At 40.1% G+C, this 288,358-nt stretch overlaps 1 protein-coding gene and 3 long non-coding RNA genes across 6 annotated transcripts; 2 read left to right on the top strand and 2 right to left on the bottom strand.

The window, feature by feature from the left end:
- Window positions 1-109,330: 109,330 nt before the first annotated feature.
- LOC138422192 (uncharacterized) lies at window positions 109,331-111,837 on the bottom strand. Its single transcript, XR_011249786.1, has 3 exons — window positions 111,675-111,837; window positions 110,859-110,956; window positions 109,331-110,118 (listed from the first exon to the last, which is right to left on the bottom strand). It is a non-coding gene; the product is annotated as an uncharacterized lncRNA (long non-coding RNA).
- A 547-nt stretch (window positions 111,838-112,384) lies between these two features.
- HHIP (hedgehog interacting protein) lies at window positions 112,385-223,314 on the top strand. 2 transcript variants are annotated; one of them, XM_069556790.1, is made up of 14 exons: window positions 112,385-113,269; window positions 119,258-119,450; window positions 126,338-126,494; window positions 127,201-127,402; window positions 180,957-181,108; window positions 181,487-181,660; window positions 182,251-182,394; window positions 190,639-190,760; window positions 193,496-193,619; window positions 194,927-195,057; window positions 198,390-198,471; window positions 218,036-218,184; window positions 221,887-222,015; window positions 222,843-223,314. In XM_069556790.1, the coding sequence occupies exons 1-14, from the start codon at window positions 112,988-112,990 to the stop codon at window positions 222,851-222,853; spliced, it is 2,052 nt and encodes a 683-aa protein (XP_069412891.1). In that variant the 5' UTR covers window positions 112,385-112,987; the 3' UTR covers window positions 222,854-223,314. The 2 variants fall into 2 exon arrangements, with proteins under 2 accessions (XP_069412891.1, XP_069412890.1); XM_069556789.1 differs by lacking the exon at window positions 222,843-223,314 and having other exon boundaries at window positions 221,887-222,549.
- An 11,534-nt stretch (window positions 223,315-234,848) lies between these two features.
- On the top strand, window positions 234,849-239,006 carry LOC138422193 (uncharacterized). Of its 2 annotated transcripts, XR_011249788.1 has the most exons (3): window positions 234,849-235,208; window positions 236,220-236,372; window positions 237,769-239,006. It is a non-coding gene; the product is annotated as an uncharacterized lncRNA (long non-coding RNA). The 2 variants fall into 2 exon arrangements; XR_011249787.1 differs by lacking the exon at window positions 234,849-235,208 and having other exon boundaries at window positions 235,473-236,372.
- Window positions 239,007-261,954: 22,948 nt separating this feature from the next.
- LOC138422194 (uncharacterized) lies at window positions 261,955-281,701 on the bottom strand. The gene is made up of 3 exons (XR_011249789.1): window positions 281,548-281,701; window positions 278,728-278,826; window positions 261,955-262,921 (listed from the first exon to the last, which is right to left on the bottom strand). It is a non-coding gene; the product is annotated as an uncharacterized lncRNA (long non-coding RNA).
- Window positions 281,702-288,358: the final 6,657 nt, after the last annotated feature.

Here is a 288,358-nt window from a genome sequence, read left to right as displayed (position 1 = left end):
ACTTTTAAAGTCATGCTTTACTGACTCGATGGACGTGAGTTTGAGTGAACTCCGGGAGTTGGTGATGGACAGGAAGGCCTGGCGTGCTGCAATTCATGGGGTCTCAAAGAACTGGACACAACTGAGCAATTGAACTGAACTGAACTGAACTGAACTGAACTGAACTGAACTGAAGGATTATTTAATGGCATCAGAAATTATTCCTGATGTAATATTACCTGAGATATTGTGTCAAAGGACTCAAGTTATAAATATAGAAATGAAAAATTAAAGCCATTTGCCTTGAGTAGGATGGGGATGACGGATCACACAACTGACAATTCAAGGATAGAAGTGGCTTCAGACAAGGCTTGACCCCGTGTTCCAACACTGTGCCATGACCTAGCTTTTCTCTGTGCACTCTTGCTAAGTAACTTCAGTCATCTCCAACTCTTTGTGACCCTATGGACTATAGCCCACCAGGCTCTTCTGTCCATGGGATTCTCCAGGCAAGAACACTGGAGTGGGTTGTCATGCCCTCCTCCAGAGGTTCTTCCCAACCTAGGGATCGACTTGTTTCCTGTTTCCCAACCCTGAACCAATTTCTGTAACCAAAAATAAATAAATAAAACATCTCTTATCCCCTCAACCCTCCAGAATTTCTTTATAATAAGAAATTGAACAAATATTTAGACTGCTTCCATAGCTTGGCTATTGTGAATAATGCTACAGTGAACACGAGTGCAGATATCTCTTCCAGATACTGATGTCATTTCCTTTGGATATGTGATTCTGACATCAACTTCAAAATGTGGGCTTTTTTCCCACAAAAAGTAATTCTCTGACACCAGCTGGATGCCTCACAATTCAACTCAATTCCAATACTCTCCAGAGATAGCATTAGGTCCCACAGTTAAGGGCTCAATATCCCAAGACTGGGATACTTGCCAGTTACAAGTCGAGATACTAGTTACCTGTGTTTCTGACCACTAGTTTCATTTTGGAGGTTCCCATGATCTTCTCCTTGGGTTCTATTATAATAACTTGTTAGAACAGCTCACAAATCTCACGAAACCAATTTATTCACCAGATTACTGGTTTATTACAAAGCATATTTGTTGTTCAGTTGCTCAGTCATGTCCAACTCTTTGTGACCCCATGGACTGCAGCACGCCAGGCTTCTCTGTCCTTCAACAATCTCCCAGAGCTTGCTCAAACTCATGTCCATTGAGTCAGTGATGCCATTCAACCATCTCATCCTCTGTCATCCCCTCCTCCTCCTGCCCTCAATCTTCCCCAGCATCAGAGTCTTTTAAAATGAGCTGGTTCTTCGCAGCAGGTGGCCAAAATATCACAGTTTCAGCTTTAGCATCAGTCCTTCCAATGAATATTCAGGGTTGATTTACTTTAGGATTGACTGGTTTAATCTCCTTGCAGTCCAATGGTCTCTCAAGAGTCTTCTCCAATACCACGGTTCAAAAGCATCAATTCTTCAGTGCTCAGCCTTCTTTATGGTCCAAATCTTGCAACTGTATATGAGTACTGGAAAAACCATAGCTTTGACTATATGGAACTTTGTTGGCAAAGCATTGTCCCTGCTTTATAATACACTGTATAGGTTTATCATAACTTTTCTTCCAAGGAGGAAGCTTCTTTTAATTTCATGGTTGCAGTCACCATCTGCAGTGATTTTGGAGCCCAAGAAAATGAAGTCTGTCACTACTTTCATTTTTTTCCCCAATTTTTTCATTTGCTATGAAATGATGGGACTGGATGCCATGGTCTTTGCTTTTTGAATGTTGAGTTTTAAGCCAGCTTTTTAACTCTCCTCTTTTACCTTCATCAAGAGGTTCTTTAGTTCCTCTTTGCTTTCTGCCGTTAGGGTAGTATCACCTGCATATCTGAGGTTATTGATATTTCTCCCGGCAATCTTGATTCCAGCTTGTGCTTCATCCAGTCCAGCATTTTGCATAATGTACTCTGTATATTAGTTAAATAAGCTGGGTGACAATATACAGCTTTTATGTATTCTTTTCCCAATTTTGAACCAGTCTGTTTTTCCATGTCTGGTTTTAACTGTTTCTTCTTGACCTGCATACAGGTTTCTCAGGAGGCAGGTAGGTATTCCCATCTTTTTAAGAATTTTTCAGCTTGTTGTAATTCACACAGTCAAAGGTTTTAGCATAGTCAATGAAGCAGAAGTAGATGTTTTTCTGGAATTCTCTTGCTTTTTCTATGATCCAATAGATGTTGGCAATTTGATCTCTGGTTCCTCTGCTTTTTCTAAATCCAGCTGGTACATCTGGACGTTCTCTTATATAATTATATAAAGCTCTATATTGTTTTATGCATATAGTTTCATAACTTCCTATATACAGTTGACCCTTGAACAATTCAGGGTTAATATAATTGATAGTCAGACTCCTATATCTGCAGTTTCTCCATAGCTGCAAATTCAACTAACTATGGATTGTGTGGTACTATAGTATTTACTATGGAAAAGTATCTCATGTAAGTGGTTACATGCATTTCAAAGCTACACTGCTAAGTTTTATATTTATATGTAGATAAATAGTTTATACATACAGTTCATTTATTCATAAATTAATATACATTTAAAAGTTTGACACCTAGTGGTGAACGGTTCTAATAAGTATTTTAAACCATGGGAGAGGACCTCCCTTCTGGCACAGTGGATAGGAATCCACTTTGCAATGCAGGGGACGTGAGTTTGATCCTTGGTCCTGGAGGATTCCACATACCACTGAGCAACTAATACTATATGCCAGAACTACTAAGCCCGTGTTTTAGAGCCTGCGTGCCACAACAGTTAAAGCTAGCATACTTTAGAGCCTGTGTTCTGCAACAAAAAGAATCTACCACAATAAGAAGCCAACACATTGCAACAAGAGTAGCCTCTGCTTGCTGCAGCTACAGAAAGTCTGCACTAAGCAACAAAGACCTAGAGCAGTCAAAAAATAAAATAAACATAAAAAATAAATAAATAATACATAAAACCATAGGAGAGTTAAGTGAAAAAGAAATGACACCATCAAGCAAAAGTTAAGAAGTGCTGTTTTTGCAGAAGTATTTTTGATTGATTAACGTTAATGGGTCTCATCCAGTAAGATTAATTGTCCATATATACAATGGAATATTGCTCAGCCAATAAAAGGAAAGAAATAGGATCATTTGTTGATGACATACAGTCTGTCATACAGAGTGAAGTAAGTCAGGAAGAGAAAAGCAAATGCCGTCTATTAATGCATACATGTGGAACCTAGAAAAATGATACAGATAAACCTATTTGTGGGGCAGGAATAGAGATGCAGACATAAAGAATAGATATGTGTACACAGAGGAGGGGACAGGGAAGGTGGGACAAATTATATGACTGACACAAATACACTGTCATGTGTAAGACAGATAGCCAGTGAGAACTGCTGGAAAGCACAGGAAGCTCAGCTCGGTGCTCTGTGATGACCCAGAGGGATAGGATGGGGGCAGTGGGAGGGAGGGAGCCTCAGGAGGTAGGGGAGAGATGTATACATGTAGCTATTTCACTTCATTGTACAGCAAAAGCAAACACAACATTGCAAAGCAATTATATTTCAACAACAACAAAAAACTGTCTATTACCAAATGTTTAGATAGCCATATTTATGGACTTCCAAGCATCCTTTTTTTTAATCACTCAGAAAATATGTAACTGGCCTATGTCTGAGCTTTCCTGAGCCATTTCTTCTCTAGTTCCACCTGTGTCTGTGTCAGTCTTAGTCTGCTGGCTATGATCTGGCCACAAAAGAAAGCAACAGAGATACACACACTCACACAGAAACACAACTCCAGTAAGGTGGTTGTACTGATATTCTCATGGGAAGATGGAAGGAGGGATAGGTCACACAGCACAGCTTCATAAACAACACATTCGCTCTCCTTCACACATTCCCAAGTGCCCGTGACAGACAGATGTCTGATACCTACTGACTCATTTGTCCGAGAAGTCTGCTTTTGTTTTATCCTTCCCTCCTGGAGCCACATTGCCACCAGCCTGTATCAGTCTAGCTTGCTTCTTCTAGTGTGTGTGTGCTTAAGTTGCTTCAGTCATGTTCGACTCTGCAAACCCACAGACTGTAGCCTGCCAGCTCCTCTATCCAAGGGTTTCTCTAGATGAGAATACTGGAGTGGGTTGCCATGCCCTCCTCCAGGGGATCTTCCTGACCCACGTCTCTTACGTCTCCTGCATTGGCAGGCGAGTTCTTTAACCACTAGGACCACCTGGAAAGCCCCTTCTTCTTCTAGGTCAAGAGTCAAAACAAATATCATAGATGTATGTCTATATACATAGTACTAGAAAAATGGTACTGACGGATCTATTTGCCGGGCAGGGATAGAGACGCAGGTATAGAGAATTGGTTTGAGAAGGGGGGACAAATTGAGAGAGTAGTGTTGACATGTACACTCCCTCGTGTGGAACAGATATCTAGTGGCAAGCTGCTGTACAGAACAGGGAGCTCAGCCCACTGCTCTGTGACGACCTAATGCGGTGAGAAGATCAGGGAGGGTGGTGGGTAGGAGGAGGCTAGGACAGAGAATCAAGAAGGAGAGAATGCATGTCTATTTGTGGCTGATTCACATTGTTGTATGACAGAAACCAACACAATATTGTAAAGCAATTATCCTCCAATTAAAAATAAAAAAAAAAACCCACATGCATCCATAGGAACCAGCCAGACAACATAAAGGAAAAAATAAAGTCTAAGTATAAAGGACTAGCAGGGATTATGGGAAACCAGGCAAAAAGTTCCCCAGGAAATACTTGGTAGCCTGTGGGAACAAGGGCCCAGTATTCCTTGAGCTCCTGGAGATCGTGGAAATAAGATCTTTTTCACATCTTGGCAACTAATTCACATTTGAAAAAAAAAAAACACTCTGTGAGCCAAAAACAAAAATGTAGTTGCTAGCCAGATGAAACCCATGGGCTACCAGTTTGTGACTGGTTCTCTGAATCTCTCAGTTCCTCTTCCTAACTGAAAGATGGTAGCCTTCTCTTGGTGTTCTCAATTTGTATAACCAAATACTAGTCACTGCCCAGGGTAGATGTAAGTGATTCATCACTTAATTTGTGTGTGGAGGTGGGAAGTAATACACTTATAGACACCAACACTTGCCAACACAGCACCACATCTTGCAGCTAGCATAACCTAAGTGTCAGGAAAGCTGGTGCCAGTTCCTCTTTAGCCCCTTCCTAGGTATAATCTTGCTTCCCTGGTGACTTACTGGTAAAGAACCCACCTGCCAATGCAGGAGACCTGGGTTCAATCCCTGGGTCAGGAAGATCCCCTGGAAGCGGGCATGGCAACCCACTCCAGTATTCTTGCCTGGAGAATCCCATGGACAGAGGAGCCTGGTTGGCCACAGTCCACAGAGTCACAAAGAGTTGGATACAACCTAGTGACTAAGCAACAAGATATAATATTATATCCCACATCATAATACAAGATAAATGCTGTGATGCTTTCAACCCTAAAATTAAATGAACTACATTGAACACTTTTTTCATGCCTTGTTTCTTATTTTTTCCTTTCAGAAAAAAGCAGAGTAAGCCAAGCATCCTTCTAGCATCAGTGATTGATGTTGTATAGTAGTCACCAAGGTGTTCAACATGCTGCGATACACACTGCATGAGTGACATCGACTGAAGAGTCAACGCCCAAAGCAACGGCTTTTCGAATTCTTTTCTTGACGTATATCATTCAGGGTTTAGTCAAAAAAATGAAAATCAGTGTATGGATTTCAAAGAGAGGGATTTAGAACAAGGAATTGGTTTGCCATGTTGAAAGTCAGAAAAAGTGGAGCCCCATGTTGGGATCATAGGGCCATATTTCCAGGATTAGCCAAGCTCCATGGCAACTAATGTCACGAGCCATCCTTTTTGTCATGAGCTATGCCATCCAGTTGTCACAGCACCTATCTCTATATCAGGCACCAGAAGACCCCCGACCAATGACTTAACATCACCCCTTCCTATAGGAATTTTCTTTGCATTGAGACTGTAAATATTGGCCACAAGCCCATGAAAGGGGTTGGCTTTCCCTTGAGTTGGCCCACTGTTCTAACAGCATCACCTACTCTGATAAACTCTATTCTCCTCTCATTCTGCCTCATATCTGCATATTCTTTTCCAACCCACAATCAGACTGCCTCTATAGAAAGGGAACACTAAAATAATTGTTATTGTTCAGTCGCTCAGTCCTGTCCAGCTCTTTGCAACCCCATGGACTGCAGCATGCCAGGCTTCCCTGTCCTTCACTGTCTCCCGGAGTTTACTCAGACTCATGTCCATCAAGTTGGTGATGTCATTCAACCATCTCATCCTCTGTCATCCCCTTCTGCCCTCAGTCTTTCCCAGTCTTTTCTAATGAGTTGTCTCTTTGCATCAGGTGGCCAAAGTATTGGAGCTTTAGCTTCAGCATTAGTCCTTCCAGAATATTCAGGGTTGATTTCCCTGAATTGGATTGAAAACCATATCTAGAGGTAATAACTGCAGCAATTAGCCCTAGTCTTGGGAAGGGGAACAGAGAATAAGAGAAGGACTAGTTAGAACCAGGAGCTTGAAGGGAAGGTTCTGAGGAGCTGACATTCATACATTTGAGGAGTTGCACCATCTGGTTTTGCCTGCTACCTCTGCTGCTGGAGATCTGAAAGAAGCTGAGAAAAGTCTGAAGCTGGAGCTGATGCTGTTGCTGGATCAATGCTGATGGAAACAGAAAAACAGAAAGGAAGCCCCTTCTTCCCTCCTCCCACATTCTCCTCGCCCTCCAGCACTTCCTAGTCGCAGAACTTGATAGAACCACCCTGCACAGAAGAATTCAATGTCAACATCAGAAAGCAGTGTAGAGAGGGTGGATGTGGAGTTGAAAGACAAAAGATAAATAACTAGTGCAGACAAAACCGTGGTAAGAAATATATTCACATCAGGACTCAGTATTACATCACTTTCATGCACATCCGACTGAAACAAGCGTCACGTAGCAATGGGATGCACTATATTTCCTTTCTATTCTATTCTACCCCATTTTAGTTTTAAGTGCTACTTACGCCACCCCTAAATGATTTCATTAATGTGCTAGAAGTGTCTCAAATATGAAAAAGAGGAGGGTGATTCCTGGGGTTCCATGGAAGCAAAATATAGGAAGCAAAATATATGCAGTTGAGAAGAAGGACTCCTATCGAATTCCAACAAAATTCTGTATTTGGAAAATGTGGGGAAAGGATGGGGAAGACTTGTTTTTCTGGTTTCAGAGAAGTCCTTGCAAAGAAACAGGGAATATCATTGTGGCAGAGTCTGCAAGTTTCACATTTTCATTTTGACCCTGCCTTCTCCGTCAACATTACAGATGTAAGTTTAGAAGTAACATATGACATAGGTGTTTACATGCTGGGTGGCACTGAAATATTTAATGTCCTTTTTAGAGTCAACATTTATTAACATGGTGGCACAGGGAAATTAAGTTTGTTTTCTTTAGTGAATAAGTGTTAGGAAAATTACAGTGTTGTCCACTGGATGGCATAAATGTCACTAATAACAGATTCTTCTTTAGATTTCTGCGGCAATTAATCTAAAAGAGTAGACATTTATGACCAAAAAGCACAAAAGGATTGTACTATTTTTGGTCATTGGTGGTGTTTAGTCACTATGTTGGATCTGACTCTTTCACGACCCCATAGACTGTAGCCCACGAGGCTCCTCTGTCCATGGGATTTCCCAGGCAAGAATACTGAAGTAGGTTGCCATTTCCTTCTTTGGGGGATCTTACCTACCCAGGGATGGAACCCCTGTCTCCTGCATTGAGAGAAGGATTCTTTAGCACTGAACCATCATGGAAGCCCTGTTGGTTATTAGCCAGTATTAAGTCAAAGTTTTCATTAGTAGTGCAAGCACTGAATTTGGTCCTTATGAAGCCATTTACATATCACTACTACTACTAAAAAAAAAAAAGGGCTTTCCTGGTGGCTCAGATGGTAAAGAATCTGCCTGCAGTGCAGGAGACCTGGGTTCACAAGATTCCCCTGGGGGAAGGCATGGCAACCCATTCCAGTATTCTTGCCTGAAGAATCCCCATGGGCAGAGGAGCCTGGCAGGCTACAGTTCATGTGGTCACAAATAGTCAGACACAACTGAGTGACTAAGCATAGCATGACTAAAAATCCAATCCCTGCCCTCCAAAAAACAGACGAGAAATGAGGGAGGAAAAAAAATTAAAATATGCAAATTAAAATCAACATGGATGAATTTCACTGAAGTTAATTGATTCACATGTAGAATCTGGAGGGATTTTGGTGTGGATTACACAGAATTTATATTCAAATAGGTCTCTACACATCACAATCTAAGGTTCATCAGGAAAACCCAAGATACAAATCGAGGTTCAGAGCCTGCTTCTGGCATTCATGCACCATTTGACCTTTGGCAACTCACTTAACTCCTCAGTCCTGAATTCTCTCCTCAGTTGACTTTCATGAAGATCAAGTGAGATGACGGATGGAAAAGAACTTGGACGTTTCTGTATTCTATGCAAGAGCAGAATCTTATTAACCCCCTCACCTTACATGCATCATCATGTCTATCAATAGCTCAGGACACAGAGTCAGTAAGTCCCTTCTAACTGATGGAATATGTGTTTTAGGTGAGAATGTCAAGAAACTATGATTCTCTTTGAAAAATACAAATATACACTGGAAAGAAAAGAGGCAAGCTTCATTCTCCACCAGCATAAAGTAATATAAGGATCAAGAGCTTAGATTCAGAGACTCTCCACCTGGGTTCAATGCCAGACTCCAAGATTCCCTGCGAAACCTGGATGAGTTACTCACCCTCTCTGTGCCTTATTCCTCTCACCTGTAAAATAGAGTGAATAGCACCATCTAACTCATGGACTCGTCATGAGGGTTAACAGAATATATACCTCGAAACTGCTTGGGAATAAGACCTTGCAGACAGTAGCCCACAGACATGTATCAGCTACTACCATCACTCTTAACTTTAGAGCTTGAGGAAGCCAGTGGGGAGGTAAAAAGCAGAAGGCTGGAATGAAAGAAACTATGGAAGAGGCGTGAGTTGAGGAGATGCTTTGTAATTTTGAGCACTGCAACAACACCACAGCGCTCCAAATCCCACAGACAGCAGATTAAATCACTGAACCTCTTCATTTCCAAAAAGTTTCCAGCTCTCTATTCAGAGCAGTTATCTGTGGGAACACATCTCTGATTTTTATCATTTTAAAACTCCTAGGTTTCATAAATAAAACCACAATGAAAGACCATTCTATATCCAAAAGAATGGCTAAAGTGGAAAAAACACACAATGCCAAGCCCTGAGGAGGGTGTGGAGCGAACGGAACTGGAGGATACAGACGGTGGTCATGTAAACTGCTGAAAACCACTTTGGAATACTTGCTGGCAGTATCTACAAGAGTTGAACATATGCATTCCTTATGATCCAGAAATTCCACTCCTAGATATATACTCACTCAAGAGAAATGAATACATATGTTCACCAAAAGACATGTGCAGAAGTGTTCCCAGAGACAATATTTATAACAACCCAAACAGGAAACAACCCAAATTCCATCACACACGCGTGGGTATATAAATTGTGCCATATTCATAAAGTAGAATGCAATGTATCCCAGAGAAGGCTGTTTCACTACAGAAATGAACCTCGCTAATATAAAACTGAGAAAAGTAGCCAAATGTAAAAGAAGCCTACGGAACGATTCTATTTACATAAAATGCAAAAGCAGGCAAGAGTAAATAGCGGTGTTGGAAGAGTCATCGTCTTCGGGTGGAGTTGCAATGGGGGAGGAAACAAGGGGACTTCCAGAATCTTCTCACGCTCTGCTTGTGGAGTTGGAGACAGATTACATAAGTGTTCACTGAGTGAAAATTTGCCAATAAGTACACATTCGTTTATACGTATGCACAGAATGTGTGTATGTTAAACTTCAAAACTACTTCAATTCCAGTATGAGTCTTGATCGTTTTAACTGTTGCCATGGAATCAGGATCTTTAAAAGAGCTACTTCCCAGGCACTGCTGAGAATGCCCTTCTTTATGCTACCAGTTGCAGATGCATTGAAATCACTCGTGCATGTGTCTGCCTTTCCTTTGTTGTTGTTCAGTGGCTGAGTCATATCTGACTCTTTGTGACCCCATGAACCAGAGCACACCAGGTTTGCCTGTCCATCACCATCTCCTGGAGTTTGCTCAAACTCATGTCCATTGAGTCAGTGATGCCATCCAAACATTTCATCCTCTGCCACCCTCTGCTCCTTTCTGTTTCCACTACTTAGCCATAGATCGGCCTAAGGCCAGAGACTGTGTCTTATTTATCAGTCTCTCTTCAGTGTCCAGCACAGAGCCTGGCACATGCTAGGCTTTTAATAAATGTTTCTTGAATGAATACAATATACAACTAATGGGTTAATAGCTTATAACAGAAAAACTATGAAAAAGAATATATGTGTATATATAGATATGTGTGTATTTATATATATGTGTATGTATACGTGTATAACTGAATCACTTTGTTGTACACCTGAAATCCTGTAAATCAACTCTAATTTAACAATTTTTTAAATAAAAAAAGAAGTTAATAAATGAACTAATGGGGAGTGACATACATTTTACTTTGTATTTTACAGAAATATATTCTGATGCCAAATTTGCTGAAATACCCATTTTGTCAAGTGGTCTACCCAGAATTTTTGTCAAGTATCTTCTGAGTTCTTCCCCCCAGATTTCTCCCAAACCATTCATCACCTTTCCTGGCTTTAGAATACTATTAACTTAGCTCTGCTGATGAGAGAACCTGGAAGACATCATGAGCTGTGTATTCCTTATGAAAGTTTCCTAACAGATTCTTGATTGAACGAAGAAAAAGAAGTTATTGTGCATAGTTTAGCTAATTCTAAATTTATCAGAGAAATTTTACCACTTAACAAACACATTGGTCGCATACTTACCCAACCTGCTAAAGTTTGCAGAGACAGAGTAAAGATGAAGGAAGCGTTCTAGCTTTGCTATACCTTTAACAATTTCCTGAGATTCATGGTTTATTGCTTGAAAAGGATATTGAGAAAAATGAAGTAATTATCAGAGACACAGGATGCTATTAATCTGAGAATGGGCATTCGTGCTTCTCACCCTGAGGGGCAAGTCCTTATTTTTCTCACGAGTTGAATCTGTTTCATTCCCTTGGTGTCTCTCAGTTGGTAAAAAAGTGTCCTTACAGACAACAGCAGAGCATCAGAGCACCTTTTCTTGTATCACATCCTGGTCATTGATCTTTGCCTTTGAGACTTTACCAAGTGGAATGAGAAAAGTCAGTTTCTTGAGATTTGGTAATTAGTTTCATATTTGCTGTTTTGATAGCAGCCCCAAAGGACAAATTAATAAAATATTACAGTGTAATATTCAAAAGAAGGGGTGGGGGTGGGGAAGGAGATTTACGTCACCCATTCATCAGTGACCTAACAGGAAAAACATTAGTGAATGATTAAAGAAAGATGACCTTAAGGGGAATGCAGGGGGGATTCAGACAGGCTTTGGTCAAAGCCCCCAGATCTAATGTAATTTCAAGCTGGCCTCAAATTCAATTTGTGTGGAACCTCTAAGTCATCTATTCCGCCACGACATACAGCATAATTGCATTTGAACAGCTTCCAACAGAGCACTGAGCAAACGTCCTGTTCCGGGCCCTTGGTGCCCACGAGGCCGGCGGCCCCAGTGACCACACAGGAGGACCGGCTCGGATCGCCGTCTGCCTGCCGATCCCACCTGCTGATCATTGCCCTGCACAGGAAGCACGTGCTTCTGCTTAATTCCTGCCAGCTTTGGGCTGTCAGGTATGGCATCTGCAGCGGGCGGCTCCCGAGGGCTGCCACCTGGTGCTGTCAGTCGGCCTCAGACCAACGAGGAAAAAGGGGAGGCATTCATCTGGTGCTTTTTTTTTTCTGTGTTTAGGGTATTTCTTGGGACTTAAGAGTTTTCAGTTGGCAAGTTAACTTGTCTCTTTAGTTAGGAGGGGGAAAAAAGGAATTTTGCTTGCTTGCTTTTAAGTTAGAGTTCCTTTCTTTAGAAAAGTTGTTTAGTAATACCTGGTTCACCATCATTAAATCTGTGCAGCTTCTTCATGGCACTACAAACTTACTTGTCAATAGACTTAAAAAGTATAACCATCCAGAATCTGAGATGTGGGATAAACCATAATGGGAAAGAATATGGAAAATTATTTCCAAATAATTATTTCCATCTATTTACAATTATATAGATGTATAGCTGAATCACTTTGCAGTACAGTAGAAATTAACACAATGTTGTAAATCAACTATACTTCAATAAAATTAAAAACAGAAGTTGAGACATAGTTATTAAGTGCCAGTATTTTTTAATGTGTTGTTCTAAACAATTATAAATAAGCATATACAAATTTAGCCTTTGAATCTCATTAAAAATAAAAGATGAAAATAAAACAGAAATAAATGTCCCAGGAGAAAGATGGAGTGTTCTTTAGAAAAGACCATTTTTGGCTCTTGTCTCAATGGTTTATAGCATGCAAAGGAATAAAAGATCCTCAGTGAGTATCAACAGTTAGATAATATTTCAACTTCAAAAAGCCTGCTTGTTGTAATCCAAAATCAACTTATATTTAATTTTAACTCATGACTCGCATTTTGCATCCACAAATGGAGTCCACCTTTCCATAAAATCAAGGCGATATAATGAAATTGACTCAAATGACTAATGATTTGCTTGTACCAGACTGCTTTAAGTAATAGGACACTTGTGAACATGAATTAGCACCTGGGTAAGAAGAAAGCCATTGCCCTAAGGACACAGACACTTTAGCTCATGGCTTTTCACTTGATTTATCCTACTGATAAATTACAAAAGTAATAATGATTACATGCATGAAGATGCTGGGTTAAGGACAGTATTGGTGGGAACAGGAAAAATTAGATGTAATCGAATGCTGACTTGCCGTATAAATTTTAGATTGCATATCTAAGCATCATATAGGTATTTTAAAGCATGCACCCATTTATTTATTCAATACATTACCACTAGAAAAATGAACTATATAAACTGAACCATATCTTTTCCACTGAAGCAATTCTTTCATGTGAGTTTTTTTCTTTTTTGATAACAGGGAATTTTTGAGGAATGCGACCATCACTTTATGGAGGAACGGACTGTTCTGAACTTCACAGAATATATTACTATGGAAGTTGGTGTTCAGAAAATCAAGCAGAAATGGCTGTGAGTTTATTTCTGTCCAATGGCATTTTTAACACAGGAAAGAGCCACAGTGGAGACAGAATCAGAGAATCCTACACCAGCACATTTCTGCACGTTTTCTAGTAAATATAAACACTCCACTGTCTTTATTTACATGGTCCTATTTTCATTCTACCTGTGTATTTTTAGGAAGTTCAATAAAATATTTGCTCAGGAAGTACTCCGGACATGTGAAGGCCCAAGGTGCCAAGTCATACAAAGAACTGGATGCAAGAAAGGAACAGGAAGTTGAATGGGTGAAGAGTGGTTGGGCAGAGAAGCACAAAAGGGAAGGGAAAAAAAGTGCAGAATGACCCTTAACTTAAGAATGAGAAGGATCAGACAGGCCGGAACGTGAAAGGCAGAAACTGTTTTCATAACTTTTTGTTCCTACCAGTGGTGTCTTGATTATCTGGAAAGCTCTGGGAAGTTGCCTGTGCTCACTTACACTTAGAGGGGAGGCTGGGCAAGGAATGAAAGGGCTTGGAGCCAGTCTGGAGGTTTTGGAATCATCCTTTTTGTGCAATTTCTGATTTCCCATCTGCACACTTCCCATCAGCCCCCACGCTCTACTGGGGGTTCTTTCTGGTGTGTTTGAAATGATAGACTTAGTCTCCTGCAGGGATCCTGGTGGACAGACTGGCCACCACAAGAGGATGCAGGCTCCTGCGACCTAAGGAAGCGGCTCCATCTCATGGAGATGGATACCGGGGAATGCTCAGGGAACTCCTTCAAGCAAATTCTCCAGCCAAACATGTTTATTAAACAAAAATGATTTTTTTTTTTCTGAGCAGTGAGATCACCAGCCAGATGCTCTGCTTACAGATAAGGCAAAATTTTAATCTAGTCCTTGATAGACTCTCTTCCATTTCTAGGTTGAGTTTCTGAGAATTGTCCTCGTCTCAGGAGAGCTTGCTACAAAAAGGTCTTGACACAAAGCATTCCTGAGCATCTAGGCATACACATCCTCTATTCCTCTTCACAGCAACAGTATTCCACATCACTTGTCTCTCATTAAGCTGGCTCTGAAGTGGAAACACCCATCCCCCTGCGTGTACTGTGAGAAATTCCTAGGTTTTGTCTCATGAATTTTTCATGGAAAGCAAAACAGGATTTCCCGCCCGGTCCCGCCACCACCCCCCCACCCCCACCCCAACCGGGAGATTTTTGAAACGTCTTGAACTTGCTTTGGGTATTTAATTGGCTCCGTTTTCTGTAATGTTACTTCCCTCCCTCCTGTTCCTTCTCTAATCCAAACCCCAAAGCCTTCAGCCACTGGCCTGTTCAGGGAGCTGGTTTGATTACCCTGCAATTGGAGGGTGGAGTGGGAGAAGAGGCCTCATACCTTTGTTTTTCTGGTTCTCCCCAACACCCTGGTGGCCTACTTGGGTGTCCCACAAGCTCTCTGTGGAAAATAGTGTTTCCCATTTAGCAGCAACTCCGCCTAGCTCCTGAGCTATACTTTAGCAAGGGTGAGCTGCAGTGACTAAGGTCTGCATTGTGCCATGCTAGAAAAGCCATTTTCTCCCCGCGGTGGTGGGCCACAGACTAATTCTGCTGCTGCACTGGCAGCCCATGGGGCAGAGGGAGTGAAATCATGTTATTTTCCAGTGTGACAAGAATGTAATTGGTGTTCAAGGGTATATATTCAGGGGAAATTTTCAACAAAGTTGAAAGGATGGGTGGTGGTGTTTTTTTAACCTAATAAAAAAGTATCCAAAAGAGAAATTTTTACTTTTCAGGGCTTCTCAATATGTTAGATTGTCTTTTTCGGTGAGGAAAGGGAAATATATTCTATGCAGCTCAGAGCTATCTAAATCCTCTTGCAGGTGTGCATACATAGTCACTTAGTCGTGTCTTGACTCTCTGCAACCCTCTGGAACTGTAGCCTGCCGGGCTCCTCTGTCCATGGGATTTTTCAGGCAAGAATACTGGAGTGGGTTCCATTTTCTTCCTCCAGAAGATCTTCCCGATCCAGGGATCGAATCTGCGTCTCCTGTGTCTCTGCATTGCAAGCGGGTTCTTTGCCCACTAAGCCATGAGGGAAGCTCCCATTTGTATCCCTGGAGCTGCACAAGATGATCACATGCTTTCCTGGGTCTTTAAAATAGACACCGTCTTTTGTGTTTTGTAATATTTATAGAAAAATATGGATCAACTTGATAGCTCAGCTTTTTGAGAATCTCAGCTATTTAGTGTGTTCCCCTGAAGCACTAAAAACATGCTGAGGGGGCAGGCATGAATCTCAGCATTTGCACTGGGAGTATTATAAGCTGAGTATACCTTCTTCTTCAGTAATCAGTATGAGAAGCGTTCAAGCTATTTTTCCTAAGCATGGAATCGCTAAAAATTAACACTCACACCCATTCATAAAAGCACTGTGATGTAAAAAACTCCTTCTGGGGTCTGGGTTCTCTTACAACATTTCAAAAATGTCTTTAGCCCTCATTCTAATATGGTTGACCATCTTTCCTTGTGTTCCACAGTACCCAGTATCTATGTCTACAGTTCAGTTATATTTCTTATAACATTTGATGTATAGATCATTATACTGATTCAGTATGTGTTTGTCTTCCATTTAAAAATGTAAAGCCCTCTTGAGCTCCATATTGATACCTCAGTTGCTGCAGAACTTTCAGGGTCAAGGTCACATTTAGAACTTACAGATAATTGACACGCATTCATTGCAAGAAAAAATAAATGAATGATAGGAAGCCGAAACTGACATAACAATTCCAAAATATTGACATTTAAAAAATTATATACATTATACTTTAAAAATAAATTACATATATATGCTTTAAAAGGCATCAAAAAATAAATAAAGGTACTTTGGGTACAGAATTTTGAAAAGAGAAGAAAAATAATCTCTTGACCTTATATGTATGCTTTCTAAATAGCTCCCTTTTTGAGAAGCGAGCAATGCATATTTTTTCATCACAATATTCATTCATTTAATAAATATGTATTCCGTACATACTAAGTGGCAGGGAAATTCAAAAGCAGGAATTGAAGATGCTGGAAACACACACACGTACATTCAGTTGTTCACAACATGAAGTGATAAATGCTGCGTGAAGCCTGATGGGAGCCCAGAAGAGGAAATGTGGAGGTCATCTACCGAGCTCCAGTCCCCCTTGTTCTGACAGCAGCACCCAATCAGTATTAGGTAACGAGGCTTCTCTGGTTGGACCCAGTCTGAATGGAAGTGTCCTGTCCATCAAACAGTAAGGCTGCACATGTTTTTAATCAGATGGAGACCTGAAGTGTGGTGGTAACAGGGAAAAGACAGCTGAGTCTGCACTACCCTAGAATCTATGCTCAAATTTAACAGAAATTCCTCACTAGGGTGCTCCTTCTTCACTTTAGACCTTCTGCTCTGGGCTTTCTCTTATTTTATCAGCCTTTTGCTAATGGAAAACCTTAGTTTTTTGTAAAAGATTCAAAACTTGAGTGCACCACATTTGCCTACTTTGAATTCTATGGGTCGAAAGAAAACATTTCCCTTCTCTCTTTTTAACACAGCTAGAGAAATGGACACAGAGATGAAATGAACAATCAGAAGGAGTCACAGACCTGACATTAAATTTACAGACTTATGAGAGCAAATTTCTTTTAAACAAGACAAATAAAAATAAAAATTACTATCTAATGTGCTGTGCTAAGTAGCTTCAGTCATGTCCCACTCTTTGCAACCTCAACTGGAGCCAGCCAGGCTCCTCAGTCCATGGAATTCTCCAGGCAAGAATACTAGAGTGAGTTGCCATTTCCTTCTCCAGTGGATCTTCCCGACCCAGGGATCGAACCTGCATCTCTTATGTCTCCTGCATTGGCAGGCGGGTTCTTTGCCACTAGCACCTTCTGGGAAGCACTTTCTGTAATATATATACACATATACATTGTGTCCAATGCACAGGTTGCATATTAGGTGAATATGCAACCTTTAGGGGAATATTCACCTAATTTGTAATTTAAAATATTCAAAGTTAGGCAGTCAAAGCTAGAAGAGATATATGAATTGCAAAAAGCATACTATTATCCCAAAGAGAGATTGTATAAATAGAAGATTTTTGTGTATAAGCCTATTTATCTGCAGCCTAGTAAAGACTTGAGCACTGTCTAGAGAATGTGATCTAAGTAGGCAAACAATTCAGATAATGTAAATTGCAGTTTCAGGCCTAAAAAATTACAGGAAACATGTTTAGTCTAAAAAATATAGAGACCTAAAATGGCATGCAAATTCTGAGAAGTGTTTTTCTGAGACTGGACAATATGGAAACACTGACCTATAAATTCAAATCAAAGAGACTTTGTAGTTTAAAGTGGTGTGTCAAGTAAACCACTCCTAATGGCTTGTCCCAAGCTCCCACTCAATTCCCATCAGTTCAGTTCAGTCTCTCAATCGTGTCCGACTCTTTGCAACCCCATGAACTATAGCATGCCAGGCTTCCCTGTCCATCACCAACTCCCAGAGCTAGATAAAACTCATGTCCATCCAGTCAGTGATGCCATCCAACCATCTCATCCTCTATCATCCCCTTTTCCTTTTGCCTTAAATCTTCCCCAGCATCAGAGTCTTTTCTAATGAGTCAGCTTGTTGTATCAGGTGGCCAAAGTACTGGAGGATCACCTTCAGGATCAGTCCTTCCAATGAATATTCAGGACTGCGTTTTTTGGGATGGTTGGATCTCCTTGCAGCCCAAGGGACTCTCAAGAGTCTTCTCCAACACCACAGTTCAAAAGCATCAATTCTTCAGTACTCAGCTTTCTTTATGGTCCAACTCTGACATCCATACATGACAACTGGAAAAACCACAGCTTTGATTATATGCTTTTTAATATGCTGTCTAGGTTGGTCATAGCTTTTCTTCCAAGGAGGAAGCTTCTTTTAATTTCATGGCTGCAGTCACCATCTGCAGTGATTTTGGAGCCCAAAAAAATAAAGGCTGTCACTCTTTCCATTGTTTCCCCAACTATTTGCCATGAAATGATGGAGCCAGATGCCATGATCTTAGTTTTTCAGATGCTGAGTTTTAAGCCAGCTTTTTCACTCTCCTTTTTCATTTTCATCAAGAGGCTCTTTAGTTCCTCTTTACTCTCTACCATAAGGGTGGTGTCATCTGCATATCTGAGGTTATTGATATTTCTCCTGGCAATCTTGATCCCAGCCTGTGCTTCATCCAGCCCAGATTTTCACGTGATGTACTCTGCATATAAGTTAAATAAGCAGGGTAACGATATACAGCCTTGATGTACTCCTTTCCCGATTTGGAACCAGTCTGTTGTTCCATGTGCAGTTCCAATTGTTGCTTCTTGACCTGCATGCAGATTTCTCAGGAGGAAGGAAAGGTGGTCTGGTATGCCCATCTCTTTAAGAATTTTTCACAGTTTGTTGTGATCCACTCAAAGGCTTTAGCATAGTCAATAAAGCAGAAATAGATGTTTTTCTGGAATTCTCTTACTTTCTTGATGATCCAAAGGATATTGCAATTTGACCTCTGGTTCCTCTGCCTTTTCTAAATCCAGCTTGAACATCTGGAAGTTCATGGTTCATGTACTATTGAAGCCTGGCTTGGAGAATTTTGAGCATTACTTTACTAGTGTGTGAGATGAGTGCAATTATGCAGTAGTTTGGGCTTCCCTTGTGGCTCAGCTGGTAAAGAGTCCGCCTACAATGCGGGAGACCTGGGTTCAATCCCTGGGTTGGGAAGATCCTCTGGAGAAGGGCAAGGCTACCCACTCCAGTATTCTGGCCTAGAGAATTCCATGGACTATACAGTCCATGGGGTCCCAAAGAGACACACACACAACTGAGAGACTTTCACATTCACTTTGAACATTCTTTGGAGTTTGAATGAAAACTGACCTTTTTCAGTCCTGTGGCCACTGCTGAGTTTTCCAAATTTGCTGGCATATTGAGTGCAGCACTTTGTAACAGCATCATCTTTTAGGATTTGAAGTAGCTCAGCTGGAATTCCATTACCTCCACTAGTTTTTTTCAATGTGATGTTTCCTAAGGCCCACTTGACTTCACACTCCAGGTTATCTGTCTCTAAGTGAGTGATCACACCATCGTGGTTATCTGGGTAATTAAGATATTTTTTGTATAGTTCTGGGTATTCTTGCCACCTCTTCTTAATATCTTCTGCTTCTGTTAAGTGCATACCATTTCTGTCCTTTATTTTGCCCCTCATTGCATGAAATGTTTCCTCGGTATCTCTCATTTTCTTGAAGAGATCTTTAGTCTTTGCCAGTCTGTTTTTTTCCTCTATTTCTTTGCACTGATCACTTAGGAAGGTCTTCTATTTCTCTTTGCTATTCTTTGGAACTCTGCATTCAGATGGATATAGCTTTCCTTTTCTCCTTTGCCTTTTGCTTCTTTTCTTTCCTCAGCTATGTGTAAAGCCTCCTCAGACAACAATTTTGCCTTTTTGCATTTCTTTTCCTTGGGGACAATTTTGATCCCTGCCTCCTGTACAATGTTACAAACCTCCATCCATAGTTCTTCAGATACTCTTGTCTATCAGATCTAATCCCTTGAATCTATTTGTCACTTCCACTGTTTAATCATAAGGGATTTTATTTAGGTCATACTTGAATGATTTAGTGGTATTCTCTGCTTTCTTCAATTTAAGTCTGAATTTTGCAATAAGGAATTCACAATCTGAGCCACAATCAGCTCCCAGTCTTGTTTTTGCTGACTATATAGAGCTTCTCCATCTTTGACTGCCAGAATATAGTCAGTTTGATTTCAGTATTGACAACCTAGTGATGTCCACATATAGACTTGTCTCTTGTGTCATTGGAAAGAGGGTGTTTGCTATGATCAGTCCATTTTCTTGGCAAAACTCTGTTAGCCTTTTCCCTGCTTCATTTTGTACTTCATGGTCAAACTTATAGGAGTTTGGCCATACCCGTTACTCCAGGTATCTCTTGACTTCCTACTTTTGCACTCCAGTCCCCTCTGATAAAAAGGACACCTTTTTTGGGTGTTAGTTCTAGAAGGTCTTGTAGGTCTTCATAGAACCTTCGGCATTAGTGGTTGGAGCATAGACTTGAATTACTGTTGTAATGAATGGTTTACCTTCAAAACAAACAGAGATCATTCCTTTGTTTCTGAGACTGCATCCAAGTACTGCATTTCGGACTCTTGTTGACTATGAGGGCTACTCCATTTCGTCTAAGGGATTCTTGCCCACAGTAGTAAATATAATGGTACCTGATTAAATTTGTCCATTCCAGTCCATTTTAATTCACTGATACTTAAAATGTCCATGTTCACTCTTGCCATCTCCTGTTTGACCACTTTCAACTCATCTTGATTCATGCACCTAACATTCCAGGTTCCTATGCAATACTGTTCTTTACAACATTGGATTACTTCCATCACCAGTCACATCCGCAACTGGGTGTTGTTTTTGCTTTGGCTCAGCCTCTTCATTCTTTCTGGAGCTATTTCTCTGCTCTTCTCCAGTAGCATATTGGGCACCTACCAACATGGGGAGTTCATCTTTCAGTGTCACATCTTTTGCCTTTTCATACTGTCCATGGGGTTCTCAAGCCAAGACAGGGTAGAAGACCCTTCTATGGACATGCAGGTCAGTGTCTCAGATTAATTAGAAAAGAAGCCATTTCCTTTCTCCTGGACAAATCGTGTCTTCTGAGACCAGTACACAAGTACATTTTTCATATTCATTTTGAGGCTGTATATTCCAGAAAATAAAGGAGCAATAAAGATGTGCTGGTGATTGTACATTGCTTCCTGGGTAAACAGAGGTAGGGAAAAGCCAATGGCAGAAGGTATGGTTTCCTGAATGCCATAAGTTTATTGGATAAAGAAACTGTATCAGGGTGTAGGAATGTGAACGTTTTCACTAGCTTAGCTGCCCTTCAAGGACTCTTGCTGCTGAGAGAAAATTAATGAAAGAAGATCTACACATGTGCTAATTAAGTGACATTAGATTAGACATGTGCTAATAAAGTGTTGAAATAAAAGGACAAAGAGAAAACATCCTTTAATACCTAGATAGAAAATATTGGTTAGCTACAAGAAAGCTGAAATCCAGTTGGCTTTTTTTCAAAACAGGAAAGTTGACAAGATAATAGAACCATAGCCACACACAGTTTTTCAGGAAAGAGTTTGTGAACTAAAAGTTTGATATCCCAGCTAAGACGCATCCAGTGAGAGAAGGCAACAGAATATTTCTTCGTATGTAAGGTCAAAACAAACAAACAAACAAACAAACGTACCCATGTCCTTCTAGAAAACATTAGAAGGCATAGTGGCCAAGATTTATTTCAGAAGTAAAACCCTAAGTGTTTGAAAGTAGTCTCTAAAAAAATACTAAGTAGAACCACAATGAGATATCACCTCAATCTGTCAGAATGGCTATTATCAAAAGGAGAAGCAAAGGCAAGTGTTGGTGAGGATGTGGAGAAAAGGGAACCCTTGTGTACTGTTGGTGGGATGTAAACTGCTGCAGTCACCATGGAGACCAGTATGGAGGGGCCTCAAAAACTACAAGTGCAACCACCATGTGATCCAACAATTCCACTTCTGGGTGCCTATACAAAGAAGATAAAACACTAATTTGAAGGGATATATGCACCCCTCTAATCAATATAAGAAGGCTGAAATCCAGTGGCTTTTTGTTGTTGTTGTTTTTTCAAAACAAGAAAGGTCAGAAGACAGCTTTTCAGGAAAGAGTCTGTGAACTAAAAGTTTGATATCCCAACTAAGATGCTTCCAGTGTGAGAAGGCAACAGAATATCTCTTCATACATCAGGTCTATTCCAATCCCAAAGAAAGGCAATGCCAAAGAATGCTCAAACTACCACACAGTTACACTCATTTCACATGTTAGCAAAGTAATGGTCAAAATTCTCCAAGCTAGGCTTCAACAGTATGTGAACTGAGAACTTCCAGATGCTCAAACTAGATTTAGAAAAGGGAGAGGAACCAGAGATCAAATAGCCAACATCTGCTGGATCATAGAAAAAGCAAGAGAGTTCCAGAAAAACATACATTTCTGCTTCATTGACAATGCTAAAGCCTCTGACTGTGTGGATCACAACAAACTGCGGAAAATTCTTAAAGAGATAGGAATATCAGAACCTCTTTCCTGCTTCCTAAGAAACCTGTATGCAGGTCAAGAAGTAACAGTTAGAACTGGACATGGAACAACAGACTGGTTCCAAATTGGGAAAGGCGTATTTCAAGGATGTATATTTTCACTGTGGAAATCTGTTCTGTCCACAGACTTTATTTTCTTGGTCTCCAAAATCACTGCCGATGGTAACTGCAGCCATGACATTAAGAGACACTTGTTCCCTGGAAGAAAAACTATGACAAACCTAGAAAGTGTATTAAAAAGCAGAGACTTATTTGCTGACAGAGGTCTGTATAGTCAAAGCTACAGTTTTTCCAGTAGTCATGTATGGATGTCAGAGTTGGACCATAAAGAAGGCTGAGCACTGAAGAACTGATGCCTTCAAACTGTTGAATAAGACTCTTGAGAGTCTCTTGGATAGCAAGATCAAGCCAGTCAATCCTAAAGGAAATCAATCCTGAATATTCATTGGAGGGACTGATGGTGAGGCTAAAGCTCCAATACTTTGGTCACCTGATGCGAAGAGCCAGTTGGCCAGTTGGAAAAGACCCTGATGCTGGGAAAGACTGAAGGAAGGAGAAGGGGATGACAGAGGGAGGATAAGATGCTTGGATGGCATCACTGACTCAATGGACATGAGTTTGAGCAAACTCTGGGAGAGGATGAAGGACAGGGAAGCCTGGTGTGCTACAGTCTATGGGGTGGCAAAGAGTCGGACACGACTGAGCGACAGAACAACAACAATAATCACTGCAGCATTATTCACAATAACCAACATATGGAAACAACCCAAGCGCCCATTGACAGATGAATGGATACAGAAAATGTGATATATATGTATGCATATATAATCAACACTAGTATGTATATATGTATATATATATCATATAAATATAGATATATATACATATAAATATATAGGGGAAACAACCCAAGCGTCCATTGACAGATGAATGGATACAGAAAATGTGATATATATGTATACAGATATAATCAACACTAGTATTTATATATGTATATATATATCATATAAATATAGATATATATACATATAAATATATAGGGGAAACAACCCAAGCGTCCATTGACAGATGAATGGATACAGAAAATGTGATATATATGTATACATATATAATCAACACTAGTATTTATATATGTATATATATATCATATAAATATAGATATATGTATATATAAATATATAGGGGAAACAACCCAAGCGTCCATTGACAGATGAATGGATACAGAAAATGTGATATATATGTATACATATATAATCAACACTAGTATTTATATATGTATATATATATCATATAAATATAAATATATATATATATAAATATATAGGGGAAACAACCCAAGCGTCCATTGACAGATGAATGGATACAGAAAATGTGATATATATGTATACATATATAATCAACACTAGTATTTATATATGTATATATATATCATATAAATATAAATATATATATATATAAATATATAGGGGAAACAACCCAAGCGTCTATTGACAGATGAATGGATACAGAAAATGTGATATATATGTATACATATATAATCAACACTAGTATTTATATATATGGGCTTCCTTGGTGGCCCAGCAGTGAAGAATCCGCCTGCAACACAGAAGATACAGGAGATGTGGGTTCAATCCCTGGGTCAGAAAGAGCCCTTGGAGGAAGGCATGGCTTCCAGTACCCCATGGCTTTACTCCAGTATAGTTGCCTACAGAATCCCATGGACAGAGGAGCCTGATGGGCTACAGTCCATAGGGTCTCACAGAATTAGACATGAGTGAGGCAACTGAAGGTCAAGAAGCAACAGTTAGAACTGAACATGGAACTACAGACTGGTTCCAAATCGGGAAAGGAGTGTGTCAAGGCTGTATATCATCACCCTGCTTATTTATCTTATATGCAGAGCACATCATGCGAAATTCTGGGCTGGATGAAGCACAAGCTGGAATCAAGATTGCCAGGAGAAATATCAATAACTTCAGATATACAGATGACACCACCCTTATGGCAGAAAGTGAAGAGGAACTAAAAAGCCTCTTGATGAAAGTGAAAGAGGAGAGTGAAAAAGTTGGCTTAAAGCTCAACATTCAGAAAACGAAGATCATGGCATCTGATCCCATCACTTCATGGGAAGTAGATGGGGAAACAGTGGAAATAACGTCAGACTTTATTTTGGGAGGAGCTCCAAAATCACTGCAGACGGTGACTGCAGCCATGAAATTAAAAGACATTTACTCCTTGGAAGAAAAGTTATGACCAACATAGACAGCATATTAAAAAGCAGAGACAAAAGTTCATCTTGTCAAAGCTATGGTTTTTCCAGAAATCATGTATGGGTATGAGTTGGACTACTAAGAAAGCTGAGCACCAAAGAATTGATGCTTTTGAACTGTGGTATTGGAGAAGACTCTTGAGAGTCCCTTGGCCTGCAAGGAAACCCAAGCAGTTCATTCTAAAGGAAATCAGTCCTGAATATTCATTGGAAGGACTGATGCTGAAGCTGAAACTCCAATACTTTGGCCACCTGATGGAAAGAACTGACTTATTTGAAAAGACTCTGATGCTGGGAAAGATTTAAGGTGGGAAGAGAAGGGGATGACAGAGGATGAGATGGTTGGATGGTATCACCATCTCTATGGACATGAGTTTGAGTAAGCTCCCGGAGTTGGTGACGGACAGGGAAGCCTGGCATGCTGCAGTCCATGGGGTCATGAAGAGTCAGACATGACTGAGTGACTGAACTGAACTGAGGTGCAAATATATATACAGTGAAATATTAGTATATGTATATATTTTGAGTTGACTTGTGTGAACTGAAAGTGTTATGCTAAGTGAAATAAGTCAGACAAAGAAAGGCAAATACCATATGATCTCATTTACACATGGAAATATAAAAGCAACCACAAAACAAAACTCATAGAGAACAGATTGGTGATTACCAGCGAGGAGGATGGTAGAAGGGTAGATGAAATGGATAAAGGGGATCAAGAAGTACAAACTTTCATTTGTAAAAAAATAAGTCATGGAGCTGTAATGTACGTTAAGGTACTATAGTCAGTAATGTCATATTGCAAGTTAGAAAGCTGCTCTCATCACAAGAAAAAAAATTTCGTAACTTAAAAAAGCTTTGTGTGGTGACATATGGTCCCCATATAAGCTAGACTTATTCTGGTGATCATTTCACAAGGCAGACAAATGTTAAATCATATGTTGTACACCTGAAACTATTGGAATGCTACACATAAATCATTCTTCAAGAAAAAATGCTTTCAAAGAGTTATGGTAGAACACCCTGAAACCTATCAAACACAGTTGTCTAAGTAATAGTACAAATAAGTAGAAAAATGAAATTAAATTTCTCAAGCAAATTTCAAAGATCAAACATATGCGCTAACTGTAATAATAACTTCTGTTGATTTTTAGTATGTGCTAGACACTCTAACTGTGAAAACTCATTTAATCTCAACAATAAAACTTACAAACGAAGCGAAATTTAGTCGCACAGTTGTGTCCGACCCTTTGCGACCTCATGGATTGTAGCCTACCAGGCTCCTCTGTCTATGGAATTTTCCAGGCAAGAATACTGCAGTGGGTTGCCACTTCCTTCTCCAAAACTTACAAGAGGGGCGCATTATCCTTATTTTCGAGATGAGAAAATTGAGGCATTGAGAAGTTCAGTAAATTGCCCTAGGTTACATAACTAGAAACTGGGTACAAAAGCCTGAATTTACAATATAAGATCTTTTAAACTTAAAAACTAGGAGGAATGGGTAGTAAAATCCCTTATATGTGTGATACACAGTTCAAATGAACGTGGCTAAAATCTCACTCTTTCTTTCTCCCCAAAACATTATCTTCCCAGCTCTCACCTTTTCCCTAAGTGGCCTCATTGTTCATCCAATACTCAAGCCAAAAAACTAGAAATTATATTCGTTATTTCCTTTCCTTCACAATCCATATTTAGTCTAACAGAAGTTCCATCTACTTTACTTTCAACATGTTCCTTCTTCATCCAATGTGTTTATTTCCACTGTTACATCCTCAGTCCAAGTATCTATCATTCTTTCCACCTCTGATGGCTTCTAGAACTTCCTGATCGGCCTCCCTAACTTTTGTCTTAGCCCCCTTTGATAGATTCTTCACCCAACAACCATAAAACATGGTATCATTTAAAAATTCTCCAGTTGCCACCCACTGCTCTTGGAACAGAACTCTGAATGCTTTGTGTCTTAAGGAGACCTGCATGTATGTTCTGGCCCCTGCCTACTTCTCCCTCCTTACCCTGAATTTAGTATGCCCCTCCTTGGTGGCTCAGATAGTAAAGAATCTGCCTGCAGTGCAGGAGACTTGGGTTTGATCCCTGGGTCTAGAAGATCCCCTGAAGAAGGGAATGGCAACCCATTTCAGTATGCTTGCCTGGAGAATTCCATGGACAGAGGAGCCTGCTGGGCTAAGGTCCATGGGGTCACAAAGAGTTGGACAAGACTGAGTGACTTTCACTTTCTCAGCTTTTGTCATCTTAGGTTTTCAGGAAATAGATTTCATGAAATATTGAAATAATATAATGAATACATTTGAATCAACATGTGTACTATACTCCTGCTACTGCTAGGACAGTCTGAATAAATGTTGGATCTAACTGGATAGGAAGTTACAGAATAATTACAATATTATTAAAAGAAGAAGCGTGAAAGAGCTGAGGGAAATTAAGAGGTCCAACAGTTACAAAATAAGACACAGGGATGAAATGTACAATATGGAGAATATAGTCAATAATAATGTAATGCTTTGTATAGTGACATCATAATTAGACTTATTGTGGAGATCATTTTAACATGTATAGAAATACTGTGTCACTATGTTGTACACCAGGAACTAATATCGCGTTGTAGGTCCAACAAACAAACAACATTGTAAATCATTTATTCTTCAATTAAAAAATAAAGCAATTAATTTAAAAAATCACACAAAATATTAGAAAAATGTAATGCTATTTTAAAAGAGCAAAGTTTTAGAACTATGTATCATTTCCATTTCCATTACTTAAAAATAGAAAGAAAACTAAGAAGCAAAAAAGAAAAAATAAATAGAAAAACTATAAAAGTTTAATCAAGGAAAAATTAAATGGAATAATAAATTTTATGTGAAAAAGGAGATATAGGAACATACGGGGATGAATTATTTTAATTTTTAAAATATTTTTAGATTGTGGAAAACACTATAGCAATAAAAATTTAAATCTTAGTATTCAGTGCTATTTCCACAGTAAATAGTATAGAAAAATATCATTCATCTTAAGAAATAGGCCTGAAAAGAGCAGCAATTCTTGAAGGAGTGGTGGGAAAAGAATATTTTATTTTATCAAAGAATTAACTCAAATTCCTAGATTCTTTCATTCAGAAAAATTGAGCACTTATATGCCAGCAACTACTCTAGACACTGGGAACATACTCCCTTCCCTCCTCACACACACACAAAACACTGTCTTTAAAAAGTTTCATTCTTTCCCTATTACCAATTTGTTAACGGATACTAGACTGTACTTTTTACATTGAGTAGCTGATTAGCTTGCCTCTACAAATCAAATCTGTAGAAAAGATTTATTCAATAAATGGAGCTAAGAAAACTGTTACCTTTTTTTAAGTCAAGTTCCTGACTCACACATATGCCAAAGAAATGGTAGATAGAATGATAAATTCTATGTGACAAAATTTTTAAAGGCAATCGTTAATATCAAGAAGAAACTCTGGTGAATTCAGTACTCAGAACTTCTAAGTTTAACAGCCGCAGAAAAAAATCACAAAAGAAAAAATACTAGAGTTAATTAAATAAAAACACAGAACTTATACGTGCCTGCTAAGTCACCTTCAGTCCTGTCTGATTCTTTGTGACTCTATGGACTGTAGCCCGGCAGTCCCCTCCATCCGTGGGATTCTCCAGGCAAGAACGCTGGAGTGGGTTCCCAGGCCCTCCTCCAGGGGACCTTCCCAGCCCAAGGATCCAATCCTCATCTCTTCTATCTCCTGCGTTGAAGGTGGTTTCCCTGAGAAGCCCTCAAAAATGTATAGACAGAATCAAACAAGTTTTAAAATCTGGCTATAAATATGACAACAGAATCAATGTGTTTTTTTATTATATACAAATTTATTCAAAAAAACCAACAAAATGAACCCTGACCACTGTGATAGGGAGCTAATTTAAAGACCACAAACAGAAAAGGGAGCTCACTGGGGCCATGCTACTAATGTTTCTTCCTGTAGCCAGTACTGGTGCTGGTCAGAGTTAATATTTTCTTACAATCTTCAGCATTGAAAATGCCACTCAACGTTTCCAGAGAGAAGGCAGTTTTGAAATGTAAAGCTGGAATGGTTAACTAAATATTGAGCTCACAGAACATTCTGTTGTTGGGTGAGCTGTAGCTTAGCCATATGGGAAGAACTGCATTGGGGAATAAATATCTGAGTAATATTTATAAGCGAAGGACTCTGAGCCATCAATTAAAATTAAGAAAGTGTCCTGGAAATAACTATATGCTGCTTCCTGAATATAAGATCCCAATATATTGCTCTGCACAAAAGGAGCAATAAAATACCGAAGATATCAAAGGTGAAAATGTCATTCGAACAAGATAGAACAATTCCTGGAATACTATATGCAGTACTAATGATCACTGACCCTCTAGGAAGAAGGGGAAAAAGGAAGATCTTGGGGATTGAGAAGCTTGATAAACTTTAGAAAGCTAGATTCTTTCTCACAGATGCAAAATTAAACAGTAATAATAAATGTCCTATGTATTTACTGTGAGCCAGGCAGTATGTTAAATTCTTGCAATATGTTATTCCATTCGGTCCTCCAAATCAGCTTATGAGGGAAGTATTGTCCCAACCATGTTCCAAGGATCAAATGGGTCTCTGAACTTAAGATCACACAGCTGGGACCCTAAGGTGGGCCTGTCTGACTCCAGAACATACATTCTCAGTTGTCAGCATCTTTTGGCAACATGGACTTGTCTACACATATTAAACCTAGGAGACACTCCTTGAAATTTTGAAAAGGAAAACCCAAGGTCAAGTAGTCTGATCCATAGTAGCACCAGTGAAATCTCCTTCCTCCAGAGGCAGAGCAGGATGAAATACAGCACATTCAAAGAGGGAGCCGTTCATCCATTTCTTCATCTTTGCAACATATAGTTTACTGAGACCCCACTAAGTCCCAGGCACTGTGCGAGGCACTGAAAAGTAAATTCATGATTGACATCTAAGAGCAGAAAGAAATGCTTGGGTTAGGTACTTTCAGCTTTTTTTTCAGTTGAATTTATGGGAGACAAGCATGCTTTAAAAAGAGAAGCCTTTACCTGCTGTGGCATAGTAGACGTGATAAACCACAAATCTGACCTGTGTCCTGTCTAAATTTAACCCATGTACATTTTGAGAGTTGGAACATTTGGACTATGGATATGGGTTTTGGAACACTTGAAGAAATAACATCAGATTATAATTTTTTTGGAGTGGTAAGATGCAACCTAACCCACTCCAATACTCTTGCCTGGAGAATCCTCATGGACAGAGGAGCCTGGCAGGCTACAGTCCATGGGGTTGCAAAGAGTGGGAAATGACTGAGTGACTAAGCACAGCATAGCAAGATACACTCTACTTTTCAAATGTGAAATCTGCTAAGATTCAGTATATAGTTCTTACTATATTCTCAGTAACTTCACAAAATAATTTTAGAGCTGGTTCATTTTCTGCTATGATTTATTTTATATCAGCAATGCTTCCTAATCTTTATCTTCAAGTTTCTCCATCTTCTCTCTCATGATATCGACTTTGGGATTATCGTAATATGCTCTCAAAAGAGCCTGGGAAGAGAGCATGGGTTTTCCCTAAGAAAATGTGGAAGAGAAGGATTGTACGTGGTGGAGGTGTTCTTAAAAGGATTGTATTCTATATGAGCAAAATAAAAAACCCATCAAGATATTTTCCATTATTAAATATTCTCTTATAAAGATTAGAGAAGTTAATTTCGATTGAATTTGATCCTAGCTGAGAATATTTTCCAACTTGGAAATGTCGTGTTTACATAACCTGCTAACTTGGAAAATAATGGCTTTATGTTTACCAGCCGCCAAAAGCCCTAGTGTAGAACAACAGACTCCCCGAGGGACACTCGGCATCCAGTTTTAAGGGAGGTGAGGCTGGAGCCCAGGAGGAGGAAACAGATTGCACTGCACATGAGCATGACCTAGTGGCAGGTTCACTGCGTGGCATTCATGACCGAAGAAAAGGCTACTTGTCTGATCTCCCAGTGTCAGGGGAAGGGATGTGTGTGCAGCTGTTGTTCAGGGAGAGGTGAAGAAGAGGAAGGACTAGATTCTTAGAAAGAAAGCATAAGGAAGAGGAGGACATTCACAATCTCTTAATATTAAGCAGTTGGGTCTCCCCACTGCCTTCAGGAACCCAGACCCATGAAAAGCACTTCTTTGCACAAGTAAACAGAATGTTCTCACTGATTCTTCACAAGGAACCCAGAATGATAAACTTTGCCTCATACTGGCTCCCAAACCATTGTGGGGAGTTTATTTAGACTCTGAGACACTTAACAGAGCTAATTATGGGAAGCATGGCTTACCATGCAGACTTCATCAGATCACTGGCCAGTGTACAGTAATATTGCTAAATAATGTAATATAAATGAAATGCATCAACCTTAGAGAAAATGCAAAATTGCTATGTTATGTTTTATAGTCAAACGTATCATATATAATTATGTATGATCAATATATATGTTTATTATAAATATATAAATATATTTATATGTCTAAGCCCCTCTATTGTCCTTTGAAAACATGACTTTGCATGCCTGTCAACATTTGATTAAAGTTGACTACATAGTAAATTCTGAAGCACTTTATATAAATTCTTAAAGACGTGTTTCATCTTAAACACATTATTATCGATATAACAGATAATACTCTGTCTGCATCAGATATTATAGAACTAAACATTTTCTACCCAGAATTGTAATCTTACTACAATATTCCTATAATTAGTCTCACTAATTTTGGTGGGAGGGGCAGAATAAGCCCAGAGAGGCTAATATTATAGTCCTGCTTTAAAGGAAAAAAAGGGATGAATCTCAAATGCCTCCTTTGAAAATCATATTGCATACATTTACATATTATCATCATAAGCCTCATCTATATAAATCAGAGAATCCCTTCTGCTTTAAGCTAAGTTGCGTTGGGTTTTTTGGTCCTTCCAACACAAATGATTCTAACGAAAACAGGACGTTATGAATCTTCCTCTCCTATAATCATCTGAGAATAGGAAACTAAGGCCTGATCGCATGGAACAGTTGCGACTAATCAGAGACGAGAATCCAGGTCTCTGTACAACTAGTCTAAACCGCTTTTTGATAAGTCATACTCTACCCTATACTTTCAATGCTGCCACTTTCACTTCTAATCAGAGACGTGATCATTCGAAAAGTCTCACAGTTCATGCGTTTGCTACTTAATAATAAGTTTGAGTATGCAGATGAGATGGCCAAACAATTATTTAAATTTATATAGATGTACTGTCTGTAAATATTTTCTCTAAAGTTATGTGCAGGTTTGATGCAACTCCAGTCAAAATCTCAATGGCATTTTTTGCAGAAATAGAACAGTCCTAAAATTCATATGGAACTATAAAAGATCCCAGGAAACCAAGGCAATTTTGAGCAAGAACAAAGCTGGAAGCATCATACTTCCTGATTTCAAGTTATATTATGATTGTTGTTTAGTTGCTAAGTCTTGTTCAACTCTGCGACCCCATGGACTGGATCCCGCTAGGCTCCTCTGTCTATGGGATTCTCCAGGCAAGAAGACTGGAGTGGGTTGCCATTTCCTTCTCCAGGGGATCTTCCTGACCCAGGGATCAAACCCGTGTCTCCTGCATTTGCTGGCAGTTTCTTTACCACTGAGCCACCAGGGAAACCCTTCACAGGTGTATACTTATCTCCAAACTCATCTAATTGTATACATTAAATAAGTACTGATTTTGCACGTCAATCAGACCCCATAAGGTGGTATAAATATGTAAGTATTTTAATATTTAATAGTATTTATATTTATTTAAATATATTTACTAAATATTTATATAGATATACATGCTGCTAAGTCACTTCAGTCGTGCGATCCCATAGACGGCAGCCCACTAGGCTCCCCTGTCCCTGGGATTCTCCAGGCAGGAACACTGGAGTGGGTTGCCATTTCCTTCTCCAATGCATGAAAGTGAAAAGTGAAAGTGAAGTCACTCAGTCATGTCCTACCCTCAGCAATCCCATGGACTGCAGCCTTCCAGGCTCCTCCGTCCATGAGATTTTCCAGGCAAGAGTACTGGAGTGGGGTGCCATTGCCTTCTCCGTAGATATACATACTCATGTGTAAATATATATACATGTGCATAGCCAAATTACTATGACCCCAAAGCCCCTACTTCACTATTTCGATGCTTCTGTTCTCCACATGTGTACACACCTCAAAGCCTCTCCAGCTGTTTCTAGAGTCCCCACATTGAAAACCATATTGTCAACTATAGTCGCTATCAAGTGGCATCAGCCATGTTCTCCTCTGCTCTGCCTTCTCCTAGTCCTTGTCCACTGTCCAAGGAGCTCCTTATAGAAAGCTCATTAACAATAATGCTGACCCATCTATGCAGAAAAGGAGCCACTGGTCTGCAAAACTCTAGAGAGCTCCAAGATACTTTGTAGAGGGACTTAGAAGGACTCACAACTAACTCTTGTTTCCTGGACTCTAAAACAATTGCTTGTGCCCAATGGTGCCGAAGTCAGATTTTATAAAAACAATTCTTTTAATTGCTTCCCATTTAATGACGGGTGCTCAAATTTATTTCAGGGGATATGGCAGGATCCAAACACTATGACATCTCCCTGACTATCCTCAAAATTCTTATACATAAAATCCCTGCCCTGTGCCTCCAGCAACAAAGCCTTCATCCACATCAAGTGGGAGATGGAGACTTGGGGAGACGGAGGTTAGCCTGACACACCCCAGCTTATCGGCTCCAGCCTCTGGCACTTCCAAAGACAAATTCACTACTTAGCTTCAGTCCAGTGTTTGGCACGTCGAAGGCCTTTGTGTTACTCACTGGATACATGTAAACAGTGTAGGGGGTAGACTAGAGATGGGAGAGGACAGTGATTCAGAGACTAATAGACTTTTGGAACAGTCCTGGAGCACTAAATTAAGAACCAGCCCAGGAGGCCAGTTTGAGAAATAGTTCTGAGACAGAATCACCAAATATTTGCAAATGACTCTGCTTGTGTACCTTTCAGGAAGAGAGATCGTTGGGAAAATGGATGTCAAATAGACAACCAACCAAAGGTATGACCTAAATCAAATCCCTTATGATTATACCATGAAAATGAGAAATAGATATAAGGGACTAGAACTGATACACAGAATGCCTGAAGAACTATGGACAGAGGTTCATGACATTGTACGGGAGACAGGGATCAAGACCATCCCCAAGGAAAAGAAAGGCAAAAAAGCAAAGTGGCTGTCTGAGGAGGCCTTACAAATAGTTGTGAAAAGAAGAGAAGGCAAAAGCAAAGCTGAAGCCTGGCTTGGAGAATTTTGAGCATTACTTTATTAGCATGTGAAATAAGTGCGATTTTGCGGTAGTTTGAGCATTTTTTGGCATTGCCTTTCTTTGGGACTGGAATGAAAACTGACCTTTTCCAGTCCTGTGGCCACTGCTGAGTTCCAAATTTGCTGGCATATTGAGTGCAGCACTTTCACAGCATCATCTTTCAGGATTTGAAACAGCTCAACTGGAATTCCATCACCTCCACTAGCTTTGTTCGTAGTGATGCTTTCTAAGGCCCACTTGACTTCACATTCCAGGATGTCTGGCTCTAGGTGAGTGATCACACCATCATGATCATCTTGGTCATGAAGATCTTTTTTGTGCAGTTCTTCTGTGTATTTCTGCCACCTCTTCTTAATATCTTCTGCTTCTGTTAGGTCCATACCATTTCTGTCCTTTATCGAGCCCATTCTTTGCATGAAATGTTCCCTTGGTATCTCTAATTTTCTTGAAGAGATCTCTAGTCTTTCCCATTCTGTTGTTTGCCTCTATTTCTTTGCATTGATCGCTAAGGAAGGCTTTCTTATCTCTTCTTGCTATTCTTTGGAACTGCATTCAGATGCTTGTATCTTTCCTTTTCTCCTTTGCTTTTTGCTTTTCTTCTTTCACAGCTATTTGTAAGGCCTCCCCAGACAGCCATTTTGCTTTTTTGCATTCCTTTCCATGGGGATGTTCTTGATCCCTGTCTCCTGTACAATGTCATGAACCTCCGTCCATAATTCATCAGGCACTCTATCAGATCTAGGCCCTTAAATCTATTTCTCACTTCCACTGTATAATCATAAGGGATTTGATTTAGGTCATACCTGAATGGTCTAGCGGTTTTTCCTACTTTTTTCAGTTTAAGTCTGAATTTTGCTATAAGGAGTTCATGATCTGAGCCACAGTCAGCTCCTGGTCTTGTTTTTGTTGACTGTATAGAGCTTCTCCATCTTTGGCTGCAGAGAATATAATCAATCTGATTTTGGTGTTGACCATCTGGTGATGTCCATGTGTAGAGTCTTCTCTTGTGTTGTTAGAAGAAGGTGTTTGCTATGACCAGTGCATTTTCTTGGCAAAACTCTATTAGTCTTTGCCCTGCTTCATTCTGCATTCCAGGGCCAAATTTGCCTGTTACTCCAGGTGTTTCTTGACTTCCTACTTTTGCATTCCAGTCCCCTAGAATGAAAAGGACATCTTTTTGGGGTGTTAGTTCTAAAAGGTCTTGTAGGTCTTCATAGAACCATTCAATTTCAGCTTCTTCAGCATTACTGGTTGGGGCATAGGCTTGGATTACTGTGATTGAATGGTTTGCCTTGGAAATGAACAGAGATCATTCTGTCATTTTTGAGATTGCATCCAAGTACTGCATTTCAGACTCTTCTGTTGACCATGATGGCTACTCCATTTCTTCTAAGGGATTCCTGCCCACAGTAGTAGATATAATGGTCATCTGAGTTAAATTCACCCATTCCAGTCCCTTTTAGTTCGCTGATTCCTAGAATGTCGACGTTCACTCTTGCCATCTCCTGTTTGACCACTTCCAATTTGCCTTGATGCATGGACCTGACATTCCAGGTTCCTATGCAATATTGCTCTTCACAGTGTCAGACCTTGCTTCTATCACCAGTCACATCCACAGGGGGGTATTGTTTTTGCTTTGGCTCCATCCCTTCATTCTTTCTGCAGTTATTTCTCCACTGATCTCCAGTAGCATATTGGGTACCTACCGACCTGGGGAGTTCCTCTTTCAGTATCCTATCATTTTGCCTTTTCTTACTGTTCATGGGGTTCTCAAGGCAAGAATACTGAAGTGGTTTGCCATTCCCTTCTCCAGTGGACCACATTCTGTCAGACCTCTCCACCATGACACTGGTTCCATTACACTTATCTAATTCAGAAATATGTGACTTGCCCTCCTGTAGACATTGAATTTTCAAACTCACCAGCAAAAAAGTATCCATGAATCTGATCATGAATTATTTGTGTTTCTACAACCAAACCTTACAACGTTTTTCAAATCTCCTACAGTATTCAAATATTCTATAGGAATATAGAAGTCTATAAGATAGGTTCTGGTATCAATTTCAGTGTGAGGGTAAGAGGTGTTCCTCATACCAGTAACTACTTCTTTAGAGACCAGTTGTATGTCTTATAATTCAAATCTATTCTGACTCTATCTACCCAGAGAAAGTATCAGATTCCACAGGTTAAGGGCTCCGTCCTACAAGGGTACTCCTTCACCCCCACTTCAGATGCCAGTCACAAGTCCAGGTTGTTATTCGTGACTCTGACCCACTACAGATTGGAAGTTCCCAAGAACCCCCATGAGTTCAATTAATTCGCTAGAGTAGCTCACAGAACTCAGAGAAACACTCTACTTTCTAGACACCAGTTTCTTATGAAAGGCAATATAACTCAGGAACAGCCAATGGAAGAGATGCAGAGGGCAAAGTATGGGGAAGAGTATGGGGCTTCTGTGTTCTCTGGCAGTGCATCACTCTCCCCTAATCTCCATGTGCTCACCAACCCAGAAGCTCTCAGAAACCTGTCCTTTGGCGTTTCTATTGAGGCATCACGACATAGGCTCAGTAGCGTCCGACTGTTTGTGATTCCATGAACTGTAGCCCACCAGGCTCCTCTATCCATGGGGATTCTCCAAGCAAGAATACTAGAGTGGGTTGCTATGCCCTCCTCCAGGGGTTCTTCCTGACCCAGAGATGGAACCCAGGTCTCCCACATTGCAGGCAGATTCTTTACTGTCTGAGCCACCAGGGAAGCCCACTACATAGGCATGTTTAATCAAATCATTAGCAACTGATTGATTAAACCAATTGGTGATGGATTCAAACTTCAGCCCCTCTGCCCTCCCTGGAGGTTGGAGGAGGGGGGTGTCCAAAATCTCCAAACTTCTAAGCACTATGGTTGATTCTCCAGGCAACTAGCCAACATCCCTAGGAGCTTTCTGAAAGTCACCTTATTGTGGACAAACAGCAAATATATATGAGAAATATATTTTGTTCATCTGAATGACCAAATATATTTTTTATAAATTATAATACCATAGCTATTTAATATAGAAATTCAAAACCACATATTAGAGAAGCATAATAGCAATAATGCTTCCCTTGTGGCTCAGCTGGTAGAATCTGCCTGCAATGCAGGAGACCTGGGTTCAATCCCTGGGTTGGGAAGATCCCCTGGAGGAGGACATGGAATCCTCTCCAGTATTCTGGCCTGGAGAATCTCATGGGCTGTATAGTCCATGGGGTCACCAAAAGTTAGACATGATTGAGAGACTTTCATTTCACTTCACTTCAATAGCAGTAATAGTCTTGACATTTCATGTGAATCAAAGAAACAGGAATTTCTCAGTTCAGATGTCAGATCTGTATCAAGAGTCTTAATTGAGGGAATTTACAGGTTATTATCAAGGGAAATAGAAGGCAATGGCACCCCATTCCAGTACTCTTGCCTGGAAAATCCCATGGGTGGAGGAGCCTGGTAGGTTGCAGTCCATGGGGTTGGTAAGAGTCGGACACGACTGAGTGACTTCACTTTCAGTTTTCACTTTCATGCATTGAAGAAGGAAATGGCAACCCACTCCAGTGTTCTTGCCTGGAGAATCCCAGGGACGGGGGAGCCTGGTGGGCTGCCGTCTCTGGGGTCACAGAGAGTCGGACATGACTGAAGTGACTTAGCACATATGCAGTATAGACCCATAAACACAGGATTTGGTTTGATTACAAGAGTGAGATCACTGAGTCATGTTACCTTCTAGGAGAATAAAAAGTGAAAGGTTTATTATTTACGGAAAAGCTACTTTGGTAACACAGCTTTTCTTCCCAGATATAAATCACCTTTAGCTCTTGGAATCACTATTGCCTCCAAATAAAGATCTTAGAGCAGGTGGAATGATGGGAATATATCGAGGAACCCTGAATAAGAGCCAAAAACCAGACCCAGATGGGTGTGAACCAGATAAATGCTCAGCTTTTTTAGTACATGGGTGAACTGAGGCACTGAGAAATTGGAGTATCTCTGGACAATGTAACTTTGGACCAGAAAAGTTTTCAGAAATTCATTCTGCTTTGTAACCACCTCAGAGGGTAGAATTCCTAAAGACATAGGAACTCATGTGAGCAGGGTGAGTACTTTCCAGAATTGCATATAACCGAATTACAACTTCCCTGGTGGCTCTGATGGTAAAGAACCTCTGAATGACTCTCTAAATGACTACAACCAACTGTATTTTCTCCTGTGCATTTCAAAACACCTGGAGTAGATGTTCGTTTGGAAGAGGAGAAGGCCAAGGTCAAAACAAAGCCCCATTGTAGCTGTGCTTCCTAGAATCTCCAGAGAGATTCCATAAATGACATGGAGCTGAGCAATTTAGACCCACTACACAGAGAATCCAGTGGTCCATGCTCTGACTTTCAGACTCTGGGGCAGCCCCACTGATTAGTCAGGAGCAAAATATTTCTGTATTGCTAGATGTCATTTTCATGCCTCGGTGTGATTACAACAAAAGACTTCGGATGGTGACTCCACTCCAAGAAAGAGACCTTATTAACTCACCGCCTAATTTCTGAGTTAGAGATGCACAAATCTCTTTCCAAATGGGAGGTGGTAGGTAATTTTGAAATAATTTCAATGACCCCATAGCTGAAAGCCAACGGGGATTTCAGCCTCACCTTCTGGAAGACTACTCAGTCATGTACATTAGCTGGAGTTTGAAAGCAAAACAAGTAGTAAAGAGAAAGGGAAGAATTTTAAAGGAGAATGAAACAACCACAACAGGATAAATAATCTTGAATCACAAATTAAAATGCTACCATTGGCAGAGGCACAAAGGTAATATTTTCACTAGAATGAATAGTCCTAGAAAAATTTGGTTCTCCAATATCAGACACAACCAGGCCTTTCCTTCCATATGAGACGTGAATGTCTCCTTTTTCCACTTCATCTTGTGCAGTTATCCAAACAAAATTTTAGCAGCAGAAAAAATAATGAATTTAGTCCATTTAGGTCCAGAATTTCCTCATTAATGTATTAACTCCCTGGCAGTAGTCAAACAGGGCACTCTAACTTCAGAATATTTCCTTTTCTTTTATCACCTTTAGCATTCCAATGTCACGGAATAACTAATTATATTCTACTTACTTCTGTAGCAGTGGAAGAAGCAGACATCTTAAGAGCACATTAATTTCATCCTACTGAACTGCTGAGAGGCTTTGTATAGCACAGAGGTAGACTGCTGTTTAAAATCTTCTTCTTTTTTTAATGTGTGTCTGAACACTTTAACTTCAACCACTCTGCTAAGAGGCTGTTGTTTTAGTTCAAAGTGTACACAAAGAAGAGGATCACCACGTATGAACTAATATTTGCTTAACTGTCTTCCTTTCCCTGGCATCCTGCAATTCAAGCACCCTGTATTCCTTTCTTTAGCTGTCATGACGGTAAGTGAAGAAAAATGGTGTTGTTCCTGAGTACAGCATTTGCCAAAGCGTTTAGTATTTAGCCTCATGTTTCTCGCAACTGTGTGTTAAATGATGCCTTCACTTTCATCGAGGCTACGGAACACGCGGTCCAGGGGTTAGATCAGGTAAGTTCTCTGCCCCTGAGTTGCTGCTCCATTCCATTAGAAGCCAGAGTGCCCACTTCACCCCACCCCCCCACTTGTTATGTAACAATTCTGAAAATAAATAACTGCCACCCTGGGTGGTGGGTAAAAGTAAACTTAAATGGAAAACCAACACCAACAAAAGAAAGACAGAGGCAGAGACAGGGAGAGGAGAGGGAAAAAGAGGAAGATGAAGGGAAGAGGAAAAAGAAAGAAAATGGTGCTTGAAGACTAACTGGAAACCCACTAGGGTGGCCACTGCTGTGGGCGGTAGTTGGGTACGAACTGAGGTGGTCAATCATTCACTCTCAAAGCTGTCACATGACCTGAAGTTGCAACAGAGGACAGCAGTACCAGAGCTTGAAGTGGGTGAGGAGAGGAAGAACAACCCAGCAGATCCTTGAAGGTTGCTACACCTCTGCATTTGGAAAGATTTCCGTGACTTCTCTTCTCCCTCCTCCATCTGACCTTCATTTTCCTCCTGCTCCTGGCTCCTCGCCTCTGTCTCTAGGAAACGCTGTGTAGCATATCTAAAGGTAAAGTCTTTGTTGTTTAGTCACTAAATCGTGTCCAGGTCTTTTGTAACCCCACGGACTATAGCCCACCAGGCTCCTTTGTCCATGGGATTTCCCAGACAAGAACACTGGAGTGGGCTGCCATTGCCTCTTCCAGGGCACCTTCCTGCCCCAGAGATTGAACCCATGTCTCCTGAGTCTCCTGCATTGGTAGGTGGGTTCTTTAGCACTGAGCCACCAGGAAAGCCTAAAAGTGGAGACACGAACTAAAGTGTGGGTGATGGTGGACGGGAAGAGAGTCGGCTCCTTCATATCTCCTGCACCTGCCCCCCAGCTCCTTTGTCCATCCATCCCCCCAACTTTCCAGACACCCCACTTGCAGCTGGTGGCTTTTTCAACACGAGCTCCAATAGTCGTTGCCCCCATAATTTCAAAACCCAGACTGCCAACATCATGCCCTTTTTCATCCATTTCAAAATTGCTTTTCAACCAGCCTAGAGTTCCTAAAGATCCAAATGCCATATCATTTTTATCCACCTCTGCATTGCCACTGCTGCTTTGAGCCCTTTGATTAACCACGCTTAGAGAAAAGTTGTTTATTCTCTAGATGCTTTATAACAGGATGGCTCACAGGTTCATCCAAATAATGTCTGTGTATACTTGATCCCCAGAGGCACTCGACTTTTTTTTCCGTGTTGTGATACAATAAAGCTCTTTTTATAAGATTGTTTTTCAATTGAGTATTGGAAATAGAAAAGGGTAAGGCCAGTCCTATTTACCTTCACAGTTTCATACCCATTCATTCTAGAGGGAGCATGTGTCTCTTTTGGACCACAGGGGCATCGCAGAGCCAAGCCAGAAAGCACAAAACGGGTGTTCTCTTTCTGCCCATCCATAAACCTTGCTCATGTCCAGAGCCAAGTGAGGGAGTGGGGGGTGGGGAGAGAAGGTGGCCTCCCGACAGCAGCTAAGCCTGTGGTCTCTCCTCCGGGCCTCCCTAGGGAACAGAGCCTAGAACTAGAGTCGATCCATCTCTGAACAGAAGTGTTTTACTGTCCTTCTAAGGCCAACATCCCCCATCCCGGAATCCTTCTGGATTTCTTCCCTTTCACAGGCCCCACTGAGGCGTCTCTCTGCTCAGTCAACACTGCAGTTGCCTCCGGCTGGGCCCTCCAGGCCTTAAGTAGGTTGATTGTGACCGGAAAGTTCCGGTGGTTGCTTTGGCTTCTTGCTGCAGGTGGCAAGCAGCTTCCTGTGCTTGGCTGGCATCAGGCTCTGCTTATTATCACGCCGTATCTCACCTGGTTTGTTTCTTCTTCTTTCCCTCTGGCCCCTGGCCCGTTTCTGCCAAAGTAAGAGCGTCGTTTCTTCAACAAATAAAGGATTTCCTCTACGCTCTCATAGGTTTGGTAGAGCTCCATTGCTTTCATATTTCTTTTCCCCACCTAGGAGCTCTCTCCAAAAAGCACTAGACCACAAGTGCTACTGGATGGCAGAAAACATCAGGGTATTTTGTTAAATTTCATTTTGAGTACAAGCACTTGCAAAACCTCAGGCACATAAGCCCCGTCACCTGCCTGAGTTCTCACCAGGCTGTGGACACAGTTAACTCAGAGATGGCATATCTAAGTCCTTTCTTTTTATTGACTCTTTCATTAGGAAAGAAATGAACATCGAATCAAAATGACAGCATTAGATTTTGCTCCTGGTTGGTTCATTCTATTTCAGGGGGGAAAGATGTTGCAGAAATAGATTGAAAGATCATTTTTTTAAGTTTCTGAAATAATCTATAAATATAGTAATCTTTTATTGAGTGCTTACTTTGGGCACTGGGCTTCTGGCTTACATTCACTGCCTTTTTAAACACTTTTTTATGTTTATTTATTTGGCTGCACCAGGTCTTAGTTGCAGCCTGTGGGATCTAGTTCCCTGACCAGGGATCAAACCTGGGCCCCCTGCACTGGGAGCACAGGGTCCCAGCCATTGGACCATCAGGGAAGTCTCATATCCACTGCCTTGGTTAATGAATTCAATAATGTTATGAGGGTATTACTATTTATCTCTGGGGGTCCCAGGTGGCACTAGTGGTAAAGAACTCCCCCTGCCAATTCAGCATACATATGAGATGCAGGTTTGATCCCTGGGTCAGAAAAGTCCCCTGGAGAAGGAAATGGCAACCCACTCCAGTATTCTTGCCTAGAGAATCCCATGGACGGAGGAGCCTGGCGGGCTACAGTCCATGGGGTTGCAAAGTGTCGGACACAACTGAAGTGACTTAGCACACACACACATCTCCATTTGATGAAGGTGTCAAATGAAAACACCACATAGCAGAAGTATGAGTACAGATTTTACTGAATCCAAAACCTGTATTAGTAGCTGCTCTGCCAAGGAGCCTCCCTTATGGACAAACCTTTTTATTTACATTATTATCGAAGCTCTCATGATGATCCTTCAGAGTTTAAGGCACCATAGCTGCCAGCATTCTTTTTGTTTTGTTTTGTTTTTGCTAGCCTTCTACCTACATTTTTAAAAAAAAAAAAAAAAAAGGAGACTATTGATCCCCAGGATAAGGGAACTTGCTTCTGCCCCTACTTAACTATGTAAGATTTCTATGCTGAAATCAGGTCCTCTGCTGATTCCTGTGGCCTGGCATGTAGCAGTGTCATAACCTCTTGCATTACAGCAGGCCTGACAGTTACAAAACTCACTCCAATACATCACTAAACTATTTCAAACATGTTACTCGACATGCTGAATGTTAACCATAGCGTTGCTCGAGGGGTTTTCTTCTAAGACACTTTAGCTTTTGTTCAAATTCCTAATGAATTCAGCCATATTTCTTACAACTTTCATAAAAGCTGTACAAATGAAATTTCTCTCTCATTCCAGAGAAACCACTTAATCATTTTCCACAAAAAAACCATCCAAGCAAATCTGAATTTACTCTGATATTTAAAGGGCTTTCAGTTTTTCTATTCTCTTCAGTATTAATAATATGAATAGTAGACATTTGCACATTTATAATGCACATTTTACATGTTTAATCTCATTTAATTCTCACAACGTCCCTACTGGGTGGATGTTATTATCTCATTTCACAGATGGGAAAACTGAGGCTCAGAGCAATTAGATAACCTGTTAAGATTGGTAATCAGCCAAAGGTCTTCTGACTCCAAAACCAATAGCGTTTCTACTACACCACATTCTTGATGCCTAATTGGCAGATATTTCTTTTCTAGATCTTTACAAGGACCTTTAACCCATGTCAAAATATGTCCTTTCTTTTTTGCTCTGAAGGAAAGGCTCCCTGGGAGAGCAAAAAGAAACAGAAAATTTAAAGGCATATCAGATGTCTTAGAAAACATTACAGAGATGAGCCATTACCAGTTTGCAGGGTAGGTATCCTTCTTTTGGGAGGTTGCTAAATCTGCTGAACCAATCAACTATAAAGTCCAAGTTTGAGCCTTTGTCAGAGCTAATGTGGTCCATGGACTTCGCTACTCATAGAAGCTGATCTGAATATTTTAAGTTCCTAGCAACGATAGACATAATAAACTGTGATAAATATACATGCCTTAGCCATGTGGCATTTTGAAATAACACATTTCCCTGCTTCCACAGTGTGGATCTTAAACATGTTGTTCTTCAGGATGGAGTCTGAAAAGTTTCAAAGTCAAGGCCAATAGATTCTGATAAAGAAGAAGGAATATAAGGGTCCGAATATTATTTCTAAGCCCTTGTAAGTTTTCCAGTTCACACCACCTCCAGGGAGTGGCCAAGTTCATAAATCTTTCACTGTTCCTGAGCATGGTAGTTAACATGCACTGTCTTCTATGAACTTGAATGGCGCTGCTGACACAGTAGGTCAGGCTTCTGTGCTGCTTTTTCTAAGACAGTGATCCTTTCTGTTTTTTGAAGTATAGTTGCTGTACAATATTCAGTTCAGCTCAGTTCAGTCACTCAGTAGTGTCCGACTCTTTGCGACCCTGTGAATCGCAGCACACCAGGCCTCCCTGTCCATCACCAGCTCCTGGAGTTCACTCAGACTCATGTCCGTTGAGTCATTGATGCCATCCAGCCATCTCATCCTCTGTCATCCCCTTCTCCTCCTGCCCCCAATCCCTCCCAGCATCAGAGTCTTTTCCAATGAGTCAACTCTTCACATGAGGTGGCCAAAGTACTGGAGTTTCAGCTTCAGCATCATTCCTTCCAAAGAAATCCCAGGGCTGATCTCCTTCAGAATGGACTGGTTGGATCTCCTTGCAGTCCAAGGGACTCTCAAGAGTCTTCTCCAACACCACAGTTCAAAAGCATCAATTCTTCGGCACTCAGCTTTCTTCACAGTCCAACTCTCACATCCATACATGACCACTGGAAAAACCATAGCCTTGACTAGACGGATCTTTGTTGGCAAAGTAACATCTCTGGTTTTCAATACAGGTGTACAATGAAGTAACTAGAACTTTTAAAGGCTATAGTCCATTCATATTTATCATAAAATATTGGCTATATTCCCTGTGTTGTACAATATATCCTTGTAGCTTATCCTGTACATAAAGAGTTTGTACCTCATAATCCCCTGCCCCTATCTTTCCCCATTCTGCCCTCTCCCCACTAGTAACCATTAGTGTGTTCTCTATGTCTATGAGTTTGCTTCTTTTTTGTTATATTCACTAGTTTGTTGTATTTTTTAGATTCCACATATAAGCAATACCATGCAGTATTCATCTTTCTCTGTCTGACCTATTTCACTTAGCATAATATCCTCCAGGTCCATGTATGTGTTCCAAATGGCAAGCTTTCATTCTTTTTTATGGCTGAGTCATATTCCATTATATATATATATATATATATATAAGCACACACATATATGCTTATATATATAAGCATATATATATGCACACACACATATATATACACACATATACATATATACATACATACTACATACATACATACCACATCTTCTTTATCCACTCACATGTTGATAGACACTTGGGTTGCTTTTGTGTCTTGGCTATTGTGAACAGTGCTGCTATGAACACTGGGATGTACGTATCTTTTGGAATTAGTGTTTTTGCTTTTTTGTGACATATACCCAGAGGTAGAACTGCTGGGTCATATGGCAGTTCTATTTGTAGATTTTTTAGAAGCCTCTGTACTGTTTTCCACAGTTGTTACACCAATTTATATTACCACCAACAGTGTACGAGAATTCTCTTTTTCCTACATCCTCACCAACATTTGTTATTTGTGTTCTTTTTGATGATTGCCATTCTGACAGGTGTGAGGTGACATCTCATTGTGGTTCTGATTTGCAGCTAATGCAGTGATGCCTGACCTACGTTTATCTGCTCTGCCTCACCCAGCCGCCCCTTCTGCCACCAGTGCATCTGTGCTCATTACCCACTGCTAAGCACACTGTGGCACCCGTCAAGCCTAACTAGCACACTCGGAGACCAAGCCTATGGTGCTGGAATTGTCAGCTTAGTGTTCCAGCCACCAGGACACTTGGGAGTTGTTACTCTGTGCTGGTGGTGGTGACTCTCATCATCAAGATCTTCCACTTCCCACGGAGTTTTCACCATGTTTCTGAAAGGAAGCATGGAGGCCAGAACCAGACAACCTGAATTAGTCACAGCTCTGCCACAAACTATGCAAATCCCATAAACTTCCTGACTCTCAACCTTCTCATGTGTGAAATGGAAGAATAGTACTTGCTTTCCAGGCTGTTGGCAGGATTAAATGAGTGGATACCTTCATGCTATTATCACCCTGCTTGTCCAAAGAATAAAAGTCTAAATCCTTAATAAGGTTTAAAACCCCTTTGGTTGCCCTCCAGTCTCATCCTTTGCCACTCCGCCCTTAACGTCTGTGTATCAGTCACGTTGAACTTCTTTCCCATCCTTTAAACTTACCACTCTCCTTTGCACACACTCATTCTCTCCCCACTCCCCATCCTGAACTTTGCTTATGTAATTATTTGTCTTAGATTTGACATCAGTTCTTCCAACAAGCTTTCTCTGACATTGCCTTTCCCCTCCCCAGCCAAATCTACACAAGAACATTAGGTACTTTACCTGTAAAAGCCATCATTCACTCACTTAACAAATATTTATTAAGTACCCAGGTACCACTCTATATTTTGAATAGGGTAAACCAGAGAGACAAGGTCTCTGCAATCATTCTAGTTAGGGAAACAAGAAAATAAGAAACTCAGCTAATTAGTGCACAGAAGAAATTTAGGTAGGACACGTTCATAATCCTTTATCCAAAACTACTGGAAGGAAATCCAAAAAGGATTATACATACAGCTAATTTACTTTGCTGTACAGTAGAAACCAATATAACATTGTAAAGCAACTATACTCCCATAAAAATCAATAACAAATAACAATACTACTGGGACTACAAGTACTTCAAAATTCAGGACTTTTACATTTAGTAAGGTAATACAGTGCTCATACTATTTGTTAAACCAACATGGTCTGAATCAGCTTCCCATAAATCAAATACATGAATGTCACCACAATAAAATATATAACAGAATAAATGGAGTAAAGTTTATAGCATTAATAAACTTTCACTCAAGTTAGAAGGGAATATCTTTTAGCTTTCAGAGGTGTTTGGATCTGAAACTGTGGATGAGGAGGATGGGAAGGATAGAGGCTTGGGAGGAGAAAAGGACTTAAGATTGGGTAATGTGAGAAGGCATCTCTTGGGAAGTGATGTTGGAGCTGAGATGGGAAAAGTATATGGAAGCCTGACAGGTAAAAGTCTGAGGTGAGAGCATCCCAACCTGGAGGAGCCCCTCAAGCAACGGCCCAAAGGCTGGAGCTATGCTTTAATGCATTCTTCAATTTTCTGCCTCCTACTTTGGGTCATAAACTCACTAACTGTGGAGATCATTGTTTTCTAGTTCACCATGGCACTGTGTTCCCAGTGTGTGGACAAAAGTGCCTGGCAAGGAAAAGATGCTCAAAAACACATTTGCTGGAACAATTAAAATGATTCATTAACAAAACAAAAGGAAGTAGCTAATTATGGAAGTGTTAGATCAGGGGAGAACAATATGGCACACAAGAAGATCAAGAGCTTAAAAACTACAGAGAAACCTAATGACTTTGACATTCAGAGCTCTCCAGCTTCTACCATTTTGCTCTGTCCACTAAATTTGGGAGCCATTAGTAGGTCATGTGGATCACCAAGAGCATCGCTCTACCAGAAGACACAGAGGGAAGAAAGCCCACATTCTGGGATGCTTGCCAGCAGGGAAATAAGAAGTAGTCACTAAAGAGCAAAGCAACTGCTGAGAGGCAGTCATAAGGAACAGTCATGTGCAGATATAAATGTGCCTTCCTCCCAGCTCCAGTTCACACTCCTCTCTCTCTCTCTCCCTCTCTCTCTCTCTCTCTCTCTCTCTCTCTCTCTCTCTCACTTACTCTCTCTCTCTCCCTCCCTCTCTCTCTCCCAGCCTATTGGCCTCTCCCTTTGGGTCAAAGTACGTGAATCCACCCAGCCTGATGAGAGCAACGGGAGACTCTGCATGGCTCCTTCAGAGCATAATCCTATATGCTCAACCTTACATCAGAGAGCACCAAAGAATTGGTACTTCGGAACTGTGGTGTTGGAGAAGACTCTTGAGAGTCCCTTGGACTGCAAGGAGATCAAAACAATCCATTGTAAAGGAGATTCAGGACAAACTGAATATTCATTGGAAGGACTGATGCTGAAGCTGAAGTTCCAATACTTTGGCCACCTGATGTGAAAAGCTGAATCATTGGAAAAGACTCTGATCTGGGAAAGATTGAAGGCAGGAGAAGGGGGCAACAGAAGATGAGATGGTTGGATGGCATCACCAACTCAATGGACATGAGTTTAAACAAACTTTGGGAGATGGTGAAGGACAGGGAAGCATGGTTGCAAAGAGTTGGACACAATGGATCAATTGAACAACAACATCAGAGAAGAGTCTACATAAGCAAACCCCCTCTCAGAGGCACTCCAGAGCTTCTCTGTGCTCCATCGCAAGGTTTTCTCAAACTCCAATTACATCTAGTCTCCTCTGGAACCCTTGGCATTACACAGCTCAATCATAAAATCAGAGGCTAACAATACAGGAAGAGGTAATTTGAATCACATCTTTCTCACTTTCAGACTCAGACACATTTAAACAAACTTTGGAAGAGAAGAATCTACCACTTATATTATTTTAAGCCCAGCCAGCAGAAATTCCATGATCTTTCATAACAACTCAAGTTATTGACTGTGGGGGAGGGACAGGATTTATTTCTCATCTCAAGGAAGACCAGGACATGGTCTTTGATTAGCGCTATTCAATAACATTAAAAGTTTAAAACTTATCAGAGGCTTATACTAAGAAATTAATGCTAAATGACGGTAAAGTCAAAATCTAAATATTTTGTGTCCTTGCATGTGAAGGTCAACATATCAGTTCTTGGAGACTGAGAACAAACTAAAGAGATGGTGTGGAGATCCCTTCCAGAGGTTTGCCCAGTGATGTTCACTGACCTTGCTAACAGGTGCCATTAAGCAGAGTACCAGATTTCATCTCTCTTCCTTTCCTAAACTCTTAATCTCTCAGGTTCTCTTCTATCAAAGAGCTACTGGTTGCAGTAAACATTTTGAGTTTCTCCTCTAATGAACTGATTAAAAAATATACCTATAGGGACTTCTCTGGCACTCCAGTGATCAAAACTGTGCCTTCCAATGCAGGAAGTGCAGGTTCAGTCCCTGGTCAGGGGGCTGAGATCCCACATGCCTCACAGCCAAAAAACCAAAACCATGAAACAGAAACAATATTGTGACAAATCCAATAAAGACTTTAAAAAATGACCCACATCAAAAAATCTTCTAAAAAATACTCTTGTACAAGACAATTTAGAAGGGATCTACACACCCATGTACCAATACCACTCTTTTCTTTTAATCACTGGATGATATTCAGACTATAAAAATCAATATACAAAGGTCCAACAAGGAACAAAAAGCCCATTTGAAAAAGTGTGACGGAGCAAATCACCATGGCCTATACAAGCATCATGGAACACCCCGTGGAAGAAGAAAACATGATAAAGATACAGTGGCTACCTCAACAAAACACCTCTCCAGTGTGACAAAGATGCTTGCAGACATGGCAGCATGTGACAGGTGCAGGGGAGAGATACAGTAGTGTACAAAATAGGAGTACAGAAGAGAGAGAACATTTACTTCTGCCAGAGGAAACATGGAGAGTTTAACTAAGAAAGTGGCATTGGAACTTAACCTGAAGGATCATGAATATTTTGGTGTCACTTTTAAAAAAAATAAATCTTCATTTAAGCCACAACAGTCAGATTTTCTGCTGTTTATGACAGAATGCATTCCTGAATGATGTAGTGGAGCATGCCAACAACCAAAGACATTTTTTTTAATTGAGGTCTAATTGACTTATGGCATTATATTTGTTTCAGCTGTACAATATAATGACTTGATATTTGAATGAATTATGAAATGATAACCACAATAAGTCTAGTTAACATCCATCCCCATGTATAGTTACAATTTTTTTTAATCTTTTTGATTGCAGAAAGAAAGCTACAACTCAGACTGACTTCAATAAAGAAAGATGTTTGTTTCTCTTAACAAGAAGACCAGAAGTAGAGAGGGCTATGGGCTCAGCATGAGTAACTTCATGATATCAGCCAAGGTTTCTCTGTCTCCTCCTCTATCTTTCATCCTTCATCTTCACTTTCATCTCTAATGGGATGATACTAATTCAAACATCACATTGAGATACATCTATACTCAAATGAAGAGGAGAAATGGCCTCCTTCATTGGAAAGATAAAGACTTTACCAGCAGATTCCCTTTACCTCACATTGGCCGTTCAAGGTGTCCTCAACCAATCCCTGTGAAGGTCCGGAAATTCCCAGGGTTGGATTAGACTGCCCATCCTCTGCAGTGGAAAAGACTTGGGGAGTCATCACAAAGGATAGCATGCAATGAAACAGGCAGAAGTGGAGGACTTGGCATTCCTTGCAGAGAAAACATCACAAACAACAGCAAAGAGTCAGAAAATATTTGGTATGAGAATAAGAATATGAATGTGAATAAGATACAGAAGATACAGTAAGAGGATGAAGGGAAGAAGAGTAAGAAAAATAACAATGAAAAGCATCATTTCTTAGGAACTATGTGCCAGATACTATGCCTGGAAATTTACATACACCATCATATTTAATTCTCACAATGACTGTTTTGTAAGGGATATTATTACCCCACTTTTCAGATGCCAAATTGAGGCTGATAAAGATTTAAAGACTGTCCAAGTTCACATAGCTAGCTGGTAGGTGGTGGAATCAAGATTTAACTGCAGATCCATGTGATTGCAGAATTCAGATTTCAAGGGACACAGGAATCTAATGTAGCTAAAGAATGGGGCACATGTATAAAGGGCACTGAAAAACATAGAAAGTAATTGGATCTGTATTGTGGAAGAATTCGGAGAAGGCGATGGCACCCCACTCTAGTACTCTTGCCTGGAAACTCATGGATGGAGGAGTCTGGTGGGCTGCAGTCCATGGGGTCGCTAAGAGTCAGACACAACTGAGCGACTTCAGTTTCACTTTTCACTTTGATGCATTGGAGAAGGAAATGGCAAGCCACTCCAGTGTTCTTGCCTGGGGAATCCCAGGGACGGGGGAGCCTGGTGGGCTGCCGTCTATGGGGTCGCTTAGAATCAGACACAACTGAAGCGACTTGGCAGCAGCAGCAGCAGTGGAAGAATTTAATATCCAAATAAGGAATTTGGATTTTATTCTGTGGATGAAAGGAGATACTGAAAATCTTTGAGTTAAAAAAAAGAAGCCAGGATTAGAAGTGTATTTTAGACACAATATACTGTCCATGATTTTTAGAATGAATTATCTAATATGATAACAAAGTCTGACAACTGAATGACCTAACAGGTGATGGCAATAATTTGAGAAATCATAGAAAGGATTTGAATTTCAAGTTAGTGGCATTGGAGCTAAAGATAAAAGAAGGGGAAGAAAAAGGAGGAGGAGAATAATGAAGAAGAAAGAGGAAGACAAAATGAAGGAGGAAAAGAAGAGGGACAGAGGGAGAGAGAAAGAAGAAGGAGAAGAATTTTATAGGTGTTTGACAATAAATTGTAGGATGTGAGGAATCAGGGAGAGGGTGGGGTGAAAGATGACTCAGAGCTTTGAAGTCTTAGAAACTGGATACATGGTGGCATTATTCACATTAGAATGGACAACAGAGAGTTGGTTAGCTGGTAGGAAGAAAGGCAAGGGTTTGCTACTTACTTCTTACAACTGTTCTTAATCAGAATCTTGATATTTAGCACAAGATGAGACAACAAAACAGGAAAAATCAGTGCAAGAGAAGAAATATGCTAATTAACTTTTCTGCCTTTCCAATCTGTCTTTGACTTTCTCTCTTCAATTCCTTCATCATTTGGCAATTGTTCCATTAGAGGATAGAATAAAACACACAGGGAGAATATAATTCAAATAAGCCCATTTTGCTATTTGTCAACAAAAGTTTTCACTACATGAGGGATTTTCCATAAAGAAACTTAATTTAAAAAACTAAAATTCACAAAAATAACTTTGCACAGGTCATACAACTAAGCAAAAAGACTTCTTCCTTTCAAAACAGTTGGCCCAAAAGCTCTTCTCGTGCTGCGATTCATGGGGTCACAAAGAGTGGGACACGACTGAGCAACTGAACTGAGTGACTGACTGATGGTTTAATTTACAAATACACATCAAAAAATGTTACCTGCATGTGTATAGCAACATTTTTCTCACTTTATGTTAAAACTGCACCAAATAAGATCTCAGTTGGGTTTATGTTAAGATTTCATTTATCTTAATGTTTACTTGAATATTGTGATCAATGTAAGAACACCCACAATTTTACTACTGTGACTCTTAAATTTTAACCTTACCTGAGACCCAGGAAGCCAATCCTAAGACTCCTAGCTGATAGAGCCATGCTCTAATGTAGTTTTTTCTATTTTATATTACCATGGATGCTATTCTGGTATTCTATTAGTAGCTTAAAACAATGCCCACTTACTGGCTCACAGATCTGTAAGTCAGAAATCCAGTATGGTATGATGGTGTTCTCTGCTCAGGGTATCACCAGGCTGCAATCAAGTTATCAGCCACCTGAATTTGGAAATTCCAAGAAAAATCCACTTCTGAGCTCATATTTTAAGTGGGTAGAATTCAGTCCTTGCTGTTGTAGGACTGACATCCCCATTTACTCACTGGCTACTGGCCACAGTCCGTTTTTGGAGGCTTTCCATGTAGTCCCTATAGGCAGTTCACATGACTTTTGTTTTCTTCCTGGCCAGCCAGTGAACATCTCTAGGACTCTCTCTTTTCCTTCCAATCAGAGAAAATCCTTTTCTCTTAAAGAGCTCCAGTGAACAGGCTAGGCCCCACTCAGAAAATCTCACTATCATAATGTCGACTGATCAGTAACCTTAATTACATCTCCAAAATCCTTTTGCCACATACGATAATATAATCACAGCAATGACACTAGGAGGCAGAGATCATGGCAGTGGGGGGACATCATAGAATTATACATGATGCACATACCGTTATAATCTGCTATGTTTACTTTTGTTTGTAACAACCATCATAGCTATTATAAATCCTACTAAACTCTGAACAAATTGCCCCTTTAGTTATTCTCCAAAGATACTCTGCTCATCTTTTTTCTTCTCCTTGACTTTTTTTTGGTCCGCACTGACTCTTAGTTGCGGCATGCAGGATCTTTTGTTGTGGTGTGTGGGCTCTTCATGCGATATGTAGTCTCCTCTCTAATCATAATGTGCGGGCTCCAGAGTGCATGGGCTGGGTAGTCGTGGCAGAAGGGCTTAGTTGCCCTGCAGCATGTGAGATCTTGGTTCACCAATGAGGGATCAAACCCACATCCCCTGCATTGGAAGGCAGATTCTTAGCCACAGGACCACCAGGGAAGTACTCTACTTGACTTTTAAAATTGTCTTCCTTTGCACTACTCCACTCTGTTTTAACACTTATTCACTGTTTCTTTTTCCTGTATTTCTTCTTCCTTATTCATTTTCTAAAGGATATTGTCATTTTGAGTATATTTTACAGCCAGATGCTCTGTAATTATTTGTAATGATATGTTACACTTTTATGGTTTGCTCATGAAAACCTTAGTGCCCATAAGTCTTAATTATGCAATGTAAAATCATACTGTGAAGATGTGGAGAATGACTATTCCATTTTATGGATGGGAAAATTAAGACTGAAATGGGTCAAGACTTTTCCTAAATCTTCAAGTTAACAGAGAAAAGAGAGAGGATAGGGACTTCCCTGGTGGTCCAGTGGCTAAGAATCTGTGCTCTCAATGCAGGGAAAGTGGGTTTGATCCCTAGTCAGGGAATTAGATTCCACATGCTGCAACTAAGAGTTCTCATGCTGCCAAATAAATACATAAATGAAAATAAATATTTTTTTAAAGAGAGAGAAGAGGAGATGAAACCTGGTAGTTTGTCTTCCCTTTCCTCTGATAATACTTAGGGGAACTTTTTGCGGTCCCTCCCAGTGATTCTTGGTCCAGAATATAACTACCGTCATTGATGGTGTCTCTGCCATATAGTGACATCTACGCAGGAAGAAGCCACTGGTGATGCCAAGGCTGGACAGAACATGCAGAGGGAAATAGTCTAGGGAAAAGAGAACAGAGCTAAGCCCTAATGGTTGCCAGAACTGACTGCATAGTGAGGAAGTAAGACGCAGAGTCACAAACTCCTAAACTAAGAGAAACCATGGAAGCCATCTAGATCTCATCTGACAAGTGGTGAAAACAAGGCTCAGAGAACTGAAATGGCTTCAGCTTTATTGCAGAATGAGCCCAGAGTTAGCTGGTGTCAGAATCCCCATGTTGGGACACTCAAAACAACGACCTTTGCACTGTGTCTTGCTAACTGTACATCCCCCCTCAACTCTCCACTACCTTCTAGGGGTAAGGGGAGGGAGTGGAAAATTGAGGGCAGGGTCCTGGCAAAGGCTGGAACTTTGGGGTAGGAAAGTATGTGTTAGTCACTTAGTGTGTCTCACTCTTTGCAACCCCAGGGACTAGCCCACCAGACTCCTCTGTCCATGGAATTCTCCAGGCAAGGATACTAGAGTGGATTGCTATTCTCTTCTCCAGGGGATCTTTCTGACCCAGGGACTGAACCTGGGTTTCTTGCACTGCAGCAGATTCTTTACCATCTGAAAGGAATGGCCCTAAAACGTGTTCCAAGTTGATACATACCTCATGCCTTTTGAGGAAATTTTATCTCGTGGTTGTCTGTGCTTTGTTCTTCATTTGTTGCTAAATTCTGGTCCCCACTCCTAAGAGCAAGATGGCCTCACTTACCTATTTTCCACTTTATGTTTATCTTAATGATCTTTTTCTTTAATTTGAAAACTCTCACCACTCCCCACAACAACGTCCTTGCCAGAAAACCAAATGTTGGGAGATGAGAACAGACGGCCACACTGGAATAGAGCCATTGGAATCACTCTACATTTGTTTAAGAGTCTCCCAAGCTCTTCAGTCCGCTTTTTTTTTGGATTGCTTACTACTTTTTTTTTTTAATTTTACTTTATTTTACTTTACAATACTGTATTGCTTTTGCCATACATCAACATGAATCCACCACGGGTGTACATGAGTTCCCAATCCTGAACCCCCCTCCCACCTCCCTCCCTATTCCATCTCTCTGGATCATCACAGTGCACCAGCCCCAAGTATCCTGTATCCTGCATCAAACCTAAACTGGCGATTCGTTTCTTACATGATATTATACATATTTCAATGCCATTCTCCCAAATCATCCCACCCTCTCTCTCTCCCACAGAGTCCAAAAGTCTGTTCTATACATCTGTGTCTCCTTTGCTGTCTTGCAAACAGGGTTATCATTATCATCTGTCTAAATTCCATATATATGTGTTAGTATACTATGTGTTAGTATACTGTATTGGTGTTTTTCTTTCTGGCTTACTTCACTCTGTATAATTGGCTCCAGTTTCATCCACCTCATTAGAACTGATTCAAATATACTCTTTTTAATGGCTGAGTAATACTCCATTGTGTATATGTACCATAGCTTTCTTATCCAGAATGGAGCAATCAGAGCAGAAAAAGAAATAAAAGGAATCTAAATTGGAAAAGAAGAAGTAAAACTCACTGTTTGCAGATGACATGATCCTCTACATAGAAAACCCTAAAGACTCCACCAGAAAATTACTAGAGCTAATTAATGAATATAGTAAAGTTGCAGTATATAAAATCAACACACAGAAATCCCTTGGATTCCTATACACTAATAATGAAAAAGTAGAAAAAGAAATTAAGAAAACAATTCCATTTACCACTGCAACGAAAAGAATAAAATACTTAGGAATATATCTACCTAAAGAAATTAAAGACCTATATATGCTGCTAAGTCGCTTCAGTCATGTCCAACTCTGTGCGACCCCATAGACAGCAGCCTATCAGGCTCCGCCATCCCTGGGATTCTCCAGGCAAGAACACTGGAGTGGGTTGCCATTTCCTTCTCCAATGCATGATAGTAAACAGTGAAAGTGAAGTCACTCAGTCATGTCCGACTCTAGTGACCCCATGGACTGCAGCCTATCAGGCTCCTCCATCCATGGGGTTTTCTATATAGAAAACTATAAACCACTGGTGAAAGAAATCAAAGAGGACACTAATACATGAAGAAATATATCATGTTCATGGATCAGAAGAATCAATATAGTGAAAATGAGTATACTACCCAAAGCAATCTACAGATTCAATGCAATCCCTATCAAGCTACCAGTGGTATTTTTCACAGAGCTAGAAAAAATAATTTCACAATTTGTACGGAAATACACAAAACCTCGAATAGCCAAACCAATCTTGAGAAAGAAGAATGGAACTGGAGGAATCAACCTGCCTGACTTCAGGCTCTACTACAAAGCCACAGTCATCAACACAGTACGGTACTGGCACAAAGAAAGAAATATAGATCAATGGAACAAAATAGCCCAGAGATAAACCACACACCTATGAACATCTTATCTTCGACAAAGGAGGCAAGAATATACGATGGATTAAAGACAATCTCTTTAACAAGTGGTGCTGGGAAAACTGGTCAACCACTTGTAAAAGAATGAAACTAGAACACTTTCTAACACCATACACAAAAATAAACTCGAAATGGATTAAAGATCTAAATGTAAGACCAGAAACTATAAAACTCCTAGAGGAGAATATAGGCAAAACACTCTCAGAAATAAATCACAGCAGGATCCTCTATGATCCACCTCCCAGAATACTGGAAATAAAAGCAAAAATAAACAAATGGGATCTAATTAAAATTAAAAGCTTCTGCACAACAAAGGAAACTCTAGCAAGGTGAAAAGACAGCCTTCTGAATGGGAGAAAATAATAGCAAATGAAGCAACTGACAAACAACTAATCTCAAAAATATACAAGCAACTTATGCAGCTCAATTCCAGAAAAATAAACGACCCAATCAAAAAATGGGCCAAAGAACTAAATAGACATTTCTCCAAAGAAGACATACAGATGGCTAACAAACACATGAAAAGATGCTCAACATCACTCATTATCAGAGAAATGCAAATCAAAACCACAATGAGGTACCACTTCACACCAGTCAGAATGGCTGTGATCCAAAAATCTGCAAGCAATAAATGCTGGAGAGGGTGTGGAGAAAAGGGAACCCTCCTACACTGTTGGTGGGAATGCAAACTAGTACAGCCACTATGGAAAACAGTGTGGAGATTCCTTAAAAAATTGCAAATAGAACTACCTTATGACCCAGCAATCCCACTTCTGGGCATACACACCGAGGAAACCAGAATTGAAAGAGACACATGTACCCCAATGTTCATCGCAGCACTGTTTATAATAGCCAGGACATGGAAACAACCTAGATGTCCATCAGCAGATGAATGGATAAGAAAGCTGTGGTACATATACACAATGGAGTATTACTCAGCCGTTAAAAAGAATTCATTTGAATCAGTTCTCATGAGATGGATGAAACTGGAGCCGATTATACAGAGTGAAGTAAGCCAGAAAGAAAAACACCAATACAGTATACTAACACATATATATGGAATTTAGGAAGATGGCAATGACGACCCTGTATGCAAGACAGGAAAAAAGACACAGATGTGTATAACGGACTTTTGGACTCAGAGGGAGAGGGAGAGGGTGGGATGATTTGGGAGAATAGGAATTCTAACATGTATACTATCATGTAAGAATCGAATCGCCAGTCCATGTCTGACGTAGGGTGCAGCATGCTTGGGGCTGGTGCATGGGGATGACCCAGAGAGATGTTGTGGGGAGGGAGGTGGGAGGGGGGGTCATGTTTGGGAACGCATGTAAGAATTAAAGATTTTAAAATTTTAAAAAAAAATAAAAATTTAAAAAAAAAACAGAAATATAGATCAATGGAACAAAATAGCCCAGAGATAAACCACACACCTATGAACATCTTATCTTCGACAAAGGAGGCAAGAATATACGATGGATTAAAGACAATCTCTTTAACAAGTGGTGCTGGGAAAACTGGTCAACCACTTGTAAAAGAATGAAACTAGAACACTTTCTAACACCATACACAAAAATAAACTCAAAATGGATTAAAGATCTAAATGTAAGACCAGAAACTATAAAACTCCTAGAGGAGAATATAGGCAAAACACTCTCAGAAATAAATCACAGCAGGATCCTCTATGATCCACCTCCCAGAATACTGGAAATAAAAGCAAAAATAAACAAATGGGATCTAATTAAAATTAAAAGCTTCTGCACAACAAAGGAAACTCTAGCAAGGTGAAAAGACAGCCTTCTGAATGGGAGAAAATAATAGCAAATGAAGCAACTGACAAACAACTAATCTCAAAAATATACAAGCAACTTATGCAGCTCAATTCCAGAAAAATAAATGACCCAATCAAAAAATGGGCCAAAGAACTAAATAGACATTTCTCCAAAGAAGACATACAGATGGCTAACAAACACATGAAAAGATGCTCAACATCACTCATTATCAGAGAAATGCAAATCAAGACCACAATGAGGTACCACTTCACACCAGTTAGAATGGCTGTGACCCAAAATTCTACAAGCAATAAATGCTGGAGAGGGTGTGGACAAAAGGGAACGCTCTTACACTGTTGGTAGGAATGCAAACTAGTACAGCCACTATGGAGAACAGTGTGGAGATTCCTTAAAAAACTAGAACTAGAACTGCATTATGACCCAGCAATCCCACTGCTGGGCATACACACGGAGGAAACCAGAATTGAAAGAGACACGTGTACCTCAATGTTCATCGCAGCACTGTTTATAATAGCCAGGACATGGAAGCAACCTAGATGTCCATTGGCAGTCCACTATTTTCTAAAAGGAAATGTGCATGCACCATAAGAAGATTCATCTGACAGTTGCAAAGTTGACATTCTTAAATAAGGAAGTATTTCTTGAAGTACTTTTGGAAACAATTTCTCACAGGAAAAAAAATATCAAAATCTTCCTGTGGAGAAGTGTCAGTTGAGTAAACACTTCATGTGAGCAGGTGGAAGCAAAAGAGTTATCCTGTCGGAGGTTCACAGGCACCCAATATTCAAACCAGAAAATTGCAAAGCAGCATGAAGACGGCAGAACTGCAGTTTTATTGTGCCTGAAACCTTAAAGTTAACCGGCCAGTGGCCTTTTTTGATTATGGTCATATAGCCTTCCTTTTCTACCCACAGAGTTGAAAGATGAAGACTTGTGAAAACCCAGACAATTCTTTGACCTGCCTGCTTTAAATTTTTTCAAAAATAAAGTTATTTTTCAAAATATTCATTGTTTTGACCATAAAATATTTTTTTAAAAATATTCTCTCTCCCTAGATCTAGTTTGATAGGGCTACCAAGGTCTCCTGAAATATTTTTTAAATTGAATTTAAAAACTTAGTGCAGACAAATGATCTTTACAGATGAATTTTTTTCACCGAGTTGAACTGTCAACCTTTGACAAGAACTGCTTTTCAGGTTAAAGCCTTATGGAAGCCCAGCTTTCACTCTCCCACTAAATACACTTTTTATAGTAGTTTATAGTCCTAAAGGCTTCCTGATTCAGTGATAAAGAATCTACTTGCAACGCAGGAGATGCAGGAGATACAGGTTCAATCCCTGGGTCAGGAAGATGCCCTGGAGGAGGGGATGGCAACCCACTCCAGTATTCTTGTCTAGAGAATCCCATGGACAAAGGAGCCTGGTAGGCTACAGTTAATATGGTTGCAAAGATTCGGACATGACTGAAGTGACTCAGCACACACATACAGCCCTAAAATATATATAATCCTTAATTTTGAGATAGTGTTTTTGTAATAATAATTATGGCACCATTATCTGAATTTTTCCAGAATGGCAAAGACAAGATTTGGGGGCACATTTACTAAAATACTCTCAATTATAAGGTCCCTAATACATTTTTTAATATAGAGAATCATTTAGAATGATCAAATACAGGGGAAGGATACATGTTATAGCTTTTGTTTGATACTTTGCAAAACTGTGTTATGATGGAAAGTTGTATCTGCACAGAGGAATGAAGAATACCAAATGTATAAAAGTACAGGGAAACGCAAAACAATTCCCCTCATTTTAAAATTACTTAAAAATTGACTTTAAAACAAAAATAATGTATTCTACAGTTTATAACACATGCAGAAGTAAAATATTGAAAAGTTTTTATATTATACATGAAGTGGTATGATATCATTTTAATGGAAACTGTGATAAGATAAAATCCATATGGTAAATGCTAGCAACTATAATAAAAGTAGAAGGTAGTGAAGATAAGTTATTAGCAAATATAAAATACTATACTTTAAAATACTCAAATACCAAAAGATTTCAGCAAGTGAAAGAAAAAAAAAAGAAAGATGGGAGGAGCAAATAAAAGGATGATGTTTAGATTTAAATTCAATCATACTGATAATTATATTAACTATAAATAATCTTAACTTTCAATTATATTAAATATAAATAATATATAAACTATATCATATATAAATAATCTTAAAACTCCATTTGAAATTAATGCAGAGATTGCCAGATTAGATAACAAAAATGAGACCCAACTGTAAGCTACCTATTAAAAAAAAATGCCTTTAAATATAGTGATGTTTGTGTGTGTGCTCATTCACTCAGTCATGTCCGATTCTTTGCAAGGAATTTTCCAGGAAAGAATACTTAAGTGGGTTGCCATTTCCTTCTCCAGGGGATCGTCCCAACCCAGTGATCAAACCAGTGTCTCTTGCAGCTCCTACATTGGCAGGCAGATTCTTTACCATTGCACCACCTAGGAAGCCCCAAAAGTAATGATTCATTGGCAAGCTCTATATATTCAAAACATAAGAAGTTGTAATGGACTAGGAACACTCCCACCTTAGCACCTGGGCACTGAATGGCCCCTCCCCCTGGAGCACTTTCTCACACCTATCCATAGGACTGAGTGCTTCACCTTCTTCATATTATCACTCAGATGTCATCATCTCAGTGAAACCTGCTTGGACTTCCCTATTTCAGATTGCCACTCAAAGCACCCTCCCTCTCAGGACTCTAAATCACCCTTTAGCCTCTTTTAATTTTCCTTCTGTTCCAGGGCTCTATTACCTTCAAAGCACATAATTTATTAGGCTTTCTCCTTACTGTCAGTCTCTGTCCAATCAGAATAAGCTATTTAAGAGCTGGGATTAGTACTTGCCCTATAGTTGACACTCAGTGTATACTGGTTATCAAATTATCTTAGGTGACTAGATAAAATTGTGACTGATTCCTTTGATTCCCCATGATGCCTTATCTTGTACTTTTTCTAGCTGCCTTGTTAAAGTTGATAGTGTAATGGAACATTCCAAGAAAAACTCTTTGAAACTGGATCTTCTTTAACTGTAGTATGTTGTACTGAACAACATCATTCTACTATATTCTGCATCTGTGGACTGGATTTATCAATAGATTGGATATATATAGTTTCAGAGAACAAGACTAGGGAATATTGCTGAAGTTGAAGTGAATCAGATTATTGTTTAGTATTTGCTTGGACTCCAAAATCACTTAAGATTGTAACTGCAGCCATAAAATTAAAAGACGCTTGCTCCTTGGAAGGAAAGCTATGACAAACCTAGATAGTGCATTAAAAAGCAGAGACATCACTTTGCCAACAGAGGCCCATATAGTCAAAGCTATGGTTTTTCCGTTACTCTTATATGGATGTGAGAGTTGGACTGAAAGAAGGCTGAGCACCAAAGAACTGATGCTTTTGACTTGTGGTGCTGAAAAAGACTCTTGAGAGCCCCTTGGACAGCAAGGAGATCAAACCAGTCAATCCTAAAGAAAATCAACCCTAAATAGTCTTCAGAAGGACTGACGCTAAAGCTGAAGCTCTAATATTTTGGCCACCTGATGTGAAAAGCCGACTCATCAGAAAAGACCCTGATACAGGGAAAGATTGAGGGCAAGAAGACAAGGGGGTGACCGAGGATGATATGGTTGGATGGCATTACTGACTCAGACATAAATTTGAGTAAACTCCAGGAGATGGTGAGGGACAGGAAGTCTGGAGTGCTGCAGTTCATAAGGTTGCAGAGTCGGACACAACTTAGCAACTGAACAACAAATAAACAAAACTATCCACTAATGACAGCTGTTCAAAGATGAAGAAGATGACTGTAAAACAACTTTGATTTCTATACACTCAAAGTTTTCAAGTAAAGGACAGGAAGCTGTGTGGTAAGAAACCCAAACATCCAATGTGTAAAATGACCAGAGCATCTTCCAGGGAAATCTGCCTACTGGTCAGTCCCACATTATCTTGACCTTTCCAATACTATTTTTCCTCCCAGTTCTGTACAAGTTATTAATAAATTCATGAAAATGAGTGCAGATTTTCAAGCTATGTTAACAGGAGTAAAATGAAGTGGAATTTTTAGTTAGTATCCCTTTTCTGACCCATCACCACTCCCTTACCCACCTCCCTTCCCCTAGCCTACAAGGGGCCAGCATTCACACTGTTGTGTATTGTTGTATTAATAAACAGTGATTTCCTCTTCAAATTGCAGATTGATTTTCTAAAGTGATTGAGTTAGAATTTTGTTTTAGTCAATCTACTTGGCTTGAGTAACCTTAATGAAGAGGGATTCTTTCCAATGGTGTGCTGTAAAATGTTGAACTAGCTCTCAGAAAAAAATTAATTCCTATTTTATAGTAATTCAGCAATGTAAATAATATCACCAGGGCTGATTTCAAGATACCAGCATGATGTCTCTGAATATACAGTTGGGAATTGCTGTCATTTGTTTTCCATTGCTGCCATTAAAACATGAGCACAAGCTTAGTGGCTCAAAACAACACAAGTTTATTACCTTAGAGTTCTGTAGGTTGAGAGTCTGACCTATGGCTCATTAGGTTAAAATCAGAGTGTTGGCAGGGTTTCCTTCTTCTCTGGAATTTCTAGGGGAGAAACCATTCCTTTGCCCTTGCCAGCTTCTAGAGGCTTCTGACTTTCTTTGGCCCATGGCACCCTTCCTCTATCTTCAAAGCCAGCAGTGAAGAGTCAAGTCTTTTTCACATTACATCTCTCTGACCTTCATTCCATCATCACTCTGGTGCTCAACAAGGGAAGAGTCTCCACTTTTAAGAATTCATGTGATTAGATTGAACCCACTGGATAATCCAAGATAGTTTTTCCATCTCAACATCTTTTACTGTAACGGCATCTGCAAAATTTCTTTTGCTTATTACTGCATAAGGTAACATATTGACAGGTTCCAGGGATTAGGACATGAACATTCTTGGTAATCCATTATTCAGTCAGTACTGGAGGAGATACTAAGGTTGGTTTCATGAGTCAATAAGCACTGGCTCCAAAACACCAGAGTTCTTTTCTATGTTCCCATATTTTTAAGATACATTGCATAGTAACTTAATCAGCTTTTTCTTTTTGCCTCAACTATGAAGAATGAAATCTCAAGTATCATTGAAATTTCAATATTTGCACAAATCCAAATCGCAAAAAAAGCTAAGTCAAATGCACAGCTGAAAATTAAAAATATGCCATAGCAATCTGAATTGTCTTAAGTGTCAATTCTCACACTGGCATTTCAAGATACATGGGAAGATTAATTTACAGTATTTCAGCCACTACTAGCATGTATAAATGCAAATGCATCACAGAATAATAACAACAAAATTCTGTAAATATAGGCACAAAATTCAAAAGTTCATTCATCATCACTTTCATATAGTTGAAAGAATTTTGTAGTCATCTCTTTTGCATGCAAAATGATATATGAAATAATTGGATTCTTGCTTTTATTATGTTCATCATTTACTACTACTATCATTAATAATAACATTGATAAATTACCATTCCAGGAAACAAGAAGTGGTATACACTTGTCTGACACTCTATTCTTAAGCTTCAGCATTCTAAAGCCAAAGCTATCTGGCCTAATTGCACAAGTACAGCATCAGAAACAGGAAATTATGTACACTCATCCTTTGCTTTTCTTTGATTTGCTGATTTGTGTTATTTTTCTAGGTTACTAAATTCTTCATAATGCAGATAACTGATCCCCAAATAAAATAAACATAGTAATATTCTTCTGCTGCCCTTGTGAAGCTGCTAAATAGCTAGACACTATATACTTTGAAAGCTAAAATAAGACTTTTTGCACAGTAAATGACTATATGAATGCTATATGCAACATTCCAGTGCCCTGAGATCTTTTATCATCCTTAAGCAACTTGCAATTGCTCCTATATAGGGCTGCTAGGTTCTATATAGACAAACTTTCCAGGCAAAGTTCAGTTGCCACTAACTCATCTGGTGTTAACTCCTCACTCTTATATTGGAAATAAATTATTTCATCTGCTCAGCCTCTCCTCCTTCAGTGAACCTCTACTCCACGTTGAATGGCTATTTTTGGTTGTTGTTGAGTCGCTCAGTCATGTCTGACTCTTTGGGACCCCATGGGCTGCAGCATGCCAGGCTTCCCTGTCCTCCACTATCTCCTGGAGTTTGCTCAAACTCAAGTCCATTGAGCCGGTGATGCCATCCAACCATCTCATCCTCTGTTGCCGCCTCTCCTCCTGCCCTCAATCTTTCCCAGCATCAGGGTCTTTTCCAATGAGTCAGCTCTTGGCATCAGATGGCCAAAGTGGTGGAGCTTCATAGGAATGTACATTACAATGTGTCCAAGAAATCAATATGGGCAAACACATTCTCTTTTTTTTCAAGTTGCTAAGCTAAGGTTGCCATTGAAAATGTTCCTTCTGCCATGGAAATGAAGAGAGAATACACAGACACAGAACCAGAACCAGAGTAAAACAGGAGAGACACATGCTAAACATTCAGTTCTTATCCTTCAACTGCTGATTCCTACAGGAGTTATCTCAATACTTTCCCTAGATATATACATAAATAAATATTTTTAAGTTAGATTTTAATCAACTATACTTCAATATTAAATAATAATTTTTTAAAAAAGGAAAAAAAGTTAGCCTCTGCCACTTAAAACCAAAAGTTGCAACTAATTCATCTGATACAAGGGAGCAACTGGTCTAAAAAAGAAACTGCCTACCCTCATAGGGAGATATTTCGACCTTCTTTTAAGGATATAATAAAGGAAGCACGTAATATAACATAATGCATTAGAAATGAAGTAAGGTTTATGCTGTTATAATCTGCATGGAAAATCAACATCAAGAAAAGTAAAGGATTTGAGATTCTACTCAAGTTACAAGCTAACAAATTATCCTGGCATGGCTGCTAGCACAGACACGACCCTCCTGGATCAGAAACAAGGACAGGTGTTGCAACCATAACAGTAGCAGGAATATCAGCGGTCTTTTAAAGTTCCCGATCACAGCAACCCACTCCAGTATTCTAGCCTAGAGAGTCCCACGGACAGAGGAACCTGGTGGGCTACAGTACATCGGGTCGCAAAGAGTCCGACAAGACCGAAGCGACTTAGCGTGCACGCAAGCCCCGGTTTCCACAGAGTAGACTGACACTAACAGATACACTAGGTGTGTTATCTGAGAGAAGAGAATCCCAATCTTTTATAAAGGGCCGTGAGCCTGTAGGTGGCGCTAGTGGTAAAGAGCCGGCCTGCCAATACAGGAGAGGTAAGAGGCGCGGGTTCCATGCTTGGGTCGGGAAGATCCCCTGTGGAGGGCATGGCAACCCACCTCGGTATTCTTGCCTGGAGAATCCCATGGACAGAGGAGCCTGGCGGGCTACAGCCTTTCAAGTCACCATAGTTGGACACAACGTAGCGGCTAAACCAACCAACCAATCAGTAGGGAAAGAAGTAGTCAAATATTTATTGAGTTGGTACATTTTCCCTACTATGAAGACTCTTATAGTGCCCTTTAAAACATATTACAGCCTCAATAGTTACAGCTATCATAAAACAGAGGATTGTGGATATATTTTTTAGATTAATTATATAAGAATAGAGTTTTTGTTATCCTGAGCATCTGTATTTCCAGAAAATAAATAAAATATTGTTCTTCAGGGACATATCATCCCTATAATAGATTCACTGATGGTGAAGGATGAGATTTTTTTTTTAAGAGTATATCTCAGATATTGAAAAGGTATCAGCTTTATTATGTATGTGAAGTGATTCCCCCCCGCTAAAAAAGACACCAGCAGCAATAATGACAAGAGAGTATTTGCATATCAAGACAATTAATAAACCCAAACAAACTTCTAATTGTTGAAAACTGTGAGGGAAAAAAAAAATGTTTCCAAGGTAGAGGCATAGGGGTGGGTGAAGGTTGGAAGGCAAATTCTAAAGCTGTGTCATAGTCTTTCTTGTAACATGAAGCGTCCCTCATGGCTCAGAGGGTAAAGAATCTGCCTGCAATGCAGGATTCCAGTGTTTGATCTCTGGGTCAGGGAGATCCCCTGGAGGACATGTAAACCCACTCCAGTATTCTTGCCTGGAGAATTCCATGGATAGAGGAACCTGGTGGACTACAGTCCATGGGGTCACAAAGAGTCAGACACGACTAAGCAACTAATACTTTTTTCTCCCTGCTTACATCACCAGAATATCAGAAGAAGGAAAAAAATGGCTGAAGCAGAAAAGCATAGTTGTCAGGCTTTGTATAACTCAAAAATCTTACAACAGCCTTCAGGAAGCACCATGATCTGCGTCTATGCAAACTCTACCTCTCTGGCTTCATTCCAGCCCCATCCCACTGACATTTTTGCATTTCCTTGAACACACAAGGCACATTCTTGCCTTATAGGCTTGGCACTATTTTCACTCATGCCTGAAATGCTGTTCCCCAGACATCTATGTAGGCAACCCCCACTTCTGTAAATCTTTGAGCAAATGTTCTTTTTTGTTGAGACCTACTCTATGACTACACAACTTAATCGCTACTCACTTTCCCACCAGCCTCACAGTATTGTTCCTCTTTACCTGCTATATGTTTTTTTTCTCCTTTTTCCGTTGAAATTTGTCACTTCCTACAGTGCCAGATTATTTATTATTTTACTGTATGTATTGTTAGCTTTCTGTCTCCTCTCATTACAATATAAGCTACATAAGGACATGGGCCTTTTCTGTTTTGTTTTGTCCACCAGTGTACTTCAAGCCTCTAGGCTATTTCTGCTACCTAAGGAGCACACGAATGTACTAAAAGATGAAGAAATGAATGTAGTTTCATCCATTAGCTTAACTCCTCATGTCTCTCAACACATATGAGGAACTCACACAAGTGAATTGCCTTTATGAATAAAATGGGGATAGTTGCACTTGATTTACTGGATGGTTGCATGAATTAAATGGGATTATGTATTGAAGGCATATAGCATACTGTCTGACTTAGACTAAAAATGCATATTAGCTACAAACATTAAAAAATGAGAAAATCTGAACCCGAATTTAGAAGAGTGCTGAGTTCCATTTGGGACAAGACATTTCCAGATCTCTCTTCTGAGCTGTAACTGAGAGCTCAGAGCCTTCAAATTGTGAAAGATATTTTTCCCAAATCTATTGCTACACCTATAGACCTGAATTTTTTGATGTTCTAACATACCACTTCTCTGGAAGAATTTTGTGTGATCTGCAAAGTTGGAGATCTCATCAGTCATTTATTTTTCTTCCAGATTAGCTACAGCTACAGCTAAGTCCCTTCAGTCGTGTCCAACTCTGTGTGACCCCATAGATGGCAGCCCACCAGGCTCCTCCGTCCCTGGGATTCTCCAGGCAAGAACACTGGAGTGGGTTGCCATTTCTTTCTCCAATGTATGCATGCATGCTAAGTTGCTTCATTTGTGTCCAACCCTATACGACCCTATGGACAGCAGCCCACCAGGCTCCTCTGTCCACAGGATTCTCCAGGCAAGAGTACTGGAGTGAGTTGCCATTTCCTTCTCCAGATCATTAAGAGGAAAAAAATGTCAATAAGTCATCCCAATAGAAATCTGTAGGATCTGATTATTTTCACTTATTGTTATAGAAAAGTAATCATCAATTAGTTTTTACTGTTCAATTTACAGACAAATTTGGAATTTAGTCCTGCCAAGGACTGTCCCTAGCTTCTGGTCTTTATAGAGAAAGAGATAGGTTTGGGAGAAGATTCCAAACTCATCTTTGCTTCACCATTCACAAGCCTGAGCTTTCTATAGACAACAGGGGACCTCTGAGTAACACACAAGTAGACTTCAGCCCCTGGGGGTAGTTAATGAACTTGTAAAACACTCCAAGAACTTGAGTAATGCACTAGACATTCAGTGCTCTAGAAAATGCTACTGAAACAGAACATAATTTGAAAACAGTTGTCAGCCAGAGTCCTCTGTCCGTAGAATTCTCCAGGCGAGAATACTGGAGTGGGCAGCCATTCCCTTCTCCAGGGATCCTCCTGACCCAGGGATTGAACCCCAGTCTCCTGCTTTGCAGGCAGATTCCTCACCACCTGAGCCATCGGGGAAGACTTAGAGAGGATAAATGTAAAAGTGGCATGCTCTGAAATGACTATAAAAATGCTAAAGAAATACAGAACCAAAAGAAAACATGAAATATAAGCAAGGATTTGGCCCCCGGCCTTTAGATCTGCCGAGTTAGTTTCAGGGCCTTGAATTCTCCCCCTTTTTTAGTCAAGGTATTAACACAAAATAGCTTCATCTGTAAGAGAAATTGTATTGAAATGAGTCAGACACATCTTATGGAGACAAGGCCTCTTAATGGGCTAAAACCAGTAACTAGAAAGCGTTCAAAAGCCAAGAAGTGTTATCTCACTCTCTCAACTCTCTTCATATCCATATTATTTTTTCCTCTGAGCCCCCACCCTGTCCCTACTTCTTAGTCTGCAAAGATGGTTGCCCTGAACTTCCTGGTTTGCATCATCTCACTTTCAGCCACTGCAGAGACTATCACAATGTGTCTGAAACCTAGAGTCAGATTTCTATGATAGAGAATGGAAGTGGTCCAGCTTGGGCTAGGTGTATTCCTCTTCCTTCCCTTCTCTGCACTTTCCCTTCCAATCCGCTGTGTCCCAATGGCAGCACACTTCTGGCAGGGATGGGGACGGGGGAGGGAGGGGATGGAGGGGACGCGGGGGTGTGTGATGGTGTTGACTTTCAAGGGATTAGCACTATTGTGCTTATGTGCTCAGTCGCTCAGTTTTGTCCAACTCTTCGTGACACCATGGACTATAGCCCGCCAGGCTCCTCTGCCCATGGGATTTCCCAGTCAAGAATACTGGAGTGGGTTGCCATTTTCCTCCTCCAGGGGATCTTCCTGACTCAGGAATTGAACCCAAATTTCCCGAGTCTCCTGCATTGCAGGTGGATTCTTTACTCACTGAGCCATGAAGCTGTACAATTCTTCAATTTTCCTCCATCCTCCCCCCACACCTGTGGAAGTCTGTGGTCCTTTGAACTCTTTCCCCATGAGCTCTCTGAAGGCCTTATCATAGGACTTGATTTCAAGTCCTGAGTTAGGATTTCCACAGTTCCTTATTCCAAAACCTTAGTTCTACCTTGCCCATATTATACCTATGTTTTCATTGTATGTATCCTGAATCTCTTGCCTTAAGTTCTGGCACTGAAGAACGCTGGAGCTACTTCCCTTTCCTTTATCTTATAGGGAAAATTTCAGGTAAAAAGAGACAGGAACTAAACCAGCCAGTGAGTATACAAAAGGAATAAAACATGGACACGCCCCTTCATTAGTAGAAGGGACAAGAACAAAAACAGTTGCAAAAACAATTGCAAAACAGTGTAAGAAGCAGGATCATGGTGGGAAGCATGACAGCACAAAAGAGGAAAGTACCAAATCATGCTAACACTTTTCGTTTAAAAAGCCATTATCCTTAGAAAGCAGCAAAAGCAGCAGTTGCTGGTATTTTTTGGATAAAATATAAAAATGTTCAAAGAAGCAAAATTAAACATAATTAAAACGACTCCTTTAGAATGTGACTTCTGACTACAAGATTGAATTTTCTCTTTGCATACTAAAGAGCCCTGTGGAAGAGAAAACAATTAAGACTCAGCACTGTAAAGCACATGAGTCTTAGTATGCATTCCCATTTTAAATTGGTAGATGATTTTTGATTCATTTAACCAAGAAGTTTAAGGATACGTCTTTTGAATGAGTTAAGTGCAAATTAACCAGAAATACTCGTGCTTGGCAATCATTTCGTTCATAAAGTAATTTAGTTTTGTCAGGGTGTTGCTAATTTAAACAAGATGACCTACTTTGCACATGACATTCTTGCATGGCGAGGAGATTCTTAGCTAACAGCATCATAATTTCCAAAGGAGAGTCCAGAAGACACACACAGAGTAGTGACATTATCATAACAGGCTCCACAGCCATCACTCACCAAGGCCATCCTGTACCTCCACCCTTTCATTCAGAAAATAGCCCCTGGAAGGAAAACAAGAATAAGTGATGGGGCCAAGGGGGTAGTTGAAACAAATTGTGAAAAATTGAACATTTATGTTTCTCAGAATCACCGTTTTTCCTTTGTAGTTTTAGCTGAAGTCTTAATTTATTGTATTATCTTTGCTTTTATGTCGTCTTGGGTGAGACTCATTTCCATCCTTCCCCTTGAGTCATGTGGAATGGCTACTAATGGGAATGATGACAACACAGTATTGAGTCATAGAGTCAAGACGGGAAAAAAGCTGCAGCTGATTATCATTTCTCCAGATGCCACAGCAGAGTTAAAGTAGCAAGGGTAATAAATTAGAAGTGCAGGCCCTTTCTTAATAGCGATAGCAAGGTTACACAGAGAAAATCAGTGGACAGCTGTGTACCAAGTGTTTACAGCATGTGATACACACAGTGGGGTTATAAAATATGTTCCTATCTTCAAGATACTGGCAAGCCAGTTCCCAAGACAAGCTATAGACATATAAAAATTAGAAAGAAAGAAACAAAAAAGCCTTGGTTAGATTCACCAGTAGAAGGTAAGGAAAGAATTTATTGGAAGGACAATAGAGATTTCAATTCATGTTTGTCTCGCGGTAGCTCGCTGTTCGCACTGTTTGCTGGTAGACAAGATGCACGCGGGGAAGCTGGATGAAAATTCGAGGAGGAGCTGTAGCAACTGCAGACACGTTTCGTCTCTCCTGGCTGACGCAGCAGCCGGAGCAGCAACCATAGCATAACCTAACACAACACATTCTCTCTCCTGGCTGACATAGCGGCCATAGCAGTAGGCACGCTGTGTTCGCTCCTCTCATGGCTGACCCAATGGACAGCCATGACGCAGCAGTGATGTAACATAGTGTAACTCTTCTTTAGGCGGAGCTCACACAGGCGATCGGCACAAAGTAGCCTGTGACCAAGCAAGCACCTCGTGAGGAGCCTGCGAGGGGCTATAAATGATCTCAGCTGTTACTTGGTCATTATTTACAAAACGTGGGGTGAGAGAGCCTGACCATGCCATCTTGGCTAATTTCCTCTCCCCCCACAATATGATACATCAGTATACAGAATTTTTGCTTATGTAGCTCATTTAATCCTGACAATTAATTTGAGACACTGGTCTTATTAGCTCTGTTCTACAGAAGAGTGTCCAACAGCTCAGCAAGTTCCAATGTCACTTTTTCAGTAATGAGGCAACCTCCCCAATATTTGTACTCTTATGAAGTTATCATGTTATGTTTAGCTACAGGTAAGATACTGGAAACCAGATGCTAATACTGAAGACCAAATAAGGCGATAAGTTGACCTGTCCTCCCTTGATAGGTAAGGAAAGTGAAGTCGCTCAGTCATGTCTGACTCTTTGAGACCCCATGGACTGTAGACTACCAGGCTTCTCTGTCCATGGAATTTTCCAATCAAGAATACTAGAGCTGGTTGCCATTTCCTTCTCCAGGAGATCTTCCCGACCCAGGGATTGAACCCAGGTCTCCCACATTGTAGGCAGACGTTTTACGATCTGAGCCACCAGGGAAGTCCTTGATAGGTAAGGGCATTGCCCAAGTTAAGCAACTGAAAAAGAAGAAGGTCCCCAGACAAGAACCCAGAACTATCTTCTGGCCCTCAGGAATAGGAACTTTTTCTCCTCTGGTACTCACTGTCTTGATCTTATTCGTCAAGGAAGATGGAGACACCTGATAGCTGGTGTAGAATATGCCCAACACAAAGTGGCTGGTCTAGTGTAGAATGGGACACAGCCAACCAGACCAAGAAATCAACATTTTATAAGCCCTACCATCTCAGCTCATGCTATTCTTGGTTTTGCTTGTTCTGCCCCCCTCTTTTTTTAACCCTTCCCCAATCTCAGCCTTCAGCAACCCACCTAAATATGTTCCTTCTCTGTCAGTGGAATCACAGAGAACAAAGGAACCATGGATTCACACCTGTGCAAAGGTGGGAGAATTAAGTAATGGTGCATATGCTAAGTTGCGTCTGACTTTTTGTGATCCCATGGACTGTAGCCCACCACACTCCCTTGTCCATGGGATTCTCCAGGCAAGAACACTGGAGTGGGTTACCACACCCTTCTCCAGGGGACCTTCCCTACCCAGGGATTGAACCAGTGTTTCTTGTGTCTCCTGCAGTGGTAGGCAGGTTCTTTACCAGTTGTGCCACCTGGGAAGCCCAAGTGAAGCTGGATCTTAGCCAAATCTACCTACTATTCTCAAAGTGAAATCTCTCTCTCTGTTATAAACTGTGGGGTGGTTGAAGTAGTTTTCTCAAGGGAGGCAGTCATTTCCTCACTGCCAGATAGGCTAACCAGTAACAAAGTAGGAATATCAATTCTCAGTCTTCTGCTGTTTACCATCACTACTCTTGGTACTGCCACACCCAAGTGAACACAGAGGAGGAGCAAGAGGTAGCAGTGCTTTTCACGAGGTAGGGACATAACTAGTTAGTTAGCACTCCTCAGGAAAATCAGTAGAGAATTCTTGATCTGTAAAACAAAATCTATGTGGATGTCATAAGAGAAGAAAATAATTTAAACATCATAAACCCATAAATACCCAAGAAGGCAGCATATTACAAGATGGCACTAGTCAGAAGTGTTGACTGCTGAATTTTCTCGTGGCTCCTATATTCAAGGTGCTCTGAGTCTCTTTTGTGTCTCTAGTACTATTTCCTCCATTAGGAGAAGACTTCAGAGTTGAAAACTCCCCACCACTCAGCCACCACATCCATTGGTCATTTAGTATACAGTGTGATTATAAATCAGTTCAGTTCAGTTCAGTGCAGTTGCTCAGTCGTGTCTGAATCTTTGTGACCCCATGGACTGCAGCACACCAGGAATCCCCGTCCATCACCTACAACTGGAGTTTACCCAAACTCATGTCCATCAAGTTGGTGATGCCATCCAATCATCTTATCCTCTATCATCCCCTTCTCCTCTGCCCCCAATCTTTCCCAGCATCAGGGTCTTTTCAAATGAGTCAGCTCTTCACATTAAGTGGTCAAAGTATTGGAGTTTCAGCTTCAACATCAGTCCTTCCAATGAACACTTAGGACTGATCTTCCTTAGGTTGGACTGGTTGGATCTCCTTTCAGCCCAAGGGACTCTCAAGAGTTTTCTCCAACACCACATTTCAAAAGCATCAATTCTTCAGTGCTCAGCTTTCTTTTAGTCCAACACTCACATCCATACATGACCACTGGAAAAACCATAGCCTTCACTAGACGGGCCTTTGTGGGCAAAGTAATGTCTCTGCTTGTTAATATGCTGTGTAGGTTGGTCATAGTTTTTCTTCTAAAGAGTAAGCATCTTTTTATTTCATGGCTGCAGTCACCATCTGCAGTGATTTTGGAGCCAAAAAAAAAAAATAAAGTCAGCCACTATTTCCTCTATTTGCCATGAAGTGATGGGACCAGATGCCATGATCTTCATTTTCTGAATGTTGAGAAAGCATTAGTTTTCTTTCACTTTCATCAAGAGGCTCTTTAGTTCTTCTTCACCTGCTGCCATAAGGGTAGTGTCATCTGCATATCTGAGGTTATTGATATCTCTCCCGGCAATCTTGATTCCAGCTCGTGCTTCTTCCAGCCCAGCGTTTCTCATGATGTACTCTGCACATAAGTTAAATAAGCAGAGTGACAATATACAGCCTTGACGTCCTCCTTTTCCTATTTGGAACCAGTCTGTTGTTCCATGTCCAGTTCTAACTGTTGCTTCCTGACGTGCATAGAGGTTTCTCAAGAGGCAGGTCAGGTGGTCTGGTATTCCCATCTCTTTCAGAATTTTCCACAGTGTATTGTGATCCACACAGTCAAAGGCTTTGGCATAGTCAATAAAGCAGAAATAGATGTTTTTCTGGAATTCTCTTGCTTTTTCGATGATACAGCAGATCATAGAGGATGAGATGATTGGATGGCATCACCAACTTGATGGACATGAGTTTGGGTAAACTCCAGTCGTAGGTGATGGACAGGGATTCCTGGCATGCTAAGATTCAGACATCCAGCAGATGTTGGCAATTTGATCTCTGGTTCCTCTGCCTTTTCTAAAACCAGCTTGAACATCTGGAAGTTCAGGGTTCACATACTGCTAAAGCTTGGCCTGGAGAATTTTGAGCATTACTTTACTAGCATGTGAGATGAGTGCTATTGTGCGGTAGTTTGAGCATTCTTTGGTATTTGATTATAAATGGAGACATTCTACAACTCACTTGCACACATCAAGTCTTTACTTCACAGCCACAGTTATATGCCATTCATAGTTTTCAACTAATACATGCTAATGCAGGCCCCTGAGTCCTCAGTAATTTCAAGAAGTCTCGCAACTTCTGTGCTTGAAAAGACTAATCTTTAAAGGAGAAAAGAACATAAAAGTTTGCCTCCATCAATACATCACTGAAAACTCAATGTTAAATTTGTCAATGTTGTAACTGCTGGGTTGCTCTTTAACAAATATGCCAGGAGCAAATATACTACACAGTTTGAAGTTCAGTTCAGTTCAGTCGCTCAGTCGTTTCTGACACTTTGTGACCCCATGAATCACAGCACGCCAGGCCTCCCTGTCCATCACCAACTCCTGGAGTTCACTCAAACACATCCATCGAGTCAGTGATGCCATCCAGCCACCTCATCCTTGGTCGTCCCCTTCTCCTCCTGCCCCCAATCCCTGCCAGCATCAGTGTCTTTTCCAGTGAGTCAACTCTGTGCATGAGGTGGTCAAAGTACTGGGTTTCAGCTTTAGCATCATTCCTTCCAAAGAAATCCCAGGGCTGATCTCCTTCAGAACGGACTGGTTGGATCTCCTTGCAGTTCAAGGGACTCTCAAGAGTCTTTTCCAACACCACAGTTCAAAGGCATCAATTCTTCGGCGCTCAGCCTTCTTCACAGTCCGACTCTCACATCCATACATGACCACTGGAGAAACCATAGTCTTGACTAGGCGGACCTTAGTCGGCAAAGTAACGTCTCTGCTTTTGAATATGCTATCTAGGTTGGTCATAACTTTTCTTCCAAGAGTAAGCGTCTTTTAATTTCATGGCTGCAGTCACCATCTGCAGTGATTTTGGAGCCCCCCAAAAAATAAAGTCTGACGTTATTTCTACTGTTTCCCCATCTACTTCCCATGAAGTGATGGGATCAGATGCAATGATCTTTGTTTTCTGAATGTTGAGCTTTAAACCAACTTTTTCACTCTTCTCTTTCACTTTCATCAAGAGGCTTTTTAGTTCCTCTTCACTTTCTGCCGTAAGGGTGGTGTCATCTGCATATCTGAGGTTATTGATATTTCTCCTGGCAATCTTGATTCCAGCTTGTGATTCTTCCAGTCCAGCATTTCTCATGATGTACTCTGCATAGAAGTTAAATAAGCAGGGTGACAATATACTGCCTTGACGTACTCCTTTTCCTGTTTGAAACCAGTCTGTTGTTCCATGTCCAGTTCTACACAGTTTGAAACCAATGACTAATATGAAATTTTGTGGTATATATGGAAGATGTTACTTTATGGTAGCAGAAATATTTGAGGTTGAATCTACCTTACATACCCTAATAAATACCACTATAGTTTACTCAAAGACAATTGTTTCCCACAACTGATCCATAAGTAGTTCTGCTTTGTTTCTTCAGATAAATATGACCAAAAAAACTTTTTAAAGCCTATTGGCTCAGTAGCAAAGAACCCACCAGCCAATGCAGGAGCACTGGGTTCAATCCCTGGGTCAGGAAGATGCCCTGGAGAAGGAAATGGCAACCCACTCCATTATTGTTGCCTGAGAAATCCCATGGACAGAGGAGTCTGGCAGGCTACAGTCCAAAAAGGGGTCACAAAGAATCAAACACAAATTAGCGACTAAACAACAAGATTTAGGTTATAAAATTACAAGATGATTTTTGCTTGGGCCTCATAAACTGGATCTAAGGTAAATTACTGGAAAGTGACTTTAAATTCTGTAAGCAAAGGACACATCAATAGAGAAACTGTCTAGTTTTCCAAGATAACTATTAACCAGCTTATTTTCATAAGTTTTGAAGTATCTGTTTAAAATAATGATTTTGCTATTTAAAAGTTATACATACCCGCTCTTCATATAGAATATATTCCAATTTTTCAATACTAAAAGTTACCAAGTTTAACAGCTTTAAAGCAATATAATTTTAAAACATATACCAAAAGGTTATCAACTTTTATCTTGGGGTATAAGATACAGTGAAATTATTGTGATTTCTGTTTCCTTTGTTACTTTATGTATTGTACGCATTTTCAAAATTGAGTAGGCCTTTCATAATCAGAAAAAAATTAAGAATGGTTTCTGAAATAAGCTTATTCACATTGTATTCTGGACTATAAAGCAATACCATCATTCTTTCTGAGAAAAACCAAAACCTCCTTTCAGAAGGAACAAATTAGGTTTCTATAAAAATTATAAAACCAGACTCTGGTTGGCACCCTATTGAAAGAATTTTCTTTGAGTGACTTTCATGATTCAAAACATTAATTCAGCATATTTTAATTTTCTCTGCTCTGGGTAGCACACTAATTTCCTCTCATTGACTTCCAAAGTGTTCTGTACGTGAACAAGCTATCCAGGGAATGGAATTAAAACTGGCCCAGCAGGACTCAGCATCTTGTGTCACAATTCTCTTCATCGTTTGCATAGCACAGAATTCTTTTTGGCCAGGAAAGTGCTTGTTTATTAAATTTCCCTTAAGATGCCCATGGGTTTAAATTGAAGAGAACTTCATTTAGAAAAAAAACCATGCAGGGGGTTTTCATAACACAAAGCATTCGAGAAAATAGAAAGTTTTAATCTACCCATTTACTTTTCTCATTCAGAGTAATATTATTTGTCCAACTTGGGACATGAGCAAGCTTTTGCTTTGTTGTTGCTTTTTAAAGTTCTTTTCAAATGAGTACCCATTTAAAAAAAAATTCTATATGTTTGTAATGTGATTACAAATCCAACTTTTTCACTGCCTTGAGGACTTTCCTCTTTATTCCTCTTGACATTTGCTCTGCTGGTTCAGGTAATAATATGAAACCTGATTTCACTGTCCTATTTTGATGAATGAAATTTAAAAGTTAGATCCTTCTGATTTTCAGAGTTTTCCTCCAGCTCCATAGGGAACTATAATTAGGGAGTCAATGAGCACTATTTCTTTAAATATGTGATTAATTTTTTGCCCTCTAACATATATTGTATTATCAGTAGAAAACTAGGCTAGACATGAAAATCTGATTCTGCCAATAAATATTAATTTAGTGAAGAAGCAAAACACATATTTTCCCATGTGATTCTTGATTAGACAATAGCTACTGAGATTTGGTGGCACTACTGGTAAAGAGCCTGCTTAACACTGTAGGAAACGTAAGAAACACTGATACAATCCCTGGGTTGGGAAGATCCCCTGGAGGAGGAAATGGCAACACACTTCACCATTCTTGCCTGGGAAATCCCAAGGATAGAAGAGCCTGGCGGGCTACAGTCCCTGGCATCGCAAGAGTCAGACACGACTTAGTGACTAAACCACTGCTACCGCTACTGAACTTTACTTGATCATATATTTGAAGAATAACTCACTTCTATTTGTAAAGATTTTTTTCTTTGATGTGACCATTTTCTATGAGTTTGTTACAGTATTGTTTCTATATTACATTTTGTTTTTTTGACCGTGAGGCATTTGGGCTCTTAGTTCCCCAACCGGGGTTTGAACCCCACCTCCTGTGCTGGAAGGAAACATTTTAACCTCTGGACCACCAGGAAAGTCCCTTCCATTTTATTTTTGTTCTGTAAAGGACATCAACCTCCATCAAAACAGCAAGAGGGAGGTGGTATCAGTTAAGAAAGTATCACAAAACAGCAAGTGGGAGGTGGTATCAGTTAAGAAAGTATCAGCAGCCAGGAGCATCTTTAATTATGTGAAAATGTCAAGCTCACAAGCTCATCTCACTTTACTAGGTTTCTATTCACAGATATTGTTCAGTTCAGTTCAGTCGCTCAGTCATGCCCGACTCTTTGCAACCCCATGAATCGCAGCACGCCAGGCCTCCCTGTCCATCACTATCTCCCGGAGTTCACTCAGACTCACGTCCATCGAGTCAGTGATGCCATCCAGCCATCTCATCCTCGGTCGTCCCCTTCTCCTCCTGCCCCCAATCCCTCCCAGCATTAGAGTCTTTTCCAATCTAGATGTAAATATCTGTATGCAAATATATGAGGAAAATACAAGAAATATATATCCGCTGTGGTACCATTTTCTTACAAAAGCATTCATAATACTAAAGAAGACAGAATTCTTAGAAATTATTCCTTTGCCTTAGTTGGAGTGCTCATGGTTCTAATGTTTTCATTTTTTTAAAATTCACAGCATCGTTGGTTTTCGAATCAATTTCCTAGTCACTAGGAGGAAAAGGGCCAAAAGTTCTACCCAAGCCTCCTGCTAGAAGCCTTGTGCTTCTCTGGGTGAGTTACACGCACACTGAGGGCAGAACCACCTTGTGGTCACAGCTTATGAGAACAGCCCTGTCTCACCCTCCAGGCCAAAACAGAAAAAGAAAATGCCCCACTTGGTCCTGAGAGGTTGTACAGTTACTAAGTTCAGACCAATCTGTTTGTGAAGGGATTACCAGAAAGTGTGTTAACATTCTAAGGGCTTATAGCTATCTCCCACATCCTCAACCTGCCTCTCTGCCTTATGGGGTGTCCTGTCTTTGGACTTAAAAGGACTCTGCCAGGCAGACCATGTTACATATGACCACACTGGAGCCAGCTGAACAGCAAGGCAACAGGTAATAGGAAACTGCTGCAACATATATTAAAAACTGTATTTTTTTTGCTGGAGAGAGTGTGGAGAAAAAGGAACCCTCCTACACTCTTGGTGGTGGTTTACTTGCTGAGTCATGTCTGACTCATGCAACCCCATGGACTATATTCTGCCAGGTTCCTCTGTCCATGGGATTTCCCAGGCAATAATACTGGAGCGGGTTTCCATGCCCTTCTCCAGGGGATCTTCCTGAACCAGGGTTGGAGCCTGCCCTTGCCTCCTGCGTCACCCTTCTCTCCTACGTTGGTGGAGATACTTTGCTGACTAAGCCGCTAGGGAAGCCAAACTGCTTCCTAAATTGGGGGAAATTGGTGTAACCATATGGAAAACAGTATGGCACTTCCTCAAAAAACTAAAAATAGAGTTTTAGATTTTCTAAATAGTTTTAGATCCCACTCCTGGGCATATACCCAGACAAAACCATAATTCAAAAAAACTATTGAATATGTGCACCTTTATGTTCATAGCAACACTATTTACAATAGCCAAGACGTGGAAGCAGCCTAAACGTCCACTGACAAAAGAATGGATAAAGAAGATGGGGTGCATATATACAATAGAATACGACTCGGTCGTAAATAAAAATGAAATAATGCCATTTGCAGCTACATCGATAGACCTAGAGATTATTGTGCTAAGTGACGTAAGTCAGAAAGAGAAGGACAAATGCCATATGATGCCACTTGTACATGGAATCTAAAACATGACACAGAAGAACTTATCTACAAAACAGAAAGACTCACAAACTTAGAAAACAGACTTGTAGTGGGCAAGCGCGGGAGGGGAAGGGTGGTTGGGAGCTTGGGATTAGCAGATAAAAACAATTATGTACAGAATGGAGAAACAGCAAAGTCCTACTGTATACTACAGGGAACTATTTTCAATATCATGTGATAAGCAATAATGGAAAAGAACATTTAACTGAATATGTATATATTATACATATTATATACAAAGTATATAATATACAATATATAATATACTACATACAAATACTATATATACTATATATATACTATATACTATATATGTAAAACTTTGCTGTACAGCATAAATTAACAAAACACTGTAAATGAACAAAAATACGTCAATAGAATATTTTTTTAAAAAACTGTATTTTTATGTTCTCTCCTCTCTGACTCTTTATCAGGGGATCTAAAATACTGCTCTTTTTCAGTTCATATATTTTAAAAATAGTTTATCATTATTATATAACTATTTTGTAGGTATAACATAAAGGAAGATATAGATTCATGTCTCTCTGTTCCTCAAATAAGAATACATTTTTTTAAAAGAAAACTTAAAAAGAATTTTTAAGTATTGAAGAAATTTATAACTGAATGAGTGGTACATTAATCACTTTTATTGAGAATGTCTATAAAGTTAAGAAGCTGCTTTTAATTTCTAAGATCTGTTACTGTTATGAAATTGCTTTCAAAAGATGTAGAAACTGGATTTGTATAGATTTACTTTGCAGTTTAGAGGTTACCTCTACTTCATATATTCTTACAAAAATTAGTTGATAATGCTTTTGCTTTATTTTGCTGAATATACATTTAAAACCTCTCTATTCTCTTGAATATGCCAGCAAATTTGGAACACTCAGGAGTGGCCACAGGACTGGAATGGTCAGTTTTCATTCCAATCCTAAAGAAAGACAATGCCAAAGAATGCTCAAACTACCACACAATTGCACTCATCTAACATGCTAGCAAAGTAACAGTTAGAACTGGACATGGAACAACAGACTAGTTCCAAATAGCAAAAGGAGTACGTCAAGCCTGTATATTGTCACTCTGTTTATTTAACTTATATGCAGAGTACATCATGAGAAATGCTGGGCTGGAAGAAGCACAAGCTGGAATCAAGATTGCTGGGAGAAGTATTAATAACCTCAGATATGCAGATGACACCATCCTTATGGCAGAAAGTGAAGAGGAGCTAAAAAGCCTCTTGATGAAAGTGAAAGAGGAGAGTGAAAAAATTGGCTTAAAGCTCAATATTCAGAAAACTAAGACCATGGCATCTGGTCCCATCACTTCATGGCAAATAGATGGGGAAACAGTGGAAGCAGTGTTAGACTTTATTTTTTGGGGGACTCCAAAGTCACTGCAGATGGTGATTGCAGCCATGAAATTAAAAGATGCTTACTCCTTGGAAGGAAAGTTATGACCAACCTAGATAGCATACTGAAAAGCAGAGATATTACTTTGCCAACAAAGGACCATTGAGTCAAGGATATGGTTTTTCCAATGGTCATGTATGGATGTGAGTTGGACTGTGAAGAAAGCTGAGCGCTGAAGAATTGATGCTTTTGAACTGTGGTGTTGGAGAAGACTCTTGAGAGTCCCTTGGACTGCAAGGAGATCCAACCAGTCCATCCTAAAGGAGATCAGTCCTGGGTGTTCATTGGAAGGACTGATGCTAAAGCTGAAACTCCAATACTTTGGCCACCTGATGCAAAGAGCTGACTCATTGGAAACAACTATGCTGGGAGGGATTGGGGGCAGGAGAAGGGGACGACAGAGGATGAGATGGCTGAATGGCATCACCAACTGGGCGGGCATGAGTTTGAGTGAACTCCAGGAGTTGGTGATGGACAGGGAGGTCTGGTGTGCTGCGATTCATGGGGTCACAAAGAGTTGGACACGACTGAGTGACTGAACTGAACTGAATTGAATGGCAATTGTATTCCGATATTAATTTTTTTTATTCCATGTAATATAATTTACTTGGATACACAGAAAGTTGGAATAAAGATTCCTTGCTTTCTTTACAGCGAAATGAAGTCAAATGTCTAATTTATGGCAAATGAAATATGAATAGAATAATGTATCAGGGTTTGGCCCTTAGAGGGAAAGTACATGACCTCAGTTTTCTTTCCATCACTTTCTGCTGTGTGGAGGATGGTCAGTTGCTAAGATACTTGTGGAATGTGAGTAAAGGAAGCTCTATGGGGATAGGAGAGTAAGAATAGACTATGGGTCTCTGAAGACATTTAGAACCCAGCAGCCAAGAAAGGGTGCCATTCCCCCTTGGGGAGCAGATTCACGAATTTGTGCCCAGGGATCAGGTGTGGTCAAGGACTGGAAACACGGCTCCTTGGCCCCACATTGGAAGGGTCCGTATACTGTTGTTCTAACCAACCCGACTGCAGTTAAAGTTGTAGCTGTCACTCCCTGCATCCTCCACATGAGGGTGAAGAGAGCATACCAAACCACGCAGACCCGGAGGACGCCGAGTGGACTACACAACAGGACCCCACTGATGGAAACCAAGGTCCCCGTGAAACCAAGGTCATCTTAAAGAAGAAACAGAGATGAAGCTCTACAATCAACTGCTGCTACAAGGACATGCTGGTATCATCTTGAGACTAACCATAGTTTCAGTACAAAGAGGGACCTGTGCTATAATTAAAGTTGAATGTTGGGTATATATTCCTGATTTATCTGGCTGTATATCAGCCACCCTAGATGACATGAAAGGTCAGGTAAAAGTTATGTCTGATGATAATCTTCCGTTTTGGATTTTGGTCTATCTTGGGTGAAAGGTGATTGATGGAAAGCTATATTTACCATTGTTATAGTTGCCTTGAGAGTTCTGCTTTGTGGACCCTTTATTTCACAATGTATTATGAACTTTGTAACCCAAAGGTTGATGACATTCTCCCAAATTGGAGGTCAGAGAGTCAAGGTGCAATATGTCCCTATGAATGATGCTCATCCTATGAGTTAAGAGCATCAAGAGGGGGGAATGAAGGAGGAAACAGACAGAACAGGCTCCATCTTGAAAGCAGGACTCCATCTTGGGCCGGACGTGGACTTTGAGCTATATGCCCAGTATCTATGGAAATGACATACCAGCTGGAAAAGCAGGCCCCCTGCTTTTGGAAGGATGGAAGAGCCCCAGGGCTCCTACCTAGACTCTCTGTTGCCTCAAAGAATACCCTGATTATCTGTGTAACCAAATAGAATCATAAATTCTATTATGCTTATCGGGGTATGACCACAGGCCTATTGATAATTGTCCACTGTTAACTGCCTAGGCTTAAGGCATATGAATCACAGGTTAACTTTGATTGTATCTTTCTTTTCCTTTGTTCAGACTAGTTTCAGGGAATTTGGGGAGGTGGGTTTGGGCACGTACACTTAGGGTATATAAGGTTTTCAGAAAAACTGGTTAGGGTCCTTGACTAAGAAGAGACTCTGCCTTGGGCCTGCCGGTGTAATAAACTGCACTCCGCTATCTGCATTGTCCTTCTGAGTGAGTTTGCTTCCCAGAACGTGGCTACATTTGGTGCATTGGCCGGAAAGCTCCTCACTTTGAGGAGACAAGTGGGACTACTTGGGACTACTCTGAGGCCTTGTGGCTCGAATCTTCTAGAAGGGGGAAGGCGCCTCGCCCTTCTGGAAGGATTCTGCTTCTCAACTCCTAGACCCTTCATGTTAGCAGGTAGTGGATGGCAGCAAGGGAACTGAGCGCTCAGGTGAGGAGGAACCCACCCGGTAGGGTGGAAGAGGGAGCCTGATCACCCCCCTGGGAGGGACTAGAAGAGGCACAGACCCACAGGGGCCTGGAATAGACAGGTGGCAACGATTGCTTGATAGACAGGTTGACGAGCGTGTTAGGGCTTAGGAAAGAAATTTGTGAAGGTCATTTAGAGGGTGATGTCCATGCTGTCTTGGGGAAAATTACTACATAGCAATTGCCAGGGGATTTTTAGGAGAAGAAACTTGGTTTTTGTGTGCTCATATTCTGCCGTCCCCAAGGAGGTGTCCCATCTGCTATGAAATTCTTGACCCCCTTAGAACTGTCAGGCTAGAAGGAGGGGGATACATGAGTACGAATTGGCTTTTCCAGAGACAGCCTGGGACGTGGGATATTTAACCCATCTGTATTTTCATCCACACCTGATCATGCCCACCAAGGCAGAATGGACTTTAAAGGTCAAGGGAGAAACAGTCTTGGATCAAGTGGTGTTCTGGTTTGGCTGTGCTGACTGGCAGGTAAAGACACGCTGATCTCCTTTCTCCCTCTGGGATCTGGCAGGTAAGGCTCTTCTCACCCCAATTAGGAAGGAGGCAGAATGGCAATTTAAGTGTCATTGAGTGGAAATACCAGAAGTACATAGGGTACTGAGAACTTCGTAGACAGAACGAAAAGGAAAAGTAGAAGGTCTGAGAAGGTAATCAAGATAGGGGGAGGTGAATCTAAGGCAACTGTATTGGAGTGCAGGATTTAAAATGTAAAGAAGGGACTTGGAGGAGACTATGGGGTGAAGATGAAGCCTAACCACCTCCACATACTCTGTGAGGTTGAATGGCCCCCTATGGGAGCAGGATGGCCCCCAGAGAACACCATGAACTTAAAAATAGTGGCAGCAGTCTATACAGTCGTCACAGGAGAGCCAGGACACCCGGATCTATATCCATATATTGACTCATGGCTAGGGTTAGCTCAAGACCCTCCTACTTGGACAAGGTTCTGTATCCAGAAGGGAAAGGGGAAAATATTAATGGCACAAAAAGTGACTGATGATAAAAAAGGAAATTCTACAGGATTTGGATGGGGATGACCTGACCCCTCCCCCATACTGTATAATGACATGCCTGCCTCCCAGTGCTCCACCAGGACTGGAGGTCACCTTAATGCCCGATCCAGGGCCAGGTGAAGCTCCTGCAGCAGCCTCTGCTCTTCCACCAGCTCTCCTGGGGTTTGTAGAGCTGCCGTTTCGGTAGGCTCCAATCCCAGCAATGGAGACCTCTGGTCAATACCCCCAGAATTCTGCCTCAGCTGGACCTCCTAGATTGTATCCATCTCTCCCGGTGAGTACTGATGGGAAGGAGGAGGAAAATGCAGTAATTAGACAGAGGCTGTGCTCCGCCAAGGAACAGGGGGAAAGAACCCCACTACAGATGCCCCTCAGAGAGCTACAACAGCCTCCAGTTCAGGATGCATGGGGCACTACCATCAGCACCCTGTAGCCTATTATTACCAGCCATTTTCCTCTACAGATACATTAAACTGGCAGAGACACGCTCCACCGTAGTGTGGGGGAGCCACAAGCCATGATTAGGCTAATGGAGACTATTTTTTGTAATGGATGACATAATCCAACTACTAGTCTCCCTCTTCAGCACTGAGGAAAGACACAGAATCCTAACTGAGGCCAAAAAATGGTTAAGAGAAATGGCACCTGAGGGTGCTGGAAACCCACAGCGGTGGGCAGAACTAGCCATCCCGATGAGAGGCCCAGCTGGGACTGTAACACAGAGGAAGGGAGGGGCCACCTGGAGAGATATCGGGTGACTGTTTCACAAGGTCTCAAGACGGGGGTCCAAAAAGCTATGAGTATCGCAAAACCCTCTGAAGTGATTCAAAGGGAAAGTGAATCACCCCCTGAGTTCTGCGAAAGACTGCGCGAGGCCTATAGACTTTATATGCCAATAGACCCAGCCAGAGGCTGCTGGGTCTCAGATGGTGAAAAATGCAGGCTTTGTGTCTCTAGCCTACCCTGAAAATATCAGATGGGAGGACACCAAGTACTCATGAGTTTTTGTACATCCCTGAATGCCCAGTACCTTTGTTAGGAAGAGACTTGCTGTCTAAATTGGGGGCACAAGTGACCACTCCCCCTACAAAAGACCCACTGTTTGAGTGGGCTCAACCACCTATTTACTCTTCCTCTCAGTAACCCCTCAAGATGAATGGAGGTTGCACAATCTCAGGGCAAGGAAACCGGATGGGCTAAACAGTCGAGAGAGAAAGTTAACTCAACAATTCCCTGAGGTCCGGGCGGAAGACACACCCCCCAACCGCCGCGCCACCCCAGGCTTTCAAAACAAGTCCCACTGGCAATATAACTCAAACCCGGTACAATGACGGCAGCACCCGCCTTGGGCCTGCCACACCTTGCTAAGCCGTTTACTCTTCACATGGCTGAAAAGAACAAGGTGGCTATGGGAGTGTTGTCTCAGACTAGGGGGACATGGGACAGACCAGTGACTTATCTCTAATCAGCGGGACAATGTTGCCACTGGGTGGCTGGGACTCTTGGGAGCAGTTGCTGCTGTTGGCTTACTGGTCCGGGAGGCAACTGAGCTGACTTTGGGCCAAGATTTGTTCGTACAAGTCCTGCATGAGGTCAACACTCTCCTGCGAGCGGACTCCCATAAATGGCTGTCAACATCCCAGATTACTCAATACCAGGGACTGTTCTGTGAGAACCCCATGTTACTACTGAGCCTTGTCAGGCCCTGAATCTGGCCACTCTCTTACAAGGTGGGTCCTCACATGATTGCAAGGAAATATGCCAGCAGACCTGACTTGAGAGACCAGCCAATCCCGGATCCAGATTCGATCCAGATTGGGAACCAGTCTGGTGAAACAAGGACAATGACTGTCGGGATATGTGGTTGTCATGGAAGAAACCATCGTTGAGGCTAGCTCTCTGCCATCACACTGGTCCCCTCAACAGGCTGAATTATATGCTCTAATCCAGGCCCTCCAGCTGTCAAAAGGTAAGAAGACAAACATTTACGCAGACTCCAGGTATGATTTTGCCACACTACAGGGCTCTGTATAAGGAGAGAGGCCTCTGACAGCTAGTGGAAAAGATATTAAAAATAAGGAAGAAATTGTCAGAATGTCTGTGATCCAAAAATCTGCAAGCAATAAATGCTGGAGAGGGTGTGGAGAAAAGGGAACCCTCCTACACTGTTGGTGGGAATGCAAACTAGTACAGCCACTTTGGAGAACAGTGTGGAGATTCCTTAAAACATTGCAAATAGAACTACCTTATGTCCCAACAATCCCACTGCTGGGCATACACACCGAGGAAACCAGAATTGAAAGAGACACATGTACCCCAATGTTCATTGCAGCACTGTTTATAATAGCCAGGACATGGAAACAACCTAGATGTCCATCAGCAGATGAATGGATAAGAAAGCTGTGGTACATATACACAATGGAGTATTACTCAGCCGTTAAAAAGAATACATTTGAATCAGTTCTGATGAGATGGATGAAACTGGAGCCGATTATACAGAGTGAAGTAAGCCAGAAAGAAAAACACCAATACAGTATACTAACACATATATATGGAATTTAGAAAGATGGCAATGATGACCCTGTATGCAAGACAGCAAAAAAGACACAGATGTGTATAACGGACTTTTGGACTCAGAGGAAGAGGGAGAGGGTGGGATGGAGAATGGCACTGTAACATGTATACTATCATGTAAGAATTGAATCGCCAGTCTATGTCTGACGCAGGATACAGCATGCTTGGGGCTGGTGCACGGTGATGACCCAGAGAGATGTTATGGGGAGGGAGGTGGGAGGGGGGTTCATGTTTGGGATCGCATGTACACCCGTGGTAGATTCATGTCAATGTATGGCAAAACCAATACAGTATTATAAAGTAAAGTAAAAATAAAAATTAAAAAAAAAAGACCCTATTAGATGCTGCCTGGGAACCAGAAAGGGTTGCACTCATACACTGCTGAGGACGTCAAAAAGAGGATACTCCCCGGGCTCAGGGAACAGACTGGCAGATAAGACCACTAAACGAGCAGCCAAAGGCTTGGAGGTGAAGCCCCTATAAAGCTCTCATATTGGCCAAGCTACCTGAGCTAACGCTAGACTCTCCAAAATACACTGAAGCCCAAGACCAACTAGCCAAAGCAGAAGGGGCCATCAAGACTGAAAAGGGATGGTGGGAATTGTCAAGCAGCAAATTATTGGTACCAGAGGAGCTGGCACCCACTCTGGTAAGCCAAACACACCAAGCGACTCATCTAGGCCATCATAAACTGGAAGAGCTAATTTGAAAATATTTCTTGGTTCCCTGCCTCTCTTCCCTATGCAGGACAAAATCTCAGAACTGCACTGCCTGCTCACAGGTCAATGCTGCCTCTCGGCACAGACAGAAGCCTCCAGGGATTCAGCTAAAAGGCACGCTGCCCTTTGAACACCTGGAAGTGGACTTCACTGAAATGAAACCTCACTGACATTACCATTACTTGCTGGTCATCGTATGTACGTTCTCGGGATGTGTAGGAGCTTTTCCTACCCTGACTGAAAGAGCATCCAAAGTAGCCTGGTGCCTGCTTAGGGAGATAGTTCCCAGATTTGCATTTCCTACCAGCATTGGATCGGACAATGGCCCGGCTTTCGTAGCTGATTTAGTATAACAAGTAAGCAAAACTTTAAACATCAAGTGGAAATTACATACAAGACATAGGCCCTACAGTTCTGGGATGGTGGAAGGAACCAGCCAGACACTTACAGAGACACTCTCCAAGTGGACCTTAGAGACTGACTGTTCCTGGGTGGACTTGTTTCCATCGGCTCTGCTCAGACTCAGGATGACCCCACAGTCCCATGGCTCTTCTCCGTACAAAATTGTGTATGGGAGGCCCCCTCCCATAATAAAACAGGTGTCAACAAATTTGCCTCAGGTAGGGGAGATGAGATTTCATGGCAGGTGAACAACTGGGTAAGGTAATAAATTAGGTAACTAAGTCTGTGCAAGAAAGGGTGTCATTCCCCCTTGGGGAATAGATTCACGAATTTGTGCCCAGGGATCAGGTGTGGTCAAGGACTGGAAACACGACTCCTTGGCCCCACATTGGAAGGGTCCGTATACTGTTGTTCTAACCAACCCGACTGCAGTTAAAGTTGTAGCTGTCACTCCCTGCATCCTCCACATGAGGGTGAAGAGAGCATACCAAACCACGCAGACCCGGAGGACGCCGAGTGGCCTACACAACAGGACCACACTGATGGAAACCAAGGTCCCTGTGAAACCAACGTCATCTTAAAGAAGAAACAGAGATGAAGCTCTACAATCAACTGCTGCTACAAGGACATGCTGGTATCATCTTGAGACTAACCATAGTTTCAGTACAAAGAGGGACCTGTGCTATAATTAAAGTTGAATGTTGGGTATATATTCCTGATTTATCTGGCTGTATATCAGCCACCCTAGATGACATGAAAGGTCAGGTAAAAGTTATGTCTGATGATCTTCCCTTTTGGACTTCGGTCTATCTTGGGTGAAAGGTGATTGATGGAAAGCTATATTTACCATTGTTATAGTTGCCTTGAGAGTTCTGCTTTGTGGACCCTTTATTTCACAATGTATTATGAACTTTGTAACCCAAAGGTTGATGATGTTCTCCCAAATTGGAGGTCAGAGAGTCAGGGTGCAATATGTCCCTACGAATGATGCTCATCCTATGAGTTAAGAGCATCAAGAGGCGGGGATGAAGAAGGAAACAGACAGAACAGGCTCCATCTTGAAAGCAGGACTCCATCTTGGGCCGGATGTCGACTTTGAGCTATATGCCCAGTATCTATGGAAACGACATACCAGCTGGAAAAGAAGGCCCCCTGCTTTTGGAAGGATGGAAGAGCCCCAGGGCTCCTACCTAGACTCTCTGTTGCCTCAAAGAATACCCTGATTATCTGTGTAACCGAATAGGATCATAAATTCTATTAGTCTTATTGGGGTATAACCACAGGCCTATTGATAATTGTCCACTGTTAACTGCCTAGGCTTAAGGCATATGAATCACAGGTTAAGTTTGTATCTTTCTTTTCTTTTGTTCAGACTAGTTTCAGGGAATTTGGGGAGGTGAGTTTGGGCATGTACACTTAGGGTATATAAGATTTTCAGAAAAACTGGTCAGGGTCCTTGGCTAAGAAAAGACTCTGACTTGGGCCCGCCGGTGTAATAAACTGCACTCCGCTATCTGCATTGTCCTTCTGAGTGAGTTTGCTTCCCAGAACGCATGGCTAAAGAACCTCTTGATGAAAGTGAAAAAGGAGAGTGAAAAAGTTGGCGTAAAGCTCAACATTCAGAAAACTAAGATCATGGCATCCAGCCCCATCACTTCATGGCAAATACATGGGGAAAACAGTGTCAGACTTTATTTTTCTGGGCTCCAAAATCACTGCAGATGGTGATTCTAGCCATGAAATTAAAAGATGCTTACTCCTTGGAAGGAAAGTCATGACCAACCTAGACGGCATAGTAAAAAGCAGAGACATTATTTTGCCAACAAAGGTCCGTCTAGTCAAGGCTATGGTTTTTCCAGTGGTCACATATGGATGTGGGGAGAAGGCAATGGCACACCACTCCAGTACTCTTGCCTGGAAAATCACAGGGATGGAGGAGCCTGGTAGGCTATAGTGTATGGGTCGCTAGAGTTGGACACGACTGAAAGAATGCACTTTCACTTTTCACTTTCATGCATTGGAGAAGGAAATGGCAACCCACTCCAGTGTTCTTGCCTGGAGAATCCCAGGGATGGGGGAGCCTGGTGGGCTGCCCTCTGTGGGGTCGCACAGAGTTGGACACGAAAGAAGCGACTTAGCAGCAGCAGCAGCATGTATGGATGTGAGAGTTGGACTATAAAGAAAACTGAGTGCAGAAGGATTGACGGTTTTGAACTGTGGTGTTGGAGAAGACTCTTGAGAGTCCCTTGGACTGCAAGGAGATCCAACCAGTCCATCCTAAAGGAGATCAGTCCTTGGTGTTCATTGGAAGGACTGATGTTGAAGCTGAAACTCCAATACTTTGGCCACCTGATGCGAAGAGCTGACTCATTTGAAAAGACCATGATGCTGGGAAAGATTGGGGGCAGGAGGAGAAGGGGATGACAGAGGATGAGATGGTTGGATGGCATCACTGACTCAATGGACATGGGTATGGGTGGACTCTGGGAGTTGGTGATGGACAGGGAGGCCTGGTGTGCTGCAGTTCATGGGGTCACAAAGACTCAGACATGACTGAGCAACTGAACTGAACTGAATGAACACTGGGTTGCATGTATGTTTTTAGATTAGTATATTCTCCAGATATACATCCGGGAGTGGGGGATTGTTGGATTATATGGTAACTGTGCTGTGCTTAGTTGCTCAGTCATGTCCAATTCTTTGCAAGCCCAGGGACTGTAGCTCCCCAGGCTCCACTGTCCATGGGGATTCTCCAGGCAAGAATACTGGAGTGGGTTGCCATGCCTTCCAGGGGCTCTTCCCAACCCAAGGATTAAGCCCAGGTCTGCCACACTGCAGGCAGATTCTTTACCATCTGAGCCACCAGGGAAGGCAATGGTAACTCTACTTTTAGTTTTACAATGAGCCTCCATTGGAGAAGGAAATGGCAACCCACTTCAGTATTCTTGTCCCAGAAATCCAATGGACAGAGGGAGGTTGGCGGGCTACAGTCCATGGGGTTGCAAAAGAGTGGGACACAACTTAGCAAGTAAGCAACAACAATGAACCTCCATACTGTTCTCCAATTTACATTCCCATATAGGAGGGTTCCCTGGAAAAATAATATTTTAAGAAAAGATGGGTCAACTCTATTGAATGTTGCTAAGGAAAGACCATTGGTGAGATGAGCAGAACTACCAAAGAGCAATGAAGCTGGCAGGCAGAATGAGGGCTGAAAAGCCAGTATAGGTAAGGCCAAAGTGACATCTAGTGTGTTCAGTTCTTTCAAGAAGTCAGGCTGTAAAAAGGAAGAGAAAGATAGGCTCGTGACTACACAGGGGAACATGGGGCTAAAGAATAGGTTAAACATTTGCATACTTAAATATTGATAAGAAGGAGCTGGTAAAGATGAAGATGTTGAAACTACAAGTTAAATAAAGGAGAGATGAAATTCAGGTGGAGGATATGATATTTCATAGGAGTCAAATGTTTCATCTGGTGACAGGGGAGGGGAGAAAGGAAAGGACAGACGTAGATGCAGGAAGATTTGTAAACTGGGTTGAAGTTGATGGAAACCCCATATGATGGTTTCTCTTTATATGTTATAATAACAGGGGTTAAGTTCACATGCTGATAATAAAGAGGTGGAGGAGGAAGGGCTTGAAGATTTAAGGGCAGTGAAGAAAGTTTAGAATAGCTCTTGTGGGAAATAGGGAAACAAATTGAGTGGGGAAATGTGGCAAGATTGCTGAGCACTGTGGAGAGCCAAGTGGAATGTGTGAACATGAATTTACCATTGTACCATTTGAGTTTAGATTCAGGCGAGAAGAATCACGAGGCTTATCTAGAGTTGGAGGCTTTCCAGGTAAATGCAGCCAATAGGCAAAAGGTCAAGGGATCAGGATATTAGCATGATAGTAATCGAAATATGGGAGGATGGATTCTAATCTAAGCAGGATGGCGAGGGGTGTGAAAATAGCTGGAGACAGATAGATCAGGACAAAGAAAAGAGGTCAGTGGCCTGAAGATCAAATGAGGTGGAAGAACAGTCACGGCCCAGATAGGACGAGGTGACAGACATTGGGATGGTCCCCAAGATGCCCACCGCTTGGTGTGCATATCTTCTAAGTGATTTTCTTCCCTGAGTGTAGGCAGGACCTGCGGCTGGCTCCCAAATAGTAGAGTACAGCAAAGGTGATGGGAGGCACCTGATTGCATGTACGTGATTACAATACACAAGACTGTAACGGTCATCTGGGGAGGACATTCTCTCTCCCTTGCTGGCTTTGAAGAAATGGCTGCCATGTTGTGAGCTGAACTATGTCAAAGGGCCATGTGATAAACAACCAAAGAGGACCTCTGGCCAGCAGTCAACAAGAAACTGAGGCTTTCACTCCAATTGCCTGTAAGAAACTTAAAGTTGCCAGCAACTATATGTGCCACAAAGTGGCTCCTTCCCCAGTTTTGCCTTAGTTGGGACTGGAGCCCTGGCCAACACACCTTGATAGTGGTGCTGAGAGACTGTGAAGCTGAGCCTGTATTCCTAACTCATAGAAACCATAAAACACATAAGTGTGTTTTAAGCTGCCCAGTTTGTGATGATACCGTTACAAAGCATGTATAATTAATAGAAATGATGTGGTGAGAGAACATCAAACCAGAAGTGATGACAAGCACAAGGAGTTATTTTAGGAGGAGGTGACAAGGGTGACCTGAAGGACGGGGTCAGTGGAAAGAAGAACAATTTAGAGAAATGGGTTGTGTTTTCTCTTCTGCAAGGACACGTGTGTTGAACTTCAGACTTTAAAGAAACATGATAATAGCAGATACTGGGAACTCTCTGTTGCTGTTGTTTAGTCGCCAAGTCATGTCCAACTCTTTTGCAACCCTATGCACTGTAGCCCACCAGAGTCCTCTGTCCATGGGATTTTCCAGGCAAGAATACTGGAGTGGGTTGCCATTTCCTTCTCCAGGGGATCTTCCCGATCCTTCCCGACTTGGGATCAAACCTGAGTCTCCTGCATTGGCAGGAGGATTCTTTACCACTGAACCACCAGGAAAGCCCATTGAGAACTCTTAGCAGTGTGTATACAGAAAGATTCAGTCTCAGAAGATGAGCATAACACTCAGACATCCGTGTTTAAGATATGACAATCATCACAGCCCAGCTCTTCTGGAATCATCACTGTGAACTGAGTGAGCATCATCTTTGGATACATCTGTGTTTGGACCACAGCGCCGTGGTTGATCTTCACCTCACTGTATTCATTGCAGAGTTGCTAGGATGCTGAAGTGAGATGGAAGATGCAAAACACTGGTCGTTGCCCCTAGCATAAAGGGCGGGCTCAAATATAGCTCTTTCCTGTGTTTCACAGAAGAAACTTCCGTTTCCCAAAAAAAATTGATCAAATGGATTCAAAGACTGGAGAGAAATGTCACATAGGCAATCAAAGAGAGGAAGTTCTTAGAAGAATTTATACAAAAAAATAAAAATAGCCATTCATCTATATTATAAAAGAGCACCAAAGGGACTGAGAAATCCACTATGTTCCAGCAGAGATGAAGAAAGAGGAAAATCCTAGTTTTAAAAGAAATGAGAGAAGGCTGAATTACAAACTTTTAGGACGTAACACTGAATTTCAGAAATATGATCTCATCCCTCCCCGCTCCCTCCCCGAGGAGACACTAAATCAATGTCCATGCCTCACAAGATCAGAACGTTTTTGAAAGTTTCTTTTCCTAACTGTGAGTGAAGACTTTATTTTAGGACTATCACCCGGTGTGGCGCTGGCCTTTGGGTTGGTCTCACCCGCCGAGCCTCTCACTTTTTCTGGAGGAAAATAAGACATTCTTTCTCAGGTGCTTGCTTATTAATCATGTTAAGTCATTCATTAAAAGCAATAAACAATGCACATGTGGTAATTAGGACAGAATTATTTTTCAAGGGAAAATAAAGTCTGGCTTAATATGTTTTGGATTCATGTTTCCAAGAATAAACCCACAATTCTCCGCCCCTTTACCAAAAAGGAAAAAAAAAAAAGAAAAAAATCATCTATTTTAAAGGATATGGAATCCTGACATTGGAGTTCATTTACACTGGTAACTACCCAGATATATTTCAAGAACTAGTTGATATTTGAGAATATACTTTGCAGATATTTTAAATAGAAAAATCATATTTTATTTAAGGTAAACAAACCAAAACAGCAGAACTTTTTTGGAAACTAAAATCTTATGAAATACAAATAGATTTTAAAATTAGAAATCTTTGTCTTATATCCAACATTCTAAATTTATACATGTAAAAATATCTGTAATGTCTATAAATGCCCAGGTGTTTACAACTATTAATAAATGAAAATGTTTGCAGAATTCCATGCCCTTGAGCAGGGCATAAAATTTAGATGTATTTCTAATAAAGAACTGAAGAATTTCCTTACAAGTAAGCCACCCATTTTGAAAATAAAAGGATACATGCAATTCATGGAATTTTGAATAATGCAGAATTTGTGGTCTCAAACCACACCACACAAATAATTTTTTAACTATTTCACATTCTATCAAATCAGATATATTGTTGCCTTAGATGTAATGATTTCTTTGGCTGGCCCCAAAATTTAAATGCTAAGTTTTTGTTTTAGTCTGTCAGAACATTCTTTCACAAATATCAGTCCCCTTCCAGACCATAAGACTACTGCAAATTCACATTTTAAACTACACGATAAAGGTTTTATAATGTAGTATTTTCTCCAGGACAATTATTTATAAGATACAGTTTCAAATGTTTATTTGAAAATGTTTAAATAATCATACATTTGGGTTTGATCTAACTAAACTCATATTGTTCTGATCTCTCACATTTTCGAAGAAATGTTTGCCAGATTGTAAAATTGCCAAAATTGTAAACAGCTTAATATCTTTGAAGATTAATTCTGCATCTTGATTAAGATAGCCTGTTTTGAATAAATAAGTCCTTGTATTTTTACATTACTCAAATTAAGCACATTCAGAAATAGAGCATGGTTTCATTCAATCATTAGTAAACCTCCATTTGCATATGTTGTTTTGGTGGCTTAGTTGCCAAACATTCTGCTAAATGATAAATAGGTACTCACTGAGGAATTAAACTTTCCTACAGGGTGGTCTTGATTTGAGGCAAAGCCAGAAAATTAATTCTTAGTTTCCAAAACACCTAACACACACAAAAGTAATTAATTCTATAGCTGTGTGGGCTTTCAATTCTGTGAATTTATAATGTCTTCCATATTTTATTAATTGTTTACATAGTTAAGGTATTATACTTTCTCACATCATTTATGTAGGGTTGATATACAAACAAGTTAATTTACTTGATGTAATCATTAATTACTGAATCATCTCAGTTGTGATCGTTCTGTTTATGAGGTAATTTCATGATGCAGACTGTTTTCCATTATTTTATAATTAAGCACCATTTCTGCACACCCTTTGGTCCCATTAGCTCACCCTTCCAATTCCATCAAAAGAAAATATATCAGCAAATTACACCATGGCAGCTGATTCAGGTATTAGAAGAAATTGACATTTACTAATGAAAAAAAACCTATCATGAACTATAAAAATAACAGTTTAAGTGACCACCATTAAACAAAGCTTTTTTTTTTTTTAAGAATAAATCTGAATTGATAAGATTCAATTTCATGGGACAGAACCCCCAGCATCGTGAGAAATGAACACAAGTGATTCCTGCTGCAGGCACCCTGGGGATATCCACCTCAGTTCAGCCCTCTCGCTGACAGAGACCCCAGTCATTACGCAGCTTGCAAATCAGTGTAGGGGATGCTCAATGTGCTCCATGTGAGAGACGGGGCTGGCTAGGTGATGGTAGCTAGTCATAGCCCCTGCAACTGTGGCTGGCACAGCGCATGTTGGAGATAGAATCCACCTGATCTAGACATGATTCCATCACTCCATTTATGATTCAGATATGATTAAGGACCAGCTGTAGATATTTAGTAAAGACCAACTATCTGTATGGAAACTCATGTAAATGCCACCAGCTAGATTGATGTTGCTGCATTTAGGAAATTTCTATCTAGCAATAAAATCTGATTCAGTTGAATTGAATAAGTAAATATAAAAATGTAAAGTATAATGAATATGGTATAATTAAGATTTAGTCTTTAAAAGTTATTTTATAATGAATTATATTTAGCTAAATAATCATAATGAATTATGAATAAATCACACATAAATGGAATAGAATTCCAAGTAATTATAATCATAAGAGGAATTGAAACTGCAAAATGTTGACTGAAAAGAGGAAATCAGAACAGGAAGTATGGGTGAAAGCGCTTTGTGTTCTTATCAGCCTTTCCATATTGCTTTATTTAAAAACTTGTATGGATATTTCTTCTCTTTAAAAAGTAAAATGTTTCACTTAAGATGCTAGTAAATTTATTATGATGAGTAAGCTTATTAAGATGTTACAATATATATTTCTTGGTAGATTTTTATTAAACATGAACCTAAATAAAACATATAGAAGAGAATAAAAAATTAGTTATAAAATCATAATTCAATTTCATATGAGTTAATGAATTAAATCATAGCTATTTACATATACATAATAATTTGAAGAAAAATATTATGGGAAGGAAGCTTGAAATGGCAACACAACCAAGGCAAACAATGTACTTGTTTGGCAAATTAATAAACAATACATTTTTAAATGTAACTTTTTTCACCATACCAAAAATAAAAAGGCCACAAAAAAATAACTATGTGAGGAGATGAATGTGTTAATTTTATTGTAGCAATTACTTCACAGTGCACATATATTAATATATACATGAAACTATTATGCCACACCTTAATACCTACAGAATTTTTGTTAATTTCTACTTCAATAAAGCTGGGGGAAAAAAATGTAACTTTTCTGTCTTCCAAAAGTCACTGCCCCCTTATCCTATATTCCTTCCCTGGGTTTCTTGCCCTAAAGTCAATATTCTTGGGCATGGCCTTGAGATGCCATGTTGCCACTGTTGATGTGATCCAAGACACGGGGATTTTTCTTTATTTGTGAATGGTCTGCCAGTTTTATTGAGATATAATTGACAGAGAACACTGTATAAGTTTAAGGTGTACAGTGTAATGATTTGATTTACATATATTGTGAAATGTTAAGATGGTCTGTTTCTTAAAAGCTTGGGTGTTATTACCATGAAAATAATCCTGCCTTCTTAAAAGCTTGGGTGTTATTACCATGAAAATAATCCTGCCATCTGCCTCTATATCAGCAGCTTGTCCCTCATTTCCCATAAGTGTTAAACCAACATCGTATAACTTTGTCTACCTCAAGATGAATTCTATTTTAGAAAGTTTCAAGCAGTTATAAAGTGAAAGTGAAAGTCACTCAGTCGTGTCTGACTCTTTACAACCCTATGGACTATACAGTCCATGGAATTCTCTAGGCCAGAATACTGGAGTAGGTAGCCTTTCCCTTCTCCAGGGGATCTTCCCAGCTCAGGGACTGAACCCAGGTCTCCTGAATTGCAAGTGGATTCTTCACCAGCTGAGCCAAAAGGGAAGCCCAAGAATACTGGAGTGGGTAGCCTATCACTTCTCCAGCAGATCTTCCCAACCCAGGAATTGAACCAGGGTCTCCTCCATTGCAGGTGGATTCTTCACCAACTGAGCTAAAATAGAAAGTAAATAACAGTCAGGTAAAGCATGGACCAGGTGATAAAGGTTCTTGTATATCTTTGCTCTAAAATTTGGATTATATTCTGAGTTGTAAGAATCCACCAAAGAATTTTAAGCAGGGAAATCACATAAAATGATTTGTGGTACACAAAAATCTATTTAGTGGTAGTGCATATAGAAGGGTCAAGTGAAGGGAAAAAAACTAAAGGTGTGGAAACCTTAAGAAGTTGCTGCAGTAAAGATGGTAAGAAATATAAGCCTATAATACTGGACCTAGGCAATGACTGTCAATAGCTCACTGACTGCCAAAACCACTAGGTGAGAGGTTATAGGGATTTGTTAATGGATAATTTGTATTATAACACAGTAAGCCACTGAAAAATCTTATCATTACAAAAAGAGAAACAACCATATATTGTATGTCCCCCAATATGGTAACATAGGAGCCATCTGTGGATCATTCTTACAAAGATTCTAATGAAGCTTCTAGATCTAAATGGGAGTTTAGGGAAGTTCTGTGTATCAAGGCAGGAGGTACAGTTGGGTGGAAGAGATACAGGAATAAAGAAGGCAAGTTTGGTTTGGAGTATACTGAGATAAAGGTGAATATCCACATGCAAATGTTCAGTAGGTATAGTAAGCAGAGAAGAAGCTCAAGGATATAATCTGGAATATGAAACCATGCAAAGAGACAGAGAGAGAAAGTGAAGACTCGGGAGTAATATCCAGATAAATAAGGGGAAAAGCAGTTGAGGCTGGAATAACTGAAACAAGAAAAGACACGGTGTTGGAAAAGGGACTGGTCAATAGTGTGAATTAAAGAATTAAATGACTCCTCTGGTGGTCCAGTGGTTAAGAATTCACCTGCCAATGCAGGAGACACAGGCTTGATCCCTGGTCCGGGAAAATTCCACATGCTCCAGGGCAACTAAGCCTGTGTCTGCAACTACTGAAGCCTAAATGCCCTTGAGCTCACTCTCTGGAACAAGAGAAGCCATGGCAGTGAGAAGCCCACAGACTGTGACTGGAGAGTCGCCCCCACTCTCTGCAACCAGAGAAAATCCATATGCAGCAACAAAGACCCAGCACAGCCAACAATAAATATGCAAATAACATTTAAAACATCCTGCAACCAATCCTTTGGTTCTCCCAAGACAGGTACCCCTGCCAAAAAAAAAAAAAGAAATTGTAAGTTTTAGAAAAAAATAATCTTTAGCTTTAGCACTAAACAGCAACTGGTGCCAGGTTAAGATTACAAACTGAGCGTATGATTTTATCTTCTCTTGTTTCTTGGATCCTATTAAAAGAAGAATATACCAATTTAAATGGGAAGGGTAAACAGCAGTGAAAAGAACAGGAGGAAGTTTATCAATGAATGAACTCTCTCAACACAGTTCTAGCGGGTGGAAAGTGAGAGGAGGAGTGGAGTTCAATAAATGAGCTAGGAAAAGACATAGCCCAGAATAAATATGGAGGGGTTGTAGCCAAGGAGGGAACCATTCTGCCTCTCAGTGGAGGGAGGGTTATAGACTCAGGATGACAGGTGTGATAGGCAGTAGGGTACAACACAGAGCTGAAAACAGGAGCACTTATTAAAAGCCTGATGCTGATTTCCCCATCCTTATATTCAGAATACCCAGCAGCCAGGTGCTATCCTCTAGGCTAAAAAAAGTAGGAGAAAGGGTTTGCTGTGTGTTTTCTAAATAAATTTAGCACACTGTCTAGTGTAAACAAAAGAAGTAACTGTTGCTGTTGGAGTACAAGGGGAAAAACATTCTGAGAGTCAGGGTTCCCCAGAGTAATAGCACAGGAGGGAAGAAGGCCTGGGTATGGCTCTTGAAACAGAAGGTGGTGGACAGAACTGAAAGAGCTTGATATAAGAGGGAACATGAATGTAATTCATTAACATCACTACTCACAATGAAGGGCAAAGATGGAAAAAAAAAAAAAACCTGAAATAAACACCTGCCAGTTACTTTGTAAGGGTATAGATTACACAAAGCAGTAGGTCTAGGGAGGCAGAGCAACATGGTCACTGGCTGACCACAAGAAACTGAAACGAAATAAAAACAGTCACGAAGTATAGGTTATAAAGAAATTGAATTGATTACCAACAATCTCACCAAAAAAAAAAAAGATAAGACTTCTTCTAGATCTTCTAACTAAGATGGAGTAGGAGAGACCATTTAGAACACCCTTCCTGAAACAGCTTAACAATTAATATTATATTACTATAACAATGAGGACCAAAAAAAATAGACAAAAGTTTTCAGGCACTGCATATATCAACTTACTAAGCAGGGGACACTGGTCCCTGAGAGAGGGAAAACAAATAATATGAGCCCCATGACAGTTCCAGCTTACTGCCCAGACAGATTTTCCAGGCTGCGGTGCAAAGGAGAATCCAAACAGAGCCAGGAGTAACCTTGAACTGAGGAAAGACACATGGAGTCTGGAGAGGCCAGGAACTGGAGTTCAAAAAGCAGAGTCCTGGGGAGAAGACAGTTGCACAGAGAAACAGCTATGGAGATCCACAGGGGTGGGTAGAGTTTTCATATTTAGTTTTCATATTTAGTAGTATATGCCTATGGAGAAGTTACCTGAGGAAAAGGAAAGAACCACTTAAAAGAAACTGATACTCAAAACTCAGACAGGTCCAAGAATAGTGCATGTTCCAAGCAGCCAGAGGGAAAACATCATAACTCAAGGAAAACCAGGCAGGGTATTTACAATCGTATTACCACAGTAGTGGAAGAAATTAGCCTTAGATTAAAGGTGGTTCTAGTTTCACCAAACAAGATTTAACAGGAGGCTTGAAAAGACCAAATTGTTACCAAGTGACTTAACAAAACTTCAGAGCAAAGTTCAAGAATTTTTATAAGGATGTAGTACTAAGCATCTAACAAGGCAAAAATCACAAGGTTTGGTATTTAACAACAAAAAAATTATCAGGCGTACAAAGAAGTAGGATAATATAAGCCATAAGAAGGAGAAAAAACAATGAATAAACACAGCTCCAGAATTTGCATGGATGACAGAATTGTCAGATTCAGACATTAAAACAGTTAATATAATTATATTCCTTATGTTCAAGAATATAGGGGAAAGATTAAGAAAGTAAAGTGCAGATTTGAAAGATTGTTTCAGAGACCCAAATCAAACTTTTCAAGATGAAAAACGGGGTGACTGAACTAGAAAATACCCAAGATAAGAGAGCAGCAGATTAGATACTGCAGAATTAAAGATTAGTGAACTTGAGGATGTAGAAACCAAAACGAAATATAGAGACTAAAAAAAGAAAAAAGAAAAATTAAGAGAGTGTCACTGGGCCATGGGACACTTTCAAGATGCCTGATAAGATATATTTTTACAGTCCCCAGAGGAGAGGAGATACTAAAGACATAATGGCCAGAAACGTTTCACATTTGATGAAATCTGTAAACTCACAAATCCAAGAAGCTCAACAAGTCCCAAGCACAAGAAACATAAAGAAAATTATACAAAGGGGTAACAGTATTAAGGGGATTATACTCACTGATAAGTGGAAAAACAGAGAATTAAAACAGATTATAAGCAAAAATAAAATAAAAGAATGATAACAAGTTCTCTTTGGAAAAATATAGTTAAGGCAATAAAGCAACATCTTTAAAGGACTTAGGGAAAAGACAACAACCCTGTCAACTTAAAGTTCTATACCCAGCACAAACGTCTCTGAAAAAACAAAGGCAAAATAAAGACTTTGTCGGACCAAAGCTGAGTCATCATGTTCAGACTCTACCTATGAGAACTGTCAACACATATTCTTCAGTCAAAAGGAAAATCATAGCACAGAGAAATATGGATCTGTACTAAGGGATGAAGAACATCAGAAATTATAATTATGTGATTAAACATGAAAGACTTTTATCCTTATTTTTAAATCTGAAAAAAAAGAGTCTAAACAGCAATACACACCAAGGTTTATAACATTCGTGGAGAATATGTACAAAGTCTAGGAGAGGAAAGTACAAGTAATACTGCTAAGGCTTTTATACTATCCATGACATGGTATCATATTAACTAAAGATACACTATGATAAGCAAAAAATACTCCAAACTCTCAAGTAGCCACCGAAAAAAGTAAAAGGTGTAACTAATAAGCCAATTACAGAGAAAAATGGAATAAATAAAAATATCCAATCCAAAAGAATTTTAAAAGAACCAAAAGATAAGAGGGGACAAATAAAGAAACAGACTCGTGACAAATCTTAAGCCCAACTGGGTCAGTGATCACATCCAATGGAAAGGGTCCAAACACCTCAACGAAAAGTCAAAGGCCATCACTGTGACAGACACAAACAAAACTCAACTATACACTTCCTACAATACACGCATCTCAAATATAAAGACAGAAATAAACCCAAAGTAAAAGGATAGGAAGAAAGTCTGTTAACACTAACCAAAAAAGAGTGGCTATAGAAATAACAAATTTTGTAGCAAAGATTATCACCAAGGATAAAAGAAGATATTTCATAATGACAAGAGGAAAAATTCATGAGCAAAACATAACTGTCCTAAAGGCAATGGCACCCCACTCCAGTGTTCTTGCCTGGAAAATCCCATGGGCGGAGGAGCCTGGTGGGCTGCCGTCTACGGGGTCACACAGAGTCGGACACAACTAAAGCGACTTAGCAAATGCATATATGCTCAATTAACAGAGGCTCAAAATGTATGAAACAAAGACTGATAGAAATCCAAGAAGAAACAGAAAAATACCTTATACATCCAGAGCTATCTCAGTAAGCGACAGAAGAAGCGACTGAAAAATCAATCAAAAACAGAAAACTGAACAACACTAACCACACAACTTAACATTTACAGAACACTCTGCCCCCAAACAGCAAAATATATATTTTCTTCCACTGTGCACAGAATGTCTATCAAGTTAGACCATTTTCCCATCCATAAAAAAGTCTCAAAAAGTTGTTAAAAGAATCCATTCACACAGATGATGCTCTCTGACTACAATAGAACTGAATTCGAATCAATAACATAAAGGCTTAAAAAAAAAATCCCCAAGTATTTGGACACTTCTAAATAAACTACTGGTCAAGAAGAACTCAACAGGAAAATTAGAAAGTACTTCAAACTGAATGAAATTGAAAGCACATTTCAAATCGGTGGGATGTGACTAAAACCAGTATTATGGGGAAATGTATATTGCTAATTGCATACATTAGAAAAAGATGAAGGTCCCAAACTAATGACTTCTGGCTCCATCATCAGAAACTAGCTAAATCAGAGCAAATTAAACCCAAAGTAAGCAGAAGACAGTAAACACTAAAGATCAGAAGGGAAACCAACTAAATAATAATAATTTAAAAAAAACCAGAAAAACAATTGAGAAATTTAATGAAAGCAAGAACTAGTTATTTGATAAAACTGATAAACCTCCAGCTACACTGATTAGGAAAAAAGATGACACAAATTGTCAATATTAGGAATGAGACAAGTGACACTACTACAGGTTCTATAGAATAAAAAATAACAAGGCAATATTATGGACAACTGCATGTCAACAGATAAAATGGACAAATTCCTTGAAAAACATGGGCTACTAGAGTTCACAGCTGCCCCTTCTTCAGAGCGTTGTTAAGGCAGAATGGCACCTATGTACCTGGGGGCTTATGTCCCAATAGAAGGCAACCAGCAAATAATAACCAACACAAGGAATAAAGAAAATCATGCCACCTCACCCTTGCCTCAAGTTGAAACCAATTCTGTGGTGCAATTCACGCTTTAGTAGGATCAGAATGAAGCTAGGTTCCAGTTTGCATCTTCAGCTTCATCCTTCTCTAGCTTTGTCCTCCTGCCTTATCCAGCTGCCCTCACTATCCTTTCCTAACAGTTCTCCTTCAGTAATCACTTGCCATGGATCCACATCTTGAGCTCTGTTTATTGGAAACCTGACCTAAGACAGGGCATGGGAGGGAGGCTGGAAGGCAAAATGACAAGAGAAGAGACTTGCTCCTTCCTCCTTCCTTGCTGTTCCTGTCTGGATCACCCCAGTGATGATCCCTCATCTTGGGTTAAGAATTCAATTGTGCTCCCCCCAAAGATGTTAAAAACCTAACCCCCAGTACCTCTGAAGTTGGCCTTAATTGAAAAGAAGGTGTTGGCAGATGCATGAGTTAAGATGAAGTAGACTTTAATCCAACATGACTGGTTGTCCTTATAAAAGGGGGAACTCTGGACTCAGAGAGAGACATGCTTGGAGGGAATACGATGTGAAGATACAAGAAGAATGCCACCTACAAACCAAGCAAAGGTACTGGCCTGAGCCTGTCAGAACTAGGAGAGAGCCCCAGAACAGAAGGAACAAACTCTGCCCTCCCTCTGATTTCAGATTGTGAGCAAATACATTTTTGCATTGCTCTAAGCCACATAGATTGTGGTACTTTGCTATGGCAGCCTAGAAAACGAATGTACCCTGTCAGGGACAGTTAGTTCCAGTCTTGCTTTTTCCAAGAATGCCCACAATCAATTTCATGTCCCCATCCTGGAGGTACCCACCCCAGGGTTCCTTTGTCTGCTTCCAGGTTTTGGTAATTCCAACTTCTCTTGTTCGCCAGTCCCTAAGGATGGGAGGAGCTTCCTGCCGTCACTATTTTACCTAAATAATCTTTCTTTTTTTCAGTTTCCCAACACTTACTTAACTACTTCCTTATATTTAATTTGCTCTGTAATAGGAAATAACTACTATTTATTTAATAATAAATTAACATATAGAGTTTATTTCCAAGACCACAGAGTGATAACCGTTTCATTCAGAGGAAAAGCCAAAGTCTGTAACACAGTTTGTAAAATGCTATGCAACGCAGGGCTCTGGGCTGCCCCATATCGCCTGCCCTCATTTCTTCTCATTTCCTCTGTCACCCATTCTGCTCCAGCCGCACTGGTCTCTCCGCTAATCCCTAAACATACCAAGCGTGCTTGCTTTGTGGCCTTTGACTTGCTGTTCCCTATACTTGCAGACATCTGCATGCATGTAGCCCACTCTGCTCTAATATCTATTCCCTGGTCTCTGCCTGTACCTCAGGAGACACCTTTCCTGACAACATACAGTCACCTGTGGTATCCCTAGGGGATTGGTTCTAGAACCTTCACTGTCAGAATCCACACGCTCAAGTCCCTTATACAAAATGGCATAGTATTTGCATAGAATGCATGCACATCCTCCCATATACACGTCAAATCATCTCTAGATTACTCATTATGCTTACACAGTGTAAACACTATGTAAATAGTCATCAGTGCACGCTAATTCAAGTTTTGCTTTTTGGAAATTCATGGAATCTTTTTTAGTATTCTCAATGGCAGTTAATGGAACCCCCAGATGCAGAACTTGTGGATATAGAGGACTGACTGTGAACAGTAAGTCCCCTACATACGAACCTTCAAGTTGTGAAGTTTCAAAGATGTGAATGTGCATTCCATCAGCATCAGGTGTGAGTGAAATGGCAGCTTGCTCTTGGTCACACACTGCTGCTGACCCTTCAGCTCTACCATCTCCCACCTCCTCTCCCTCCTCCAGGAACTCTTCTTGCCTGTTCACTCGATGCCAGCCCCTGTATGACAGCCATTGTGTTGTACTATCCAAGGTATTGTAAGATCAAACTGTTTTCTTAAGATCAAAGACCAAAAATGTTCTCTTATCTTTTGTGTTTGTTTTTATGTATTATTTGTGTGAAAAGTATTATACGTCTATTACAGTACAGTACTACATAGCCAGTTGTGTTAGTTGGGTACCTAGGCTCACTTTGTTTGACTTAAGTTGGAATTACGAATGCACTCTTGGAAGGGAAATCATTTGTATGTAGAGTCTCACTAAATAAAATTATCATTTTTCTCAGCCCCTGTACTCTTTTCCCACGACCCCCTTCCTCTACAGCACTCAGCATTTTCTGGCACATTCTGTAGCTACTTGTTATCTGCCTCCTGCAATGGAACAGAGCACCATGAGAGGAGTTTTGCTCACTGCTTTGTCCCCAGTGTCCAGAGCAGGATCTGGCGTGTGGCAGGTGCCAACTTTTGAAAACAACTGAGACTATAGAAAACCCCCTACCAACAGCCCTGTCCGTGACTGTCATCAGTGTGCTTGAACTATGAGTGAGTGAGTGAGTGAGCAAAGTTGCTCAGTCATGTCCGACTCTTTGCGACTCCATGAACTGTAGCCCACCAGGCTCCTCTGTCCATGGGATTCTCCAGGCAAGAATCCTGGAGTGGGTTGCCATTTCCTTCTCCAGTACTTGAACTATAATTGGTCTTTAATGTTTAAAGGATTTGTATTTATTCACCATCCTTCCTCAGGGGACTCACATTTTAGTGACAATGTCTCCTGAAATTCCTTGGCAAGGGTGCACTTTAAGTTGTCTCTTCTCTCCTGTTTTAACAATTCAACATTTTTATAATGCAAATATTTTCTCTACTTAAAACCTTTAAAAAGCATGGAGTCAAACAAGATTGGACAATCAGCAGCATTTATCTAGAGGTCAGCACCCCCCGTACTGTGAGCCTGTAAAAGACTGTGCTGGAGTGATCAAGAAGGAAATGCAATTTTTGCCCTCATGGAGTTTACAGTCACATGGACATTCAATTTCCGCCTATGAAAAAAACCTCGAAGAAGTAACAGTGCACAAAAGAAAACAAAGAAAATAGGTGCTGATTAGAGAAGAAGCAATGGCTGAAGTGCCCTTAGAACTAAAATTCCTAGAAAGAAAGTGGAAAGTGAAGTCACTCAGTCGTGTCCGACTCTTTGAGACCCCATGGACTGTAACCTACCAGGCTCCTCTGTCCATGGGATTTTTCAGGCAAGAATGCTGGTGTGGGTTGCCACTTCCTTCTCCAGGAGATCTTCCCAACCCAGGGATTGAACCTGGGTCTCCTGCATTGTAGACAGATGCTTTACCCTCTGAGCCACCAGGGAAGTTGAGTGAAAAGCCAGGATTTTAAGAAAGAGAAAAAGTTCAACAAGGATAAGGTACTTGTAAAAGGAAATGACAAATACATGAATAAAACCTCACTAGTTTCCTGGAGTCTATAAACTACGCTTTGAGTTTGGCCTGTCGCCTCTCCTATCTTAGCTGTCTACTTTATTTTGCTATTTATTCTGCTTTCCCTTAAGTGTATCATATTCTATTCTGAATTCAAAGGTTTTCTTTTTTTTTTTCATTGAAATATAGTGGATCTACAATGTTTGCTGTGCTAGTTTCAGAAAAGTGACACAGCAAAGTGATTTAGTTATATGTAAATATATATGTGTATATATATATTTTCATATTCTTTTCCAATAGAGGTTATTACAAGATACTGAATATAGCTTAGGGGTGGGGTGCTTCCCAGGTGGCACTAGTGGTAAAGAGTCTGCCTGCAATCAGGAGACGTAAGTGACACAGGTTCGATCCCTGGGTTGGGAATTTCCCTTGGAGGAGAGCATGACAACCCATTCCAGTATTTGTGCCTGGAGAATCCAATGGACAGAGGAACCTGGTGGGCTACAGTCCATAGGGTCACAAAGAGTCAGACATGACTGAAGCAACTCAGCATGCATGCACCTTGTGCTACACAGTGGGTCTTTGTCGTTTATTTCATATATAGAAGTGTGTATCTGTTAATCCCAAATTCCTAATTTATCCCTGCCCCCTTGTCCTCTTTGGCAACCATAAACTTGTCTTCTATGTTTGTGACTCTATTTCTGTTTTGTAAACAAGTTCATTTGTATCATTTTTTTAGATTCTACATACAAGTGATATGACATTTGTCTTTTTCTCTCTGACTTACTTCACTTAGTATGATAATCTCTAGATCAATTCAAGCTGCTGCAGATGGCAATGTTTCATTCTTTTTCCTGTACTTTAAATGGCAAGGAGGACTCACTTAACACACTCCTTCCAATTCATCCTCGGGTCCCAGCTGAAATGTCGTTTTCACAGAAAGGCTCCTTCCAGCCACTTAATCTGAAATAAATGTGGCTTGTTATTCTCCATCTTAGCATTTCTTTCATAGCCTTGAGAAACCTATATGCAGGTCAGGAAGCAACAGTTAGAACTGGACATGGAACAACAGACTGGTTGCAAATAGGAAAAGGAGTACATCAAGGCTGAATATGTCACCCTGCTTATTTAACTTATATGCAGAGTACATCATGAGAAACACTGGACTGGAAGAAACACAAGCTGGAATCAAGATTGCCGGGAGAAATAGCAATAACCTCAGATATGCAGATGACACCACCCTCATGGCAGAAAGGGAAGAGGAACTAAAAATCCTCTTGATAAAAGTGAAAGTGGAGAGTGAAAAAGTTGGCTTAAAGCTCAACATTCAGAAAACGAAGATCATGGCATCTGGTCCCATCACTTCATGGGAAATAGATGGGGAAACAGTGGAAACAGTGTGAGACTTTATTTTTGGGGGCTCCAAAATCACTGCAGATGGTGACTGCAGCCATGAAATTAAAAGACGCTTACTCCTTGGAAGAAAAGTTATGACCAACCTAGATTGCATATTCAAAAGCAGAGACATTACTTTGCTGACTAAGGTCTATCTAGTCAAGGCTATGGTTTTTCCTGTGGTCATGTATGGATGTGAGAGTTGGACTGTGAAGAAGGCTGAGCGCCAAAGAATTGATGCTTTTGAACTGTGGTGTTGGAGAAGACTCTTGAGAGTCCCTTGGACTGCAAGGAGATCCAACCAGTCCATTCTGAAGGAGATCAGCCCTGACATTTCTTTGGAAGGAATGATGGTAAAGCTGAAACTCCAGTAGTTTGGCCACCTCATGCGAAGAGTTGACTCATTGGAAAAGACTCTGATGCTGGGAGGGACTGGGGGCAGGAGGACAAGGGGACGACAGAGGATGAGATGACTGGATGGCATCACTGACTTGATGGATGTGAGTCTGAGTGTACTCTGGGAGTTGGTGATGGACAGGGAGGCCTGGCGTGCCGCGATTCATGGGGTCACAAAGAGTCGGACACGACTGAGTGACTGAACTGAACTGAACTGACTGTAATTATTTAGTCACAAGTTTATTTGTGACCTTATCATTTCTCTTCCTTACTAGATTGTTGGGGCTTCTGAGGTGGCGCAAGTAGAAAGGAACCCATCTGCCAGTGCAGGAGATACAAGATATGGGTTCAATCTCTAGCTCTAGATTATTAACTACTCAAAGCAGAATGTTTGTATTATTTTTCATTACTGGATACATATTGTTTAGTATAGTGCTTGGCACTTTATATTTGTTAAAATAGAATTAAATAGCACATATTTCTGTGAAGTCCAGAAATCCATATATAAAACCGATGCAAATACCCCAAATAGTTTTATTTTAAACATTTATCCATTTAAACTGTACTAACTTCTGATACATAGACAATGGTATCTACTTAACTGTATATACATACACGTATAAATATATATATAATTCCTACATATGGTAATATTTTGAGCTTCATCTATGAAACTAATTTCAATTCGGGTCAAACATTTCATCTTGTGCAAGACACCTAATTTGTTCATGAAAATCTTGAATCCATCTGAGGTAAGGAATAGAAGCTCAGATAGGACTGGGGTATGGGATTGGGATGGTCAGACATGCCACTAGACTGTACAGGGTGCATTGGTGCAAATTAGAAAAAAAAGCCACATCATTTGGCCAGGCACCAACAAACTTGGCTTGGTAAATGGAGCAGGATTTCAGCTCCCAGTCCCTGCCTCAGCCGGATGCCCTGGACTGGGTGCAACCTACATGTAGGTGGCAGTCCTAGAGAGACAGCTCAGTGGTGGTGCAAGCAGATGGTGATCTGGCCACACTGTACAGCTCCATTCCTTTACAGACTGATTGAATTTGTCTGAAGCAGTTTGGTTGGGTAGGGGTCTTTTCTTCTCACCACTTCTGATGATTCAGGTGAAGAAGGCGATCATCCTGATGAAAAACAAGTCCATTTCTCAGGTTCAAGTTCGCAGACGATTGGGCAGCCTCCAGGAGGGCTTCAGTGGTTTTCTTTCAGAAAACAGCTCAATGTTGATTCTTGAGTCTTAAAAAAAAATATGCTTGAAGATCTGGTTATAGATGAGTTTGCTATTTCCCTCTGCAAAAAATGAATCAGAAGTTAGTTCACTTGTATAACACTGTTTGGTGACTATTCAGAAATTCTATCAGTGGCACTGAAAATAAATGCGACTAACTCATCAGTGACCCAAATTATGGATTGTCGTGACTAACAGCAGATGGGATAAATTCTAGCTCCCATGGATCAAGAAGGAACAACTGTGTCTCGTTTCAGTAATCATTTATAAACTATCTTTAACTTAGGGTCTCAGTTTATGATATCTGCATAATTTTCTTAAAACCAAAATTAATTTACTTTTAAATGTCCTTAGTCTTTAAACACAAACCGTAAGTAAGGCCTGTTCCAAAAATTCATCACTTAGGGTGGAAGCTCAAACCACTGAAACAGAATTTTTAAAGGATTTTTTATTTTGGAAAACCAACATAACACTGGTATTTGGGAGTAAAACCTTAGATAGTGGAAAGCAACCTAGACTGGGTCTCTGATTTTTAAACACCTAATTAGATGAGATTGTGCAAATGACTTAATCTTGACAGGATTCCTTTCTAGATTTGTTTATTAAATAAGAGTTTAAAGTCTTAAAGTCTTTATAGCTCTATGATTTATTTTATATTAAAAAGTCTTCAACGGGGCAGGGAGAATGTCAGATAAAGTAGTCTGTGGGATCACAAGGAGCATTTGGGATCACAAGTATACAGAAGTCTTGTGTATACAACAGCCCCTGGGAGAAATGTTAAGTACGTCATAGGGGCACTTACAGTGAGCTCAGGACTGGATTCCACAGCCCAGCAGCTTCTTCTCAGTCATTCTGTCACCTCTTTTGGGAAAAACCTAGTTCCACTAGCAAATTCAGGTCCTGGAAGAGAAAGGGGCAGAAGCCTTATCTAGCCACTGCGACCACTTTAACAATAATTAATCAGTTATCCACACCCATTGTCAAACATTCACATTAGCTTGACCAAGCCTGTGTTGGAAAAGTGAAGCAAATCCAAATATGGCGAACGTTCCTCCATTGCCAAAATGAGAAAACTGCCTCATCTCCTCTTCAGAACCCCTGTACCAGAAAAGAGCTCCCCTTGTTAAACACTCAAGTGGACAGAAAGCACATTTTGTGATGCAACTTCGTAGAGATTCCTTCCGATGCCGACTTGGCGGGGGTCCAGTTAATGTCACATCACCGCGCTCGATAAGGCACAGATCACTTTAGACTTTGCCTAGCTGGAGGGAGGGAAGGGGCTACTCTATTTAGGGACACTGGAAAAGTAGCGCATCCAGCCCCTTGACGCGCGCAAACCTACTACTAATTATTTCTCCAGGGCCTCTGTGTTTACACCCCGGCGGAAATCTCCCCAGGACTTTTTCTTTTCCATTTAAAACGAACGCTGATTCCAATGCCCGCTTCTCCTCTGCTCCTCAACCTGGGATATTCCTCTGTTCTGCAGAAAGCGCCAGCGGGGCCCAGCTACGCTCTAGGGCACAGGTGGGGCCTGGGAAAGGGGTGTCCGGGCCCAGCCCGCCCAGGACCCAGGTGGGAGCAGTTCCCCCAAGAGGCGTCCACACCCCACCCCACGCACAGGCGCTTATGCCACTTCAGGCGCGCGCAGGACTTAGGCAAGGAGAGGTACATCTTCTCGGCACCGACTTCATCTGCACGTTCTCAACGGCTTGCAGCATCTGGGCTGTATCCCCGCCTCTCAATGTGACCCCAGGAGGATCTGTACCGGCGTGAGCTTCACACTGGAAATCGCCAGGGGATGGAGGAGTCGCGCGGGCCAGGGTTGGGGGGGAAGGGGCCGAAACGCTCCCCCACCACAACTCCAGCCCACTCGGCTCACCCTCCCTCCGGGGCAAGGGGCGGGTCGGAGCCGGGGTAGGGGAGGCCCTGGAAGGGTCCCCTCCCTTCTCACTTCCCGCAGCCTGCTCTTCCTCACTTTCTCTCGGCGCCTCCGCGCGGGGTCGTGCGGAGGGGCTGCGTGAGGGGCGAGCAACGGACGGAGAGCCACCGGGCCGCGCGCCCGGGTCCGGAGGGGGGCGGGCTGGGGGGACCGGAGCCGTGCGCGGCCCCCACCCCACCGCACCCGGCCCGAGCCGGGCGGCGCGGCCAGGCGGCGGCCGGACACCCGCGCCCTCGAGGCTGGCTCCGAGGGCTCCGGCGGGCCCTCCCCCGCCGCCCGCCGCCGCGGCCCCTCCCCGCCGCACCCTGGAGGCCGCCGGGGCCGGGGGACGCGCTCGCGCCGGGGCCGCCCCTCCCCTCCCCCAGCCCGGGCGGGGGCGCGCGAGCGGCGGTGACGTCAAGGGGCGCGCGGTGGCAGCACCTCCCCGCGCGCTAGTTAAAAAGAAGAAGAAAAGAGGGAACGAAACATGAGAGGCTGTGTGAGAAGCTGCAGCCGCCGGCAGAGGAGACCTCAGCATCCTCTAGAGCCCAGCGCTGGCCCTGCCTCCGCCTGCCCCGCCGCCGCCGCCGCCGTGTCTGTTCCTGGTACTGTCTCACCTACACAACTCCCGTTACACGGACCAGTGAACCTCTGTGGCCGTCTTCTCCTTCTCTTCTTCCTCCTCTTCCACCTCCTTCTCCTCCTCCCACTTCTCAGCCGCATCAGGAAGCCCCCCACCAGACTGACATTGGCACCACTGCAAACGGTGTCAACCGCACAACTTTATCTGGCTCCTCCGGCGCCCCTGAGGCATCGGGCCCATCGCCTCGTCTTTTATTTTTTGCAAAGTTGCAACGCTCTACACCCTCTCTCCCCCGCCACCTCTCTCTGCCTCTCGAGTGTCCTGCCGCCCCGCAGCCCCCTCCCGGGGCGCCCTAGTGCCCCTGCTGGGCAGTGACCTTCCCCCCCCACCCCCTCCGCCTCCCGCGCCCAGCCCCTACCGCGCGGGGCAGATGATGCTGAAGATGCTGTCCTTTAAGCTGCTGCTGTTGGCCGTGGCTCTGGGCTTCTTTGAAGGAGATGCTAAGTTTGGGGAAAGAAGCGAAGGGAGCGGAGTGAGGAGGAGAAGGTGCCTGAATGGGAACCCCCCGAAGCGCCTGAAAAAGAAAGATAGGCGGATGATGTCCCAGCCGGAACTGCTGAGTGGGGGAGAGATGCTGTGTGGCGGCTTCTACCCTCGACTGTCCTGCTGCTTGCGGAGTGACAGCCCCGGGCTGGGGCGCCTGGACAGCAAGGTAGGCATGCACCCGCCTCGCAGCTGCGAGACTGGCATAGTGACTGGGTGGGGTTCCCTGAGGCTCCGGCGATGCTGGTGGCTGTAGAGGGGCCAAACTTGTCTCCGGGAGTCCTTCTTGATAACTTTCTAAAGCGCTAGCGTGATTCGTTTGTGTGTTCCTCTGGGGTGCGCAGACACCTATCCAGCCCCCAGGAGTCCGCGGGCGGGATGTCGTGCAACATTGCTTGTCTCTGAAAAGAGAAGCCTCTGTGGTACCCGCATTCTGGGCTGGGTAAATATTTTAAAAGAATCGCGAGGAACAGTGTGTTTTGGATCGAATCGGGCATTGGCTGCGGTGAAACTGTAAATGAAGGTGGCTGTGGTTTCCGGTTTTTCTAGAGTAAAAAGATGTGTGCAGTTTTCTCCACGTGCTCGGTGAGAGAGAGAATTGAATCTTAAAGGATGTTGAAGCCGGGTTGGTGTAAGATCCCCAGCCCGGTCAGAAGGCGGGGGAGGTGTCCTGCGTTACAATAGTTAAACAGCAAAAAGGAACTCCTGGTAGTCCAGTTGAGAACCCCAGAATTGGAGAAAGATTTGGCTGGAGCGTGTTTATCGCAGAAAACCGCGGCGATTCTCCTCCTGTCACGTTTTGTAACGTTATAAAATCGGGCTTTCAGTGGTACTTGTGTAGGAACGCCTTCTCTAGGAACTTGTTTTGGGGTTAGTGGCATTTACACTTTCCCGATGTTTTTAAGTTGAAACGAATATGAATATAGTGTTGGCTGGGTGTAAAGACATGCTTATCTGAGTTCTGCCACATCTTTCTTGCCCTGGGTTGCAGTAACGTGTGTTCTCTACTGTACTCCAAGGAAAGACTGAGGGGTTGGGTCATTAACAATCCCTGCCCGTGAAATAAACAATCAGGTGTCTTTGCTCCCCCTCCCTTTCCCCATTTTAGGTTTAATTAAGAATTCCTCTGTTACAACACTGCAGTTGTCAAGGTCTGAGAGACTCTTGGAAAACTTGTGTTTCAGTCTTGCTGGCCCAGGCATTAAAAAAAAAAAAAATACCCAGGCTGAATCTAATTTTTATGCTCAGTTCACGGTAGATTTCACTCTATTCTCATGTAAACAGCTCCTACGAATCAACATATGTGTCTGGGTGGTATCTCTCACTTTGTTTTGTAACAAAAAGCCATATTGCATCATTTAATTTGCTCAAGTCATGCAAATAGGAAAAAATCAATAGGACAAAAAGGGGTCGACTTATCCTCCTCCCCACTAAAGTGCTGCCCACACACAGAGCCCTGTTGCTTATGGCCAAAGAATAACAACAACACCATTGTGTTGGTTAGTTGGTTCACTAATGGGTGAAACTAGAGAACATCATTCGCTTTCAGTCCCCAGCTCTGTCCAAATGTTCATGCCTTTTGAGGGAGCATTTGTCCAACTCCCTCTATTCCCAGCTGAGTGAGAACTGTCTTGCTGTGGGTTTTCAGCTCCAACTCTCTCTTTATTCTTACCATATGCAGCAGTAGTCTGAGATGCAGGGAACAGATATTGCAGCATTTTATTCAAAACAATGTCATTAAGCTCCTGGGTTTTAATTGAATTAAAGTACAAAAATCACTCCATTCACAGCCGCTCCAGGGTTTTTACCAGGAGCTGGACAGAACCAGGAGATTCAGATAAAGATTTCAAAATGTTTGCCATGAAGCCTCCCCATGTGCGATATATGTATGAGTAACCAATGATTCGCAGACCCCTACAATGCTGAACTCAGCCAGGTGCAGGAGGGATGACAACTTTTTCTTGACCAAGTGTAATGGGGAGCTGGGGAAGGGATGGGGGGCTGGGTCTGAGTAGAGTTATAACCCTTAAGAGAAGTTATATAAATTTTTTTTAAAGAAATCATTCTTTAGGAAGCATTCTGCCACGTTAGCGATCCACATTCCTTCTGTTTTACGTGCTTCCAATCTCCAACAAACCCCTACTCATGTGGAAAATGTGTCTGAATTAAAGTTGGTACACTAGACTTTGGCTGGTTCCATTACAAGTGGCTTATAAATCAACAATACTTAAATTGTTCAAATCAGAGATGTAACATGGTTCTGCATGTGCATTCTCGACCCATGTTCGTTCTCAAGTTTTAATAGTTTTTAAAACATGTTATTTTATAATAAACTTCTGTGTTTCCCTTTTTTCCCTTAAGCCTTCCTGGCTTATAATGTATGTTAGGGTCTTATTTCATAATGTGTGTACAGGAGAGATGATGGCTATTTGAAAGGGCCCTTTTTTTTGTTTATGAAAAACAAATTTTTTTCCCCAGAAAGATTTCTGCAAATTTTCATGAAACTACAGGAGTAGCATTTTCCTAAAGGAAGAAACTTCATAGACAAATAGTAGCAAATTAGATAGAATATTGATCATGCTTAGCTGGGCAATTAAGTCCAGTTTCCAGGCTAACCCATTTTCTTTAATATGTAAGGAACTATTGAATGTAATTGAGTTCAATTCTTAGCCACAGTATTATTCGCATAAGTTATCTTGTATTTTCCTTTTTTTGTATATTTTAGTAGTTTTGTGAACTGTAACGAGATGGTTAACTACTGTTACAAATAAGTACTGCTAAAATCTAGAAAGTTATGTTGTCTTAGCAACATTTTTGCAGCTTCTAAATACAAGATGCTAAAAAGATCTAATTCCCATTAGCCAAATTGAATCTGCAACCAACTGAAATACCCCCATTTCTAAAACTTAACTTGTAGCCACAGAGGCATAGAAGCTCCCTCTACCTTGGGTGGTTTCACAGCCAAAGCTGTCAAGGAATGGGTGAAAAGTAATTGTTTTCAAGTGTGCCCTTTTACAATCATTTGTTTGCTCTGGCTCTTTCAGGGACAAAGGCTATTGTTGAACACATCCAACTAAACAAATAACTCATCCTGGGGTCCCTTTAACAGCTGCCTTAGTACAATGATCTATTTACATATTAGCCTAAAATTGAAACTGAACTCTTTAATGACATAATCCAGCACTACAGTCCAGAGACGCATGTGTTCTATCCAACAGCTGAACAACCTTGTAGGCATATGATTTTTAGAAATAACTTTCTGTGTACCAAGTGATCTTAAAGCATCATCTTAATATACTGTCCTGTATTTTCCCCTTTTGTCCCCTCATCGAACCCATGTGTGTGGCTTTTTATCCTCTTTGTTCTGTTACTTGATAAATAAAGAGAAATACAGAAGGTCTCTGTCACCCATTTTACTATTTGTTGATAAGCTGTAGCTGTAGGCCACGCTTCACTGTGTATTCCAGCATTTATCGTACCTTCCTTCTATGGATTTTTACTTTCATGTGGCTAAAGATTAAAGGATGACCTGCCAGATGTTATAAATTAGTCAGCAACAGCCACAGTCATTACTAGGCACACTAATAATGTTTCGAAGTTTTACATGATTTCCAAAGTATATTTAGTTTAAACCGCTATAATTTGATGGTTTCATATATGGCTTTTAAAAATTGAAACAGGAAATTAGCTTAAATTTCTTCTTAAGATTGATGATATTGTCAGACATAAAGTTAAGGCCCTGTATAGACACAGACACATAGACAAAAAAAAAAAAAAAAAGAAGAAGAAGAAAAAGAAAAAAAAAATACCCTATGCACACCAGCACTCATCTGTCTAAAACAGCATTGCAGCTTGGGCTGAGTCAGTTTAATTGACTTCAGTAGGACTATTGGTTCATTGAAACCAAAGCCAGAATGATGGCTCTATCTATCTTCAAATAGGTATTTACACTGCAGACCCCACACAGAGCAAAATGTTACCATCCTGCTGGGCTGGGACAGCGTGAAACTCTACAAAGAATAATATTATACTTGATTTCAGATAATTTATTGAATCCTATTTCTGAAACTTTTGATGAGAGACCTTGTGGCCAGGACACATTCCAAAAATTGTAAAAGACACAATTCTTTAGGCACTAAAAATCAAGCTCTTCCTGGAGAGCAGCTGGGAGTGTGCATGGGAATCATTTTGTTTCAACTATGAACAATCTAAGCTTGCATACTCTCCATAAAACCAAAGGTAATTACATTCCAGTTTGTCAGCCAGCAAGAGAGGTGGCCTCAGCATCCTGCCGTTGTTTTGTTCTTACTGGACTGCCATGTGATAAACAAACTGAACAAACTTGAACAGTATTAATATTGAATAGATCTGGTGAGGTCTGACAGAGTATGGACAACAAAAGACATTTAAAACATTCTTGGAATGCAAATTCTAAGTGTCTGGTCTGTTTCCTTTTAGAAACCTTTAACCATTTAAGCAATTGTCATTTAAATAAAATGATAAAAATGTAAGCATAATTGTAATTATTAATAAAGTTTCTGAATATTGTAGATAGTTACAACTCATCATATGCATATATGTACACACACATTTTTTTTTTTCTGGAACAGGGTAGCTTCTGTTGGACTTTTAATTACTACATGCTAAAATTTCAGCATGCCTTGTGTGCAGCTTTTTTTTCTTTTAGTTGCTTTGCTCTTTCAGATCCAAATTTTGTGATCACCTAGAATGTTTTTATCCTAAAAACACAGAAGCCATATGAGTCACTCAGTTTACTCAAATTAGAACCTAAACTTGTGATGAAATACTTGCTTTAAGCAGTGATCTAGAGTTTAAAATGTTAATTTCAGTTCATAGTTCTAAAGAAATAAGTGTAAACATAGTCATATAAACTGGGAAACTTGAAATTTTTATATGAAATTCTGCCTTATTATGGTGTTTTTAATATGAGAAATCAATGTTTAATTTGACAGTACTATATTTCATGTATCAAATATTGTGCTGATATTCTGTTTTTTAGAGGAGGTCCTGAAATCAGTTTTTTAAAGTTACTTTTAGACAGTGAGATCTATTTTACCTACAAATTGCTAACCTCAATGAATCAGTAGCTGTCAAATTAGTCTTATTGATATAAAAGACATAATAATACTGTATGCCCCTTTTTCATTAAAACTCACTAAATACTATACAAAAACACTTTTACTAAAGTCTTGTGTTTATTCGTACATATACCTGAGGAGCTAGTTAGAAATTTTTTCCTGGCTAAGATATAAAGAATAATAAAAGTTGGTCTCAAACCTCTTTTACTCAACTTCAGGTATTAATTTTGTAGAACACGAAAAGAAGATATTTCCCACACTTTAGAAAACTTTGCCTAGGCAATCTGTAGATTGTAAATTAATTCAAATGAGAACAATATTGTTTAAATAACATCTTTGAGAATCTCATTAGGCATTCCAGGAATGAAAGAGATTTTTACCCAAGATACAAAAAAGCCACGTGTTAAAAAGTTGCTTTACACAGAGTCGGATTAAGATATTTGGAGTTTTCAAATTAAATGTCAGCCCACCAGGCTCCTCCATCCATGGGATTTTCCCGGCAAGAGTACTGGAGTGGGGTGCCATTGCCTTCTCCAAAATATAATTGTCATTTAACTTTTCACACCTGAAGGACAAACAGACTGATTTACATGAGTAAGAAGCCCGTCTGTGCATCCTTACCCTTTGCCCTCCCATCCCAACCCAAGAGATTGCCTAAGTCACTTCAGTCGTGTCCGACTCTTTGCAACCCTGTGGACTGTAGCCCACCGGGCTCCTCTGTCCAGGGGATTTTCCAGACAAGAATACTGGAGTGGGTTGCCCTGTGCTCCTTCAGGGGACCTTCCTGACCCAGGGATCAAACCCGTTTCTCTTACCCGCGTCTGTTACCTGCATTGGCAAGCAGGTTCTTTGCCACCAGAGCCACCTGGGAAGAGGCTGTGCTTATGTCCTTATAAAGGTGCTCGGTGTTATGACTTGGTGATTCTTTGCAGACTACAGCATTGGCTCAGTGAACTTTTCTCTTTCTATGTTGACCCACCCCCCCCCACCAAAAAAAAAAATGACTAAACCTAACTTCGTAGAACTAAACAGAAGTCTTCCTAATTTCTGGCTTTCAGATATTTTCTGTTACCAACAACACAGAATGCGGGAAGTTACTGGAGGAAATCAAGTGTGCCGTTTGTTCTCCGCATTCTCAGAGCCTGTTCTACTCACCTGAGAGAGAAGCCTTGGAAAGAGATCTGGTACTTCCCTTCCTCTGCAAAGACTATTGCAAAGAATTCTTTTATACTTGCCGAGGCCATATTCCAGGTAAAAAAAAAAATGATTAAGTGAAATCAACTACTGCAGAATAGCTTTCCAAGATGCTTATTCCTAAACACTTGCTTCGTTGGTGTTGGTTAAGTTGCTTAGTCGAGTCCGACTCTTTGCTACTCCTATACTATAGCCCGCCAGGTTTCTCTGTCCGTGGGGTTTCCTAGGCAAGAATATTGGAGTGGGTTGCCGTTTCCTTCTCCAGGGGATCTTCCTGACCCAGGGATCAAACCCAGCTCTCAAGGTATTGGCAGGCAGATGCTTTACCACTGAGCCACCAGGGAAGCCCAAATGCTTGCTTTACAAGGGTGTGAAATTTATCTTGCCTTTCCTCTCAAAATACCTATTTTTACCTTGTAATTAACTGTTAAAAACTTATGACCTTGTATTACTGCTAAAAGGATAACTGTCATTTCACCCTACAAACAGTACATTGTTTTGTTGAAGTGTTTTACATTTCTTGTTAAACTGATAATACAGTTGGTAATCTTTACGCATGCTGGATTATTGATACAGATTTCTCACTGGTGTCTTTACTCATCATTGTCGCTATCAAGACAACCTCCCCTTACACACAGTTGATATGTAAAGCACAGTTTGTCCACTGACTTATAAGGTATTTCCTTAAATAAAATTTGAAAGCCCCCCCTCAACGTGTAACACCTTAGAAAGTACTTTTACATATAGTGACTGATGGCCTCTCATAAAGCCTGTGAGGGAGATAGGAAAGTTCTAGTTGTGTCTCTTTGACAGATGAGGAAAATTGAGCCTTGTGTGTGTGTGTGTGTGTGTGTGTGTGTGTGTGTGTGTGCACGCGCGCTCAGTCATGTCCGATTCTTTGCAACCTTATGGACTGTGGCCCGCCAGGCTCCTCTGTCCATGGGATTGTCTAGGCAAGAATACTGGAGTGGATTGCCATTTCCTTCTCCAGGGGATCCTCCTGACCCAAAGGTCAAACCCGAGTCTCCTACATTGGTGGGTGGATTCTTTACCAGTGAGCTACCTGGTAGCCTCAGAAGTTAAACGCCTTAATCCGGTTGTATACAATGAGAAACTTACAGGCGAGATAAAAGTTTAAGTTCTTAAGCTTATAATGTCCCAGATACACATGGTCATATTTTGGACCCTAATAAACGTATAAGTTCTTGGGCACTGATTAATTTTATCATCTGGGCTTGTGAACCCTGGTGGTTGTTGCTTTAGTTGGAAGAATCAACACAGACGTAGAAAAGAATTTAATAAGACAGATTCTATTTAGTTAGTGTAACAAACAAAGAAGTCTACTGATGCTAACAGTTTATAAAACTCAATGGCATTGAAATAAAAGACAAGCTTTAAGAACTGTAGGATGCACTTGAACAATTGTTTTTAAAACTGCTATGCACATTTTACTTTTTTCTCTGACCCAGAAATGTGTAGTTTTTGTATTTTTTTTAATAGAGTGCTCTTAATAGCCTAAGAAAACATTTTGACTGGGGTTGCTTGCTTCCTTTGGTGTACCATAACATGTATCTAAACCCATTCAATGTGAAAATATTATTATTGACTTTATAAACTACAGCCATGTTTCTAAGGTTTGCCTGAAACCAGCTGTTTCTTCCTCTTTATCACATTCCCCAAAGCAAAGTAGAATAGGTCACGGTTGCCTAGATGGCCTGCCGAGAAGTGATAACAGATTAGGTCCACATCAAGGTTTGCTGCAAATTTCCAGTCTGGAAGGCTTGCCTTTACCACTCGAAACTGAAAACGATACTGACACTCAGCGTTTTTATCTCCTTGAGATAAATGCCACTAGGCTGAATTGAGAGACTCGTCTGTGGGGTGCTTCCTTTATTTGGAGTTATTTTAGCTTCCAAAACAAACAAAAAAAAGCAATATCCACTGAAAGAGAGAGCCCGGCAAACAGCTCAGGAGCCAAACTGTAAGCACCTTGCTCCCCAGGTCAACATATGTGGTGACGAATGACAAATTTATTTTTCTCCAAAGTTTGTATATATGTAAAACTGCTGAAGTGCATCAAGATGTCAAGTGCTTTTGGTGGCCACCCAGGCTGCCTTGAAAGATAACCAGATGAAAGCTCCACTCCAGTGGAAGGTGGAGCGGCCAGGGTGATTTTTAGGGCTGGGCCGGCAGGCGTTAGCAGCGAAACAGAGGGGATTCCTCTGCATCCATCAAATGCTAATAATCGCTCTAAATACATGTCCCCAAAGTGAGCTGTAATAACACACTGTTTGTGTCCATCAATTTGTTAGCCAGACTGATCCTTGGCACACAGGTTACCATTTCCTAAAGTATGATAAATCAGATGACAGTCCTCCCCTTGGCCCTGGCCCCCAGCACAGAAGGCTCTTTAGAATTCTAGAGCACTCCTATTTCAGAAATTGCTCAAAAAGTGACTTTGTAATATTTTCACCTTCTTAAGTCTATTTAATGTCATGGTTTGCTCTTCTCTGAAATTCAACATTGTGAAAAATAGCTACTTTGTGATTCTGTTTTTTTTTTTTTAACCTATCCTCATCAGCCTCATCTTTTTGCAAATCAAAAACATGTAGAGGAAGGGACCTTAGATTGCTGAGAAGGGTTGAAAGAGAGAAAATAATTCCAGAGACATCTTCATTTCTTCCCCCATGGCCCAGTACATGAAGAATCAAACACATAAATTATCTATCCCTTTGCTTTACCCTCACAGCTTTAAGAAAGTGCCATTCCCTCTGCACGTCTAGCAATTTTCTAGAAACCTTAATTCAGAAAAATTCATGGTCTGCTTATTTCCACAAAAAATAAAAAAGTTAAAAATCACTGCAGTAAAGATATACTAGAGCTTCATTGATCATAGTATTCTCCAGCTGTGAATTTAGTGACGGCGATAAACTCTTAAAGCTTCTAAAAAATCCCCAAATTTCATTTAAAAAAAAACACACAAAAACCGATAGAAACTCGTTTCTCAATACCATGGGTCTCTTCTTCTGGCTGAATTACGATGAACAGAAGAGATACTCTGCTGTTCACTGAATGATGAGCTAATCAGTGCACTCTGTGGAGAGGATCTGAAAGGGTCCCTCTGGGGTTTTGCTTCTTCCTTTAAATTTACACTCATTACCATGATGACTTCTATCACTCTCGGACTATCATCTCTCAGCTGTAGATGAGGGTTGTGTGAACTGTCTGTACACAATTAGTTCAACTGGTTTAATCCCAATGCTAAAGAGGCCAAGGTCGTGGATTTGATTCCACTGAGTTTCTCAGGTCCACAGCCACTCCTGACCCCTAGTCAGATATCTTATATTGTGTCTCATTAGTGCCCCAGAGAGCAAGCCAGAATGGATGGATTGATACACCCAGATCTACCTCCTGCTCAAAAATGCTTTCCAGTCCAAGCCTTACAGATGGCGGGGTTTTTCCATTTTTTCCTCGTCAATATAAACAGCAGAGAGAATGAGGAAAAGGAGCTTTTCTCTAGCATACTTGCTTAGGGAAAAGCTAGAGCTTAGAAAATGGCATAGAGAATATTTATTTACATGTCCAGTATTTTACAGGGTGCTTTGTGGTATAGTAAGATGGGAGAAGAGTTACAGGTCCAAAAAGTTTGATAAATTATCAGGCGTTATAAGACCATTTCAGCTGCTGGAATCATCAGTGTGCTCCCATCGCTGGTGGACCTGATCATATGATGATAATCAGGGTGAGCTGCACGGCTTCAGTAAAATGCTCTTCAGGGTCTCCTTTTAAACAGAAGGGTACCATTTGCTAAATTGCATCTTCCCAGGAAATAAATGTTAGCCCAGTGTCCCCAAACCAGATCCTCTTTTAGCTGTTCACAGAAAATATATCTTATTCATCACTGTCTATAAAATCAGATCACTTAAGATAAAGTACTAATAAAAGTATTAGATGTTTCCATTCATATTATCATAATTGTCGGAAAATGCCCATATTTTTGTGTAAAAATCCTCTAAGTTGGCTCCCTTCTTCCCACTTAGATTATTCAGTTTGCCTTTAATACTGTAAAAACTTCAGAATAATTAATTGGTGGCATTCTGGTTTTGTTTAATTTGCTAAGAGAGCATAATATCTCTGGAGTGTCAGAGTTTATGAATCTGCACTCATTGATCTTCAGATGTTTCTTTTGAAAACCATTTCTCATTTCCTCATATTTGTCCCCAGCTAATAATTCTTAACAAAATGCAATCAGCTACTGGAATTATTCATTTATTTCCCCTTAAAATGGTATGGGTTTGCAGACTATAATGTTGAAAAACAGATTATTTTTTAAAAATGAACTCAAAATGTTCTCTGAGTTGTACTTTGAAATTTATGTGTGACCCCTGCAGGTAAAACAAAGTTAAAACAAAATTTCTCCTTCACATATTCAGTTATAAATATATCCCTAGTATAGCAGTCTTCCTGCGTGCACCATATTGGCATAGAGAACTTCCTGCTTAAAGGTGAATATATGTCTCTATCTACAGATCTATATCTGTGTTCATATAGAGAGCATCTAGCTCCCCAAAACATCTGGGCCAAAACTGGAAAGAGTTTGATTTAGCAACTCAGTTTTCCTTCCCTTCTTTTTACCTCAGACAGAATTATTTAACACCACTATGCAGTTTTCCTCTGATGCTTAGCCATTAAAGAATGGAAGAGAAAACTTAATTTCTTGCAGACAGTACATTGCTGAAGATGAGTAAATGCTGTTGCAGCCTTCATTCCTCTCCTCAATTTCTAATCCCTGGATTTTTCAAAGAAAGATAACCTCCTTCCAGCTGCCTTAGCCCTCCCAGGGAGCACCCTGCCCAGCTGCCATGGCTCCTTATTCTGCCCATCCCCCACCACACACACACACACACACACACACACTTCCAGACACACACACACACACACACTTCCAGAGAGCACCCTTCCCAGCTACCATGGCTGCTTATTCTGCCCATCCCCCACCACACACACAGACACATGCACGCACACACACACACACACACACACACACGCACACAATGACATCTGCTCTTACTCACCTGCTTCCCAAAGATAAGAAGTCTCCCAATTCTGTGCTTCGTTGCTCAGTCATGTCTGACTCCTTGCATCCCCATGGACTGCAACCTGCCAGGCTCCTCTGTCCATGGGATTCTCCAGGCAAGAATACTGGAGTGTGTTGCCATGCCCTCCTCCAGGGAATCTTCTCAACCTAGCGATCAAACCCAGGTCTCCCGTGTTGCAGGTGGATTCTTTACCAGCTGAGCTACCAGGGAAGCCCTGTTTCCCAATGGGTTAGTCAGGTATTGGCATTGAAGAATCTGTCTCAGAAGTTCAGGGATGATACACTTCACCCACAAGTTAGATCAAAATATATATTATGTTTTAATCCTGTGGGGCCCTCAGATTCCAAGGTTAGTTAGTCTTAGGTTGGAGGGGACTTGGGTTAAGCTCACAGAAAATGAACTTTTTAGTGTCTTTCATATTCCACTGATGGGCCTCACTTGGTTGTCCCCAAATTCCAAGTTCTTTTTCTTACAAATACTTGCAAACTTGCATCCATTATACAACTTCTAAACCTCAGCTACATTACCTGATTACCTGGGAGTACAATAGTTTGATTTGTCAGGTAAAAATCAAGGGATTGAGCATAACTGAAGGTATGAAATCAGAAGCAGGAATTTGAGACAGCAGTAGAGCTGACTCATTGGAAAAGACTCTGATGCTGGGAGGGATTGGGGGCAGGAGGAGAAGGGGACGACAGAGGATGAGCTGGCTGGATGGCATCACCGACTCGATGGACGTGAGTTTGAGTCAACTCCAGGAGTTGGTGACAGACAGGGAGGCCTGGCATGCTGCAATTCTTGGGGTCGCAAGGAGTCGGACACGACTGAGCGACTGAACTGAACTGAGCTGAGAGTCAATTCTGATAGCAATATCATATTTTAATAACACAATTGTCAGATATGGAAGTGAATCTTAGCCATTATACCCTCCCTGCAAAAAAAAAAAAAAGACCTGCCTTATTAACTCAAATTGTAAAAGTAATGTCAAAATTCTTTTTTGTGATAAGGTCTTTCTTATTCAACTTTTTATTTGATAAAAATTCTTACTATGTAAGAAATGAAAAGATAAGTCCTTTCATTCAGATCCCTTTAAGTCTACTCTGCATTTTTGTTTTGGTTCATATTAATTAATTTTTTTTTCAGTGAGGAGTAGTATGTCTGCTCTTCTGTTTGAGAAGATTGAAAGAATATTTTAAAGATTATGTTTGTGTTACAAAATAATCTTCTGTAAGTGAGCAAGAAAAGGCACCAACACATTTGAATATAGAGGCTCTGTTACTGGCATCAATTCATTGCTTGATCATTGCAGGGAGTCAGTCATTTACTGTGGCATATAATGTATGACCTTGGGATAGTAGCTAGATTTATCATTTAATCATGTATGAGTGACAATAGAGTAAGAATTTTAAAATGACCCACACTGGCTCTTGATGGTCTGTCTCTTTCTTGACTGCAATTTGTTTTTCTTAGGAGGTTATTAACATGGTAGGGGAAAAGGGCTGAACAGAAATCAGATGAGTATGAAAGTGTGACACTTGGAAACTGGGAAGGTTTGAAAATAGAGTCAATGCAATTAATGCTGGGTTCATACTAGCTCTATTTCATATGAGCCTTTTAAGACATCTAATACAATATCGTTTCACTTGTACTGCAACTTTAAATGTTTGATTTGAAAAGAAATGGAAATCCCAAACCAAAATCCAGTGTTCTTTCCTTTTATTTTTTTTGTCTATCTATTTTCCTAGAATATTCCTGAAAATTCTTGACCTATATTTTGTCTTTCAAATGTGGTGTTTTTACCATAACACTAAATATTTCTAAGGCATCTTTTTACATTTTTTAAAGGTTTACTTCAAACTACTGCTGATGAGTTTTGCTTTTACTATGCAAGAAAAGATGGTGGCCTGTGCTTTCCTGATTTTCCAAGAAAACAAATCAGAGGACCAGCCTCTAACTACTTGGACCAGATGGAAGAATATGACAAAGTGGAAGAGATCAGCAGGTTCATAAAGATAAATGTTATTTAATCTTAAAAAAAAAAAAACACAAAACCTGACAAGCTTTGTAGTTTTAACAATGAGTCATCTGTGTATGCTCATTCATGTCCAGCAGTGATATCCTCCAGATGTTTGTTTTTTTCTTTTTGGCAGTTTGCTTCTCTAAAATGATACTCGCTTAAATATCTTTAATGCTGAGACTACTAATCTTCTATTGAGCTTAGCTTCTCTATGATTCATGGGAATTTTATGAGTATAGTTTTAAGCTTGAATTGTATGATTGTTGCTAGCTTATGGCACAGTAGAAACATTGAGCACAATTATTATTAGCTAAACAGACTTTTATAAATAGATTTTAGAACTTTCTGAGTACCTTTCTGTAATTATTTAATTTAATTATTTAATTATTGTGAGTTTAATTATTGTGAGTAACGCTGATTTTAATTGGAGTCACTGAAAGATGAGATAGTGAGCTTGTGAAAAATTTAAAATACCTTTGTTTTTGGATTCTCTCCTTTGCTTTCTGATAGAAAGCCTTTTGAGGGGTTTTTTTTCCCCCATTGAAAATAATTTTAGAGAATCAAATTGGGACCTTGGGTTACCAGCCCTTGGTTGATTTCTAAAGGAAATATATTTTGAAAAGGATGCTACATACATTTCTTACCTCCTTCATCTCAGGAAAAGCTTACTGGTTTTCTTTAATTTGTTTAGAAAGCACAAACACAACTGCTTCTGTATCCAGGAGGTTGTGAGTGGGCTGCGCCAGCCTGTCAGCGCCCTACATAGTGGGGATGGCTCCCACCGCCTCTTCATTCTGGAAAAAGAAGGTTACGTGAAGATACTTACCCCCGAAGGAGAAATTTTCAAGGAGCCTTATTTGGACATTCACAAACTTGTTCAGAGTGGAATAAAGGTTGGCTTTTTAAATTTTATTTATCTTTGCTCTGGCTATGTTAATTTTATTTTAGTGTTATCCTCACTAAAGATGTTTCTTCGCAATAAAGGAAAGAATATAGGAGAAAATAAGGAGGCAACACAGGGGAGCAATAATTACGGCCACTAAATCAGGACAATGACATTACATTTTTCATGTTATTTGGTGATGATTAAGCTGTGCAATCAGATTGGTGTTTTGACTTGGTTTCCCTATGTAATTGACATACTTAAAATGATTCTTGGTTTTATAAAATATTTGCTTAAATACTGTTTAACAGGCATTAGAATTGTATATCAGCATCTGCCAGCAGAAACAAAGAGGCCTTTGGGTTATTTTGGCAATTGCAAATCATTCTTTCACTACATCTTTGTTTGACTCTGTGTCATAAGATACGCTATTTATACTGTGATTTCCTTGTACAATATTTTTACAGGTAAGTCAAATATTTTTTCTATAACTAGCCACCTTTATAACATATAAGTGCATCTATTGCCTCCTTTCTTGCTTCTTCAATTTGAATTCTCATGTTCAATAATCTAATAGGTGTGTAAACAAATACTCTCACGTTTTCTTCACAAGAGAGTTCAGTTCAGTTCAGTTGCTCAGTCATGTTTGACTCTTTGTGACCCCATGGACTGCAGCATGCCAGGCTTCCCTGTCCATCACCAACTCCTGGAACTTATTCAAACTCATGTCCATTGAGTCAGTGATGCCATCCAACCATCTCATCCTCTGTCATCCCCTTCTCTTCCCGTCTTCAATCTTTCCCAGCATCAGGGTCTTTTCCAATGAGTCACTTCTACACATCAGGTGGCCAAAATATTGGAATTTTAGCTTCTGTATCAGTCCTTCCAGTGAATATTCAGGACTGATCTCTTTTAGGATGGACTGGTTGGAACTCCTTGCAGTCCAAAGGACTCTCAAGAGTCTTCTCCAACACCACAGTTCAAAAGCATCAATTCTTTGGCACTTAGCTTTCTTATAGTCCAACTCTCATCCATACATGAGTACAGAAAAAACCATAGCTTTGACTAGATGGACCTTTGTTGGCAAGACCTTTGTTCACAAGAAAGTAAGATGATACAATATTAGTAGTACTAAGCTATCAGCAAATTGTGGCATTCTAAAATTAAGACATTTAACAGTTCATGAATGTCTTAGAATGAAACGAATTAAGCATGATTTGAGGAGAATCAGTTGTCTTTTTCATTTTAAACTGGAAAAAATTGAAGGAGGATATATACTCTTCTACTCATATGGTATATATAAGCCCCTTCTTATTTTGTTGAGCTCTATTCAAAGGTAAGAACATCAAAACCAGAAGAAACCAATAAGAAAAAATATAAATATATTCCTGATACCTATCTATTCAGTATCTACCATGTGAAATAATTAAGATGACTCAGAGTACAGAGAATGCCTGTAGTTGGGACCACTTAGCCTCAAGGTCACATTGTGGCGTCATCAGTTCAGTTCAGTTCAGTCTCAGTAGTGTCCAACTCCTTGCGACCCCATGGACTGCAGCACGCCAGGCCTCCCTGTCCATCACCAACTCTCGCAGTTTACCCAAACTCATATCCATTGAGTCGGTGATTCCATCCAACCATCTCATCCTCTGTCATCCCCTTCTCCTCCCATCTTCAGTCTTTCCCAGCATGAGAGTCTTTTCTAATGAGTCAGTTCTTCTCATCAGGTGGCCAGAGTATTGGAGTTTCAGCTTCAACATCAGTCCTTCCAATGAGCACTCAGGACTGACCAGGACATAACTGCACAAAAGAAGACTTAGTACTTCTGGTCCTTTAAAGAAAAGAGCTTTGGCACCACCACACAGATCGTTTGGAAAAGTTGTTTAAATCAGTAGTTTCGACTTTCTCCCAGTAAAATTTTTCATTACATTTCGTAGCACATAATCTAAGTCTCTTAAAATGAGCCATTGCTGTTTTGCACATTGGAGTTCAATAAATACATTCTGAAATGTATTCTGATAACTCACTGACTTATGAGGAAGGAATAAAGATACTGCAGCAAATACATTACTCACTACAAGTGAGGTTTTTTTTCTGACCTTGAAAGTTTTTTCTGACTTTGAAAAGTTAAACATTCTCTCTATAAAATAAAGCATTGGGGAAAGTGTTCTAACAATCATCACCTATAATCCTATCAATTAAAGAATATCACTATTAATATTTTGATATACTTTCTTCAAGTTTTTATATTAAATTAATTTTTCCTGATTGCAAAAGTAACACAAGTCTGTTTTAATAACTGGAAACACAGAAAAATATGTTCTCTAATGGTTTTTTCCTAGGAAACTTTAAAATAAAAATAAGCTTTTATAAAATCTTTTTAGCCTTCATTTTTCACCTAATACTATGTCATGAGAATGTTACCAGATTTGGAAACTTTTCTCAGAAACTTAGTTTTTTTTATGTCTTTTGAGCATGGAATTTCCTCATTAAGAGATATTTAGGATTACCCTAGTATTTTCTTCTTATCACTGTAAATAATGTTTATCATTCCTGTATATATTATTTAACATGATTATGGATAATTTCTTTAAAGTTCACTGATAGAACATTACTGAGTTGAGGGACATACACCATGATACACATTGCCAATTAACTGTAAAATATATCTTCAGCTATTTGAGAGAATAGTTTTCAAATACTGTTTTACTTAAAATGTTGGTATTAAAAGTTCATGTATGATAAAATATAGGTGAAAGAAGTGGGCTCAGAATACTGGAAAATTTTGTTACAGGAAGGAAAACACTGATGTTCTTGTTTCTACTTCAATTTAGCTACCTAAAGAATCCCCTTCTTCTGATTAGAGTCACTTAAGACTCTCTTTTCATTCACACCCATTCATTGGGATCTTCTCTGATATTGAGACATCTCATTATGCAATAAAATAATACAGGCCAGATTGTGACAGCGCCGTGATTCTGCAGTATTTATGTTCTGTAGGCTTCTAGGATTCTGCAGAACCCTGTTGGGCATTCTTTCCTAGGAGAGCTGCAGGGTTTCTCGGGCTTAAAATAAACTTCAAAATCCATTCTTCTACCCATTATGTAGAAATATGTAGAATACATGTGTAGAGTTACATAAAATGACATATTTCAAAGTGCGTATTTTGGGCTCCTTTAGTATTTGGCACTAGTAATATCAGTGAGATAGGAACCTATCACATGGAAATTTGAGTGTGTGCTGTATAGTCAGTACTAAGACCACATCCTTGTCCTCAAGTAGACCCCCAAGTAGATCAGGCAGCAGCATGCCTTTATCTCAGTCTCCTAGGAACCCATCACAAGTCACAGATTGGAAGTCTTAGAAGTGACTGCTGCCGCCGCTGCTGCTAAGTCACTTCAGTCGTGTCTGACCCTGTGCGACCCCATAGACGACAGCTCACCAGGCTTCCCTGTCCCAGGGATTCTCCAGGCAAGAACACTGGAGTGGGTTGCCATTTCCTTCTCCAATGCATGAAAGTAAAAAGTGAAAGTAAAGTCGCTCAGTCGTGTCCGATTCTTAGTGACCCCATGGACTGCAGCCTACCAGGCTCCTCTGTCCATGGATTTTCCAGGCAAGCGTACTGCAGTGGGGTGCCATTGCCTTCTCTGCTTAGAAATGACTACTGTTGGTTTAATGGAATAGATGCCAACACATTCATGAGTTGACTAGACTGCTAGTTTTTGTGGTATGCCCCTCGGATACTTTTGAAATGAAAACAGTATCACAATCATTTCACGGTAATTTTCAGGCTTCTTGATGTGTGAAAAATTAGTGTGTTCATGGCAGTCTTCTGAGTTTCTCAATGATTATTTTGTGTTAATAATGTAAATAGGAATCTTCATAAATTATTATGCATATCACTTCCCTATTCTTTCAGTTTTAAATGTCCTAAAAGAGGGAATAAAGCTGTTTTAACAGACCAAAGTATTGACGGAAATATTCTAATCACAGCATTAATAATAATTCTGTATACTAAACCCAATCTTGGTAGGTTTGAAATAAATGCAGGACAAGCCACAGTGCTGATTCCCCCCATGGTATTAATTAATGACCAATATGAGTATATTAAATCAGACATAAAGAGGAACTCTTGATTATAAGAGTTTCTAAAAGCTAGTGCTGGGTATAAGGGAATTTGGAGTTCCTTTTCTGCTAGTGGTCAATTCAGAATTGACAGGGATTTTTGTCACCTCGTTAAGGGCTGGCCTTTTTGTGGCAAAGAGCTGGACAGTTGATGTCCTTAAATATCTACCAGCCCTTATTCTTATACCACCAACAAAGAACCCATCATTTGGGGAACTTAGAGAACACCTCCCTAGCTAAAAATATGGCGTCTGGTTTTTACTGGTTTGGCCAAAACATTTGTATAAATTTTTTGATAAGCCATTGTGAAAAAACACAAACGAACTTTTTGCCAACCCAGTATCTAACACCCAGATTGTGCTGCCTATATTATAGGAGATTTCAATAACCAAGAGAGAGAACATAACCAAGTTTCACTGAGCAAAAGTTATGTGCAAAACTGCAAAGCACCAACTAAAGCACTGACTTCTTTTTGCTCTAGGAAATTGTGGAGTTGGATTAATAGAGTAAATTCTATGCCATATGAATTTAAACTGCTATTTCATTTAGGAAGAGGTGATTCCAGTCACAACAGCTCAAATCCTAGAAGACTGAGCTTTGTAAAATTACCAAGAATAGGTAAAAAATAGTTTTAAAACTAGATAGCGGTTTGCTAGATTTTTAGCATTAGTGCGTTGTACAAGCTGACCGTTCATGTGGATGCCATGGAAAATGGCTCAAATGACCAACTGATGAGCAGATTTTAAAATCTTCATTTTGTGTGTTGAGTGTGGGAGTGGGAAGGAGCATATTCTTTGTTGTTGATGTTGCTTTATCCCAAAGAGGGAAATTCCAAGATCACAGTGATTTGAAATCTTTAAATTAATCTTATGTCTGAATCCGTAGTCAGAACTTCTGGATGTACTAGACCCAGCCTCATCTATTTGAAGTTCTCGGGGGGTAATAGACCACTGGTTCTTAAGAATGGCTGCACAGTAGAGATGACTGGGAACATTAGAACATTCTACTGCCCAAATTAAATCAGATATCTGGAGTTAGGACTCAGTTGGTACCCTTTTAAAGATTTTCCAGGTGATTTCAACATGGGGCCAATTTGAAAAGCACTGGTCTAGACTGAGCCAAACCCCTGGATCAGTTGAATAAGGAATGAGACACATCTTCTCTGCCCACCTATGGCCAAGTTATATTTCTGAAGTAACTGCTGGGAGCAAATGGTTGTACACTAGTTGTCATTGTTGTGTGTGTCCATGTACACGCTCAGTCACTTCATTCATGTCCGACGCTTTGTGACCCTATGGACTGTAGCCCACCAGGCTGCTCTGTCCATGGGATTCTTCATGCAAGAATACCAAAGTGGGTTGCCAGGCACTCCTCCAGGGGATCTTCCCTAACTAGGGATCGAATCTGTGTCTCCTGCTTCTCAGGCAATTCTTTACCGCTGAGCCCCTAGGGAAGCCCCCATTGTCGTACCTTCTGTCACTTATTTGACCTTCACATATTATTTGTCCACTTTCTTTTATTTTTATTTGTCCACTTTGAATGAGAAGATTAGTTAACTCTGGCAGCATGTGAGATTCTTGATAGAAAGTCTTAGAAAATGACATTAATTTTTTTCAACAATTCATTTGAGTTGGACAGTCGCTTCACCTATTACATTTTCCTGTTTTTGTTCCACTGGGAATTTGGTATTCAGCTAGTTGGGAAAAATGTTCTCATTCCTTTTCATAAAATGTAATTTGCTATTTGTATCTGAAAACCCTTGTTAAAATAATGACAAGTACACCGGAAGTTAACTCTAGTCTAATCTAAACAAACCTGCCCTGACCACCAAGGATCAGCCGTAGCTTTGTGTGTATATGACAGTGAAGACAAGCCTGCACCTGTTACCTACAGGGTGTCCCCCCAACCCAGGGAGACTAACACACACCATTCTCTGCACCAAACTCCCCCACCCAGTTCTCAGGGTTGGTCAGAAGCCCAAGAGGCCTCACCCAAACATCACACAGTAGACAGAGCTAACGACTTGTCGATCATTGGAACAAGTATGCCTGGGCTCCTGTCCCTCCCTATCTACTCGGATCCTCATTTCGAAAGATGCTTTTCAAAGCCGTCCTTTTACCAAGAGAGGAGAGGACATGCGGTTGAAAGCTGCTGATTGTCTGGGTGACCGAACCCATTGACATTGGGTCTCTTGAGAGACAGTGGCCCAGGTCCCCGGGAGCCACAGGAGCATTGTGGAAGAGGGGGTAGGGTGCGCCGGGGCAAGGCCCGGCCAGGCAGCCTCTGATCTCACATGCTTGTAAGTCACACGCGTGATCGTGAACAGCGAAGGTTTAGTGAAATCCATTGCACATCAGCCCATTGGGATGGATGTCCTACTTCTCCAGAGTTGGTCAGAGACCCTTCCTTTCACATTTTCCTCTGTCTTTAACTGGCGATCTTATGGGAACACATGCAATCCTAGTGTTTTTTGTTCTGAGTGAAATGAATCAGAGCATCAATGAGAAGCAGTTTCCTGTTCAAAACTGGTATCAGAAACAAAGTATGAACACACATGCACACTCATGCACACGCACACGTATACGGCGCTGACTGGGTCCCCTATTGAATGCTTCCTCAGTAAAATTGTTAGAGCTCTGCTTTTAAGCATGTTTTAGGTTGAAAGAAAGTGTATGTTTAGTTGAAAGAAAGAAGCAAAATATATTTAATAAATATTGCAATAGAAGAGTTGCCATTCTGGGATTTTTTGTATATGTGATATTTTTTAAGTTTTTGACCTGTCAAACTACTGGATTAGGAATTACTGAATTCCATCTAAAAGAGAATTAATGTAGTGCTAGAAATAAATTCATTCTAAAAGTGGTAGAAAGTTCATTGAAGAGTCTTCCCTCAGATATACATTTATAAATACCTTCTTTTGGGGGTAATTTAAAATTCTGGTTCCAAACCATTAAAATGTAGATCTGCAAGTAAAAATTTTTACTACCATAATTTTTTTATATCAAGATAGTAATGATATGGTATTAAACCCAACTATCTTTATTTTACTGTTACTGATCCTGCATCAAAATGCCCTGCACTCTGTGATAAATGTTTTCAATTTGTAAATGTCTAATCTCATTTTAAGTCTATTATAAATGTTCAACAGAGAAATCTTTTTTTTTTAAATTTGCTGATCATGTGAAATAATCTCAATGTAATTTTCTGTTTGTTTAAGTTAATTTCATTTCTGGTGTTCTTACTTTCTTATCTTGGCATTCGCAATTCTATTTAAAACATTTGAATAAATATAAATGGATATAGATATGGTGTGTGCCAGTGTTAACTGGTTTAATCTATAAAGTTCTCTCCAGCATACATCATATTTTTTTGCTGAAGTTGAAACTTCAGAGTACAGGGTCCCTGCAGCTAAGCAGAGACAGACCTGCCTTCTGCTACATTTTAGGTCCCATGATTCACAGCTGAGGTGAGGAAAGCTTTTACATGAATGTCTTTATATTTATCTAAGACTTGAAGGGCAAAGGAAATAGAGCCCATCAGTCTCAAAGGTCCTGTGGTAATCATTTAAAACAAGTGAGAAGCAGAAATCTGAACCCTCGAGAAGGTCACTGCTTTCTTTCAAAAGTATCTATCTGTATGTGGCAGCCACCAGCTCTCTGTATCTGAGTAGGAGAAAAAAGAGGACTGTTGGCAGTTATCAGTTGGCATGACTTTACAGAGGCTCTGTCATCTAATGAAAACGAAATCACAAGCATCCCAAAACTTTCCCAGTATTATAGTCTTCAAGCTGGCCGTGTTTTTAGCAAGGATGTAGGATGTGTGTGCGTGTGCTAAGTCTCTTCAGTTGTGTCTGACTTTTTGCAACCCTATGAACTATAGTCTGGCAGGCTCCTCTGTCCATGGGATTCTCCAGGCAAGGATACTAGAGTGGGTTGTCATGCACTCCCCCAGGGGATATTCCTGACCCAGGGATCGAACCCGTGTCTCTTGCATCTCCTGCATTGGCAGGCGGGTTCTTGACCACTAACACCACCTGGGAAGCCCACTCTAGTCTTATATTTTACTAATCATAACCACTATTCTTTTAAGCACTTACTCTGCTAAGCCATTACATAGAGTACCTCTGTAATCCTGGTAACCCCTTGAGGCAGGGATGATTATCCCATTTCAGACATGAGGCACTTGAGGCCCAGAAGTTAAACAAACTGCCCATGAGATCACTGCTAGCCAGTAGCAGAACCAAATTTTCCAGGCAGTTGTTGGCCGCCATGCTCTCAACCATGGTGCTCTGCTCCTCTGTGCTTTTGAGCAGCGGCCACTGCATAGAGGGAAAGATTGGGGAGCACATTTAAGAAGCAGAGATGGATGACAATAGGTGTAGACATGCGCGGTGCTGCTTGTCCTGGCTGCACAACAGCAGGGAGGCTGAGGACCTAGATCTGATGGCAAGCATACAGACTTGGGTGCTAGTCACTGCATTCATACCATATGCTGGTGCTTTGACTCTGGGCAGTTTGTTTAACCTCTAGTCTTGGTTTCTTTATCTGTAGAATAGGGATGCTACAAGGTTGCACCTACCTCTTTATGTGCTCAGTCTCACGGGACTCTGAAGTATCAATACTTGTAAGCATTCACTGTTATTGGCATCTACTAATATGAAACTATAATACTATTATATTAACTATTATACCCACATGAAAAGAGTAAGGAAAAGGAGCCTAGCCCTCAGAATGACCCAGAAGCTCCAGTGGCCACAGTTAACTACATTCTGTGGTATTTCACAGCCCCCCTTAGTGTGGGACTGGATGGCACTTCACGGAAGTTCTATGATAGTGGTAGTGTTTGCAGCAAAATTATACAGCACCCCTATGGCAAGAGTTATATTGTTGTGTGTTTTCTTCCATTCGAAAAGATAAACCCAGAATGTAATTAAAATGTATAGCTAGAGGAAGAGAAGGTCTTCTTTTTTACATCATCACCTTCTGGCGTTAGGTATAAGGCCTTTGCTTACCTCATTAGGCAAAAACTCCCAGGTCTGGGGTTCCTCAGAACACATGCCTAATGATGATTAAGCACAAAGCAGCTGAGCCCTGAATATGGCAGCAAGTTTTCATCAGCATTTCCCTGCTTTCAGAGTAGTTTTTCTCAACCTGGATATTACAGTAAGGTAGGTCTTTTTGTGTGTTTATTTTGGAACGTGGTTTGTGTCACTCTGCCATAGAGTTAATAAATTGTAGGATTTGCAAAGGAAATATACTGAGACTGAAAACTAAGAAGGCACATATTTTTGCCCACCAGATTTAGAATCTCAGGATTTGGTAGGGGAGTAGTTGGGCAAAGTTGCTCTGAAATTAACATGTAATGTCATGATACAAAGAGTGTATTACTCAACAAAATATTTTTCTAAGAGAGACAGGTGGGTAAAATGTGAGGTCAGTGAAGAGGAAAGTTTAAAGGAAGTTTTCAAAATTGAACAACACAACAAACATCTGTTAATTTATCACAAAATGTGCTGAAGGTCACATGCAAGAATATATAAATGGAATGACCACAGCTACCTCCTGGTCACATCCCAGGCTGAGGGAAGCCCTTGTCCTATCTCATCACCTCAATATTTTACAGAAAGCTTCCTAAATCTGTAAGCATGTTTGCTCTTTGATTTGTGTCTTCCTACCTAAGACCAATTTGGGGAGTTTGTTTATGTAGCACTTGGCTTTTAACAGATTTCTTTCATCTTTACATTTATATAGTAAATATAGAAAGAGATCTATTTATATAATATGTAATATTTATGTACAGTAAATATTTTAATCAACTACTATAATTCATTTTAATGTATTTGTTTATATTTATCACCAATTGAGATTTAGTTTAATGGTTTTTTAAAAAAAATCTGAAAATATGCAGTTATGTTGAATTATCGTAATATCAAAGTGGCCAAAACTGAGGACATTTTGAAAACTGGGTCACTGTCTAGAAATTAAATTCATCTTTGGAGATGCTATTTATTGAGCCCATTGTGTGATGTGTTACAATGAGAAAAATTTGAGAGAATCTTTTTCTAAATCATGTCATTTTCTACCCTAGCTTGACTTTGTGATACTAGATGACAATGCATACGGTCACAGTGGCTTGTGGGAATTACCATCCAAAAGGAGGTAAAATTTGACTCCTTTTTCTTGTGAATTTTCATTTTACTCTTTCTAGGCATGCTGTATACAACTAATTTTAAACTCTGTACACCCGTGGCGGATTCATGTTGATGTATGGCAAAACCAATACAATATTGTAAAGTAATTAGCCTCCAATTAAAATAAATAAATTTATATTTTAAAAAAAGCTGTGTAATTCCACAGGCCTAAACTGCAAATTACAGAAAATCTATAAAATATTATTATTAAGACAAAAAAATATGTGCTAGCTACCCTATCATACATATATGTGGTAGCACAAGAAGAGGAAAGGAGAACATCAATGAATTTGATCTAATTCCATGATTGCTTGTAGTTGAAATTATATTTAGCCTGCTTATAAAACCCAATAAATTGAGGCTAATATAAAAATAAAACATGATGACAAAGGATCTTGAAGGTTTACATATGGCCACAATTCGTGAGGAAAAATGTTCCATACAAATAATTCAAATATTGAATATTCTGTCTTTCTCTTTAAGAGTAACTAAATTCTCTTCTTTTTAAAAAATTCTAATAAGCTGTTCCTAAACCAGTCTCTTATCCTAAAGTACCTTTGATCCAAATGGATCACATACTTGAATAAAATGACATCTGTCCTCAGGCTATTTCCCTTAGCCAACACTTTGAAACTGTTCAGAAGAATTCCTTAAAGATAAGACTTGGAGTGAAGGGAAGTTGCTTAAGTTTTTAAAAAATGAGAAAAGTGCTAACCCTTAAGAGGATAAAAAGATAGCTGGATTTAATTCCCATTAAATTCTTAGCCTTTCTGAGAAAGATTTGGGAATGAGATTTTCACAGTGCAAACATCTCCGTGGGTAGATGTGAACACACCTGTTCAGGAAAAGGGAAACAAAACTTGAACCGACTCCTTCCACACACAGGTCACCAAACATCTGTCATAAGTTATCAATTACTAGCCAAGACTGGGCTCAAGCCTGTGACCTGAGGTTGCAAAAGCTCATTCTGTCTCTTACCCAGTCTGTGGTTTTACCCTGTACCACTCTTAAAGCTTCTGTTTAAATCTCCAGGGGTTTGGAAGATCAGGTTGACCCCATGACATTAATAATGTATTTACGCCCAGGTTTTCCACACACACCACCCTGGGGCTGATCTTCGTTAGGATTTTGTGACTTGCAGCAATGTATTAATAGCTAGCTCCAGAAAAGATTTACCCAATAGTTGGCATAGTTCCTTAATTGCTTAAGTTCCTTAATTGCAACCTAAAGACAATGTCTCCTTGTCCAAGGAAGGTTGTGTGTGTGTATATATGTATTTTACGATTTGACTTTGATTAAATGTCAGTACATATAAAACTTCTGCATAAAAGGAAAAAAAGAGAGAAAAGAAAGAAAAACAACCAAAAAATGTATTATGGGCATGACTAACTAGGTACACTTCTTCCCTTATAAGTAATTATTAAAACTTTGGGTGACAGCATCAAATCATCACTGTCTTTGATTCCCGCTTTGTCCCTTTCCTGTAATATCCCACCTCAGCTGGGTATGCGTGAGAACTGATCTCCGAGTGGCTATGGCACTCTTGTCCACGGAATTTGCCAGTGGTTGTGTGTGTCTGTGTGCTTAGTCACTGAGTCGTGCCTGACTCTTCTCAACTCCATGGACTGTAGCCTGCCAGGCTCCTCTGTCCGTGGGGATTCTCCAAGCAGGAATGCTGGAGTGGATTGCCCTTTCCTTCTCCACGGGATCTTCCTAACCCAGGGATCAGACCTGCATCTCTTCCATCTTCTTCCTTGGCAGGCGGATCCTTCACCACTGAGTCACCTAGGAAGCCCCAGTGGGTGTATGACTGGGAGCAATCTGCTTAACCTTCTGGTGTCTCTACATCCTCATCTTTGAAATCAGAGGACCAGGCTAAATAATACCATAGGTCTTTTCTAGCTCTAAAAGTCAGTGAAACAGAAAGCAGTGCAAGTCTCCAACACTCCCCAAGAAAATGACGGTAAAGAAAAGTGGTCAGTATTACTCGGGCATTGGGAACTCCATCCTTGCCCAGGCTCAGAGAGCACGGGGTTTACTCTACTTTATTCTGATTTTTTCCTTTGTACTGATACAGAAACGCAAGTAGTGTCTCCCAAATTGCAGAGCCCACTGGACACCCTACCATGCTGACAAATAGGTGCACTCACCTTCATAAGGTCACTATCACTCCAGTTAAATTTTGAAAAGCTGCATAACTCAGCATGAAGTGAGACTTTGGGCTTCAGTTAATGAAAGTATAATGTCTTTAATGTGTAGGGCTAACAGGGGCTAAGTTTGCAAACCTGGGTTCAATGGTAAAGATAAATCATGACCTTGAAGCAGGCAGTTGGTGTGCTGGGGAGGACAGAGTGTGGAAGTGAGTGATGAGGAGAGTAATCAGATACGATCGCAGAGCATCCGTGTGGTGTTGGGGGGGTGGAAGGTGTGCCTCAGATAACATAGAGTCTTACGTGTTCTCCTAAGGTCTTTGACTTTTACTGTGAATGAAAGGGGGTAATCACTGGAGGATTTTGAACAGGAGAGTGACAAAGTCTGACCTAAGCTTTTTTAAACAAGTGTGGTAGCAGCCATGTACAGATAGCCGGTGAGGTGGGGCAGGAGTAGAAGGGGGTAACAGGGAAGAAGATTGGCTCCTGGTACCAGAGCTGCTCTGAGCGCTTTGTGCCCATGGCCAGGGCGTTGACCACCTGAGCCTCAAATTTTCCTTTGTAACATGAGAGGATCAATAATCACTGAGGTTCCTTTCATTTCCAACTTTCAGCACGTCAATATTGGGAAGAATATTTAGAATTTACCCTATTAAATGTAAGTATTTTTATACATGGTGTTTACTGAATGTATACATTCTTTCTCATAGTTTTGAAGTATAGATTTTTAAAACCTCAGTACATTAACCACATGGGACATTTAATTGGTTCCAGTGAAAAGCTGCAAATTACAGGAAGCTATCAATTGTGGCAATATGAAGAGGGCTCATTCTATACCAGTCGTAAATGATAATTCATAAAAATGGTAACCACAGCTTAGAGACTGTGTGTTCACACACATGTTCCTCCTTGGGAAAGATGCGTATTTAAATAGAGTAAGGGAGTCAGGTGAGTATTTTTTAAAAGGATAATTATAATTGGATTTTAGAATGTAACAGGCCAAATCAAGGTATTCTTAAGTCAGAAAGTGAAAGTCGCTCAATCGTGTCTGACTCTTTGAGACCCCATGGACTATACAGTCCATGGCATTCTCTAGGCCAGAATACTGGAGTGGGAAGCCTTTCCCTTCTCCAGGGATCTTTCCAACCCAGGCATCGAACCCAGGTCTTCCGCATTGCAGATTCTTTACCAGCTGAGCCACAAGGGAAGCCCAAGAATACTGGAGTGGGTAGCCTGTCCCTTCTCCAGCAGATCTTCCTGACCCAGGAATCAAACTGGGGTCTCCTGCATTGCAGGTGGATTCTTTACCAACTGAGCTTTTAGGGAAACCCATTCTTAAGTCAAAGAAGATTAAAATAATGATGGAATAACTATGTCCTTCTAATAGGGAAGATATGCCAATGTTGTAGGGAATTTCTAACTATTTAAGTTGTAAAATAATGACCAAAAGCATAAAATAAAAAAATGATTACCTTACTTCTAAATTACCTGCAGTTCACCCTCCAAAGTAGAATATTCACGGATATCTTCAGTGAGTTTCTTCTTTCTTTTTGCCAGTGGAACCTCATTTAACTAATCAGTCTTTGTTGCTGTAAATTAAACTGGCAAAAACAAACAAACAAACAAAAAACTGTCTTCTTTTCTATCTGCATGTGAACCTACAAAAGTGAATTTGACAGTGCTTAGAGGGCTTTCTCTGGTGGCTCAGGGTCTAAAGAATCTGCCTGCAGGGCAGGAAACCTGAGTTCTGGGTGGGGAAGATCCCCTTGAGAAGGGAATGGCTACCCACTCCAGTATTCTTGCCTGGAGAATCCCATGGACAGAGGAGCCTGGCAGGCTATAGTCCACGGGGTCACAAAGAGTCTGAGCAGCTAGCACTTACTTAGTTCCTTAGAGTAGACTAGATGTGAAAAATTGAAAAGGGGAAGAGAGTAGGCTTGATCATTTTACTTGCACATGTCAGGATTTCAGTGCTCTGTGTTTCCTTGAGAGAAATCCCACTGCGCCAATTAACCTAACATATTCCAAAACAATTCTCTGTTTGGAAAGAATAATTTTCATTGTGGGTGTTCCTTGAAATTGTATGCCTCATCCTCTGTTATTACTGAGATGTGTGCTGGGCAATTCAAAGTACCAGCTTCATTTCCACGCACTGTATAGATTAGAACTGTATCCCACACACAGAGTCAGATAATCTGTTTTAATTTTGTGCAAGGCACACATATTTTACCCTTTCGTAATTTTTTTTAATGTGGAAAAGCCTTCTCTAGCTAATATTAAACCAAATACTTCATGTCAGAATTATCAAAAGCACTCAAAGCAGGAGATTTGTTTTAATCAGGAAATAGCTCTTTCTTGCAAAAATTTTGAAATAAGTCAACTTTCCTGGCTTGGTTTCCACAGCATCTTCATTTTTCTTTGAAACGATGTGAATTCATTTTTCCTCCAGCGTGAGACAAAACTGGACTAGAGGACATTGAAAAAGAATTTAACTAACCTGGTAAATGCATTCTCCATTTTATTAGGCTGTGTTGTCTATTTGGATTTCTGGAGTATTTGTTTTAAACCTCATAAATCAATTAACCATATTCATTCTAAGATTTAATTTGGTGAATAGAATATATGTGCTTTTCATCAGGGCACACATCTTTTTTAAGTCTGAAACCACCACACACAAAGGATTTAATTCTGACAGACATTTGTTCTCAGCATAAATACTTTAGGGCCAATAGTTGTCCCCACTTAATCATGCTTCTTAAAAGTGAATTCCAGAAGACTCGAGGCCCCAAATGACCCCTGGTAAGGTGAGTTGTCAGTAAATTACTTTTATGATGTGCCCTAGGGAAGCAAGTCTGCTAGGAACTTGGTAGGGAGCTGGCCCCCTCTTGACTGTAGGGGGATGACCTTTAACTTTATCTAACCTTTGCATTTCTAATTCGAAATTTCTGGGAGGCATTTAGTCATGTTGTTGAGTATCATAGTAAAAGAGAGACCTCTCCTGTGCTCATAAGATAGTGTTAACCACACATTTGTTGCTTAACTCCCCATTGAAGCGTGCCAGTAAGCATTTTTATGTCTATAATTTACTTTTAAATACCAAACATTTAATGAGTTGAGATATATATGTGTTCAAAATGGATTCATAGTTAAATTATGACTGTCCTGGGTGACATTAGGGGAACACTGTAGAAAAGTTAATCCCTATAATTTTGCTAATTTGAGTGTATTAATGGCACTTGAAAATTTATACAAGCCATTAAAGATGAATGAACATATTGCATCAGAATACATTTTATTCAGAAAATATTTAATTATTGAAAACAAGTCTTGTCAGTTTCTGTGTTGTCTCCATTATGAAAAAGCTTTTATTGAGCTTTGAGGGGATAATTACATCAAAATTATTGAATGTAGGAATTTAGACTCAGTTTTGGATTTTATATATATATATATTATATATATATATATATCTCCTTATTTGGCTTTGTTAAACTGAAAACATTGGAAAGTAATGCTCTTTTATAGGATATAAAGTGATCATTAATTTCCTATTAATGATCAGGGCATAAGTTAGGAAGACCCAGATGTCTAGGTTTTAGTTCTATGAATGTCTAATTTTTCTTTTCCCATTAGTTTTAGATGACATTGAAGGGGCCAGTATTTTTAACTCTTTCCTAAAGAAAAGTAATTTTAGTGCTCAATTTTATTGTTTATAAGTGTATTATATATACATATAAGTATTAATGTCTATATTAGTATATACACCCATATATAATAGAAACCTGTGTGGCTGAATGAAATATTGCTAACGATAAGCTTTCCCTCCAAAATTACACACCTAATTTTTAATCAGACAATGTTTAGATATGTAAATTCATAGACTAAATGTAGAATATTTCTATAATCTCTCTGATTTATATGTCAGATTGTAACATAAGCAAAGCCAAGTGGTCTAAGCTTTGCCTGTGGTATCAGCCCTTTGAGGAGTCCAGCAGTATGCAGTTGTAGAAGCAATTAGTGTAACTTCAGTAGTTTTTAGTGGGGAAGGAAAGAGATCAGCAAATTCTTTCCTGTAAACCAAAGGTTCTGGCTCAAGAGCATATATAAACAAGATGTAAGTTTTAAATATAGTTTAATGCCACCCAGGAGAAAAACTCAGTGGTAAAGAAGTTGTCAACAGACAGAGAGCAGTCTTTAAATGCTGAAGAAAATACTAAATTGCTGATAATACGTTAGAAACACAGGGGCAATAGCTTCCAAAAACTTCAGTAGCGAAAGTCATCTTCCCCCTACCCCACCCCCGTGGTTTCTCTTTACAGGTAGGAGGCATAGCCACAGCAAAGTAACAGTCAAGCAGGATGTGGATGTAACTTGCTGATAACCCTAAGAAGAGTTTATCAGAGAAAATGGCCATCAAACTTACAAATTTGAAATGAATTTGGAAGCAAAAGTTAGAATACAGTAAATGACACATTAGAATACAGTAAATGACACATTACGACACTGACTCGCATGACCTGAGACTGTTTGTTTTAATCCTACCAAAAGCATTTGTTTGCCATCATGTATGCTCCTACTGAGCTATGTCTAAGTGTTTTTTTCTTTGTTCTGTGTGTGTGTGTGTCTGTTTTTTCCTTCTGTCAAAAATTCTGCATGCAAGTATCTGGATGGTTTCATCCACAACATCCTGCTATGCTATATTATTGCTATTCGATTACCATTGAACATAGACCAGGAGACACATTCATATGTGTTAGGTACTCAGCAGAGATGCCATCTTGGGAGTCATTTCTGGATCCCAACCCCAAACACAAGACCGAGAGTGTGGCAGGTAGTTCCCCAAAGGAAAATCAGAGTGTTCTGATCAAACCATCAGAGTGTTCTGATGGTGGGCAGGAAAAACAACAGAGATCTGAGAAACTCAAGGAGGGAGAGGAAACAGAATAAATGACATAGTAGATGCTACAACCTGAAGTAGGAAGGGAACCCACTCCAGTATTCTTGCCTGGAAAATTCCATGGACCGAGCAGGCACGCACATGCATAACCAAAGTCTGGGCCAAGTCTGGGAGATCCTGGGGGAAGGAACAGGGAATGCCATCCTTCTGAGGATGATGGCGCCTCACGTGGGGAATGACTGTTAGAGGGAATGGGAAGAAAAGGGGGATGAGCTTTTCATACAGGAAACATCATGAAAGGATTGAGATGGGGCTGGACATGTAAATTGAGGCCAGAGACAATCCCCAGATGCAGTTAGGGATTCTGAGTTTCTTCCTAGAGTACACAGCAAAGACAGTTCCAGCCACTCCCCGGTGATATAGCAGGCTCCCGTGTAGCCAGCTGCCTTCTCGCTGCTGTGACTGCCATCTTTCCCCTTGTAAGGCATCTCGGAGCTTCTCCTTATCTAGGGGGCAAGACACTCTAGGAAGAATTGAAAAATGAATCCAAAGGGTGAAAGACGACCCTAGGGGACACAAACTCAGTTCAAAGGGGCTTCATCAAATGGGCTTAATCAAAGTATAGCCACACCCTGACCCCTCACCTCACCCCATCCCCTCCACCCTTGGCTTTACTTTCCTCCGTGCTAGCTTCATTCTTTGCCAGGTTTCTGTGGCAGTGCCAGGCTCCCATCCTACCAGTTTAGCAAATCCAGAGGAACAAGAGCTGCTTGCCCATAAGAGTTTCAACAGAAGTTCTCTAAATGATGCTCCTGTCTCAGGCCCCGCATCCACCCGGGGCCAGTCATGTGCTACCGTGATTGGCCTGTCTTGGGTCATGTCCCCTTCCCTGGACCAGGGGCAGAGATTAGCAGAGGCCAAAGCACTACCCTCGAAGCATGGAAGAGGTGATACCCCAAAGGGAGATCAGAGTGTTGTTAGCAGAGGAGGCAGGAGTGGATTCCGGGCAGCCGAAACAACAGATACATACTTCTCTCTGGGCAAAGAAGTGAAGTCGCTCAGACGTGTCTGACTCTTTGCGACCCAGTGGACTGTACGTAGCCCACCATGCTCCTCCACCCATGGGATTTTCCAGGCAAGAGTACTGGAGTGGGTTGCCATCTCCTTCTCCAGAGGATCTTCCCGACCCAGGGATCAAACCCAGGTCTCCCACATTGTAAGCAAGACGCTTTACCATCTGAGCCACCAGGGAAAAAAGGCCACTCTTAAATCAGAGAGTCCAGGCTCTGCATATTCAATCCTGACAGCCTTCCTTCCCATGCTTCTGATTACTGGGTTTTCTTCTGGGTCATATGGCAGGGACGTTCAAAGGTTGTAAAGCAGCCCAGTTGGAGCTTTCCATGGGTACAATATGCCTAATTGGGTGGTATTTTCTTTTCGTTCACATAGTTCTAGTTTCTTACTTATGCCTATGTTTATTTTTAAGACATGGAAATCAAGATACCTTGATTTGATGTTTGATGTACCAATAAATGATGCATCAGGAAGCATTACTAAATCACTAGAAACAAAGGGGTCAAAAAGACTGACTTAATAGCTTAAATTGCAGATAATGTCCTGTCTCCAAAACAAGGTAGCTGAGGCCCCGTAAGAAATACATCTACACAAGCCACAGTCCTGTCCTTATTTTGAAAGGCTTTCAAGAAATTTCTATTTCAGTCTCATCTGTTAATCATATTTATTAGTGAGTCACTATAGAGTTTGCCTCCAAGAATTCCAGAAGTGTATAGAGAACTGTCTTCAAAATGCTTTAATACAGAATATGAAACATTAGATGATAACATTTTGTATTTTTGCACTGTGTAATTTTGGAATATTTTTGCACCATGTGTCTCTAAAGTTCACATTTTCTTTCTAATGATGTTGAGCTCATTTTGTGCAGTTGAATTAATTTTGGTAAACAAAGATGACATGTTTTAATTTGTCTTTTTAGTCATAATGATATGACTAATGTGCTGTAGACTACTAAATGAATAATATTGCCATTTTTTCATACTTTTTTGAATATTCTCATGACTGTTAGTATGCCTTTGCTAGGTAGTTAATAAGCATGTTAAAATCTGTCCTTGTTTACTCACTTAAATGAAAGCAAGAGAAAGTTTGAAAAGCACAAATTCTGACTACCTAAGAATGTGTGTACTTTTATCTCTAACATTAGGAAAACCTTTAGTTATTTGTGTTTTAATTGAAAGCCTTTATCACATTTACTCATGTTCTTCAAATTAATGCAAACTACATGCAATAAACATTCAAAAATTAAAAGTTCATTTCTTTTTAATGAAAAAAAACTAGTTCATGTCATGTATCTAAGTTTTAAATAGGAATAGTACAATATTACATAACTATATGGCAGACTTTCTTTTTCATTCTCTCTGTCTAAAAACATGCCTGTGTGTTCACTATCTCTCACCAAAATAGTTAACTTGTTTTCCTTAGTGTCTCTTATACCGTTGCCTGTAGCATCCATTTTTTCCAAAAGCAATGTTTCACTTGCTTGTGGAGAAAGTTGCAATGACTCGACCCTCTGCTTTATTTCATCACCCTGACCCCTTGTCAGACTTTTTGTTCCGCCACTTGATAATGTCAAATGATGAAAGGTGTTTTTCTTTGAAACTGACTTTTCATCCATGGAAACTTCAAGTAGCATCCAGCTCGAGGACTCTTAACCAAAGATAATAATAAAGCTACTTATTGTTTGATCCAGAAGGTGACCAGGTTGTGGAATTCCTCTGACCAGCTCAGAGGAATAATCTATTTTCTGAAGTTCTCTGTGTAGGCACTTCCTGAATGTCTTCCCTGTGTTTTATGGAACTACAAAAATAAAATGTCTCTGCTCCACGCAAGGGAGATGGCTGTCTGTGTGCCATCCACCCATTCACTGACCAACTCATTCATCAAGCTAATGTATATTGGACTTTTTCTATTTGAGCCAGAGATCCTGGGGGAAGTTCAGAAGTTTTGTCTCTGTATGTTGATAGAATATAATGAATTGACTGTAAACATGCAGATAGAGATTTATAATGTTAGAAGAAAGATGGAGTAATTGAAGGCCTTTGGATTTGCATTTCGGGATGACTTTGAAGTAGGTTCAAATATCTCCCCATTTATTTGTTCACTTATTTCATATGAAAATGTCTCCTTATTCCCAATATTGACCTGAAAAATACTAAAATGCGTAAAATTTTTATCTGTAACAGAAAGTGAGGACATATTAATTGAATATTTTATTGATGTATAGTTAATTTACAGTGTTGTGTTAGTTTCTTAACTATTTTGATTAATAATTTAAAGATATATGTTGAAAATTACCATGTTCAAAGAATGTACATAAACATAGTGCAAAAAACATGTAAATAATGCCAAGCACCATTTATTCTTAGATGCAAATTTGAAATATTGTAGATTTCAGGTCATCATTAGAAATATATCAGGCTCATCATCCCTCATCACCATCTACATGAAACCCTTGAAACTAGATAAGTTTCATAATTCAGAAATTTCCAGATTTATACTAAGTCAGTATTAGTCACATATTCAGTTCAGTTCAGTCTCTCAGTCATGTCTGACTCTTTGTGACCCCATGAACTGCAGCATGCCAGGCCTCCCTGTCCATCACCAACTCCCAGAGTCCACCCAAACCCATGTCCATTGTGCCGGTAATGCCGTCCAACCGTCTCATCCTCTGTCGTCCCCTTCTCCTGCCATCAATCTTTCCCAGCATCAAGGTCTTTTCCAATGAGTCAGCTCTTCACATCAGGTGGCCAAAGTATTGGAGTTTCAGCTTCAGCATCAGTCCTTCCGATGAACACCCAGGACTGATCTCCTTTAGGATGGACAAGTTGCATCACCTTGCAGTCCAAGGGATTCTCAAGAGTCTTCTCCAACACCACAGTTCAAAAGCATCAATTCTTCGGTGCTCAGCTTTCTTTATAGTCCAGCTCTCACATCCATACGTGACCACTGGAAAAACCATAGCCTTGACTAGATGGACCTTTGTTGGCAAAGTAATGTCTCTGCTTTTTAATATGCTGTCTAAGTTGGTCATAACTTCCCTTCCAAGGAGTAAGTATCTTTTAATTTCGTGGCTGCAGTCTCCATCTGCAGTGATTTTGGAGCCCAGAAAAATAAAGTCAGCCACTGTTTCCACTGTTTCCCCATCTATTTCCCATGAAGTGATGGGACCGGATGCCATGATCTTAGTTTTCTGCATGTTGAGCTTTAAGCCAGTCTTTTCACTCTCTTCTTTCACTTCATCAAGAGGCCCTTTCACTTTCTGCCATGAGGGTGGTGTCATCTGCATATCTGAGGTTATGGATATTTCTCCCTGCAATCCTGATTCCAGCTTGTGCTTCCTCCAGCCCAGCATTTCTCATGATGTACTCTGCATATAAGTTAAATAAGCGGGGTGACAATATACAGTCTTGACACACTCCTTTTCCTATTTGGAACCAGTCTGTTGTTCCATGTCCAGTTCTAACTGTTGCTTCCTAACCTGCATACAGACTTCTCAAGAGGCAGGTTTATTCCACAGTTTATTTCCACAGTTTATTGTGATCCACACAGTCAAAGGCTTTGGCATAGTCAATAAAGCAGAAATAGATGTTTTTCTGGAACTCTCTTGCTTTTTCGATGATCCAGTAGATGCTGGCAATTTGATCTCTGGTGTCTCTGCCTTTTCTAAAACCTATCTAACATCCCTGGTGGGATCTGAGATAGCGCTGGTAAAATATACATTAACGTATATGCAGAAAAAATCTGAATATTCAAACGAGTGGAATAAAGAGAGAATATAAATTTCTTCCCAATAGTTCAGATCTAGTTTTGCTGGCAAATAAATTTTCCACTAAACTTATAAAAAAACCTCTTGCTTATCCAAGCTTTTTGGATTTCAGAATTGCCTAGGAGAGAAGAAATCCCGGACCCCTTAGATCATACCACTGTGTTTAGCATCTCATTTGTCTGGTAGTGAGTTCAACAGAGCTGGGAAAGCAAAAATAAGCAGAAATGTCTTATAAGGTTCCATGAAAATAGTTGTCACTGAGTGCCATGTGCTGCTCCCATAAAGCTTTTACCAGTTGAAGGAAGCTTTAGATTCATTCAATCCAGCTCTTCCATTCCATGGTTGAGGAAATGAGAATGGAGAAACGAAATCATTTGTTTGAGGTTGGTTAGCCACAAGGAGGTAGACATTGAATTATATATAAAGTTAAGTTTCATTAGTTAATAGAGCTGATGTGTTGATGTTAGTTCTCAGAACATTCAAGTTTCTGAGTGACAGTGAACAGTGGATTAGAAACATGGAGGGCACACAGGGCACCCTAGAGGCTGATTTACCAAGAAGTGGAGACTGAGAGCAGGGTAGGAGAGCAGCACATTTGCAGGACAGAAAAGACTTTTGTTGCTGTTTAGCTGCTAAGTCATGTCCGACTCTTGCAAACCCATGGACTAACCCAGCAGGCTTCTCTGTGCATGGGATTTTCCAGGCAAGTATGCTGGAGTGGATTGCCATTTCCTTCCCCAGAAATGACTTCATACACTCCCTGAAGGCTGGACTTCTTGTCAGGGTGACGATACCTGTGTCTTGTTCTGGGGTTCTCTTAGAGGAAACACAGTGTTCCTCTGTGAACACAAAATGACGTTCTACGTGGCACTCCTTGTTGTCAACCTGTTCACCTGGGATTAGGTTTATCGCTTTTGAAACATCCCTCAATATCAAAGTATAAAAAGAGAATTGTATTCTCTTCTCAGTGGTATTGGCTTCATTGGTAGTCCCTGTGCTTAAGACTCCACGCAGGAGGTGCAGGTTCGATCCCTGGTCAGGGAAGCTCTGCATGCAGTGGAACTGTGGGCCAAAACCAGAAAAAAGTCAGTGATATTTGAGTTAAATGGAATTTCGTAAGGGAAGAGAGACATGGAAAGGCAACATTCGTGTTGCTGATAATTAGAGTTATCTTAAGGAAAACAATCTCAATATGCAAAACAAAATATAGAGATCATTTTTAAAAAAGATAACACTTAGATAATAAAATATTACAATTATATTTCTGAAAGTAAAGATGTGTGAAATATTTTTTAAAGGTTATCAATCACATTTTTACCAGCTTGATTTTTGTTAAAATTCTGGTATCTCTGAGAAAGCTGACTCTTATCCTTACTGTTCTTTTAGATTTAGTAGGAACAAATTTAAGCTCTTTAAATGCACATTTTGGTAGTGAGAAAACTTGAGAATCTTTGGGTTCCGAGAAGAAGGAATAGATAGTTTTAGAGAGAGAAAACGAAAGGCAGAACCTGAGTGAGTTTAGACACTGAAAACAAATCTCTGGTCTTATAATATGGCCCACATTAGAGTAGTAACTTCCAGAATCAAGTGCCATTGTCAGATTGTAGGATTTTATGTTCCTGTCCAAGAATTTTGAAATATCCTGGACTATTGATATGCAATCCAATATTTCTCACTAATTTTTAGAAATAAAGAACCTCGGATCAGATGGAACAGAAATAAAGTATTTTCTCAATCTTGATCCTCTCTGTAAGTGATGAGAACAAGTGCTATTTACCCGATTCTTCATTTTTGTAGAAGAAATAAAGAATAAATAAGGATGATATATTTACAAGGCATTTGAGTATAAAAGTTGATCCATAGTTCAAAAACAGGAGCTAATTACATCATTTTTGGGGCTCCACAATCACTGCAGATGGTGATTGCAGCCATGAAATTAAAAGACGCTTACTCCTTGGAAGGAAAGTTATGACCAACCTAGACAGCATATTCAAAAGCAGAGGCATTACTTTGCCAACAAAGGTCCATCTAGTCAAGGCTACGGTTTTTCCAGTGGTCATGTATGGATGTGAGAGTTGGACTGTGAAGAAAGCTGAGTGCCGAAGAATTGATGCTTTTGAACTGTGGTGTTGGAGAAGACTCTCGAGAGTCCCTTGGACTGCAAGGAGATGCAAATTGTCCATCCTAAAGGAGATCAGTCCTGGGTGTTCATTGGAAGGACTGATGTTGAAGCTGAAACTCCCAATACTTTGGCCACCTGATGTGAAGAGCTGACTCATTGGAAAAGACCTTGATGCTGGGAGGGATTGGGGCCCGGAGAAGAAGGGGACGACAGAGGATGAGATGGCTGGATGGCATCACCGACTCGATGGACATGAGTTTGGGTTAACTCCTGGAGTTGGTGATGGACAGGGAGGCCTGGTATGCTTCAATTCATGGGGTCACAAAGAGTCGGACACAACTGGGCGACTGAACTGAACTGAATTACATCATTTTCTTTTTGTTTTATTAACGTAAAAGAACTAATAAAAGGCCACTGTGGTTATAATGATTTGTTCTTGGAAATTGAATTTTAAGCTTAAGGGGATTTCTCTGGCAACCTAGAGGTTAAGACTCCACCTTCCAGTGCAGGGGGCTGATAGGTTCAGTCCCTGGTAGGGAAGGTTGCACATGCCTCTAGGTGCAGCCAAAAATTTAAAAAAAAAAAAAAGGATTATACTTAAATAATTGAATTTAAAGCATATAAAAAAATTATACCAACTACTTCTGCATATTTGGATATTATATAGGTGGTGAGCCAGAGTAAAGTATTCTTAAGACACACTGTGTAGTAATAACTTAAATTAGAGGTTGGCAAACTACAGACCAAATCTGGCCCTCTGCCTGTTTTTATAAATAAAGTTTTATGGGACCATAGCCAAACCATTTCTTTACATATTATCCGTGGCTACCTTTGTGCTACAACAACAGATGAATAATTGCCATAAAGAGACTATATAGCCCTCAAAGGTTTAAATATTTACTATCTGACCATTAAGTAAAAGTTGGCTGACCCCAGATTTAGGTGGTCAATTAATTATTCTCAACATACTCCTCTGTTAGAAGTCCAGTTGCTTTTCATCTTTGAAGGTACTAAACTCATTTACACAACGATGTTTTAACAAAATGAGGGGTATCTTGAAAAAGTTAGCATGTTTCTCTAAATGCACCATTTTGTTTATGGTTTTGTTTTTTTTTTTTTTAATTTGACCGTGCCTATGGGAGTTCCCCAACCAGGGATCAAACCTGTGGCCCCTGTATTGGAAGCACAGAGTCTTGACCACTGGGCCACCAAAGAAGTCTCTCTAAATGCACATTTTAGTGTTATCTCAAATTTTAATTTTTGAGATTTTTTTCTGATTTTAATTTAAAATCAATTTATAGTCAAATTTTATATACTATAACATATGTACAAATTCATGTAACTGGCACCAGAATCATGATACAGAACAGTTCCATCAACTCCCCAAAAACCTCCTCATTCTATCTCCCTGAATGCACATCCTCCCCTCCCCGCCCACCACCGCCCCTCGATCCTGTCACTCACTGATCTGTTCCCAACAGTGTGACTTTGCTTTTTTGAAATGTTATAACATCCAATACATAATTTTTTGAAATTTCTTCTTTGATTCATCCAAGTTGTTGCAAAATTCAATACTCATAGAATCCTAATTTTTTTTTGTAGTTTATATTTCCAGGGTTTTGATTTTTTTTTTTTAAGAGATCATTACAACAAGCTATTTTTGACAGTTCTGTATTTTAGAACTACTGGGGGAAAAAGGTAGTATAGGTGCTTTTGATTGCATTCTGTGTCTTTTCTACTCTAAATGACTTAGGTAGGATTTCCATTAGTCTTTGGCACACCTCGGTCTGGTGTATATACTCAAATCCCAACCCATGGGCTTGAGTCCCTGGATATACTGCTTTCTACCAGTAACAGTGTTACCTTGCCTATACAGGCACACCTCATTTTATGCCCTTCACGTTATTGTGTTTCACAGACACTGTGTGTTTTACACAATGAAGGTTTATGGCACCCCTGCTTGGGACAGGTCTCTCAGCCCCATTTTCCCAACAGATTTGCTCACTTCCTCTTCTTTCACATTCGGTAATTCTCAGAATGTTTCCCACTTTTCTATTGTGATTATATCTGTTATAGTGATCTGTGATCTGTGATCTTTGATGTGATTACTACTGTTTGCTGAAGGTCAGATGATGGTTAGCATTCTTTAGCAATAAAATATTTTAACATTAAGGTATGTATGTACCTTATTCTTTTTAGACAGAATGCTATTGCATATTTAATAGACTCCAGTGGTTTAGATGGTAAAGAATCTGCCTGCAATGCGGGAGACCCGGGTTCAATCCCGGGGTCAGGAAGATCTCCTGGAGAAGGGAATGGCTACCCATTCCAGTATCCATGCCTGGAGAATTTCATGGACAGAGGAGCCTGGTGGGTTACAGTCCACAGGGTCACAAAGAGTCAGACACAACTGAGTGACTAACACTTTCACTTTTTCATAGTGTAAACATACCTTTTATATGCACTGGGAAACCAAAAAATTTGTGTAACTGGCTTTCTTGTGATTTTTGCTTTATTGTGGTGGTCTGGAATTGAACCCACAATTGCTCTAAGGTGTGCCTGGATATAACTGCAGCCCTCTGCACTGTCCAGAATAGACCGAGAACACTTTTCATGAGTTACATCCTTCACTGCAGCGGTACCTACGTTACACTGACGTATTCTCTCCTGAGGGACAGAGACTATACTAACGTCATTTTCCCACATGCCAGACTTTAGACTGTACCACAAATGGTGGTACAAAGCTGGTAGTTTCCTCTAAAAGTATACTTTCACGAATTTTCCTCCTCTGCACATGCTCCATATTTGAAGTATATATTAAATTAAGCATGACCATTTAATGTATCATTCAAGCTGGGATACCTTTGTGAGTGAAAGGAGAGTTTTATTAGAACATAGACCAGAACTATGTCCAGGCTATATGGTTGCCCTAAGTTTTATCCATTTTAAAACTGCCAAATCTCCTTAATTATACTATGTCTGATCATTAGGTGACTCATTATCATAAAATAGACATTTAAATGACCTTTTTGATGACAACAAAATAACTAAAAAATTTTTTTTTTAATTGAGGGAATTTCAGTTAACTTGAACTTGATATTTTGTACCTGATTTAAGCAACACGACGACCAAGCCTTCTTCCTTTTCACCCCTGCTTTCATAGTGGCTTCTTTTCCTTTCAGTCATCAAGAAAAGCAGATAACTGTCACTCTAGACAGTGGCCAACAAAAGAAGAGAAAAAAATGAAGTAATCCATGGAGAAACAGACAGAGAGAATAAACTTACGGATGTGGGGAGAGGGGAGGAGAGGGTGAGATGTATGGAAAGAGTAACATGGAAACTTACATTACCATATGTAAAATAGATAGCCAATGGGAATTTGCCGTATGTCTCAGGAAACTCAAACAGGGGCTCTATATCAACGTAGAGGGGTGGGTGGGGAGGGAGATGGGAGGGAGGTTCAAAAGGGAGAGGATGTATCTATACCTATGGCTGATTCATGTTGAGGTTTGACAGAAAACAACAAAATTCTGTAAAGCAATTATCCTTTCCAGTTAAAAAATAAAAATATTAAAAACAAATCCAGGAGTAAAAAGGGGGCTGATGAAGGATTGTGTCCACGATTTGGAAGCAATATCTTGCACAAGCCATTTTGATTCATTTTTATTTCTTTTTAATCACTTTTTTAAAAAGAGCATAACGGAGTATGCATTGATCTTACAATAAGCTTTACTTATACAGTAACATTTGAGCGCATGGTAAATTATGCAGTTCACTATATTAAGCCAGGACTTTCCAGTCCACCCAAGTTTCCAGTAAAGTTCTGTCTGACCTCTGTATAAAAGACCACCTTTACTAGGTAACTTATTTTTGCTGCCCTCTTGGGTGGTCAAATGAGGCAGATTTCCCTGTCAAACAACATACAACCTTCTTTTTTGCCAACTGAACATTACACTGGGATGTGGCTTGGAGGAACAGTTTCTCAATACTATAAACAACGGTTTTCTTGGAACAGCTTGTTGCTGAAGCATAAAGAGAGGTTACTCTTGGTTTTGCCTTCGGTAGCATATGAATTGGTTAAGGAATAAGTGTGGCTAAGCCACCAAATTACAGCAGCCGTAATATAATTAAGTTCGGTATCCTCCCTGGAGGCTCTGAGAAGTACTATTATGACACTGAGCTTAAAGAAAAGGAATTTTTCCAGAGCCAGGAAATGAGTCTTTGGGGAAATGCTGTGAAGTCAAAAAGAAAAGAATCAGTAGAAACATCATAAAACTTATTCAGGAAAAGGGCTGATTAAGATACAGTATTTTGTTATCTTGTGAATCTGAGTATATTAAGTCATTATCTTTCAAAAGAGAGGTGTTTGGGGAGATTAAAGAGGCTATCGGAGTTAAAAGGGGTGAAGCAATGGAGGATTAAAGATGTGTTGGAAATGCTGAAAACAAGGAGAAAATAGAAAATGTTCCTGAAAGTAATTATCGGGAAAACTTGCTCTCTGCTTACCCATCTTAAATTGTATTCAGAAATAAAAATTTTAATAATAACTTGAACTGTTAAGGTAATGACTTTGTATAGACTATTAAAAGGTTATTAAAGACATGAATGACTTTCTGGGTGGAAAGAAGGGGACAAAGAAGTGGGAGTTGAAGCTATTTGGCTATTTGCTGGCTCACCCTAAGGCCATGGCACTCAGCAAAGCAGCATGCATTAGTTGTCAGAACTTCCAAGGAAGATCCTAGTCTGGCCTCAACACAAGGAACAAGGACAAAAGGTTTCTCAGAAAATGTATGAAAGCATAAACATTGAAGAGAAAGATACTTAGCCTGGATTTCTTTCCAAATCATTCCTGTTCATAGCATCACTCTGTTTCTCTTAGACTCCATGACTGATTGGCTTAAGAGAAGCGACCATATCTTCAGGACAAGGGTGACTTATTCTTTGGTAATATACCACAGCTTTGTCACTCTAGGGATTGTTATATCCAACCAGTCCTCTTATCATTCATTGGTTTTGACTGAATAATATAGCAGGCAGTCCTGCTTGGGTCTGTCTTGTCTAGCATCAGCCATTCATGCAGTAAGTCCTTGGATATCCTAATAATATTCCCTTCATGTGTCCTGCCCAGGAAAGCTATGTTGCAATAAAGAGAGCTTTTATCCAAGTAGAGTCCTTCGGGGTGGAGGAGAATGGCTGCCACTCACCTTAAAGTATGACCCCACAAGTCCCCACTTCAGTCATGTCTGACTCTGTGAAACCCTATGGATGGACTATAGTGTGCCAGACTCCTGTCTGCGGAATTCTCCAAGGGATCTTTCCAACCCAGGGATGGAACCCACGTCTCTTACATCTCCTGTATTGGCAGGCGGGTTCTTTACCACTAGCGCCACTGGAAAGCACTGGTCAAACAAATCAAGGGACTGAATGTGTTATCTGGCAAATCTATTTCTTATGCAACCCGTTTTCTACCTTGCTTTGGTTTAGAGTGAATTTCCTTTGTGGCTCAGCAGGTAAAGAATCCGCCTGCAATGCAGGAGACCTGGGTTCAATCCCTGGGTTGAGAAGATACCCTGAAGAAGAGAAAGGCTACCCGCTCCAGTATTCTGGCCATGGGATCACATAGAGTCAGACACAACTGAACAACTTTCACTTTCACTTGGTCTAGACATTAATGCATTGACTATAAACTAGTATAAACTTAATGCTTAATTCCTACCAACCTCATGGAGGATATTTTAGTCTCCTACAAGTAGGAAATGTATTAAATATGCTTAAGAATCAGTGAGCTATACATGGGTAAAGGGAAGCCACCATCCTCTAATTCTTTGGTTCCAGATGTGCGATAGCCCTAGATTAAATTGATGCTTTGAGGTCTTCCCTCTTCACGCAATGCATTACTGCCCCTCCATAGTACTATAAAAATCATTTGATCTAGTGAATGCTTTTGGTGTTCCAGAAGTGCCTAATAACTTTTTGGAGTCTTTTTGCTAATGGCCTATAGTCAACTTGAGCATTATCAAAGTTAAATTTGATACCTTACACTCTATTGACATACACCTTTTAATTTAACAGAGAAAGGGATGTACCATTTTGAAGTTTCATTCTATTTCAGAGAATTTTTAAGATATACCAACTTTAATTCTGGCATTATTAATAGACCTACAATTTGGATATTTTTATTCCTATTTTATTGATAAGAAATTATTTTATGGATAAACTCATGTTCAGAAAAGTTAAGTAATGATATACAGTTATTTCTACCAACTGGAAGAACTGAGATTTAAATTTCTGTCTCTCTGACTCTAGTAGTTGTACACTGAAAGTGAAAGAGAAGTCTTTTAGTCGTGTCCAACTCTTTGCGACCCCATGGACAGTAGCCTGCCAGGCTCCTCCATCCATGGGATTTTCCAGGCAAGCGTACTGGAGTGGACTGCCATTTCCTACTCCAGGGGATCTTCCCAACCCAGGGAATTGTACAATAACCATCCAAAAACCAACCAGTGAATATTTTGAAGACATTTTGCTCCAGAATCAGCACTGATTTCCAACTCTGCTCTCTCTAATAAGCATTCCATAATAAACTAACCCAAAGCTAAACTCAGATCATATTCCTGCTTCCCCCAGCCTCTGTTCCCAAGTATGGGTCGACCCTGGAACAGCTTGTTGAAGCAGAAAAAGAAGCTAAACTTGATTTGGCCTGCAACAGTATGATTATGAAGGAAGTTAAATGTGGCTTGCTAAAAGAGCCCCAGTTTGATATTGGTTGACAGAATGTCCTTCTGTAGAATTCATTGGAGGTTTTTTGTTTTTTTTGAAGTCCCATGCAGCCAGCAGATGAAAATGCATTATTCATGCAAATCTTGGGGAAAAGGCACACCTGTGGTGAGATAAGGCTTTCCTTATCTCAGATGAATAGGAAGTTTGATTTTTCTGCCAAAACAAATTGAGGACTCTAAATACCAGAACGTGTGGAGCAGGATTATGCCCCTCTGACATATTTCAAGAAACCTGAGGATCCTTTGTTCTTTTGTTTCTCCAAGTCCATTTCACACTCTGAAGGACGCATGTCACGGAGAGTATGTTCAATGTCAAAGAGACTGTGTCAGGCCTGGAGATATGAATTGACTCTGCCAAATGAAACAGTTTGCAGAGTGGGAAAAATGAGGAAATGCATCATCTAAGAAGTTATATGCACAAGTGGAAGAATTGAGAATTCTTTCTTGTATACCTAAAACCTCTCAATTCTCCTGTGTCTCCTATTCTGTAAAAGTCAACCTGACTTGAAAATTGGATGTGGTTAAAGGCCATAGACGTTTATGGGTTTAAAGTAAAGGCACCAGAAACTACAAATGTCACTGGCGCACTTATTTCTCCAAGTTTGGTGGGTTACAAATGTCATCTAGGGCCCATGCCATACCAGTAGGCAGATATCATTTGGGAGCTGCTTTTAGATACTTAAACCATTTCCATGACAGATAAATATCTTCCAAAGAGTTAGGGTCACAAAAATCTCTTTTTAAAAATGTTTGTGTAACTTGTGCTAGATCATAGAGTTGGCTCAGTCCCTAGCATTCAAGCTATTCCTGCACACGTGCAATTCACAAAGAGAGTTTAACTTCAGAGGGCTTTTATTAATGTATTTTATTTCATCTAGAAGGTGTTCTTTATAACAAACAGGAAACCTCACTAAATATAACTCGAAGTTTAAGCAATGGAAAGGCACATAGATGATGTCGTACATTATAAATATTTTTTGTACTTGCTGGTTTATTTCTAAGGAAATCATGAGAATGACATCATAATGATGACTGACTTTTATTAGTGTTTTTGCTCTGAAGTTCTAAAGCTCTAGACCAGTAGTTATAAAGAAAAACAAATTGTCTAGTGTTATCCCTTAATACTTTACCGATGTTTTCTAGTGACATTAATCCTAGGAAGTAATTCTAGGACCACTATATTAGCATCAGTTCTCTTTTACACATTCATCATGAAAAACAACAGGATAATAAAGCACACAATTTCTTAATGGGAAAGAATTACCTTGTATTTTTGTCTGAACTAGTGCTTTGATTAGTCTACAAGTCAAAGAACAATTTCAGAGTAATATTTTATAGACTATTACTTGTTGCAATCAGAAAAAGGTTTTTCATAACCATCCAATGTAAATTTTAGCAATATGCTCCTTTCTTTTACTAATACCAAGTGGAAGTTGTTAACTTTCTATTTTTCCTGAGGCTTTACTCTAGTTCTTTCTCTGCATAAATCCTTTTAAATGACTTATTTGATAAATTGAGCCTTAGAAGAGCATGGGGCAAAGATATATATAATATGTGAGATCGAGCTAAAAGTCGGTTCCTCATGCAACCAACTATGTGAGTGCCCGTTAGGTGTCAGCCCATTGGACTTTGTGCTGGGAAACAGTCAGAAATAATCAGACTTGATTTCTATTCAAGATTCTTCTTGATGGGTAGGGAAAGTGGTGAAAAGAGAAAGTGTTTATCAACTCAGTTGTGTCTGACTCTTTGTGACTCCATGGAGGGTAGCCTGCCAGGCTCCTCTGTCCATGGGATTCTCCAGCAAGAATACTGGAGTGGATTGCCATTCCCTTCTCCATGGATCTGCCCAACATGGGGATCAAACTTGGGTCTCACACACTGCAGGCAGATTCTTAAACATCTGACCCAGGTAGAGCTGTAGGTACAATCAATACAACATAATAACATAGTGATATGGTGTCATAGCAATTTGTAGAAAGCACTAGGAAAAAAAGAGACAGGCATTCTTTGGAATCAGAGAAGACCCCAGAAGAGCTGGAGCTGGATCTTAAAAGATCAGTAAGTTCTTTCCCAGCAACTAGATGGGGATGGTCTTACAAGCAGAGGAAATAGCCAAGTGCAGAGTCATCAGGATGTGAAAACATAGGGAGCATCCAGATACAAGGCAGAAGCTGAAGCTGGAAAAAAGAGGCTAGGGCTATCTGTTGAAGGGTCTTGTATTTGCTGTCAAATCCCTTGAACTTACTTTTTAGATAATGATAGAAAGTTTTGTTTTGTTATTGTTGCAAGGAAGCAAAGTTAAATGATCTGCTGAGTTTTTGACAAGCTTGTGTGTAGGAAGCAGAGTTGTTGTTTAGTCGCTAAGTGGTGTCTAACTCTCTTGCAGCCCCATGGACTGTAGCCTGCCAGGCTTCTCTGTCCATGGAATTTCCCAGGCAAGACTGGGTTGCCATCTCCTTCTCCAGGGTATCTTCCTGACCCAGGAATCGAACCCAAGTCTGCTGCCTTGGCAGGCAGGTTCTTCACTACTGTGCCACCCAGGAAGCCCAGGAAGTAGGGGAAGACTCTTCTTATCAGTAGACAGGAAGCCCAGGAAGTGGGGAAAGACTCTTCTTATCAGTAGACACGGTCAACAGAAACAACAATCTCTCATAGCCAAAGAGGAAAAACAAGGTGTCCTTGTTTGCTGTCCATGGTTTTCTTACCTCTGTTTAGATTTGTATCAGGAAATTAATCGATTCAAAGGAAATTTAGCTTGATCTGTGTTTTCACCAGCTCAACAGGAAGGGGTGGATGCCAAAGTCACTCTAGCATCAGTAAGGGCAGTTCTGTCTTAGGCTGGCCCCACCTTCTACACTTCTTCTAGGATCATATGTGTGCATTATACAAAATAATGCTCCTTGTATATTTGAGAGTTCTCTAGACAATCTCACGTGTATCTGTGATAGTTTTCTGTTTATCACACAATGAAAAGATTACCAGCTTGAAAAAAAGAAATGACTTCCCTTATCATTTTTACAGTGTTAAAATGTGGGTTTTGGATACCTGGATTTCTGATGTTCACATCAACATGGTCTTACATCTTGGCTATACGTGTCAGGGGAAAAAACCTTAGAAGTTTTTATATTATGCATGTTAATTTTGATTGTTATTTTCACATTTCCTGATTCACCTAGACTTATAGGTCTAACATAAAAGGCAGTATGTTTTGTGTCTGGAAGTATTTAAGAAAGTAGAACAAGGCAGTTTGTGGATGTTGCTGATATTTATGTCCATAATTCATCTGATAAACTGCTGCTTCTGGAAATTTGTTTATTTTAACATATGATGATTCTTGCAGTATCTGTGTAGTTTTTGCTAATGTGTTTGTGTTTATATTTTTATACTCATACTTTATATATAAATACAAAAATAAGTATGTATATTTAGATTTCTCATTTAAGATGATCTTTTAAAATTGATTCCTTTATTTGATTTCACATAATTACAAACATACAGTAAAACAAGCAGATTTACTGCAAATGCCACACACAAGAAAACCAAATGCCATCAGCATTGCCCTTTCTGGGTCCTCACCCTGAAAGTCACTTTGTCACGCATGCCATCAAATGAGAAATGAACACTTTATCCAACTACAGTTTTTCACTTGAAAACATCAAGAAAGAAAAGGTATATCAAAATGAAAGAAAAAAATTATAAGTGCTTAAGAAGAGTAATTGAATTATCATTTAAGATAATCTGAAACATTTCAGAGTGGCATTTTGGTTTGAGGTTATAGTTCTGTCAGAATAATTGATGAATGAATAAATGATTATTCATCCCAGGATATAATCCTGAATGCTTAATCCTTTCTTACACTTAAGTAGACATCCTTGTCATCTACTGTCAGGTACATAAACTACTACAAGCCCATCCCTCTGCCTTCCACCAAGAGGGAGAACAGAAAGCTGATTAGTGAGCAGCTAATATGGATCAGTTGTGTGTCACAGTTTTTACTGTGTGTATTTTTCATTAAAAAAGAAACCTAATGAAGTAAAGTTTATACATCATTTTTTAAAAAACCTTGATGTTCAAGTGTGTTAAATTACTTCTGCAAAGTCAAATAGCATGTAAGTCTCTAAGCCAGGATTCAAATCCAGCTCTCATGTTAAAGACCCACATTTATTTCTCTCTATTCATCTATGCTTGCCTTGAGAACCCCATGAACAGTATGAAAAGGCAAAATGATAGGATACTGAAAGAGGAACTCCCCAGGTCAGTAGGTGCCCAATATGCTACTGGAGATCAGTGGAGAAATAACTCCAGAAAGAATGAAGGGATGGAGCCAAAGCAAAAACAATACCCAGCTGTGGATGTGACTGGTAATAGAAGCAAGGTCTGATGCTGTAAAGAGGAACATTGCATAGGAACCTGGAATGTCAGGTCCATGAATCAAGGCAAATTGGAAGTGGTCAAACAAGAGATGGCAAGAGTGAACGTCGACAACAGCGTCATCGAAATCAGCGAACTAAAATGGACTGGCATGGGTGAATTTAACTCAGATGACCATTGTATCTACTACTGCAGGCAGGAATCCCTCAGAAGAAACGGAGTAGCCATCATGGTCAACAAAAGAGTCCGAAATGCAGTACTTGGATGCAATCTCAAAAATGACAGAATGATCTCTATTCGTGTCCAAGGCAAACCATTCAATATCACGGTGATCCAAGCCTATGCCCCAACCAGTAACGCTGAAGAAGCTGAAGCTGAACGGTTTTGTGAAGACCTACAAGACCTTTTGGAACTAACACCCAAAAAAGATGTCCTTTTCATTATAGGATACTGGAATGCAAAAGTAGGAAGTCAAGAAACACCTGGAGTAACAGGCAAATTTGGCCTTGAAATGTGGAATGAAGCAGGGCAAAGACTAATAGAGTTTTGCCAAGAAAATGCACTGGTCATAGCAAACACCCACTTCCAACAACACAAGAGAAGACTCTACACATGGACGTCACCAGATGGTCAACACCAAAATCAGATTGATTATATTCTTTGCAGCCAAAGATGGAGAAGCTCTATACAGTCAACAAAAACAAGACCAGGAGCTGATTGTGGCTCAGATCATAAACTCCTTATTACCAAATTCAGATTCAAATTGAAGAAAGTAGGGAAAACCACTAGACCATTCAGGTATGACCTAAATGAAATCCCTTATGATTATACAGTGGAAGTGAGAAATAGATTTAAGGGCCTAGATCTGATAGATAGAGTGCCTGATGAACTATGAATGAGGTTCATGACATTGTACAGGAAACAGGGATCAAGACCATCCCCATGGAAAAGAAATGCAAAACAGCGAAATGGCTGTCTGGGGAGGCCTTACAAATAGCTGTGAAAAGAAGAGAGGCGAAAAGCAAAGGAGGAAAGGAAAGATATAAGCATCTGAATGCAGAGTTCCAGAGAATAGAAAGAAGAGATTAGAAAGTCTTCAGCAATCAATGCAAAGAAATAGAGAAAAAGAACAGAATGGGAAAGACTAGAGATCTCTTCAAGAAAATTAGAGATACCAAGGGAACATTTCATGCAAAGATGGGCTCGATAAAGGACAGAAATGGTCTGGACCTAACAGAAGCAGAAGATATTAAGAAGAGGTGGCAAGAATACACAGAAGAACTGTACAAAAAAGATCTTCATGACCAAGATAATCACGATGGTGTGATCACTGACCTAGAGCCAGACATCCTGGAATGTGAAGTCAAGTGGGCCTTAGAAAGCATCACTACGAACAAAGCTAGTGGAGGTGATGGAATTCCAGTGGAGCTCTTTCAAATCCTGAAAGATGATGCTGTGAAAGTGCTGCACTCAATATGCCAGCAAATTTGGAATACTCAGCAGTGGCCACAGGACTGGAAAAGGCCAGTTTTCATTCCGATGCCAAAGAATGCTCCAACTACCGCACAGTTGCACTCATCTCACATGCTAGTAAAGTGATGCTCAAAATTCTCCAAGCCAGGCTTCAGCAATACGTGAACCATGAACTTCCTGATGTTCAAGCTGGTTTTAGAAAAGGCAGAGGAACCAGAGATCAAATTGCCAACATCCTCTGCATCATGGAAAAAGCAAGAGAGTTCCAGAAAAACATCTATTTCTGCTTTATTGACTATGCCAAAGCCTTTGACTGTGTGGATCACAATCAACTATGAAAAATTCTGAAAGAGATGGGAATACCAGACCACCTGACCTGCCTCTTGAGAAACCTATATGCAGGTTAGGAAGCAACAGTTAGAACTGGACATGGAACAACAGACTGGTTCCAAATAGGAAAAGGAGTACATCAAGGCTGAATATTGTCACCCTGCTTATTTAACTTCTATGCAGAGGACATCATGAGAAACGCTGGACTGGAAGAAACACAAGCTGGAATCAAGATTGCTGGGAGAAATACCAATAACCTCAGATATGTAGATGACACCACCCTTATGGCAGAAAGTGAAGAGGAACTAAAAAGCCTCTTGATGAAAGTGAAAGTGGAGAGTGAAAAAGTTGGCTTAAAGCTCAGCATTCAGAAAACGAAGATCATGGCATCCGGCCCCATCACTTCATGGGAACTAGATGGGGAAACAGTGCAAAGTGTCAGACTTTATTTTTGGGGGCTCCAAACTCACTGCAGATGGTGATTGCAGCCATGAAATTAAAAGACGCTTACTCCTTGGAAGAAAAGTTATGACCACATAGATAGTATATTCAAAAGCAGAGACATTACTTTGCCGACTAAGGTCTGTCTAGTCAAGGCTATGGTTTTTCCTGTGGTCATGTATGGATGTGAGAGTTAGACTGTGAAGAAGGCTGAGCACCAAAGAATTGATGCTTTTGAACTGTGGTGTTGGAGAAGACTCTTGAGAGTCCCTTGGACTGCAAGGAGATCCAACCAGTCCATTCTGAAGGAGATCAGCCCTGGGATTTCTTTGGAAGGAATGATGGTAAAGCTGAAACTCCAGTACTTTGGCCACCTCATGCGAAGAGTTGACTCATTGGTAAAAACTGATGCTGGGAGGGATTGGGGTCAGGAGAAGGGGACGACCGAGGATGAGATGGCTGGATGGCATCACTGACTCGATGGACGTGAGTCTGAGTGAACTCCGGGAGTTGGTGATGGACAGGGAGGCCTGGCATGCTGCAATCATGGGGTCACAAAGAGTCGGACACAGCTGAGCGACTGAACTGATTCATCTATGCCCTCAAATGCCTCAAACTCTCTGTAATCAGAGAGCAAGAATGGGAGAGTGTGTGTACTTTTGTGCTTTTTCCTTAAATTTCTCTTTCCAAAGAATTTCCAATATTAATAAAGTGTCTCTCTGGGAGATGCGATTCTTTTTTTCTTTGGAATTTTCTTCCCCTTCATTGTTTGGTTCCTGGAGTCTCAGCTTGAATGTTTGTCTTCAGGGAGGCCTTCCCTGATCCCCTAGTCTAAATTGGATTCCCCATGATGTGCATTCCCATAACACCCTATTCTTTTCTTTTTAGTTCCCTCTAGTTTTCAATTATGCATTTGTTTGTATGCTTACTTGTCTAAGCCTCTTTCCCCAACTAGAATACAATAGCCCGGCCATGGTGCATAGTAACAGTGACTGACTTCTGTTGAACATCAGCCCTGGGTCAGGGTCCACTCTTTGCTCTTTTCGTTATCTACCTCGCAGGAACCTTTGAGATAGGAAAGGTTCCTGTTTGAAAGGTGATTCAACAAAGACAAGAGAAGCTAAGTCACTTTCTCCTGTCAAAAAGCAAACAAGTTGCAAATCTAGACAGTCTAAAGCTCTGAGCCCATCCTCTTGACACGAATGAACAGGAATTTGATGCCTAATGACCTGGGAGCAACTGGCTCACCATATTTGCCCCCACAATGACTGAATGGAGTGCTGACCTCAGAGCAGAGCTGTGCAGTATGTAAGGATAAATGGGGACAGCGTTATAAATGATGAGGAGGTGAGGGCTGGTCGGGGAGTGCGGCCTTTATAAACACTTCCTTTGCCCTGTGATTGAGAATCGGGAACTTGTCTCTGCATGGTGAGTCTGTGAATGAAAATGGGATGGTGAATGTGCCATCGGTTCTGTCCCCCATTGCTCCAAATGTTGAATTAGAAACACATTAGAAAACTCTGTTCCAGTCTTTCCCTCAGTTCACTAAGAACACAGTCTCGGGCAGTAGGAATGTCAGAAGTTTCCTCAAATTCTGCCTTTTGGTCCAAAAGGAATAGTTTCTTTTGCACTGAAAACTGTCCTACTGGTAAAACTTACATGGAAAAGGTGAGGAGCCAAACACTGTCCTCCTTACAATAAATTTTCATGTATTTGAAGCAAGTTATGTGCACTCAGATTGCTTTCTTTTTTGAACTTAAGAAATTCAAGCCCTCCTTTTAGTCTTCATAAATCCTATTCTGATTTTATAATTACTTACTTATCTTTAATCTGGACTTCCTATTTTCAGAAATGTATAATACACAGTCCCCACATTTATTCTGTCTTAATGCCGTAGTATCATACTTTGCTAACTATAGAAAACATGGAGTGGCAAATTTTGCATTTTAAATTGTTATATAATTTAATATTCAAGATGCATTTTCCAGAAATAATGTATATTAATTACTATCATTCAGAATTAGTATAGGCATATTAAATTTCAAAAATTGTTGCTTAATTTGGATATCTGAGGCATAGCTAATGTTTGTTTATTAAATGCTGATTTGTAACTGATGGTATTTTGGAGTAAGAATGATTTTTTTGATGTAAAAATGAAGATTTGGACTGATCACTTTTTAATGTTACTGTATTGTTAGAATTCTACATTTGATCATTTTGTAAAATAGTGATTAATGAAAATAGAATTTCATTTTGCTGTCTTGGTAAATTTCAAGTTTAATTGACATCTAAATCTTTTAAATACAAACTCTTCTCAGAAAATAACTTCAAAAGTACCATAACTTTTATATGACCTTGAAGTTGAAGCAATCTGTTGCATAACTTTTCAAGAGAAGTCACATAGAGAAAACTTCATATTTTCGTAAATTTATGAGTGTTCCTTGGTGGTCTAAACTGTTGGAGTTTTTTTCAAGAATTCTTTTCAAAGCAGTAATCTTACTTAATTGTTTAGTGTTCGTTCTCATGTAAGTCAATTTGAGTTCTTCTTCAGAGTACCAATAGGAAATATATGACGGCAAAGAGCAGTGAAACATGACTAGGAAACTCAAGTGTCGTCGTGTTGTGTTTCGATATAATGATGTGAGGATAATGCGTTAGCTGCATGACCACCATATTAGCCACACGTCATAAAAAACAAACTTTATAAAAGCAAGAGGTCAAATTCACTTAATATTTTGTACCCTTAGCTGGAGTGAAGCATTAATACTTAATATTGTGATTTTTTTTTTCTTTCATTGAATAGACCCTGAATCTTCCATTTTCTGACAGGAGGGAAAAGATTTTTCAGATAAAAAGGTATAAAGCAGAGGAAAATATCAAGGAAACTTGCTTTATATCCTTGGATTTAATGTCTAAAATAAAATGGTCAGATTTTATGCCACAAAAGTATTAGCTTTAAAGATGGTAAATGAAATCATATGAGTATTTTATTTCTTTAGCTTTCAATATAAAAATTTAATATTTCTAATAATTTCATTAAAATTTTTACTTTTATTATAAAAGTAAATAATCCTTAATTCTGTTAGACCTTTATTAATAAATTGTGAAGAATTACTTTTCTTTATGACAGACCAAGACATTCTAAGAAAGAGATTTCCAAGCTGCCAAACAATAGAACACTTCTTGCCCATCAAATAAAATACAGTCTTGTGGTTTGAAAGCGTTAAGCTATTTTCTAAATCATCTTCCAAAGGAATTATTTGCTCTTCTAACAAGGTTTGCCGAATATTTATCAATTTAATAATTTTTTAAAAGTATTTACATTTTAAGAATGATCCCAAAAAAGAATGACCCTGAAAAGGAAATATTTGAGAGAGTAAGGGAAGTAAAAATTGAAACTCCCCATCATAAACAAATATTTCCTTTATTCCATAGCATCATCTAATCTTTGGGGAGATGTATATTTTAATGGATGTACATACGCTCACACACTGAATAATTTAAAATTCTTTCTTAGTTCATAACCAGATATTCAAATTTGAATCTAAATTTCAGTGTCTTTTAAAAATTTATTTAAGTATCTGTTATGTCAGTCAATACTGCTCTGAGGTAATTTTCCCAGCTGCTTGCCGATACCAAGAATGCAGATTTTTCTATCATAAATCTGGGAAGTGTATTTTTACATAGAGTCTGTTTTTAGAGGGGAGAAAATATTGTTACTTGCCATGTATATTATTAGTAAACACAAATGTTGGGGTTAAAATGTTTTTTCTCCCATTCTTCTTTGTTTACTACAGAAATCACTTTAAATTTAGAGAATACTATAAAGTATATATATATATATATATATAGTGTTTGTAAACATATATATATTTAACTGAGTGTGTGTGTATATATATGTGTATATATATGTGTATATATATGTGTATATATATATATTTAACTGAAAAAAAAAATTCCTGCGATAGCAGTAGCCAGTATGTAAGTTTCAATGCTAGGATAAAAATTCAGATTACCTCAAGTTTTGCAAATCTTTCATTAATAAGCCACTGTTAACACATGCCATCTACATCTTCTAAAGAAATATAGACAGATCTTTATCATAAGTGTGTGGTAAGCCTGGTGCTAAATATAAGTATCAATGTGCCTTTCCATGCCTGCAATTTTCTGAAGTCCAAAAGTTCTTCAGATGGTAGCCGGCAAGATAATACTTCTGCTACACAATTTAAATGCATTCCTCATCTGATTCAAATGTAGGGCTACACATTCTCTGCTTCAAAATCATATTCACTTCCAAAATCTTAGTGTTTTGTGGATTGATTGAGTTTGAGGATGGCTCTTACCTCACTGTCCATTGTAATAGCTATATCTTCCATTCAAATTGCACTTTGGAATTTATAAAAATGATTTTTCACTCATTGTCTTCTTTGATTATCTGAGCAACTTGATGAGAAGGAGGAGAGATCTTTGCCAAGGAGTTTTAATTTGCTTTTCTTGCCCATTAAATAACCAAATAAACTCCTTGAAAGGATTGTTGAGCTTTCTACTTTATTTTTTCACTGTTGACTAGTTTTTTGGTTTTAGTTTGTTTTTTGGCTGCACCAGGCCATGTGCTGAATCTTAGTTCCTCAAGCCAGGATTAAACCCTCTGTCCCTGCACTGGAAGCAAGGAGTCTTAGCCACTGGACCAGACTAGTTTTTATGTATTGTTTCATCTAAAAATATCATCTCTAATTAATGTTTCACTTAGTATTTTGAACCCCTGTTCAATTTACAAAATGATTTGGGTACTTCTCTTTGAAAAGAACAACTTTGATTAAACTGTAAAGCAGGGGATGAAAGATAAGAGCACAGTACTAGTGGAGAGAAAGAATGTTATTAACTGAGTCTTAAAGAATAGAAATATTCCACAGTGGTGGTCCTGGGTTTGCCAGAGCTAACTGTGCTCACCTCTTCATATACCACAGTCAGAGACATCAAGTTACCAGTTTAAAATGGGCCATGGTGAGGGTATTTACACCACAGAAATATACACAAATTCAGAATTTTTTTTTCCCAGATAGTCAGTTTATCAGTTCATTGCCCTAAAGCCTAGGTTAACCTTTGTTTTCAAATAACTGATGTATAAGCTTCATTTCATTCTCCTGCCAAGCTTTGTAAACTTAATTAAGACTATTTCAATACTGCCTCAGTCCATGAACAGTAGATGCTGGATGAGAGAATGCAATCTATTTTGTGTTTGTTCCTGTCTTATTTAGGGAATTTTTGGTGAGGTGGTGGAGCATAACAGTTTACATTATTTCTCCTCCAGCCAGGTAATCTCTCTTTTGCCTCTTGTAGTTGTACATGTGGACCAAGTTATTCAAATCCTCTATGTCTCTGTGTCTCTATCCATAAAGTAAAGACAATAATAGAATAGTATTAAACTTTAGAGTTTATATAAAGCTTTAACAAGATAATGCTTACAAATTACTTAGCATGGTCTCTGGCACACAGTAAGTGCTCAGTGCATGCTACCATTTATGACAAGGCTTCCACTGTAAGATACTAGAAATACCAAGATCAGGCCCCTCCCTTTAAGAACCTTACAGTCTAGTGGAGAATTGGTCTAGTTCCTAATTTACATATCTGATATTTTGCTATGTCCAAAAATGTAGCTGCCCAATATTTTACTCATTTTCAATTCAATCTAGAAATGTGTCTTTTTAATTTTTATTATTTATTTATTTGAAGTGTAGTTGATTCACAATATTATGTTAGTTTCATGTATACAGCAAAGTGATTCAGTTATATGTTAATGTATGTATTATACATTTGAATATCCTATGTTATACAGGAAATGTGTACTTCTAAAAATTTAAGGCCCAACAAGTATTAAACCTGTAGGTTATAATAGAAGAGTTTAATGTAGCTACAGTCTTTTCTGATGTATCATTTTTATTCATTTTGTTTGGTTTTGGTTTTGTTCTGGCCACACCTCTCTGCTTGTGGGATCTTAGTTCTCTACCAGGTATGAACCTGGGACTCTGGCAGTGAAAGTGCAGAGTTCTAACCACTGGACAATTAGGGAATTCCCTATTCATTTGTAATTCCATGACTGTCCTTGTAGTTTTTATCAAAACTTTTGTTAATTTATTTTTGGGTACCCTAAACAAAGCATAAGAGCTTTCTCTAAAAGTGCTGCCAACATCGCTATATATTCCCTTCTTCAGAAAAGTGCTTAATGCTAGGATTCTGGTTTTAAAAAGAGTTTATACTTTTTGTAGCTTAGTATTTTGTCATTATTTCAAATAGATGTTCCACACAATTTAGTTTTATTGAAGCATTCATTTTTTCTTTTACAGAAGATATTTTGGAGAACTGAACTCCGGAGTATGACAGATATTATTATTAATAGTACTTGACCCATATTGAGCCAAATAGTCCTTAGTATCCAAGCCATTCCCTGATACGATATTAGATTCCTTGGGCAGCATATATTAAAGGTTCTGCAGCAACTAATTGCTGCCTGGATAGCATAAAAGGAACAAGTCAGTCCACTCTCTAATGTGCCATCCTGTATCAGATATCACAGTTCAGATGGGAAGTTGGTTCCATTCACAATTTAAAGTTTAAAATAAAGTATAAAATAAATCATGTACACCCAGATGTAAGTTATTGTGATCATAACAGTTTTTACCTATATAACTGAATATGTATATACTTTCTTCCCCATCGGCCTAAGATGTCAAAAGAATATTAGGACATGGAATAAGAAGCAGCTGGAAAGCTGTAAATTCTAGAAAATAATCACTTCTGGTATCTTGCCTCCATGCAGGTCATTACTTAAACCCAGTGTGACTGATTTATTTTGTTTATGCTTGAAAAGAGTGGGGAAGAGAATCGTTGAAGAGGGCACTGTGACTTTGAGGTAGCTAGTCTCCATCTCGAATATCTTTTATCCTCTCATTTGTGCTTTTCTCGTCTGTTTTTGCATTTGCTACCATCAGAAGATAAAATGTACAACCTTAAATGTACATTTGACGTGGCCCGATTGCTACATACCAGAAATTATATACCCCATAAAACACTTCCTCAAAGCTCTGACTTACTGGGGTATCTCCTAGCAGTTCTCCAACTTCATATGAAGCAGGACAGACCTCTTTGTCAGAGTGTGGTCTAGGCAAGCATGGGTCCTGCCAGCATTTGAAAACTGTAAATACTTTTTTAAAGCGCTGAAACAGAGGGTAAATACAATTAAGCATAGCAGAGGCCTTAAGGAGACAAGACAGTGCCGTGAAGTGCATTCATTATCAGGAAACTCAGAGGGAGTAAATTGCAGACAGACTTATTTAAAAGAAAAGCCAAATCTGGAAAAATAGAGGCAGTTTTAAAGAAAAGGGGAGAATTAGTACTCTAAGTGACAGATCCTCAGTATATTGTGGTTTCATGCTCAGAGAACAGTGAAAGTGAGAAGGCCCAGGAGAGTGAGTAATAAAATGGCACAAGATATTTTATAAAAAGATCGACTTCCAAAATAAAATTTGTACAACAGGAAGACTACCAAATCATTCCAAGTATAACTTAGACTTCTTCGATAGAGTTGACCATGAACTCCTTCCTAGAAAGAGGATGAGTGGTCCCCAACCTTCTGGGTGCCAGGGACTGGTTTCCTGGAAGACAGTTTTTCCATGGACAGGGTGGGCGGATGGCTTCTGAATAATTCAAGTTCATTACATTTATTGTGCACTTTATTTCTATTTTTATTACATCAGCTCCACCTCAGATTATCAGGCATTAGATCCCAGAGCTAAAGAAACTCTCAGGTTTTTTCTGGAATGTTTTCTGACACCAAATGACAGAGGTTTGTTTGTTGTGGTTTTTTTGGTTTGGGGGTGTTTTTTCTCACATCAACCAATTCTCCAGCACTCACTGGGTGTTCAACAATTCATTTCTGACACTATCCAGAATGCACCCAGACCCCACAGATTGAGGGTTCAATCCTATAAGACTGCCTCCCCTACAGACACCAGCTATACATGGGTCCCCACACTACCCACATTTCTGCCCAGCTGACTACACATTCGGGGGTTCCCGAGAGCCCCGCCCTCCCCAGGCTCAGTGACTCATAGAGCAACTTATAGAACTCAGGAAATGGCTTTACTTACTATTACAGGTTTGTTGGACTTCCCCGGTGGCTCAGATGGTAAAGAATCTGCCTGCAGTGGGGAGGCCTGAGTTTGATTCCTGGGTTGGGAAGATCCCCTGGAGAAGGAAATGGCTACCCACTCTAGTATTCCAGCCTGGAGAATTCCATGAACAGAGGCGCCTGGCAGGCTATAAGACCCACGGAGTCGAAAACAGTCAGACACGACTGAGTGACTAATACTTAAAGTTTTCACCACAAGTTTGTTATAAAAGCTGTAACTCAGAGCAGTTAGTTACAAGGGAGCGTAGGATGAGGTGTAGAAGTTAGGGGGACACAAAGCTCCCATGCCTTCTCCAGGGGCACCACCCTCTAGTACCTCAATATGTTGACCCACCTGGGAGCTCTCCAGACTCCACCACTTAAGGGTTTATGGAGGCTTCATTGATTGATGAAATCATGACTGTTGGTGATTGAACTCAACCACCAGTCCCTCTCCTCTCCGGGGAGGTTGGTGGGTGGGACTGAAAGTTCTAATCCCCCAATTACGCCTTTTGGCTCCCCTGGCTGCCAGTCTCCATCCTGAAGCTATGTATTCTTGTGATTGCTGTGTAGTTGTTCAGTTGTGTCTGACTCTTTGCAACCCCATGGACTGTAGCCTGCCCGGCTCCTGTCCATGAGATTTCCCAGCCAAGAAAACTGGAGTGGGTTGCCATTTCCCTCTCCAGGGGATTTTCCTGACCCAGGGATCGAACCCACGTCTCCTGCATTACAGGTGGATTCTTTATTACTGAGTCACCAGGGAAGTCCTGAACCTATGGGGGCTAGGGGAAATACCAAAAGTCACTTTGTTAGCATAAACTCAGGTAAGGCTGATGAAGAATAAAAGATGCTCCTATCACGCAGGAAATTCCATTGGTTTTAAGAACTCTGTGCCAAGAAACAGGGCCAAAAACTCAAGTATATTTTCCATTGTATTATACAATGGCCCACATCATGCTGTGCCATAACATCATGCAGCCCCTCCCATAGACCCTCTGGGTTCTTCAGGAGATTGACTCCTCTTCTGAGACCAAATTAGACTTTGGGAACTATTGAAAAGCAATGCTTCTCATCTTTTCCAGGGGTTGTGGAGAAATGAATACAGTGCTTTTCAAAACTTACCAACAAGCCAAAATAAAGTTTTAGTGAGACTGAGGTCGTCTAGTGCTTGGAAATGGTTTGCCTACATTGATTTTGCCTTCTTTGCATCCTGTGGTTAACACAGGAGTTCTGCTCTTGACTGAGTTCATCTATGCCCACATATAGGTGGTCTCCACTTTCTCCTTCATTCTGAAAAGTGCTTTCACTTCACTTTGAAGGGTGTTGGTTGTTCTTGTGATACTGACAGCTCAGAGAAAGAGTGCTTGCTGTGAAAGTGCTCTCCTTAGGTCGTTGCTGTTGTTTTTGTTCAGCCCCTAAGTCACGTCTTAACTTTTGCAAACCTGTGAACTGCAGCATGCCAGGCTCTCAGTCTCTTGCTATCTCCCGGAGATTGCCCAAGTTCATGTCCATTGAATTGGTATGCTATGTAGCCATCTCATCCGCTGTCATCCCTTTGTCCTCCTGCCTTCAATCTTTCCCTGCATCAGGGTCTTTCCCAGTGAGCTGGGTCTTCACATCAGGTGGCTAAAGTGCTGGAGTTTCTGTTTCAGCATCAGTCCTTCCAATGAGTATTCAGGGTTGATTTCCTTTATGATCCACTGGTTTGATCTCCTTGTTGTCCAAGGGACTCTCAAGAGTCTTCTCCAGCACCAGGAATCTCCTTAGATATTTCAATATGAATGTATTGGTGAGCTTCATTAGTCCTATCTTTCAGGGCACAGCCAAGATGGCTCAAGTTATCAGTGCTTAAGATCCTTTTTAAAAAATAGATTAAAATAGCCACGTATTAGGCAGAAAATGCCCTTCCCCAACAGATGTTAGTGAGTGAAAGTCACTCGGTTATGTCTGACTCTTTGCAACGCCGTGGACTCTAGCCCACCAGGTTCCTCCGTCCATGGAATTCTCCAGGCAAGAATACTGGAGTGAGTAGCCATTCCCTTCTCCAGGAGATCTTCCCAAACTGGGGATCAGACCTGGGGCTCCTGCATTGCAGGCCATTTCTTTATCATCTGAACCACCGGGGAAGCTTACCCCCAAAGATTTCCTCATCCTAATTGGCAAAGGGGAGTTGAGGTTGTGGTGGATTATACTGAGTTATCTGGGTGGGTTCAGTGTCATCACAAATTCTTAAAAGTAGAGAGGGCAGCAGAGGAGGTCGGAGTGGTGAGCTATGAGAATTCAACCCTGCTGTTATTGACTTTGAAGATGGGAGGAAGGCAGCATCATCCAAGGAATGCCAGGGGGCTTCTAGAAGTTGGAACAGGAAATGAATTCTCCTCTAAGAGCTTCTAGAAAGGACCATGGTTCTGAAAACACAATTCTTTAGCCCAGTGAGACCTGGGTTGGATTCTAACTTACTAATTTTAAGATAATACATTTGTATTGTTTTGAGCCGCTAAGTTTATGCTGACTTTTTACAGCAGTAATAGAAACCTGGTATTGTATTTGAATGAACAATTCTGAAATAAACCTGTTTGTCATTTCTGAATAGCAAAAGGTTCCAATCTAAGAAGCACAGGCTTGCACGGGGAGGGCCTCACATTGGTCTCCAAATTCTCTTGTTCCTTTCCTGATCGTGTGCCTTTAAAACATAGACATTAATGACAATTAATAAAGGAAATGTGTGACTTGACTTTTAATAAAAGTATATATTTTATAGAGAATTCTAAGTGCCACCAGTCTATTCTTATGTTAATTCCTAGAAACTCCTTCATTACTAAGAGAACAAAAGTTCTACCAGAGGTCTTCATTCATACGTGTTTTTCTGGGTAACAGATGTAAGATAAATTTAGAAGATGTTTTACTATTTGTAGATACTCTGCCTAATCTTCATGTAATTTATCTGTCATAAAACCAAGGTTTTTTCTTTTTTTTTTTTTTTTACCATGTTTTAGAGTGGAGAAACCTCAGTGAAAATATGCTGATTAAACTTCGTGTCAGAAGTTACCCAGAATAGCTATTTACTCTGTTTAATGCTTGGTTTGGGGTCATGCATATTTCTAATAGTGTAGCATTACTGCCCTGCATCGCAAATTAGCATCATAAAGAAGTTATAGGGGAAATAACAACTGAAAACTTTGTTACCTGCTTCCTTGGATAAGCACCTGGAAGACAGGAATTGGTTCTTGTTGATTATCTTACCCCTGGTGCCAAATATAATGCCTAACACGAAGTAGATATTCAATAAATATTTGCTGGGTGAGTGTTAAATGTGCTTTTGTTTGACAAGATAGTAACAGGGAGTGCCTTATTTACTTTACATTTCTTTGCTTTCTCTATACCATAGGGCTGTTCTATGGATCACTGACCTTGAAGCCAGTCACTTGCCAAAGGGTCACTAAGGAAACTATGCAAAATGAGAAATGATGCTTCCATCTCAGTGCAGCCCAGCCCTGTTTCCTAAAATACGCAAGTCAATTGCCAAATAGACAATATTAAGGCCAATTTTAAAGTAGGCAGAAATCAGAAAAAAGTTAACGTTAGCCACATTGAAATATGAAAACATTCGAATGTTTTCTTTAAAATATCACAATGAAAGGCCATGCCCCACAATTTCTAGTAAAAAAGTAAAATATGCTTCCTGTTAGAATCATCTCATGATTCCCTGTCTTTTTCAACAGCTGCTTCATTTTCTTCAAAGAGAAATGTTTGTAGTTATTTGGTTAGAACTTTGATGTGTTCACCAGGTAAGAGTTTATCTCAAAACTGTAGGACTAGATCTCATCTCATACTTACATGAAAGTCATCAATACGCTTTGCTTATGGGCTTTGTCTCTTTTCTACTGACCCTGTGAAATTGTTCCTGAGAGCTGGATGATGATTATAATGGTGGTTAACTTCTTAACAAAAGCTCCTAAAGAGGGTTTTATGATGCACCCTGAAACATGGGTTGATCTCAAGGTTTCAAAATGTATGGGGACATTATATTCAAATCATGCAAGTACCTGCTTTTGAGGGGCCCTTGGTGCTTGGTGGAGAGGCTGTCCAGAAGTTGATGGGGTATTGAGAGGCCTGAGCACAGGGAAGAAAGGGGCTTATGGTAGCCTATAATAATATTCTGTTGAAGCTTCAGTCAGTAAACTTGAGGGAGAAAAAAAAGCATTATCCAAATAGAGGAAACTCTTAAGTGTTGTAAACTACATTTTGCCAGTTTAGTTCAGGCAGTGATGGTCACTCCCAGCAGCAGACACACACACAAAGCATTTGGTATTAGTAATAAAGTACAAAGTATAATGTGAATATTTGGACACATTACTCTTTCTCACATCACTTAGGGTAAACATTTTGGACATTAGGTTAACAGTTTTCACAAGTATGATGTTAGAAGTCAGTGTCATTTGGAAAGGTGTGGCTCTCTGTACCGAGGAGCTTCCGTTTGCCATCTAGGACTGTGTTTATCTTCCTTTTAAGACAACTTGATTGAACTAATTAATCACTAGAGGTTCATTCGCCCCAAATGCTCAATAGGAACAGTGCAATAATTTGATATTTCTGGGGGGGGTGCTTGATTTTCATTCCATAAAACTACACATAATGAAGAGAAAGAATGGGAAAGAGTAGAAAGACATTAACATAAGGGCTTTTTGATGAGCCTGCAAGAGCTGGGCCATTTTTTCGATCCTGGCGCCAGGGGCCAACACTCAGGCTCTCAGGCGGCAATGCGCTGATGAAGACTGGTGGAAGCAACCACAGAAGGTCTGGAAACCTCAAAAATCTTATGGTGGTTCTGGCATTATAGCCTCTGACCCTGGTCCAAAGGTAAAACTTCAGTGCCCAATTGACATACTTCTCCATTCTTATGATTTGTAACATGCTTTAAATGGACAGCATACTTCTGCAGGCTAATTCAAGCTAAATGTGAGCCTACCAATACTTCAAAATCCCAACAGGAGTCAAATATCCTTCCTTCCCAATCTTTGAATTGTGTTATATGATATAATTTTAAAAGCCAGTTTTGAGAGACACCCTAGAATATTTACATAGTATACTAAATTTTTTCATCACTATAATTATGAAAGTGAGTATTTCTCTGAAATGATTGAGTGATTAGTCCTGTTTGTAAACCACCCAGAACACTACTTTGCACTGGAAACTGACTTTAGAAAAGTGAAATCATGTGTAATTATTGTGTGTGTGCTAATGCTAAGTCACTTCAGTCTTGTCCAAATCTATGCGACCCTATGGACTGTAGCCTGCCAGGCTCCTCTGCCCATGGCATTCTCCAGGCAAGAATACTAGAGTGGGTTGCCATGCCCTCGTCCAGGGATCTTCCTGACCCAGGGATCAAACCTGCGTCTCTTGTTTCCTGCATTGGCGGGAGAGTTCTTTACCACTAGCACCACCTAAACAAATGTAAATCCTATAACCAGAAAAATTCAGGACATTTTCTAAATGACTTTCTTGATTTATTTACTTGTCATTCAGATGTCTTGTTCTGTCTCCATATTTGGTCCTTTAATAAAAGTCAGTGATGTCCCCCCAACTCCAAATTCATTCGTGAGATACATCAATCTCTAAGGTAAACAACTGTTTTCAATCACTTGTGGATTTATTTAAATCTCTTTTCCCATCTGTCTCTCTACAGTGCGTGAATTCTACACCTAATTCCCAAAAAGCAACCAACACAGTTTTAAACCATGTTGCTAGCCAGTTCAAATTGTCTTTCAGATGATTTGATTAAAGACTACAAAAGAACTACTTTCAACAAAACCTTCTTCTAGTGGAACACAAACATTTGTGAAGTAGGCATGCAGTACTTAACCTGCATTCACTGCTTTAGAGGAGGATGTATCTGCAAGAGGAATTAATTACAAACTACATCCCACCCCTAGGCCTCCTTCCACAGCCATCAGGGAGGTTGAGATGTGCAGTGGTTTTTCTATAATCAAATATTAGTTACGCATCCCTGTTTTCAACATATCATATGAAAGGCAAGAGCTATCTGTTTAATCAAGATGTAAGAAGAAAGATGAGTTAATATTAAAATCATCATAATAAGATAATCCAAAAAAAACAGGCTCATTCATAAAGTCATAAAGACTTACCCTTCAGTGAGATAGTTCTCATTGTTAAAATTAATCATATTGTGATATGCAAATGAAGAGGCTGGCTTTTTGGACATTTGAATAATAACTTGGTAGTTCTGGGATATTTGCACCCACTGTATTACTTACACACACTTAAAGTTTGGATGTTTCCGTTTTGGATGGCATACATATGAAAGCAGTTTTTCTCTAATCCAGGAAATAAACAGTGTTTATTAAAAGTAAACTTTTATGCCTAGATCTTGAAATTCACAAATCCACGTAGCTTACAAACTACAAACAGTATCATATATTTCTAGTAACACAAGCTATTCTGGGGAACAAAGGCAGGAGAATGATGGAGTATAACCCAGTGAAGAAACTGCAGTATTAGAGACTGGTTTTGCTTCTCTGACACATCTAAGGAGTAACTTATAGCTTTTCACCCGAAGAGATGTGCTGTTTAATGAAATAGCATGGATAAGGTGATGTCCTAAGGGCAGTTTCGGTCACATTTTTCGCCATTGTACATAACTCGGCAGACTACAGACGAAGTGCTCACTGGCTTACCAGGATGTGAACTTGAAGTATCTGAACTCGATAATTTTAGACACTTTGATTTCATTATAGAAATTCCTAGACTACTTTTGGGATAAAGCAAATGCTGAGACCATATTGAGTTTCATCAAGCTGAATTAGCAGAAAATAAAGATAAAATGCCTTTCTATTTAAGCACACGATGATGTTTTAATTGTTACAGCATTTGGCATGCCTAATGTATACAATTCTTGACATACATATAATAACAAAAGAAAGTTGTTTGGGATTTTTCTTTTATTTCCTAGTGTCCCCTTTCCTTTCTAGGATTTTTCCCACCCCCACCTCAGCCCTGGCTTTTAGCTCTCCTCTCATTTCTCCATCTTTCTATAAAGAAAAAAACTCAAGGCAGCGAAAGGATCTATGTAAAAATACCTCATTTCTAGGCCAAGGCTGCTTATTACCTAGCTATGACGAACAGACCACCGTGGTTGTGACAACTGATGTAGATGCCTCCAGGGTGAAACAAAGGTTTACCTATTACACAAGCAATTTAACTGTTTTCTAAATAGATTGCCAAGACAGTGGGAGTTGGCAGCCCGCACTGTGTTTTAGGTTTGGGAGACTTGGATTAGAAGTGACTGCTGATTATGAACCTTTTTATTTGTCTTCTGTGAACTACAAGCAACCTAGTAACCCAGCAAAGAATTCTTCACAGCACTTAAACTTGTCTTCCTAGCTTCCCCAGATTATATACACAAATCACTTGACTAAAGTCATGTAAGGGTCTTGTGCGTAGATAACCACACAAGACAATTGTCTTGTTTCTAACCCTTAAAGAGATCTGCAAAGTGAAATGTTTTATAATCTTTTTTGTGTGTGCAGTAGGCAAGGAAGGAAAGAAAAGAGTTTGGACAAAGATTATCCAGGAAGAAGAAAGGGACTCTTTTGGGGGTTCCAGTTCAAACACAATAAAGAACATAATTAACTTCACGATTCTTTGTGTTTTTCATTTGACTGCAGGGAGGAGATGAAAGAGGACTGCTAAGCCTTGCATTCCATCCCAATTACAAGAAAAATGGAAAGCTATATGTGTCTTATACCACCAACCAAGAACGGTGGGCTATGGGGCCTCATGATCATATTCTTAGAGTTGTGGAATACACAGTATCCAGGTATCATTAAAAGATGGTTGATATTATTTATCTCACTGTGTCTTTGTAATGTTTTGTTTAGAAGTTACAAATAATTTACCATCAGGTGGCAATAATTAAACCTCAGTCTCCATCTGGCTGAACATCCCGATTGTGTCTTTAAGGAAAATTGCAGAAAATGGTAGCTTTGGCATTTTCCACAATTCCCTTTCCTCTTAAATGCCACTTGGGAAACCTAGAAACTAACGTAATTTTTCAGCGATTTTTATTAGCTTCACCTTCAGCATGTTTGCTTATTTACACGCCACGTGTGTGCTTCCCTACTTGTGTCCTGTTTACTTTCTGTGGGTTCAGCTGACACGTTCCACACTCATGATTTGTTTCATCCCCACCACGTAGGAAAAACCCCCATCAAGTTGATTTACGAACAGCCAGAGTATTTCTTGAAGTCGCTGAACTCCACAGGAAGCACCTGGGAGGACAGCTGCTCTTCGGTCCTGACGGCTTTCTGTACATCATCCTCGGTGATGGGATGATCACATTGGATGATATGGAAGAAATGGATGGATTAAGGTAAAAAACAAAACAGAAAAACAGGTGTCCCTTGATGGTAAAGTGTTTTAAGTGAATTAAAAACTGAATTAGATCACCTTGGTTAACTTCTTTAACTGTGATTATCAGTATCTGCATTTATTTATAACATGAAGAGGAATTCAATAAATCTGCTGATGTAGTATTTCTGAAAGTCGCTCTTCTGAGATGTCCTAACACCAGTTCCTCCCGTGGGGGTTGTACAGCAGCTACCTTCCACACTACCTAATGGACTGATGTTGTTCAGTGGAACTTCTCAGAGGACGTTAAACACGTGGATTGGAAAAAAAAAAAAACATTTTAGAGGATGGATGCCAAAGGCAGTACCCCACTGATGCCACACCCTTCCATCACTGTCGAGCTGTGTGTGTCTCGGTGCTGCTCTGAAACAAAACAGTCTCTGGTTTCATTTCCCACAGTGTGAAATTTGGAACGTTAATAATTTTTTCTCAAATGAGGAGAGGTAGTTTTTATTTTTATTTTTTTAGCCATAGAGCAACCTCCCTGCATTTAGTGTAGGTGAAATATGTAACAAGAACAGAAAGCCCTCACGTGGTCCTCTGATTCCTCAGCGACTTCACAGGTTCCGTGCTCCGGCTGGACGTGGATACTGACATGTGCCACGCACCGTACTCCATACCCAGGAGCAACCCTCACTTCAACAGCACCAACCAGCCCCCTGAAGTGTTTGCTCACGGCCTCCATGATCCAGGCAGGTGAGAATACAAGCCTCTTCTCTCTCCTGCCTTACCGCAGAGCTGGGATTCACAAAGAGGGGGAAAGAGAGTTTGCAGGCACGGAGCAGAGTCTCAGCAACGCTATGCCGCTAAAGTCACACTGGTTTGTTGTCACCCAGTATTTTGTCCTCTTTTCTTCTATTAATGTGTGAAGCAGATTGAGAAGGCAGATTAGAGAAGGCAAAGGACAAATTCACAGAGAAAAATCACCTTAACATTTTGGAGGTTCTTATTAGATAAACACTGGTGGGCTAGTGTCCTGATTAAGACTTCAAACTGAACACTTCAGACAACTAATAAACCTTTGTCTCTTCTTGCTCAGTCGCTAAGTTGTATCTGACTCTTTGCAACCCCATAGACTGTAGCACGCCTGGCTCCCCTGTCCTTCAGGATCTCCCAGAGTTTGCTCACATTCCTGCCCATTGAGTCAGTGATGCTGTTTAACCGTCTCACCCTCTGCTGTCCTTGTATGCATGCTTGTTTGTTCAGTCATGTTTGACTCTTTGCAACCCCCTGGATGGTAGCCCGCCAGGCTCCTCTGTCCGTGGGGATTCTCCCTGTAAGAATACTGGAGTGGGTTGCCATGCCTCCTTCAGGGGATCTTCCCAACCCAGGGATTGAACCCAGGTCTTAAACACTTCTAAATGTTAATTTCCTTATAGAGCAAATAAGGATGGTAATACCTACCTCGCAAGGATGCTGTACTGATTAAATACAAATCTGATAAGTGAAGCACTAGCTGTCTGACACACCTGACAGATTTTACATAAATTATGGTTCTTATTATCATGCTGCTGCTAAGTCGCTTCAGTCGTGTCCGACTCTGTGCGACCCCATAGACAGCAGCCCACCAGGCTCCCCGGTCCCTGGGATTCTCCAGGCAAGAACACTGGAGTGGGTTGCCATTTCCTTCTCCAATGCATGAAAGTGCAAAGTGAAAGTGAAGTCACTTAGTCGTGTCCGACCCTTAGCGACCCCATGGACTGCAGCCTACCAGGCTCTTCCTCTTCCTCCTCCAGGCAGAGTACTGGAGTGGGGTGCCATTGCCTTCTCCACTTATTATCATAGCTTCACTTAATATAAGATGACCCAGTGGCATTTGGAAGGAGTTGAGTTGAATGTTAACTTTTTTACTTGAAAAAGATTATAAATGTTAAAGGAATTCAGATTGACTGTTTGCTACAGTGAATCAGAAAGAAACAACCACTAACTAGAGGGACTTCCCTGTCACTCCAGTGGTCAGGACCCCATACTTCCAGTGCGGGGGATGTGGGTTCAATCCCTGCTTGGGGAACTAAGATCCCATATGCCACTGGGCACCAACCAAAACAAAAGAAGTATGTAGAGTGAGAAATTTGGGATATACTTGAAAAATGCAAGGAAGTATAATACTGTATAGCATTTATTTGATGAAGGCTTCATTCAGTCTGTGGTCTGTGACTCATACTAAGGGATATCTGGCCACATTTATTCATTTACTCGTTAAGCTATTATTGCTATTTAATGTTTATTGAGTGTTCATTATGTGCAAGGTGAGTATTTCTCGAGCTTTTTCTTTTTATAATCCCTCCTGCCCTTCATCTCCCCTCCATCAAAGTGTGAGTCTACAGTTCATTTCCTTTTTGGCATCTCAGCAGATCTTAAAATCTGGGCGACAGGGAATACTTAAGGTGGGTTCAGGATGTGGAGGAAACTGTCACATTCCATTCCTGGAGCTCAGAATGCACAGACACCACCACAAAGCAGCACTTTGAAGTCAGAGCAGCCTGAGTCACCACAGTCCCACCGGACCCTTCACGCACCCCTCCCGGGGAGTCCCGGCCCTCAGCATAAAAACACACGGGGGAGTGCTTTACAGACCGTACATGTGGCAGAGTGCCTGTGCTGTGGAGGCTTACATCCTCCGGCGGTAGAGGGCTGAACAATTTGCCTCCCTCCAAAAGTATTTCAAGCAGAGGAGGATTTAATAAAGCAGAAAGGAAACTAAAATCCAAAATTATTGGCTACAGAGCAAAGCTGACTTTTATTAAGCACCTTGGTGCAGAACAGCAGGCCAAGAATCTTGTGCTTGTCCTCTTACTGATAACTGTCAGCCAGCACTTTCAGGTAGCTGGCATCAGGTGCCTCCTCTCCTCTTTCTAAAAGACATTTTAATTCTTAGGTTAGTTTGAAGTTCACAGCAAAATTCAACAGAAAGCACAGAGATTTTCCCATACAACCCCTACACGAGCATTGCCACCCCCACTATCAATGTGCCCCACCCAAGTGCTCATTTGTTACAGTTGAGAAGCCTACACTGACATATCCTTACCACGCAAAGACCATAGTTTACATTAGGGTAAAGAATCAGAATTAAATTAAAGAAAGTAGGGAAAATCACTAGACCATTCAGGTCTAATGTCATAATCAAATCCCTTATGACTACACAGTAGAAGTGAGAAATAGATTTAAGGGACTAGATCTGATAGACAGAGTGCCTGATGAACTGTGGACGGAGGTTTGTGACATTGTACAGGAGACAGGAGTCAAGACTATCCCCATAGAAAAGAAATGCAAAAAAGCAAAGTGGCTGTCTGAGGAGGCCTTACAAATAGCTGTAAAAGAAGAGAAGCGAAAAGCAAAGGAGAAAAGGAAAGATATAAGCATCTGAATGCAGAGTTCCAAAGAATAGCAAGAAGAGATAAGAAAGCCTTCCTCAGCGATCAATGCAAAGAAATAGAGGAAAACAACAGAATAGGAAAGACTAGAGATCTCTTCAAGAACATTAGAGATACCAAGGGAACATTTCATGCAAAGATGGGCTTGATAAAGGAAAGAAATGGTCTGGACCTAACAAAAGCAGAAGATGTTAAGAAGAGGTGGCGAGAATACACAGAAGAACTATACAAAAAAGATCTTCACAACCAATATAATCACAATGGTGTGACCACTCACCTCGAGCCAGACATCCTGGAATGTGAAGTCAAGTGGGCCTTAGAAAGCATCACTACGAACAAAGCTAGTGGAGGTGATGGAATACAAGTTGAGCTATTTCAAATCCTCAAAGATGATGCTGTGAAAGTGCTGCACTCAGTATGCCAGCAAATTTGGAAAACTCAGCAGTGGCCACAGGACTGGAAAAGGTCAGTTTTCATTCCAATCCCAAAGAAACGCAATGCAAAAGAATGCTCAAACTACCGCACAATTGCACTCATCTCACATGCTAGTAAAGTAATGCTCAAAATTCTCCAAGCCAGGCTTCAGCAATACGTGAACCATGAACTTCCAGATGTTCAAGTCAGTTTTAGAAAAGGCAGAGGAACCAGAGATCAAATTGCCAACATCCGCTGGATCATGGAAAAAGCAAGAGAGTTCCAGAAAAACATCTATTTCTGCTTTATTGACTATGCCAAAGCCTTTGACTGTGTGGATCACAATACACTGTGGAAAATTCTGAAAGAGATGGGAATACCAGACCACCTGACCTGCCTCTTGAGAAACCTATATGCAGGTTAGGAAGCAACAGTTAGAACTGGACATGGAACAACAGACTGGTTCCAAATAGGAAAAGGAGTACGTCAAGGCTGTATATTGTCACCCTGCTTATTTAACTTCTATGCAGAGTACATCATGAGAAACGCTGGGCTGGAAGAAATACAAGCTGGAATCAAGATTGCCGGGAGAAATAGCAATAACCTCAGATATGCAGATGACACCACCCTTATGGCAGAAAGTGAAGAGGAACTAAAAAGCCTCTTGATGAAAATGAAAGAGGAGAGTGAAAAAGTTGGCTTAAAGCTCAACATTCAGAAAACGAAGATATGGCATCTGGTCCCATCCCTTCATGGGAAATAGATGGAGAAAGAGTGGAAACAGTGTCAGACTTTATTTTGGGGAGCTCCAAAATCACTGCAGATGGTGATTGCAGCCATGAAATTAAAAGATGCTTACTCCTTGGAAGAAAAGTTATGACCAACCTAGACAGCATGTTGAAAAGCAGAAACATTACTTTGCCAACAAAGGTCCATCTAGTCAAGGCTATGGTTTTTCCAGTGGTCATATATAGATGTGAGAGTTGGACTATGAAGAAAGCTGAACGCCAAAGAATTGATGCTTTTGAACTGTGGTGTTGGAGAAGACTCTTGAAAGTCCCTTGGACTGCAAGGAGATCCAACCAGTCCATTCTAAAGGAGATAAGCCTTGCGTGTTCTTTGGAAGGAATGATGCTAAAGCTGAAACTCCAGTACTTTGGCTACCTCATGCAAAAAGTTGACTCATTGGAAAAGACTCTGATGCTGGGAAGGACTGGGGGCAAGAGGAGAAGGGGAGGACAGAGGATGAGATGGCATCACTGACTTGGTGGACGTGAGTCTGAGTGAACTCTGGGAGTTGGTGATGGACAGGGAGGCCTGGCGTGCTGCGATTCATGGGGTCGCAAAGAGTCGGACACGACTGAGCGACTTGACTGAACTGAAAGAATCTGTCTGCAATGCAGGAGACCCAGATTCAATCCCTGGGTCAGGAAGATCCCCTGGGGATGGGAATGGAACCCACTCTAGTATTCTTGCCTGAAGAATTCCAGGGACAGAGGAGCCTGGTGGGCTAGAGTCCATGGGGTCGCAAAGAGTCAGACACAACTAAGTGGCCAACACTTTCGCTTCACTTAGTGTTGTGTACATCCTATGGGGTGGATACATATTTATTGACATGAGTATAGTATCATATGGGCTTCTTAGGTGGCTCAGTGGTAAAGATCCACCTACAATGCAGGAAACGTGGGTTAAATCACCAGATCAGAACGATCCCCTGGTGAAGGAAATGGCAACCCACTCCAGTATTCTTGCCTGGAGAATTCCATTGACACAGGAGCCTGGCAGGCTACAGTCCATGGAATCACAAAGAATTGGACACAACTTAGCAACTAAATAACAACAATAGTATCATATAGAGACGTTTCACTGTCTGGGCTCTTTTCACATAAGAAACCAAAAAGGTTGGAGAAGATTCTTGAGAGTCCCTTGGACTGCAAGGAGATCCAACCAGTCCATCCTAAAGATAATCAGTCCCGAATATTTATTGAAAGGACTGATGTTGAAGCTGAAACTCCAATGCTTTGGCCACCTCATGTGAAGAACTGACTCATTTGAAAAGACCCTGATGCTGGGAAAGATTGAGGGCAAGAGGAGAAGAGGACAACAGAGGATGAGATGGTTGGATGGCATCACTGACATGATGGACATGAGTTTGAGTAAACTCTGGAAGTTGGTGATGGGCAGGGAGGCCTGGCATGCTGCAGTCCATGGGGTCGCAAAGAGTGGGACATGACTGAGAGACTAAACTGAACTGAAAAAAGGTTAAAAGGGCCAAGTGGACCTTAGTGAATTTGGTACTCAGCCAGAGCTAGACCTCATGGCCTCCAGATTTGGGAGACCTCACTTTTCCTCCAGATTTCCTCTTTCTTGTTAGAAACAGGTCAAACTATTTTCTTGGTCAGAGTTTCTCCATCTTTTAAAAAAAAAGCAATACAGGAAAAATTTTCATCCTATATGGACTTAGTTCCACCTCAAGTCACAGCAGGTCTGTATCATGATCCCTGCCAAACGTTGTATTCTGGGAATCATTGAATTAATGAGGACAAGACTGGGACTGTGGCTACACAACAGCTACCCACCTTTGGCAGATCAGGCTTCAATCCAATTCAGTCGCTCAGTCGTGTCTGACCCTTTGCAACCCCATGAACCGCAGCACTCCAGGCCTCCCTGTCCATCACCAACTCCCGGAGTTCACCCAAACCCATGTCCATTGAGTCAGTGATGGCATCCAACCATCTCATCCTCTGTCGTCCCCTTCTCTTCCCGCCCTCAATCTTTCCCAGCATCAGGGTCTTTTCAAATGAGTCAGCTCTTCACATCAGGTTGCCAAAGTATCGGAGTTTCATCTTTCACGTCAGTCCTTCCAGTGAACATCCAGGACTGATCTCCTTCAAAATGGACTGGTTGGATCTCCTTGCAGTCCAAGGGACTCTCAAAAGTCTTCTCCAACACCACAGTTCAAAAGCATCAATTCTGCAGCGCTCAGCTTTCTTCACAGTTCAACTCTCACATCCATACATGACCACTGGAAAAACCATAGCCTTGACTAGACGGACCTTTGTTGGCAAAGTAATGTCTCTGCTTTTCAATATGCTATCTAGGTTGGTCAGAACTTTTCTTCCAAGGAGTAAGCATCTTTTAATTTCGTGGTTGCAGTCACCATCTGCAGTGATTTTGGAGCCCAGAAAAATAAAGCCTGACACTGTGTCTAGTTTCCCCATCTATTTCCCATGAAGGGATGGGACCGGATGCCATGATCTTCGTTTTCTGAATGTTGAGCTTTAAGCCAACTTTTTCACACTCTTTCATATCTGGCACCAAATGTCAGTAATGCCAAGCTTAAGAAATCTGGAAACAGTGCAGGACTGTTTTCCAAAGTTTTGAAAATTTCAAAAATATTATTCAATTTCATTCTTCCCTCAACCCACATTCCCCGTACCTGATCACTCATTGGCTGAAACATTCAACAAATATTGAGCCCTCCTTATATTCTTGGATTTGAACTAAGGAACAGAAATAACAGTGATAAAGAGGTTGAAAATAGTTCCTTTCCTCATAGAGTTTACAGTCAGTGGCTTAAGTCACAGAAATATTCTGGCCACAGATTGGGCGTGAACATGAAATCAGAGTCCACATGAAGGACGTTAGTGGTTGTGGAGGGCAGCTTTATTTTATTCCTTAAACTGCAGTCCATGCTCCCCTTTGTTAAGGCAGCCTACACTTTAGAATGTACTGATTCTATCTAAGAAACACAAAAGATTTCTCTTGTGTCCAGTGATTAAGACTGCCTTTCAATGCAATGGGTACAAGTTCAATCCCTGGTCAGGGAGCTAAGATTCCCAAATGCCTCATAGCTTAAAAGCAAGAAAATAAACCAGTAGCAGTATTTTTTTTTAATTTTTTTTTTAATTTTAAAATCTTTAATTCTTACATGCGTTCCCAAACATGAACCCCCCTCCCACCTCCCTCCCCACAATAACAAATTCAATAAAGGCATTTAAAAAATGGTCCACATTTTTAAAAAAATCTTTAAAAGAAGAAACACAGAATTAATACTATAACTAATACACACCTTCCTTGTCTTACAGTAGTGTTAAATCCCAGTGAAACCATTGTATGTTGAAAATACCATAAGTGGAAAAGGCACCTAATGGTCCTCACCTACCAAACATCATAGCCTAGCGCACCTAGCATCAGAGTCTAGCGCACTTTAAACATGCTCACAATACTTACATTAGGATACAGCTAGGCAAAATCTATTAACACAGAGCCTATTTAATTGAATGTGTGTCTGTGTTAGTCGCTCAGTAGTATCTGACTCTTTGTGACCCTATGGACTGTAGCCTGCCAGGCTCCTCTGTCAGTGGGATTTCCCAGGCAAGAATACTGGAGTGGGTAGCCATTCCCTTCTCTAGGGGATCTTCCCAACCCAGGGATCGAACCTGGGTCTCCTTGAGTGCAGGCCAATTCTTTACCGTCTGAGCCACCAGGGAGGCCATTTACTTGAATGTCTCATGTTTTCATATTTATCAAATATTTCAATATTTATCAAATGTTATACTGAAAGTAGAAAGCAGAATGGTTGTAGGGATACAGAGTGATTGTCTATGCGTCATTGATTCCTCTAGTGATGGCATGGGCTGCTGGGAACTGTAGTTGCCTCTGCCCAGCATCACAAGAGAGTATGTACCACATGTCATTAGTCTGGGAGAAGGTCAAAACTCAAAGTACAGTTTCTACTGCCCATGAAATACTGCTACAGCATCATAATGCTGGGTCATCACAACTCAGGGACCACGTATCCTGTAGCATGTTGAAGATGTGAGTTGATGGCACCACTGTCCTTACTCTTGTACGTTACCCAGGTATCATATCCATGCTTTCCCTTAACAACAGACTAACACATGTTTTAAGTCAGCATGCACGTTCATAGTGGAGGGAGGTACCAAAAGAAATTAAGAAATACACTCCAGAACTCATTAAACTTCAACAGAGTAAACAAACAGGATGTTTCCTTCGGCGGTTTCTAGAGATTCCAAACCAAATCCTCCCTAGCATCCTTGCCAGCCCACAAAGGGTTCCTGTGTCAGGAGTCTCTCAATTTGGGACGTACCCTGGTAGGAATTCATGAGCGTCCCCACTTTTGTCACAGATGCGCTGTGGATCGACACCCCACTGATATAAACATCAATTTAACAATACTTTGTTCAGACTCCAATGGAAAGAACAGCTCATCGGCCAGAATCCTACAGATCATAAAGGGGAAAGATTATGGTAAGTAGAGCATAATTTGTTGATTTGGGCTTTCATTCGGGCTTTGTTTTATTTTAGTGTATTAATTGAAGAGAAAAAGATTTCTATAAAATGAGCATTTAGGAAAGCATCAGAACACTGGCCTAACAGTGGTAACAGAATCAGTTGCTGGCTTCTTAAAGGTCCAATGATTCTTACAAGCCCTAGGGGCTCCATTTGGGTAATTACCCTCCCCGTGGATTGAATGCTGCTCTGTAGGTCCAAAAATTTAATGGGCCTTCAAAAGTTAGCAGTTTATATTTTGCTCATCTGAGAGTCAAGATGAATACCTTCTATTTATTTAATATATAAGAGAGAACTTGTCTTAACATCTTATATACAGAGGAAAAAAATAAGTGTTAAGAGTAAGAAATTTCTCAATACCCAACATACTAGTCTTAGCAATTAGGAAAATTATGTGTTTCAAATAAGAATGTATTTTTTAAAGGTGTTTATTTTAGAGAAAACAAAGTAATAGACTTATAAAAACATGTTATTTACCCAAGTCATGAAGATGGAATGTTTAGATCTTATTTTTAATGACATGATTATTAGAGTGTTTGAGATACATATTAAAATTTAAAGTTAATATTTTCCCACATTTTTGTATTTACTCATTTTGGAGGAAATGGTATATCAAATATGATTATGATTCAGGGAACATAGTAGATGAAGATTATTGAATTGATTGCTTCTTCTATTCATTCAATACAGATATTTATTTAGTACCAGGAATGAAGCAGCTATGCTGGTTCATGTAGTATTCTGTTATTTTACTTTACTTTTTTTTTCAGGTATTCATGTATGTGTGTGTACATCTTATAAAAGCCAAACCAAAGAATAATGTGGTTAGGAAAAAAAAAATCTAATGAGTCACTAGCCTGTGGGAATCTTAGCTATATTTGTAGATTAAACTAAATTCTACAATCACATTAATTTGGGTTCAGCTGAAACTGATTACAATATGGATGGCCCTACATTTATATATTGAAAACACAGCTGCAGAATTCTTTTACTATTTATATATATCAAATTTTATTTGTCAATTATACCTCAATAAATCAGAAAAAAGAAAAAAAAACAAATAACCACATCCACAACATTTACTCCATGCCAGGGCCCGTAATTAGTGCTTTAAAAACTTCGCTCATTTCATTTACAGAGAAATCCTAGAAGTACTCTTACTGTTCACATTGCACAGATGAGAAAACTGAGCACAGAAATGTTACTTGTCACACCACATAAAGTAACAGGGTCTGGATTTGAACCCGGGTAGCCTGATTCCAGAGTTCATGACCTTAGACATTCAGTTATGCTGCCTCTCAGTACCCTGGGAGAGGAGTAAATTAAATTCATTTAAAACTTGATTGCTCTATTTTTTATAGTATCGTATTCACCATCATCAGGCACCCTTGGTGGCTCAGCGGTCAAGAGTCAGCCTGCAGTGCAGGAGATGCAAGAGACTTGGGATCGATCCCTGGGTCGGGAAGATCCCCTAAGAAGGAAATGGCAACCCATTCCAGGATTCTTGCCAGGAGAATCCCATGGACAGAGGGGCCTGGAGGGCTACGGTCTATGGAGCTGCGAAGAGTTGGGCGTGACTGAGTGTCTGAGCACACCTTCACCTATTCACCATAATCACGTGGGAAGCGGGAAGAACTTTAGAATTTTTGTCTTTCCACAAAAGCTTTTGCCTAAAAGACTTCCTGTTGATAGTGACTTATTTAAGTATGTAATAAGTAATTTTCAGATTAATTTCCAGCTAGCTTTGTATCTTTTTCATCGTAATTGGCATCTTTATATTTGAGAATATAATGACATGCATGAAAAGACAGAGATACATGACTATTCACATGTAATTCTGAAGGAATGACTGAAACAGACTTTGTTAACCGCATGACCCTATAAACAGAACTCTTAAAACATTTTAAATGAAAATATTACTTGACTAAGTGACAGTGTTTTAAAATGTGCAACAAATGTGGTTTTGAGGACCTTTTATGTACCATGCCTTTATTTTCATTAAAGTGTAAACTTTTAAACATTTTATAGAATTTGACAGAGGTTTCACTCAGTTTAGGAGGTATATGCAGAAGTATTTCTACAAAAAATTCAATATTAAAAAAATTAAGTATGATTTAAGTACTTTAGTTCTAAAGTCCATGATTTCCAAAATGTTCAGAGATATTGTCATTGAAAATTTGGTATGTCTTGGAAGTTATAATAACAATAAGCATTTGCAGAGCATTTTTGTTTCATTCTGCTATGCATAGAAGCCCTGTACATTTTATAATATTTAAGCAAAGGGGTTAATTATTTCCACTAAAGATCTATAGAAAGAATCCATCTTATGCATCACGGAACACATTTCAGAGTTAAAGTAAATTACCATAGTGACTGTGGCATGGCCTACGTTGTGTGTGCATGCGTGCAAAGTGGCTTCAGTCATGTCTGACTCTTTGTGACCCCATGAACTGTATGTAGCCCGCCAGGCTCCTCTGTCATTGGGATTCTCCAGGCAGGAATATTGGAGTGGGTTGCCATGCTCTCCGCCAAGGGATCTTCCTGATGCAGGGATTGAACCTGCATCTCTTACGTCTCCTGCATTGGCAGGGTGGTTACCACTAGCGCCACTCGGGAAGCCCCCTGGCCTACATTAGTTTTCCTTTATAAAAATATGTTTCATTTGATCTAATGTTATGTCTATTTATTTCCAGAAAGTGAGCCATCACTTTTAGAATTCAAGCCATTCAGTAATGGTCCTTTGGTTGGTGGATTTGTTTACCGAGGCTGCCAGTCAGAAAGACTCTATGGAAGCTACGTGTTTGGAGATCGTAATGGGTAGGCTTCCTGACACCATGGTTTGATAGATCGAATGACATATCTATTGATTATTGGGCAAATCATCAGAAAATATTCAAATGCATGTCACCCTTTGGAGGTCAGGTGTGGGACACATAAAAACTATTGTTTATTAATTTTTTTTTCAATTCTACCAGTTAGTCTTTCTTTTCCTTTTTTCTTTTGGCTGTGTTAGGTCTTCCTTGCTGCACAAGGGCTCTCTCTAGTTGCCGTGAGTTGTGGCTACTCTCTTGTTACCGTGCACAGCCTTCTCGTTGTGGTAGCTTCTCTTGTTGCAGCTCAGGGGCTCTAGAGCGTGGACCTCAGTACTTGGAGCTCACAGACTTTGTTGCTCCGCAGCATGTGGAATCTCCCTGGACCAGGGATTGAACTCATGTCCTTTGCACTGGCAGGCAGATTCTTAACCACTGAACCACGAAGGAAGTGCTATTATTTACTTTTGGTTCTACCATGTATGGTGGGGAAATTAAAGAATTTCCTAAAAGATGGTTTTGAAACAGACTTGATCAAATTCATAAAATAATTTTTAAGAACAGAGAAGTCTTCAGATGGACATTTCATATTATTTACGCTCTTCCCTTCATCCTTAACATAAATTTACATGATCATGAGTAAATTGAAGAAATGTAGTTTTACATGAGTTACATAAATATTTTAAAAATTATTGGAAGGAATTTTAAAAATTTTAAAATTATTGGAAAGAATTTTTTTTTTTTTTTGCCAAACTTTCAGGACTTGTGGCAACAGACCTTAATTTCTCTCTATTGATAGGAATACTACAAAAGTAAATATTAGCCTAAAGCTTAGAGGTCACATTGTTGATAATTATAAGAAACTCTGTAATGAAGCCCAAAATAAGGATCTTGTTTCCCAAGTCACTGTCGTTCAGGCATATGGCAGAGCTGATATGCTTGGTCACTAAAAGGAAATAGAAAAGTGGACTGACCTTGTGCTCCTCCCCTGTCCCTCTCTCTGATCAATAGCGCAGCATGATGTCTAGTCCTGGATAGGAAGCATCCTTGTCCAGATGAAGGGGAGGGTATTTCTCATACTCAGGTACTTTTAGTACCCACCCCCTCCAAACAAAATGTCATCTTTAAGTACTTGTTCCTCACATGGGACTTTCAGAGTATTCACACACATTTGGGGCTATATTATTTTTCCCTTTAGAAACCAGGTCCACAGCACAGGAATTATTTATTATAAGCTTTATTTTAAATATGTCATTGTGTCTTTTAGGCAAAAGCACATTTTTATCATAGGTTTCTGGTATGTTTTTCTTGTAGGAATTTCTTAACCCTCCAGCAAAGTCCTGTGAGCAAGCAATGGCAAGAAAAGCCACTCTGTCTTGGCAACGGTGGTTCCTGTAGAGGCTACTTTTCAGGTCACATTTTGGGATTTGGAGAAGACGAATTAGGTACTGTACAAACTATTTCTGTTAAGTTCCATTCTCTATCTTTGCCCAAGAGGCTCTGTTCTACTCTGAAAAACAAGCAAAATAATCTCAACCTCCATTTGTTGGAAATGTAACCTCCAGCAAAGATGACCAGTTCAGTATTCGCTTACAATAAACTTTCTCTGGGGGTCTTTAAGTTTTATTTCTACGCCAGAAACATGAAAGAAACAAAGCAGGAAGATGGGAGTTGGAAACAAAAGAGAATTTTTGAATCTTAAAGAGAAAATTTCAAATGGCTACTGATATCTTTGAATCAGTTGAGCCATTTGTTTATATTCTCTTTCTGAAAACCTTTCCACTTATCCATGTCTCTTGAAATAAATTTAAAATATGTTGCAGTCTGAATCTCACTTCATTTCCTAATTTTTTACTTTTTTGCCCATCAGGGCATGAAATTTGTTGGAAATAATCTGAGTTTATAGATTTGCTTTCCAACAGAATGAAAATTATCTTCTCCTTGATAATCTCCAGTATAACATGCAATTTATTTGTTGATAAATTATCAATACGTATGCAGTCTAAAAAGCAAAACGAGGTTGATAATTGGAATACCAAAGAGTGAAATGAATTGAATTGAATTGAATTGAAAAGAGTGAATTGAATTACCAAAGAGTGAAATGCTACCAGTTTTAAATTTCGGAGATAAATGTAGCTATCATAATGATTCCTTAAAGAGCAATATTCAAACAAACTATGGCTACCATGCTCCTTTAGCCTTGGACATGAATTTCTAGGTATTAAAAAAGAGAAGTTGTGTTTTCATCTAAACCATAATTATTTACTCTAAATATTCAGATTTGGTTTAACTCCACCAAATAGAGAATTCATCAGAAATAGCTCCATGCCATTCCCTTAGGTTGCCAAGGAACTCAAACTAGATTCCTGCAACACAAAACACAGATTTCAGAGCTGCAGGAATATAGGGATTCAAAGAAAGGTAGTCCAATCTGTCTTTTGCTTGTTTTAGCATTGCAAGCATCTTGCATTTAAGTTTGCTTTGGAATTCTTCTACCCCATTCAAATGAACCAGAAATATAGCCTTTCTCACTTCAATATATAGCCTTTCTCACTTCAATCTTCTGTAATATAATTTAAACGTCATCGGCAAACTCTGATTTTAAAGTATAAATTAAGATCAAATTGTTTGTGACAGAGTTAGAGATAAGTATTTAGAATAATTTTGATGAATCATTTTGGTTGCCCCAGACCTTACTGCCAATAACTCACCATCATTTATCCTACCATCACCCCACCATGGTTCAAATGTCCAAATATCTGTCCATACTTAATACAATGTTGGGAGGAGAACCAGAAATGAAGCACACACAGTTCTTACTGTCCAAAACCAAAAATATCATGTGTATTTCATAATTTAGAGTAAATGTACTTTCACTGTTTAATGTAAACTCTTTGGTTTTTAATTAAGAGCCGTATAATAAATTGAGTTAGATTTTTTTAATGAGTTTTTTCTGGATGTGTGTGTGTGTGTGTGTATGTTTTTAACCATAAAATCAGAATGGGTTTGTTTTAAGGATTAAATGTGGTAAACTACATAAAGCAGTTGATGAAACAAATATGACTTTTTTTTTACATTCCTTAGTTTTTTAATGCCATTTTTTCTGTTGTGTCATGTTTTATTATAAGTCCCATAATATCCTTTCCAGAAGTGAGAAAGCAGTAGGGTGTGCTTAACACATAATAACAAAGTAAAATAGAGAAATATAGACTAAATCAAAGACTATTTCATGAATGAGAAGCAAACATAAATTTTAAAGCCTCATAAAAATATAATCATAAAAACAACTTCTAATTCCCTATTCATATGATCAGGTCTGTGTATTGGATTATATGGAAGGAATGGTCATAAATGAGAGTGGTTCTCTCCTAAGAGGAAAGAGTTGGCACAAAGTGTACTAGGAGCTGGGACAAGCGTACTTTTAAATAACACAATAAGGGGACTTCCCGAGTGGTCCAGTGGTTAAGACTTCTCCTTCCAGGGCAGAGGGTCCCCTCCCCGGTCAGGGAGCCAAGGCCCCACATGCCTCAAAGCCAAAAAAGCCAAAACATAAAACAGAAGCAATATTGTAACAGATTTAATAAAGAAAGACTAAAACAATGGTCCAAGTCAAAAAGGTCTATTAAAATAAATAAACAGTACAGTCAAGAAAGATGATATAAGCACAGATCAAAGAGGGGAAATGCACGTAGTGGTGGTCTACAGACAGACAGGACCTGGGACAGATGCTAAGACAGGAGCAGCCTAGGACAGCGGGGGCCTGAAACAGGATGCTGGGCCAGGAACTTGCCTCCCATTTCCAAAGTCAGGAGGCCAGTGAGGCTAGGAACATTGCAGATGGCATCAGAGCAATAAGGGGCACGTTGTCATAGACCTCTGTCAGGACTTAGCCTGGGCTTGGAGAGAGAGTAGAAGCCATTGGAGGGAAATCAGAAGTCATTGGAGGGTGTTGATACAGAAGAGGGTAATCCAGTTTATACACTCTCGCCTGCCTTGTAAGGAATCTCTGTAGCTGGTATACTGAGAGTAAACCTAGAAGAATAAGAGTAAGCAGGGAGATCAGCTAGGAGGCTGTGGCCATCATCAAGGTGAGAGATTACACTCTGCTCAAGCCAGAGCCATGGGGAGATGTGGGAAGAAGTGACCAGAGTCACTGAGGGTAGACTTGGGAAGCTCTCATGATCTTCAGGCCAGTGATCTTCTGAGGATGTATGACTATATATGTATGTACTGTGTGTGCTTAGTCACTTTAGTCACGTCTGACTCTTTTGCCACCTCATAGACTATAGCCTTCCAGGCTCCTCTGTCTGTGGGATTCTCCAGGCAAAAATGCTGGAGTGGGTTGCCATGCCCTCCTCCAGGGGATCTTTCCAACCCAGGGATTGAACCCGCATCTCCTGTGTCTCCTGCATTGGCAGGCGGATTCTTTACCACTGGCACCACCTGGGAAGCCCAATATACATATAGACATACACATGGGGCTTCCCAGGTGGTAAAGAATCAGTGATTTTTAAAAAAAGTCCACCTGCCAAAGCAGAAGACATAGGAGACTTGAGTTTGATCCCTGGGTCAGGAAGATCCCCTGGAGGAGGAAATCGCAACCTGCTCTAGTATTCTTGCTGAGATAATCCCATTGTCAGAGGAGTCTAGTGGGCTGCAGTCCATGGGGTCGCAAAGAGTCAGACACGATTTTAGCAACTGAGCACACACACACAGTCAATAGGAGGTAAAGCCTTACAATACTGTGAACTAACTTACTGTATTTCTCTCTCCATAGGTGAAGTTTACATTCTATCAAGTAGTAAAAGTATGACCCAGACTCACAATGGAAAACTCTACAAAATTATCGATCCCAAAAGGTGAGTTATTTTTTTAACATTCTGTTAAGTCAAGTAATATTTTCTAAGTTATTCCAGTACATTCAAATTAGTGATGGAATTGCTATTAGCACTCAAAGATGAACATTTCTGCCCTGTCCATCTGCTGAGTGCTCTCCTGAGAGCCCCTCAGCTCCAGGCTCTGAAACTTAGACTTCAATACCCTGACCTTCAAAAGCATTATTTAGATCATGTACATAGCGATAACATCCTTGTAGTCAGCAGAGAGCCACTGACTACAGGGTCGGCTGGCTACAGTCCTTGGGGTCACAAAGAGTTGGACACAACTGAGCAACTGAGCATGCTCACACACAAGGAAAGGTTTATTTTTGGCAATTCAATATCGAAGCCTCATTTGACAGCTATCTGGAAGCTCACAGCTTCTTTGACCAAACAAATGAAAACTACAGAAGTATTTTGTTACTGACTTCAGCAAAAGGAAGATGTGAATGTTTCATCCTTTAGAAAATATAATAATCCCTCCCCTGCTACCCTCTACCCACCTAACCCAACTTTAGCACACACTCAACTTTCAAATTATCTTGGGTCATCACAAGTCAGTTGTTAATTTCATGGATAAAGTCAAAACTCTCAGAAGCCACTAAAATTACATACTGTCAAATAGATTTTAGGTGTAAGTTTAGAAACAATTATTGCAGGACTTCAGTATACCCACGTATATGTCCACTGTGGAACCAGTTGTGGTCAGACTCTAGCTTCACAGTGCTATGAATTTTTAATCCTTTTTTTTCAAACTTTTTACTGAAGCATGTATTCAGAAAAGGCCCCAAATCATAAGCATACAGTATGACAGTTTTTTATAAGTGACACACACTGTAACCAGCACCCAGAAGAAGGGATGGAAGGATACAGGTGGCCTGAAGACCCCTCATTTCTGTTTCCAGTTACCTCCCCTGCCAAGAGGAATCATCCTGTGACCTCTAACAGCACAGGTTAGCTTCTCCCATCTTTGAACTTCCCAGGTAGCACAATGGTAAGGAATCCACCTGCCAATGCACGTGACAGGTTCGATCTCACATGGGTGGGCGTGATCCCCTGGAGGAGGAAATGGCAACCCACTCCAGTCATCTTGCCTAGGAAATCCTATGGACAGAGGAACCCGCTAGGCTACAATCCATGGTGTCTCACAGAGTTGGATATGACTAACTGACCTAGCACATTTTTGAACTTTGTATAAGTGGAATTGTATAAGATGTACTTGTTTCTGGTTTCTTTTGCCCAACATTATCTGTGAGATTTGTCTGTATTATTCTCAAGGATGCTTAAAACGCCACTATGTGAGTGACTTTCTAATTCTTTCTATGCTAAGTTAACCTCACGAGCCCATGTGCAAATTGAAATCCCCAAATTTCAGGTCTGTTTTGGAAGAAAAACATTCCAATAATCCAAAAAGTTTACTAAAAGCATTCATTTAATTCCCCTTTAAAACTATTTGTAGGTTATAAATTGTGTATGTTTTTCTGAAAAAATCACTGACTAACAAATGGAGATTCTTGTCCTTTTTCCACCCCAGAAAGCATTCATTGTCTTTCGTAAGAAAAATATAGGTTGACGTTGGTGTTGCAGAACAAAAAGGGATAATCAATGCTAAATGGTCTGTGATGGAGGACATCGTATATACCCATGTGTCACACAGCGATGATGATAGCTTTGCTTCTCTATTTAACAGTATGCATTTTCTTTCACAATAAGAGAAGTACCCATCTACACGCTGTAAGGGTTCTTTTCCTCCTTGAGTGTCCTTCATGAGAAGCAAACTAACGAATGAAAAAAAAATCAGGAATCAGATGCCTTGGTGATTATTGCAGTTGGCGATATTAAGAACAAACATCAAACCAGTGTTAATTCATAAACTAGCAGCCTTCTAACGATTCAGAATGCAGTCTGGGGTTTCACTCGGATCTAATGCCATTAGTTTTGAAATAGCCATTGTTATTCCATTATGTTTGTCAAAGTTGATACGCTTTTGCAAGCTTTCTGCTGTATTACTCATGCTAAAGGTTTCTCTCTTCCTATGGATTGTTTAGTCTGTTGGTGGTGAGTTGAGGTGAATGTTACACCTTCAGTCCATTATTAGTGTCTAATTACCAGGGTTGCCGTGAGGGGCCTTGGCTCTGCGATCTCGGGGCCTCCTCTCGTAGGGTGGTCTCAGAGTGACATACCTCAAAGGCCTGCCTTTTCACTGTGGTGCCTGTTTCTGGTGAGTCCTGTCACGTGTGGGGCCAGGGTTAAGAGGTGTGTTTGGTTTTGAGGAGGTGGGGGGGTTTTAACAGAGTCCCAGAGACACCGTCCTTGTACACAGGCCTACGCATACATTTCAAAATTATACTGACTGTAAGAAAACAAATGTTTTCATAAACATTTGTTGGGAACCACATGCTGTTTCGATTTGGATGCCAACGTTTATTATTATAGTAGCTCTCCCGACACGAGTGGAAGGTCTGTATAAGCAGACACTTTAGTATATGTGAATGGGGCTATTTTGGAAACACGAGCAAATTACTACCCTCACAATGTTAATAGGATGTCTGCTTCAGGGCACAACTGCTTTTCTAAAACACTTTAGGGAGAATTTGAAGAAAGAGCCTCATCAACCAAAAAATAATAATTAATAATAATAATCCACAGATATTTCTTGTTACAACAAATATCTCATTCCAATTAAAATCTTAGATTAACTGTATTCTTGTGGAGGAACCCCAGACTTGTTCAAATAATGTTTTCAAAATAAATTTCAAGTATCAGTTGACTCATGGCTCTAAAGGAGGAGAACTATAAATCATAGAAATCTTATATTCTGCATTGTGTCATAGACGTTCCATTCTTACACACCGTAAGATTTGTGTTTTCTCTCTTTTTTCCTGCACACACACACACACACACCAAAATGAAGCTTGTAGACACAGCAGTGGAAGGAGAGGAGAAGGTGGGATGAACTGAGAGAGTAGTACCGTGTGTAAAACAGAGAGCTCGTGGGAAGCTGCTGTGCAGCACAGGGAGCTCAGCTCAGTGCTCTGACATGATCTAGAAGGGTGGGAGGGGAAGGAGGCTCACCAGGGAGGGGATATGTGAATACATACAGCTATTCACGTTTGTTGTACTGCAGAAGCCAACACAACATTGTAAAGCAACTTTCTTCCAGTTAAAAATAAGTTTTTAAAAAGAATTTGCGGGAATTTATAAATGATATGCCATATTCTTGGGTCATTTTGACAAGATCGGATGAGGTCCCAGCATTACCACCTCCATCTGTAAGGACAGTCTGGTCTCAGGCTATCTATTGTTTGAGTTCTTGGCCGCTCAGCGGTGTCCAACTCTCTGGGACCCCATGGACTATAGGCCACTAGTCTTCTCTGTCCATGGAATTCTCCAGGCAAGAATACTGGAGTGGGTTGCCATTTTCTCCTCCAGGGGATCTTCTCGACCCAGGAATCAAACCCACATCTTCCACGTCTCCTGAATTGCAGGCAGATTCTTTCTTTACCACTGAGCAAACCTGGGAAGCCCCCAGCCTATATGTTGCTTAACTATTGACATAAACGTAAAATCCTTTACAGTGGGCATCCTTCTCAGAAAGCATGGTTTGATAGCCTATTATGAAAAACCATTGTAAATGCCATTGTAATCAAAGAAAACTTCCATGAGAATACAACCAGCTTTCTCTACAGCTTAACTAAGACATAGGAGATTTTAAGGGAAAAGCAGAAAAGAGACAAATATTGCCTCCATCTTAGCATGGGGATACCTTGGTAGAAAAATTAAGTCTCATGGCGGAGTGAAGTTAGGATTGAATCAATGCCAATCTCCCAGTTTACTGGCCCACCTCACTAGGTCCCCTGAAGCCTCGAGTATTGGGTTCTGTGTGCCGTGGTCTGGGACTCCTTCAGCCAGCATGTCAATGCTGAGCACGGGAACTGGGCCATCATGTTAGTTTCATTTAGTAGTGCCCCCCAAGGCTGGTTAAGACAAGAAGTTGATCCTGGCAAGCCCAGTAGTCAGATGGTCTTGTCTCTGAATCTTGGAATCTGGATGCCACCACACTGCTCCTCTGCCTGTCTGTCGAGTGCAGGTGAGCATCCTGCTTCTGCCTCGCAGAGCGCTGTGAAAATAATATAATGGATTTAAAGCCTATGCTGTTCTTTAGTATCATTGGTGCTCATTCCATGCACTCAAGGATTATTTCAGGTGATTGATCTCACAACTTTTGAGGTTGTTTTAGTGCCAAAATTGGGGTCAAGATGTCCACAGAGTTTTAAAGAACTCTGTAACCCCATGGACCTTAGCCCACCAGGATCCTCTGTCCATGGGATTCTCCAGGCAAGCATACTGGAGTGGGTTGCCATTCCCTTCTCCAGGGGATTTTCCTCACACAGGTATTGAACCCAGGTCTCCTGCATTATAGGCGTGTTCTTTACTGTCTGAGTCACCAGGGAAAGAACTCTGAGTCTAGTTTTCAATTGTTCAGGTCATGTCTTAGAGGCTTGTTCTTCGTTAAATCTTTTCAGAATCACACAAGTGCTCCTGAGGAGCAGAAATGAAAGAATTCTAACAGAGTTATGAATTTACCAAGCTTCATTTTTCTAGAATGCAAATCTTTTCACACTATTGAAAAAGATTCTTTAATTTTTATATCAGATGAACTGAAACTGAAGGCCCTTTTTTGACCTGGAAATATTTCCAGGGTTATTTCTCCAGGAATTTGTAAAACAACATCGTTCTTAAACATACTGAGTTAATTACCATGTACCCAGTCTTTTTCTATTTTAACACCTTGCTTATCTATTATACCCACTCAAATCACACAGCCCATTCCCTTAAGAGGTCTATAAATTAACAATGCAAATTCCCAGCTTCAGAGGTTATTTTACAGAAACATCCTATCTCCAGACTTCTGTATGACCAATATCAAAAACTGCCCTCATGCCTAAACCAGGGTGTCTATGTATTTATGGTTTTACTGTTCATATACCAGCTGCTAAAAGAAAAACTATGACTTTTAATCTCATCTTGAAATCACTCCTAATTCACTTAAACCCTTGCTGTTTAAGGATTGTTGCTGCTAGTAACAACAGTTTGCAATGTTCTTCTGTTTAGGTATGGGTTATTTGGAAGTCTGAAAACTAATAAATATGATGGTATTAATATTTAAAAAAACCTGCTCTTCTGTATCCTCCCCAATATGCCCCCCCCCACTGTTCTTTGTTTACTTTTTTCTTAATATCTTCATCCTACTACTTAGTATGCTGGATGCTGAAGAGTGCTTTTTTTTTTTCCACCAAAAAAAAATCACTTCATGAGAGGAAATTGGTTCTGTTTATCCTTCGCATATGTCTCAGGGAGCTGGCAGGCAGCTCTGCCATCCTAAAGAAAGCCATGCATAATGGAGAGGGTTTAGCCCAATAAGCCAGTCTAGTCCCAACTCATCAGTCGGAGTTTTATGCAAGTGGCCTCCCTAGGCTGATAAATCCCCGCAGTGCCTGTTGACCCAGCTGCCAGGTCCTCTTGCTGCAGGCGGTGTTTTCATGGCCACCCTGACAGTAATACAAACTGTTTAGCAGCTCCATTGACCTTTCAGCTATTAACAGGGACACAGGCTCGACGAGGGACTCGTTTTCAAACATGACAGAATTTCTTAACACTAGAGGTCATGAACAAGTATATGCCTTATAAAAATCCATTCAGTGTGGTGGATTTGAAGTCAAAAAGACAAGGGAAGCATGGTCCACATTTTTGCTATGGTTTTTCTACATTTCCAGTCACCAAAAATGGCATACACTTAGGTGCCTGCTTACATTTTACTCTCAATATGCTATAGCTTATGTTGTGGTGTGCAATAGTTTAGCTAACAAATCCTTCCTAAATTTCCAGAAGCATCTGACAATTTAAAGATATATCACAAAAGAATGGGATAAGATAAACTTTTAATGAATGGATGAGAATGCATACATAATATATGGTAATGGTCTAAGGATAACTGGAATTTTATTCATTCTTTACCAAGACTTGTTGTATGTGTATATATGTACACAGACATGCTTAAAGACATTCAAATAGTCCATACAAGTCTATGTAGCACCATCACCTTATTTCAAGGTACATACAAAATATTATATCATAATTTATTTAAAATTTTTATTGAAATGATCCTATTATTTTAAAAGCCTATACTATAAGACTTCTTATATTTAGATCCTATTTTCTGAAGATGTCACATGTGACTACAGTATTCAAGGGAATTTTCTGCTTTATATTAATAATATGAAAGTGAAAGTGAAGTCGCTCAGTCGTGTCCGACTCTTTGCGACCCCATGGACTGTAGCCTATCAGGCTCCTCCGTCTATGGGATTTTCCAGGCAAGAGTGCTGGAGTGGATTGCCATTTCCTTCTCCAGGGGATCTCCCTGACCCAGGAATCAAACCCAGGTCTCCTGCATTGCAGGCAGAAGCTTTACATCTGAGCCACCAGGGAAGCCCCTATATTAATTATATAGCCTTCCTTAAACTATCAGTTTTGAATGTTGGTATATCAGTTCCTAGAGTAATTGTACAGATAGCTGTGAAAACTTGATAGAATTGTCACTTACAAGTGGCATTTGTTAGAAAGGCAGAAAATGGAGAATATAAATAGCTAGAATTATATTCTTCAAAAAGAGACTCATTTGTTGAATCAAAAACTTTTAAAAGCATTTCTTTTTTTTCTTTTTTTGTTTATTTTGTTAATAATTTATTTTTTATTGAAGGATAATTAAAAGTATTTCTTTTCAATATCCGTGTTTCTTCCCTGCCTGGGACAATGGTGGAAATCTGTTATTACCAGACCTTCTGAATATCATACTTTTATTGTAAGACAGTATATTATCAGATATTACAGTTCTTGAGATAAAGACAGATTTAATCTTGCATGGAACAGCCACATAAATTTGTAAAAAATGCTTGCTAGAGGAAGATGCACTTTCTAAAGAGACATATTGTACCCTAGCATCATTTTTTTTTAACTAATTCACTTTACTTGATTTAAAAAACTCTTGCTTAAATGCCTCATTTTTATCAATATTGACAAGTGAATCAAAAGGTGTAACATCAAAATTTGAAAATTTGGCATTCTGATAGTCTTCAGAGAATTTAAGCTGACATTTTTGTGCTATTTTAAAGGATAGAAACTTGATTCAAATCTTACTTCCCATTTAAAACATTGGTCACCAATGTTTCTTATTTAGTGTCTAATATTTTTATCACTAAGTTTTTAAATTAAAAAAATTTATTTTGGATATAAAATTCTGAACAGAATTTGGTTCCTCCTTTATATTAGGATGCAATTGCGTTGACTTTTTATTGAACCCTAATTTTTCAGTTTTTATTTTCTATCCTATCAGAGTAAGTCTAGTTATACAAGATTAAATCATGAGATTTAATGAGTCCGCAGGTATCTTTGGCTTGTCTCCTGTGTGCAAGGTATTGTATTATGTATTATGAAAGTGAAGTGAAAGTTGCTCAGTCATGTCCGACTCTTTGTGACCCCATGTTCTATACAGTCTGTGGAATTCTCCAGGCCAGAATACTTGAATGGAAAGCTTTTCCCTTCTCCAGGGGATATTCCCAACCCAGGGGTCAAACCCAGGTCTCCTGCATTGCAGACAGATTCTTTACCAGCTGAGCCACCAGGGAAGCCGAAGAATATACTGGAGTGGGTAGCCTCCATTATGCGTTATGAAGGGAGAATATACATGAGGATTTGGTCCTTTTCTCTAAGGAGCTTATTTTTATCTTAAATCAAGAGATTGCACACATTGTCTAAAACATTAGCAATGTTCTCAGAGATAAATATTGCCACTCTGGAACAACAAAATTATGTTAAAACATGGTATACTATAAATTGCCAAATTAATGGTCCAGAAGCCAATATGTACCAAGGTGGGTAGAACTCACCATAATTTGGCTTCACAGCAGTCTGTTCTGCTATGCTGTGATTTTCTTTCAGACTAATTAACTCACTTATAAAAGGATGGTTGCATAACATGGAAATTATATAGCTTTCCAAGCCGCTAAAGCCAGAATGACAAGAGGAACAAGGCCTCAGCCTGACTTGTCCAGGCAGAAGGAGGCTCCCGAGTTGAGTTAAAACAAGAAAGAAGCATGGCACTAAGTTCCCCCACCCAACCCCAGGGCCATTGCATGGCTCTTCGCAGGTTTCACTTCCCCCTGAGATCAAAGCCTCACTTCTGTGGTTTTTCACTGTGTGTGTGTGTGTGTGTGTGTGTATGTGTTTTAATTAATTTTTATTGGAGTATGCTGCTGCTTCAGTCATGTCCGATGGTGTGACCCTAAGGACTACAGCCTGCCAAGCTCCTCTGTCCATGGGATTCCCTAGGCAAGAGTACTAGAGTGGGTTGCTATGCTCTCCTCCAGATCTTCCCAACCCAGGGATCAAACCCGGGTCTTCTGCACTGCAGACAGATCCTTTGCCACTGAGCCACCAGGGAAGCAGTTGCTTTATAATGTTGTGTTAGCTTCTGCCGTGCATCAGTGAGTCAGCCGCGCATATGTATGTATGCCTCCCCTTTGGACTTCCTCCCCACACAGGTCACCTCAGTGCAGTAAGTAGAGTTCCCTGTGGTACACACCAGGTTCTCATTAGTTACCTGTTTTATACTTGCATGCTGTCACTCAGCCGTATCTGACTCTGCGTGACCCCATGGACAGTGGCCCACCAGGCTCCTCTGTCCATGGGATTTTTCAGGCAAGAATACTGAACAGTGTGGGTTGCCATTTCCTCCTCCAGGGGATCTTCCCAACCCAGGGATTGAACCCATGTCTCCTGGCTCTCCTGCCTTGGCAGGTGGATTCTTTACCACTGAGCCACCTGGGAAACCCCTATCTTATTTTATACATAGTGTCAACTGTGTGTGTGTGTCAGTCCCAGCCTCCCAATTCCTGCCGCCCCTCTCCTTTCCCCTTTGGTATTCATATATTTGTTCTCTACATCTGTAGAGAACGCTTTGCAAATAATATCATGTACACCATTTTCTAGATTCCACATTTATGCATTAATATACGATATTTTGTGTGCTTCTGATCTTCCCTGAGTGACTCTCTCCTCCACCTGCAGGTGACTCTGGTATCCCTGGGATACCCTCTCCATGACACCACATTTTACTTTTGTTAGTGCCTTAGGTACAGAGTTGCATAGATCTTGAAGAGTCTGCTTCAGCTCTATTTTTCCTATAAACCTTATTTTTATTATACAATACAAGATTTTTCAGGAACAAGCCCACTGAGCTAAAGTGAAATGCCTATATTTCTAATAATTATAGTAGACCAGTTTCTGAATTAAGGACATAACAAAAATAGTACAAGAAACACCTAAGGCAATTTAATAAAATTGGACTTTGTTTCTCCCTAAAAGCAAACAACCTTGTCTAGTTTCATTAGTCATTTCTCCTAGGTTCTCCTTTCAAGGAAATATATACCTTTTCATTTCCTAATTTTCCCCTGGAAATAAATGCATTGAGTTAAGCTGATAAAGTTGAATGAAGGCAATTCACACGCCCTTTTAGATACTTGTGTATCTTGGTGGTGGTGTTTGGATAGGGAGATTAATAAAGGGCCTGAAATACAGTGCCTAGCTCCCTTTGTTCCTGAAGAGGACCAGTTGAGTAAAAATCTATGCTAGCAAAGAATTCCAGATTATCTTGAATTAGGCTGTGTGAGAGTCATTTCATATTTTCATCCATGTTCTAATCTTCTAAATTGGGAGTAGCAAGGTCAGCCCTATCTCAGAGGATAAAGTTGAATATGAAATTACTGGAAGGTTTAAGTGGCTTTGGTATCTGCTTTTATTTGGGTTGCATCTTTAACTATTGAACAAAACTGAGCAGGTATTTATGAACTTTCTAATAATCTTATTAACACTACCACACAACTGCACTCTTTTCTCATGCTAGCAAAGTAATGCTCAAAATCCTTCAAGCTAGGCTTCAACAGTGTGTGAACTTGAGAACTTCCAGATGTACAAGCTGGATTTAGAAAAGGCAGAGGAACTAGAGATCAAATTGCCAACATCTGCTGGATCATTGAAAAAGCTAGAGAATTCCAGGAAAACATCTACTTCTGCTTCAGTGACTGTGCTAAAGCCTTTGACAGTGTAGATCACAACAAACTGTGGAAAATTCTTAAAGAGATGGGAATACCAGACCACCTCACCTGCCTCCTGCAAAACCTGCATGCAGGTCAAGAAGCCACAGTTAGAACTGGGCATGGAACAACAGACTGGTTCAGAATTGGGAAAGCAGTATGTCAAGGCTGTATATTGTCACTCTGCTTATTTAACTTATGTGCAGAGTACATCATGTGAAATGCCAGGCTGGATAAAGCACAAGCTGGAATCAAGATTGCTGGGAGAAATATCAATAACCTCAGATATGCAGATGACACCACACTTATGGCAGAGAGTGAAGAAGAACTAAAGAGCCTCTTGATGAAAGTGAAAGAGGAGAGTGAAAAAGTTGGCTTAAAACTCAACATTCAGAAAACTAAGATCATGGCACCCGGTCCCATCACTTCATGGCAAATAGATGGGAAAACAATGGAAACAGTGAGAGACTTTATTTTGGGAGGCTCCAAAATCACTACAGCCATGAAATTAAAAGATGCTTGCTCCTTGGAAGAAAAGCTATGACCAACCTAAACAGCATATTAAAAAGCAGAGACATTACTTCACCAACAAAGGCCCATCTAGTCAAAGCTATGATTTTTTTCCAGTAGTCAGGTATGGATGTGAGAGTTGGACTATAAAGAAAACTGAAGAATTGCTGCTTTTGAACTGTGTTATTGGAGAAGACTCTTGAGAATCCCTTGGACTGCAAGGAGATCCAACCAGTCCATCCTAGAGGAAATCAGTCCTGAATATTCATTGGAAGGACTGATGCTGAAGCTAAAACTCCAATACTTTGGCCATCTGATGCGAAGAACTGACTCATTGGAAAAGACCCTGATGCTGGGAAAGATTGAAAGCAGGAGGAGAAGGGGATGACAGAAGATGAGATGGTTGGATGGCATTACCAATTCTATGGACATGAGTTTGAGTAAGCTCTGGGAGTTGGTGATGGACAGGATAGCCTGGCGTGCTATAATCCATGGGGTCGCAAAGAGTCAGAGACACTGAGTGCCTGCACTGAACTGATGTATGGATATGAGAGCTGGGCAATAAAAAAGGCTGAGTGCTGAAGAATTGATGCCTTTGAACTGTGGTGCTGGAGAAGACTATTGAGAGTCCCTTGGACAGCAAAGAGATCACACCAGTCAATCCTAAAGGGAATCAACCCTGAATATTCATTGGAAGGACTGATGCTGAAGCTCCAATACTTTGGCCACCCGATGTGAAGGTCCGACTCATTGGGAAAGACCCTGATGCTGGGAAAGACTGAAGGCCAGAGGAGAAGGGGATGACAAAGGATGAGATGGTTGAATGGCATCACTGATTCAACAGACATGAGTTTGAGCAAAGGTGAAGACAGAGATGGTGAAGGACAGGGAAGACTGGGGTGCTGCAGTCCATGGGGTTGCAAAGAGTCAGACACGACTGAGTAACTGAACAACAATAGCACTAGGCAGTCCAACAAATATTGTTATATTAATGCATATATGTGGAATCTGGAAAAATGGCATAGATGATCTTATCTGCCAAGCAGTGATAGTGACTCAGACATAGATAACAAATGCGTGGACACTATGGGGGAACAAATGTTTGGACACACTGTGGACACTCCTGTGTCTGAGTGATCACGTGCTCAGCAGTTAAGTCACAGACCTTAGAACAAAGTCAACCTTGGACCCAGAGAAAAATGCCCAAGCCTAGCCCCACTCTTCAGTGCCTTTCAGAAAAGAAAAATGCAGTGGTTTGAGAAATAAGGTAGAGCACTGGTTTCCCCATTCTAAACTTGAATTATAGAAATATACAGTACAAATTAATAACGTTTAATATGATCAATAATGTACATAACTTCAGAGGTATTCTTGAATTTGTTTTCTTTTCCTTCATCCCAATATCAGGGTTACGGAGGACATACATAAAAAGATTTTTCTAAGTGGCCTACATGTGATATAATATCAAAGAAGGCATTCCTTAAGAATGAAATGAAAGCAAAGAGCTCTTAAAACATTCAATTTTTTGATAGATCTCAAACGGTACTTGAAAAATATTGTTAGGAAGTGTGTGTTGCCATCTATATAGCCATGAAGTCCTGTGAAACCAGTTTTGCATGATTACACAGAAACAGATTCCATAGTCTCTGTTCTCTGACCTGGAATAGGATCGTATTATGAATATATAAGATTCCTCACAGCCAAATTGAATTTGTATGGTGTATTATCATTTTAACAGGTGCTACAAAATGGTTATATGTAGTCGGAATCCAAACTTCTACTCCTCATGGGTAAACTGAAACCTAGAAAAGAGAAATGTCAACATGAATAAGAAGAATTTAGTGGCCACTCAAACCAAAAAAAATTATCCAGACTGAAAATAAACAAAAATTCCTTTGTATGTTGACCTTGGAGAAAGACCCTAAAATGAGTATTTAAAAGATGACACAGTATTGATATACTAGTGCTCATTCCTATGCCTCAACTATACAAATGGGAAAATAGTAAAAATCTCACCGATCATGAGAAGTTTTCCATTTTCTTAATTTTTTTTTGAGGCAAAAGTGCTGAGTCAGGATTTTAGAACCGATGCATGTTTATGGATTATCACCTACGTATCCAAATGCTTCCAGAGTGAGGAGATCCATTAAGCCATCAAATCTGGTGGTGCAGGAAGGCTGCCTCCTTGTGCAGAGGTCATATTCCGTCTAGTCAAAGATTCCAGAATATTCTGTCCTGGGAGCTACTGACCACATTAATTTATGGCCCCCCATTAATCACCATTGGCTGAGAATGGCCCTAAATTAGAAAAGTCCCTCTGTAACTTGACTGTGCACGTGAATCTCTTGATAAACTGAGTGAAGTGCAGGCTCTGATTCTATGTATCTGGGGAGGGGCCTGAGATTCTACATTTCTAACAAACTCCTAGGTGGTGCTAGGCCTGCTGTTCTGTATCACACTGAGTAATGAGGATTTGGACTTAACAGTTTTGCCTACCTCATGAGAACTGGAAAAAACATGAAAATAGTTTTGCAAAAAAAAAAAAAGGGGGGGGAGCTGCCATTAACTAAAATAGAGAAGCTCCTCCCTCCTTGTAGAAGGATCAGGATTGTGTGCATGCCAAGTCACTTTAGTCATGTCTGACTCTTTGCAGCCCTAGCAACTGTAGCCTTCTAGGGTCCTCTGTCCATGGGATTCTCTAGGCAAGAATACTGGATGGATTGCCACGTCCTCCTTCAGGGGATCTTTCTGACCCAGGAATCAAACCTGAATCTCTTACGTCACCTGCATTAGCAGGTGGGCTGTTTACCACCAGCACCACCTGGGAAGTCTGAGGGCCAAGATTGAGGTGTGGATATCAGAAGCTCAGTTTGGACTATGTAAATAATGCTGAAGTCACACATACTACAATTCTCCAATTGCAAATAGTAGACTAGAAATATTTTCTCTATTCCTCCTTAGAATTTCCATTAGGATCCTTTTATTATTCCCCATTTTATAATTTTTGGGGTTCAATGGTAAAGAACCCTCCTACCAATTCAGAAGATACAGGTTTGATCCCTAGATCAGGAAGATCCCTGGAGATGGAATGGCAACCTACTCCTATATTCTTGCCTCGAAAATCCCATGGACAGAGGAGCCTGGCAGGCTACAGTCCATGGGGTCACGAAGAGTCAGACATAACTGAGTGACTAAACAACAACAATTGTATAATTTAATTTTCTACTTTCTATTATGAAGATGACTAGTTGTCAAAAAAAAGGAAAAGAGTCCTGTAAAGGTTTTAGTTGTGAGGGATCGCTTTTGCATGTTTCCTAACGTGACTGTGGATAAAGGAATAAGGGAATTCCTTGGTGGTCTAGTGGTTAGGACTCTGCTCTCTCACTGTTGAGGGCCTGAGTTTGATCCCCGGTCAGGGAAATAAGATTCCACATGAGGAAAAAAAAAAAAAAAAACGAGTAAGACGGTTCTTACATCACCTCCTAAATCACCTCAAGCAGAACATTGTCTAAGAGAAGCTGAAGAATAAGCTCATCTTCTGAAACTTTCAACAACTCAGAATCTTATAAAAGAGTATTACTCATGATCAGTGTACCTTGTTTTACAATAACATGGATTTAAATCTGAACCCCTTAAAAAATTTCAGAATGAACACTTTACTCTTTATTAAGACACAGTAGATCAGTCTCTGCAGCACTCACTCTGAAGATCAGGCATGCTAAGACAGAACTTATCCCTGTGCATCCATACAGATGGATAGAGACTTCCCATTGATTGAGTCAGTCACTTATTAAATTAAAGATCCTAAAATTAAAATCATTCTTTAACCCACTACACAGAGACAGTCACCATTGGCCTTAGCTAGTCACAAAAAGTCATCATGGTATGATGTGTGTTATAAATTACTTCTTGAGTTTCTCAATTTTCTCCTTTATTTCAAGAAAGTATCTAAAGCTTTGTACTACTACACAAAATGAATCAAAGTAGATTTCTAAGAAAATGTCTTACACTTCTGAAAACAATGCTTTATAGATTAGGAAATGTTGGGTAGATTTCTGCACTAACCCTTTAATATTTTATTATTTGTCATGTGTAAAGGGGTTAGGAATTGTGTTTTTTGAATTAGGAAATTTAAATTAAATTTCTGAGAATTATGGAGAATAACTCAACAAATGGATACCATGTATTCTTTATTAAAAACCTAAATATCCTCTTAGGTAAGTTTCCTGTTTTGAAAGCTATCTCAGACTTCATTCAGTAGACATAAGGCTCTAAAAGTTTAAAAAGTAAAACTTTTATTTAAAAAATAAACTTCTCTGTTTAAAAGGAAAATACTATTTAAGCAATTCTTATTAGGCCTATATTAAAATGCCCAAATTCCCAGTTCAATAAAAATTAAGAATGAAAAATGAGTTTATCTATTACAGGTAGAAATATACTCAAGATTTGTGTTTAGATCCCATCTAGGTGTGTATATGTAATAATTTTGAAATACAAGATGGTCTGTTTCAAGGTGACAATAATAATAAAGTTCACATTTACTTCTTCTATTTCCTTTTCTTAATTCTTATTTATTCCATGTAAAGGAAACTTACTTCTTTCAATGGAAGGAAGAAATGTCCCTAGGACAAAGAGTGTGTGTAGAGAAAAGAAATGGTTGAGCTCTCCAGCAATCTTTGTCAGGCTTTGTCACATATATTACTAGAAAAATGAATTTTGATGTGTTGACTTAATTCCCAATTGGAGGAGAAAACAATCATATCTCTTTATGTCTTGCTTACTTCTTAGCCTGTTGTTTATTTGTTACAATTACAATTAGTATAAAAATGCTTTATTTAAAGTGCATTTAATTGTGCCTTGGAAGAATTTTATAAGACTTGAGTTGATTTAGGCAACAGAAAGAAATACAGTGAATTTAGTTTTATGCTTATGATATAAAAGTATAGTGATTCAATTTTAATCATATGCCTCCCCTAAATTGTCTGTTCCTAATATCATCACTCAATAGAATTTTAAAGAACCAAACACCCTTTTAAAATTACACTCATTTCATTCATTCAGCAGATTTTTAATAAGCATCTTACATGTGCTGTGCACTCTTCTGGGTCCTGAAAAGACATAAGAGAAGAGAGGGAATTATTGGTCTTCATGGAATTTATATTCTAGATTTGAAAAAGTTTCTACTGTATGCATTTAGTTCAATAAACATATTGAAATTCCATGGTATTTTCCTACCTCCTAGGACTATAAGTAGTTGAGGAGATAAAATGCTTTGGTAGCTTAAAGATCATCTTTCCATAGTATCCCTCAACCCTAAATTAATTGCACCCTTGTCTGTATTCCTAATAACTTCATATTCCCCTCTATCATAACAAAGATCCTACTGCCTTACACTTTTGTGTTTGCCCATCTGCCTTCCCCACTGTGGTCTCCATGAGGATCAGGATACTGTTTTGTTTTTGTCTTCCCCCCATGAAAAGTATAGTCCCTGGCAGTCAGTGGCTAGGCTTGAAGACTTTTATTCAGAAAACTTTTATTTCAGTGGGGAAGGGAAAGAAGAAATAGGACTCCTCATTCCTTAAGGAAAGTGAGGTCCAATAAGTGATGGGCTATGTTTGATGTACACTTTCATGTTCAAGGGTTCCCAATAGAATAATAGTTTAAAGGCGGGGGGTGAATTTTAACATGCTAAGTGAGGAATGTTAGTTGTCAACTTCATAAAAGAATAAAGTTATTTTTGTAGGTAATTAAATAAAAATTTAAGGGAATCATGTTTATATATGACAGCCACAGTTTTATATAAATAAGCCCAAGCATGAAGCAATCACATCTACAGATAGATAAGCATTTGCTCTATCTTAAGCAAAATTTTTTAAAAAAAAATTAGAATTCCCTCCATAATCTGAGTTTACACACATTTAAATGTTTGGTGAAAATCAATCAAACTGTCTAATTGGAGGATCATCCGGGAAACAAGGATCAGGTATCCTGCCCCGAAAAACCATACTTGTGAATCCCTGTGCATCAGACTGCCTTATCTGTTCCCAGTGTATATGGCTCAATGACCCTATACTTTGCTTCAAACAGGCAACATCTTCTGGTTGTAGCTGATCAAAGTCACTTACATTCTTGATCACATGGTGTCTTCTCTTTAGATTCATCTGCTCAGGTGTAAACCATATAATCAAGAAGCACGTGAGCTATGTTGACTGAACATTTTCCATCGCGTGTAACATATTCCTGACACACTCTATTTCTGGGTGTCTTTTCTTGAATAAATTGGAAAGAGCATGAACAAATGAAGTGAAACGAAAATCATTAGTTCACATGTAACATTTGTTCATTAGTAACAAATGAAGTGAAAACGAAGATCACTCAGTCATGTTTGACTCTGCAACCCTATGGACTATACAGTCCATGGAATTCTTTAGGCCAGAATAGTGGAGTGGGTAGCCTTTCCCTTCTCCAGGGTATCTTCCCAACCCAGGGATCGAACTCAAGTCTCCCACATTGCAGGTGGGTTTTTTATTAGCTGAGCCACAAAGGAAACCCAAGAATACTGGAGTGGGTAACCTAAATAGAACTAGATAAATAGAATCTCAGTTACCAGGAAAATGTGAACAATATCTGTTTACTGAATATCACTCAGTAAATGTGGTGATCTGTAATTCAGAAGAACATAACGACTTCTGAGAACTGCTCTTCTGATGGTCAAACTGCCACCATAGTATCTCAAACGAGAATTTTATGTGAGGGAAAAATTGAGCAGACTTGGGCTATTCAAAATAAGAAAGCAAAGATTTTTCCCTCACTTTCCTTGGCCATTTAATGTTTTCTCCACCATATCACTCTCTGCCCTTACTCCCAGAAAGACTTCCTTGGAGCAGGGGGTGGTGGGGAGAGACAAGGAAAATATTAGGTAGTGTGTTCAGAGTGAAAATGTAGAATGTCTCAAGTACCTTCACATAAACTGGACCACTTCTAGATTTAAATAAGAGGTTGAGTCAATTTAAGGGAGTTTTCTGAATTGTCACAATAGTTGCAAAAATCAGTAATTTATTAAAAAAAATTTTTTATTTTATATTGGAGTATGGTTGAGCAACAATGTTGTGTTAATTTCAGGTATACAGCAAAGGGATTCAGTTGTACATATATAGGTATCTATTCTCTTTCAAATTCTTTTCTCATTTAGAATATTGCAGTGCTCGCTTCGGCAGCACATATACTAAAATTAGAATATTGCAGAATATTGAGCAGAATTCCCTGTGCTATCCATTAGGTTCGTATTAGATATCTGTTTTATATATAGCAGTGCGTACATGTTCATCCCAAACAACACTTTCAACAGAGAGTGGGTTTTAATTGGAGAGAGGAGCTAAAGAAGTCACTGGATATTTTAAATATGGTTTTGAGTCATTGTAGAACAGTCTCAGATCAGACCTCAAATTATTATCACAGTTCACGTTGCCATGGGGCATAACTAGATAACCTGTCTCAAAAAAACTGAGGCTTCGGGGCCTAATTATTTGCTTCTCTCAGAAAGCTGTATCATTTACCTCTATGGTGGTCCTGACCCATAATTATCACCTTCTTTGTTATGGTACTTAAGGACTCCAACTGACTTGGCCTTCTTCACGGTGATGATTTGACTGGTGATGAAGCGTTTGTTTACATTCCTTCCCTGAAAAGAGCTTTCTCACCACACTGAGGCGCAGGTAGCAGTGACTGATAGCAAAGGGCCATTGCAAATTTTTTCTCAAAGATGAGGTAATGAGCAGTTGGGGTCATGCTTCTAGCGGGACCCACCTTGAAAGATAACCTCTCACTCAAAAACGTGAAGACTTATGACAATTTTCTGAAGGCAGCTTGGTCCTTCTTTAAATGAAGGCAGTTGTCGAGCAGTTAAAACAAAGTCTGTGACTTTTTACGTGACAGATAAGATACTTTTGTTTGCTACTATTAGCATTCTTTTTTCTTTACAGCAGGATAAAATAAAATTATAAAAATATGTATGTACACATATATACAAACATATATAAAAATCTCTCTATTTAGATGATTTATTGCATAGAGAGTTTAAACTGTGAGTCCAGAAACACACATGTATTATTTATGTCCTTTCAAGACCAGTCATTCTGGGACAAAGTATCTCAAAAGAAACATGAAAATGAAATAAAAAGCAATTTCAAAGCTTTTTAGGCTACAAGCACTCATTTTAATGACTGCCTTCAGCCCCCTAATATTGCCAAACATGCCTATTTTTTCTATTCCTAAAAACTTTTGGAGTCCTGCAGAAAAAAAAAAAAAAAGCTCTAAAATATCCATACATCTTCATTTTTTAAATTGTAATTGCTAGGAATTCTTAGATGCCAAAAAATTGTGTGTGTGCCTAGTCGCTTCATTCGTGTCCCGCTCTTTGTGACCCCATGCACTGTAGCCCACCAGGCTCCTCTGTCCATGGGATTCTCCAGGCAAGAATACTGGAGTGGGTTGTCACTTCCTTCTCCAGGGCATCTTCTCCACCCAGAGATCAATCCCGTGTCTCTCACGTCTGCACTGCAGGCGGATTCTCTACTACTGAGCCACCAGGGAAGCCTCACCAAAATATTGGTGTAATGTAATTACATTTTTAATCAATGAATCTTGATCGTGATAAAGTTTCTTAACCATGTTTAATGTGTTCCCTTTGGTTCAAAACTGGTTATTTTGTTTTCTCACAGGTGTATGTTTTCTTAGAAAGTCGGCGACCTTTCTGTCTGAGTGACTTAAAAGTAAAATTTCCATAGAAAGGAAGAGACATGCTTTGTAAGCTACAAAATCGGTTGATTTTATCCCAGTGCTGATTTTCAACCAAAATGCACTTTTGATTTTGTCTTTTGGTACAGACCTCTGATGCCTGAGGAATGCAGGGCCGTGGTCCAGCCCACCCAGACACTAACATCTGAGTGCTCCCGGCTCTGTCGGAATGGCTACTGCACTCCTACCGGAACGTGCTGCTGCAGTCCTGGCTGGGAAGGGGACTTCTGTAGAATCGGTTAGTATTTCTGTTGTCCCTGGGAAAGAGAGGGCATGGGACAAGCTTTAGGAGCTCAAGACCTTAACGTTAGTTATTTTTTCTAGAATGATCGAATGTTCAAAGCTGTAGCCATTTACTGGAAAATAGAGTGACCATATGATCCAACATGCCATTTCTAAGTATTTATCCAAAGTAAGTGAAAAAAGGACTTCAAAGAGATATTTCTACTTGTACACCCATGTTTATAGCAACATATTCACAGTAGCCAAAATATGGAAACAATGTAAGTGGCTGTCAATGGATAAAGAAGATGTTTATATATATATACACACACACACACACATATACCATATATGTGACTGTTATTCAGCCGTGTAGGAAATCTTGCCATTCTTGACAACACGGAGATAGACTTTGAGTACAGTATCTTAAGTGAAAAAGCCAGACAGTAGATACATACTACATGATATCACGTATATGTGGAATTTGTTTTTTTAAACATCACACTCATAAAAACAGAAAAGTGTTTGCCAGGGGCTAGGGGTGGGGGAAATAGGGAGTGGCTGATAAGAGGGTATGAACTTTTCAGCTATAACATGAAAAGGGGAAATTCCCCAGAGGTCCAGTGCTTAGGACTACAAGCTTCCTGGGTGCCCAGGTTCGATCCCTGCTCCAGGAACTAAGATCCCACAAATCGAGAGGTACAGTCCCCCCACAGAAAAAGGTGAATAAGATAAAACTGTAGCCATTTACAGTAACAGTAATGCTCAGCTTATTTATGAATTTATACATGAAGACTTTGCCATTTTCCTAATGTAAATAATTCATTTATGTAAGTTAGTTATAAAGACGATAGACTTCTCTCACAAAATCAAAAGTGAAAACAGCCCAACTGGATCATCCTTGGGGGCTTTCAGTCCCGGATTTGAGAGTTCAGACCTGTAGACTCACTGGAAAAGACCTTGATGCTGGGAAAGATTGAAGACAGGAGAAAAGAGGGTGACAGAGGATGAGATGGTTGGATGGCATCATCGACTCCATGGACGTGAGTCTGAGCAGACTCCTGGAGATTAGTGAAGGACCAGGAAGCCTTGTGTGCTGTAGTCCATGGGGTTGCAAAGAATCAGACACAGATGAGCGACTGAACACCACCACCAATGACCTGTGTGTACAGAGTCCCTTTCTGAGCACCAGAAGTTTTCAGACACTCCATATAGGCCCTCCCTCGATTTGTTGCTTGCCTTCCTGCTGCAGTGCACTAAAATAGGGGATTCAGTTGGTGTTTTTATAGGAAAGGGGAAAATGCAGTTATCTAGAGTCATTTTATGAGATTTTCTTCATTCTTTTTGCCACTCCCTTGTCAACCATCAGCTAGGTGTACAGCCACTCAGAGAGCAAAGGAGTTTCATTCCAGGGTTATTCTATCCTTTAACTTGTGACTTCCACAAATACACACAGTTGTCTTTAAATTCTTCCTGTTGTGAAGACAGTTAGATTAATTTAGATACCTAGAGTTTAAGATGCGTATGTTGAAAGAACGTTTTCAATAACCAGCATATACGTGTTATTTACAAAAGATTTCAAACATTAAAGTCTCTCTTGCTGATAAAATTCTAAGTCCCATGTTAATATTTAAAAGTATCAATCATTCATGAAGCCCATCTCTCTTTATTCTAAACATGTATTTGTTTCAAAATACTATAGCCATACATTGCTTACTTTATATATTGTCAAAATAAAGTAGACAGTATTTAAAGTCACAGTATCCATTTTAAGCTTAAATTACTTCAGCACTAATAATATTATGTGACTGATTGATACCATGGTTACATATGTAGGAAAAAGGTATCATAATTGAAACAACAGAAATAAAATAATTACATTATTTAAAACAAATATTCATATTCTATATTTTTTCATTAGTTGGCCAAAAAATGAGGATCAGTGTTTAAATGCAATAATATTCTAATTCCTGATGATATCTCTTCCCCCTGCTTCCTCTGATGCTTGATAATATCTTTTCTCTCGACTTCTTTTACCTGGTGTCCATTCTGTCTTATCCCTTACTTATATTTTGCTTATATTTGACTCTTAGGTCACCTTAAGTCATTGGATAAGAAAAATTTTTTGAGTGCCTGCTAGTAACAGTATGTTAAGCTGAGGATAAACATAATTTTGAATATAGGTGGCTTCATAAATATCATATGTGATAATAATGTATGATATAAGTGAAATAATAATATATGATATATGATAATATGATATAAATGAAATTTATATTTTCATAAAGTATTTTTTCATCTTTTCATTAAATCAGTTTAAATACTTTGAATATATAAGATTAAACCAGAATCATTTTATTAAAGTAATATACATTTTTGGGTATTTTTGACCCAACCAAGAACTTTATTCATATACTCACATAGTTTGCTCATCTCCCACAAATTTAAAAAACTATTGTAGTCTATTTTCTCCGTGTCGTTTCTTTCCCATATACCAGCCACAGACCCCCAGATTTTTATTATGCATTGGAAAACGTCTGGAGAAGGAAATGGCAATCCACTCCAGCACTCTCACCTGGAAAATCCCATGGACGGAGGAGCCTGATAGGCTACAGTCCATGGGGTCGCAAAGAGTCGGACACGACTGAGCAACTTCACTTGGAAAAGGTTAAAAGAACTGTCCCTGAGAAGTATAAGAATATGTATTCAAGGAATTTGATTCTATCTACAGTGGCTGCACACCCCAGATTCATCCTGTCAGTAAGAGACTAAGTTATAGGCTCAATTTTATGTCTCCGCCTCATTTTAACAGTAAATCTTTACATTCCCTATCTATATTGTAGTGGTAAACATTCTTTTCTGAGGCAGTCCTGTGCTGGAGAGTACCCTGAAAAGAATTGCTCAAAATATCTTTCACTGGGCGACCTTACTACCCCCAAGAAAGGGCTTCAAGGTGTAATCAGAAATGATACGTATACCATGCACCCCCTGGGAACAAGGAAAGGGAAGAATCCAAGGGAATCCACATAATGGATCCTACCTCCAACCAAAATAAAAAACTAACCATTTCTTGCTGTTACACTGTTGATGTTCCAGCCTCTGGGTCTTTCTCTCTGGCCACGGCCTTCCCACCTTGAGGTCCTAGCCAGGAGGAATGGAAACCAGAGGTACTTGGAAGACTTTCTGTTGGAGATGCCCTAGGGAAACGGAAGTTTTAAAGAACTGAAATTCTTGTTTCGATGTTGTTCAGTCACTAAGTCATGTCCAGCTCTTTGCGACCTGCATGGACTGCTTCACTCCAGGCTTCCCTGTCCTTTACTGTCTCCGAGAGCTTGGTCAAACTCATGTCCTCTGAGTTGGTGATGCCATCCAACCATCTCGTCCTCTATTGTTCCCTTCTCCTCCTGCCTTCAATCTTTCCCAGCGTCAGGGTCCTTGTTTTACATAAAGTCAATTCTATAATGGATTGAAATTGTTTCCCATGATCTGGGTGATCCGCTTCTCTGGAAATATCTCCCACTGGATGCTGCATTCTGGCCCCAAAATAATTGAAAGTCCAAAATCTTTCTTTGTATTTATTAGCTTTGGGGTCATTTTGGGACTGCTCTTCTCTTTCCCTCCCTTCCCTTACTCATCAAATATTTATTGGCCTCATATTCAGTGCCGTTTCTGACCTACAGAATGGAACATGATTGTATTGCTCTTTTTTTTCTTCCAGCAAAATGTGAGCCAGCATGTTGCCACGGTGGTGTCTGTGTTAGACCCAACAAGTGCCTCTGTAAAAAAGGATATCTTGGTGCTCAGTGTGAACAAGTGGACAGAAACCTCCGCAGAGTGACCAGGGCAGGTATTCTTGATCAGATCATTGACATGACATCTTATTTGCTGGATCTAACAAGTTACATTGTATAGTTTCTAGGACTGTTTGACTATTCCTTTCCAGTGGGCATTTATTTTTTTATCCTGTCATTAAAAAGAACAACTGTTATCTTGCTACACACTCCTGTGATTTCATTTTCTTTGATTAATTTAAAAGTCATTTCCAGAAATGTGCAGGTCGTGTGTGTATATTGGCATGTTTGTTCACATATGCACATATACACACACACTCAAAACCCCTATGCGTGTGGTTGCATATCAGATGGGTTTTAAAAATATGTATTTCCTTGCGTGGAGTAATTTCCCCGGAAATTCCATTGTAAATTGGTAACGGCATTTTTATGTCACCAGAAGAGATTATTCGACTTTCCAGGAATTTTCTGTCTGTAATCACTGAAGTCTACTTCAATGGAGTTTTAAAACATTACTGTGCAATCTGATGGATTGAATTTTAAAAGGCCATATTTTTATATTAATATTAAAGGACTGTAATATGAGAGAATGTTTCAGCCCTGATTAATTTCTAAGTGGGCAATGGTATAAAATTGTAATCTGCATTTTTATCAATGTATCCAATTATAGAATGTTAACGCACTTACCTTTTTATTGGCAGAGAAATCTGGTTACTCTAGCTTAATTTCAAGATAGTTTTCAAGTGTGTTCTAATTAAATCATAACAGCATATTCTAAAACAAATCTTCCTAAAAGGTCTGCTTTTATTGTATAGTTTATTTAACAATAGGCACTGGGTTTGTGTTACATATTTATATTTTTTATTTTATTTTTATAATATAGACATCACCTAGATGAAACACCTTTACCCTGTCCTGTAAAATACTAAAGTTACATTTTTCACCAACTTAATTGGAAAGAAGGGGAGTGAGAAAGCAAACAGTCTTTAATGTGCTGTGGATCTAATCTAGCAATGTATCCTTGTGCCAACATGTAATCATTAACAATGGATGAAAAAGCAAGAAAACAGCCACTCATTATAAAATTCCAGCATTAAACATTCGTAAAATGCTTTTCACCATAGCAAGCCTGTCAGAGTATATGTGATTAGAATGTTGTGGGTTTCACACTGAGTCAAACCTCACTGGAAAAAGAGTTCACTCGTTTTGAACAAATCTTGCCTATGTAAGCTGTCACTTGTACGAATTTTTAACATGTTCATTCTTGCCAAATATGACTTTTAATGTGTACATTCCTTCAGAACTCAATGAAAATCCTCTCTGGTTCATGTATGAATAAATACCCTGTAAATGTTCTTTTGGGTTTTTCAAGAAATGCCATGTTCTAACTTAAACTGCAGAAACTCAGGTAGACGCTTCTCTTCGTGGTTTTTGAAGTCAGCCTGCCATGTTTGGATTATAAAGAATTATCAGGGCATTTTGCACCACTGAAGAAACATCGACTCATGACACGTGGGCCCCCACTTTCGGTTGCCCTTCTTTAACATCTGTTCCTCCAGAGTCTAAATTGTAGAGCAGGGCAGATTGTACAACACAGATGGACTTCCCAAACCTACTCCTTACCTTTAAGAACAGGAGTGTCGATTTAAAAAATAAACAAAAGCTTGCAACTCATATTTGTTTATTGTTGGAAAGCGAGAGATTTGCAACGAAAGCACAGTGAGAAACCACCAAGTAGAAAGTTTGGTTAAGTACCCTGTTCTTGTCTGCCATATATGATTGCTTAAGTTTCAAGTGACCTCATGCCCAATGGAAATGGGTTGACAAGTCTTGGTTCAGTGCTTAGTGAACAATAGCCTGCATTAAAAAGTGCATGCATAATTTTGCACAATTTAGATTTCAATGGACAGTCTATTCAAAGACATCTCAGGATTAAATGAGCATGGAGACCAAATTGCCCTCTTACCCCAGAAAAGGGGTGGTCCCTTCTAGTCACACGAACACTTCATTGGCCCAGCAGTGTGGCAAATCTCGGAGTGAACCCTGCCGTAGCCCGCATCTGTAGGTTAATAGCAGTCTTTTGTCCCTGTGGCTTTCTCTTCATAGCCCTTTTACTGAATTCCATCACAGAAAGTTTTACAATTAAAAAAAAAAATGTCCTGACAACCATTTTTGTAAATGGACCCTACCATCTCCTCATCTCTTATTCAACGTGGGTGACATTCACAAAATGTGAGCTTCTTGTGAGGGAGCCAGCTGTCTAAACCTGTCAAATCGTGCAGTTTTATTACATTCTCCTGTTCATAGTTTCACTGAAAACAATAAGGATACTGCCATATATTCAGCCAAATTAAAAAAAAAAAACACAAAACAGCAGTTTTTCTGACATCTTGAATCTTTCCGTCTTTTCCGAAAGAAACTTTATAAAAGAAGAGATGTTCTATTGCCGTTAGTTCTCCTATTGAAAAATATCTAGATTAAATTGACCAGACCCAGCTTTTTCTTAGATAGTCGTTTCCCAAGTGAAAGAGTTTCAAATGACTTAGAAAAACATATGTACCCCAGGTATCATTGCCTTTTCTATGGGGAGTCATTAGAATAAAAGATCAAAATTTTCTAAAAAGAAAACAGATCCACTGACATTAAACCCCAGCAAAGACAGTCATTGGAATCATTTCTTTCTGTTCCTAGGAAAGAAGTAAATAGCAAAGGCAGATTAAGACCTATATATTTTAAACTAAGTGATCATTTCAAAAAACACGTTTGACCTTTCTTTTCAAGTAGATTTTAAATAGATATGTGACTGAGAATGATCTTAAATAATTCATGATGAGAGGCAAGTAGGAATTGGTTAAAAAGTATGAGCTAGGGAAAAATAATTGTTTCATCACATGAATGGCAATATCTACTCAGTAAAAAAGCACATAATCAAAATGAAAGAAAATGTCCTCTGTATGAAATAGATATGGGAGATAAAGATACAATAAACATAAAAATGTAAATTATTTTTCCTTTTTTTCCATTCTAGAGCTTAAGCTTTGGGGATCAATTTAACGTAAAATGCTATGATGGTAGTTATAAAGAGTTGGGGCAAATATTTTCACTGCTTCTAACAAACTGTCATTCTGGTTGATAGAACTTCGTTTCCTTGCTAGTTATTTGAGGTAATAAGAAGACAAATGAGTTTACACATCATTAAAGTGCAAAGAAAGGAAGATTTAAGAAACTTGAATAATGATAAAAAGGGCTTCCATTTATAGCTTTCTTTTTGGAATTTCCCTTCAATATGACTATTGTAAAATATATCTTTTATTTTATCATAAAGAATACTCAGAAGTTTTCTCAGATTAATGACTATCTCCTAAAGAGCAGCAAAGAAACCTACACATACAACTTAAATAGAAAGCCATTCTCCTTTTCATTTGTATATTTAAGAGTAAGCACTTCTCTATTTATTTATTTGAAAATAATTACATAATACTGTACTAACAATTTTTAACAATTTTGTAATATTGTTTTTATCTCCAAATCATAAACTAAAAAGAAATCTACTAGGTTTAGGATCTTAGGTTGGATGCTGCATCTAGGGTCTTTCAAATTACACGTTAATTTAAACTGTATTAGTTTCTTTTAGTTTTGAAACATAAAAACTAAGACTAAATTTTTAAGAGGAAAAATAAGGTATATTATAGGCATTTATATTTGGCTGCTCAATAAATTAAAGTTTCTGAGCATCTCTATAGAATGTTACCTATGATATCTTTCTCTCTCTTGTTTCTTCCCCCACTGCCGTACATCCCTTTTCTTGTTAATCTCTCTCATCTCTGTTTCTATTGATTTTGACTGAACAGACATGTCCTCAGGACACTAATGAAGATATCCTAGAGCAGGTTGCTATTGATTTTGCCTGAAAAATTCCTCTCCTAGTACCACATTTGTTCAAACTCTAAATCATAAAGAACAGTAGACAGTTATAAACCGAGTAGACTGACCTATTGCAGTCATTGAAAGAAGTGACAAAAAGTGTGCATGACTCCCAGCCTAGATGCCCCAGCTCAGCGGGGGTTCCGTCTTGGATGCTAGAAAGAATGTCCCCAGTCCAACAGTGTGAGTTAACAATAAGGAAAGATAGAGACTATTTCCTTTTCAAATAACAACCATCTCTATGGATGGTTAAATAATCTTAAGCAAGACTATCCCAAATCTGTGAGGAAAAAATTAAATAGTCCCTCAGTGGAGACTTCAGAATCTTTTGACCCCACCCTTGGAATGAAACATGAACTTGGAAAGAACTCAGACCAAAGTTCCATGCCTTGAAAATGTACCCATTTCTTTATTACCTCCAAGAAGTTAGTGGGCCTGTTGTGACTATAGAAAATACCTCTAGCAAGTTTCTCATTAGAATATCCTAGATAAATATATTCTATCTTAACCTTCTTTCTCTTTATCACACAAACACAAATTAGTCATACCTCTTATAATTAGTATGATACAGAGAAGGTGAGAAATCTAATAATAGAAGCATTTTGATATTAAAAATATTGAAAACATGACCATAAAACTTGCCGGACATTAATCCTAACCAGTTGCAACACTTCTTCCTCTTAATAGCCACTCATAAGTTTTGAAAATTGTCTTAAAATAACTGTTTTGGGGAGTACAGTGTATCAGGAGAGCATGAAAAAGTATTGTGCTATTTTCTTCTCAATCATAGTGATTATTTCCCTAGTGACTATGAAGAGATTTACTTATTTATCAGATGAACTCTTTTGATTCTTCATTAAATGTGAGCCCAAGATACACCCAAAAAAAAGATACATTCCTTGTTTTGTATAGGTCATCTACAAGTTGATTGAAAGCAATAAAAAATAATGACCCCTTCTATTAACATAAACCCTAAGCTTAAAACTTGTCACTGCTTTTAACAACAACAAAAAAACGATGCCAACTCAATATGAGTTCTCATGTACATCACAGAGTCAAACATCACATTTTAGTCAGGGTATCTTTTTGCACACGTAGATTTTATATTACTTATACACAAGCAAATTAATATAAATGTTTGGTCAGTTATTTCAGTTAACTATAATCTTTCAAGTTAAAAAATTTTTAACTTAAAAAGAGTTTTAACACAAGATAAAAAAATAATATTAACAGAGATAGGAAATTCATAATGGCTAAATAGAAAATAAGCTTTGTCTTCACAGTTAGAAACTAACTCTTGTACGTTTCCCTTTGCACTAAAAAATAACTAGCCAAGAGTTTCCATTCACATGAACAATGTGTGATCAGATTTGGTACAGTCTATGCCCAAAAGTGTGTTGGGTATTTCTTCACCTTATGTTCTTAAAATCAGAAACATGATTTTCATAGAATAAATTAGGAGTTTATGTATAGTAGAACTTAATACTATTAACACATTAATACATTCCATTCATAATACTATTATTGAGAAATCAAACTGACAACCTTATATCAGGTATTTCCCACATCTCATTCAATTCATAGGACATTTTTGGACTTGCATTTCACCAAGAACTATGGAGTAACAAGATAAATGATACTGAGGTTCTATGAGATTTTTGGGGTTCATTCCCTAGGACATGCTAAAGAAGTCTAAAAGAAACCCAGCTAAAAAAAATTTGAAAATTTATCAAATCATTATAATTAATAAGCATAAAAGAAATTGGTAAGGAAACCATGTCTTTCCTGGCTTTATCTGTGATTCTTTTGTCCAGTTTTAAAGAATGGTTAACTTTATCTTTTAACTTTAGAATGGCTAAAGTGTTCTAAGTTTTGGTTTTCCTAGCTGTTCATTTTCCTTTAGATTTTTGACAATTAAGGCAGTTTGTCCATAACCTTACTCACAGAAGATACTTTGCTTGGATTTCTGTTAATAAGAGGCAGAAGACTGTGGGAACCAGTAACAAAAGCAGGTACACATTTAAGAAAGCAAGTTAATATATGTACTAGTTGTTTTCTATAAATGTTCTTTGGAAAAGTAACACGCACAGTCATCGGCTTAGATAATCCTTCTATATTTGCATTAATTTGACTTAACTTTACCAAGTTATTATTAGTTCTTTTTGATTGATCTTCTATTATTCAGCCATCCATCCATTCATTAATTTAACAAAGATTTATTGAAGTGCCCAGCACAATTTATGTACTATAGAGAAGGCAAGAATGTCTATCATGGGAGACTGTAAGTCCAATGGGTGCATTTGAAGCAGAAGACAGTAATTGCACCCAACTGCTCTAATTCAGTTCAACATCAGAATCCAGCAGTAATAGTACAGATGGCCTAAAATACATCTGTGTGTATCTGTATGTGTGCACACACCCATGTATATATATTTATCTATCTGTACAAACACTACATATGTATACACACTATCTATGTAATATATAATATATGTATAATGCATATAAATTCTAACAAGTGTATTTGTGTTATCTTTAAAATAGAACAATTGTATCTTGAAGTGATAAATGCAGAGAATTGGTTTTTATTGTTGATCTGTGGATTTAATGATTTTTAGGTGAAAAGGATGTTTAAGTGTATAATTTCTTTTCTTAATTTAATATATTTATGTAAATGCATGCCTGAAATTTGGTTAGATTGGCTGTGTTTTGTGTCCTTTAACATGATCAAATGTATTAAACTTTATCTTATGATCTAATGTACATGTGCGATTTTAAAATTATTTTTTATTTTAGAATTTTTAAAGCTTTTCTTAAGTATCCATATTGAGTACATAAACACTAATTTTTAAATATTCTATACTCAAACTACTTGTTCAAACTATTCTTGTCTTTTTTCACTTTTCATGTTCTATTTTCAAAATTTTACTCCCCAAAATATATGGCAATGTTAAGGGTCAGTTTCATTGGGTACAAATATTGACTTAAATTTATAAGTTGTAAATGACTTAGATCTGATCCTTTCAAAAAAGTAAAAAATTAATAAGTGAAGAGTGCAAAAGAGCAGTCAAGAGTCCTGAGAGAAAGAAGCACGTAGAAGAGGAGAGACGTGGAAAAAAGGCGATTGCAGATACCGTAAAACCTCGTTGACCTGGCCATTTGGTTTCCAGTCAGTTGTATCAAGAGTATTTGTACAAGGTCAGCTATGCTATTTTGAACATGAATTTTAAATCTGCCAGTATTCTTTAGAAGAGCAAAATGCTTTCATCTCGATCTCCTTTCTTCCTAAACAAATACATCCCTGACTGGCAGGTAAAGCTATTTCCCTAGAAGAGAAGATTGTTCTGAGAAGAAAATGTGTTACAGGTGCTTATTCCCAGACAGAGTCCTCAAACTCAGATTACTCTCCAGAAGTGTTAAGTTAGGCAAAGAAACTCCATGAAAAGCATCCCTTAGCTCATTCCTCAGTGGCCCATGCATGCTAAGTCACTTTGATTGTGTCCAGCTCTTTGTGACCCCACGGACTGTAGCCTACCAGGCTCCTCTGTCCATGGGCTTTCCCAGGCAAGAATACTGGAGTGGGTTGCCATGCCCTCCTCCAGGGGATCTTCCCGACCCAGGGTTTGAACCTGCATCTCTATGTCTCCTGCATTGGCAGGTGGTTCTTTACCAGGAACCCCACCTGGGAAGCCCCCTCAGTGGCCCAGGAAGCACAGAAGGTCTCTTTCCCTCTAGCCACTGCCCTTCCAGTTTTGAGACTCTGTCCCTGAGGTTTAGCCCTTAATCATGATCTGTTTTCTGCACATGCCTGGTCTCTCCAACCAGATTATAAATCTCCCAAGGATATATCTTCTACTTAGAATCCCTGACAGACCTAGAGCAGCTCCTACCTACTTGCCATGAGGAAGATAATAATAATAGGTATATAACAGCCTAAAGATGGAAGTGGTTCTTTTCCTGATGTTAACCATATCTCTGGGTTTCTTCATGTCCCTTGATTGCCTTCTTCTCTGCCGTCAACAGTGTCATTAATTCCCTGCATTAAATTCCCTTGGTCATAAATATACTAGGAGCAGTTTCTGTTTTCCTTTTTTAGACCCTGATCCTGTGGTGAAGACTTCGTGCTACCAATGCAGGGGACTCAGGTTTGATCCCTGCTCAGGGAACTAAGGTCCCACATGTTGTGCAACACGGCCAAAAGATGGAAAATAAATACATGATACACATGTTAGTAAGACTTAGACACAGATGAGAAAAGAGATCACAGGTGGCATTACAAAGGAACACGATGCGATCTCCTTTAGGAGAATACCTTAAGAAACCACTGCCTAGAATCCCAGCATGATCACAGCAACATACAATCAGAGGGATCCTACCTTCAAAGTAAGAGATCCTTACTTACCGCCTAAGTAATTGCAGGGTTATGTGTGGAAATGGAAAAGGCCATTGTTCCCCTAGTTGTCACTAAGAGATCTCATAGCTCACCTTTGTACTATTAAACCTATCAGCTTCCGATTTGTCCAGGAGTTGGACGACTAATATGAGAGAGAGTTCTCTGAACTTGCTTCTTTACATTCATGTTTTTTTTCTTTTTTTGAATTTCATTTTAGACTAATGTATTAATTCCAATGGAAGTATAGCTTAAAATAGCAACTACACGATCTCATCAGAAAAAAATACATATTTTCCCCTATTTGAAGGTCTGAAAGGGTCTCTCTGGAGATTAAATTCTACCAGCATTTAAAGAAATGAAAGGATCAAAGGAAGAAAAATAATTTAGATACAATATTTCTTTGATATTTTCATAATTTGATTTATGCTTGATTACTCGATGATAGTTTCTATGATTAAAACAATTTAAAATTGGGAAAGTAGGGGACTGGGAGAGGGGGAGAGAAGCCTGAGTAGCACTTGACTATAAAACTCATTCTTCTTGGGATTACGCCCACATCAGGAACTGCTTGAGCTCACTTTTGTAATTTAATAAGACGTCATCAGATATTTGATGACATATTTGACATATTTATAGCCCTATAATTAAAACTACTTGATGCAAAATCCATGTGCTTCATGTAAAGCAATTTAGATTATCATAGACACTGTTCTGTGATCTACAGCTTCCAAAAGTTGTGTATGCTGGGTGTGCTGGCAGGAATTCTCGGCTTCGGCTGTGAGATGGGGTTCCCAGGTTTCTATTTCCAACTAGTCAGCCGAGTAATGCTAGGTAAGTCACTCACTGCCTTAGGACTCAGTTTCCTTATGTGTAAATTGAGAGACAAGTTCCTATCAGCTCTAACAGGGATTATCATTAGACATTCCTAATCCCAGGATCCATGTGAATTGCAGGTTAGAAATTGCGCATCTTAGATAGTTTATTAACTACTCCGCTGCATTTTGTGGCAGCTAAATGACTAGAAAAGACACTCAGTTTTTTCCCAGTCTTCCAGCCACTTCTGCCCTCTATGGCTCTTTGTTGCTTTCGCTGGGTTCTCCGAATCACTTTTTCCTGTTCCTCCCATCCTGGCATGATTTACTCTTGAATAATCCTTTCATGTCTCCTGCAGCTCCCTCTCTTCTGATTTCTAAAGCACTCTCTGATCTGCTTTCCAGGTGGCGCTAGTGATAAAGAACCCTCCTGCCAATGCAGGAGATGTAGGAGACCCAGGTTTGATCCCTGGGTTGGGAAGATCTCCTGGAGAAGGGAATGGCAAACCACTCCAGTATTCTTGCCTGAAGAATCCCATGGACAGAGGAGTCTGGCGGGCTACAGTCCATGGGGTTGCAAAGAGTCAGACACAACTGAGTGACTGCCACACACACTGGTCTGTGGCCACCATTTTCTTCTTGCTGAAGAACCCACTGTCACAAGGAGGCTGCCACTCCTTCCAGGGCCCTCGATGACTAGTTTTGCTCCTGTTAGAAACGTAATGATCTCTTCCAGGAACTGTGTTCCCAAGAGCACTGCTGTAGGCACCCTACCTGAGTGATAGATACCATATTCTGAGCAGATACAACAGTACAAATGCCTGAAACATCATCTAAAAAGGTGGACAAGTCATGGTACAGAAGAAAGAGTAACCATGTAATGTCCACTAGGGTTGCCCTTACAAATTCGTGGCTTAATCACCAAAAGTGTTTATTATCTCATAATTCTAGAGACTAGAAGCCTGAAATCAAGGTACTGGCAGAGTTGGTTCCTCAGAGAGGGCTGGGAGGGAAGGTTTTGTTCCCTCTCCTTGGCTTGTAGACACTGTGGGTCTTATACAAATTTCCCCCCCTTTTTTTTCATAAGCACACAAGTCCTATTGGATTAGGACTCACTCTAATGACCTTGTTTTAACTTGATTACCTCTGTAAAGGCCCTAACTTCAAACAAGAACACTTTCTGAAGTATAGGAGCTTAGAACTCCAACATAGGCATTTTGAAAGGAGACATGATTCAGTTTATAACACCTTGCCCCAGAAATGGCATCAGAAGCACTGATGTCTCATCTTCGGTGTCTAAAGCAATGTTTCGCAAACTTTAGCGTGCCTCTAGTTTTCTGGGGACACAGAGTCTGGGGGTGCCTGAGATTCTGTACCTCTAACAAACTCCCAAGTGATGCTAATGCTGGTTCCTGGACCACATTTTGAAGCACAAGGATCTAGAGGATGGTTTCAAGGGCAGAATGTGCTGTCATCTCCGACTTTTAATGACCCCATGAGCTGTAGCCCACCAGGCCATGGGATTCACCAGGCAAGAATACTGGAGTGGGTTACCATTTCCTTCTCCAAGGATAGAATAGTAATAACGCAAAAACTTGGTGGGAAAATGGCTTTCTGTCACCAAAACGGAAACAGTCATATGTCATGTATCTTCATTCCAGGCTTGAGTTAGTTGAGTAGAATATACACACAACACAGGGTACGCATTTGTACCTGGCAGTCAGGTATCCCCATCATGCTGGAGCTGTTGTGGTTGCTGTTGTTACTATAGCCAATGTGATTTTCAGCAACAGTATCATAATGACACAAACAAGCACAATATTTTTATGTACTTTGCAATTCATCAATCTGTTCAAAATAAATTGGGTTGTAAAAGCAATACGCACCATAAATAAAGTATACGCTAGTTTTAAGCTCTGTCAATCGTGCCAAGATGGTATGCAGTCATCACAAAACTGTGGACGATTTCTGTCAAGAGAAAACATTTAAAAAGGAAAATATCACTGTGAGCAGATAGATTTAAGTGAAGATATAACCACTGACAAAATAGAAAACGAATTCTATGTTGTGTTGAATTTTCATAGCTGAAGTTTTGTACCTGTATCTTAAAGCCAAGATATAATCATATTGCTTAGAGTTGCAAACATGTCTAGAATTCTGTCCCAAATACCTTGGATGTACCTTTTAATGCTGTTTGCTAATGAATAATACTTACCGCCTGATTCAGACATTTATGTAATTTGACAGCAAGGCTCCTCAATGGAACGTCCCGTGATAGCAATGTACTATATGTGCACTGTCCAATATGGTAGTCTTGAGCTACATTTGGCCCTCGAGCACTTGAAATGGGGCTGGTATGAATGTTTAATTTCATTTGTTGCTGTTGAGTCTCTAAGATGTGTCCAACTCTTTGCAATTCCATGTACTGCAGCACGCCAGGCTCCCCTGTCCTTCACCATCTGCCAGAGTTTGCTCAAACTCATGTCCATTGAGTTGGTGATGCTATCTAACCATCTCATCCTCTGCCACCTCCTTCTTTTGCCTTCAATCTTGCCCAGCATCAGGGTCTTAATTTTAATTAAATTTAAATTTCAGTCGCCATTATAAAAGTAAGGTGTCCTTTTATATTGGCTACTTTAAAAACCAGAGCTAAAGGCAGTTCAGAGAGTTCAGTTAAAACATTTCAGTGATGTGTTTGTGTGATTATCCTTTATACATAATTCACACTGAAATGTTTCACATTCCCTTTAGCTTTGTTCTGTTTTGACCCTGTAGCTTATTCCAAATAGTACACTGTATATACTCTTTGCTCTGAAATTTTTTACATTGTCCTTTGACCAAAACCAATAAAGCTCTTAACTCTAGGTAGAGTTATATAGTACAGTCAAAATCAATCTCATGCATATGTGGAAACTACCCTCTGTGATTGTGTGTATGCACATCTCTTGAGAGTAAACAAGTGAAGCAGTGAGATTTCCCTGGTAGTCGAGTGGTTAAAACTCTGTGCTTCCACTGCAGGGGCCACAGGTTCGATCCCTAGTCTGGGAACTAAAATCCTGCATGCTGCGTGGTACAGCCCCAGATTTTTTTTTAATGAAAAAAAAAGTGAAGAAGTAGCACTAGACAAATAGAATTTTTGGTGGAGAGAAGTGCTGGTTGACACTTCTCGTGTGCCAAACTGTCCTTTGTATGAGAGAAGGTACAATCAGGAGGAACTGAGGGCGTAGAGAACCACCATGTGCCTTAACATTTAGTTCCAGAAAATTCTCCTGGAAGAGAATAAGCTAAAAGAAACAATATTTGGTGAGAGAAAATCAAATCCATCAAGCTGATCTATAAGATTCAGCTCTGACAATTTGACCACAACAAGACACCACCAGGAGGGGTAAGTGACAAGGTGCAACCAATGGGAGGGCTAGAGAGAGAGTGAGGAAATGCTCTCTCCCTGCGTACAAGGGGACACAAAAGGCAGAAATTAGCAGTGATTCAGCTGCACTAAGTGGAAGTAGGGGAGGGGCAGGTAACGGTAATAATATCTAACACTTAACACAGGGCTGTGTTCCAGATGCCTCTTTCTAAATATTGTCCCAAACTGTGAAGAGTCCAAGATTTCTTGTTTTAAATTTTGGTTTCATATTGGAGTGTAGTTGATTAGCTGTTACTATACAAGCATCTTTGATAAGATAGTTTAGAACATTCTGCTAGGACTGCAGAGATCAAACTAGTCAATCCTAAAAGAAATCCAAATATTCATTGGAAGGACTGATGCTAAAGCTCCAACACTTTGGCCATTTGATGCAAAGAGCTGACTCATTGGAAAAGACCCTGATGCTGGGAAGGATTGAAGGCAGGAGGAAAAGGGGGCGACAGAGGATGAGATGATTGGATGGCCTCATCGACTCAATGGACATGAGTTTGAGCAAACTCTGGGAGATAGTGAAGGACAGGGAAGCTGGGCGTGTTGCAGTCCATGGGATCACAAAGAGTCTGACACAACTTAGTCTACAAAACAACAAAATTCTGCTTATCAGAGGTGCAGAAACATACAAGGCCTATGGAGACTTGTCACCCAACGAGCACTTAACGTATATTGACTCATCAACCTTCTCAACCATGTGAGGTAGGTACTGTTATACCGTTTTATAAGCGAAATGGAAACCTACAGAGTTCTCACAGCTTTGAGTGGTAGAGTAAGGATTTGAACTCAACAATCGGCTCTGGAGCCGCAGGGTCCAACGGAGAGGTTATGTGAGCCACATGCATCATCGAAAATGTTCTAGTGGCCACATTAAAAAAGTAAAAAGAAACAGGTGAAAATAATTTTAGTAATATATTTTATGTAGTTCCACATACCCAGAATATGATCATTTCAACATGTAACTGAGATATGAATTATTGTTGTTTATTAATGCAACGTTAATAAATACATTCCTTTTTTTATATAGAGTCCTTGAAAACCAGTGTATATGCTATACTTATGGCACATCTTCATTCAGACACAGAATTTTTAAATCTTTTTTCTATTTTTACTGAAAGAATAGTTAATTAACAACATTGTGTTAGCTTCATGTGTACAGTAAAATCATTCAGTTTGTGGCTCAGACAGTAAAGAATCTGCCTGACATGTGGGAGAACCGAGTTCAGTCCCTGGGTTGGGAAGATCCCCTGGAGAAGGAAATGGCAACCCACTCCAGTATTCTTGCCTGAGAAATCCCATAGACAGAGGAGCCTGGCAGGCTATAGCCTATGGGGTCGCAAAGAGTCAGGCTAAATGACTAATACTTACATATAAATTTTATATAGAGAGACCCAAAATTTTTAACGAAAAAACTTGACAATTGAAAAAGTAGAGTCACACCCCCAAGCTATTCCAAACACTTTAAAGCTTTCCAATAATCAACTATCAGAGTTTAAAAGTCAACTAGTTAGAATGAAACATATTAAATATCCATTTTTTCCATCACACCAGCCACATTTCAAGGGCTCTTAACCATCTCTAGCCAGTGGCTGCTGTTTTGGACAGAATAAAGCCTGTGCAATAACCTTTGGGCTCTCCTGCCTCACAATAAGTGCATTAAAAATGTAGAGAATTTTCCTTAATCCCTTGCTCTTCTATTTTAATTGTTTAAAGGGATCGCCACTGGTTGCTGTGATGCCTGACCTGCAGGGCTGCTGGGAAGAATGAGGAGAAGCCAGTTCAGGGTGCTGGGTCAGAGCTCAGGCTCATGGTCGGAAGGACCTTGCCTGATCCCTGCTCTATCGCTTCCTGTCGCTTCTCAGTGGGGTAAGCATAAGTGTATTTCCCTACCTCCCGAACCCCAGTTTCTTCAATTTTTTTTCTTTAGCTGCATGGCATGTGGGATCTTAACTCCCTGATCAGGGATTGAACCCACGCTGCTTGTATTGCAGCACAGAATCTTAACCAGTGGAGCACCAGGGAAGTGCTCCAATTTCTTCATCTTTAAAGTACATCAAGAATATTACCTCTAAGGATTCAAAGAAGCCTTCATGTAAGTGTCCCAGCACGATGCTTGGCACATAGCTCATGCTAGGTGTCAGTTACTATTTGGTAACTGGACTAAATTTCATGCAAGAGATTCAAAAAGAAAAGGTTTAATTTTTGCATCATGTCAAGATACCCTTTTGCTTCCTGGAGAGAGGCCCTGCTCACTTAGCCATGCAGCCCAATGTCCCCCTCTAGTGCCCAAAACCTTGAACAGCAGGCATCACCAAGGCGAACCACCAGAACATCAAACCTCCAAAAGGAGGCGCTCATTTCTCCAACCTCAGATGCTGTGTCTAAGGAGTACCCTGTCTTTCAGGCCAGTGCTTCTCACACCTTAATATCCTTTCTTACCAGGTGTCTGGGGAATCTTGGGAAAATCAATTTGTGGTTCATTAAGTATGAAGTGGAGCCCAACAGTCTGCACTGCTAATCAGCTCCCAGGTCATTCCAATGTTGCCACAGATCGCTCTCTAACAAACTATTAGGAAATTTTATTTATCTTTCCAACTCCTTCCAGAAGGGACCTCAAACTGTTAGACTAAGGAATTACAGGATTAAGCTAAACGTTGCCTTCTTTTCCTAGTGGACATGAGTAAGAGGAAAAGCCCTAAGTGGGTACTGAAGTTGAAATACATGTAAATTTGAAGGATGCCCTCAAAGAGAGCAACAGCATTCTCTCAGGAAGAACCTCGGCCATAGGATATGGGGCAGATGGGCCAAGACAGTCATTCTGATATCCCTTTGACCTCAGAATGTAACTCAAGGTCCTGTGCTAGTCTAACTGCACATCTGTGAATCAACAATGACTATGTAAATTAACCAGGCTTTCCAGGTAGCACTAGTGCTAAGAAATCAGCAGCCAGTGCAGGAAATGCAAGAGACATGGGTTCAGTCCCTGAGTTGGGAAGATCTTCTGGAGGAGGGCATGAAAACCCACTCCAGTACTCAGGCCTGGAGAACCCCATGGACAGAGGAGTCTGGTGGGCTGCTGTCCCAGGGTTGCAAAGAATTGGACACGATTTAGCAACTCAGCATGTAAATTAATCTGCACTCATAGTTCAAGGGCCAAGATAATTTGGACTGGATTATGACACAGTGGTGGGGTTGCAGGGCCAGCAGTGAAAACTGAGTGTGAATCTCAGAAGTCACTGACCAGTGTTCTTTCATTCAACAGACACCAGAAGGCTAGCATTTGCAAGAAATCATCGTCTCTTATGTAGATCACCGGAGAAGGCAATGGCACCCCACTCCAGTACTCTCGCCTGGAAAGTCCGATGGACGGAGGTGCCTGGTGGGCTGCAGTCCATGGGGTCGCTGAGGGTCGGACTCAACTGAGCGACTTCACTTTCACTTTTCACTTTCATACATTGGAGAAGGAAATGGAACCCACTCCAATGTTCTTGCCTGGAGAATCCCAGGGACACAGGAGCCTGGTGGGCTGCCATTTATGGGGTCGCACAGAGTCGGACATGACTGAAGTGACTTAGCAGCAGCAGCAGCAGGTAGATCATATTTGATAAAATGGACACAAGGATAACGATAACTACCACAGTTTTGCCAACGTCAAATGAGATGACATAGTGAAAGTGCTATGTGTGAAAATGGTGTTTCAAGGATGCAAAATCAATTTACTGGCAGTCTAATAGACCAAGCTGACCAGCTATCTCCTTGGCATAACAGACCATGTCATTGTTTCAGTAGTAAACAGAAAGGGGGAAAGAGGGCTTGGAGTTTATTGCAATTTGCCTATCCAGATTTTTTTTTTAAGTTTTTTTTTTTAATGTGAACCATTTTTAAAGCCAACTGAATTTGTTGCAATATTGCTTCTGGTTTAGGTGTTGGTATTTTGGCTGCCAGGCGTGTGGGATCTTAGCTCCCTGACCAGGGATCAAACCTCATTCCCTACATTGGAAGGCAAAGTCTCAACCACTGCAGTGCCAGGAAAGTCTTGTCTATCCTTTAAAAAAAAAAAAAAAACTGATTAAGATTACAATGACCTAATCACTCCAGATTTCTAGGTATTTGGGTTGCCTCCCACAACGTGACTCCCAAGTTAATAATAATATTTATTTTCATCTTATTTCCAAACATTTATTTCTGATGATGAGTTTCATACACTACAGTGAAAGCATGTTTTGTTGGTAAGTTTGCTCATTATCTAGCTGGACTCACGACGTTACCAACTTTGGTAAAAAGAGAGTTCACAGGGTTTTTCAAAGGCATGCTGACTACAACACAGCCATTGTGGAGGGCCTATGCATTTCCCTCACGATGCAAATGGAACATCATTCTGGACATGGACTTGTATTCATTATCTACTTTCCACCCCTACCTCATCATGGATGCATGTGAAGACCGGCCTCTATACTCTCTTGTCTTCTTTTTTTTTAAATGAACGTTTATTGGAGAATAGTTGCTTTACAGTGTTGCGTTAGTATCTGCTATGCAGCAACGTGAATCAGCTATACATATAACCCCTCCTTTTTGGATTTCCTTCTCATTTAGGTCACCACAGCGCACTGAGTAGAGTTCCCTGAGCTATGCAGCTGATTCTCATTAGTTACTTTTGTATACATTTTAGCGTGCACATGTCAATCCCAATCTCCCTGTCCAGGCGTTTGTTCTCTATGTCTAAGTCTCTAGTTCTGCTTTGCAAATAAGATCATCTCTACCGTCTTTCTAGACTCAACATGTATGCCTCCATATATGATATTTGTTTTTCTCTTTAAATGGCAACCCACTCCAGTACTCTTGCCTGGAAAATCCCATGGACGGAAGAGCTATGGGGTCGCAAAGAGTTGGACATGACTGAGCAACTTCACTTATGACTTACTTCATATATTCGCTTGTTCCATTGTGAGAAATGACTATCTCTTAGAATTTTGCTTTAGTGTTTCACCTCTGCTTGTTTTCACTTAGGAACTCATAGTGATTTATTTTCCCTAATGAGTTCTCTCTACAAAATTAGATTTCAAAAAAAGATTCATATCAATGTGCCATACTGACTACAAGTATAAAGGGAGTAAGGGAAGTTTGATTACCCGAGTTTGAGAAAAAACAAACCCACCTCTACATTTCTATAATGAGAGAAAAATCAAAGAATGAAAACGGAGGGAAGGAGGAGGGACAAACTGAGACGTTTCCTTCTTACATACTTTCTCTTTTCATTTGCACAATAAAAACTGACATTAGGACCAGAAGACACTGTATATCCAGGCTCGTGCTGTAAGGGATCGAGGATAACTTATATGAATGCACCAATCCACTGATGAATAATTACTGAAGGCTAGCCCAGAACCTGTTGGGAACACAGGAAATGTTCAGAATGTCCGTGTCTTTCCATTGAGAACCAAACGGCACTGGAGAAAGGTCAGTTTTTAGGGAGAAAGGGGTAAGGGGAGATGTCTTACTGCCACTGTGTAGCTATTACTATGTCCTTTAGAAAGTGGGTGAGTCAAAGGGGAAAGACCATTTCACAAAGGATATGTTTTAGTTTTGTGAAAGAATTGAGTTGACCCAACCATTTATCCTGACATTTGGGCATTCATTCAATATTCAGCTAAAGAATGACTGCACACCCGCTTTGGGCCAGTGGTCCAAGAATAACCAAGCCCTGTAGAGAAGAGGGTTCCAGTCTCTGAGATAAAGGGGACACTGCAGAAAGAGTGGAAACTGGTGACTGGGGTGTGGATGTACTGTCTCTTGATAACACTAGGTTTTGGGTTCCACTGGATAGCCCATGATTTGGACTGATACACACAGAGGGAGTGGGGTGGCCTCTGGAGGGGAGAGCCTTGGAACCAAGGCAGCTGGAGTAATAGGCATGAACTGGGGTTAGCTGGTGGCTTTAAGTCACCCCAGGGTTCTCCAGTGAAAACCAGATTCTTCAGGAGTCCCTCCAGGACCCTTGCATAACTGTCTCTTGCCCGCATATCCAACCTTATTCTTCATTTTGCCTCCATAACAAGGATCAGTCCTTTCCTCCCTTAATATTTTGGTGTTTTCTTCTGCCTGAGATGCCCTTTTCCAAACTCTTCACCTCTCCCTCCTGAGATGGGATTTCTATGCCTCTCCCCGCGCCCCCCCCCCATTTAAAGTAGCTCTCATTCCTAGTTACTCTGTATGCCATCAACCTGTTCATTTCCTTCTTATCTGTTCTGTGTATCAATGCATGTGTGCATGCTAAGTCACTTTAGTCATATCTGACTATTTGCAACCCTATAGACTGTAGCCCCCAAGCTTCCTCTATCCATGGGATTCTCTAAGCAAGAATACTGGAGTAGATTGCCATGCCTTCCTCCGGGGGGGGGGATCTTCCTGACCCAGGGATCGAACCCCCGTCTCTTACGTCTCCTGCATTGGCAGGCAGGTTCTTTACCACTAGGGCCACCTGGGAAGCCCATGTATCAATGACTATGCAACACATCACTCCAGACTTAGTGGTTTAAAGCAAAAGCAATCATTCTGTTATATCTCAAAGTTTCTTTAGGGCAGGAATTGAGGAGAGGCTTGGTTGGGTATCTTCTGCTTGGAAGTTCTCATGACATTGCTCTCAGGAGGTGAGTGGAGCTGCCCCAACAGGCTTGGCAAGATAGCACTCTCCTTCCTGTACCCTTGTGGTCTCTCTGTGGAGGTTAGTCTTAGCTTTTTCATAGCATATTGGCCCAGGGTAGTCAAACTGCTTACACGGGGGCTGGAAATTTGGTTTCCATTGGAAATCAAAGTGGAGTGACCTCAAGAGACAAGTACATGCAAACTCCAGTCACCAGTTTCTGCTCATACTGCTGTGGCCCCCATCTCCTTCATCTCAGAGACTGGTACCCTAAGGTTCTCTCCCATCCACGCAGAGATTCTCTGCAGGGATTCCTGAACACTCTCAACCTTGCATTCTACTTTATCTTCACATTTATTCCCCCTACAAGGTGTTTCATTTCATATTTCCTGTAGACCCTACCACTAGGTATATATACTTATTGAATGAATGACTTGCTAGAACAAATCCATGAGAGATGCACTAGTTATTTGGGAACACAGATCTGCCCATGTAGTAAACTTCAGGCTGCTCACTGTCTTCTTCACTGGATAGCTTGGTGGGTTCTTGTGGGTAAAATCCTTTGTGGGCACGACCGTCAATTCATCTGCCCTGATTTCTGACGTTTGTAGGATCTGTTTTTCCCAAACAGTATTTGAAATTCTAAAGACAACTCCTGGCCTTTCAGCTCTGTGAGCAAAGAAGAGAGGTGGGTGGGATGAGTTGGGGGCAGGGTGGACCGGGTGCTCGACTGGTTCTTATCATAACTGTTTAGTTTCATTTACATTTTCCTCTGGGTTGCTCAGGTCCAGGGCAGTGTTATTTGATGTTGAACACCTGCCTTCACACAGGGAGAGCTGTGGCTGGCCCTGCTGAGAGAGGCGTTGACATTTCTGCTCTATAGAATTGTACAACGGAGCTAAAAAGTGAACACCCAAGAGCTCCCGCCTGGTTCAGGGGACTCTTGCTCACGAGGAGTCGCCCCACAGGTGATTTCAGAAGTATAGACTCTCTCCTGGGGTTTTGGTTCCTGTGACACAAGCAAGCTTGTCTGTGTACTGAAGTCATTTTGGATTTGTTCATTGGTCATTTTTCTAGGTCCCAATTCATTCTTTGATGAGATGTGAGTGAGAGATCAGTTTTCTTTCTATTGTGCTATGCTGATTCTCCTGGAGTCCTTGGTTATTGTCAATCAGAGCTGTATCTGAATGGAAAGTTATGTCACTCAGAGAGCTTTCCGCCTGAGAATTAAGAACAGTTTATAGGTTACTGGACAGTCAAGTACAGGGAGCTTGAGAGTGGTGCTTCTCAAACTTTCACGTCCATATTAATTACCTGAAAGTGAAAGTGTTAGTTGCTCAGTCCTGTCCAACTCTGACTCTGTGGACCGTAGCCCACCAGGCTCCTCTGTCCATGGGATTCTCCAGGCAAGAATACTGGAACGGGTTGCCATTCCCTTCTCCAGGGGATCTTCCCGACAGAGATTGAACCTTTGTCTCCTGCACTGCAGGCAGATTCTTGACTGTCTGAGCCATCAGGGAAATCCTATTAATTACCTGGACATCTTATGAAAGGCAGATTTAAATACAAAATGTCTGGAGTTGGGGCCTGAGATTCTGTATGTCTAACAAGCTTCCAAGTGATGTCAACGTCCTAGTTCAGGACCATACATGGTATAGTCTAGTTTAGACTCCAGATTCTACAAGCCTGTACCCTTAGTTTAATGGTTCCCAAAGCATGGCCCCAGACCAGCAGCATCCAGAATCACCTGGGAACTTGTGAAAAAGGCAGATTCTCAGGTCCCGCCTCAGACCTACCAGATCAGACATTTCCCTGGTGGTGCTCAGCACTAAATGTCTTCATTTCCTCCAGGAAATTCATCCTGAAGTCTGATAGGGAAGACAGTCTCAAGATTCACTCAAGTGAACTAAAGAATTTTAGCCACTGCCTCCAAATCTAGATCTCAGAATCAACAAGTCTTGAGTCCATACATCTGATGTATTTAACACAAACTAGAGTTTAGAGTTTAAGTTCATTTCCAAATTGAAATGATGAGTTGAATTGAAATGATGATGATGGTTTCCATCTCATCGTCAAACTGTAACTACCATATAAAAATCATCAGCTTTTTTTCACATTTAAAATGATGAATCCCCTCAACCTTCATTTAAAGATCTTCTGGTTCAATAATATGATCTTTGGACAAGTTCAGAATCCTCAAAGTTAAGCTCTTAATACCCCGGTGTGGACACCAGGCCAAGGAGCACTGGAGTTCCTGAAGTCTAGGCACATCTTTGGGCTTCCCTGGTGGCTCAGATGGTAAAGAATTGCCTGCAGTGCAGGAGACCTGGGTTCAGTCCCTGGTTGGGAAGATCCCCTGGAGGAGGGCATGGCAACCAGCTCCAGTATTCTTGCCTGGAGAACCCCATGGACCGAGGAGCCAGGCGGGCTACAGTCCATGGGGTTTCAGGGAGTCAGACATGACTGAGCAACTAAACACAGCATAGCATAGGCTCGTCTTTGAACATTTCTAGTGGCCTTGGGGTTATCCCCGAAGGGAGATGGATGGATAACTCAGTGATACCTCAGGCTGAAAAAGGGTGGACTCAAGAGTCGTTTCTTCTATTCAAATGGAGAATCTTCTAGTCAAGTGGAGAATCTCCTTCCTAAAATGACTGGCAACATCAATAGGCTGGTAGGAATCAGACTACCTTCCCAGCATAGGCTGGAAAAACATCTCTGACCTCAGACCTCGAGGCAATATTTCCAGAGCTGCCAGGACTCTGTTAACTGTCTATCACCTCTGAAAGGGCACAAGGGCAAGTTGCCCCCCAGGTCACCAGAGAAGGTAGAACCTGGAGCCTGTCCAGGCCACAAAGCCCCGTCCAGAACGCCTGGGAATCAGGCCTACAGCTTTCGTTACCTACCCTGGTTTCAACTTTCACAACTGGGACCACTTTGCAATTTCAGTTTTAAGAGTAATCTTGGGGAGAAATACATAAACCCCTGCCTAATACCTTCTCCACTATAACTACACTGGTATAAGAATGTACAGCAATTGAATAAAGCTGACTAATGATATGTTGGCCTCCTCCGGCCCTTTTCATCTGAAGACCTCAAAGCACTACCCACATGACCTCACTAATCCTTAAAATAACTTCTGAAAAATATATGGGAAATATTATTATCTCCGTGTCTCAGGAGGGAAAAAGAGATCATCAGTGAATTACCCAGGTCTAAACCTCATAACTAGGCTCAAGGCTGAGAGCTGGTAGAGGGATTTGGGGCAAGGAACGGCCCAGGAAGAAAGGGGGTGGAATACGGCCCTCCAGAGAGAAAACGACTTCGGTTGTAATGGAAGCAACGTTGAGTCACAGAACCAATAGAATTACTGGGAAACAGAAAGGGAAGTTGACGTGGGGAATTTTCGCTGTCATTGGTTTGTTTCAGAATATATATTTTTCTATCTCCACGCTTTGCTTGAGTCTTTCCTCGGGTCAGTGTAGGTTTGGTGGGGAGGGGGTCGAAGGGAGGTCATTGTTTTCTCTCTGTCCACATTACTTAAGTTCATCTTCTGAAGTTCTGCCCAAAGGTCAGTGGCTAAGCTTCCACTTCAGACACTGATCCTTGGTTTCCTGATGGTTCCCTTGACTTCAAATTCTTTTTCCCAATACTGTTTTTGTAATCCACATTCTATTTATGCAACAATTGCAAAAATTTCTCAAAGGGGTCATTGAGAATATTATGAAAAGTACCTTAGATTTCCTGAACTGATAAGTGAATGTTTAAACCTTTTTAGAATGGTCAACTACCTTTCTTTTTCTTTCTTTCTTTCTTTCTTCCTCTCTCTCTCTCCCTCCCTCCCTCCACCCCCCCCCCCCCACCTCTCTCTTTCTTTTTTCCTATTTTAAAATGTCAAAGGCTTCCTGACATGTTTTGGCCATGGAAATGGAACATATTTTCTCATTAGGTTAATTAATGGCTCTGCTTGGGTGGCATAATTTGGTGTAAGTTTCCTTTTAGAATTCTGTCATAACTAAAAAGGATCTTATTTTTGTTATGTTTTGTGGTGTCTTTAAATTTTTATGACTTCTACTTTGTTTAGTCTGTGTGTAATCCTTCTTTTGAAACCTAATGTCCTAGAAAATTTACAGTTTTCTCTCAAAACTGGCACTTTTTACATTTTACGGTGATTCCTGTTTCTTTGGGTCTCACCAGGACTTCATTTAAGTCCTTAAGGTGTAATTCGCAGCTCAGGGAATTTATGATTACATCGTCAAAGTAAACTCCCCGAGTGCAATATATTAAACCTGACAAGACGCTGTTCATTAATCTTTGAAATATAGCCAGGTGTGATGTAGTGAGGGGAGACTTCCAACTCAGAACAGCTGAAGAACTCAGAGCTGCCCCCCACGGGAGAGGATTCCTTCCTTCTCGCTGCCAAGGCCGCCTGGGTGGGGACCGAGAGGGCCAAACGCCCTTCCTTTGCCAGCTGTGGTGTTCCCTGTCTCTGCTGGTGTTCCTTCAGCTCCGCAGCTTCTCACCTTCTCATGCGTTTGTTCATTCAGCAAATATTTATGAAGAGCCTCCTTTGGGTCAGGCACCAGTTGGACCTGGAAAGCCTGTAGTAACCAAAACAGAAACAATCCCTCACTTCATGGGGCTTAGAGTTTGAGGGTCTAGCCATAAGCAAAGGTCTCAAGACTCCTTTCCTCAATGCCACCAAAGCCAGCTGAAGTGAACTACGTTGCCTGAGTGGCCAGCATTTCCTCTCAGCCCCCGATATGGCTTTAATGTTGAACAACTCCCAGTATGTGTGAGTGAGATTGCAGCCCAGCCTGATGAGTGTTATAATAGAGTTTTGCAAATGACACTACCATGGAAGAATAGCCAAGCTTGGTCAGGAAAGCAGCCTCTACACAGACATAAGAAGACAGACTGTGATTGCCAAAGGGGCGGGGGACAAGGGAGAGGTGGCGTGGGAGGCTGGGGTTGGCCAGTGCAAACTGTTATATATAGGATAGATAAACGACAAGGTCCTACTGTGTAGCACAGGGAACTATATTCAATATCCTGTGATAAACCATAATGGAAAAAGAGTATATACATATACATATACATATACACATACTGCTGCTGTTGCTGCTGCTGCTAAGTCGCTTCAGTTGTGCCTGACTCTATGCGTCCCCATAGATAGATGGCAGCCCACCAGGCTCCCCCGTCCCTGGGATTCTCCAGGCAAGAACACTGGAGTGGGTTGCCATTTCCTTCTCCAATGCATGCATACGTGCTAAGTCACTTCAGTCATGTCCAACTCTGTGCGACCCCATGGACAACAGCCCACCAGGCTCCTCTGTCCACAGGATTCTCTAGGCAAGAACACTGGAGTGGGTTGCCATTTTCTTCTCATATATATATATATGTGTGTGTGTGTGTGTGTGTGTGTGTGTGTGTAACTGAATCATTTTGCTGTAGAGCAGAAATTAGTACATTACTTTAACAACACAACTATACATCAATAAAATAAATTTTTTTAAAAAAGCAGATTCTAGCTAATCATTGTGCAATACTACCTCTAGAAGAAGAGGGAAAATCCAGATAAAAGGCAATAGCTCTAAAAGGCACTGTGGGTCTTCCCCAGACCCTTCTGTTCACCTCCGTAAAACATGGTGAGCTGAACGCCATGTGGGACTCTGGATTGGATTCTGAAACAGAAAAAGAACATGAGTGGAAAACAGATGAAATCTGTACAGTCTGGAGTTTAGTTCATGGATTTAGTTCAAATCAATATCTTAATATTGATATCTTAATATTCATTTCTTGGTTTTGTCTCATGTAGCATGGCTGTGTAGACATTAACACCAGAGAAACGGAGTGAGTGACATTTAAGAAATCTTTGTACTGCCTGAGTAACTTTTCTATAACTCTATTAATAAAACTACTCCAAAATAAGAGGCTAACTTTAAAAATGGTTGCTTATGAAACAGAATCCTTCAAATTAACAATAAAAAGCTACTCTTGAAAATGAACAAGGTAGACATGGGAAATACAGCTCCCAACGACAAGCTGTATTTTTTCCTGAAAACTAAGGAGAAACAGATCTATGTGTTGTGCTTGTCATTCAGTTGTGTCTGACTTTTTGCAGCCCTATGGACTGCAGCCTGCCGTGCTCTTCTGTCCATGGGGATTCTGCAGGCAAGAATACTGGAGTGGGTTCCCATGCCCTCTTTCAGGGGATCTTCCCAAACCAGGGATCAAACCCAGGTCTCCCGCATTGCAGGTGGATTCTGAAATAGATCTAGAAACACCAAACCCAGAAACTGGTATTCCACTAAAGACAATATTCTTGTTGTATTTTCCCTTGTTTCTCATGCTACAGTGAGTGTGCTCTTAAAGGTTTTAAGATATCCTTTTAAGGTATATGGACACAGAACAAGTGTGCAGAAGAATCATATGTCCCAAGTTAAAGAGACAAGATTCCTATCTTTAAATGTTTACTCTCTCTGATTTTGCAACACTCAGCCTCTCAATCATTGCCATCTTCCCTGAGTCAGACACACACACTCACACCCCAGATCATTGCTGAAACACAGCTAACTCATCCTTTCCTTCTCTGCACACTTGCTCTTCATTTTCCTAACTGTACAAAAACTTCTTTTTAAGTAACACAACAAGGCTCCATGTGTAAGATCGAAGACTTCCAGGCTTAGAATTACATTCAAGAAGTGTTGGCTTAAAAAAAAAGAGAGTCAGAGAGAGAGAGAGAAAGAGAGAAGTTGGCTTAAAGGGGAAAGAGTGGGGGAGGGATAAATTAGGAGTTTGGAGTTAACATATACACACTGCTGCTACTGCTACTGCTAAGTTGCTTCAGTCATGGCCAACTCTGTGCGACCTCATGGACTGCAGCCCACCAGGCTCCTCTGTCCATGGGATTTTCCGGACAAGAGTACTGGAGTGGGTTGCTATTGCCTTCTCCGAACATATACACACTACTATATATAAAATAGATAAACAACAAAGACTATATTGTGTATAGCACAGTAAACTCTACTCAATATTTTGTAATAACCTATAAGGGAAAAGAATCTGTAAAAGGATAGATATCTACATAACTGAATCACTTTGCTGTACACCTGAAACTAACATACTATTATAACTCAATCATAGCATCTGGTCCCATCACTTCATGGGAAATAGATGCGGAAACAGTGGAAACAGTGTCAGACTTTATTTTTTGGGGCTCCAAAATCACTGCAGATGGTGACTGCAGCCATGAAATTAAAAGACACTTACTCCTTGGAAGACAAGTTATGATCAACCTAGATAGCATATTCAAAAGCAGAGACATTACTTTGCTGACAAAGGTCCATCTAGTCAAGGCTATGGTTTTTCCAGTGATCATGTATGGATGTGAGAGTTGGACTGTGAAGAAGGCTGAGTGCTGAAGAATTGATGCCTTTGAACTGTGGTGTTGGAGAAGACTCTTGAGAGTCCCTTGGACTGCAAGGAGATCCAACCAGTCCATTCTAAAAGAGATCAACCCTGGGACTTCTTTGGAAGGAATGATGCTAAAGCTGAAACTCCAGTACTTTGGCCACCTCATGCGAAGAGTTGACTCATTGGAAAAGACTCTGATGCTTGGAGGGATTGGAGGCAACAGGAGAAGGGGACGACCCAGGGTGAGATGGCTGGATGGCATCACTGACTTGATGGACGTGAGTCTGAGTGAACTCCCGGAGATGGTGATGGACAGGGAGGCCTGGCGTGTTGCGATTCATGGGGTCATAAAGAGTCGGACATGACTGAGCGACTGAACTGAACTGATACTTGAATAAAAATTAAACGAAAAATGTATTAAGATTCTTTTTTTTAAAAGAGTTGGCTTATGGCATCCAATAATGGATTCCAGACTTGTGACATTTTCAGGTAGCGACACGATAAGTGTAGGACACACTCCTATTTAAATCTTTTCAGGGAGAAATTTTCATTTCAGAATAGAAACAAGGGTGATGAAAGCTCTGATTTTTTTAGCTAGCTGCATGCTTGAAAAGATAATGGTTTAGTAAATCAAGTGTAAACCTTCAGAAGGACTGTTGGCTGCAAGAAGGGACTTCTTCATAGAGCAGAGTGAGTCTTGCAACATTCAAAGTGTGCCTTGTTTAAGATGAAAAATTTCTCCCCATCCAGAGAAATTGATCACAGAATTAGAATATTAGTGCTGGGAGGATTCCTACAGAACTTTAATGTAATTTTATCACATTAAAAATGAGGAAAACAGGCCTAGGGGCTTGTGCCTTATCCCAGGCTTTAATGAGTGAGCTGAGCCCAAACCGTTCACCAGAGGCTGGGTCCACTGTCTCCTCGGCTATTCCATACTAGAGCACATCCTGGGCCCAAGCTCTGGGGGTTTCACTGTGAATCTTCAAAAGTTTGCTTTGTGTTCCTTTCTTCTTTAAATGAAATGATGTGTGCCAAAAGCTGCTGATAAGCTGGGACGTACCACACACGTCATTTGTAGCTGATGCTTTTGCTCGTGTCATTATTAGCTTCTGAGAGAGACTTCTTGTTCAATCGCTAAGTCATGTCCAACTCTGCAACTCCATGGACTGCAGCATGCCAAGTTCCCCTGTCCTTTTCTCTCTCCCGGAGTTCGCTCAAATTCATGTTCAATGACCCCATGATGCTACCTAACCATCTAACCCTCTGTTGCCCCCCTCTCCTTCTGCCTTCAATGTTTCCGAGCATCAGGTCTTTTGCAATGAGTCAGCTCTTCACATCAGGTGACCAAAGGATTGGAGGGTCAGCATCAGTCCTTCCAATATTCCAATGAATATTCAGGGTTGACTTCTTTTAGGATTGACTGGTTTGATCTTCTTGCAGTCCAAGGGAGACTGAACACATGCAAATTCTTCAAATTCTGTGCTAAAAAGAAAAGCAGTTTTGGGGATGCTGACAATCATCTTCTGCTCCATCCCTTCTGATGCCCCTGCTTTCCCATGGAGTCCTCTGGTTCTCTTTAACAATCTGCTTTTAAAAATCCCATTCCACCTTTTGCATTTTCATTTTCTCTTTCTAAAATATATGTAAACTGACAAGGAGGACTCACCAGAGAACAGAGCCCAGGTTTCTAGAAAGGCTCTGCAAATAGGAAGTAAAACCACATCACACCATTCATCTGCCAAAAGTAATAAAGCCAGCCAGCCTCAGCGCCCGCTCGACTTCGTCAGCAATGCTCATTTCTCCCTTTCCTTGCAAAGGAAAAGGGAAAAAAAAAAGCCAGGCAAAGAATGCCAGGCAAATCAAACCATGGGAAAAATAACACCTTCAAACTCAGGGCAGAATTCTCCTTTCCAGTTCTCACTGCCGATGCGCCATCCGGTATGCTTGGCAGACTGTGCTGCTCTTGGAACAAGATGCAGAACACAGCTTAGGGAGCAGATTTTGGCCAGAGACTGGTTGTTAATTTTTAATTCATAGTTGTAAAGCCTGAGAAATCTCACTATGATTTCGTTTCATACAGCAATCAAAACAAGTCCATCTAAGAGATTGTTCCTCACACAGCTTTGGGAAATATTCCTTCTGATCTCCCCCAAATTATATTAATTTTTTGCTCCTTAAAATCAGTGAGTGTGCTGATGAGTAGAATAAGTGAGAAACTCAAGCTGTGATGTTCCAATATTTGCCCCAAACAGAAACTGTTGTGGGGATTCCAATCTGGGAGGGCCATTCTTTTTCCAACTCGAATCCACCTGACTCTGCTCTTTCAAATCACTTAGAAGACCTCTTGAAGGACAGTAAAAAAAAAAAAAGCCCAGCTTCTTAATATTGGCTTCCATCTTTCCCGTTCACCAAGAGCAGCAACTGAGAGAAAAACAAAGATTTATAATGAAACACCCTTTCTGAAATAAAGGGCTTTGGGTTAAAAATCTAATATTCTGGATTTTAATCCTTTCTCTGCCATGAACTCACCATGTGACATCTCTAGGTTCCCAAATTCCTCCTGGGCCCATCAGTGTCCTGTTTTACCAACAGGGATAATTTCTTCCAGCTCTAATACTCTTGCTTTATTATCCCCAAAATTAGATTTCTATCACACAGGCATCAATATCATCACAAATGTCTGACACATGGGTGGAGAAAAGTCATGCTTATATCCCTAGAGATGGGTTTAATGAGGGAAAACCAAAGTTCCAAGAACAAGGGGAAAAAAATCTTCCTGATAAGGATACTTCTCATGTTTATATCCATTTCCCAGTCACCAAACATTGTTTTTAACTGTTGCTTTCTGTACTCAGCTTCTCTTCCAGGAGAGAGTGAAAAACAGCAGAAAACTCTGCAGAAATTTCCATAGAAATTTTTTCTACAGTGATTAAAAAGCAACCAAGAAGATAACCTTTTGGAGACACTGCAACATGGATAATCCTTGTTTTTCCTTTTTTTCTTTTTTTAAAATTAATTTTTATTGGAGTATAATTGCTTTGAACATTGTCTTAGTTACTGCTGTCCAGCAAAGTGATTCAGCCACACACATACATGCCCTCCCTTGTGGACTCCCTTCCCATTCAGGTCACCACAGAGCACTGAGTAAATTCCCGGCGTATACAGTAGGTTCTCATTAGTTATCTAGTTTATACATGGTACCACGAGTGCATATGTCGGTCCCAGTCTCCCAGTTCATCCCGTCTTCTCTTCCCCCTCGGTATAATCCTGGTTTTAAAAGAGGTTCTATCATGAATTGTTGAAGGGAGGCGCTAACGTGCACGGAGGCACCCTCTGCATCAGAATGAGTGCTCCGTAGGTACAGTCCATGGACTCACTATTACAGCACTAAAGAGAAACAGTAATACCCCATCTCACAGAGGCGAAACACTAAGGCGCAGAGTATAACCACTTGTCCAAGGTCATTTATATGTAATAGAGGCTGGAACAGAAATTTAAATCAGACATATCTAACTATAGAACCTTTCCTCTACAACAAGAGGAGCTTGTTTGCCCAGTGCTTTGCCACCTAAAAAGACTGGCTTATAAGGACCTCCTGTACAGCACAGGGAACTATATTTACTATCTTGTTACAACCTATAATAGAAAAGAATCTGAAAAAATGTATTTATAGACAAATATATAATTGTTTTGTTGTAAACCTGAAACACTGTGAATCAACTATACTTCAATTTTTTTTAAATTAAAATTTAGGGACTTCCCTGGTGGTCCAGTGGTTAAGACTTTAACTTCCAATGCAAGGGACACAGGTTCGATCCATGGTTGGGGATGTAAGATTCCATATGCCTCATAGCCAAAAAAAAAAAAAAAAAACATAAAATAGAAGGAGCATTGTAACAAACTCAATAAAGACTTTTTAAAAAATGGGTCATATCAAAAAATCTTTCCAAAAAGTTTAAAATTTTTTCATTTTTAAAAAAGAAAAATAAAAAAGATTAACTTAATAATGGTGTCTAAGTTAAGCTTCCTTTCTTAAGAGACAAACTGCATACAGAGTCATGTTATTATAATGGTTTATTTAAACCAGCAGGCACTAATTCTTGAATTTGATGAGTAGTCCCATAAATTTCGCATTTCACAAGCATGAAAACCAATGTGTGATCAATCGCCCTTGTGAAAGATCCAACCAATGTGTCAAAAGCCACCCAATGGTTCTTTCCAAGTTATCTCCCCACCTCACCCTGGTTTCAACCCTGAATTTCAAGCGGCAAAAGGGGCAGAAAGGAGAAGTTAGGCTGGCAGGGTAGTAGGTTGCAGGCATGTCTGGTGGTGTGGGGGTGAACCTGCGTGAACAATCAAAGAACCACCCCTGCCCGAGAGCTCCGTTTTCAGTGGTGAGAGGCATTTTGAAGTTCACTGGTTGGATTAAATTCCCCAAACATCCTTCATCCCATTCCCCTTCCAAGTGTGTGTGTGCTGAGTTGCTTCAGTCGTGTCCGACTCTTTGTGACTCTATGGACTGTAGCCTGCCAGGCTGCTCTGTCCACGGGATACTCCAGGCAAGAACACTGGAGTGGGTTGCCATGCCCTCCTCCAGGGGATCTTCCCAATCCAGGGATCGAATCTACCTCTCTCCTGTCTCCTGCACGGGCAGGCAAATTCTTTGTCACTGGCACCACCTGGGAAGCCCTCCCCTCCCATACGCATACTCTATTTATTTACTTCTCACCACGGGCCATATCTGACAAAACCTGTTAGGGTGACCTGGCAGGATGAGCTCCAGGTGTCCTGCCCCGAGGGACTGGAAGAGTCCAGGCTTTCACTCAGGACAGTCCCACTGTTTACTCCTCTGTACTCCTCTGCACCCATCATTCACCCTGACAGGCACAGCTCACACCTCTGGCTGTCTTCACGGGAGGAGTTTATAAATAAGGGCACCTGTCTGTGAAAGCCAGACATTCATAGGTGCGCCAAGGAGACAACAGACTACATGTTTGCAGAGATTTTGTGCCTAAACTCTCCCAACAGCTGGATCTGCACTAGAGAGCCTTTTGTGAGGTGTTGTGTTGCAAGAGAAAGAGAGAAACAGGTTCCTTATCTTTGCATTAGAAACACATCTGCAAACCTGTCACATTCTCCAGCAAGCGAACCAAAGGTAAACATTGAATAGTACTTAGAAGTCTAACCCCTTTTCTGTTAAGTGAGGTTAAAACATGTTGGTAAAATGAAAATTTTAGCTGTAACTAGATTCTTCTCCAAACACAAAAGGAGGTTGTAATTTCAAGAATTTTTCTCCTTGGATTTAATCATGAATATTAAGTATTGGTACCCAAGTGCTGGAGTAACAAGCTAAAGACCACCCATCAGCTTAATTCCAAAGGCTTATTTTATGTAACTCAAGCTCCAGTTATCTGAGAATGAGTGATGTTATTTGCAACTGCCCATAACAAAAGCCAAAGGGTTTATAGCAACTTGACCTTTTCATTTTTCACTGGTTTATTATTCAGATAGCTGGGAAAATATTTTCTACTTGTATTTGATGACATGATTTCTAAAGCATCTTGACTAATTTCTTAATTAGGCAGGATCGCCTCCAAATGCCACTTATATTGAACCATGGACTCAAAAGGCCCTTATTCAGTGATAAAAATTAAAGCAAAACATAATTTGAACCCAATATTCCATAAGATCTTAATTCATAGAAGCAATGGACTTTCCCTCACAACCATAGTGTTTGCCACATCCTAATATTATTCCTTTTATTTCTTTTCATGCATTTTCATTTGATTCAGGCCCAAACACTCCAACCTTCTTCCACCGGCCCCAGCGCTGCATCCTCCTCCCTTGCCATGTTAGATGGAATTGGAAGACTCTATCCTCTGTCACGTCCAAGTCCAAAGAGCATCTCCCTTTCTTCCCCAACTCAAGAAACCACAGATGGTTCAGCCAATGATCTGTGACCAAATCACTTCTGCAACTGAGACATGATGCCAAAAACAAAGACACATTCTTTTTATAAATTACATATTTATTTATTTTTGGCTGTGCTGGGTCTTCACCGCTGCACCAATTTTCCCCTGGTTGCGGTGAGCAAGGACTACCCTCCAGTGCGCGGGCTTTTCACTGTGATGGGTTCTCTTGTTACAGAACATGGGCTCTAGGGTGGTGGGCTCAGGAGTTGTGGTTCTCAGGGTCTGGAGCACAGGCTCAATAGTTAGGATGCACAGGCTTAGCTGGTCTGCGGCATGTGGGACTTTCTCCAATAAGGGATTGAACCCATATCTCCTGCATTGGCAGGTGGATTCTTTACCACAGAGCCACCAGGGAGGTCCCCCAACACACAGTCTTAATGCATTGTCTGCCTGGAAAAATAAACTCCATCCCAGGGAGAAGTGTAGAGTAAGGTAGTCACAGAAACCCAGAGGCATAATCCAGTTAAACTCCTTGACCTGCCTCAAATACTGACACTTCTAATTTCTCTGTTTCAAGAGAACTTTCTGGGACATGTCTGCAACATTGCTTTAAAGTCCTTCCACTTAGTGGAGGAAGTAAACACACTAGACCTCAAGTAACCTGCTAGATGGAGCAATCTTGGGAAAAGTAACTCCTCTATCAATAAGACTTCCTTTGGGGGAAAAAAAAATCATACTGGGTTAGCCTTAGACCTGATTTTAACAAAGTGCTAAGATGCACCAAAACGGGTCATTTTACTCCTTCCTGTTCAAATGCATGACATTCAAGACAAGAAAGACTTGAGTTCAAGCCCTCAGAACTTGGATGAAATCCACAAAATAGCTTATGGTAATCGCTCTGTTAATCTGCTTTGGCTGACAGTTTTCAAAATGGATTCCACAGAGCTAAGAAATAAACCAAATCCATTCCAGCTTTCCTTGGTAGAGGGCACTCAACTAGGCACTTAATCCTGCAAAAGCTCAGCAGGACAACTCTTTATAAAAGGGATTTCTTTAGTTGGCTAAGGGAAAATATCCTGTCTGAACAGGAAGGTAGATCATTAGTGGCTGGACCTCCCAGATAGCCCCTAAATATCTGAGAAAATTTCCTGATGAGTCACGCTGAGAAGAAACTCTCCAGAAAGGCTTTGAGCAAAGTACCATTCTCAAGTAAGATCTACAATGCGTGCTTGGCTCCAGTGATAGCAACTGATGTGTTATGACAGCAATCAATTCCTCAGTGACTTGGAGTGAACTTGGTCCTTTGCCTACCTGATTGAGGAAACATGAGAGTCTGCAATGAACAAGGGTAGAGACAGTGTGTGAACAGTGATAAGAGAACAGACTCTGTATGATTTCAATACCTTTAGACCATGAAATTTTTGCACCATGGTTTGTGTCCCTAGATATATTTCAGTGTTTCCTAGTTTATAGTCTATGGGAACTTGAACAGAATTTGTATCCTACTGTTGTGTAAAAATTGCATAAATCTTAATTATGTTGAATTGGTTCATGGTGTTTTTCAGGGCTACTCTATCCTTCTACTTTTCTGTCCATTCTGTTAATTAATGAGAGTTTGATACCGAAATTCCAACTAAAAACCTTAATTTGTCTACTTAAAAAATAATTGTAATATATAGTGAAACTTTATTCTGTATTGTCCAAGTCTCTTGTAAATGCATTATCACACTTGCATGATTTAAAAAATTAAAATAAATAAAAGAATCAGAGAGAACTAGAATCCTAGAATACCACTATCATACACAAAAATAAAATAAAAAAGAAATAGTGTGTGAATACTGCACACTACAAATGGACGTGTTTCTACGAGGTAAGGCCACTGAATACCTCTCTTCACGTGCCAAGGCCTACACTGGATTTTACTTCACCCATGATTAAATGAGGTGGATGAAAGTGGAGCCTATTATACAGAGTGAAGTAAGCCAGAAAGAAAAACAACAATACAGTATATTAACACATATATATGGAATTTAGAAAGATGGTAACGATAACCCTGTATGCGAGACAGCAAAAGAGACAGATATTTAGAACAGTTTTTTGGACTCTGCGGGAGAGGGCGAGGGTGGGATGATTTGGAAGAATGGCATTGAAACATGTATAATATCACATAAGAAATGAATCACCAGTCCAGGTTCAATGCAGGATACAGGATGCTTGGGGCTGGTGCACTGGGATGACCCAGAGGGATGGTATGGGGAGGGAGGAGGGAGGGGGTTCAGGATGGGGAACATGTGTACACCCATGGTGGATTCATGTTGATGTATGGCAAAACCAATACAATATTGTAAAGTAACTAGCCTCCAATTAAAATAAATAAATTAAAATTAAAATAAAATAAATGCAAATATTATTAGGAAAATGCCCACTATTCTTTCTAAAGGTCCAGAACTATTCAGAGGAAAAAACATTTGCTTCTGGTAAGAAAATTGTGACCCCAGACTCCATTAGTTGTATTTTCAGTTCCATCTCCTAACTCTAGGATAAATAATTTCCAGGCCAACACTTGTGGATAAATGATCTACCAGTGAACACTTGTGAGGTTTAAATTAATATGTATAAAACACTTTGAAAGGAATTTTGAAAGTCAATCGTACCACTCAATATTCAAGAATTATGTTCTGTGCCTTTATCTAAGTTTTCTATTATTTGTTCAGTTTTTAAAGCAAATACCATTGTTTACAGATCAGATTTGATTTCACAAAGAATTTATTTCATAATTTAAACTGAAATGCTTTTCATAATTTAATTATTAGTATTGCTACACTCAGGAAGGGTTTTTCCATCACTCTTACAGAAGATTTTTTTTTTTTTTTAGTTTTTAAAATGAGAACTTTTAAAACTGGTTTAAAGTAAAATAACTACAGTGCTTCCAAAGAACATGAAATATTTCTGTAATAAAGAGCTATTATTGTTTTATCATTTTATCAGTCATTTCTAATGATTTTATAGCTACTTGAATGGTTACATGGTCTTCTTTCTGAAAGGAGGAAATGAGAAACCATAAGCAAACTTCAGACCTGCCCTACAAGAAATACCACAGAAAATTTACTAAAGTGAAATTAAAGGACACTAGACAGAGACTAAAATCTATATGAGAGAAAATAGGTGCCAGTAAAGATAACAACATTCTTCAGTTACTAAGTCCTGTCCAACTCTTTACTACCCCAGGAACTGCAGTACGCCAGGCTTCCCTGTCCTTCACCATCTCCTGGAGTTTGTTCAAACTCATGTCCATTGAGTCACCCAACCATCTCATCTTTACCACCCTCTTCTGCCCTCAGTCTTTCCAAGCATCAGGGTCTTTTTCAACAAGTAGGCTTTTGCATCATGTGGACAAAGTAATGGAGCTTCAGCATCAGTCCTTCCAAAGAATATTCAGGGTTGATTTCCTTTAGGATTGACTGTTTTGATCTCCTAGCTGTCCAAGGGACTCTCAAGAGTCTTCTCTAGCTCCACAGCTCAAAAGTATCAACTCTTTGGTGCTCAGCCTTCTTTATGTCCCAACTTTCACATCCATGCAAAACTACTGGAAAAACCATAGGTTTGACTATACAGACCTTTGCTGGTAAAGTGATGTATCTGCTTTTTAATATGCTGTCTAGCTTTGTCATGGGCTTCCCTGGTGGCTCAGAAGGTAAAGAATCTGCCTGCAATGCAGGAGACCTGGGTTCAATCCCTGGGATGGGAAGATCCTCTGGAGGAGGGCATGGCAACCCACTCCAGTATTCTGGCCTGGAGAATCCCATGAACAGAGGAGTCTGATGGGCTCCAGCCCATGGGGTTTCAAAGAGTTGGGGATGACTGAGTGACTAAGCACAGCACATCTTTGTCACAGCTTTCCTTCCAAGGAGCAGGCATCTTTTAATTCCACGGCTGCAGTCACAATCCACAGTGGTTTTGGAGCCCAAGAAAATAAAGTCTGTCACTATGTCCACTGTTTTCCCAACTATTTGCCATGAAGTGATGGGACTGGATGCCATAATCTTAGTTTTTTTGAATGTTGAGTTTTAAGTCAGTTTTTTCACTCTCCTCTTTCACCTTCATCAAGAAGAGGCAGTGGCCAAAGGTAACAACATAGGTGAAAATAAAAGACGGATTAAATAAATTTCTGCTTATAACTTGCTTTTTTCCCTCCTATCTGATTCAAAAGACAACTGCACCAAATAACATGCACACCAAAATACATGTTTTGGTGCGCTGGCAACATTGAAAGGAGACAGACAATTCAACAGCGGTTGGGGACTCCAATACTTTACTTACAATAAAAGATGGAGCAACTAGATAAAAGGTCCACAACTAAATCAAAGACCAATATAGCATTATAAACCAACTACACCTAGCAGAGATCTATAGAACACCACCCAACAACAGAACAGTGCACATTCTCCTCAATCGTACGTGAAGCATTCTCCAGGTGAGATCACATGTTAGGACACAAAATAAGTAGCAGTACATTTAAAAGACTTGAATTCATACAAAGTATATTCTCTGACCACAATAGAATGAAATAGGAAATCAATAACAGAAGAAAATTGGGAAAATTCCCACGTATGTGAAAATTAAACAATACATTCTTTGAAAAGCAATGTTTCAAAGAAGAAATCATGGGGAAATTAGAAAATACTTCACGATGAATGCCTCTAAAACACAACGTACCAAAACTTATGGAAGTACTTAAAGAAGTTTTTAGAGGAAAGCTTATAGCTATAAATGCCTATGTTAAGAAAAAAGAAAGATCTCAAATCAATAACCTATCCTTGCACATTTAGAGGAAAAAACTAAGTGCAAAGGAAGCTTTCCATTTGATGAAATTAACAAGCTGATCCTAAAGTTCATATAGAAATCCAAGAAACTCAAAATAGCCAGGATAATCTTACAGAAAAACAAAGCTGGAAGATTTATGCTTCCTAATTTCAAATTTATTTTAAAGCCACAGTAATTAAGACTTTGTGGTGCTTGCATAAAGACAGACATGTAGATCAACCATATGGAATTGAAAATCCAAAAATAAACCCATACACCTATGATCAGTTGATTTAGAAAAGGGTACCAAGACCATTCAATAAAGAAAAGAATAGTCTTTCAACAAATGGTACCCAAACCATAATTCTTACAATTAAACAGTAAAAGACAAATAACCTCATTAAAAATTTAACAGAGGATTTGAATAAATACTTCTCCAAAGAAAATAGCACATGAAAAGATGCTCAACAATCATTACTCATCAGAGAAATGCAAATAAAAATCACAAGATATCACTTTATAACCACTAGGATGACTATAACAAAAGATGGATAAAAGCAAATATTGATGACAAGGTGGAGAATTAAAACTTTCAAACATTGCTAGTGGGTGTTTAAATCGATGCAGCCTTTGTGAATTTTGGTTTGGCACTCCCTCAAATCGTTCAACAAAGAGCTAACGGGACCCAGCGATTTTACTCTTAGATATAAGGGTTTAAGAGCAACACCTCTGAGGTCTGTTCTGTACCCTATCCCAGGACGCTCCTGTGGGAACGAGCCCCAGGTGCCTACAATGGTAGCCTGCTTCCTAACCCAAGTTTTCTGTTTCACTTCTATGTGCTGTGCTGTGCTTAGTTGCTCTATCGTGTCCAACACTTTGTGACCCCGTGAACTGTAGCCCACCAGGCTCCTCTGTCCATGGGGATTCTCCAGGCCAGAATACTGGAGTGGGTTGCCGTGCCCTCTTCCAGGGGATCTTCCCAACACAGGGATTGAACCCAGGTCTCCTGCATTGCAGGCAGAGTCTTTACTGACTGAGCTACCAGGGACGCCCTTCACTTCTATATTCCCCTGTAGTTTATCCAGAAAAATACATCAAGCTGTCTATGGGTGTAGCCCTAGTTTGCTAGGGCTGTCATAATGAACTGCCCACCAAATGGATGGCTTAAGCAATGAAAATGTGCTCACTCCCCAGTCCTGAAGGCTAGCAGTCTAAGATCAAGGTGCCGGCAGCACTGGCTTTTTCTGAGGTCTTGCTCCTTGACTTGCAGATAGCCATTTCTCTGTAATCTTCACATGATTGCCCCTCTGTCTCCTAATCTTCTTTTTTTATAAAGACACCAGTCATGTTGTATTGTCTAGTCACTTCAGTCACGTCCAACTCTTTGCAACCCCATGGACTGTAGCCCAACAGGCTCCTCTGTCCATGGGGATTCTCTAGGCAAGCATACTGAAGTGGGTTACCATTTCCTTCTCCAGGGGATCTTCCTGACCCAGGGATCAAACCACATTTCCTGCATTGCAGGCAGATTGTTTACCACTGAGCCACCTGGGAAGCTCCATATTGTATTAGGGCCCACCTTAATGGCCTCATTTTAACTTAATCACTTCTTTCAATATCTTATTCCAAATAAACCACGTGGCACTGGGAGTTACAAATTTGGGGTGGAGGGATTCAATCCATAATAGTGGTTGTCTACTGTACTGCGTCATTATTGTTTCAGAGGCAAAATGCTTTCCAAATAGAAGATTTTCCTGGTGCCTTCCTCCTCTCCACAGATTAGTAAATATAACAGGGACTACAAAAGGCATCCGTCTTTGAAATTCAAGGCTCAGTGTTACAGAGTGGGCCAAGCTTCCTCTCGCAAAAGAACTAAGGGGAAAGGGCTTGCTAACAAAGGATGAAAACACTGCAGCAGGAAGAAATCTGTGAGCTTCCTGAGAAACAGGACCAGGTTCTTGACAAACAATCCTACGGCAATCCTAACAGAGAAGGGCGTTTTGTCCTAGTTTGGAGTCTCCACGAGAAACACCAGCCAGCAGCTCTGGTGGTCTTCACCTCGTCGTCCCTGGAGACTAATATGACATTCACTTTGTAACTGAAGACTGCACTACACAGTCATCCCTCCGTGACTCCAGTGAGGATACCGAGGTCCACTGGAAAATGCTAGGCTCTCTTTATTCTTCAGATGGACAGGGAGGACCGTGATCAGCTCTGCATGATCGGAGACTGCGACGATAGCGTGATTTATGACCGCTGCGGCTGAAGTGGTTATGATGCACTGTTGTGTTATAAAAACACACCGAGAAATACACATAGGCCCCTTCACAAGCCAGTGTCATCTGAGCCATTGGGTGATACTGTGATCTAGGACCCAAGAAGGTATTCCATTGAGGAGATGGGTGGAATGCAGTGAGCCAAGAGACAATGAAATTTGCTTATTTCTGCCTAACAGATGACCTGTTAGCTCCAGAGACAGCCTCCATTCAGCTCTGCGCCTTTTGTGTCCTGCCACAGCAGTACCACTTTCCTTATCACAGGAATTTATGGCTCTTCCGGCTTCCTTCCTGTGCGGATTTCACAACAGAAAGCGCGCTGCGATACAGACAGAGATTTCTGGGTCAGGAAGCCAAACAACTTTGTTTGCTTCTTGGTGCATAGCCACAGGGTCTTCTTTTTTTTTTTTTTCAAATAGAACTTTCTCTAGTCTCCAGGTCTTTCCAGATTCGTGGCAATCTGGGTCTTGTTTTCTCTTCACCAGATGCATTCTCAGTTGTTGCCTTTTTTCAATCAATTTCCAGATGTTGTCGCATATTCTTTTTATTTTCAGCACAGTTTATCCTTCCCTGAACTTCTGCATAATTCCCTTCCATACCACCTTCCCTGCCAGCTCCTCCAGCCCATCCAGAAGAATTCCAGAAACCTGCCGCAGTTACACCAAAATGTAGTTGGCTCTTCCATGCCCCAGTTAAGGATGCCTCTGCCCTGAAGGTGAAAGAGATGATGGGTCTGCAGGAGAAGCCCCTTCTGAGTGAGCTCCCAGCTGATAGCGAGATGCTGCTGAGGTCCATGTCCATGATTATGTAAGTCTCTATAGACAGGAAGAAGTTCACTGGGGCCCTGATGTCCAAACCGCAGTTTGTTTTAGAACTTTTTTTTTAATACTCTCTTTATGCAAATATCAAACCAGCAAGCCAGAAATGTTTTTTAAATTGTCGCTGAACAATATAAAAATTGAGAGAGGTCTTGCCTTTCTGTAGTACTTCTTGCATTTGACATGATTTGCAAATGAGATCGTCCACAAAATTAATTTGTTTAGACAATTGAAACAGATCTTTAAGCCCCAAATCATTGCAAATCTTACCCATTTTTACGTAAATTTTTCTAGACTGAATTACATTTTGGAGTGTGCTGATCATAATCTAATGTTTCCCGAATGATTCAAGGTCAAGGTTATAAATATTAGCAGCCATGCCCTAAGGTTTATGAGCTGTTAGTCTACTTTCCTTTACGCCAGGGTTTTCCAAATCAGTGTTGTTGACACTGTGACTGAATAATCCTTTGTTGTGGGCGTATGGCTCGTGCACTGTAGGATGTTTAGCAGCATCTCCAGCCTCTCCCTTCCAGATGCCAGCACCACTCTGTTAAGGACAAAAATGTGCACTGTTATCAAATATTTTCAGCATTGTTCTGGAGGCCCTACTCAAGTGCAGTTGGAAAGAAAGGGAAGCAAAAGTTATGAGGATTAGAAAAGAAGAAAAATGCTCTACTCTTATTTGCAGAAAACACGACTATATACATGGAAATCAAAAGCAATCTGAAAACTATGAGAATCAATAAGCAAATTTAAAGTACCACTAAAACCAAAATTGATATAGAAACATTAATTGTGTTTTTTAGGACCTAACTTTGGTAAGTGAAATTTTTAAAAACACAATTTTATACAAATGTTATTCAAAAATCAAATAACTAGAAATGAACCTATCAAAAGATGTATATGACCACTTTGCTAAGAACTGCAAAATATTAAAGAGAAATTAAAGACCTAAATAAATAAAGAGGCACACCATGTAAGTAGATTGGCAGAATTCAAGATCATTAATATTTTAATTCTCTCCAAATTTATCTATGGATTCAATAAAACCAAACCCAAGCAAGGATCTTTCTTTCTTTTTCTCTTCTCTCTCTCTCTTTTATTTTTTGGAAATTAACAAATGAATCTAAAATTCACATGGAAATTTAAAGGACTTGGGGGACTTCCCTGGTGGCCCAGTGGCTAAGATTCTGAATGTAAGGAAAGGGATCCCAATTCATTAGTCATCAAAGCAAGCAAATTTAAACCACGATGAGAGACATCACACCTCCAGCAAAATTGAAAAGACTGATAAACCAAGAGTTAACAAGAATGTGGGAAAACTGCATTGGTGGTGGAAGTATAAACTGGTGAAACCTTTAAAAAACTGTTTGGCAGTATCTCCTAAAACAAAATATCTACCCAATGCATGACCCAGCGATCGTACTTCCAAGTGTAAATACTTCCAAAAGAAATAAATACATAGGTTATTTAAAAGATACGAATAAAAAAAAAGAATGCTTAAAGCAGCTTTATTCATAATAGGCGAAACTAGAAATAACAAAAATATCCATCAACAAGACAGTGAATAAGTAACATATTATAGTCATATAATGGAATACTACACAGCAATATAAAGGAAAAAAAAAACTACTGCAGTGATATGCTCAAAAACATTCAACAACTGGCTCCTTAAGGAGGAAAACAGTCCTGGTTGGTAGTGTTTTCTAACTTTTATGGAATAAATACTTCCAATATAGCCAATGTCATGTTATCAGCATGAAGTCATAAAATACAGAATCAGAAAGTCAGGCACACAATTGCAAGCTGAAATGAGTCAGCTTCAGCACAGCGCTGCTTTACTGATATGTGTAACAACAGTGACAAATCCCTCAGAGGCTATGTTGAATGAAATCAGCCAAAAACAAAAGACTGCATAATAATTACCTTCCTATTAATCAAAAGAACAAGTAAAATTATTTGATGGTGATAGAAGTCAGAAGAGATCACAAAAAGGAATTGGTATTGACACAGAAGGAACATAAAATTTCTTTTGGGGATGCTAGAAATAATCTATCTCCTAATTTATCTAATGATTAAGATAGATGTACAGACAGATAACTAAGGTAGGTAGGTAGATAGATGTAAAAATCCATCAAGCTGTAAACTTAAAATCAATGTGTTTTGCTCACTTTATATATTTCATACATCAATTTTAAAAAAAAATGCTGTGAATTGCCTGGTGATCCGGTAGCTAGGATTCCATGCCTCTGCTGCAGGAGGTACAGGTTCAATCCCTAGTCAGGGAACCAGGATTCTGCAAGCTGCGTGGTGGGGGGGAAAAAAAAGGATACCCATGGCTGCTGTGCTGTGCTTAGTCGCTTAATCTGTGTCCAAATCTTTGTGACCCCAGAATCCTGGAGTGGGTTGCCATGCCCTCCTCCAGGGGAATCTTTCCAACCCAGGGTCTCTTGAATTGTAGGCAGATTCTTTACCAGCTGAGCCACCAGGGAAGCGCTACCCATGGGTAAACACGGCCAATTGAGCACACACATTTTGGGGGGTTCATTTCGAAATATGGTTAAAGTTTTTTAAGGCAACAATCCACAAGAATGGTGAGAATAGGAAAGGACACTATAAAATATCTGAAGCTGGAAAGCCACTGGACCTGAATTACATAAGTGTCTCAAGAAGACTAACTCCTAAGCTACCTGTAGAGAAAAGCCAGTCCTAATCTAGTGTAGACCACAGAATCTTCAAGAAGCCTGTGAGTTACTGCAGAAGTTACCACTGAAAACAGAGGCAGGGGGACGGTGCTAACCTAAGGAAGGTTTGTTGATAGATTCCAAGGAGTAAAAACAGATAAACTATACAAATTCAGGAATCAGAATGTCTTCCAAGTTTTTATAAGCAACACTGGAATCCAGAGGACAATTGAGAAATGTTTTTTAAAATTATCCAGGAAAGGATTTACCACCTAGGCATATGTATCCAAAGAAACTGTCAATAAAGTATGAAGGTAGAGGAAAAGAATATTTTAGACACATAAGGTCTCATAAATCTGTCTCCCACAGATCCTTTCTCAGGAAGTTATTAGAGGCTATATTCCACCAAACTGAAGGAGTGCATGAAGAAAGAGTAATACATAGGATTCTGAAAACAGGAAATTCAGGCCAAAAGGAATTTTGAACTGATGCTGCTGGGGATCCTAGAATGACCTCTCTTCAGTAACAGAGGACAACCTGTCCGTGAAATTCCTTCAAAAATGTGAAATTTTGTCATAAGTGCCTGTTATGTCTGAGCGTCAGCAGATGCTCACTTGGCAGGGTTTGGAGCTGGACATATACCTAGAAAAGTAAGCAAATAATCCTCCATGCCCCCAAAAAGAAAGTTGTTAACCCCAAGAAGCATAAGACACAAGGAGTTGTCTGTCATAGGTTATTTCGTAGGCTTTATCAATTCATAAAGACAATAGCAATAAATACTGCTCTCAACAAAATAAATATACAGCTACTTTGAGAAGTACGTTGAGGATACAAAGTATGCATGTATGTTTAACACAGGGAGAAGACAGTCAAAGCCTTGTTTTCCCTTAAGGAAGAGGAATAGTAAGGGCTACACCTGAGGATTAAGAGGCAGCAGAGGTGGACTAAACTTAGTGCTCTAGTCACTAAGTCGTGTCTGACTCTGAAAGATGCGGTTAAGGGAATGAAACAACAAGACAGAGACTAGGATCAAATATTTACAAAATATATAACTGACAATGAACTTGAATACAGAATAAATAAGGAGCTCTCAAAACTCAATTATAGACACACAAACACAGCAACAACAAAAATGCACAAAATATATGAACAGATCTTTTACCAAAGAAGATATGCAGATGGCAACTAAACACCTTTAAAAGTACTCAACATCCTTTGCCATTTAGAAAATGTAAATGAAAGCTACAATAATACACTGCTGTGCATCTATTATACGGGCTAAAAGTAAGAAGACTGATGACACCATTGTTGGCGAAGATGTGGAAAAAGGGGAAATCTCATCTCATAAACTGCTGGAGGGAATCTAAAATAATACAGCCAAAAAAAATAAAATAAAATAATACAGCCACTTCACAAATAGTTTGACAGTATTCTTAAATTGTTAAACATACCTCTATCATAGAATCAAGATATTCCACTCCTACCCACTGACTCAGTAGAAATGCAGGTATCAGTTCAGTTCAGTTCAGTCGCTCAGTCATGCCCGACTCTCTGCAATCCCAAGAATCGCAGCACACCAGGCCTCCCTGTCCATCACCAGCTCCCAGAGTTCACTCAGACTCACGTCCATCGAGTCGGTGATGCCATACAGCCATCTCATCCTCTGTCATCACCTTCTCCCCCTGCCCCCAATCCCTCCCAGCATCAGAGTCTTTTCCAATGAGTCAACTCTTTGCATGAGGTGGCCAAAGTACTGGAGTTTCAGCTTTAGCATCATTCCTTCCAAAGAAATCCCAGGGCTGATCTTCAGAATGGACTGGTTGGATCTCCTTGCAGTCCAAGGGACTCTCAAGAGTCTTCTCCAACACCACAGTTCAAAAGCATCAATTCTTCGGCACTCAGCCTTCTTCACAGTTCAACTCTCACATCCATACGTGACCACTGGAAAAACCATAACCTTGACTAGACTTAAGTATAGGCCCATACAAAACATTTGTACAGGAATGTCCATGCCAAATTTGTTTTTAATCTTAATTTTAAATTAATTTTTATGCTTATTTTGGTTATTACCAAAAATGGGAAACAACCCCAAATGTCCATCTACAGGTGAATATATAACTATGGTATATCAATCAATACAATGAAATGCTCTTTAGTTATGAAAAGTTATGAACTACTGATGGGCTTCCCAGGTGGTTCAATGGTAAAGAATCCACCAGCCAATGCAGGAGACACAGGAGACTTGGGTTCAATTACTGGGTTGGGAAGATCCCTGGAGTAGGAAATGGCAACCCACTCCAGTATTCATGCCTGGAAAATTCCATGGACAGAGGAGTCTGGTGGCCTACAGTCCATGGGGTTGCAAAGAGTCAGACGTGATTAAGCACACACACATTGTATGGTTAATTATTCTGAAAGGAAGAAGCTAGACCAAAAAAAAAAAAAAGAGCATATACTATACTGTATTACTTCATTTATATAAATTTCGGGGGTGCCGCACCGCACAATTTGTGGGATCTTAGCTCCCCCACCAGAACTGAATCCATGCCCTAGGCAGTGAAAGCGTGGCATCCTAACCACTGAATCACGAAGGGATTTCTCATTTATATGAATTTCCATAAAATTAAAACTAATTTTAATGTTTAATTATTAATTAATCTGGCCAAATACTCTACAACAAAGGAGGCAAGAATATACAGTACAGAAAAGAAACTCTCTCCCAAAAGTGGTCCAGAGAAAACTGGACAACTACATGTAAAATAACAAAATTAGAATGTTCTCTAACACTACAAGCAATGATAAACTCAAAATGGATTAAAGACCTAAATGTAAGACTAGCTACTATAAAACATCTAGAGGAAAACATAGGCAGAAGCCTCTTTGACATAAATTATAGCAATACATTTTTTGGATCCATCTCCTATAGTAAAGGAAATAAAAGCAAAAACAAATAGTTCTTAACTAAACTTAAAAGCTTTTGCATAGCAAAGGAAACAAGGAAAAGGCAACCTACTGAGTGGGAGAAAATATTTGCAAATAACGTGACCTGTAAGGGGTTAATATCCAACCTACATAAACAGCTCATACAATTCAGTATCAAAAAGGAAACAACTTGATTTAAAATGGGCAGAAATGAATAGATAGTTTTCCAAAGAGGAAATGCAGATGGCCAAGAGGCACACAAAAATATGCTCAATGTCACTAATTGAGAAGTGGAAATCAAAACCACAATAAGATATCATCTCACACCTGTCAGAATGGCTATCATCAAAAAAAAAAAAAAACACAAATAATAAATGTTGAGAGAAAAAGGAACCTTTCCACACTCTTGGTGGGAATGCAAATTGTTGCAGTCACTGTGGAAAATGGCATGGGGATCTCTCGTAAAACTAGAAATAGAATTACTATATGACCCAGCAATCCCACTCGGATATACATAAGAAACCCCAAAGCACTGATTCGAGAAGATATATGCACCCCAATGTTCGTAGCAGCGTTATTTATAACTGCAAAGATATGGAAGCAACCTAAGTATCCATCAGCACATAAATGAATAAAAAAGATGTAGTGTATAAATACAGTGGAATACCACTAAGCCATAAAAAAGAATGAAAGTTTGCCATTTGTAGCAACGTGGGTGGACTTGAAGGGCATTATGCTAAGTGAAATAAGTCAGACAGAGAATGATACTGTATGATATTGCTTATATGCAGAACCTGAAAAATACAAGCTAGTGAATATTACAACAAAGAAAGGAGACTCACAGATACAGAGAATACACTACTGGCTATCAGTGGGGACAGGGGTGGGTGGGAGCAATATCGGGGTAGGGGAGTGGGAGGCGTGAACTGTTGGGTGTAAGATATGTTTGGGGATGTGTTGCACAACACAAGGAATATAGCTAATATTCTGCAATAACTATAAATGGATGATAAACTTTATAAATTGCATTAAAATGTAAAAAAAAAAACAACCTAAAGTGAGAGGTAGCAGTTCCATGGTTGCCAGGTCACAGGAGGTGAAGGAAGGCAATGGAGTAGGATTCCAAGGGGACCCAAGGACATTCTGGAACTCAGGAACAATGAGAGGGCTCATTATTTTCATTGGGGTGATGGTTTCATAGGTGTATACATATGCAAAAATATAAAATTATCCATTTTAAACCTGCGCACTTTACAGTATTAATTATACCTCAACAATGCTATTTTTTAAAAGCACCAAGTTCATGAAAGACAGTGAAAGACTAAAGAACTGTCACAGTTTGGAAACAAATAAAAAGATGTGACAACTAAATACAATGTGAGATCTTGTGTTGGATCCTGAAACACAACACAAAAAAAGAACATCAGTGGAAAAAACTGGTAATATTTATGGAAGGTCTGTATTTAATTAACACTGCTGTATCAATGCTAGTGTATTAGTTTTGATAATTGTACTATGATTGTATAAGATGTTAACATTAAGGGAAGCTGGGTGAAAATATATGGGAACTCTAACTTTACAACACATTTTTAAACCTTAAATTATTTAAAAATAAAAATATTTTTTAAAACTCTAATATATGGAGTAATTATCAATTAAAGTAATTCTTTTACTACAAAATTAAAGAACTACTGAACTGGAAAATGTGGCTGAAGAATCGTAGCCCACAGAAAAAAAGTAAAAGTTTTTTTTTTTAATGAAAAAAATTTGAATGACAAGAATAGATACAAAAGTACCAACATTTGCTTAGACATAAGAGATGTGGCTTCAATCCCTGGGTTGGGAAGATCCCCTGGAGGAGGGCATGGCAACCCACTCCAGTACTCTTGCCTGGAGAATCCCATGGACAGAAGAGCCTGGCAGGCTACAGTCCATTGGGTCGCAGTGTCAGACCTGACTGAAGCAACTAAGCAAGAATGCACTCTCAAACAGACTAGAAAGATTATTGTTGTTGTCGTTGTAATTATTGTTTAGTTGCTAGGTTGTGTCCAACTCTCTTGCAACCCCATGGACTGTAACCAGCCAGGCTCCTCTGTCCATAGAATTCTCCAGGCAAGAATACTGAAGTAGGTTGTGACACCTTTCTCCAGGGAATCTTCCCAACCCAGGGATCAAACTCATGTATCCTGCATCTGCAGGCAGATTCTTTACCACTGAGCCACCAGGGAAGCCCGAGACATTATAAGACAAGCAATAAATAAAGTAATAATACCAAAATTATCTCAGAACTGAAGAACATCATGATTCCTCAAAAACAAACAAACAAAAAAACAGACTGCCAAGCAGAAAAAAAAAAAAAAAACATTTTAAAATCTATACTTTGAGTACTGGCACTGAAAATCTAGTATATCAAGGATAAAGAGAAAATCCTAAAAGCTACCAGAAACATGGATCACCTAAAATGCAAGGAGAATCAGATTTACATCCAAAATCTCAAAAGTAACATAGGTGACTACTTTTTAATGAAGTGTTATTTTTATATATCTAAAGAGAAATAATTTTGAACATAAAGTACTATATCCATACAAACTATCATTCAATAGTAATGAAAAAATAAAAATATGATCGACTATGTATAGACTATAATGTATACCAGCTGTAATGTTGCACAAGTGCATGTAAGTGATTTTCCCTACAGTCATTAAGCACACAGTCTGTGCAGTGTGTGTGGTGACTCTGATCCAATATCCTCATTGGAAGAAACCTAAATTCAAGGGTGACCGCTAGAAGAATAGGACATTTTCTAGACCAAAAAGTAAAAGAATAAAATAATTTTAAATATGGTTAATAGAAAGCAAAAATATCATGGAAGAGCTAACAGAATTTCCCTCCCACTGAAAATAACAAGGAAACTGGACAAAATACATAAAGTGACTCTGTTCAGACATTGGGCAGTGGGCAGCACTAACTAGCCTGTGATCTTTGGACAGAGGGAAGCAAACAAGGTAAGTCCTAGGATCTTCTTGGCTCTCTGCCAGGTGACAGTGTCTAGGGAGCTCAAGGGAGGGATTATACACACGCCAGTATCTTCAGTATCTTAACAGGGTTAAGAGGAACAGAGATTACAGTTCAGGGACATCCAGGTGACTAGCATTTATGGAACAGAATACCAGAGATGAGGAAACTGGAGAGACCGTTTTAAAGATCTGCAAAGGAGTTCTCTGGAGTGTTTGGCAGAGTACCAATCTCCACATCCATGGAATAAAACTCCTTGAGGCTGAAAGTAGGAAAGCGGTGGGCTGAGGCATTCCCAGGATGAGGCTAGGAATAGTTCAACACTCAGAGCAAAGAAACTTCATAACATGAAGAGCATTTAGTAAAGACCTCAGAGAGGCCAGACTTTATCCTAGGGCAAAATTAGCACTGGAGTGAGGACTGTTCTAAACTTTCCCCAGCAACGCTCAGAGAATCAAGAGGGATGAAATGCACTGCATAGTCTTACCGCGTACTGGGACTATCACAACACTCACTAAGGGAAGACAGCAAAATCAGGACCTCAACAGTGTAAGATCCAGTGTCCAGAATCCAATAAGAAAATCATCAGGCAGGCAACGAGGCATAAAAATGTCACTATACGTCCAGGAGAAAAAAATCCATGGACAAAACCAGAAAACTGACGAACAGGACACAATTGTCAGACACTGACTTTATTTAATACTACTGACAAGTATTATTATTATTTTGGTTTGTGGGATCTCATAGCTCAGTTGGTTAAAGCATCTGTCTGCAATGCAGGAAACCTGCGTTCAATTCCTGCAACGGGAAGATCCCCTGGAGAAGGAAATGGCAACTCACTCCAGTATTCTTGCTTGGAGAATCCCATGGACAGAGGAGACTGGTGGGCTACAGTCCATGGGGTCACAAGAGTCGGACACAACTTAGTGATTAAACCACCTAAACCAACCACCAGTTTCCATTTATAAGAAATATTTTTAAAAACCTGAAAAAGATCCATTCCTAATTGAAAGTGTTGATCAGAGGATCTTAGTTTTATTCATAATGTCTTAAGTTTTTTAAAAGCAGACTGTACTCATATAATACTTATGTAATCAAAATATTTTAAAAATGTAGGTAGGACAAAACACACGGAGAAGGCCACGGCACCCCACTCCAGTACTCTTGCCTGGAAAATCCCATGGATGGAGGGGCCTGGTAGGCTGCGGTCCATGGGGTCACTAAGAGTCGGACATGACAGCGACTTCACTTTCACTTTTGACTTTCATGCATTGGAGACGGAAACGGCAACCCACTCCAGTGTTCTTGCCTGGAGAAACCCAGGGACGGGGGAGCCTGGTGGGCTGCCATCTATGGGGTCGCACAGAGTCGGACACGACTGAAGCGCCTTAGCAGCAGCAGCAGCAGCAGCAGGACACACACATAGAAGGAAAAGGTTATGTATCGGTAGAACAAAATAAAAAGGTTAGTATCCATAATAAAATCTTAGCTTGGTAGGAGCTGCACAAAGGGGATGATCTATTTTAAGTACACATAATCACAAATGCGATTGGCTTCCCAGGTGGTGCTAGTGGTAAAGGATCTGCCTACTGACGCAGGTTAGAAGAAAGAGACACAGGTTCGATCACTGGGTCGTGAAGATCCCCTGGAGGACGGCATGGCAACCCACTCCAGTATTCTTGCCTGGAGAATCCCATGGACAGAGGAGCCTGGCAAGATACAGTCCATAAGGTCGCACAGAATCAGACACGACTGAAGCAACTTAGCATGCACACACGATCTGTGCTATAACAGATGAGGTTACTTGAAAGCACAACATTATAAAAATTATTTTTTGAAATGGCAGAGATTTCTGTAGCTGTATTGAGCACGTAGAGGGGAACAATTGTCTTCAGGAGACCAGACACCTGTAAACAATAGGAATCTACTGCCGTTTTTGTTATCTTTCTGTCTTTTGTTGCTCAGAAGAAAATGACTGAGAGGAACACTGCCTACATGAAGCACTTACTATAGGTCAGGAACGATGCAAAAATAAGGCTATGCGTGGAGATCTGGAACAGATAATTTGTTCCCAAATAAAAAGCAGACAGAGAGAAGACACAGTGGAAGCAGAGAGAAACCAGAAAAGCTGGAAAAAGACAAGAGTCACCAGGGGACCCATTTAACCCTAATTTCTGTGGTTTTCCTGATGAAGATGTGGTGTTAATGGTTTCAGAGTTAATCAGAGAACCATGTGTCTTAAATCTCGGCTCTAAGCCAGATGAAAAAAGACATCCCACTTAAGTGGTGTTTTAGGGGCACAAAGGCTGAAAGAAGAAAAAAAAAAAAAGATTTGCATAGTAATGATTCTATCTTCGCTTTAAAGCTCCACAGCATTTTTAGAGTCCCTAACAACTGCCACATCAGGAATTCAAACCACACCCTGGGAAGGCTGGGCTTCCTTTTGTTAAAAAGGAAAACTGTGAATCTCTGAGGTCAGTTACCCAGGCAGCAAAAATCAAAAGTCCTGACTCCTTTCCAACCACTGGATTATCTGCTGTGTGGACCCACACCCACCTACAACACTGCTGAAGGTACCATGACTAAGATCCACGTCTTTCTCTGGGTACTGTTTCTACAGAAAGCTTCTGATGTCTTTGGCCTCATATTTCACAAAACAGAGAAAAAGCCAAGTGTGAAGAAGAATTTGATTTTTGGCATCCCATTTAGAAGGTTGTACTTAGATCCTCAACCCACGTAAGGCTTCTTGTTGAACCAACACCATAAAGAGAATATAGCTTCAGCTTCTATGAAAGACTGTATTGTAACCAAAGGACTGATTTGATGAATAAATAATTATAATAGCTAATTATTATTAAACTCCTACTATGGGCCAAGTGCATTACTAAAAATTTGACATGTAAAACTCTTATTAAAGTCTTGACAATAATTTTATAAAGTTGGTACATTTTTACCCCCATTTTGCAGATGGGAAAGCTGAGGAGCAAATTGGTTATATAAATTCTCCAAAGTCAACATGATAAGAATGCAGAAAGCCATGATTCAGTCTCAGCAGTCTGATTCCCAGGCCCAGAAGCTTAAGCACTGTGTATACTGAAGAATTGATGCTTTTGAACTGTGGTGCTGGAGAAGACTCTTGAGAGTCCCTTGGACTGCAAGGAGATCCAACCAGTCCATTCTAAAGTAGATCAGCCCTGGGTGTTCTTTGGAAGGAATGATGCTAAAGCTGAAATTCCAGTACTTTGGCCACCTCATGCAAAGAGTTGACTCATTGGAAAAGACCCTGATGCTGGGAGGGATTGGGGGCAGGAGGAAAAGGGGACAACAGAGGATGAGATGGCTGGATGGCATCACCAACTCGATGGATGTGAGTTTGAGTAAACTCCAGGAGATGGTGTTGGACAGGGAGGCCTGGCATGCTGCGATTCATGGGGTCGCAAAGAGTTGGACACGACTGAGTGACTGAAATGAACTGAACTGAACTGAACTGATACTGACTCTTGGGCTTCCCTGATAGTTCAGTTGGTAAACAATCTGCCTGCAATGCAGGAGATCCCACTTCCATTCCTGGGTCAGGAAGATCCCCTGGAGAAGGGATAGGCTACCCACTCCAGTATTCTTGGGCTTCCCTTGTGGCTCGGTTGGTAAAGAATCTAGCTACAATGCAGGATACCTGGGTTTGATCCCTGGGTTGGGAAGATCCCTGGAGAAAGGAAAGGCTCCCCACTTCAGTATTCTGGCCTGGAGAATTCCATGGACTGTATAGTCCATGGGGTTGCAAAGAATCAGACACGGCTGAATGAATTTCACTTTCACTTTCATACTGACTCCTGGGCTTTGCATACGGTGCTAGTGGTAAAGAACCTGCCTGGCAATGCAAGAGACATAAGAGATGGGGGTTCAATCCCTGGGTCGGTAAGATCCCCTGTATGCGGATATGGCAACCCACTCCAGCATTCTTACCTGGGAGACCCCGTGGACAGAGGAGCCTGGCAGGCTACAGTCCATAGGGTGGCAAAGAGTTGGGCACAACTAAAGCGACTTAGCGTGCATACATATTGACTTTTAGAGAAGAAATTAGAAATAATACAACTCTCACATTTAATTTTCCCATATATGTAGAGTTGATAAACAATAAAGTCCTACTATATAACACAGTATCCTGTGATAAACCATAATGGAAAAGAATATGAAAAAGAATATAACTGAATCAATTCACTGTTCAGCAGAAATTAACACATCATTGTAAATCAACTATACTTCCATAAAATACATTAAAAATAAACTTTTCCAGAGACTACAGAAAGAACATTTTCAGCTCATTTTATGAGACCAGAATAACCATGACTCAAACTTGATAAAAATATAACAAAGGAAAATTATAAGCGAATCTCTCTTGGGAAGATAGAAGCAAAACATAGTTTAAAATATTAGATAAGGAAAAGGTAATCTGATAGAGAAAAAAAGGATTTCACAAAAGATATCTAGATATTAAATAAACATATTATTTAAGTGTCAATGTCATTAGTCATTGGGGAAAGGCAAATTAAAAACAAATCAGGATTTCCCTGGTGGTCCAGTGGTTAAGACTCCATATTCCCAATGCAAAGGGCATGAGCTCGATCCCTGGTTGAGGAAGATCCTGCATGCCACATGGCATGGCCAAAAAAAAAGAGAATGGCATTGTAACATGTATACTATCATGTAAGAATAGAATCATCAGCCTATGTCTGATGCAGGATACAGCATGCTTGGGGCTGCTGCATGGGGATGACCCAGAGAGATGTTATGGGGAGGGAGGTGGGAGGGGGGTTCATGTTTGGGAACGCATGTACACCCGTGGTGGATTCACGTCAATGTATGGCAAAACCAATACAGTACTATAAAGTAAAACAAAGTAAAAATAAAAATTTAATTAAAAAAAGTTATGCCTAAATTAAAGCCAAAGCACATCTACCAGAATCACCAAAATTAAAAAGACTGAAAATATTAGAAATTGGTGAGGATGCAAAATAACTCTCACACACCACTGATGGGGACACAAATCGGTACAATTGCCTTGAAGAAGAGTCTAGAAGTATCTGTCAAAAGTGAATGTATACATACCCTGTGGCCCCAAAATTCCACTCTTAGGTTTATACTCAGTAGAAATTCGTATATGCACACCAAAAGACACAGATTAAAGTGTTCATAATACCTTTATTCATAAGAGTCAAAAACTGGAAACAATCTAAATATCTATTGATGGTGGAATGGATAAATAAAATGTGTTATATGTATGCCATGGAGCGCTATACAGCAGTGAAATGAACTACTGCTGTTCACAACAACTTGAATGAATCTTTGCAAACTATAATGTTGAACAAAAGAAGCCAGACACAAAAGTGCATCTGTGATTCCATTCATGTATTGTTTTAAAATACGCAAAAGAAATCTATGGTGTTAGAAGTCAGAACAGTGCTTTTCTCTGCCAAAATGTTGTAGTAACCAGGAAGAGAAGAAGGAGGGGGCCAGAAATGCTTTATTTCTTAACCTGGTCATTGGGTGCCTGAGAGTGTTCATTCGAGGATTCAAGCATAGTTCGAGAAGTAGCATCTTGGTGAGAACCACTTAAATTCAGTGTTACATTCAGTGTAAGTGATTCAACTGGATGATAGAGACATTATGCAGATTAAATTTCCAAACCAACTAAACATTTATTGCTTCATTTATTGTTAAGTCCTGAAAGTAAAAACACAAAGAGAAACTTTGTATCAGCAAATTGTTCACAATCTAACAGAGAGAGAGATTAAAATAAAATAATCTATTTCAAAACAAAATGTTCTCTCGTGGAATTGTACAAATTGTTTTCAGAGCTTTGAGGAGCCGGGGAAGATGCTCAGATGTGGCAACGCTGAACACTTATCAGGATTTTGCAGGTGAATGTGCTGGATTGAGAGGGATCAGACAGACGTATTGGACTCAGAATTGACAGCATTTGCAAAACGGAACATAGACAAATATAATTCAAATATGTGAATCATAGGAACATAAGGGTGTGAGGTATGGCTAGAGTTTAAAAAGCAAGACAGAAAAAAGTGAGAGGGGAGGCTGAGCAGGTAAGTCTTTTATTCCATCTTGGTGTTTTTTCCTGTGGGACATAAGAGCTACTGAAGAATTTTTATTTAATCCAACGTGAAGGATAGACGGTTGGAAGGTATGACTGGAGACTGGAAGATTAGGAAGGAGGTTCTGAGAAATTCAGATATATCTGCAGGTTTTACCACAGTAATAAACAATCCAAAATCTCTGTGGTTTATAACAACAAATATTCATTTCCTCCAAAACCTTGGTGTCTTACGACCACAAACATTTATTTTTCACTCATGCATCTGCGGGTCAACTGAGGGCTGGTTTTAACTGAGCTGGGCTTGGCTGATTCACATGTGTTTCCTGGGTCTTTCATTTCAGGACCCAGGATGAATGAGTGATGGCTTCTCTGTGCGACGCTCTCCTATGGCTTGATGGCAGAAACGTGAAAAGTTTCCTGAAGCCTCGGCTCAGAGCTAGCACACTGTCCCTTCTGTCCACACCACGCTAGCCTAAGCTTCACGGCCAAGCTCAGAGTCCGGAGGGCACAGCGGGATTCTCCACCCATAGGATGATGAGGGGGAGAGTAAACACTGGCTGAACTTACTAACTCAATCTGGGCTTCCCTGGTGGCTCAGATGGTAAAGAATCTGCCTGCAATGCAGGAGATCCAGGTTTGATCCCTGGCTGAGGAAGATCCTCTGGAGAAGGGCATGGCAACCCACTCCAGGATTCTTGCCTGGAGAATCCCATGGACAGAGGAGCCTGGAGGGTTACAGTCCGTGGGGTCACAAAGAGTCGACCACCACTGAGCGACTATCACACACATGCATTAACGTAATCTACCAAGCTAAAGATTTTGAACATCCAGACTAGGGCAGACAGAGGAGGACTGGATAAGAGGGCATCAGGAAAGCTGGGACCATAACCAGAGATTGTGTCCGAGCTGGTTGGCCTGGGCAGAGGTGGACTGCCACGTGGGGACACTTGGAAAGCACGTCAGAAGCTTTACCTCAAGAAAGGGCTTGGGAGAATTGGGTAGTCACTCTGGATCCATTCACAATATTCCCGCCAAGGTTAGAAATTCAGGAACACATCTCTCGAAAGCAGTAATGAACAAGGAGAATTGAAATGAGGGGCGATACGAGATCATGACGACCCGGAGCTGACCTCAGATCTGTGGCAGTGACTTTCCTGGGAGCTCTCAAAAGACAGCCCCAGGGCTGAGAGAGAAGGACAGAAGAGAAGAGAAAGAAGGGGGTGGGGGAGAATCTAGGGTCCCTCCCAGTTTTCTAGTCTAAGAAACTGGGCTGGTACTAGTGTCCCCTGCTGGGCTCTGGAACCCAAAAGGAGAGAGAGTTTCAGAGAGAAGGCGGTAAGTTCACTCCGTTCGCGCTCAGATCAGAGCCGTCTAGCTGGGCACGCCTAGCGGAGAACTGAATGCCGAGCGATGGAGCGCCTCGCTTTATTCTTCCACATTGTTTTCACATCCTCAGTCTCTCCTCTCCCACCTAGCCCAAGTCTGAAATTGTAGTCATGATCCTTTAGATGGTCACCTTGTCTTTCTTCTCTGAGCGGCTTGCGTTAGAATCAGTGTGCCTCTGGGAACTGTGGATTGAGAGATACACACTGCTGTGTTTAAAACAGATAACCAAAGACTTGCCTGGAGATCCAATGGTTAGAGCTCTGTGTTCTCACTGCCAAGGGCCTGGGCTCAATCCCTGGGTGGGGAAGTACGATCTCACAAGCAGTGTGGTGCAGCCTGGAAAAAAGAAAAAAAGCCTATGGGGCCTCCACTTTGTTGCCACAGCAGCATTCTATAAAGCCCCCAAATAAGAAGGACTATTTAACACCATCCAAACAATTAGAGATACCCTGGGCTACTCACAGCTTCCTTTCACATATGCCATTTCTCTCAACTGGAAACTATTTATGGTTCATGATTATTTTTGTACCTAGAGACTTAGTAGGTCTTCAACAAATGTTCTATAAATATTTATTTAAAAACAATAAAATAAAATAGATAACTAACAAGGACCTACTGTATAGCCTGGGGAACTCTGTTTAATATCCTATAATAACCTAAATTTAAAAAGAATTTGAGAAAAAAAGATACATGCATATATATAACTGAATCACTTAGCTGTATGCCTAAAACCAACACAGCATTGTTAATCAATGTACTACAGTATAAAATGTAAACATGTTTTTAAAAACAAATTGGCATGCCTCATTTAACACTGATCATTTGTGTTATACCCCCCGCTACACACACACACACACACACACACACACACACACACACACTGATCTAAACTATAAATTGTATGAGCATAAGATCTTATATGTCTTTATGATCTCCTATGGATTTCAACATAGTTATAGGCAAAAACCTGAATTTAAAAACTTTTAAATGATTTTTTAAAAAGCCAAAACTGCATTGGATGGTTAACCACCTCAGTTAAGAATAATAATTGACAGCTATTATCCCAAGTTATGAAGTGCCATCACTGTAAAGATCATTTTAAAAGCTATCTCTATTTATTTGGAGAAAGCCTGTTATAAATTTTCTTTAAAAATAGCACATTTTTTAAACTGTTTCAATACTTATTTTTAAGCACTTATGTCCTGGTGTATATCACCATGACTATATCTTTGTTCAATAAACATTGTTAAAATTTTAAGCTAGATGTCTTCAATACGTTGAGTGTCAGATGAAAATCAACCCAGTTTAAAGATTAGGCCAGGATGGTTTCCTTCTAAGAAGACAAGAATTAAAAGAAGAAGAATAACATGTTACAAATGTAAAAAAAATACCAAGAAACACTATTTTCCGATGACGTGATTACAATTCTTTGCATACTTTCATCATCACTGTCCAGTTTCTAAGAAGACAAGCAAAGGTGCAGTTTGATGACCTCAAACCAACACCATCTTGCTGTTGTTGTTTCGGAGGAGAGAACAGAAAACAGGTCTCTGACCTGCAGACCAGGGCTCTAAGATCCAGTTGCTGGATCTCAGTGGGGCAAGATTAAAAGATCGAGCTGGGGCAGCTAAAATTAAACGGAATGTTTTTCAGTCTTTTAGCTCCTTTTTTAAAGGTAAGATTGGAAACTTCATTTCATGAGGTATTCATCAGGGACCTGGAAAACTGCTCTTAGCATTTTAACATAAATTAAGAATCATTTAAGCAGACCTCTATTCAGCTCTTGCCAACTGTGCATTTATTTTTCTGGTCAAGGAGGCTTTGCTGTTGCAAATGAAGGGGAAATGAAGGCATCAGAGCCTGGGTATATCAGTTTAAAAAAAAAGGGAAAGTGAATGTGAATGTTGGATTAACTTCCCTCATAGTCCTTATTCCATTTATCTGGGCAAGGGATTTGCCCCCCACCTTCCACCCCTGGTTCCCCACCACCACAGTGCTCTTGAAAACATTCTCTGAAAACTTAGGTGGCTGTGTAGAATCGGGACTTGCTGCAGGTGTTTCTTAAAAGCTCATTAGCCCTCTGGAGAGCTATGAAAATAAAAGAGCTCCAGACCTAATAAGAGCTCAGTAAGCAAGGTGGTCCTTTGGAAGACCTAAGTTGTGGGGAGCTCTTTCCACTGCACCTGTAAAGAGAGATGAGTAACCTCCAGGGACCATGGAAGCTTAGTTCCATTTTGGACAAGCAACCTCAAGAGTGGGAGATGAGCAATCGGGAAATGAAGGATACACCGTTACTTGCTAATTCTAAACATATGTAGCCTGCACGTTGGTGAGTTGAGATTGGCAGAGGATAAAAACAAAAATCTCCCTGAACTGCTTTCCTCAGTGACAGCTAGACTCGTTGACTTTTCCACTGGCACCCATTTTCCAAGCTCAGGAACAACAGAGGGCAGTCATCGCTCATGTCTGCATATGACACTTGACATCCATGTTTTCATAGACAGATCATCTTCTGTGAGGCTGCAAAACATCCGTCTCACTCAGGCAGAGTGGAGAAATTTATATACCCACAGTCTGGTGGATTCAAAGTCACCACAGACTGTACCTCTCCCTTTCCTTCTTGGCTTCCTCCACTTCCCGAAGCACAACCAGCAGCTGGATGGAATGAGGCACAAGAGGTTTCTTCTCTACCCATTTCCCTTCCTAATAGAATACGGCAGAAGAAAGACCCTGTGACTTGACAAGTCAACAGCTGATTCAATTGAAGATGGCCCAAGAGGAGTCAAACTCAATCCGGAGTCTCTTCCATCAGAAGGAAGAAGGGGAGCTGGGTGGGGCGGGGAGGGGGTGTCACCAGTCACTTGTCGTAGAACTTGGGGGCTAGCACACACTATGAAGTTGCATGTACTGCAGAAACTGAGATGACAGAGTAGGTCCTCTCATAACTAATATAGCCCAAAGCTGCTTTCTCACAGTGTTTAAGCTAGGACTGGCTAGTGCTCGACGTGGTCAGTCGTGTCCAACTCTTTGTGACCCCACGAACTGTATGTAGCTCACCAGGCTCCTCTGTCTACAGGATTCTCCAGGCAAGAATACTGGAGTGGGTTGCCATTTCCTGCTTCAGGGAATCTTCCTGACATAGGGATAGAACCTGTATCTCTGTTGGCTCCTGCGTTGACAGGCGGATTCTTTACCACCGGGGAAGCTCTGGCTAGAAAGGAAAACAAATTTCAGTCAGTCAGTTCAGTCACTCAATCGTATCCGACTCTGGGACCCCATGGACTGCAGCATGCCAGGCCTCCCTGTCCATCACCAACTTCCAGAGTTTACTCAAACTCATGTCCATTGAGTCAGTGATGCCATCCAACCATCTCATCCTCTGTCGTCCCCTTCTCCTCCCACCTTCAATCTTTCCCAGAATCAGGGTCTTTTACAATGAGTCAGTTCTTCTCATCAAGTGGCCAAAGTATTGGAGTTTCAGCTTCAGCATCAATCCTTCCAATGAATATTCAGGACTGATTTCCTTTAGGATGGACTGCTTGGATCTCCTTGCAGTCCAAGGGACTCTCAAGAGTCTTCCCCAACACCACAATTCAAAAGCATCAATTCTTTGCTGCTTAGCTTTCTTTATAGTCCAACTCTCACATCTATACATGACCTCTGGAAAAATCATATCTTTGACTAGATGGACTTTGTTGGCAAAGTAATGTATCTGCTTTTTAATATGCTGTCTAGGTTGGTCATAATTTTCCTTCCAAGGAGCAAGCGTCTTTTAATTTCATGGCTGCAATCACCATCTGCAATGATTTTGGAACCCCCCAAAATAAAGTCTGTCACTGTTTCCATTGTTTCCCCATCTATTTGCCATGACGTGATGGGATTGGATGCCATGATCTTAGTTTTCTGAATATTGAGTTTTAAGCCAATTTTTTTACTCTCGTCTTTCACTTTCATCAAGAGGCTCTTTAGTCCTTCTTTACTTTCTGCCATAAGGGTAGTGTCATCTGCATATCTGAGGGTTTTGATATTTCTCCCAGCAATCTTGATTCCAGCTTGTGCTTCATCCAGTCCAGCATTCTTAGGATGTTCTCCCCATGAACAGTATGAAAAGGCAAAAAGATAGGACACTGAAAGATGAACTCCCCAGGTCGGTAGGTGCCCAATATGCTACTGGAGATCAGTGGAGAAATAACCCCAGAAAGAATGAAGAGATGGAGCCAAAGCAAAACAACACCCAGTTGTGCATGTGACTGGTGATGGAAGTAAAGTCTGATGCTGTGAGGAGCAATACTGCATGGGAACTTGGAATGTTAGGTCCATGAATCAAGGCAAATTGGAAGGGGTCAAAGAGGAGATGGCAAGAGTGAATATTGACATTTTAGGAATCAGCAAACTAAAATCAACTGGAATGGGTGGATTTAACTCATTATATATACCACTGTGGGCAAGAATCCCTTAGAAGAAATGGAGTAGACATCATAGTCAACAAAAGAGTCCGAAATGCAGTACTTAGATGCAAAAAAAACACAAATTTGTGACCCTTTTATTAACTCTTTCCTATGGCTCAAGTACTTCCTGTGGTAAAGCCTTATTCATGAAAAAATGAGCTCTAAGGAAATAAGTTCCCTTATCCTCACACTTCTATTAATCTTGACCCAGTAGGTTATAAAGAGCACAACCCACTCATTATAGCTCCACTTGAAATATTACAAATTTTGTCCTCTTTGAAGATGCAGAGCTGAGATATCCTTCAATATGAGCAGTCTACAAACTTTTTGAAGGGTATCATCTATATTCATCTTGATATTCAGTACAATATCTACTAGAGTGTTAGTGGATGTATTTCAATTGGCCAACAAATATTTATTAGACATACACGTCTAAAATACTTTGTTAGTATTACATGGGACATAAAAGTGACTAAGAAATGATCCCAAGATCTTTGTGCTTTAGGAGAAGGTGATTAGTGATTTGCAAATATTACAGTAATGCCAGGTGAAGTAAGAAGAGTATCGTGAGAAAAGTATAAAATGTGAAGCAATTTGAAAGGAGAGAGGAAGCATATCCTCCTGGAGGTATGCATAAAGCCTAACTAAAGGAAATGGTGTTTGAGATAGCACTGTCAGATCATCAGGATTCCAACAGGCAAAACTATAAGCTGGGTACCTAGTTCTTCACTTTTTCTGAAAGGAGAGATAGAGATAGGTATGGATTCTTTGGGGTTCCCAGGTAAAGAACCCGCCAGGGCAGGGGACAAAATAGATGTAAGTTTAATCCCCTGGGTCAGAGAGATCCCCTGGAAAAGGGCACCGCAACCCACTCCAGTATTCTTGCCTGGAGAATCCTGTGGACAGAGGAGCCCGGCAGGCTAAATCCATAAGGTCACAGAGAGTCGGACACGAATGAAGATACTTAGCATGTACTCATGGATTCTTCAGTCATTCATAGGCAATAGAATATGGTTTGGCCAGATGGTCGTGGATGCTATAGCAACAAAATTAGAGAATTGATCGTGAGAAAGTCTGCAGAAAAGGCCTATGGAGGGATTCCCAAAAATTGCAAAGAATGAAAGAATATCTATGTTCCACTGAAAATTCACCAAAGGGGAACCTCCCTAGGTGAAGCTTACCTAATCAGGAGGACAAAACGTATTCTGTGAATTTCAGCCGGCCTGTTTTCCTTGCTACCTTAGAGCTTGGCTGGCCCTGAGAGCAGAATTTCTCTCACCTGGGGAGATGCAGAAAATGTTTCTGCTGAATGCTGCTTGCTTCAGGGAAACATCCAAAAGTTGTTTGTTTGTTTTTTTTAAGACATGTATATGTATGTATTTCTTTTACTTTGTATTTTACAAAATTTATTAAATAATGAGCATTACTAACTTTCATTATTTTAAATACTGTATTTAAACTATGTTTTCCTAGATGCATGTGTTTCTTTTCTTTTTTCTTTTTTTTTTTGGCACAAAGAACAGAGTAGGTGAAAAGTGAATTTATAAAAACAATTGAATATTTAGCACAGAGACCTAGTGAGAACTTGACATACATATAAGGACAGATAACTCTTTCCCCACAATTATATACATCTCTAGCCCACCTCCCAAAGAAACTATCTGGGCCTCTAAATGGCACATATATAAACTATATGGTACACATATACTGGGTTTCCCTGGTAGCTCAGATGGTAATGAATCTGCCTGCAAGGCCAGCGACCCAGGTTTGATCCCTGGATTGCGAAGATCCTCTGGAGAAGGGAATGATAAGCCACTCCAACATTCTTGCCTGGAGAATTCCATGAGGTCTCAAAGAGCTGGACGGACTGAGCGACTAACACAGACACACACATACACATATATCAGAGTATATATATTCTCAGAGAGATTTAAATACATTGAATTAATAAAATAAAACATCTATGTATGAAAAAATATGAAATTATTTTAGAAAGACTTGAAAATTTAAGATATAATTATTGATTTAAATAATTCAATACATAGACTGAATAGGAGTATGGGCATACAGGAACATCAAATATTTTAGCTGGAAGACTGAAATGAAAGATTATCCCCAAACATAATACTACAGCATGGTACTATATGCAAGCAGAAAAAATGGAGACATGAAAAATAGATATAGGAGTTCTAACACATGCCAAATAGAAACTCCAGAAGAAGGATGATGAAAAAATGAAATTATTAAAAATAAAAAAATAAAATTATCCAAAGTAATGAATACAAAGAATTTAAAGCTTTAGAAGTAATGAAGAAAAAAATGACTGAAGTACATTCTGGTGAAATTTCAGAACTCCAAGCATAAAGAACAAATCTTAAAAATGTCAAGAGTAGAGTAAGGAGTTGCTCAAACACAAAAATAAGAATTGGATTGGTATCCATTTTCTCATCTCCAAAATTCGATGCTGGAAGACAGTGACAGGAATCAGAAAGAAAAAGAAAAAATTCACAGTAAATACAATGGAAACAATAAATCCAAGCACATCATCAATCATAATACAAAATACAGCTAAGTTCAGAGCAAAGAGACAGGAGGCAGGAGCCAGCTATATGATGATTATAATAGGTATGTGTAAAATAAAATGACACAGAAAAAATCTACTGCAAAGAATTTAAAACATAAGTACTAGACAAATAATTCTGGAATAGTAATATCAGGAAAAAAATAGGAATAAGATAAAAGTAATTAAGAACATTTAGAACTTCCCTGGTGGTCAGTGGTTAAGAATCCTCCTGCCGATGCAAGGGACATGGGTTCAATCCCTGGTCTGGGACGATTCCACATGCCGAGAAACAGCTAAACCCAGGCTGCACAACTACTGAGCCCACGAGCCCTAGAGCCTGTGCTCAACAACGAGAGAAGCCACCACAATGAGAAGCCCACGGCACAGCTAGAGAGTCTCCCCCATGCGCTGCACCTAGAGGAAGCCCGCGTGCAGCAACACAGACTCAGTACAGTCAAATAAATTTTAAAAAAGTATTAGAACATTTCTATTGATATTGGCATAAATTACATCGATATATTTGAAGAATCTACAACTGATGCAAGTACAATCAAAATTACATGTTGGAGTAGGAGGAAGATCCTGTGACTAAACGAACTAAGAACCAATTCAAGCTAAAGACAGAGAGAAAGAGAGAGAAGAGGAACAAATAATTGAATAAGCTAAAAAATAAGTTAATAAACATGAAAGTAGTAAACAAAAATAAGTAGATGACTAATCAAATGAAAAGCTAGTTCTTCCTATAAGCGTTCTTTTTTATTTTTATTTTTTATTTTTTATTTTTTTATAATTTTAAAATCTTTAATTCTTACATGCATTCCCAAACATGAACCCCCCTCCCACCTCCCTCCCCATAACATCTCTCTGGGTCATCCCCATGCACCAGCCCCAAGCATGCTGTATCCTGCGTCAGACATAGACTGGTGATTCAATTCTTACATGATAGTATACATGTTAGAATGCCATTCTCCCAAATCATCCCACCCTCTCCCTCTCCCTCTGAGTCCAAAAGTCCGTTATACACATCTGTGTCTCCTTTGCTGTCCTGCATACAGGGTCATCATTGCCATCTTTCTAAATTCCATATATATGCGTTAGTATACTGTATTGGTGTTTTTCTTTCTGGCTTACTTCACTCTGTATAATCGGCTCCAGTTTCATCCATCTCATCAGAACTGATTCAAATGAATTCTTTTTAACGGCTGAGTAATACTCCATTGTGTATATGTACCACAGCTTTCTTATTCATTCATCTGCTGATGGACATCTAGGTTGTTTCCATGTCCTGGCTATTATAAACAGTGCTGCAATGAACATTGGGGTACATGTGTCTCTTTCAATTCTGGTTTCCTCGGTGTATATGCCCAGAAGTGGGATTGCTGGGTCATAAGGTAGTTCTATTTGCAATGTTTTAAGGAATCTCCACACTGTTCTCCATAGTGGCTGTACTAGTTTGCATTCCCACCAACAGTGTAGGAGGGTTCCCTTTTCTCCACACCCTCTCCAGCATTTATTGCTTGCAGATTTTTGGATCACAGACATTCTGACTGGTGTGGTGGTACCTCATTGTGGTTTTGATTTGCATTTCTCTAATAATGAGTGATGTTGAGCATCTTTTCATGTGTTTGTTAGCCATCCGTATGTCTTCTTTGGAGAAATGTCTATTTAGTTCTTTGGCCCATTTTTTGATTGGGTCGTTTATTTTCCTGGAATTGAGCTGCAGTAGTTGCTTGTATATTTTTGAGATTAGTTGTTTGTCAGTTGCTTCATTTGCTATTATTTTCTCCCATTCAGAAGGCTGTCTTTTCACCTTGCTTATATTTTCCTTTGTTGTGCAGAAGCTTTTAATTTTAATTAGGTCCAATTTGTTTATTTTTGTTTTTATTTCCAGAATTCTGGGAGGTGGATCATAGAGGATCCTGCTGTGATTTATGTCTGAGAGTGTTTTGTCTATGTTCTCCTCTAGGAGTTTTATAGTTTCTGATCTTACATTTAGATCTTTAATCCATTTTGAGTTTATTTTTGTGTGCAGTGTTAGAAAGTGATCTAGTTTCATTCTTTTACAAGTGGTTGACCAGTTTTCCCAGCACCACTTGTTAAAGAGACTGTCTTTACTCCATTGTATATTCTTGCCTCCTTTGTCAAAGATAAGGTGTCCATATGTGTGTGGATTTATCTCTGGGCTTTCTATTTTGTTCCATTGATCTATATGTCTGTCTTTGTGCCAGTACCATACTGTCTTGATGACTGTGGCTTTGTAGTAGAGCCTGAAGTCAGACAAGTTGATTCCTCCAGTTCCATTCTTCTTTCTCAAGATTGCTTTGGCAATTCGAGGGTTTTTGTATTTCCATACAAATCGTGAAATGATTTGTTCTAGTTCTGTAAAAAAATGTGGCTGGTAGCTTGATAGGGATTGCATTGAATTTGTAAATTGCTTTGGGTAGTATACTCATTTTCACTATATTGATTCTTCCGATCCATGAACATGGTATATTTCTCCATCTATTAGTGTCCTCTTTGATTTCTTTCATCAGTGTTTTATAGTTTTCTATATATAGGTCTTTAGTTTCTTTAGGTAGATATATTCCTAGGTATTTTATTCTTTTCGTTCCAATGGTGAATGGAATTGTTTCCTTAATTTCTTTTTCTACTTTCTCATTATTCGTGTATAGGAATGCAAGGGATTTCTGTGTGTTGATTTTATATCCTGCAACTTTACTATATTCATTGATGAGCTCTAGTAATTTTCTGGTGGAGTCTTTAGGGTTTTCCATGTAGAGGATCATGTCATCTGCAAACAGTGAGAGTTTTATTTCTTCTTTTCCAATTTGGATTCCTTTTATTTCTTTTTCTGCTC

The sequence above is a fragment of the Ovis canadensis genome, chromosome 17 (assembly GCF_042477335.2).
Source record: "Ovis canadensis isolate MfBH-ARS-UI-01 breed Bighorn chromosome 17, ARS-UI_OviCan_v2, whole genome shotgun sequence".
Classification (NCBI taxonomy): Eukaryota; Metazoa; Chordata; class Mammalia; order Artiodactyla; family Bovidae; genus Ovis; species Ovis canadensis.
The sequence above is the reverse complement of the archived record's forward strand: the minus strand, read 5'-3'. Positions and strand labels throughout refer to the sequence as shown.

What these genes read in the sequence shown, in the direction of transcription:
- HHIP (XM_069556789.1), top strand. Translation starts at nt 112,988, where the DNA reads ATGATGCTGAAGATGCTGTCCTTTAAGCTGCTGCTGTTGGCCGTGGCT. An exon ending in TTGTTCAGAGTGGAATAAAG is followed by an intron (nt 127,403 to 180,956) that starts GTTGGCTTTTTA and finishes ATTTGACTGCAG; the next exon opens with GGAGGAGATGAAAGAGGACT. An exon ending in CATAAAGGGGAAAGATTATG is followed by an intron (nt 190,761 to 193,495) that starts GTAAGTAGAGCA and finishes ATTTATTTCCAG; the next exon opens with AAAGTGAGCCATCACTTTTA.